The following is a 288,358-nucleotide window of genomic DNA, read 5'->3' as shown; positions in this document are numbered from 1 at the left end:
ACTCATGAACAAAGCAGTTATGATGGCCCAGTGGACTTTGCATGGTCTTGATAGTGAGTATCTCCTCTTTAAGGCCAACGTGACTATGACCACAGCAAGTTCCTGATATTCCAGCAACAGTGACCTACCCAGGCCTGAAGTATGAGACTACACTTCAAAGGAGCAAGTCCTCAGGGCAGGGCAAACAAATAGCAGTGTTTCTGTCGAGGAGAGGAAGAGCATTTGACTGACGGTACAGCTCCAGCACTCTGAAATTCACCCACACATTCACATCAAGTCACTTTTCCCATGGGCTGCTCCCAGCCAATGACTGTACATGGCATGGATGTTTTAACCATGTGCATGTATTGTCCCAATAAATGTTATAAAATTTAATATAAAAATTTTAAATGTAAAAAAAATTAAATGTGAGAGATAAGAAAGTAGGTCATGGGAATAAGAGTTAAAACTGTTGGTTCTGGGGCTTCCCTGATGGCGCAGTGGTTGAGAATCTTCCTGCCAATGCAATGGACACGGGTTCGAGCCCTGGTCTGGGAGGATCCCACATGCCGCGGAGGAACTGGGCCTGTGAGCCACAACTACTGAGCCTGCGCGTCTGGAACTTGTGGTCCGCAACAAGAGAGGCCACGACAGTGAGAGGCCCGCACACCGCGATGAAGAGTGGCCCCGGCTCGCCGCAACTAGAGAAAGTCCTCGCACAGAAACGAAGACACAACACAGCCAAAAATAAATAAATTAATAATAAAAAAAACAACTGTTGGTTCATTTTAATCTGATTAAAATGATCAGTGGCAAAAAAAATCAAAACATCGAATTTCTTCTGAAAAAATCTCTTCTGAGGAGTGTTTTCTTGAGGCAATAGAAGAGATACAACCCATGAATCAGAAATGCTTCCAGTGTGCATGTTATTCACCTCTCTTGCCTCTTGAAGAGGGACTCATCAAAATGTCCACCAGTTTCAGCAGCCTGAAATTGTCACTCTTCACCTTTCTGGCAACTTTTGGACCTCTCTCTCCAGAGATTACAGACAAAATTCCTATAAGAATGAAGGGGAAAAAATACAATATATATTTACATATTTCTTTTAGTCTGAGTTATTGAAATATTGTGACACCAAGAAGAAATTCAAATCTAAGGTATCAGTTCATTGCTCTTCAAGTTTCTACAACTGATAAATTCAATACAATAATATTTTACTCGTAAACCAACCACCCAGTGAAATAGGGTTTCAGGAAGTTCACCTTTTTGTCCATATTTTTTTTTCCTGAGATAAGTATTTTAAAATATTATTTTTATAACCAGAGAAATACAGAACTGTTTGGATGTGACAAACACACATGAATTTTTAAGGTTAAACATGAAACTTCTAAAGAGTGTTCCATTTGCAGTGGCTTCAAGCCACTCCCCAGATTTCCCAGGGTTCAAGTTCTGGTCCTTCCCATTAGATATACGTCAGTGAAAAATTGAGAGAAGCAGATATTTATAGAATGTGTCCTGATTCTGCAAGCAATGAGAAGCCATTTCAAGTTCAAAGTAGATGAATTTTACCAACTAAGAGGAGAATCAACTGGAGACGAAAAATACTGGATCTGCAATGATTGGGCTTTAAGATTAATATTCCTTGCATAACTGCATGTTCAGCAGAGATAAAGGAAGAACTTATTTATTAAAATTTATTTTTTATCATTTTTATTGATGTCTAGTTGATTTACAATGTTGTGTTAGTTTCAGGTGTACAACAAACTGTTTCAGTTATACATTTACATATAACCTTTTTTAGATTCTTTTCCATTATAGGTTATTAAAATTTCTAATCATCTTATTTCTACTCTATGCCCACTAAGCTAATACTTTCGTACAAGCTCTTATCAAACTCCACTCCACCCTTTCCTACTACCCTCTATTTAAAAGTTCTCATTCTTCAAAGTCATTACAAAAAAGCATCAAAGTTATGAAAAGTAAACACAGGACTCAGTCGTCCTAACCCTTTTTTTCCTGACCTTTGTCTATCTGTTGTAAAGCACAAAGTGTTACAAAGATCAAACGACTTAGAAAGTATTCTTTTGAAATCTTGAATTCCTTCCAGGAAGTATATGATTTTAATCCCCCAAATGAATTTCCAGGCACCATTGAAACTGACTTGCCCTAATGAAGTGTTAAAAACTAAACAGATAGGTTGCTTACACTTCCCTGCGCCCATTTTGTTTGTTTGTTTGTTTTTCTATTCTCCTTTTAAAAAATGATAATTTTATCTTTGGAATGCATGCAGAGAAACTTCATCATATTCTTTCTGTTCTCCAGTCCCTCATATTTCCCTCCACATGTTGAAAAGTGTGCTATTGAAGACATTAGATAGAGAGACAGAGGAATAGATAGATACATAGATAGACAGATGATAGATAGATAGATAGATAGATAGATAGATAGATAGATAGATAGATGATTGAGACAGAGAAAGAGAGAGATGAGAGAGACAGAGAGAGAGTAATGTATATGTACATGCACACATATATACCAGGACTGGAGATAAAATGCGGGTAAATAACCATGCTTACTTGACTTAGGGTAAAATAGAAATGTTTGAATATTCAATCTTCCTTGTTATTTAGTATTGAATAATTCATCAGGTTATCTTGGAATTCTACTGGCCAATACGTTGGCCACCAACTACATGTGCCTATGTACATTTAAATGAATTAAATTATATAAAATTAAAATTCAGCTTCTCAGTTGCACAAGCTACATTTCAAATGCTCAATATCTCTAGGAGTCTAGTGGCAACTGAACGCGACAGCAGACATATAGAACATTTGTCGCTGCAGTTCTCTTGGACAGCGGCTGTCTTGCAATTTTTTCACACACATATTTTTCTATCATTAAAAAAAAAGGTTTAAATGGACGTTCAAGGGCTGAAGCATTCTTTTCTCAGAAGGAAAATTGCTTTTCTCAAACTCATGCAGAAACTCAAAAGATGTTCTACAGATCAATTTTGAACCACAGGAGATTAGATTATAGAAAGCAGAGCTCAAGACCTCTGGACTTCAAAGATTCTATCCTATAATCATTGAATCTCAGGGTTGAAATCGACCTCAGAAGTCATCTGATCCAATCATCCTTCCCATGTTTGCCATTGTCCCTTCAAGAACTCTACCAAAACGCAGGCTAGCCCATGCTAGAAAACGTCATTAGAACTTAGCCATGCCTCCAGGATACTACCAAACCCAAAGAAAGTACCCAACCTAAGGAGCTGTTAAATCAACAACAATTATAGAACCATAGGTCTTAGTTGTTCATGGCTTTGCTGCTCGTGATTTCATTAAATTGCTACTCTGCTGAGGGCAGTAAGACTCTTCCCTTAGTGACTTATTAAAAAGAAGTTTAGGCTTCTGCCCAAAACATCATTTGCAGCCCTTTCAAAAAACATAGCTGCTTTTCATAAGGCACTTTTGTTTTGACAAAATATTTGCTCAGTGAACAAAATGCTCTTTTCATTTTGCTAATTCTTCACCTAGTACATGGTCAAGACCCACTCTAGACTCTTGACCCTTAACCCCAGCCACTTTTCACATTGCACTAGATCATAAGCTTTTTGGGCAGAGGCAGTAGAAGTTTTCCTTTCTCCGGGTCCATTGTCTCATTTTTTCATGACCTGCTGGATGGAATATGGCTATGACGAATAATGAGGACTGTTGACTTGCTTTGATACCCTCATAAGCAAGGGAACCAATAAATTGTTAACAGTGGGAGCCAAACAGAGTATGAGATATTATAAAAAGGAGGGTAATAGCATATTGTTCTTTTATGTTTAGAAAGTCCCAGCCATTATAAAAATACTATCAGTTCCTCCTAATGGAATTATCATGATTTCGTTATTTCACACTAATGAATCCGCCTTCACCTCGGCATAGCAATTCAGAAAATTTCTGGTTAAGAGAAAAGTGGAACTAAGCCTACTCTGCACTCCACAGATCATAATTAGTATTTGCAAGCCAACCAGAACATTCATAGAGTTTCTTCAAGCAAACAGCCATAAATTGGCTCAAGAATATAATCTGTTGTCCACAGGGTAGCTGTGATTATCTTTTTAAACAGACCTCAGATCATGTCACTCCCCACTCCCTAGCTCAAACCCACCTCACTAGAATCGCATCCTTTCCACGCTTCGGAAGCCCTGCAGGACCTGGTCCCAGACGATGTCTCCAGGTGCACACCTTGCCTCTGATCCTCCCCCTGTCTTCACCTGACTCCTTGCTGTTCTTTGAATGTGCTGAGCACACTCCTGACTCAGGATTGTGTACTTGCTGGTCCCTCTGTCTGGAATACTTCCCCCCAGATATTCACAGGGTTTCCTTCCTCACTTCAACCAGGGCTCAGGTCGACTGTCCCCTCTTCAGAGAAGCCTGCTGTAAGCACATGTGAAAAGTAGCACCTCCCTTCCATCACTTTCCTGCCCTTCACCTTGCTTTCCTAGTGGGACTTATCCAAACCTTAAAATGTTATTGTTTTTCATGTTTTAATATAAATCCACTGAGACAAAGATTTTATCTTGTTCATTGCTATAGGCCAGTAGCCAGATCAGTGCCCAGCACAGAGTAGTTGTTCAGTGAATAGGTTTTCATAAATGCACAACTGAGTGAATGAATGAGTTCCAGCATTCAAACGCTTCTCCCTCTCATAAGAGTACCCAGTATTTTCCCTTTACAACACTCATAGCCCTTTTAATTACTTAGCATTTTTATTCTCTGATAGATTACGGTGGCTTCCATTCACTGCTGTAAACCCTCAATGCCTTTCAAAGTGTTCTTTAAATATGCACTGAGTGAAAGTGAATGAATGAACCGTCTACTCTGATTACTCATAGTATCCACCCTGATGACAGATCTGACTCTCAGCCTTGGGCAATAAAGGTAGATAAGAAAAAGACTCAGATTGATAAGTGTTGTCAGATCACTAGCTAAGAGGATTAAGTGTGCTAGCATCAATGGTCCGATCAAGTCAGAAAAAGCAGGGCAACGTCAGAAGTGATGGCCTCGAAGTGCCCAGGAAAAGCGGTCAGAGTGCCCTGCTGACCACTAGGCCAGTGAAGGATGGATACAACTGCCCCAGTAGACATGCTCAGAGGAGACTGTTCAGGCCACGCACACATGTGAAAAGTATTCTTCACTCGTATTCTTCATTTGGGGAATATAAGGGCCCTGGGAACATGTTGGGACACAGAGGTCCTGGTCATGTCCCTGTGATGCCCACCAAGCTTCCCCACTCCTCCTTTCCTATTCCAGGTTACATTGGCCTCTGCTTGGGAGACACTGCTTGGAGCAGGTATGAGCATCTGACACAAGGCAGGCCAGAGACCAAGGCGTCGTGTAAGGGAACCATTACAACGGTAATTAACCAAGTCAACTGTACTTTCATTAGAGATTAAGGAGAAGATTGGTTAGCTGGTAGCAGATGGAAAACATAGCAAATTCACAGCATAAAATAGAGATGCCACAAGAAAAAGAGATCGTGTGGACCACAAGAGAGATGAAGAAGACCGGCAGGGGCCCAAGAGGGTTACGGTTCCCGATGAATTTCCTATTCCAGCTTTATGCTGCTTAGATCCTTAAAGTAAACAGCTTTTTCTGAAAGTAGCTTATGTATGTCATTTTCAGTTCCTTGAGACACAGAAGAAACTGATGAGATGCAGACTCTAAACAACTTTTCAAAGAGGATATAGAATGAAAATTAGCACCTGAAATGGGAGAGGGCTGTGAGGTTCTCCCCGCAGCTACTTGCAAAGCAGACAGTCCATGCCTTACTACACAAAGCAATTCACGGCTGTTGCCTCCGATCCCTTGTGTTAAGGGGCAACTCAAAAGGAATAAGAAACACAAGCCAAAAGAGCTAGAACACACCTTCCCACAGCATCAGACTGTTTGCAAAAAAGAAAGCTGGTCCCAGGTTGCCCAGCAGAGGCATAAAAGGACGCAGAGCTGGCCACTGAGGAACTCTGCTGCAGGAAAAGGTTTCTGCAGGAAAAGGTTGCTTCAGTTGGGAAGCAAACCAGGGCCGAAGACTGATGACAATCGTCAAGCGCTACTGAAGATCACAGCCTTTTGGATTCGCACGTGGCCAGTGTTTCACTTAAAACGAAACTCGCAAAACCTATAGTCTCAGAATGGGAGAACCCCAAACTATGGGATTGCCCAGACATTTCCAATGAATCAGCAAGTGGCTCAGTCTGCTTTATTGTGGCTCCTACATGCTCAAGAGGATAGGAACACAGCATGAGGCTTAGCCATTTTAAAAAATTGAACAGAGAAGAATTGTACTCAAAAGAAATCACAGGCATTGCATAGGGAAGATTGTTGAAGACCAGAGAGAGAACATGTTACTAAGCAATTTACAGGAGCTCATCCAAAAAGAACCAAGTACAATTTTAGACCAAGCCAAATTCGTTGCAGTGGGGCGAGCTTACCTATTTAGCAACTGGGGGCTGAATCAAACCCTGGTTGATGGTGGCTGACACTGATGCCATGTGGAAGACAGAAAGCAAAGCCTGTGGAAGACAGGATGCCACCCAACCCTGCCACCCATTCATCTTCCCAGTTGTTAAGCGACTGTGGGTCGTGGGCACCCCCTCTGGACACGACTTGGACATGACAACAACAGAAAGTAATCAAAATGAGGTTATTGATAGCAATGGAGATGGTGCCAGAGCTGACTAATCCCAATGATTAAAAGCAAAAGAGTTGAAAATAAGACTTCGGTCAAAAGGAAACACATGCATACATATACTCCTTTGTGAAGGCAGTCAGGTGAGACGGGAATCCCTATGATGCCTAAAGGAACCCCACCCAAGCACATGAGGTTTGTGAGAATGAAATACAGGCAGCCCACTAAAAGTCTGCTTAATTTTTGTATTACTTTGCTATTTCTGCAGAAGTCAGCAACTTAAAACAATCATGTAGTATCACTCAACCATCGCCCTGCCGGTTGGGAGTCTACTGACAGAAGCTGGGCTCGGTCGGGTGGCTCTGTGTCAGGATCCCACGGCTAGAATGGCTCTGCTCTCCACACCAGCAGACTAGCCAGAGCATGCTCTTCCCAAAACATGGTGGAGGTGCGGGAGGGAAAGTGGAAAGGCATGAGGCCTCTTGAAGCCTAGGCTCAAACTGGTACACTTTCATTTCCACCCATATACTATTGGCCAGAGAAAATGATGTGGGCAGGCTGAAAGCCAAGAGCGAAGGAAATACACTCCTCCATGACGAACGAGGGATGCAGGGAAGGATGAACCACAGGAACCCATAGTGAAACCTGCCATAATTTATATCAACAGAACCCCAGGCCTGAAGGACAGAAGCTGGACTAAAACCAAAGAGAGATATTCTTCCCAGTTTCCAAAACTGAAGAGTTGATATTTTTCACAGTGAGTCATATTATTAACTGGAACCTCTTAAATAGGAAGGTTTAAGAAATCTTTGAGCAAGGCTGTGATAACCCTTTACCCCATTAGTCTACTGCAAAGAGACCTGCCATCATTTGCCAAGGTGAACAACTCCATAAATGTTGGTCATTTTCCTTCCTCAACGGACTTATGAACAAAGCAACTATGTTGGCAGAGTGGACTTTGCATGGCCTTGATAATAACAAAGACTCCTCTCAAATGCCAACCTGGCTACAATGACTATTAAGTTCCTGATTTTGCAGCACCACTGACCTACTCAGTCCTGGAATAAGGCACTATACCTCAAAGTGTCAAGTCCTTGTGGCAGGTCAAATAATGGAAGGCCATGGAGGGGAGAACCACTTGGATTGGCCTTTCTTATCTCCTATGTCTTGGTATCATCCTCTGAGGGCTTACTGAGGCTTTGTCCATCATGTGGTATTCCACACAACGTTGTCTCTGGCCAAGGAATTCATCTCAAAGCTAAGGAAACAAAGCTGCAGGCTGGGGACTTCCCTAGTGACACAGTGGTTAAGAATGCGCCCGCCAATGCAGAGGACACGGGTTCGATCCCTGGTCCGGGAAGATCCCACATGCCACAGAGCAACTAAGCCCGTGTGCCACAACTACTGAGCCCACGTGCTGCAACTACTGAAGCTCACACACCTAGAGCCCGTGTTCCACAACAAGAGAAGATACCACAATGAGAAGCCTGCACACTGCAACGAAGAGTAGCCCCTGCTCGCCACAACTAGAGAAAGCCCTCGAACAGCAACGAAGACCCAACGCAGCCCAAAAAAAAAATAAAGCTGCAGGCTGATACACGTGGGCCTCACTGGCTTTACTCTCCATCTTCAGAAAAAGGTAGTATAATTAAAAACAACAACAAAGCAACTACCACAACTAAGACACAGTTCAGCTAATTGCAGGCTAAGTTATTTGGACTAATTACCTTAATGAAAACAAAACAAAATCTGGCCAAACATAACAAAATCACCAGTCTGCTACTGTTCTAGGTGTTTACAAACCTCTTGGGAACATGTGGGCAAGGAAGGATCCCAACCAGGACAGAATTCAGCATCCTAGGTCCATGGCCACAATACCATTTAACTGCACCAAAAACTCTCTTTGTATATACTAACAAAATCCTATAAGTACTGGTACTATCCTCATCTTACAGATGGAGAAACTGAGGATTAAGTAAAGTATTTAAGAGTCATAGTTTGTTCATGGTACAGCTGAGCTTCAAGTTCAGTTGTCTTACTCCAAAGTCTACGCCGTTCACCACTAGAAAATTTAATCATGATGTCCCTAGTTTCTGAGTCCTCGAGGGAGTGAAATATTACCCTTTTGCAAATCCAAGGAAATAACCTGCTTCAATGACTTATTCTATACCGATGTGTAAGAAATTGCAAATCACTTCTGTGATCCACGCTGAAAATTTTAACAGAATTCATAAAATATAGTCAGACAAATTCCCCATTGTTCTCAACTCAATACATCTTCATTTTACAACTGTTTATTTACCACATGCTTATTGTAGACCCACTTGATGAACTCTTATTTTGATTTAAGCAGAAAATAAAGAGTAAAATGTGTCATCGATGCATTTTTGCCAATTTTAAATATTGACGGGTGAAGAAAGAAGAAAATTCCCCCAACCTTTTGCAAACATTTACTATAAACTCAATTCAAACACAGAAATAGTACTCACGGAGTTCAGGTTCAACATAAAACAAATAAGCATCGTACGAGAGGGCAGATCAGAAGGCTTGTGTCAGAACTTGAGGCCCTGCTCTACCTGTTAGCATTGTACTGGACAGGTCTTAACCTCTCTGAAGTTCAGATTTTCCACCTGGAAAATGCCATAGAAGTCCTCAGTCTTACCAACTGCAAGGTAAAGCTGTCATAAGACTCAAAGAAAATAATGCAAATGAAAAAGTTTTAAACAGTAAACATAGTGAAAATACTCATGGGTTATCTGGTGGGAAACCTCTGAGAGAATTAGATGCTGGGGGCAACAGAGTCTAAGAATCTCTCCCAGCAGATAAACTCGTCCTGACTGCATAGCTCACACTCCAGTTTTCTTCTGTTCTTGCCAAAGCAAGGGGGAAAAAATGGGAGCCAATTGCTTTTGATGATGTGTACTTTTCGGAAGACCCTTGGAATCAGAGTTTAGAGTTGCTCTCAAAGGGGGATCTTTTTTTGAAGTAGAGTTGATTTACAATATTGTGTTAGTGTCAGGTGTACAGCAAAGTGATTCTGTTATATATTTTTTTCTCCCTCAGATTCTTTTCCATTATAGGTTATTACAAGATATTGAATATAGTTCCCTGTGCTACATAGCAAATCCTGTTGTTTACCTATTGTATGTACAGTATTTTGTACCTATGAATCTCAAACTCCTAATTTCTCCCTCCGCTGACCCCCTTTCCCCTTTGGTAACCATAAGTTTGTTTCCATGTCTGTAAATCTGTTTCCATTTTATATATGGACTCATCTGTATTATTTTTTAGATTCCACATGTGAGTGATAACATATAATATTTGTCTTTCTCTGTCTGACTTACTTCACTGAGATATTCTCTAGGTCCATCTGTGTTGCTGCAAATGGCAATATTCATTCTTTGTGGCTAATATTCCATTCTATACACACACCACATCTTAAAGCAATCGTCTGTTGATGGGCACTTAGGTTGCTTCCATGTCTCAGCTATTGCATATAGTGCCCCTGTGAACATTGGGGTGCATGTATCTTTTAGAATTACAGTTTTTATCCTTTCTGGATATATGCCAAGGGGTGGGATTGCTGTATCATATGGTAGCTCTATATATAGTTTTTTAAGGAACCTCCATACTGTTTTCCATAATGGCTGCATCAATTTACATTCCTACCAACAGTGGGAGTGTTCCTCAGAAGAGGATTTTATTTCTTCCTGATCATTAGCTAAAAGCGTTTTCCTCTAGAGAGTTATTGTCTCCAGTTCTGCTGGATTTTGGACTTCTAGCCTCCAGACCTGAGAGAAAATAATGGTTTTAAGTTTGTGATAATTTGCTACAAATAACACAGTATCTTTTTTTATTTTTACATCTTTATTGGAGTATAATTGCTTTACAATGGTGTGTTAGTTTCTGCTTTATAACAAAGTGAATCAGTTATACATATACATATGTTCCCATACCTCTTCCCTCTTGCGTCTCCCTCCTTCCCACCCTCCCTATCCCACCCCTCCAGGTGGTCACAAAGCACCAAGCTGATCTCCCTGTGCTATGCGGCTCCTTCTCACTAGCTACCTACCTTACGTTTGGTAGTGTATATATGTCCATGCCTCTCTCTCGCTTTGTCACAGCTTACCCTTCTTGCACTGCTGGTGGGAATGTGAATTGGTACAGCCACTATGGAGAACAGTATGGAGGTTCCTTAAAAAACTACAAATAGAACTACCATATGACCCAGCAATCCCACTACTGGGCATATACCCTGAGAAAACCAAAATTCAAAAAGAGTCATGTACCAAAATGTTCATTGCAGCTCTATTTACAATAGCCCGGAGATGGAAACAACCTAAGTGTCCATCATCAGATGAATGGATAAAGAAGATGTGGCACATATATACAATGGAATATTACTCAACCATAAAAAGAAATGAAATTGAGCTATTTGTAATGAGGTGGATAGACCTAGAGTCTGTCATACAGAGTGAAGTAAGTCAGAAAGAGAAAGACAAATACCATATGCTAACACATATATATGGAATTTAAGAACACAGTATCTTTTAAAACATGGATACTGTATGCAACCACCAAGAGAGTAGATATTGATAGAGAAGAGGATGTAGGACTGAGCTTGAAGGCTCTTTTACTGCAAAAGGCTGAGGAGAAGGAGAATCTACAAAAGGACAGTGATGCAGGAGGAAGCTATGGAGGGTGGTTCTGGAAGTATGTGAAGGAGTGTTGGCTAATGTGTCAAATGCTGCTCTTTGGTCAAGTAGGATGAGGAGAGCTGATTGGTGGACTTGGCGACCTGGAGGTTGTGGGAGACCTCGACAAGAAAAATTCAGTGAAGCAAAACCTGATTAGGGTGGATTTAAGGCCGAACTGGAGAAATCAGAGACTGCAAGTATCTAGACAACTCTCTCAAGATTTTGCTGCAAAAGGAAGCAGAGAAATGAGGTGACAGCTAGGTAGGAAGTAAGGTCAGGACAAGGCTTTTCAGACAGGAGGAACTCCAGCAGCATCCTTAGATGTTGACGGGAATGATCAAGACAGCATCAAGAAATATATTAAGAGAGAGGGAAAATTGCTGGAATGGTGTACAAAAATTTTTTGTTAATTTTTTATACCTCCTTCTGCCAAGATAACTTGTTCAGTGAATTGCCTTAAAGTGCTTTCTATGCCGTTTTTACATGGTTGAGATTATAGCTCAAGGAATATATAGAGAGATATTTAAAGATAGTTAACTCAGTAATACACACAGATGCAGGATTGAGTATCATTTGAACAAGAGTTTAGGGACTAAAAATATCTGCTATTTGAATAGTTTAAGAAAATGGCTCAGTCCATTTACTATAATATGTTCAAAATGGTTAAATTCCTTGGAAACTAAATGGCCATTGTGGAATTCTCTGCAATTCTGCTTTTGTGAGAGCAAAAAAAAAGGTTTTTTGTTTAACAATTCTCCTTACACTATGTCCTGCTGTATTATTAGTTGGGGTATTCTTGGCAAGTGCTGGAAATTGAAAAGCACAATAATTTTTTTACATAGTTATCAAATATGTCAAGAAGTCAATCTGAACACTGCGTTGAAAGAGAGGTACATAAAACACGTTTCCTGATGTAGAAAAAGAAGGCAAAGAAGAGCTAAGAGGAAAGCAAGGAAGTATCAAGTTTCACAGTGAGCTCCTGAATTAAAAGGACAGCAAGTGATACAAAGGGTTCTTGATTTAACATTCCAACTTTCAACACAAGAATATACGAAATAGGTGAAGGGGATTAAGAGGTACAAACCTCCACTTATAAAATAAATAAGCCACAGGGATGTGACATACAGCATAAGGAATATAGTCAGTAATACTGTAATGACTTTGTATGGGGACAGATGGTTACTAGACTTACCGTGGTGATCATTTCATAATGTATGCAAATGTTCAATCACTGTGTAGTACACCTGAAGCTAACATAATATTATACATCGATTATATTTCAATTGAAAAAAAAGAATATACAACATCCACATTCTTGAGTTCTTCATTTATATTTTGAAAACTTGCATACCTGATAGTTTATTTCTGATACTTTTCCTATAAGAGACAACTTCTCCATACATAAGATCATTTGATCACACAGTTTTCCCTATAACCTCTTTAGATTTCTCTCCATGGTTCATGGTCTTTAGATTCTGCGGAGGAGTATTACTTTTCTGTTGGAATTTTGGGTAATTTTCTTCTCTGTCATCCCAGTTCAAAATTTTAACTAGGATTTCTCTGGGTATGTATTTCTCTTTGGTTATTTAATCTGAAATAGTGTGAAAACATTTAAGGGAAATAATCAATTCTGTGTTCTCTCTCTTATATGGAAGCTATGCTCCAGTTATTTTGATTTACATCTACAGATTTTATGTTGGATGTCTCTATTTGTAATTTTCTATGTCATTATTTTCTCAGCTTGATCTTTTTCCTTAAGGGTTTCTGAAGTTTATCTTCTGTAGTGCCTAGTTTATGTGAATTTGAATTTTAACTCTGGTATTATAGATTTAATTTAATTTTTCATTAAAATTTCCATATCTCTTTTATATCTGCTTTCATATTATCCTGTTTGTGTCTTAAACTTAACCTGTTTTTTTCCCTTACAATTACTGTCTCTGTTACATAACAATGAGTTCCTCTATTGTTAAAGGATTTTCTAACATTTTTTTTCTGATTCTTAAAATAAGTGATTTTCAGGTATTTCTTCTTCCTTGAGGATCAATTATTTTAAATATATGATTTTTTCCCTCTGTTTCTCTGTTTTTAAAATGGTAAAACATTAAAATTTAAATCTTGTGCTCTTCATTCTTCCAACTACAATGTAGCCATTTATGATGGTATATTATGTCTTTAGTAATTATGAGGAACAGAGATATATTTAACTTGGAAAAAATTATTGTCATTGTTAGACGAAAAAACAGTAGTTCCTGAAGAGACAGGATAGTGTGACCCCATATTTGCTTTAAGCATAAATATACACTTCAATCATTTATTGAAAAAAATTTTATTTAGCACCTACTAACTGCCAAAGTCAGCTGTAAAAAAGACAAACCTCCTACTCTCACGATGAGTACATTCTACTCAGGGAGAATGATAAAAGCAAATTTAATATTTGATTTTTTTCTAATTTTACATTTGTCTGACAAATTTTCCTAAATACCTAAGCAATTAAGTAATTAGTATAGGTACATTGAAATACAATGATTCTTAAACTCTCTTAAATGTCCCTATAATATGTATAAGCTTAGTATGATTTCAAATTAATCACAAATCTAAAATAACTATTCATTTTTATATCTTTAAACTGAAATCACAAGGTTAAACTATTGACCCTCTAATATGTCAACTATTCTTAAATATTACAGATACTTAGTCTAACAAATGTACTAACTACTATGAACTTTTTTTTTTTAAACCCACATTTGTTTATTTATTTATTTTTGGCTGTGTTGGGTCTTTGTCTCTGTGCGAGGGCTTTCTCTGGTTGCGGCGAGAGGGGGCCACTCATCATCGCGGTGCACGGGGCTCTCACTATCGCGGCCTCTCCCGTTGCCGAGCACAGGCTCCAGATGTGCAGGCTCAGTAGTTGTGGCTCACGGGCCCAGTTGCTCCGCGGCATGTGGGATCTGCCCAGACCAGGGCTCGAACCCGTGTCCCCTGCATTGGCAGGCAGATTCTCAACCACTGCGCCACCAGGGAAGCCCTACTATGAACTTTTATTTTCTTCGTATCTATACTTCATTCTAAGCCTTCCTGGCGTTAAAGGGGCTTATCCACTAAAGGAAAACTATGTCACTTCAAACAATTTTTTGCCAGCTTGACTGAGATATTATTGGCAAATAAAACTGTATATACTTAAAATGTATGTAATGATTTGGTATACGTTGTGGAATGATCACCACAAACAAGATAGTATACCTATGCATCATCTTATATAGTTAGCTTTTTGTATGTGTGGTGAGAATGCTTGAGATCTACTCTCTTAGCAAAGTTCAATACATTACACGGTTGTTAACTATAGTCACCAGTCTGAACATTTGATCCCCAGAACTCATTCATCTTACAACTGGAAGTTTGGGTACATCTTCCTATTTCCCCCATCCCCAAGCCCCTGGTGACCACCATTCTACTCTCTGATTCCATGAGTTTGAATTTTTTTTTTTAGATTCCACATCTGAGTGAGATCGTACAGTATTTACCTTTCTCTTCTGGCTTATTTCACTTAGCACAATGTCCTCCAGCTTCATCCATGTTGTCACAAATGTATTCAGCCATAAAGAAGAAGGAAATCCTGCCACTACAAATAATTTTGAGCTTGTTTTCCCCAGGGAATAGTTAGGATTTCTTGGCATACTGAGACTGCTTAATAACCAGACCAAATCTTGGGCATTAGAATATCCAGCGCCGCAGACATCCAGGGCAATTCTACTTCCCACTCTGACTACCAAGCCAAGTCCTGTTTAGTAGTCCTTTTTATAGCTAGGAATTGTCATTGAATTTGCATGTCAGTTTAATCTATAATCGCCATCCAAGTGGCTTTCTCCACTTGATCGCATTTAACAAATCTATATACTGCTTCAGTCTGTCCTCAATTCTTGTCCTATTCTTCCTGTTTTTTAGAACCACAATTTTTAACTGATATTAAAATAACATCAGATTGAATTTTGGAATGTCCTCATGTCTTTGTCTGACAAGAGCAGCAAGAAGTCATTAAACAACTTTGAGCAGGGCTGTGATATGAACAGTTTTATATTTTCAAAGTATTACTCTGGCAACTCTGGGCAAAATGAGTTAGAAGAATGCAGAGGGGATTCAGAGTTCAAAGCCCTTGCAGTCTTGCGGGCAAGAGATTGCTTTGTGATTCAAGCTGGGGGTTGGTTGCATCAACTTCTCTACCCTTGACCCAAGAATAACCCTCCTCCCTGGGAATCTCTGCCTTTCTCCACTCAGGGCCAATCTGTGGAGGGAGACACATGGAATTAGAGGGGAAGCAGAACCCAGCCAGCCAACCACACCAGTCCAGTGATCCTGTCTCAATCGTATCACCCTCCTGACCACTGGGCATCGAACCTAAGAGTAATAAGAATTCAGCAAAGAAAGAGGCCAATAAGGTGAGAAACCTTCATGGCAGAGATAGACCTGAACTGGACCCCATCATAGGGTGATGAATGTCATCCACTGAAATTGAGGAGAATTGACCACCCTGGAAAGATTTATGTGTATACACTCTTTCCAAGCTCTACAGTTGGTGATGGGAGGGAGGGAAATAACAGTACCTGCAAATTCTTTTGCACATCTATATTTATTTTATCATTTTATTCAAATCTTTGAGGGAAAAGAGACCTATTATTAATCACATTTTTATATGAAGACATTGAGGTTTAGAGACGCTAAATAGCCCAAGGCAACATCCAAGTGTGTCTTTACACACACACACGCACACACACACACACACGCAACAGAGTTAGGACTAGATTCTGAAAGTATTCCTTCCCTCGGGCATCTACTCATATGGTTTAGGACTGTCAGTCAGGAAACTTCTTCTCAAAGCCACACTAATGCACATTCCTATCAATTTGATTTTTTACATTATAAAAATAGTATTAAATGCTTACTAGTGCTGAGTGCTGTATGTGGACAAAATAAAGCCTGTGAGATTTCTCTTTCATTCATTATTTTGTCCCCTGTACTTAGCACTGAGCCTGGCATGTATTCAGTGTTCAATTAGTTACTAGGTGTGTCCACTTTTTCCCAGATGGAAGCCTTTTGGGGGTCAACAGGAGATTTAAAATAAGAGTAGTTTCTTGGACTCAGTTCCTATACAATAATTGCTAGACTGACCGTCCCTAAGCCCTCTGCTCTGGTTCAAAGGTGCTTCCCACATGGTTCCCAAGGACCCTCCCTCTGAGCCCTGACTCCTACAGGTAGATGCTGGTCCCACTGCTTCTCAGACCTCCCCTCATCCCCTGACACTCTGTTAGCACATTGGCAGAGACTCAAAGGCAGGTAGAGGAGTGGGAAAGCTTCATAGTGGAAAACAGACTTCAGGTGTGACCTGATTGGAGGCTGTTGTCCTGGAGAAGCTGGAAGAGGGCTAGGGAAGAGTAGGACACCCTATGTGACTGCTTAGGGGTACACATTCGACTTTCTCTGGTTAGTCCTAAGTTGGAAGCAGGGACCAAAATTAGGAAAGCTATCACTTATTAATCAAGTCCTGGCCATTTAGGGTTGATTGTTACAGGAGTTATTGTTTGGCTTCCTGAACTGGTGCTAAAGATAGTGGTTTGACTTGCTACAAGTCTGACATAGATAGCACGCTGGCTTCCTGGGCTGGGTACCCATAGATAATGGGTTGGTTTCCTGGGTTGGTTGGGTCAGAGTTCTATTTTTACATGTATGTATAATATGGCCATAGTCCATTTGTATATTCAGTCTCTTACCCCTCTTCTGAATTCTGCTCTTAGGCCAAAATCAGAGCTGCCTCTTATCTGTTTTTTTAATGAGGCTTAAAACAATGCAATTCTTTCCTGTGACTTGCTTCCTAGTGTAACTATTTTCTTTCTTGTAACCTTATCAGAAAAGAGGACTAAGAAATAAATATCAAGAACTCATAGTTGTCCCACCCCTGTGACCCCCTTCCACTGCCCCCAGAAGAAGTTTGGGGACCTATACTTTCGCTCTTTCCAAGGTAAATGTTCTTCTCTTTAGCTACTGTACTTGAGGCAGACACAGAGATGTGCTGGCCAGATGGCCCTTCAGGGAAGTACAGTCAGCAGACAGCCTCCGCTGTCAGCTCTTTCGGGTTCTGACTCAGCTGCTCAGAGCCTCCATACCCCAGGTCCTACCCTTTTGGGGTCAGCCCTTGCCCCGCAACTGAGCAAAGCAGGGGTATGAAGATGCCGCCATTTTGGCCCATGAGGACAACATTGATGGGGGTGCTCCCCATATAGGTCCCCACAAGTTTGGCCAAGATTTCTCAGGCTGACAGTACTATCTCACTCTTTCCTCTGCACAGTTTTCCCCCTTACTTTTGCAGCTGCTGATTCCTAATAAAATCTTGCACCCCAAGCTGCATGTCAGCTACCACTTCTGGAGAATGTGATTGAATCTCAGAGTCTGCCTATTGGCCCCAGGGTGTTTTCCCTACAGATGACAGACTGGTCAACATAAGTATGGATACAGTCTCAGTTCACAGCTTCACCTCTCACATCCTTAACTTAAGTCTGGGAGTAAACACACATACACACACACACACACACACACACACACACACACACACACCAATCTAACCATTGTGATCAACCTGCTCTCTAATTGTGTATGTAGGTCAGACCTAAGACAGAGATGAGCCCATAGTCTGCTACTTGGTTACTGATATGCAAGGATCGAATTTATACCCAGAGAAGTGTCCGTCCATCTCTTCTCCATGGAGATGGTGGTGCAGCTGGGTACTCTCACAGTTCCCCTGTGCCTCTTAATCTGAGGTATGAGGGTAAAGTGGAACCCAAGGTGGCCGGCACAGTAATAGAAGAATAGAAAAGGGAAAGAATAGAAATCTCCATAGAAAGAAGAGTAAGATTGGATTTAGCAAAGTTGTCACTTAGAGTCATTCCTAATTTACAGTTTAACCCCCGGGCTTAGTGTCTCAGACCATAACAGGAATTTTGCACGAATCCCTTGAGCCCCGGGCTGGTCTGGGCGCTAGCTGTCTAGGCTTCAGATGGGGCATGCACAGAACCATTGGCAATCGCAGGCGCTGGCTCCAGACAGCTACTGGATTAAGGAAAAAACTTTCATTGGTGCTAAATTAAACATGATCCAAATCCTCGTGTGTATAATATTTTGTACTTTTTTCTCATCAAAAGGTGATTTATTGAGTAGAGGAAATGGACATTGGGAACCAATAGCAAAGTCAATGAGCCTGAGTGTGTAGAAGGAGGGAAATGCACTGCTTTAGCCTCCGTTTGCTAGCGAATCACCCCCTATAGAATTATCACCAGCAATGAAAAAATACATCCATCAAGCAGACAGTGTGCTAGAGAGGCTGTGAACAAAAGCCAAGGAAATAGCCATTGCCTCCTGTTTCCCAATGTGAAAGCATTCCAAAATTCAGACAGCAGAGACCAGAGTCCCCAGTTGTTCATATTACCCTCAAATGAAACCTCATTACTATGAGTCATTATGTTCCAGTAGCTTTATCTCTAGTGCTTTCAAGCTGCAAGACTGAATATTTCACCTGACATGAACAGGCCTGGGATAACTGGGGGTTTGAGGCATTATAGAATCACAAAAGGCAACAACCTAGATCACATGAAGAACATCAGATCAAATAAGATCAAGATAGACTACCTCCTCTCGATTCCAAATCCCCGTAAATATGGGAAACTGGGAAAAAGTGTGTGTGCATGTGTGTGTACAAGGGAACCATTAGAAAGAAAGATCTATCAGTATGCCAGAAATGTGGCTGATTCCCAAAAGATAGAAGGCAAATGAGGTTGGTTTGATGGAGTAAACAGGAGCCCAAAACTCAGCCCACAAGAGGGAAGCCATGAAAAATCAAAGCAGAGCTGGGTGTGCTCTAAGTGTGGACTGGCTCTTACAGGGAGCTGGCGAGCCTTCAGGGTTATGGGATCACATCTGGAGCGTATAGAGCATCCTGGCAGGTCCTTCCTGCCTACACTGACCCTTCACTCTCCACCTCCACTTCAATCAGAAGAGAGTAGTTTCTCCTAGACTGTGCCAGTTAGTTTGAATGCTCAAGGTGGTACAGTTGGCACCAACAGTAACTTCTGACAAATAGGAGAAAAAGGAAGCCCCCAAGCCCAAAAGACAGAGTAATCAAATGCTCCACCAGGGAGAACTTCCAATCTCCTCCAACATCACTCGAGGCGGGCTGCTGCAAACAGAAACACAGTCACGTGAATCAACAGGGAATCTCAGATTTTTTAAATGAGTATGTGAGCAAGAAACAGAAAATATTTAAGGAAAACTAATACTTTGACAGAGAGGCACAAATGCTACAAGTAGAAAAACATGCACAATAGAACAAAAAAGAGGGGACTTTAATCGATGTATAATTAATAACCTCAGAGTTACAAGAGAGGCTATCCCATTTATGAAATTAAAATGAGTTATTTTGACAAACAGCCAATTAGATATCTTGGAAATAAAAGAACATGATTATTAAAATAAAAGTCTCAAATATACCAATATCAAAATAGGCACCCCTGAGGAATAAATTACTGAGTGGGAGGATGGATCTGAAAAATTCTTTCAAAATTCTGTACAGGAGGATGAAAAGAAGGCATGAAGTAAAGTCTAAAATATGAAGTCTACTTGTGAGAGTTCAAAAGTCCAGTTAGAAAAAATTTTAAATGCAATTAGAAAAATTCAGTGAGATGTAAATGAAAATTCCAACAGACCTTTTATCGAACCTGACAAGTTAATTATAAAATGAGAGAGAAAATGTTGAATAAAAAAGAACAATGATAGGAACTTGACCTACCAAATGCTGAAAAAAGCTATAAAGTTCTATCAGCTAATACAATATGGTGATGTTGTATTGGTCTTAATAGATGAACAAACATGGATAAATATTAAAAAAAATAGAAAGCCTACATTGAGATAGATTTCATTCGAAATGTTAATGTGATAAATCAGAGATTTAAACTCTTCTTTTGAGAAACAGCTTCTGGCTTTATAGTGCACCTTGGAAAAGACTGAAGACCTACCTAATCTTGGGTCATCACGTGACCATGGATCCTGGGTTTCCCATCATGAACCAAGTGTGGTCTGACCCACCCAGCCATTAGATTCGGTGTGCAGCGATCTATCGTCAAATATAAATGGTATTATGATAGCTTGATAATGTGTCAACTGGACTAGGCTGAACACTTCCCAGAATTCCCTTTCTCATATGTTTCCGGTTATGATGGGTCCCAAGGGAGATTCTTGAGACATTTAGAAGGCTGAAAAGAAGAAGCAGCTGTGTGTCATGCACATACAGTTGTTGCTCCTCTGTTGACCCACCTCGTTAACATGAAGCAACATCTAGGCCTGCAAATGCTCTCTTATACTATATCTTCCTTCAGATTTCCTGAGTTCTGGGCCAGGTATGTGTGTGTTTTCCTTCCACGATAAGGGGTCATCGAAGTCAGAGGTTTCGGTTTGTCCTCATGGGCCCCCAGCTCATGCTCACCAGGTTTCAGTCTACTTACGATCTGCCCTTCCTGACTACACGCTCTGTGGATCTGCAGGGACAACAGCCTTACACAGATTGCTTAGCCAGCCCCACATTGCATAAGCATCAGAAGAGCTCAAGGAAATCCAGAGGGTACAAATAAGTTACTTGCCGATGATGAGCAGCTGACCTCGGAATTGTCTCCTGTCCCTCAACCTATGCCAGGGGCCTCCTGAGATGTTCCTATGGCCAACTGACTAAGGAAGAAGAACTTCAGGATGACGTGCTGGTGCCACCAGGAAGTGGAAAGCTGCAGCGCTACAGCGCCACCCAGGGACAACACTGAAGTTCAAGGTGAACGAAAATCCTCCAGTGGGCAGCCGACTGAGCAGCACATGTCCACTGTGCTGAGTGAAAGATGGCCGGAGGCATGGCTCTACACTGATTCACGGGTGTCACATATGGTTTGGCTGGATGGTCTGGGACTTGGAAGTTGAAAGTTCTGGGAACTTCCAAGTTTGGAAGATGGGTGGCAAGGAAATCTGGGGGAAAGGTATGTGTGTGAACCTCTCGGACTGTGAGATACTTTTGCCTCAGGTCAATGTCCACCAAAGGGCATCCACTGCAGAGGAGACTCAATAAGCAGGTGGACAAAATGACTTGCTCTGTGGAGGTCAGTCAGTTCCCTTCCTCAGACGCACAGTCATTCATATTTCTGTTCACATGTCACCTTCTCAGTCTTATCCCTTCATCCTCTGATTCCTTATCCTGATTGATTTCCTTTCTTCTTCACATTTATCACAGTCACTTGCACATGAAGTTTACTTCTCTCTGTTCGCACTACCCTATGCAGGTCACCATCAAATCCCACATGGACACAGCAACCACTACTAACTGATCTCATGTTTATTCTCCCGCTTATTCTCCACATTGCAACAGAAATGACGTTCCTTGAATAAAACCTGAATGTGTCACTCTTCTTTATAAAGGCTCCCCTAACTCCCCTTTACCCTTCATGTAAAAAGCTTCATATGCACTTTGTGATACATCCCACCCCCACTGATTCCCTCCCCTCCTCAATTTAGAGCACCTCCAGACTCCAGGCATACTAAACTTCCTTCTGTTCCTCAGACCACACCGCACTCCACCCTGGAGGCCTCGCCACGCATTTCCCCCCAGACTGGAACCCTCTCTCCACCTAACCCCTTTAGCTCGCTTCTCTTTGTCCTCAAGTCTCAGAACGGATTTCACTTTTTCCAGAAGACCTTTCCTAAACCTTCCCTCATTGTAATGGCCCCATAGCGCCCTCTGTTTTTCATATTATCACTATCACCATCCTTTCCTGCAATTCCTCACTTAATTATTTATTGAGAAGTAGTGAAGTATAGAGTTTTAAGAGTCTGGGTTCTGAGTCTGCCAGCCTGGATTTGAATCTCAGCTCTGCCTTTTACCAGCTTTGTGACCTCTGGTAAATTGTACCAACAATGGTAAAAAGTTGGTGTAAAAATTAAGTGAACTAATAATATACATAAAGCCCTTATAACAATCAAATCACAGCAAATGCTCAATCATTGGTGTTTCCATTGTTGTTACTGCTTTGTCCTCCCTGGGAGATCACCACAAAAAGTGGGGACCCTGTTCACTTCTGATTCACAGTACCTGGTGCCTCATAGACAGGCAACAAGTATTTGTTGAATGAATAGATAAATGAATGGATGAAATCTTCCTTACAGTCCTAGAGCGAGTAAATGTGGAAGCTGAGACTGGAATCCAAGTCTTCTGTCTTTTCTTGTATCGTTCCCCCCACCCCTTATAATTGTGCTTCTCAAACTGAGATGTTTACCCTCAGGAGTACATGTTAATGTTGTTAATGTGCTCGGGTACTCTAAACCCTGACACAAACAGGATTCACCTTCCTTGAGCATCATTTTTTTCCAACGATAAGCAATTTAAAGCGTTATCTTTACATAGGGAAATAAAATGCGACAGTCACCTGAATATTTTAAGTAACATGAGACCAGAAATAAAATTTCCTACTATGGCTATGTTTCAGCCCACCCCCATGCTCCAGCCCTGCCCTTCACCCACGAACAAGGCAACCATACACAACCAGGGATGCCACTGGCCGCCAAATTACTCTCTGTGCCATTATCTGCAATAATGATCAACACGACATAATCATCTCCAGTGCTCTCTAGAATTCTGGATAGCATCTCAGATCTTATTTTAATTAGGCTTTGGTACATATGTTTGTGAGGATCATTTGGATTTTAAACAAGATCTGAAATTATGTTTTGTTATTTCTGATTATGTTTTTTAAAGACTATTCAAAAAGAAAGGATAAGCTGTTAAAACATATATTATTGCCTAACATTAATTTTAGGCAAACTGATAATAAGTAGTAAGCCCACTAGTAGTGACAAAACACAGTTGGCATCATCCATTTCCATACATGGGTACAGAGTTGGCTGCTGGAGGAGAATGTAGGGGATGGAAGAAGATGTGTCCAAGAGACAAGGGTTTCTCAACAGCAGCACTACTGACATTTGGGGTGGATTCTTTGTGGTGGAGACTGTCCTGTGCAACATAGGATATCTAGCAGCCTCCCTGGCCTCTACCCACTAGATGCCAGCAGTACCTCCTACCCCGACACAGCCAAAAGTGTCTCCAGACATGGCCAAATGTCCCCTGGGGGATAAAACCGTCATAGTAGAGACAATAATAGAACACAGAGGACAGGAGACACAGAAGCTAATGTCTTTTAAAAGTAGATAAATATTCTATTTTGACCCTTCTGTCATTTCAAAAAGAGAATAAATTCTGCTGTAGAGCGATTGCCAGCAATAAAATGGAACCCATCCTCAACGTTGCAAGAGTTGTTTTTAACTGAAACGAAGCAAAGGTGTGGGAAAATCTGCTTTTTCTGGAGCCTTTTAATATTCTTGGATTTGAATCTAAATTCCATTCCTTAAGGCACTTGGAAGAGCGCTTACATTTTTCTTCCCCACATGCCAGAAATTATAGTAGATAAGGCCTTTTTCACACTATTACTTTCAAAATGCCTCAAACAGCAGCCTTATCTGCAGTCATCTCTGAGTCGAGAATCATTTTCTTGGCTTTCACAACACTGGCTGGAAGTGCTGACATGCTTGGCATCTTAGGTGGCATCTGAAACTCCTCTTTAGCGAGACGAGAGCTGACCTAAGGGAATGCTAATGGTTCACCTGAACTTCAAGGGCTGACCTCTTTGTGTATCAAGAGTTTATTAATTTAATTCCAACTGGATCTATTGTTGAAAATATCTGTGACCCAAAAGTCCAAAAGTAAAACTAAAATCCATTTGTGAGGACAGCTGCCAAAGAACCTCTGCCCACTCCATGGAAATTACTTCCACCTAGAAAATCTGCATATATGTTTTTCATTGCCAAGAATGTGTGCAGCTCTGGCATGGTGCACTTGGTCCCTGGGTTCCTTTACATTCTGCTTCTGTTTTTAGGTTTTGCTTCTGCTTCGAACTTGAGGAAGCCCACTTTTCCTTGGGGAAACGAAGGAATCTGCCTAATGAATATGAAAGGAAAAACTGAGGGATAGCGTATGGCAGAAGAAGTGTCAGAGCCTCACTCCACTAAAGGGACCTTCCTGTACATCTTCACGTTCATCAGGCTTTTTCCCACGAAAATGGTTTGTACCTAGTAATCTAGAAAATAAAGCAACAATACATGTATTAGATATATTTTTCAAGACCTTTTGCTAAAAAAGCTACTGAGCTCATTCCATTAAACTCATCTGAAGATTACTCTGCTGCTATGGCTTTTTAAAAATCAAACTCATGTTTACCTTCCTTTTCTGTGCCCTTTCTATAGCATGGTCCAATGTTGGGAAGTTGACATTGCTGTTAATTTTTCTGTTTTACAAGAAAGGAAACTTTTTAAAGGTCTCTATCGAGGGTGTAAGTCTAACTATATCTCAGTTCTCCAAACTTTTTCGCCCAGGGTTCTCCTCATGTGATTCATACAATCTGTCACTCTCAATGTTGTGATAGCACCATTATTAACCATCACATGTGTTTTCTGAATGGCTGTATTTTCAAAATGAAGGGCATACACTGGAAACAAGACTTCAAGGATTATTCTTTGACAAAGATAAAAAAAGTTCATCGTTGTAAATCTTTATCTAAAAGAAATATAAAAGGTTTAATAGATAAAAACTAAAAATACAAATGACCTTGTCTGCTATCCAGTAAGTTAAATAAATAGATGACCGTTAAGTTAAAATATGTGATTACAAGAGGGAAAAGTGGTGAAATATAAATGTAATTTTTCCGTGAAGGCCTTGTAAAATCTATTTAAGGAAAATTGGTCTTCAGTGGAAGATTATTTGGGAGCTTAGGACAAAAGTGGGTTAAAACTGTCCTACTTTATAGCCCATCAGATAGGTCTGGCTTTTGTGAGAGCATTTATTGGTACACGAGGAACCTACAGAGATATAAATGTGTGCATGCAATCAGCAGTGAACTGAATAGTAGGAATCTACACAAAGGCTCAAGAGGGAGTGGAATTCTTTCTGGGTAAGAATATGGGCTATTTGAGTCATTCTGACACCAGGCGCATAGTAGATAGAGATCTAACTTGCCTGATCCCTTCAGCTCCACCGTATAGGTCTGGGAATGATTCCACCCATAAAGAAAAAATGCTCAAATTATCACATTGCCTTTCAAGTGAGTGGAAGAAAAGATGCTTTGAGTTTTTACTATATTTATTGCTCTCTTCACAGGTTGGGAACTCAGAGCAGAGCCACAAATACTCACTCTTGAAATCTCAAAAGTTAGATATAGTAAGACATTAAACACAAGGCACTGGGCTCAAAAATGGGAAAGTTACTGGGTCACCACATCATTTGTCTTGAACTCAGTGTTGCCAAGAGATGGCAATATTGGCACAAAACACAGAAATAATTTCCCTCTCATGCCCTTCATTCCCAAAGTCCTGACTCAAGAATGATGAGTAAGAAGATGTTGAACTAAACAGTAATAAAAATGCCTTTCAACAGGTCAGGTCAAATAAGGTCAAAGGAGAAGCTAGGGAAACAAGACATGACATTTTCAAAAACTTACCGGTATGACTTAGAAAATACAAATCAAACGACTCATCAACATGGCTTAGAAAACATGCACGAAACCCCTGTTAAGAAACAAAATGGAATGCCAATAAAAAGAGAATGTCAAAATGGTTGATAAATGTATTTCATTTCCCACTTGCCTTACAGAATGCACTAGGGGTGCCAGTGTCTTTGAATGTCCAGCCTCCCCTGGCCAGTATCCCCATGCCCAATGGAGCATGCTGTTAAACAGAAAATAAAAAACACTGTGAACAGTGGAGAGAGACCACAGAAGAAATGAAGAGGTTTATATTTTAGCATTTTAATGGCACTTTTTCCTTCTTCTTGTAAAGGGGATTCTGCATTTTCATTTAGCGCTGAGCCCAGCCGATTATGTAGCCAGCCTTGCCTAGAGTATTCGAAAGCTAAAGGTCCCCCATAGACAGTGATCAGTGTTCAAGGGATTTCTGGGAGATGAACTGTCCATGCACAAAGCTGGAAGGGACCCAATAGTAGATTCACGGCTCTCCCTGAGACTGAATCTTGAAACATCCTAATGAAGACAAAATTCTGACTTTGTCCTCCATACAACACTCGTAAAACAAACTGCCAAGCCCAAGATAAAATCCTGATAGTATTTCTGAGGTATCCCCAAGAGGATATCTACTCTAGATGCTTAAGTCTCTCAAACCAATAAATTCTCTTTGTTGCTTAAACAAATTTGAGTCGGGCTCCTGTAACTTTCAATTGCAAGAGTCCTGAGCTGTACAGAGTTCTGAGGTTGGTGGTTGCTGGGAAGGGTGATTTCCAATCTCATTCCTCACATGCTGGAATGGGGCTTGGTACGGGATATGCCCATCACATCAGATCACGCTGATACCCTGGAATCCTGTCTCACATTGACTGAAGACCATCCTCAAAGAAAACTTTAAGTTAACGGAAAGTTTGTTCCAAATCCATTAAGAATAATAAAAATAGACAAGACAGGAGGCCAATTCTGAAAGGAAGATAATCTTAAACAATTGATTAACCAGAAATTAAAGGCAAAAGGAGTTTCTAAATCGTCCTTTTAGTGATAATATTTATGGGAAGAGGAGATCTACTCTTATGAAAGGATTCACTCTTTCTTTGAATTTTATAAATGATTCACAGTTGTTGGCAATAGTGTCAAGGCAATTTTGGAAACAACAGAAAAGAGTTAAGTTGCTCAGTGCAGAGAACAAAAATTATGACTGCTTTGCCTGCAAGAGTTTGAGAGAGGGCTTTACAGTTTGGATTATAACATTTGCTTTGGGATTTAGACTGTATATTGATACATCATCGCTGAAAATAATTCCAAAAGCAAAAATCTATTCTTATTTGGTTCCAGAGTACCTTTTTTATTTGATAGCAAAACTCACTATTGCAAAGAATCTGTGATGTGTTTTTTATGTCATGGTCTCCTTTGTTACTGCTAATGTATACTGTCCTTGGCGCTGTGCTACATGCCTTCACATGCGTTAGCCCATTTAATTTTATGTCTCTAAGAGATAAATTAGATTACTTTTCCCATTTTACAGAAATTGCTATTCAAAGGTCATTTGCATCTCAGGGAAATCTAGAAAGTCTGGACTCACTCAGCTGTGTCTGCCTGCCCGTGGTGTCAATGTTGTGTTACAGTTTCTCACAAGCTAGAGAGGCCCTGGATGTTCACAGCTTCTAGAGAAAAATTTTAAGAGGGGACGGGAGCTACACACTACAGACCAAACTTACCTGCACGTTGTCATTTTTTAATTCACATGCTTTTTTTTTTCTCCATTTATAAATGGAAAATAACATCACTATCCTGATCATTCTCTTGACTTTGGTTTCCCAAAAGACAGCATCCCTGTGAGTTCAAAATAAAAATTTATTTGATTATACTCAAAGCAAGATGGGTGGGGAAGGTTAAAATTTATTTTATTTCAAGATATTTGTTTTGAAAAAATGGTTTTAATAAAAATCCAAACTATACATACTGAGTATAAAATTTTGCCACGTGTATGTGTATGTGTACATACGTGCACACATGTGTATGTATCGTATACCTACCATGTCACGCTAAGGGAAACCCTGAACATTTTACAAACACCTGAAAACAATGTAAACTGTTTGGCTGTCATTGAATCTTAGATGCATTAAGACTCCATATCAGGGTCTGCTACGTACTTCACAAGATTTACACCACTATTCAAACTGGTCTTTTTTAATGGACTATTTCTAGTAAGCAAAAGAAAGCACGAGTGACATTTTCAGCTTTGTTCAAATTGAAAACCTTAACCCCAAATGCCACAGAGACCTGAAATAACAAGATGGATTTGTCTTTGCAGTCACGCTTGGACCGTCCGCCACCCCTCCCAGCATGAAATAAAAAGAAACGAGCTTGACCACTAGAGGGCAACATTGTTCCTCAAATATACACACAAAGGAAAAACTAGGGATGTATAAAATTCCTTAATATTTTTGTCTTCCCTTTAAGAAGACTCCCTTTCAATATATTCAATTTGATGACTTCGGAGGTATGCATATACCCATGAGACTATCACCTCCAAAAGCTCCCTCCTGCCCTCCCCCTCACAGCCCCCTCATTTTCTGTGTCAAGAACACTTAGCACGAGGTCTACGTCTAAACAAGTTTCCAAGTGTACGATACAGTTTTGTTAGCTGTACAGTCTATGTTGTACAGCAGATCTCTAGAACCTGCTCACCCTGTGCAACTGAAACTTTATATCTGTTGAACAAAACTCCCAGTTCCCTCCCCTACCAGCCCCTCAACCTCAATCACCGTTTTACTATCTGTTTCTATGAGTTGACTGTTCTCCATACCTCCTGTAAGTGGAATCAGGCAGCATTTGCTGTGACGGGCTTCTTTTACTAGCATAATGTCCTCCAGGTGCATCCATGTCGTCTCAAATGGCAGGATTTCTCTTTTTTTAAGCCTGAGAAATATTTCCCTGTATGTATACACCACATTTTCTTTATCCATTCATCCATCATTGGACATTTAGGCTGTTTCCACGCCTTGTCTATGGTGAATAATGCAGCAGTGAACATGGGAATACAGATATCTCTTTGAGATTCTGATTTTAATTCTTTTGGGAAGGTACCCAGAAGGGGAAATCACTGGATCATATGATTCAATGTTTAATTTTTTGAGGAAACTCCATATTGTTTTCTACAGTCACTTTTTCCAGCCTCAGTTCCTAGCAATGGCCAAACCCTCTAGTCATCTCTCACTTCCCACATCCTCTCGTGTGTTCAGACATTCCTTCAGCTCTTTATGAAAATCACTTTTTTTTTTAAAGACCTTCCCTCGTCACTCTGGTAAAAATTACATCCACAATCCATATTTCTCCTCCATACATTATATTGTTTTTGCCTATCTTCTTGCTTTTCTTATAAACTATTGTTTTCTGGTAGGAAATATGCTCCACGCATGCCAGTAACTTTGTCTGCTTCATTCACTTCATACTAAACTAGGAAAATTCACTCTTGTACTAAACCAGGATTAGAATAGTGACTACCATATAATATATATGTGTATATATATAATATTCATGTGTATATATGTATGTGTATACATACATATATATATATATATGAAGGAGACGCACTTTTAGAAAAAATATTCCTATTTTTCGATGGCACTAGGAAATAATGTCTTATTTTTTGTATATTCCACCTTAAACTCAACATGTCCAAAACCAGATTCATTATCTTTTCTGTCTTCTGGACTTTCTGACTTGGTCGGTAGGAAGTACTAGCAAACACCAAGAGAGCAATCTGAAAGACATTCCCCCATACTCATGCTTATCTCACTTCACTCTAAATATGTGTTTAGTTGTTTTCCATCTTCACCTGACTTGAGTTTAGGAAGAGCAGGAACCTGCTTTATTGTCCCCACCATCATGTACTCAACAGTCTGGCACCATATCTGTCATGCAGTGGGAGTTTAATAAATCTTGATTAGATAAATGTCACTGAATACATTCTAGTCTCCTCCCTTTCCCTCATTCCTCCTGTTTTGGTATCAGGGTGATGGTGGCCTCGTAGAATGAGTTTGGGAGTGTTCCTCCCTCTGTTATATTTTGGAAGAGTTTGAGAAGAATGGGTGTTAGCTCTTCTCTAAATGTTTGATAGAATTCACCTGTGAAGCCATCTGGTCCTGGGCTTTTGTTTGTTGGAAGATTTTTCATCACAGTTTCAATTTCAGTGCTTGTGATTGGTCTGTTCATATTTTCTATTTCTTCCTGGTTCAGTCTTGGAAGGTTGTGCATTTCTAAGAATTTGTCCATTTCTTCCAGGTTGTCCATTTTATTGGCATAGAGTTGCTTGTAGTAATCTCTCATGATCCTTTGTATTTCTGCAGTGTCAGTTGTTACTTCTCCTTTTTCATTTCTAATTCTATTGATTTGAGTCTTCTCCCATTTTTTCTTCCCTCTTTTTCTTGATGAGTCTGGCTAATAGTTTATCAATTTTGTTTATCTTCTCAAAGAACCAGCTTTTAGTTTTATTGATCTTTGCTATGGTTTTGTTTGTTTCTATTTCATTTATTTCTGCTCTGATCTTTATGATTTCTTTCCCTCTGCTAACTTTGGGTTTTGTTTGTTCTTCTCTCTCTAGTTCCTTGAGGTGTAAGGTTAGATTATTTATTAGAGATTTTTCTTGTTTCTTGAGGTAGGCTTGTATGGCTATAAACTCCCTCTTAGAACTGCTTTTGCTGTATCCCATAGGTTTTGGATTGTTGTGTATTCATTGTTATTTGTCTCTAGGTATTTTTTGATTTCCTCTTTGATTTCTTCAGTGGTATCTTGGTTATTTAGTAACGTATTGTTTAGCCTCCATGTGTTTGTGTTTTTTTCCCTGTAATTGATTTCTAATCTCATAGCATTGTGGTCAGAAAAGATGCTTGATGTGATTTCAATTTTCTTAAATTTACTGAGGCTTGATTTGTGGCCCAAGATGTGATCTATCCTGGAGAATGTTCCTTGCACACTTGAAAAGAAAGTGTAATCTGCAGTTTTTGGATGGAATATCCTATAAATATCAATTAAATCTATCTGGTCTATTGTGTCATTTAAAGCTTCTGTTTCCTTATTTATTTTCATTTTGGATGATCTGTCCATTGGTGTAAGTGAGGTGTTAAAGTCCCCCACTATTATTGTGTTACTGTCAATTTCCTCTTTTACAGCTGTTAGTAGTTGCCTTATGTATTGAGGTGCTCCTATGTTGGGTGCATATATATTTATAATTGTTATATCTTCTTCTTGGATTAATCCCTTATCATTATGTAGTGTCCTTCCTTGTCTCTTGTAACATTTTTTATTTTAAAGTCTGTTTTATCTGATATGAGTATTGCTACTCCAGCTTTCTTTTGATTTCCATTTGCATGGAATATCTTTTTCCATCCCCTCACTTTCAGTCTGTATGTTTCCTAGGTCTGAAGTGGGTCTCTTGTAGACAGCGTATATATGGGTCTTGTTTTTGTATCCATTCCGCGAGCCTGTGTGTTTTGGTTAGAGCATTTAATCCATTCACGTTTAAGGTAATTATTGATATGTATGTTCCTAGGACCATTTTCTTAAGTGTTTTCGGTTTGTTTTTGTAGGTCCTTTTCTTTTCTTCTGTTTCCCACTTAGAGAAGTTCCTTTAGCATTTGTTGTAGAACTGGTTTGGTGGTGTGGAATTCTCTTAGCTTTTGCTTGTCTGTAAAGCTTTTGATTTCTCCATTGAATCTGAATGAGATCCTTTCTGGGTAGAGTAATATTGGTTGTAGGTTCTTCCCTTTCATCACTTTAAGTATATCATGCCACTCCCTTCTGGCTTGTAGAGTTTCTGCTGAGAAATCAGCTCTTAACCCTATGGGAGTTCCCTTCTATGTTATTTGTCGTTTTTCCCTTGCTACTTTCAATAATTTTTCTTTGTCTTTAATTTTGGCCGATTTGATTACTATGTGTCTCAGCGTGTTTCTCCTTGGGTTTATCCTGTATAGGACTCGCTGCGCTTCCTGTACTTGGGTGGGTATTTCCTTTCCCATGTTAGGGAAGTTTTCGACTATAATCTCTTCAAAAATTTTCTCCTGTCCTTTCTCTCTGTCTTCACCTTATGGGACCCCTATAATGTGAATGCTGTTGCGTTTAATGTTGTCCCAGAGGACTCTTAGGCTGTCTTCATTTCTTTTCATTCTTTTTTCTTTAGTCTGTTCTGCAGCTGTGATTTCCACCATTCTGTCTTCCAGTTCACTTATCCATTCTTCTGCCTCAGTTATTCTGCTATTGATTCCTTCTAGTGTATTTTTCATTTCAGTTATTGAATTGTTCATCTCTGTTTGTTTGTTCTTTAAATCTTCTAGGTCTTTGTTAAACATTTCTTGCATCTTCTCGATCTTTGCCTCCATTCTTTTTCCAAGGTCCTGGATCATCTTCACTATCATTATTCTGAATTCTTTTCCTGGAAAGTTGCCTATCTCCACTTAATTTAGTTGTTTTCCTGGGGTTTTATCTTGTTCCTTCATCTGGTACATAGCCCTCTGCCTTTTCATCTTGTCTGTCTTTCTGTGAATGTGGTTTTGTTCTACAGGCTGCAGGATTGTAGTTCTTCTTGCTTCTGCTGTCTGCCCTCTGGTGGATGAGGCTATCTAAGAGGCTTGTGCAAGTTTCCTGATGGGAGAGATTGGTGGTGGGTAGAGCTGGCTGTTGCTCTGGTGGGCAGAGCTCAGTAAAACTTTAATCTGCTTGACTGCTGATGGGTGGGCCTGGGTTCCCTCCCTGTTGGTTGTTTGGCCTGAGGCAACCCAACACTGGAGGCTACCTGGGCTCTTTGGTGGGGCTAATGGAGGACTCTGGGAGGGCTCACGCCAAGCAGTACTTCCCAGAACTTCTGCTGCCAGTGTCCTTGTCCTCACGGTGAGCCACAGCCACCCCCTGCCTCTGCAGGACACCCTCCAACACTAGCAGGTAGGTCTGGTTCAGTCTCCCCTGTGGTCACTGCTCCTTCCCCTGGGTCCTGATGCACACACTACTTTATGTGGGCCCTCCATGAGTGGAGTCTCTGTTTCCCCCAGTCCTGTCGAAGTCCTGCAATCAAATCCCACTAGCCTTCAAAGTCTGATTCTCTAGGATTTCCTCCTCCTGTTGCCAGACCCCCAGGTTGGGAAGCCTGCTGTGTGGCTCAGAACCTTCACTTCAGTTGGTGGACTTCTGTGGTATAAGTGTTCTCCAGTCTGTGAGTCACCCTCCCAGCAGTTATGGGATTTGATTTTGCTGTGATTGCTCCCCTCCTACTGTCTCATTGTGGCTTCACCTTTGTCTTTGGATGTGGGGTATCTTTTTCGGTGAGTTCCAGTGTCTTCCTGTCAATGATTGTCCAGCAGCTAGTTGTGATTCTAGTGTTCTCACAAGTGGCAGTGAGAGCATGACCTTCTTTTCCGCCATCTTGGTTCAGTCCCCCAGAGTGGGCATTCTTACCACAAGTATGTAAAGTCACCTATTTCTGTATAATTGGGGGGGGGGACAGTTTTAAATACAGGCACTTTTCTCTCACAAAATTTTACCTTAGTACTTAAAGAATTGGAAGAATTTTATGCACCACTGCAGTGTAAATCAGCCATATTTCTTAGTTAATTTGAGCTTTCCTTGAGGAAAAAAACTACACATCACACGTCCTTTGCTCAAAAAACCAAGTCATCTTTGTTACTTTTTTATTTTAACTTGGATACCTTTTCTCAAGTTCACACCATGGTTGTGCAGGATTCTGTCCCTTTCTTCTGTCCCTCAGCAAACACCTTTAATTATCACATCAAGTGCCTAGCTCTGACCCAGAATCCCCTGACCTACCTGCCGATATGCCTGGTTGGTCTAAACATTCCACCCATAGTTCTGAGACTTCCTAAAAGCATCTTCCACAGAAAACCAAAGGCCACCCGGGCCTTGAGCCAAAGCAGCTTTTCCCCTGGAATCACACTGAAGTAGAATAATAATTTTTTTAACATCTTTATTGGAGTATAATTGCCTTCCAACAGTGTGTTAGTTTCTGCTGTATAACAAAGTGCATTAGCTATATGTATACATATATCCCCATATCCCCTCCCTCTTGCATCTCCCTCCCACCCTCCCTATCCAACCCCTCTAGGTGGTCACCAAGTACCATGAAGCAGAATAATTCTTGACCCTCTTTGTTAAGTGATTTTCTATGTCTCTCTCCTCTTCGAAGGTGATTTAAGGAATGATGTGTTAAGGTAGTACTTTCTCTTAGAGTTAAGGAAAGAGAGGTCCTTGAAGAAGACAGGCTTTTACTGTTGAGAGATTACTTTTGGCTTCCCACCGCCTTCCTCCCTGCTCCCTGTATCACTGTGGCAGGCAACTCCAAGAACCCAGTACTGCCAAAGTACACTGGCTGAATGGAACCACAGTGCTTCCTGACATGCTGGTCCCTCAGCCTTTGGATGACGCAAGATACTGGTACCGTTCGTCATGTGCAAACAAGAGTAGCCCTTGACTAGCTTTAATTGCTTGGATTCCAAGTATCACCACCTACACTGTAGCAAGCCTATAACAGTAACGATAGTACTAATTCCTTTCTCCATTGATACAGCAATCATCTCTTCAACAAGATTGATTCTTTTTTTTTTTCGTTTATCTCTTAGTAAATATCTTTTTAAAATTTTTATCAGAGTATAGTTGCTTTACAGTGCTGTGTTAGTTTCTACCATACAGCAAAGTGCATCAGCTATACATATACATATATCCCCTCTTTTTTTGGATTTCCTTCCCATTTAGGTCACCACAGAGCACTGAGTAGAGTTCCTTGTGCTATACAGTAGGTTCTCATTAGTTATCTATTTTATACATAGTGTCAATAGTGTATATATGTCAATCCCAATCTCCCAAGATTGATTCTTGTTCAAACCATGCTAGTTACAGCAGGAACAAAGTTGAATGAAGCAGCAACCATGGTCATCCATCAACAACTCACAATCTAACGGAGAAGAGGACAATTCCAAAACAATATGGAAACCCAGTAAGGGACATGCAGCATAAAAAAATAAATAAATGAAAGGAGCTTCTAACTCAGAGAACAGGTGGAGGAAGCAAAGACCTCCTGGAAAAGGCAATGTCTGCACTGAATGCTATACTTGAAACGTCAAAGGTCTACAGAGATCAAAATATTTTTTCACGCTCAGGAAAGTCCCTGTGTTTCAAGGAGATTAACTCTCAAGCCAACTTGTTCCACAAACACCCTCAATTCCCCTTGCAAAATGGGCTCCAGGGCTGTGATTTCCTTATAGAATTAAATTTTGTCCATTTGCTTTTACTTCTCCTTCTTGGAGGAATGAAACCATAAATCCTGTTCACAAAATAGGTATTTCTCGACTTTCAAAACTTTGGTTCGGAAAACATCCATTTCCTGCTCAGTTAAATAAGGCTCTCGCAGATGCTGGTTCTCACCCTCCTGCCAAAGCCATTATACACGTGGGCTGTGGTGTTTGGACAGACTTTAAATAGGAGCATTGAATCCCAACGGGTGTGTCCTGATGTGATCATTCCTTTTGGGACAGGTTATTGTGCGCGGCTCTCAGTCCAAGACATTCAGCTTAAAATACATTTTGCATATTGTGCAAATCACTTGAAAAAACAAAATCCTTGGTAAACTGCCTATAAAATTTCTAGTACAGGCTAAGTCATATCCTTGAGTATTTCGTTTTTACATTGGCCCCAACTTCCCAAGAGTTTTCTAAAAAAATAGAGACTTTAATTAAAGGCAAATTTTATTACACTCATTCTAAGGGTGGAGAAACAGAGAGACTAAAATGAATCATCCTCAGTTGCAGAAAGAGTTAGATGCAAAATCTATTGGTAGATACTAGTTCAGATATCTATTCATTAGCTGTAACTACTTCTTACATTTCCCTTCCATAAGATATTTTTCCATGTTTGTGATATAATACAACAAATCTGTAGAAGTGAATGCAGGGAAAAAAAAAAAAGGCAAACTATTGAGACTGATGCCAGGATTTTCCTGTTACTGAGCTTTGATTATACAGTGCATGATACATGAACAGCATGCCTTTAATTTTTTTATCCTTCTGATATCATATTTATGCTACCCCTCAAGATAGCATATTGGGGGCCATAAACAAGCCTATTTCTGGTCTCCATAAAGTACATTCTAAAGCTATCTTGATAGTGTTAGGCTGCTTTCATGTAAATCTATTGCTCTATTAACTTATTTTTAATTAATAGTCCATACCAGTGAATATTTACTGAGAAATACACTGTCAATAAAACAGTTTGCACCCTGATGTTCATAGCAGCATTATTTACAAAAGCCAAGTAAGTTGCAGCCTAAGCAACATATATATACACACACACACACACACACACACACACACACACACACACACATATATAATGAAATAGTGCTCAGCAATAGAAAAGAATGAAATTTTGCCATCTGCAACAACATGAATTGACCTGGAGGACATCATGCTTAGTGAAATAAGTCAGACAGAGGAAGACAACTACTGTATGTTATCACTTATATGTGGAATCTAAAAAATAAAACAAACTAGTGAATATAAAACAAAAGAAACAGACTCACAGATATAGAGAACAAACTAGCAGTTGCCAGTGGGGAGATGGAAGGGAGAGGGGCAAGACAGGGGTAGGGGATTAAGAGGTACAAACTACTATTAATAAAATAAATATGCTAAATAAGAATATATTATACAGCCTGGGGAATATAGCCAATATTTTATAACAACTATAAATGGAGCACAATCTATGAAAATTTTGTATCACCATGTTGTACACCTGAAACTAATATAATATTGTAAATCAACTACACCTCAATTAGAATAAAAATGAGTAAAAATTTCAAGTGGAAATATCCTCTATCGAGTATTGAGAATGTTTTTCTTGGTAAATGTTCACTGCTGAAGACAATTAATTAAAAATAAGTTAATAGGCCACTGCTTTGTGGGAGGGCTGCCCAGTGATCAAAGGTAATCCTTGGTAATTCTGGTTCTTGCCAAGGCCCAGCAATCGATGCATTCCCAAGGGCAGGGAAACACTTCTCCCCAGATGATGGACTTGTGTCTGTATCCCAGCAGGGAGTCGTCCTCTTCTTAGCAGTTGTTCCATTGACTCACCATGTGGGTGCAGGTATCTAAGCCACATCAAGCTGCAGCAGCCCCTCCTTTGGAGAGTGCCAGGTACAGGTGGTAGGAAAACTAACAAATCCACATTCCGGCTTTCATTCTTCCCTCCTAAGTGTCAGGCTCTGTGCTACACTCTTGGAGTAGAGAGGTGGACATAACAGACACAGTCTAGCGGGAGAGGTGATCAACCAATGCTGAAATGTACAGAGAGCTATAAGAACAGGTAATGAAAGAATCAAAGTAGACTGGGAAATTAGGAAATTAGGCATGTTTGTGGAGAAAATATTTAACCTAAGCAATTTTTCTCAAACTTGGCTGCAGACTGTAATCACCTGGGGAGCTTTGAAAAAATACTTCATCGTGGGTCTCACCTCCAGAGATTCTGATTAAACTGGTATGGGGTGAAGTCTGGGCATCAGAATTTTTAAAACTCCCTAAGCAATTCTAATGTGCAGCAAAGTTTGGGACCACAAGTCTAAGGATAAGTAAGAGTGAGCCCAGTGAAGATGGTCCTAGTGGAGGGAACAGCATGTACAAAGGCCCTGCAGTCTGAAGGAGCTCAGCACATCTGGAAACAGCATCTGGAGTGTCAGAAGGAGGCCTAGAGGGTCAGGAGATGATTCTGAGGATGAGTATGCAGAAGCTGGCAGGAGCTGGATCACATATGGCCTTGGTAAGTTAAGCTACAGCTTTCACACGTTTTAGTAAGAACAATAGAAGCCACTGTACGGCTGTAGACAAGGAAGTGAAATCATCAGGCTTGTGTTTATAAAAGGCATCTCTGGCTGCTGGGCAGAGAGTGTATTAGAGGTGATATGACATCATGATATGAACCAAGACTCTCTCTATGTTCAAGTAGATCAGAGCTGTAGAGAGAGGAGAAACGGGGTCATGGTCGTGTCAAAGCAAAGGAGAAAAGAGTCGTGTTCTCTGAGCTGATCCTGGGCAACGGGAAGTGTCTGATTTTCTTTTATATAAGCCACATCGGGTCCAACTCCCTCCCATACACTGTCCTCTGTCTTCCATCCTCTAGACTTAAATTCTTCACTCATTCCATACTCTCAACCCCTCCGGCAGCCACCCCAGACCGTGCTGCATGAGCGGAGACAAAGTCATAGAGAAGAAAGAGCCCTGAGGCAGGAGTTTTCTCTGCTCACCCATGGTGATCCCCACAGTGCCCTGAGAATCGAGAAAGAAAGCCAAGTGCCTTCTGCCAGGGCTGGAGGGTGTGCCCTTGAGAGGGCAGAGGGCTGTTCCCAAATCTCCACCACCCACAGCGCTATCCAGGCAGGAAGAGCCATGGGCCACCGTGTGAACCTTCTCTGGACGCCTCGTGTGAGCAAACTTGCCAACAACAGCAACGCTGCGATGTGAAGGAGCCACTCCTTCCTTCCACGATAGGTGACAAATTAGAAACGGGGTTACACTACTTTCTGTTCTACTCCAGATTTGTTGTTGAACCCTAAAACAAAGGCTTCTTGTCTCATTATTTTCCATCTACAAAATGAGTCTTTTGATAGTTTGGGCAGAGGTAGAGAACTCCAAGCATTGTATGATTTCAGCATTCAAAGAAATTAAAATAGAAATCCACAGAATGTTTAAAAAAATTTTTAAATAGTAATCTAGTAATAGCCCTTCAATATTCCCTATGAGGCAGAATCTAAGCACACCTATCTCACCCAACACTGCCAACTCCTCCATGAGTAGGGTAGTATTATTTCCATTTTACAGAAGAAAAAGAGGTTCTAAGTAGATACCATAATTTGTCCAAGGATACAGGGGGAATACCTGACTGGCTGTGACTTGAATCCAGTTCTAGTCTGACCCTGGAGTTTCCATTCTCAATCAGTACTCCCCACTGCTTCCCTAGCTGCAGGTCCTTTATCAGTTTGGGAAAAATCCTTAGCCCCACCTACTCATAATATCCTAGCAGAGGTGCTCCTGATGGTACCAACATGAAAAGGCCTGAAGATTTAATGTCAGTAAGACAAGGAAGGTTTTTGTCCTCTAAATGCCAGATGTGTAACCCAGGCCAGTTATCTGAGCACTCTGTGCCTCAGTTTCCTCACCTGCAAAATAGGAAAAATAAGAATAATATCAACCTCAGATGATAAAAAGCAGTTAGTGCAAAGTCTATCATGTTAGTGCTCAAGAAATATTAGCGATTATTAGTATTGCTCTTATTACAATGGTTTGCACGCTTCTCCATCTTTTTACCCCAATTGCGCAGCACCTTTAACTTTCAAAGTGGAAAGTGGCAACAAATTTAGATAAAAGACTATAAATAGAGTTCAATCAGCTGTGCTTTGGCGGTAATTTGTTTGATTAGGGTCGTGGGAGTGAAGAAAGGCAGCTTTGCCCAGCACCACTAGGTGGTGCTAATATGTTACAACCACCCACAATGCTTTTCATATACATTTCACAATCAAAAATATGCTTGAGGGCTGGCAGGCGCCAGAGTATTATTTTCTAAATGTGACCTATTATTCTATGTCCGGCACAAAGACTCCACAGTGCTACTTACATTAGGCCATGCACTACCCCAAGAAAAAGACAGGGATTGTATTCCAATTGCTTTACTTTAGATAGAGGACAACTTTAAATAGTTTCCTTTTGATATCACAATCAGGGTCACCCAGTCAATGCAAGAATCTACATTTTTTGCTAAATGTAATGAATTATTGCAGTGAAAGAGTGACTTGATACAGAGATGAATGAAAGCATCTTAGACAAAAGTGTTCCAGTTAGTTGTTTCCTCGACTAAGAAAAATCACATGACCTCCTGGAATTAAAATGTCCCTCACAGACTCTAACTGAACAGTAATTATGGTAAATTTTCCCTGCCTAATTTTAAAAGTAAATTCCTGCCTTTTCTCAGGTTTCCCGTATCAACAGTACCCAGTTTCACCCACAGATGGAAACCCTGAACACAGTTTCAGGCTTGTTTCCATGAAAGGGTCATTCAAGGATTCCCGTTGGTTGCCACATCGCCTGGGTGATGAAATGCTCCTGCTGTTGCATCCTGGGAACCACAGGTGGGCAGGGCTTTGGGTGTTCTGTGTCCCAGTCAACAGAGGACCCGGCTTCCCTGAGTTGCATGCCTGATTATTTCTGAGCACCAATGGAAAAGTCTTCCCTTCACACCCCTTATCAGCAGATTTCACACAAGGTGTTCAGCTCTCTCTCGCTCACCCTTATTCCAAAGGATAAGGCAAGGAGCTATTTGCCAAATGGAAAATATCATGCTATTTTCTGTTCTCACGACCAAAAATAATTTCAAAGGGAGCCTGCTTTTAATTTCTTGTTTTAGTTTCCATCTGGGCATGCTGAATAACTCTCGAAAGCTGGATCATGGGGGATTCTAGATACAAAGGAGAAAGGCTTGCCTGTGCAACCCTGGCCTGATTCTGATACCTTCCAGGATTTGAATCCCTCCCACATTTTATCTTCCAGCTCATAGCCCATTTTACATGCATTTTCTCACGTTGGTCTCTGCACCAAGGCTGTTGGAAGATAAGTAAGCAATTGCTATTGCCTCCTGTTGACGCATAGAATCTGATTTGTCCAAGATTGAAAGTTAGCTAGTGGTACAGCTGGGACTCAAACCCAAGTCTTTATACATCAGACACTGTTTCTTAATCACTCCTGCTCATCTGATATTCATCATCAATTGCCTTCAGTTCTTCATGGGTGTATGTAGTCTCTGCCCAGCTAAATGTTAAGTTTAACGACAGAGACTATGTCTAATAAACCTATTGTTCCCACAAAGCCTTAAACGCACAATAAATAATTATTAGTTGGTCTTTATTGTGTGAAGGATGAGAGTAACACAATACCCTTAAATCTAAATAAAACTGAATGGTTATGTTCTCCTTTTGTATAAGGGAAAAAGATATCAGGACTGAAAAGTGGACACTTTTTTCAAGTTCATTTTAAATGAAAAAAGTATGTCAATTCAGGGCAGACTCATTTCCTATTCTATATCCCTTATGGGTTTAGGTTATAATTTTGATGACAGCAAAGAGACTAGGGTGTTTTTCTGTTTTCCTTTGCTAAATGACGTGATTTGGGTACAAGGAAAATTGTGTTTCTGTGGGTTCGCCTCCATATTTACTCTCTGCCTGACTCCCATTTTCCAGTGTTTCATAGTCTGGGGAGGAAGTGTGGTCTAGTGGTCAGAAAAACAGTTTAGGAGACTAGAGTCGTGGTTTCTATTCTTGTCTTATCCCCTGACTCATCATAAGATCTTAGGAGAGTCACTTAAACATCATGAGCTTCAGTTTATCCCCTCTTTTCCCACCTAGAGATGGTGCTCAGAAATAATCAGATCATCTGACAATGTGAAATAAGAAATAAGTTTGGCTCTAAAAAGAAATAATACCGTCTGAATACAAGGCTTCGTGAAATGGGTAATATTGGCTCTAGAAGAAAAACAGGATCCTCTAATTAACTCTACCAGCTGAAAGGAGTTATCAAAAACTCTTCCGGGAAGCGTTGGTTCAGCTGGGTATTAGTATCAACTGAGATAGTATCTGGAAAGCAATTTATGAAGGACAAAAATAATCAAAGAACCAAGAACCTATAGGAGAGGGTGTCAGGAATTTACCCCTGGCCTCCAGAAGGAAAAAGTAACTCAACAGAGGCACTCAAATTTCACTTGAGGGTCACACTCTTTGACACACTAATGACTCTTCTCCGGAACTCCCATCTGGTCAGGCTATAAATTCATGATCTACTTGAGATCTTGGTTTCTCTCTACCCTTCATTCACACCACATTATCCTTCTCCAAGAAGAAAAGCTACAGCGGATGTTATCCCATATTGAGTTAAAAAGGGAGGAATTTGCAAAACGAAAAATCAGAGTCACCCAATTACTCACACAGAGAGAATCATTTTTATTCCATCACATGATCTCCAGCCTGGTTCATTGGCTCTGGCATTCTTAGCCATCAATAGCCACCCTAGAGAACAGGACAGGACTGCCTTCAGAACCTCACCGTTGGCTCAGTGATTGTTGTCATTGTGTTAGGGGTTGCTGTCACCTTCGTAAGATGGAATCTGATGAATTGATCATTCAGTATAATTCTGACACTAAAACTAATACTAATAGCTGAGATTATAAGAATAACAACTCTTTACTAAGTGTGTCCTAATTGGCAGGCACAATGGTTAGCATGCTCTGTACATGACCTCCTTTAACTCTCTCCTAAATCCAATAAGGTAAGAATTGATATTCTCATTTTACAAATGAGGAAACTTAGAAATACAGTAACTTGCCTGAGGTCACAGCGTGAAGGATGAAACCCAAAGCTGTCTGACTCCAAGGTCATGATCTTGACCGCTGAGACAGGATGCTTCCCTCCAACTGGAACAGGTCAAAGAGGAGCTGTCTCCAGGAGGCGTTAGGGGAGAAGCAAAGGGATTGACACTCAATAAACCTTATTTTCCAAGAAGTAGAGAAACAGAGTAGATTGCTTCTATGGCCTGTGGGAACTTGCTAGGGTTTTTTTTTTCTGCTGGAGACCACCTTTGTCCAAGCTGGTCTCCCTGCTTGAAGAACAGGTAGAGAAGGTGGAACCAACTCCCATCTACGTGCCTGCTGGTTACACACAGCAAAGTGGTCCCGGAGGAAAATAACAATTCCAGATATCAAAGATTCTCAGGCTATGGGTTGGTGCAAAAGAAGAGGAAGAGGAAAAGAAGAGACTCAGAACCTGTTCACCTGTACAAAAGGGGGAGCCCATCTTTCCACAGACTCTGAACGATGACCTGATGAGGATTGGTCAAAACGACACATCCTGCAGGAAAGAATCAGAGGAAACGGCACGTTGAAACTAAAGGGTCAAAGACCCAAGAGGAAAATAACCCATCAGGGTGGATGGCACAGTCCAGCCAGATGTGGACTTGACATAGCCAGGAGCATGTGACTGGAAAAATGCCCAAAGGCTAGAAGTTCTGGTCAGGAAATTAAAGGTCCAGGAAGCACAGATGTTGCTTTTTATCTTTATTTCCAGCTTAGGATTCAGCCTTTGAGAGATGATACAGAATGTGAGAGGAAAAAAAAAAAACCAAACCTTGACAGAGTACTCATCTAATTTAGAGTGCAAACTAGCACACTTTTGAAAACAAAAGGGGAGGTACTAATTATTAGTTCCCCCAGGAAGAACAGATAAACTAGGACTGTCTCAGGCAGACTGGGACATATGGTCACTCTAACCTTTGGGGAAATCTATAAATACAAGAATAAAATTTTAGTAGAGAAATCTAGGTAATGGTAGAATATATACACACGTAGATACACATATAGTTGTGTATAATAGAGAGAGAGAAGAACCAAGGAGGTACTGTAATGGAAGTATGCTGAAGAAATTGGTTAATCTTGACACTGATCAAAAAATTGGCCTATTGGCAAGTTATGGAAGTAAGGAGAGACTTCAGTGACCTAGAAATGTTGGAACTTTCCATCTGAAAATCAGGTCATCTGATAAATGTCTGGATTTAACCTGCCTCACTTACAATTTCAGTTCTCAGAAGGTAAAGGAAGTGACAAAGGAACTGCTACTTTGCATGTGATTCTCCTTAATTATGAGGAACTTCCAGGAGATGTGAAATCCAACGCATACTTAGGAGTCCTGCTGCCGATCCTAACAGTTTCCAGGGAAATAGAGGGAGGATCCCGCACACTGAGATGGTTCAAGAAGGAAGGGAAGCCCATGAATAAGAAAATCACACAACACAGTCACAAACGATCTCTGCACAATAAAGGGCACGATACTATAAAGACCTGTAAACATAAAGCCAGAGGTGCCAACGCCAAGACAAGGTGAGGCCAAAGAAAACATCTAAAGCTACAAAGGAAACTCTCTTTGGAGCAAGAAGGAGACATTCATGGGACATGTCCACCCCTTAGAGAACTCCCATCACGTTGAAGGAACACAGGAAGTAGAAGAGTTGAGCATTAATCTACATTATTCCTCTAACTTCCAAATTCTTCAAGCTATCTCAGGTCATTCATTTATTTCCACTGAAGAATTCCCACTCTGTGGTTAGTCCTCTCTATCAATCGAAGAAAAAAAATAACAATTATAAATATATATGCACCCTACGTAGTTAGTCCTCTCTCTTTCTCTCTCAAAATATTCCCAAGAAGAATTACATTTGCAGTTAGTAGGGACAAATTAGAGAAGAGGTATAAGGCAGCTAAAAATAGCGATAGGATTTATGAAATTTGAAGTAAGCAGGAATGTGGTTTGATGTATGAAATTTCTTCCCATAAACGCAAATGGGGAGAAATAGAAAGAGAGAAAGAGAAATAGAAAGAGAAAAGGAAAGAAGATAGTGTATAAGAGACAAATTGAATACAGCACGTTTAATTAGAAAACTTCCAGGAATTGTGTTCTGGCTGGTTTAGAAGCCATCGTGCATTACCACATTCTCAGGCACTTGGGGTCTTGTGTCTTTCTGTTGTTTCACAGTGTTCTGCACATAGTAGCACTCAGTCAATATTTGCTCAATAAATGAAGTTAGAAATGGGACTCCAGGATGAACATGCATCAATATAGTACAATCATATCTGTAGTGCATTCCTCAAAGAAGTGACCACTTAGTTAGCAACCCAAGAAAGCTGAGAATAAGAATACACAGCTCTCACCAAGTAAACAATATTTATTAAAGACTGAACTTACCCGCTTATTAAGTGGGGATCCAAGTGTGTCATGTAAACATAAAATAATGAAGTAAAATATAAAGTGGCAGAGCAGGCAGAATTTCTGAGAATAAATTGGTTAACTCACTTGGAATGAAACCCAAGTCCTAATAATGGCACCACGGGATGGGGTCTGGGTCTCCCTCATCTCTCTGTCTGCATCTCCTTTCACTCCTCCCCTCTCTCTCCACTGCAACCACACTGGTAAAGGGCCTCTGTCTCTGCTATCATCTCCTGTATCTGGAAGACTCTCACCCCAATTATCTGCGTGATTACTACCTCTCTTCTTCAGGTCTTTTCTTAAATACGCTGTCTCAGTGATACCTTCCCTGGAAACCCCATTTATATTTGCAACACCATCCCAATCGCTGTGTTCTCCATCTCGACCTGGGATCCCCCAAAACAGAGCCCAGACAAAGGCTTACATGCAGGGACTTATTTGAGAATTCAATCCCCAGGGAGCAGAAGGGCAGGGCCAGGTGAGTGAAAGAGGCAAGGAGGGAAGGGCTCCCAAGGATGTGTAATCCAGCTGGCGGTCTCCCTGCGGTGACTGATCCTTCTGGTGCCTTGGAAGGAAGCTTAGGAAATGCACATCAGAACTACGCCTCTAGGGGACAAAAACAAGAAGCATTTATTGACCCCCTCCTGCCCGCACTTTGGGGTCACGCACATCTGAATATAAAGCTGGTTTCCATGGAGTGTCCCAGGCTCAGTAGCAGGGAAGCCCCAGAGCTCTGTGCAGCTCCGGCACAGCTGGCCAAAGTCTGCCAAGACTGGTCTCGGTGGCAGAAGTTGGGGTCAAAGGGAGGACCATGAAGCAGCCCACAAGAGGAGCCCCATTCCCTTCCCTGCTCTGTGTTCCTCCGTTGCTCTTACCGGCATCTGAAGTTCTGTTTCACGTATATATTTATTCAGTGATTGTCTCTCCCAGCTACTGAGGAAGCTCCATGAGGGAAGGAATTAAGTTTAGTTCACTACTGTATCCACCATACCCGGAAGGGTGTCTGGCAGAGTGAACACTCAGTGTATGACCTACAAGTGAATGAACGAATGAATGAAGGCAAGCATTCATTTTGAAATACTGTGAAAGACTGCATCTTAGTGGGATTTAACGAACAGAAACTCACAGACGATGTTGATTATCACACATTATCATGCTATCCTCAAAATTTATCCAGAAATAATTCTTCAAATTTTTTCCATGCCATAACCAAGCACTGGCCATAATTAAACCCAGAGACAGCAGACAAAAGCAACGCAAAAATCCTTCAGAAGAAAACGGAAACATTTTTCGCACTTTCATTTCTCTAATTTTCTAACCAACCTTACCCAACTATATGCCATTTAGAAATGGCCAAGATCAGCCACAAAATCTAATTCCTTTTGCCCAGTGCTTTCCATTGCTTCCAGAAAATATAGCATCAGCCCTAATTGGTTTGCCTTTCATTTAAAATATATATTTTCTAATATATATTTTATATAAAAATTGTATTTTTATATATAATATATGCACACACACACGCAAATGTTATCTTATTTCCTCTCTTACTTATACAAATTAATATGTCTTGCTTCCCTTTCTTATTCCCAAACCAGTTCATATTTCTAAGCCCCTTCCTTCATGTACGATACATTTAAAAGGTGACCTGAAACGTACTCATGTAATAATTCTAAGGATATTCATCTAATTCAGGTACTGACCTCTCTGTATCACTACAAATAAAGATACTGGTGTCTCCAAGAAAATCCAAATTTGCCAGAGACATGTTGTTCTGATTCAAAGAGATTTCTTTATTAAGGAGCATAACCTCCTGGTGTTTTTAAATGACTGTTTAAGGGCGGATAGCTATTTAACAGACTTCAACCGGTTGCACAGGCTTGCCCTAGTCACTTCTCTAGCCTCCCAATAACACCAGGATGGAGCTGGATAGACCCCCACTAAGCCTTTTTTTTTTTAATATCTTTATTGGAGTATAATTGCTTTACAATGGTGTGTTAGTTTCTGCTGTATAGCAAAGTGAATCAGCTATACATATACATATATTCTCATATCTTATGGTAGGCTTTTACCGTATTTATCTTAAGGTGAAAGACAGTCAATCCTCATTATTCACAGATTCCGTATTTGTGAATTCACCTACTCTATAAAATTAATTTGTAACCCCCAAATCAGTGAAACTCCAGGCACTTTCATGATCTTTCACGGACACAGGCAGAACAGCAAAAAATTCGAGTTGCTCAATGCACACATTCCCAGCGAGGTCTAACAAGGCAACACACTGCCTTCTTGTTTTAGCTCTCACACTGTAAACAAGCATCTTTTCTGTGGTCTATTTAGTGCCACAGTTTTCACATTTTTTTGTGCTTATTTTTGGTGATTTTGTTGTTTAAAATTGCCCCCAAGCATAGTGCTGTCTAGTGTCTAGTGCCACAGAGCAAAAAGGCTGTGATGGACCTTATGTGAGAAAACGTGTGTTAGACAAGCTTCATCAGGTGTGAACTAAAGTGCAGTTGGTCTTGAGTCCAATGTTAGTGAACAGTGTATATTAAATAAGGTGTCTTTAAACAGAAACATATAAAACAAGGTTATGTGTTGATCTGTTGACTAATGGCTGGCAGGTACGTAACCCTGTGTTTTCTTCCTGGAGCAATGGTTGTGTTCTATCCTTTGGTATCCACAGTGACTTTATCAAACATTACTGCAAATAATGAGAATCAACGGTACAAGGGGCTCTACAAGCAGAAACAGGGGTTTCCCTGCTACAGCGAATCCATCCGCCAATCTGCTGTATCCCCACAGCCCTTGTCCCTCTGTCTAGAGCAAGGCTGGCGACCCCAACCCCGTCTTACTGACCACAGGACGTGCAGGTAAGCAAGACGTTCAATCACATCCAGGACCCTGGAACTGCTGTCATATCAACGATTATGTCTGGGGACACGGGTCAGATGACACCCAGCCTCCTGGAGCCTCAGCTGGGATAAGTCCAAGGCCTGCTCTGCACTGCTTCCCAGAATTCCCCGGAGGAGTTGGGCTCCAGTTGCCTACAGGTCACTGATCTAATTATGCCATATTTAGTGGCTTCGTCCCCTTCTTGTCTCACGTGCGTGGGACCATCTCTCAGATAAACTACTTGCACTCAAATCCCTATCTCAAGGTCAGCTACGTGGGAACCCAAACCAAGACACATTCTGATTACAGAGGTGTCACAGGCGTCTCAGTTAAGGTGATGCCACAGCAGAGTCATCACCAGTTCAATGATACCCCACACCACGGACTTAGAGATACACACATTGCCCACAACGCAAGGTCTCCAGAACCCCACACTAGGGACCAATCTGCAGGCTAATCCTTTCACAACCTTCTGGAGCTGCTGGGAAATCTATGACAAGAGAGCCCGTGACAGTGTCTGGCATGAGATGTGTGCTCATAACTAGTTATTCAGTGAATGAACGCGCAGTAAACTTTCAACATCATCTTGTAAGTAATGCAAAACCACTGTGGGGTTTTGAGCAATGAAACACCAATACCAGAGAAAGTAATCTGATATTGATATAGAGGATGGGGAAGAAAGGAGATAAACTCCAGTTTTCCAGTTAAATGAAAGAAAGAAGCATTTATTTAGATATTTTAATGTAAATATATGCAAAAGCAAGAGATCAAAATCTAAATGGAGAGAGAGAGGAGAGGAGAGAGAAAGAGATGGAGAGAGAGAAATTGATAGAGAGAGAGAGAGAGAGAACGAGAGCCCACGTCCTGTAATGAGCAGAACAAAGCCAGCCACCCCAGACAAGGGCCCTTAGACCCGGGCTTTGTAAATAAACCTAGGGAACAAAGGCCCGGTGAGAGCAGGGCTAGTGGGAGCAGGGAGTTCAGGCTTCCCCGGGCTGTCGATAGCAGACAGTAGCAGACAGCATCCTGTGTGAGGGGCAAACCGCGGGCAGGAAGCAGCCTCTGTCTTTATGTCTTTCTAAGATATTTATATGCTTCACTGTGGCCAGCAAACATAACTGCTGGAACTTGGATGAAATCTTAATTATACAGGACTTTAATGATTTAAGTTGTTGTGGGTAGAGAGGGGAAGCCAATAAGGAAGGAGCAAAGGTTGACGCAATTCCAGCTGCCCGCTTCCCCTCAGCCCTGCAGAAAAGCCGGCATTCCAGAGGAAGGTCTCCAGGTTCATTGCGTAAGGTGGGAGAGAGCCACATAATTCTAGCTCCTGGCTCTGGGTACTGGTTTTGTCAGTCCTCAGTCTCGCCACAGCATGTCAACAAGTGGACAGATCTGGAGTCGGTCATCTTGCTAGGAAAAGGATTACGGGACCGTTGTCATCTCCATACTCCATAGTACTCTTTACCTGCCCTTTTCCCCTGGACTTTTCTTCCTTCCCTTTATCTCTTCTTTATTCTCTGGACTAGCCTTTCCACCTTCCTCTCCATTGTCAAGAGTTGTACCAGAAGGAGACCACTCTTTTCTGCCCAGAACAGGCTTACCCTTATCTTGCAAAGAGTAAGGAGAAGGTTGGCTAAACTGGTCTCAACGTGGAGCTATAGAAGGATTCTGGATGAGACTTTCATCCAACACTCAGCAGGGCTAACACCTGCCTAGCCCAGGTTGGAATGAGGTCAGCGCTTGCTCCAGTGACACTCACCAAGAAATTCAAAGGCCCTTTTTTCATTATTCCACAATCCGATTAAGCAGACCTATAACATCAGACTGTTCCTGGGGGCTTTGCAAGGTGACTGAGTTGGCCACGCAGGAGTAAAGGATGCGTTTTCATTCACTCGACCATTTACTGAGAATTAATTGCTGCGCTGGATGCCTTGACAGCTAAAATGATGAATACCCCCAAGGTTCTATCCTCAAGTTGTTAATAATTTGGCAGGAAGTGTGATGTGTGCTCAGACAACAATAGGACATGGCAAAGCATCCTGACAGACAAGATGCGGTGCCTTGGCTCTCAGCTGGGAGTTCAGGAAAGCTTCACAGACAGCACTTGAACTTGGCCTGGGAGGGTGGATAGGATTTCCATATGGACAGACAAAGGTTTGCAGGTGAAATGAACAAGGGCAGGAATGTACAAGTTGGGGGGGGGGGTGGAGGCCAGTAAGGGACAACAAGTATTTCATTGTGGCAAAGGTATACGTATGTTAAAGGAGTTAACAGCTGAAAGAGTTAGATTAGGGCTAGGATATATTTTTTTTTCGGTACGCGGGCCTCTCACTGTTGTGGCCTCTCCCGTTGCGGAGCACAGGCTCCGGACGCGCAGGCTCAGCGGCCATGGCTCACGGGCCCAGCCGCTCCTTGGCACGTGGGATCTTCCCGGACCGGGGCACGAACCCGTGTCCCCTGCATCGGCAGGCGGACTCCCAACCACTGCGTCACCAGGGAAGCCCTAGGATTTTTTTTACAGACAAGGTGGAGACAATGGATGTCAGAGCACCTGGTCTCACCCCTCTCCTCAAAGATTAGAGCCCCATTACCTAGAGAGGTTCCAAGCCTTTCCCAAGGTCCCATAGCAAGTCAGAGCTGGCTCAGGCTTCCCGATCCAAGGCCCCCTCACCATGTGTGGCCGTTTTATAATCACAACCGAGACTTAGGGCTAATAATCTAGCAGCAAAATAAAAAACAGATGACAGGGGTGAAGACGGTGGGCATGAGAGCTGCACAGAGGCCTTTACAGGTTCCAGGAAAGGACTACTGGGCACCTGGACCCAGCTGCTGGCAAGTAGGAAGGCAAAGGAAGGTATGAGTCCAAGAGGAATTGCGGAGGGAGAGTTTACAGGACAAGATGACTGTTTGGAAGTGCGGGCTGTAGCAGGAGAGGCGGCAGAGCTGACTCCGAGGCTTCAAGCCCAAGTGACAGGGAGCCCCCTTATGGACAAAGGAGACCGCCCACTCTTTCCCCAGCACCTGGCAGCGCCCCTTCCTCTCTGCCCCTCTGCTGCCGAGAGCGTCCCTCGGGGTTTTTCCTGACACAGCCCTTGCTCCCTGATGTGTGACCACATGACATGTTATGCCCCTCTCCTCTTTGTTAGTCTCCCCCCTTCTTGGATTTGTCTCTGTAGGCTTTTATTACCTACTCTTTAACTTTTCTTCAGCCTTCTAAGTATAATTCTTTTAAGCTTATATTCTTTTCTTTTTTCATAGTAGTAACAGAAACCCAATTCAAACTAGTTCAGGTTAAAAAAGGAAGGTATTCGTTCCTGAAATTGAAAACCTTGGAGGTATATATGGCTTTAGGTACAGCTGGATCCAGGGGTCCACACTGCCTCTCCCCCCACCTCTCTCTTTCTCTCTCTCTCTCTCTCTCTCTCTCTCACACACACACACACACACACACACAATGGGAATTGCCCATGCATCTCTGAAGACCAAATAAATCTCTATTGATTAAAAAACCCACTCAAGTAAAATATTATAGTACTATAAGAAAGGTTGCATTACTGTATCCTCATGCAATGTTTATCAAAGCCACTGTGTTTAACAAATTTAATCAAGAAAATTATCTATTAAGTATTTAAGGACAGCAATACTCGATAATAAAGATTGCCCCAGCTTCCTGTCAATTAATCTGCCATCGTCCCAGAAATAACCCATATCTAAAATGAATACTGTGACAATTCTACCATGGAAAGCTCTCCGTTGCAAAAGAATTTCTGGAGTAGTGGTAGAGGGGGCGAGGAAGAGGGAGACGTGTTTTAGAGTAACACGGCATTTTTAAATTAAATGAAAGACTATATTTGAGGACTATTAGAGAATCTTACACCATTTAAGTCTAAACTCAATACCGTTTTTTCAGTTAGTCCAATATTTCTAGTAGCTATTCTGTTTGTTGTTTTTATTCCATTTGTTCCAAGTATAGAGGAGAAGGAAGGGCTGTTTCCTTCTGTTAACAGGTGGGGTTGAAAGTAAAAATTTTACAGTCACTCATGAAAATGAGCCCAACTAAGAATTTTATTTTTGTAGAAAAAATACCACCAGATAGGTAGAGGCCAACCTTAACAAGATCATAAAATGGGGAGAAGTAGCAGAATAAGCCTGGCCCTGATTCCCAGCACCAAAAGCCCATTGTGGTTGCAGAGCTATTGTCACACTAGGTGTGTGTTCTGCCCCCTGGGAAACATCGTTTCAACTTTGCTCTTGGAGCCTGAACTATTTGAATCTTTGTCACTGCTACAATACCCACAAACGTTCCGTAAACATATATGAGCATGGAGCAATGAGGAAATACAAATGGGGCAAAGATGACATGATTTTGAAGGTATGAGATGAAACCTGAAATGCTCTCATGTCACAAAATAGATGCCATGCAACCTGCCATCTATTTAATCACTTAGTTTCCTGTTATTATAAGGCTTGTAAACAAATTGTCTTTTCATTTCCTATTATTAGTTATGGCACAATGCAAGAGCTGGAAACACTTTTATAATTTAGGATAAAGCATTAAAAATAACAAAAAGAAAAATCTCCTAGATCAGGTGAGAAAAAATGATGGTGGTGATGTTATCTTTTATTGACTAGCCAGAAAAATTGGAAAATGCTGTAGAGAGACAAGTTCCATTCTGTTTTATTAGAGAATACCTTCAAAGAACAGACCAGGGGAAAAAATGTAGCCCTGCTTGCCAGTTGTTATCTATATCATATTGGTGGATATTCTGATTGTCTCAAAATGCAACCCTAGGGTGATTTTTTTTTAACCTTTGCTCAGTCTCTCTTCAGGGCAAATCTCAAATGGATTTAGCTTTAAAGGGGTCATAGAAACTTCTTTAATCTTACAGCACAGTGAATGTACACAGTTAGAGGAATCTGATAAGGCAGAGCAAAGACTTGCCTCCACTAGCACTGTTGTGATTCTGTCTTCAGAACAGTGTCTCTCTATAATCATTGCTTAGTGGCTAAAATGTATTGCTCCAATCTGCAAAAAGAAGAGCTGATGAACAGGCTAGTTTTGTGCAGCCACTGAGAAGCTAGTCATAATTTCAAAATCCTAATGCTCCCTACACCCTCAATTTTGTTTATGGGTCAGGAAGTTCTAAGGACACGGAGTTTCCATCCGTATCTCTGTAAAAACGTTGTGCTATCTCTTTGCTCATTGAATGGTTAGAGCTAGACTTTGACATGGCCCCAGAGACCATCAATCTTCATCCCATCTCATAAGTGAGGAAATGGAAACCTGAAGAAAAGAAAGGATTTTCCCAAGGATCATACACCCAGCCAATTGCAGAGCAAGGATGAAAAATCAGGTCCCTAGATTTTCAGCTGAAAGCTCTTTCCGTTTCTGAGAAATAAGTGACCTTGAAGCTCTTGGAATTAACATGTATCTCCCTGTACCAAAGTTGCTAATGATAGAATGTGGAAAATGGATATAGAAAGTGAGAATTGTGCTTCCTAAGTACATCAGAACGTTTTGTGACACAGTTTTGCGATCTAGTTGAAGAGAGCATCACTGAGAGTCACAGTGAACTTGTAACATTTTTAATATTTCTTTATACAAAAGATATTCTGGTAAGAGTAATCAAGGGTTCCATAATGTTTAAATCACCTGACAGCACATGCTAAAATTGCTATACAGAGTACCAGAGAAGATAGCAAGTATTGCTTAATAACTACTGGACATCCTCTCATGTCATTCTGGTGGTTTTTCCCATCTACTCTCGTTACCAAATCTGGGATAGTCATCACCATCCTTGAACTTCATGCAACTTGCTTGATGCATTTGACCCCAGAAGTTAATATAGAGTGGAAATTCCTATATGGGGCATAATAGCTCTGACAAAGCAAGGCAACATAAACTCAACTGTCATTTAATAAACACTTGCTCTGTACCTACACTATACTATGTACTGTATTAGATGCTACGAGGAGTACAAAAAAAAAAAAGGATAAGCTTTGATCCTTGCCCTCAAAGATTTTATAAATTTTAGCAAACTGTTAAGTGTTAGTAAGATAAATTAAATACTAAGGAAACACAGAAAAAAGCAATTAGTTCCGGGCAAAAGAGAAAACCAAGAGGTTGTAAGGGTGGCTTCATAGAGGAGGTGCTTCTGCTCTTTATTGTTGTTTAACAAACTACCCCAGAATTTAGAAGCTTAAAACAATGATGACATTTATTTTCCTTTTGAATCTGCGATTTGCTCAGGAATCAGTGGGGACAGCTCATCTCTGCTTCACTCAGGGTCAGCTGAGGCTGCTTGAAAGCTCATTCATTCACATTTCTGGAGACGGATGCTGACTCTTCCCTGGGGCCTTACCTGGTCCTATGCGCTAGAACACCTATATGCAGCAACTCCATGTTATCTGGGCTCCCTTACAACATGGTAGCTGGTTGTAAGGGTGAATTTCCTGGAACAGGGAGAGAGCTAGTCATTGGGAGCCACATGACCTATGACCTAGCCTCAGAAGTAACACAACATCAACTTTGCCACATTCTGTTCATTGACACAACCACAAAATCCTGTCCACCACCTGATGGGGAAACAGTGAATTTCTGAAAAGTTAAAATATCTGCAGAGCTAGTAAGGGAATTCCATCCCAGCTGGATGGAATCATTCCATCCATGATTCCAGATCTCACGGTCTTAACAACAGTATTATTCTAAAAACTGAAAAATGAGAACTAGATTTGAACCCAAAACCTAGGCTTATCATATTGGTTAAGGAATTGCCAGCTGATAAACAGATAAACAACTCCTAGGTATATATCTGAAAAAAACAATAACACTAATGTGAAAAGATATACACACCCCAATGTTCATAGCAGCATTATTCACAAGAGCCAAGACATTGATACAACCTGTGTCCACCGACATATGAATGGATAAAGAAGCTGTGGTAGAGGGTGGGAGGGAGGGAGATGCAAGAGGGAAGAGATATGGAGATATATGTAGATGTATAACTGATTCATTTCATTATAAAGCAGAAACTAACACACCACTGTAAAGCAATTATACTCCAATAAAGATGTAAAAAAAAAAAAAAGCTGGGCTTCCCTGGTGGCGCAGTGGTTGACAGTCAGCCTGCTGATGCAGGAGACACGAGTTCGTGCCCCGGTCTGGGAAGATCCCACATGCCGCCGAGCGGCTGGGCCCCTGAGTCATGGCCGCTGAGCCTGCGCGTCCGGAGCCTGTGCTCTGCAACGGGGGAGGCCACAGCAGTGAGAGGCCCGCGTACCACAAAAAAAAAAAAAAAAAAAAAAGCTATGGTATACATATGCATTGGAATACTACTCAGCCATAAAAAAGAATGAAATTTTGACATTTGAAGCAATGTGGATGGACTTGGAAGGCATTATGCTAAGTGAAATAAGACAGAGAAAGACAAATAATGTATGAAATCTTATATGTGGAATCTAAAACATACAACAAACTAGTGAATATAACATAAAAGAAGCAGACTCACAGATATAGAGCACAAAGCAGTGGTTACCAGTAGGGAGAGTGAGGGGGAATACAGGGGTAAGGGAGTGGGAGATATAAACTATTGGGTGTAATGTAAGCTCAAGGATGTATTGTAAAGCATGGGGAACATGGCCAGTATTTTGTAGTAACTGTAAGTGGAAAGTAACCTCTAAAAATTGTAGAAAAATTAAAAAGTTTTCAAAATAAAATGGATAAACACCCAAACCTCAGCAGATTAATACAGCTGAGCTTTATTTTTGCTCATGAAAATTCTGAAATGGATGTTTCTAATCAAGATTCTCCTTCAAGCAATTATTCAGGGATCCATGCTCCTTCTCTCTTGTGGTTCCACTATATTCCACATTTTCCCTCCAAGGTTGACTCTGAAAGGGAAACAGCTCGCAGATTTTACGGCTCAGGCTTGGAAATGGCACCCTTCACCTCCACTCATGTTCTATTGATTAGAACTCAGTCACATGACTATATTTAACTGCAAAGGAGTCTGGGAGTGCCTTGGCCATAGGCACTTAGCAAGGAAAGTCACTCTGTCATAGAGCTGTGAAATCTGCTTGAAGTGTTGAGAGGTTTTATAGAAACAAATGAGCACTTCACTCACGTTGTTTAAATCAATGGATTTTTTTCCATTTCTCCTCATACTAAGGTATGGAATTCTGAAAAGCATTAGCATATGATCTAAACAGGAAGTCATCAGGAATCATTTCCCATGTTTGTTTTTAAGTGAGGCAATAGATGTTATATAACGAAGACCACAGTCAAGGGGAGAATTATAGGCTGAGTTAACCATTTGCCAAAAACAAAAGTGAATAAAGATTTTGGGTTTTCGATAGATGAGCTAAACCGTAATTAAGAATTAACAAGGAGTGGGGCTTCCCTGGTGGCGCAGTGGTTGAGAGTCCGCCTGCCGATGCAGGGGACGCGGTTTCGTGCTCCAGTCCCGGAAGATCCCACATTCCGCCGAGCGGCTGGGGCCGTGAGCCATGGCCACTGAGCCTGCGCGTCCGGAGCCTGTGCTCCGCAATGGGAGAGGCCACAACAGTGAGAGGCCCGCGTACCGCAAAAAAATAAAAAAAAAAGAATTAACAAGGAGTAAAAACACAGTCCACGTGTAAATGATATCAAATATACCCCACATTTTGGAGTTTGGTGACTTATACTTACATACTAACCATATTGACTGCTTTTATCAAGGCAATCCGTGTCTGCCCCAGGTGCACTACCTCCGCGCTCACTGTTCCTGAACCCCAGATGAATGCTCTTATCTCGGGGTCTTTGCTCTGGGAAACAGCTAGAACTTTTCCCAGTGTAATTCATGGACAAAGAAAGATAACCCAGCCAGGATGGGACATACAGTTGGAAAGTGCCTATTCATGCTGATTTTGAGGCTTTGGGGCTGATTTGCAATAAGAGGGGAAAAATGGAAGCCACTCAAGTATTCAACAATGAGGAGGATGGTTTAGTAAATTACAGTGAGAATAATCATAATAACTAACAACTTTGAGAGCTTACTTTGCTCCTGGCACTATGCTGTTCAATTCTTGGCCAATCTTCACTAATAATCCTTACTTCACGTTCGACAAATTTTTACATATGACAAATCTCTTATCAAAGATGTAAAGAAACTTACCTGAGATCTCAGAACTAATTCACAGAGGTCTGGATTGAAACTCAGGATTCCAGGGTCCTTGTTTTTAAGCGCTCTCTTATGCTGCCATGTGGTCAGATAAGATCCTATCCCAGAAAGGTATTTATAGTCTCTAGGAGAGGCAGAGGTATAAACTAGAATAACTGCAATACCTTGTACTAAGTACAATTATAGAATTAAGTATCTAGGAGAGCTTCACGAAGACAGTGATTCATTTGCTAAATTTTGAGGATCTGATTGATAGACAAGGGAGGAAAGAGTGGGAGAACCATTCCCAAGAGAAGAAAAAGGGTGTGCAATGACCCAGGGGAGAGTACAGAGACATGAGATAGCTTGGCAGATTAGAGGAGGGTCAAGAGGTACAGTGATGGAACATCCCACAAGGGCATGACTAAGGGTGAGACTGGAGATCGAGACCCAATCACAAGAGCCCAGCCCACCGGCTAACAGGCTTGGGTAATCCGCAGAAGGACTTGAACGGGAAGTGGGAACCAAATGCTCATTTTGGAAAGTTGCATTTCAGAAGAGTGGGGGAATGGGTCAGAGGGAGCAAAGTGGAGGCAAAGAGATAGATAGGTTAGAAATTTATAGCAACAACAGTCCAGGCAAGAGATGATGAAGTCTTGTATAAAGACAAGGGAATGGACAGCAGCCGTTAAGTTCAGAAGATATTTAAGAAGTAGAATCAGTCAGACATGATGAATGATTGCCTATGCAAAGAAGGGGTCTAAACTGACTTCCAAATTTTGGCCTCAGATGACTGAGCTGATGGTAGTATCACCATTTGAAATAGTGAAAACAGAAGAAGGAATTTGAGGGCAACCTGTGGAGATTAAGCGCCTGTAGGACATTCAGGAATCGATGCTTAGGAAGGTCGCAAGCCTGGAGAAGAGGTCATCAATTTTAGCACGCACTGATCATTAGTACGCGTTTGGGAAACATTCCTAAGAAAGCACAACCACATCTTATTTAAAGAAATGAAGTTGAAGTACAGCTAAAAACCCTGGACATTGTGTACAAAACAAACACAAGAAGAGTCTGGAAGGTGGAGAGGAAAGGCCAACCTACTAGGGGCCTTGAGACCCCAGGACAGCACTCTGCTAAGTTCCCTGGTTTTCCTTTTGCCTCATGAATCCCATACAGGGGGCCAGAGAGGCCAGCAATGCAAAAACCACAACAGGAACAGACCAAAAAGCCCCAAGAAAAGGCGGCTCCCTCCATCTGCAGGACCAGGAAAGAGATAACCTAGCAAGACTGAAACACTTTCAACAATAACCACCCTACCCCAGCCAAACACCATGGAAAAACACATGGCTCCACCCTCCCTTCCATCACCAAAGGCCAAGCAGCAGTCAGGATTTCCACACTTGCTCACTCCCAATATGACAAATTTATAAAGATGGAGAACACTGGTGGTTGCCAGGGGTGAGCAATGGTGTGGGAAGGCGAGGTGATTATAAAGGGAGCACGAGGGCCATCTCCTTGGTGATGGGGTAGTTCAGTATCTTTATTGCAGTGGTGCTAATGTGGATCTGCACATGAGACAAAATGCCAAAAATACATATATACACACACACATTGTACCAATGTCAATTTGCTGGCTTTTTGATATCACATTATTGTTATGTAAGATGTATAGTTATATAAGATGCTGGGGGAAACCGGATGAAAGGTGCCCAGAATCTCCGTACAATCTTTGCAAGTTCCTGAGGATCTATAAGTATTTCCAAATAAAAAGTTTTAAATTGTCATAGAACTACACACACACACACACACACACACACACACACACACACACACACAAGGAACAAAATTATATATAGAAAACGGTCACCAGATTATATTTGGCTTTAGTACTTTTCTCACTTGTGCTTTTTTATAAGGATGCCTGAGTTTATTAAAATTTACAGCACTTCAACAAAAGGATGAATCTATATGCTACAGATTCTACCCAGAAAGAGCTAGGCGTTTCTCATTTGCTACAATGTGCTTGGTTGTAGACCCGGTTTGTGTCTCTAGCTCCACTGGTTTCTAACTCTGTTACCCTCTCAGAGCCTCTGTGTCATCTGTGAAATGGAGCTGAGAATACAGACCACCTGCCTTGTTGTATTTAAAGTTCTTTCCTAGCACTGAATCCAAATCGAGGGAGGCCTCAGCCGTGGTCTTTCATGAAGAGAAAAAGAAAAGATGGCAACAGCCAGACCAAGAATGACAGGGACTTCCCTGGCAGTCCAGTGGTTAAGACTCTGTGCTCCCAAGGCAGGGGCTGCGGGTTCGATCTCTGGTCAGGGAACTAAGATCCCACATGCCTCGCAGACCAAAACCCAAAAACAACATTAAAAAAAGCAAAAGCAGTATTGTAACAAATTCAATAAAGACTTAAAAAAAACGCTCCCAGAGACACCATAAAGCTAATATCCTTGCCTTTGCTCCTTTGATCCCATGAGCTACCCCTATATTCCTCCCAGCCTGGAAACAGAGGCGACAGTTAAGAGGCTGCTTCAGTAATATCGGCAAACAGTAGTAAACTAAAGCATTAGCGATGGGAAATGAAAGAAGGGCAAACTTAAGAGAGACCTTGATGATGAATTGGAATTCAGGATTAAGAATGAGGGAGAAAAAAAAAAGAATGGCACGCAGATTTCTGGTTCAGTTCTGGGTTTCAGTTAAGGAGAAAAGAAAAACAAGAGGAGAAGACTTGGGGTAGATACCGTAAGCCTGTTTGGGAATACGCTAAACGTCAAGAATCTGGATATACAGATGTGGTGCTGGAAGAGAGGCCTGTGATAGATGAGTCTATTGGCATTATTGACATGCCACTCGAAGCTCCAGGCATGGGTGAGGCATCTCAGGAAGAATATGAAGTGAGAAGAGCCGCGGCCAAGGACAGTGCTCTGAGAAGAGTGAAACACCGTGAGCAGAAGAGCCTCCTGAAAAGGCATCTCAGAAAGAGCATCTCAGACAGAGCAAGTGGAAAGGAAGGAGATGACTGGGGAGAGAGTGATGTCATGGAAGCCAAATGAGGAAAGAGAGAGACATGGTTGGGCGACTGATGTCACAGGGGCTCAATAAGACACAAAGTGTCCATGGAATGCAGCATGTGGATGTCAGAGGTGTTGGAGCAGAGGTCAGGTTGCAGCATGTTGGGGAGCGAATGAAAAAAGCTCATATGCAGCCAGCAAATGTAGAGTGGTCTTTGGAGGGGCGGGTCCCACACTGGGTCCCCAGGTGTCAGCATCACCTGGGAACTTGTTAGAAATGCATATTTGGGACCCTACCTCAAACCTACTCAAACCTGGGGATGAAGCCCAGTCACTGACGCTTTAATAAGCTCTCTAGACAATCCTGGTGCATGCCAACGTTTGAGATGCCAGACCTAGAGAAGCTTACACCTGGAGAGAAGGAGAAGAAACCATTGGTGGAAGGAAGAGGAGGACGGTCAAGGGAGGACTTTGTTTTCCAAAATGGGAGAGATTTTTAACGTATTTGCCTGCTATGGGAAAAAGAACTCACATTTTAAAAGAAGGGACTGGCTAGATAGGGAAATAGAAGATCTGGGTTGGAGCTGGCTCTTAGGAGAACAAGAAAGTAGATGGTGACTATTCTGAGATACAGAGACAGAGACTAAGCCTGAGAAATTATATCCCAGTGTCAGGACCCATCTGTCCATTAGGCAAAGTGACGACAGATATTTTTGCTATGATAATCCTGCTTCTATTGCTTCAACCAATGCCTCCTCTAAGAACCTCAGTATTTTCACTCCCTGTGTCACTAGCATGTTGAGGGGTGGAAGCATTTCACTCCATCTGAGCGGCAGGCCCACTGCGGGTTAATGATCCTCCTAGACTAGGGCTCAGGGCCACGTGTAATGTGGGAGCTGAATTCCGTGGTGCTCAGGTACCCTGGCTCTGGTATTTGTCTCCACACTGGATCTCCTCCATGCTTGAAGCCACATGAGCCACAGTCTGAGAGTCAGATCCAGCGAGGCCGGGAGGAGGAGTATTTTCCTAGGCCAGAGGCAAATGAAAAGGGATGTCTGGGGCTTTTTCCAGACAAAGTAGGTAGGAGCTGCTCACTCAGTGGCTTCCAAAAAAACCCACAAAAAACGAGAAAACACAATATTCCACCTTCTGAGGTGATTCAAAATGTCAAATACAGACAAAATTTTAAAGGGAAAAAAAAAAAGAGGTTTGTCTGGTAGGGAAAGGAGGCTGACAGCTACCATTGGTAATGTTTGCTTTGTTATTCCTCTGGTCCTGCTGGTCTGCAGTGACCTGGTGTACCCAGACAAGAGACGGTGGCAAAACAAGTGTCGGTAAAGGAGACCTAACAAGAGATTCAAAGATTTTTAACTTTCATTAACCCCTTTTTCTTAAAAACATGGTGCTAAATCTTTGTGGTTAAAACCCTAGGTTGACAGCCTTTAATAAAGAAGTCCAGACACTGGAAAAACCAAAACATAAACACAACTATGGGCCAAGTCTCATTCTCCTTTGATAGTTGCTTTTGAAAACCAAAGGCAGCACCATTAACATCACAGAAAATGTAGGCAATTAATTTCCCCTTTCAGGGGCTTTGAGAATGTCTGCCAGAATTGACCACAGAGAGCAAACCAATGCCACATCAAGACATTAATCCAGATTACCAATCGGTCTACTTGAAATCCTGTCTGGTAGTAACTTCCGTTTACTACTAGCTTGGATGAGGTTTGAGAGTTGAAAAGAGAGTTCCCGTTCCAAGCACTAAACCATGCCCAGTTCAGTTTCAACTGACACTGATTTTCTTCTTCCCCATGCCACTTCAGGAAAAGGAAAGTCAAGTTTGGGGACTGTGAATGGTAAAGAGTAGCACATCCCTGTGTGTATCTGTATCACACTGAAAGAGCACACCTTTACCTTTTCTCCTCTTTTTCTTTCTCACCTTGAGGAGGAGAAGGGCTGGGCAGAAATCAGTGTATCTGTGGGACCCAGACTGTTCAGTCCAGAAGAGCTTCTTTCATTGTCATTGCTCACGAAGCTGCACCACCACTGATTTTATTTTCTAGGAGTAGATCCAGTGTTTTCTACCTGGCATTAACGTGTCATAAAATCAATTTAATGAGTCATGACTAGCATTTTGGATATAGACAGGATAGGATGGGATGGAATGGAGTGGATGGGATGGGATGGGATGGGATGGGATGGGATAAGATAAGATGGATGGGATAGGATAGAATAGGATGGATAAGATAGGATAGATAGGTTAGGATAGAAAATATCAGAACCAATCATAGGTAACAAGGTTGGGAACTGGTCTGTGAAACTTCTATTTAAGTTTTGTATGTAAGTGTGTGTGCACATACACAAATGCAGTTGTGTTCTAAGTCACAATGTAAGATGTATCTTTCATAATCAAAAAGTTTGTGCACTATTATAATAGAAATGGGACTTCTCTACCTAAATCCCAGTGATTGCCGGGTTTTCACCTATAAATAAAGAACTGCTCTTATTGGCTTAGTACATCAGCAAAACATTTTCCCAAGCAGTGTTCAGAGGCGAGAGTAGGCCCCTGCATACTGAACAGGGTCCTTCCAGCTCTGTGAATCTCTGAAGCATGGCCTCGCTGGGATACCGTGGGACCAGTGTTCTGGGGCTGCAGGATGGTGAAAGCAGAAAAATCATGTGGCTTATTCTCAAGATTTCTCAGAAATAATGTGCCCAGGCCTACCCACACCTCACTCACCCCACATGGGTAAACACCGAGGCTTGGTCCAGACTTTGAAGACCATCCATGGACAAACCAGTGAATCCCACAGTCTGCATTTTCAATTTCAAAGATTTAAGAAAACACTTAAGAAGAAACACTTTCCAAGAAATCTGTTGCAAGAGCCTCTAACACGAACACTCCCATTTATATTTTTGCTTCAATCTAGATAAAAAGGATTGTGATAAAAATTTTCCTTTCCATGCAGCAGGTTTCAACCCCTGAGTTTCACCACCACAAGTTGAAAGGATGCCCTGGGCCACCAGCTTGACCGCCCTCACTGAGCCCGGATGGCTTCCCTGTGGGTCCTGCTCTTGTTGGCTGGCTGGCTGTCCGCTGGGGACACCTGGAGTCACCTCCCATTTGCACAAAATGAGGACAATGTTGCTTTTTATTCAGGCAATAAATAATAGTGCAGCGTTGCTTGGGGTTTTTGTTCCCCTTAGAATTCTTGAGATAATTGTGAAAATCAAAATATTTAAACTTCCCTTTTCCTCTTCATGTACAGTAATAGAATTTGGAGGTCTTAAAAACTAAAAAGCCAAGTTTTCATAAGGAATATCTGTCATGCTCCAGAAACATCAAAGCATCTTAGTATGTGTTTAATATGTTCTTATCAACAGAACTTGAATTTTAAAGTTACATTTGATGAAATGCAGGCTACCCAAGAAATAAGAGGATCAAAAGAGCTTTCGGTGGAAGGAGAATTTCTACAATCCCACGACAAACTACACTTAACAAATAAGTTGAGGAATTATTCCCCTTTGTACACCACTTTTGCTGGGTCAGTAGTTAGTGACCAATCAATAGAATCTAGACCTAAGTTCAAAGTCATTTTTCTTTCTCATTGGATGCGTGTTACATTCATTCTCAGAGCATTCATTTTGTACGATCCAGCGTAACACGTACTGAAAAGTATAAAAGACTGAACAAACTAAAGAAATTATATGAGCCACAATAAACATTACTCCAGCTACTAAAAATATGAAGCCACAATGAAAGTTACTATGAATGAATACTGATTGACCAAGTGCATGGGTTCTTTTTTGTTTTTTGGGTTTTTTTGTTGTTGTTATTGTTGTTTTTGCGGTACGCAGGCCTCTCACACAGGCTCCGGATGCACAGGCTCAGCGGCCATGGCTCATGGGCCCAGCTGCTCCGTGGCACGTGGGATCTTCCCGGACCAGGGCACGAACCCACGTCCCCTGCATCGGCAGGAGGACTCTCAACCACTGTGCCACCAGGGAAGCCCCAAGCGCATGTTTTTTCCCAAAAAGAAACATTACCCATATGTACAGAATCCATACCTACAGAAATGTATTCATTTTTATATCTTTCCAGTGAAGCATCCTTCAGAACTAAACACTGATTACAAATTCTCAAAGGCCTTTCCCTTTACGCCATTCTCCAGAAGCAAAGGGGAAGAGGCAAAGAGATGGTGACTGAGTGTGGCTATTCATTCTGTGCCTATTTCATGAAAAATAAGAAAGTTTTGCCTTCAAGTCCAGTGTCCTGAGCACACATCCCCTGTCAAAATATTAGGAACCCTGAGAGCAGGACAGCATGATCTGGGCTTTCTCTCACACCACAAGAAGGACTCCCTTAGGAGTTGGAAAGCAGACCACGCAGAGCAGGCCTCTCACAGTTGATGCTGCTTCTAATGACTACACTGCATGGCAGTTCCAGATAATTCCTTTCAAAACAGAGGAGAGTTTTTCATGACCAGTTGTGATGGTTAGTCTCACGTGTCAACATGGCAAGGCTACGGTACCCAGCTGCTCAAACACTAGTCTAAGTGAAAGTATTTTGTAGATGTGATTAACATCTATAATCAATTAAGTTTAAAGAAAGGAGATTATCCTTGATCATGTGATTGGACCTCATTCAATCCATTGAAGGCCTTAAGTGGAAAACTGAGGTTTCTTGGTGGAAGAAGAAATTTCACCTGCAGATTGAAACATTAGTTCCTGCCTGAGAGTTTCCAGACAGTTCTTCCTGATGCCTGCCCTAGTGATGCCAGACTTGCCAGCTCCCCTAGTTACTGGTTCTGTTTGTCTGGTAGAACCCTGACTGATATACCAGTCAACTGGTCTGGGATGGCATCAATCTAAGTTCATCGGGAAATAAAGGCCCCAGTTATATCCTAAATTTTAGTCAGTTGACAAATCCCAAAACATTGGTTTTGTAATCTTTAGAACACAGAGTAGCAGACCTTTAAAATGATTTGCTACTGTGTCCTTAAATATTGTGTAGATGGGAGTTAGTAAGAATATACTCTATTGTACAATCCCAATTTCCATCAAGCTGAAAAGACACTTGAAACTGATGTTTGTTCTTAGGGGAAAACATAGGCAGAACACTCTGTGACATAAAACACAGCAAGATCCTTTTTGACCCACCTCCTAGAGAAATGGAAATAAAAACAAAAATAAACCAGTGGGACCTAATGAAACTTAAAAGCTTTTGCACAGCAAAGGAAACATAAATAAGACCAAAAGACAACCCTCAGAATGGGAGAAGATATTTGCAAATGAATCAACGGACAAAGGGTTAATAAATATACAAGCAGCTCATGCAGCTCAATATCAAAACAACAAACAACCCAATCCCAAAATGGGCAGAAGACCTAAATAGACATACCTCCAGAGAAGATATACAGATTGCCAACAAACACATGAAAGGATGCTCAACTTTGCTAATCATTAGAGAAATGCAAATCAAAACCACAATGAGGTATTACCTCACACCAGTCAGAATAGCCATCATCAAAAAAATCTACAAACAGTAAATGCTGGAGAAGGTGTGGAGAAAAGGGAACCCTCCTCCACTGTTAGTGGGAATGTAAACTGATACAGCCACTATGGAGAACACTATGGAGGTTTCTTAAAAAACTAAAGATAGAGCTACCGTATGACCCCACAATCCCACTACTGGGCATATACCCTGAGAAAACCATAATTCAAAAAGAGTCATGTACCACAATGTTCACTGCAGCGCTATTTACAATTGCCAGGACATGGAAGCAACATAAGTGTCCATCGACAGATGAATGGATAAAGAAGATGTGGCACATATATACAATGGAATATTACTCAGCCATAAAAAGAAATGAAATTGAGTTATTTGTAATGAGGTGGATGGACCTAGAGACTGTCATACAGAGTGAAGTAAGTCAGAAAGAGAAAAACAAATACCAACACATGCCAACACATATATATGTATGCCAACACATATATATGGAATCTAAAAAAAAAAAAAAAAGGTTCTGAAGAACATAGGGGCAGGACAGGAATAAAGATGCAGACGTAGAGAATGGACTTGAGGACACAGGGAGGGGGAAGTGTAAGCTGGGACGAAGTGAGAGAGTGGCATGGACATATATACACTACCAAATGTAAAATGGATGGCTAGTGGGAAGCAGCCACATATCACAGGGAGATCAGCTCGGTGCTTTGTGACCACCTAGAGGGGTGGGATAGGGAGGGTGGGAGGGAGACGCAAGAGGGAGGGGATATGGGGATGTATGTATATGTATAGCTGATTCACTTTGTTATACAGCAGAAACTAACACACCATTGTGAAACAATTATACTCCAATAAAGATGTTAAAAGAAAAAATTCACCTAGAGGGGTGGGATAGGGAGGGTGGGAGGGAGATGCAAGATGGAGGGGATATGGGGATATATCTATACGTATAGCTGATTCATTTTGTTATACAGCAGAAACTAACACACCATTGTAAAGCAATTATACTCCAATAAAGATGTTAAAAAAAAATTCACCTAGAAGGGTAGGATAGGGAAGGTGGGAGGGAGGGAGACGCAAGAGGGAAGAGATATGGGAACATATGTATATGTATAACTGATTCACTTTGTTATAAAGTAGAAACACACCATTGTAAAGCAATTATACTCCAATAAAGATGTAAAAAATAAAAAAATTTTAAAAATTGATGTTTGTGGAATTCCCTGGTGGTCCAGTGGTTAGGACTCTATGCCTCCACTGCAGGGGACACGGGTTCGATCCCTGGCTGGGGAACTAAGATCCCGCATGCTGCATGGCGCGCCCAAAAATAATAATAATAAATTAAAAACATATTAAAAAAAGAAATTGACATTTATGCTAGTTGGGTTTTCATTGTTAAATAGCTACAGCATTTCAAGGCAGAAAGGAACACATATGGAATATGTTTCGGAAATACTACCACAACCAAAGTCATCTAAAATAAGTATGACTTGATGAATGTCAAAATGAAGTTGAAATTGGTTTCAGCCCATTTTCTAAGTTGCAGCTGTTCTGATAATTCCACTATACCTGCCTTATTTCAGTAGTTTCCTGCAGCTTTGTTTTTTTTGTTTGTTTTGGGGTTTTTTTTTTTCTTTAATCCACATCTAAGAAAGAATTGTATTCTGAATTTTTCATGCCAACTATCACTGATGAGTTTAACAGTCCTTTCCCCACCACAAAAGACTGCAAATTTTCTTCCCATTACATTCCTCTTCTGCCAAAATAGACCCCTACGGCTGGGTGGTTTTATTTTGTTCCATCATAAGAGAGTTTAATATAAGCTTGTCAAAGAAAGAGACAGCAGTGACAGTTAAATGAAAAGTGGCACCAACTAATGTATTTATAGAACCCCATGTGCAAACAGACAACAGATGAGGAGAGAATATTTATACATAAGAAGCACACCACGCTTCCGCGATAATCAATTTCTCAGAAGGGCTGTGCCCCCAACAGATTATGAGCAAAATAAAATCCCAGAGAGCGGAAGAACATACAATGGGGTCATTTTTCCTGCCACCTGAGTTCTCCTGGGCCACAACTGCAACCTGGGAGGCACCGGCACAGGGGTAAAGGTAAACCCTCTGTTACCCATCTACCGAAGGGCTATGCATCCCAGTGGGAGACTAAGACCATCAAGCCTCCGGGCCCCTCTGGTTATTATGACAATGGAAGGAACACTTGCCTCTGTCCAGACACTGCCGGACACATGATCAAAATGTTGGCACACTGTTTTCCTCTCTCTGTCATAACGTATCTCTCCCATGCCTGAGTCCTGCTCTGAAGGGAGAATCTGCTGTCTGTCATTCACCAGAGTCAGCATGTTATCCCATGCTCTCAGAGTTTTGAAAAGTTTAAACGGCCTCTACCTACAGAATCTGTTCCTTATTGAGAGATTTCTGGCATCCACAGCAGGCTGGGCCTGGTGAGTCAGAAAAGTGAACTGAGCTTTAAGCAGTTTTACAAAGAGCCAGGAAGACACAGTGGGCTTTGAGGCTGCAGAAGAGGCCTTGAGAGCCCAAGTTAGCAAAAAGGAGGAGGACACCAAGAATGAATACAACACTCTGCAGTGGTTTTCCCCAGTATGGCAGGCAGAAGACTACAGCACAACAATATGTAGGAATAATGAGCAATGTATATTTATGTAAATCTAAATAAGTATTCATTATACAAAACAGTAATAAAATATTAATGTCTTGTGGAGATTTAAACATTATACTATCCGCAGAATCAAACATCTAACAAGACTGATTAAAAGAAAAAGAAATTCTGCAAAATATAAAGATAAGGAGTAGAAAGGGGGATATCATTGCCAATCCTACAGGTATATAAAAGATCTTAAGGAGATCTTATAAAATGTATTCCAAAACTATATTTTGAAAATGCAGATGAAAGGACAGATTCCTTTTTTAAAATCCCTGAAAGTGACACTAAAATAAATAGAAAATCTGAATAGTGAGACATCTAATAAAGAAATTGAAAGTGTAATCATGATATTAACTCTACGAAGATATCTCCAGGCTGTTGGAGAAAATAAGAGTCACACAGAGGTTTAGACACCTCAGTTTAGAACTGGGCTCAATTCCTAATAAAGACAGCAGGGGATTTTAGCCAACAAATAGCATGTAGGATTCAGTGGATGGAAAGTGGGGGGAAGGCAGAGATTCCTGCTAAACCAGCTTAACAAGATTCTTGCTGACATCACACCAGAGTGAGCAGATATCAATGGGGGGAGAGTCCCTCTAACTTAGCAGGATTCTTGCTATAACTGGGCCATGCAGGAAAGCAAAGCTGGTCACCAAGGTGAAGGCCTGGTTGAGAAAGGGCTCAGTGGAGCCTGACGACAGTTTGCTCAAGGAGAGGGTATTTGTCAAGGCTCAGGCAACTTCACCAGTGGAGTTTCTCCAGATGTTTACAGAATAATTAATACCAATATTAAACATACTTTTCTACAGAATAGCAAAAGAGATCACTTTTCCTGACTCCTATTATGAAGCTAGCATACACTTGATACCAAAATCTGAAAAGAATATTACAGACAAGAAAAACCTTACACCAATCTCCCTTATAAGCATAGATGTGAGAAAGAGAAAAGCAGACCCTGACATCTGGCTGGGAGCTGACTGCTACTATCAGCCAGGCCTTGTGTTATCCTGTTGAATATAAACCATTCTACAAAACACCAGCATCAGCTAAGCTCCCTCTCCAATCATGAATGCATCAAGACAAACTGAGATTATCGTGTCTGAACACAACTAAACCAAGTTCATTGTTCAAACCATAAAAATGACTAAATACTACCCCACCTCTGTCCTGGCTTATAGCCTCCACACATTCCTCCTGCCTAATAGATAAGATTTATAAAGACCCCCCCGCCCGCAATTATAGAATAGCCCCAGCTTCTTGACAGCATGATTGGAGCAAAGTTCTACTTCCTAAAACCCTCCCTAAAAACACCAAATCTTATAATAAATTCTTCTTAACTCCCCCTTACTGGGATACCATGGTTCCCACCGTGTGCAGTTTCCCTTGTTCCAGTGAGCAATAAACCCAAATTGTTCAACTTCATGTGTGTTCCTGGTGGTCTTTGGCTGGAGGGTATTGACAGATGGAAATTACTCATCAAACGTTCACATATCAAATCCAACACTATATTAAAAATAACAATACACACAACCAATTGGCTTGATTCCAGGAATGGAATGCAATATTAGTTTAACATTTAAAAAAATCAATTGATGTAATTCATCCTGTAACAGGAAAAAAGAAAGAAATGTCATATAATCACATCAATAAATGCACAAAATGCATTTGGTAAAATTCAACACTTATTCATGTTAACAAAAATGAAAACTTTCAGCAAACACAGAAAAAAATTTTCTTTATCCTGATGTGGTGTATCTACAAAAACTATACAGCAAACAACATATTTAATGGTGAAATATGAAAAGATCTTCCTCTGAGGTAGAGAATAAAATAACTATGCCACTATGATCACTTCTATTCAAACAACAGGAAGTTTCAGCTAGAATACTAAAGGAAAAAAAAGGAATAAATCTGAAAAAGATTTATAAGACTTCTACTCCAAAAATTACAAAAATTGAGAGAAATCTTTTAAAATCTAATTTAGTGGAAAACTATACCATGACCATGGACTGAAAAACTCAGCTCAATGTTGTAAAGGTGTCAGTGATTCCCAAACAAATCTATATCCCAGCAGGAATTTTTATGAAAATTATAATCTGACTTAAAATTTGTGTGGAAATGCAAAGGTCCAAGAACAGCCAAGACAATCTAGAAGGTTCAAGGATAAACCAATAGACCTACATCACAGAACAGAGAGTGAAAATACTGTCACTTGATTTTTAATAAAGGCGACACTTCAGTCCAGGAGGAAAGAATGGACTTTTTAATCAATTGCATTGAAGCAACTGGAAACTTATATAAAAAGAAAAAATCTTAAACTCCTACCTCACACCATACATAATAATAAATTCCAGGTGGATTGTAGCTGTAAAAGGAGGTGGAAATAAAATAAAGATTCGGGGGGGTGGGGAAAGGAGAATATCTTTATGACTGTAGGGTAGGTAAAAAATATATAATTTTTAAGAAGACACAACAGCAATAACCATAAATAAAATGACAGATAAATTTGACTAAATTTAAAAGTATTTCAGTTCATCAAAAGACACCACTAAGAAAGTGAAAAGGCAAACAACAAACTGGGAGAAACTATTTGCAATACAGATATCCAATGAAGGACTCATATCCAGAATACATAAGTTCCCTCAAGTCAATGAAAAAAACCAAAAGGCCATCCAGTAGGAAAACAAGCAATAGATTTGGACAGGTACTTTGCAGAAAAGAACATCCAAATGGCCATGAAACAAAGAAAAGGTGCTCATTTTTAGGCATCAGGAAAATGCAAATCAAAACCACAATGAAATGCCAGTATGCATCCACCAGAACACAGCTTCAGGTGAGGATATTAAGCAAAAGGATTCACCAACGGGGGCTTCCCTGCCTGGTGGCGCAGTGGTTCAGAGTCCGCCTGCCGATGCAGGGGACACGGGTTCGTGCCCCGGTCCGGGAAGATCCCACATGCCGCGGAGCAGCTGGGCCATGGCCGCTGAGCCTGCGCTTCCGGAGCCTGTGCTCCGCGATGGGAGGGGCCACAGCAGTGAGAGGCCCGCGTACTGCAAAAAAAAAGGATTCGCCAACAGAAGGCTTATTGCTAATGTAAATTAGCACAACCAATTGAAAGCAGTTTGGCCATACCCACTAAAGCTGAACATAGGCTTCCCCTATGACCAGGCGATTCTACTCCTAAGTTTATCCCCCCAAAGAAAATGAGGACATTTGTGTACTGAAAGACGCACACATGCTCATGGAAGCACTCGGCTTAGTAACCGGAAACCAGAAACAACTCAAAAGTCCATCAACAGTAAATGGATGGCGATATATTTATTCAGTAGTGGAGTACTCTTGGCAATGAGAATGAACAAACTGGCTACAGGTAACAAAAAATGAATCTCACAGGCAAATGTTGAGTGAAAGAAATGACACTAAAGGTAAGTTATACCTACCATACGATTTCATTTACAGAAAGTTCAAAAACTTGCAAAACCAACAATCAGTGATTAAAATAAGGATATTGGTTACCTTTTGGGGTGAGTCTTGAGGAGGGCTTCTGAGTTATCAGTAATGTTCTGTATCTTGGCTCGGATGGCATTTATAACTTCTGTTCCCTTTATGAAAATTAATATCTTTTTCTATTTTTGTAATTCTTTACCTAAAAGTTTATGTTTTGGAAAGGTGGAAGGGATAAATTGGAAAGTTGGGATTAACAGGTACACACTACTATATACAAAGTAGATAAACAAGAGGGACCTACTGTATAGCGCAGGGAACTATATTCAATATCTTGTAATAACCTATAATGGGAAAGAATCTGAAAAAGAATATATATATATATAACTGAATATATATGTGTGTGTGTGCATATATATATGTGTATATATATATATATATATAACTGAATCACTTTGCTGTACAGCTGAAACATTGTAAATCAACTATACTTCAATAAAAAAAAGTTTATTTTATAAGGTACAAAAAATATACATTTACTATTGTATGTAAACAACACGACCGTTGTTTTTGGATTGGGGGACATTTATTTCTTAAAAAATATATAGGTGTAGCATTGTGTAAGGGATTGATTCTGCCTGGAATTTGAATTGGAAGCTTTACAAGGCTAGAGGACCACACAGAAGCTCAAAAAAATTACTTCCAAAAGCATTATACAATTTCCTTGCACATTGAAATGACCTTTTGTTGCTTTATGTCTCATTCCATTTTTTTCCTATCCATTTTCTGAATGCCCTAAAGAAATCTTCATAATACAGTCAACAAATTGTGCCTGTTTGTTCCTGGACTATTGATACCACGTCAAGGCTTGAGAAAAAAAATTAAACTCTTAAACCCAAATCTCCCCCTCACTGTATCAGTGCCACCCAAAGCACCACAACAGCCCAGAAATGGAAACGAGCATCCTGACCATTTCCCTGAGGAATGCCACAAAGGCTCATTGTGGCATTGTAAAGGGCAAGGCTTCCAGGGCAAAATCCCTCAACAGGAAGAATTTTGCCTCACCCTGGTTGTTCCAACAGAGCTTATGTAGATTGCACTGCAGCAATAAGTTCTTCCTGTTAGAGTCTGGATGAATAATGTTCACAGAGGAGAGAGTAAAGAAAGAAATAGGTAATAGTAAAGTGGGAAAACACTGCTGAATTTAAACTCTGGCTCTGTTTCTAATGAGCTGTTTGGTGCTAGCCAGCTCATGGAACTTATCAGCATTTAATGTCTTTGCAAAATGGATACCGTATATAAATGGATGGTTACTAAGCCCCTTCAAAGTGTGAACACTGATACTCTGATGAACCTTTTAAAGTGGTTAAAAAGCAAAACAGAGCCTGTCTTGGTACTGTGGCTCTACTGCTCAGCACAGTCCTGGTGCCCTCCACTGGTTGGCATATGCTAGTGCTTTTTTTTTTATTAAACATCTTTATTGGAGTATAAATGCTTTACAATGTTGTGTTGGTTTCTGCTGTACAACAAAGTGAATCAGCTATACGTATACATATATTCCCATATCCCCTCCCTCTTGCGTCTCCCTCGCACCCTCCCTATCCCACCCCTCTAGGTCCTCACAAAGCACCGAGCTGATCTCCCTGTGCTATGCAGCTACTTCCCACTAGCTATCTATTTTACATTTGGTAGTATATATACGTCCATGCCACTCTCTCACTTCTTCCCAGCTTCCCCTTCCCCCACTGTGTCCTCAAGTCCATTCTCTACGTCTGAGTCTTTATTCCTACCCTGCCACTAGGTTCATCAGTACAGCTTTTTAAAATTCCATATATATGCGTTAGCATACGGTATTCGTTTTTCTCTGTCTGACTTATTTCACTCTGTACGACAGATTCTAGGTCCATCCACCTCATTATGAATAACTCAGTTTCGTTCATTTTTATGGCTGAGTAATTAAAAAATCTAGAAACGATAAATGCTGGAGAGGGTGTGGAGAAAAGGGAACCCTCTTGCACTGCTGGTGGGAATGTAAACTGATACAGCCACTCTGTAGAACAGTATGCAGGTTCCTTAAAAAACTAAAAACAGAACTACCATATGACTAAGCAATCTCACTACTGAGCATATACCCTGAGAAAGCCATAATTCAAAAAGAGACATGTACCACAATGTTCGTTGCAGCTCTGTTTACAATAGCCAAGACATGGAAGCAACCTAAGTCCATCAACAGATGAATGGATAAAGATGTGGCACATATGCCAGTGCTTTATTACACATACTGGAATATTCACTGGGCATTTTGTAAGGCAGCCATTTTTCATCCATTCCCAGCCAGGAACTTGCATCCCGAGAACCTAAGGTTACACTCCCTGTGCTGAGCCTCAACCTGGCGATTTTGCTGTTTAAGCCCTTGCTTTTCACATATCAGGGACTACAACAGTGCACTGTAACAAAAATAATTCTTAAAATGGAGCCAGCATCATTCTTTTACTCTAACCAGCTAGATGGTCATAAACAGGAAGAAAAATTTTACTTCTATTTTCCCAAATGTTTGGCCAGGATGTGATTGCCAATCAGAGGCATTTAAAGTTGTTCTGGGCAAAATTTTAAACCTGCATCCAATTAACATGTTCTAGAAATCAAAATCTCCCTGTTTACTTCTCACTGTATGAACGTGTTAGACAGCTTCCAATCTTCATCATTTCGAGCATGATGTAGCTGACATAATTCTAAGTTCCAAGTTACTCAGGACCAGGTATGGAACGCCTACTGTCCCATGCTTGGATTCACAAACCAGCGCTGCTGGTCTTCAAACTTCTCAAAGTAGCTAAAGGGCAGACTGCACAGTCCTTGAGAAACTGTGTGCCGAACACTGTTCTAAGCATGGGAAATGCAATGGTGTACAAAAGTAGACACAGCTGTCAACTTCAATGACACTCTAGGACAATCTTTAAACGTGCAAGCTAAGCAGAAGTTCCCCCTGAAGTTTAACTATGTCAAAGCCCTTCAAATACTTTTAGTTTTAAAAAAACTCATTAACTCTGTATATAAGGGATTTGGGATGGGGAAGGATCACTCCAAGAATCTCAATTATTATTATTATTTAACGTTACTATATATTAATGGTAACTACTATATAATATTTAAGGATGGCAATGAAAACTCAACCTACAGCAGAAAAGCAGTCCAGTATAAAGTGTAAGTACTCTTAGTTTGGCTGTTAATCCAGTAATGATAATTGAGATTTAGAAACTCTCCTATTTTCCTGAAGAAGACAAGAAGAGGTGTAAATAGAGGCATGACTCTATATCACCTCTCTGGGTGGGTGAACCATGGGAAAGGAAGCTGCTGGAAAGAAACCTGTGATATTTAGGAAACCGGGAGACATTCAGACAAACTGAGTTCAGAAGATAATTTGACTGATGGAGAAGAATCATTCTGTTGGATCTTTGATTTGGGCTGAGTTGTAGGGAAAGTTTGCTTTAGTTCTCAGGCAGTTTTTGTTTGTAGATTCTAGCGGGGTCCAGAGAGAGGCTAGGTTTGCTCACAGACTCATGAACAGTCAACTAATGTGGCTGAGAAAGCAGGGTAAGCCTGGGTGAAGGTCAGGTGAGTGACACGGGAAAGAGGGTGAGACAACCAGAGACGGAACCTTCAATGTGAAGTAATGACTCTTTCCCTTATGTGGGTGATAAACCCTCTCAAGGGAATTCCAAAAATGTTCCATTATTTGAGCAAATACAATGCCCACTTTGAGGATGGATGCATTTATCGTTATGACTGTTTAAAACCCATCCCACGACTTAAGTCATATATCTCTAATCATAAACAACAATAGAAAAAAAACAGCTCTAATGACAGCTGTGCTTTTACAAAGGTACAATCCTGGCCTTTGAGTGGGACAGAAAGCCTTGCTTTGGAGACGTAGGATCACGTTCAAGCCTGTGTACCTTAAAGTCAGCCAGCGTTTAAGTAAAAGGGAAGTTTTGACTTTTGGAAGAAAAAACTACCGAAGGAGAGATGAAAAGTTAAACAACTCTGGAAATAGCAGATATGCTTTGTATGATATCAGATGAAAGCTAACAGTAGTGGCAGCAAGAATAATCAAAGACACCTGAGACATTTTCCCGAAGAAGTCCCTTCTTGGTTCCAGGATCCTGATATATCTTTTTATTCATTTGATGCATGATACCGTAAAATAAGACAGGACTGGTGAAAATGAGAATTCTGAACAATGCATTATACGCTATAACTATAGGGTCGAATGCATGTGTTTTTAAGGCTATAATGTTTCTCTTCAGGTATATCATTTACAGTTGATTAAACAGGATATCTTGTCATCTCTATGAAAAAGTTGAGCATCTACACAATTCCCTCTCGTACCAATATTTCAAAGTACAAGTCACTTCAGATAATTAGCCCCTTTCCTGAAATGTAGGCCCAGCCCAAGTGGCTTATATGCATATTGGCCAACACTCATTTGAACCCTAAACAACGAAAAAAGAATGATATCTAAAGTGAAACTTCATTATTTTTAGTTGAATTTAGAAGTCTATTAAATAATATGATCTTGTCATTCTCCACCACCTACACCTTTGTGTGAGGCTTTGATAAATGTCACAGCGGTGAGTAAGGTAAAGAAATCAAACTATATTTAACGTGACATATGTAAGTAGCTGTCAGGTTTGGGATTGGAAGTCGGGTAATCCTTTAACTCCTGTCTCTGTGAATATCTGGAGATCAAGCAGTTCTCCTGAGACAATGAAATTTGGAGGAAAGCATTCTATGAATACAAGGATTTTGATGTGTACTATCAAATAGACCTCAGGGTTTTTTGTCTTAACTTCCATTTATTATTTTTGTTTGGTGCTTAATAGACTTAAAAACATAGAACAAAAATACATCAAGTGACGTTCTTCTCAAATCCTACTTGTTAAATAAGAGCGGGATAATGAATTCAGAGAGTTACATTTGAACCAAGCTAAGGTCACAGTTTCGCACCTGCTGAGCCATCCTATACGCTGAGAAGTGAAAAGATAACCCAGAAATATGTCTAAGATGAAAAGTACACTTGATTTGATTTGATTTGGTTTGATAGGTTAGTTTTCCACAAAAAATGAAGGAAACACACTCCATGGCTCTAGGCCCCCTAGGTCTGTAACCATAGGAGGTAGGATTTTCAGCTAGACGAAGTCCCTTCAACTATCCACTGAGATGCTGGGAAAAGCTGAGCATTAGGGTCCCTGTGTCAGGATATTACACCAGGTGCTTCACTTCTTTGTACCTTCAAGCCAAAATGCGCTCTCTGAGGAATTAATTTTCCCCTGACGCCAAATATTAAGCTCAAGAGATCACTGCAGTCAAGGAAAGAAATATCTACCGCTTTTATCTCTTTTAATTCCAAAGCATAATGGAAGGACAGCCTCTATCAGAAGTCCCTGCCTTCTCTAGCTATCTTAAAAACTAAAATCAAAGGCAAGAAGTGCCCTGCGGTTGAACATTCAGAAAATATCTTTTCTGAATATAAAAGCATATAATACAGGTGCCATTCCCAAAAGAGGGTGGGGGGAGTTGATGACATCACTGACTTGAGTTAAGAGCATTTAAAAATTGTCTCTTTTGACGAATTTGGTCAACCTCAAGATTATTCTTGTCACTTCTCTATAATATAATGTTCCCGAGGACAGTATTGTAAGGCTTTTCAAAAGGAATTAGTCCAACTATATATAAAATAGATAAGCAACAAGGACCTATTGTATAGCACAGGGAACTATACTCAACGCCTTGTAAAAATCTATAAGGGAAAAGAATCTGAAAAAGAGTAGATAGAGAGAGAGAGAGAGAGAGAGAGAGAGAGAGATGTATGTATAACGGAATCATTTTGCTATATACCTGAAACTAACATTGTAAATCAACTATACTTCAATAAAAATAAATAAATAATAAATAACTTTTTTGTGTGTGGCTGTGTTGGGTCTTTGTTGCTGCGCATGGGCTTTCTCTAGCTGTGGCGAATGGGGGCTACTCTTTGTTGCAGTGCACGGGCTGCTGTTGCAGTGACTTCTCTTGTTGTGGAGCATGGGCTCTAGGCTCACGTACTTCAATAGTTGTGGCACGTGGGCTCAGCAGCTGTGGCACACGGGCTCTAGGGCACATGGGTTTCAGTAGTTCTGGCTCTCGGGCTCAGTAGTTGTGGCTCGCAAGCTCTAGAGAGCAGGCTCAGTAGCTGTGGTGCGTAGGTTTAGTGGCTCTGTGACATGGGGGATCTTCCTGGACCAGGGATTGAACCTATGTCCCCTGCATTGGCAGGTGGATTGCCAACCACTGTGCCACCAGGGAAGTCCGATAAATAACTTTTTTAAAAAAAGAATTATTCCAGGGTATATAAAAGTTTTTGCTAAGCATTTTGAGATTAAAGGGTAAAAGTTTCTGTAAAAGAAAGGGGAAATTACTCTTCAGTTGTTACTGCTATGAAACACTGAACACTGTTTTCCTATGAACTTCTTGGAGTCATTACCCTTAATTCCATTAGTCATGGTTCATGGGTAAATGATCAGTAGATATTTTTCTAGATGGTTTTTGTGCTTCATCATAAGCATAATGGGTTGTTCCTGCCATAACATCAAATGTTTATTCGAATGTAAGAAAAGCAGCAGAAGACAGAAAAGCAAAAATGCAGAGGCTAAGCCGCACATGATATTTTAAAGATGTCAGTCATCCAGGGAAACAAGTTACAGAACAGTTTAGGTAAATTGTCCAGGCCAGGAATTTACCAGCAGATTATCTCAATTGATATCAGAAGCTTGGGGTTCTCAAGTATTTCCTTCAGGGAATGGAGAAATAGAAATGGTTCTTCATACTAATTATAAACACGATAAACAGCTGCCGTTGCGGATTGGTAGATGAAGACACAAAATAAATAAGGATGCAGTACCTTATTCCAACAAGCTTTCATCAAGAAGAGCACTTTTCATTCCATCAAAACATACATAACTTCTTGCTAATTATTTCTTGTTCATCAGACGAGAACTGTTTCTTTTATCAAGGAACAAATAGGAATGTCTCCAACTAGTTAGTCGTCCTTTTGGCACTGGGTCATAGTATTCTAGCCAGACTGACTACAGGCTAATCCAAACATCATGACTAAAACTAAGGCAACAAATTGCCCAGGAGAGAGATGTCAGGATTCAGAGGTAACATTTCTCTCCTGCCAAGACCCTGAGGCTCGTTTTTTTATGCAAAAGTCATCTTAATATCTAACCAAATTCTTCTTGGAATACTTCAGCTGTAGCTTTCCCCTGCCATTCCAAAAAGAGTAGAAATTTTCTTTCATCACAGTGTCTTCAGTTGGAATTGTAGACTCAGTCTAATTGAAAAACAAAATGGGTGCATGGTTTAAAATTTATCACTACAGTACTTTGTCCAATCCACAGAGGAAAATAAGGCTCACATCCCCTGACTCCGCCTCACTTTCTTGTTCTTATTTCCTCAAAGAAATAAGAAATTTGATAGTGATGCAGAGCTAATTAGCACTTTTCTCTCTCCAACATCTGGCCCATCAAATTACAGTATGAGAATACACTGATCTCACGCTGTGCTTTTTTGTTATTCAGAACAACACACCCATGGGTGCGTAGTAACAGTTGTGGCAGTAGCAGTAGTAAGAGCAGTAGTTGTAGTAGCAGGAATGAACATGAATTGGAAAGATTCATCAGAAAGAGCAATTCACTTCTGGTTTCTAGACACCAGGCTAAGCACCTTACATATATTATCTAACTGAATCTTCACAACAGCCCTATGAGGTAGGCATTATTGTTACACTTATTTTTCCAAAGAGGAAACTGAGGTATGGAGAAGCTAATTAACTTGCTCACGGTCACACAGATGGTAAGTGATGGAACACCAAGCTTTGAATCCAAGTACACTAAGTCCAGAGCACCCCACTTTTAACAGTTTCAATGCACTACTTTGAGCAAGTCAATAAATGCGGAAGAAGAGGAACCTATAAAAGGCCATTCCAGTGGCCTCGCTTGTTGTTATCAATGTTCTTTGAGTTTCCAGGATGCCAACATTAACAAAATATTGTGAATACTAACCCTTGGAAACATATTATAATCTCACCTACAGTTCTGGAAGCTAAGAAATAATTTCCCAAAAGGCCTTCCTTAAATTTGTGTGCAAAATCGTTGTAATGAATATATTTGCATTGGGGTGGGTACACTGAATGGAAAAAGGAGAGAGGTACACTCCATCCTTCACATACCTCCCCAGAAAAGCTACATAGACATCTCATAATAAACCAGTTAGTGTGGCAACGGAATAGGGATGGGACTCTCAGTTTCTTCACACTGGTCATGGTCTGTGTGGGTAACAATGTGTGCAAAATGGCAGAAACGTTGCTACCTCCATCAACAAAACAGCCTTGTAAGAAGTCTACTCTGAAGAGTTTGCCTGAAAGTTACAAAGTGTCAAATGGCTCAACCCTTCCAATCTGTCTTATTACAGTAGGACTGGTGGTTGATTCCCTAAAACCCATCCCACTCCAAATGGTTAGCTGTGGTGACCCCATTCCTCTTGCTGGTAATTAGCTTAGAGGAGGCATTTGGTACAATCCTGGCCAAAAAACTTTGGGACAAAGTTTCATTTTTTCCCTTGGGATGATGCCCTGTATGCTTTAATACCTGGAATCACAGCCATGACGTCAACGCATGATGAAGGTCAAAGTAAACAGAATTTCCAGAAAACAAAGCTAAGGTTCTGAGATACCACAGCAGGAACTGCCTTACCTATACAATTCTTGTTAAGAGAGATTTAAAAATCCCTATGTTTCCTTACGTTTAAATCAATTTGAGTTGGCGACTTCTGTTTGGTATAACTTAAGTTGTCCTAACAGCTTCTTTTAACATTTAAAATCTCAGGAATTCTTAATAATCACTAAGGGTATAGGAGGCACTCAGAATTGTCCTTATCTATGTAGAAATTTTTACCTGAAAACAACTCATAAAGTAGCCAGCAAAGGCACTTCCATAGAAATCATTTTGAAAAGTATTTACAAGGAATGCCTGGGATGAAGTGGGGGTGGGGGGGTGGATTCTTTCTCTCCCTATCTTTTGCATCTCTACGTACAGAGAAGAAAATCAAAAAAGCTAAAAAACATTTCATACAGGTCACTCTATAACTGTGATTAAGACAGAATCTTAATAACTCCTTTCACAGTGCTTTATACTATGAAAAAGATTTTCAAAGTAATTTCTGTGCATCACATTTGATGTGCACCATCACCCTGGGATTCAGAAAGGTCCTCTATTAACTTCCTTTAAAGAATAAGGAAACTATGACTCAGAGAAATCATATGACTTGCCCTTATTAAAGACACATGTATGACTAGGACCCAGGCCGCCTGATCTGCACCTCAATGCTTTTTCCATTGTCTGCAATTAGGGATCAGGACAGCAGAGTGAAAAGGGTATGAGATTTTAATTCCAGCTCTGTTTCTCACTACTACTAACTAACCATGTTACTTTAGGCAAACTACTTGTGCCTAGTACATAATAGATGCTCACAGATGATCCTCGTTACTTTTATCATTGTTCCAACAGCCTTTTTCCTCTAAGTCTTCAACACAGGGATACAGAAACACAATCATATATCACAGAGTGATTATTAAATGTAAAATCAGACAAGTAACTTTTACCATGTTTACCTAAACTAACTCATTTCTGGTTTTTAACCCTCTCTACCTTTAGCCCTTGGAATCATAAATGACATCTACATGATTAAGTATGTCCATGTAATAGTTTTTATTACATGGTGATTGCTTTGCTGTGAAATTTACTTATCGAGGGAATGGCAGGGAGTAAAACTATTCCTAATGAGAAGAATTTTCTTGCTCATTTCCTGCTAATCCCTGGGAATGAATCCAGTTAAGCCAAATTTTATGGCTTCTCCTCATTGTATGGGCCCTGGTGAAGTGGAGGTGGTCCCAGGCTGCTTTGTTTTGATACGAAGTCTAAAAGGGGCATGAGAATGGCCCAGAAGATCTTGGCTGAAGCAAGCTCCCCTTCACTGTGGTCTTTGCCTGGGCCCAAACCCACCAGGCAGCTCTGTCTTGGCCACACTCAGTATCAAACTGATTTGGGTTGACTTCCGTCTAGGCTCGCATCATCAGAACAGGCCACTCTAGAAAAGCACATAGGAAAACTAGAAGGGCAACCACCATAACAATAGACTCAACTCATTTTCCTCTCCACTGAAAAATCTGCTTATAGCTTTGAAGAATAAAAATTTCTCTTGTTACTAATTTTTTCCATGATAAATCAACAATAACATTGAGAATAAAAATTCAAGTGGTTTTCATTAGAATGACCAATCATCTCTGTTTTCCCAAGACACTAATGATTTACACCTTTTATCCTCGTATAATTAATAGTGCATCCTTTTCTCAAAAGGGTCCTGGTTTGGATAATAAATTATGTGGTCCCCAAAGATTTAGTTGCTTAGGAAATGACCATCTGTTCATTGGTCTAAATACTTACTGGTAGAGTCATACTCAAATTACCCCCATGAAGGCTCTTGTAGAAGAAAATTACCAATACGTTTTCACAAGGAGGAGTTACTGTGATGTTTCACGTCCTTTCCCTAGCCCCTTCATCGGAAATATGTCAGAGAACTCTGTTTTAAAAGACTGTTTTAAGAATAAAATTTTGCCATTTGCAGCACCATGGATGGACCTGGGGGGTATTATGCTTAGTGAAATGTCAGACAGAGAACGACGAATACTGTATGATATCACTTGCATGTGGAACCTAAAAAATGAAACAAATGAATGTGTATAACAAAACAGAAACAGGCTCCTCACAGATACAGAGAACAAAGTAGTGGTCACCAGTGGGGAGAGGGGAGGAGAGAGGGGCAAGATAGGAGTATGGGATTAAGAGGTACAAACTACTGTGTATAAAATAAATAAGCTACAAGATATACTGTACAGCACAAGGAATATAGCCAATGTTTTATAATAACTTTAAATGGAGTATAATCTATAAAATATTGAACCATTATATTATATACCTGAAACTAATATAATATTATAAATCAGCTATACTTCAATTAAAATATATATATAAGACTTTTAAAAAATATTATATATTTTTTAAACATCTTTATTGGAGTATAATTGCTTTACAATGGTGTGTTAGTTTCATTTCAAATAATGACTCTTTTCCCTGGCATTGACTAGGGATGCGACATGCAATGTAAATATAAAATCCATGAAATTTCCCTTCTGAAGATATTTAAATTTCACGTTTATAAAACTTCTTGTTAAACATACTGAATGGGTTATACTAAACATAATATGGTCTCTCATTGCTAACTCAAGGTATATACGTTGTTGATTGCATAGTGGGGTGATATGGTCACTGAAGTAGTTAGCATTTAGTTTGCCCTTTCCCCAAATTTTTTCTATCTCTGCTTTTCTTCCATTCTCCTTTTTTAACTGTCATTTCTCCAAGTGTCAGCTATTGGCAGTTCCCTACTCTCCCCACTGCTTTTAATTCATTATGTGTTATAATAAACTAGAAAGAACCACAGGTTACTAAGGAAAACACCAACCTTGCTAAATCAGTAGTCCTAATTTTAGAAGTGATCTTCAGTGGGTGGGCTATCATCACAAAGTAGGTAGTCAAGTAAGACACACAGCTGTGTGATAGTCACTGTCTTCCTCCTAAGAGGACTATTCCAATATTTCTATGTTCTTAGATATGTTCTAATAGCAAATTTGCCAAAACACCTAACCTCAGAAAAATTGGACCATTATTAAACCACTAGCTTTAGTTCGTGAATTGGAATAAATGAAAAATGTTCTGCAAAATCCATTACTCTCAGTAGTATGTTGAATAGCACTGGTGAAAATGGGCATCTTTGTTTTATTCACATTTTCAGTTATTCAGTATTGTACTGGAAATCCTAGCCAGAGTAATTTGGCAAGAAAAGTTAACAATAAAAGACAACCAAATTGGAAAGTGAGAATTAAAACTATATTTATTTGCAGATGGCATGATTCTATATATAGAAAATCCCAATGAATCCAAAAAAAAAAAACTGCAAGAGCTAATAAATTCAGCAAAGTTCAGGATAGAAAACCAACACACAAAAATCAGCTGTGTCTCTATACATCAGCAATGAACAATCCAAAAAAGAAATTAAGAAAACAATTCTATTTACAATACTATCTAATAGGATAAAAACCTACCAATGAAATTAACCACAAAGCTGAAAAATTTGTACATTTGAAAACTATAAAATATTATTGAAAGAAGTTAAAGACCTAAATAAATAAAAAGCCATCCACTGTTCATGGATAGGGAGACATAATATTGCTAAAGTGGCAGTATACCCCCAAAGCATTCTACAGATTAAATGCAATCCCTATAAAATTCCGATGGTCTTTTTCTGAGAAATGGAAACATTATTCTCAAATCTATATAGAATTGCTAGTGGCTCTGAGTAGCCAAAACAATATTGAAAAAGGAAAAAAGAGTTGAAAGACTCACACTTCCTGATTTCAAACCTAACTACAAAGCTACAGTAATCAAAACAGTGTACTACTAGCATAACAAGAGACTTACAGACCAATGGAACAGAACTGATAGTCCAGAAATAAATCCAAAAATCTATAGCCAATTGCTTTTGACAAGGATGCCAAGATCAATAAATGGGAAAAGAATAGTCTCTTCAACAAATGGTTATGGGAAAAGTGTATAAACACACACAAAAGAATAAAGTCGGACCCCTATCACTCCATAATAAAAAATTAACTCAAAACTGATCAATGACGTAAACAAACATAAGATATAAAAATAAAAACTATTGGAAGAACCACAGGGGTAAATCTTTATGACCTTGGATTTGGTGATGGTTCCTTAGATATGACACTGAAAGCATGAGCAGTGAAAGAAAAAAATAGATAAATTGTATTTTGTAAACATTAGAATATTTTGTGCATCAGAGAATGTTATCAAGAGAACAAAAAGACAACCTACAGAATGGACAAAATATTTGCAAATTATATATCTGACAAAAACTTAGTATCTAGATTATATACAACTATTACAAATCAACAACAAAAAGACAAACAACCCAATTAAAAACTGGGCAAAGAATTTGAATAGACATCTCTCCAGACAAGATATACAAATGGCCAACAAGCACATGAAAAGATTTTCAACATCATTGGTCATTAAGGAAATAAAAATTAAACCGCAATGAGCTACAACTTGCCATCTACTAGGAAGGCTATAACAACAACAAAAAAATCAGTGCTGGCAAGGACGTAGAGAAATAAGAATACTTGTACATATTTTATGGGAATTTAAAATGCTGCAGCCACTGTGGAAAACAATTTGGTGATTCCTCAGAAAGTTAAAACACAAAATTTCCATATGATCCATCAATTCTCCCCCTAGGTATATACCCAAAAGAATTGAAAACAAATGTTCAAACAAAAATGTGTTCTCCAACGTCCATAGCAGGACTATTGACAATAGTCAAAAAGCAGACACAACCCAAATGTCCATAAAGAGATCAATGGATAAACAAATTGTGGTGTATCCATATAATGAAATATTATTCAACCGTAAAAAGAGAATGACACACTTTTGCTACGACATTGATGCTCTTTGAAAACATTATGCTCCATAAAAAAAAGTCAGGCACAAAAGGTTACATATTACATGATTCTTTTATATGAAATATCTAAAAAAAGGCAAATCCATAGAGACAGATAAATGGTTCCCGGGGGACTGGGGGAGAGAGTAATGGGGAGTGAATACTTAACATTCAGGCTGTTCTTCTGGAGGGATGAAAAGTTTTGAAACTAGAAAGAAGTGGTGATTGCATGACATTGTGAATGTACTAAATGCCACTGAATTGTGTACTTTAAAATGGTTAATTGTATGGTTTGTGGGTTTCACTTCAATTGAAAAAAAAAAGCCATTACTTTTTTGGTAAATAATACCGTATTTCTTAAATTCCAGTCCAATGTTCGTGGTTCTCATACTTTTTCACATTAAATATCAATCACATTGGCTTTAGAAAAAATCACTCTTAGGGACAAAAAGTTTAAAAAAATGATAAACCTGTCTCTTTTAAAGCTATTTGACAGTAAATTGTAAAAAGAATTAACCAAAAATAGATGACGAATAGAAGCAATTCCCTGCTGTTGTTTTGAGAAGACAGTTATGTTACAGTATACAAATTGACATGAATCCAAGCATGGGAGATACTTTAGCAGAGTCCAGAAAGTCTAGTGAATGTTTTTAAGGACCTGATTGTCTCAATCTAACAAAAAACAAGACCACCCACCTCCACCTCTGAGTATCACCAAGAGAATGTTCTGTATGCCTGGAAAGCCTGAAATATAAGCGACAGTTAAGGGGAAGATGCAAAGAGGGATGGGAAGAAGAAAAAAATGAAAAGAGGGGATGAAAAGAAGAATATGAACAAGAGGTGATTCTAACCCTTGACAGTCCCTCATCTAAACAAATTTCCTATGTTGATCAAAATGTCGTTCAATCAAGTTCAGTCCAGGAGGACAGGGAAAAAATGCCTAACACCATTCACTGAAAAGGGACTCTTCATAGTTTAGAAGGAAATAATTAGGCCAGAAGCAATTTGGGTGAGATGAGCACTGGATCAAGAGGACAAATTATTTGAAAGCACATCTCCAGTTACAGGTTTTTCACATACCGGTATTTTGGGGGGCACCATAGAGCAACCTTCCGTTTTTAATTGAGATTAACACATCTAACATAAAAATTTACCAATTAAACCATTTTAAAGTATACAATTCAGTGTCATTTAGGACATTAGCAATGCTGTGCAACCATCACCACTATCAAGTTCCTGAATATTTTCATCATTTCAACCCCCTACTCATTAAGCAGTGACACCCCTTCTGTTCCCCCTCAGCCCCAAGAAACCACTAATCTGCTTTCTGTCTCTGTAGATGTATCTATTTTGGATATTTCTTATAAATGTAACCATAAAAATATGAATGTTTGTGTCTGGCTTCTTTTACGTAGCATCAAGTTTTCAAGGTGCATCACTGCTGTAGCATGTCTCAGTACTTCATTCCTTTTTAAGGCTAAATAATACGCCACTGTATAGATACACCACAATTTGTTTATCCATTGATCCCTTTCTGAACATTTGGGTTGTTTATACCTTTTGGGTATTGTGAATAGTGCTGTGATGAACAAGCACAAGTTTCTTATACAAGTTTTTGTTTCAACATCTGTTTCCAATCTGGGGTAGTATATACCTTGCAGTGCAATTGCTGGGTCATGTAATAATTCTATGTTTAACTTATTGAGGAACTGCCACACTGCTTTCCACAGTGGCTGAACCATTTTACATTCCCACTGGTTATGTATGAGTCACACTTTTTATGTCTCTAAGTTTTGGGGTCTATTTCATAGTCATTTAGAAAGCGTTTTCAACCAGTATGATTTTTTTAATTTTGTTTTCTACCGATTATGCATGTTCTTCACTATTTACAGCAGCAAAATGCGAGAAACAACTTGAATGTCCAACTGTATGAGACCGTTTAAATCACATATGATATATAGTAGCTTAGTAAAGCCATTTTCCAATCTTCTGACTGCATTTAGTAATTTTTAAATCTTAATATAGATAAATGATAGCTTATGTCGCCACTTCCCAAGGTCATTTGACCAAGAAACACTCTTAAATCCTAACAGGAGTTAAGATAAAATACTAGCTTGAGTTGCTACAAGAAATGATCCCAAATTTACCTGAGATTTGTAAACTTTGTAACAGAACAAACAATAAATTGAGAAATAAAATTTTTAAAAAATTTTTAATATGCTGCTAGAAGGAAGAATGATGTTGCTAAATCCAATCTTGATGTAAGAGGCAGCGTGAATAATAACTAATAAAAATAGCCGATCTGCTCTGGCCATTACTACGTAATGCCTGAAACATTTTACATTCACCCTCAAAATAACTCTTTCGTCTATCTGCTACTGATTTTTTCATTCTGTAAATGAGAAAACAAAAGTTTAGTGAGGTTAAATAATACTCAAAGTAAGAGTAAATAGGGCTTCCCTGGTGGCGCAGTAGTTGAGAGTCCACCTGCTGATGCAGAGGACACGGGTTCGTGCCCCGGTCTGGGAAGATCCCACATGCCGCGGAGCGGCTTGGCCCGTGAGCCATGGCCGCTGAGTCTGTGCGTCCGGAGGCTGTGCTCCGCAATGGGAGAGGCCACAGCAGTGAGAGGCCCGCGTACAGCAGAAAAATAAAAAAAAATAAAAATAAAGAGTAAATAGCTGGAGTCTGGATTTGAACTCATTTTGTTACACTAAATCCCAGGACCTCAGCAACTATGCAGTGCTCCAAGTTTGCATATTTTGTTCTCACTGCGGTGCTGTAATATGAAAAATCCTATTTCTTATGAGTACACTGTAGCAAAGGCAGAGATGTGAAGTGCTGGTGTTATAATATTTGGGTAATCATGAATTGGGCTGTTTTTAAATGTGTAGCTTATCTTGAGTAATTTTTATAGAAGTCAAAGACTGTGATTATAATCTCTTTAAAGTATTCATGTTTCAGCTCGTTTACAGTAGACACAGTCTGAATACCACAATATCTCACTTTTCTGTTTAAAGTTCCTCTGTCAGTGGTAGATCTTGGGAAGTGAATTTGAGTAATGTAACTGGTTGGTACCCTTAACACCTGGAATAACACGACTAATATGTATTGAAACTGAGAGACAGGACACAGAGCACAGACGAGTGATCTTCAAAGAGCACTCGTCAGTTTGACAGTAAGTCAATAAAAGGCTGTCTCCATGTCAGTGATGGATGGAATGTCATAGGCATTAAACAGTCTTCTCACATCTAATTTTTTTTTTTTTTTTTTTTTTTTTTTTGCGGTACACGGGCCTCTCACTGTTGTGGCCTCTCCCATTGCGGAGCACAGGCTCCAGACGCCTAGGCTCAGTGGCCATGGCTCACGGGCCCAGCCGCTCCACGGCATGTGGGATCTTCCCAGACCGGGGCACGAACCCGTGTCCCCTGCATCGGCAGGCGGACTCTCAACCCCTGCGCCACCAGGTAAGCCCTCACATCTAATTTTTAAATACAATTTAGAGAGTAAAAAATCTGTAGCTAGTGTTGCCTTTTGGAAAATAACCTATGGCATCTCGTGGAATCCAACAGGGAAATTTTGAAAGTAATTTGAATTAAGATTCTCTTTGAGAAAAGGGAACCCTCTTGCACTGTTGGTGGGAATGTAAATTGGTAGAGCCACTATGGAGAACAGTATGGAGGTTCCTTAAAAAACTAAAAATAGAACAACAATACGACCCAGCAATCCCATTACTGGGCATATACCCTGAGAAAACTATAATTCAAAAAGAGTCATGTACCGCAATGTTCATTGCAGCACTATTTACAGTAGCCAGGACATGGAAGCAACCTAAGTGTCCACTGACAGATGAATGGATAAAGAAGATGTGGCACATATATACAATGGAATATTACTCAGCCATAAAAAGAAACAAAATTGAGTTATTTGTAGTGAGGTGGATGGACCTAGAGTCTGTCATACAGAGTGAAGTAAGTCAGAAAGAGAAAAACAAATACCGTATGCTAACACATATATATATGCAATCTCAAAAAAAAAAAAAAGGTTCTGAAGAACCTAGGGGCAGGACAGGAATAAAGATGCAGATATAGAGAATGGACTTGAGGACATGGGGAAGGGGAAGGGTAAGCTGGGATGAAGTGAGAGAGTGGTATGGACATATATACACCACCAAATGTAAGATAGCTAGTGGGAAGCAGCTGCATAGCACAGGGAGATCAGATCAGTGCTTTGTGACCACCTAGAGGGGTGGGATAGGGTGGGAGGGAGGGAGACGCAAGAGGGAGGAGATATGGGGATATATGTATATGTATAGCTGATTCACTTTGTTATAAAGCAGAAACTAACACGCCATTGTAAAGCAATTATACTCCAATAAAGATGTTTAAAAAAAAAAAAGATTCTCTTTGATGAGAAACCTTCAGTGAACAACACTGATGAAAATGCAGTTCAGATGCTGCCTCTAGCTAAGGTTTGCTTACATCATTCATTTAAAACATAGTGATTAATTCTCACAATAATGGCTGTATATTTCCAAAAGAGCCTTTTATGTCATTCACTACTGGTACCTGGTGGTCTCCTCTAGTAGTTTTCTCTGGGAAGCTCCAGGAAAAGAAGGTAAAAATTGTAGCTCAATTTCTGATTTTTTTGAAGTAAAGAAAAAGCATGGGGAAGTCATTTAGGCCCATTCAGTACTTAAACTATAAAAATATAAACAATATTTATAAAGAATTTAATTCTACCTACATCCTGATGGACTTGTCACAATTTGACATGATCCAGAATTAGAGGTCAATTTTCCTTCATTCGGGTAATGAAAATATTGCAGGACAAGAGAGGCTAATACAGCTGGAAGTCTTAATGATCCAAAAGTATCAATAGTAATATTTTCTCTCTATGGAACTGCTCTCAGGCAAGAAGCTCAAAGCTGAATGAAGTCAGAGATACTAGCACCCCCTAAAGGTTCTTGAGATGCACAGACTAGCATTCCAGGTGGAGAAAGCTGACTGTGAGTGCTGGTGTTAGGACAGATTTGGAGCGAGGGACGCCATAGAAGAAACAGTGATGTAAGCAAAAGGACTGATTTCAGCTGAGCCCCTGTGCTCTTAGCAGCATCCCAGGCCAGTGCTTCATGCCTCAGAGGACATCTTGTCATCTCATTCAAAGCAGTCCCATGCCCTCGGCACCCTGACATACAACCATCTTCCCTACCAAGATAGGTGTCTGGCAATTCTGCACTCAGCTTGGTCAAGACTACGTCTTCCGAGGGTAACTGGCTTGACGAGGACTCCGGTCATTCCAGAGGGGCGGTCTCCAATAGGGAGAACTGTAGCCAAGTAGTGGAGAGAGCCCCACAGATCCAGAGGAGAGGAACGTGGACCCACTTAGGACTTGACCACAAGACACTCAACTTCCCTGGGCCTCGGTCCCATTAGCAGCAAAGCAAGGGGAATCAGGAGGTGGCACTAAGGTCTCTTCTATCTAACACCTGAAGCCCCCAAGAGGACAGTGGTGCCTGGCCCAATATTGCTGAGCCGGGGCCAGCCCAGCCTGTGGAACAAAATACAGAGACGGGGATATGACTAGGTTACCAGCACTGGGTGAGTCAGCCTGGAGGTTAGGAAAGGCTGGCTGGCCGGAACTCGGCCCACACTGGGTAGGGATGTGTGGGTGGTAGAGCGAGCTCTCTCACACCAAATCTCTCACCACAGCTGCCTGCATCCCACCTTCTCTGGCCAGCCTTGGAGATGAGACACAATAGTAGAAAAACACCCAGAAGGCAAAGGTGGTGATTAAGCGCTGTTATTGCAAAGGGGACCCTGGCACTCTCTACAAGCCATTAGCTTTATGTGACCTTCAATTTCCCTTTTCTCTGGGCTGTGTATTAAGGATGCCCTGACTTCCATCCAGAGTCAAACGACTGACACAGTTAAAAGAACGTGGGGCAGATTCTCAGGTAATTCTGGTTCTATTTCCTACAAAAAAGAATGTAATTTTTTTAAAAAATCAACTTTATCCATCATACACTACAAATTGTCCATGTGACTGAAGACCCATGTTCAGTGTTAACAAACCTCTTTGCCTTCACACCTGGTTTTAAACTTAAGCTTAAGAGAAAAAAGTTGTATGACATGTTTGGCTTCTTTTTTTTTTTTTTAATTATCTACACAGTATTCTTTTTTTTTTCCCCTAATAATTATTTATTTATTTATTTTAGGCTGTGTTGGGTCTTCGTTTCTGTGCGAGGGCTTTCTGCAGTTGCCGTAAGTGGGGGCCACTCTTCATCACGGTGCGCGGGCCTCTCACTATCACAGCTTCTCCCGTTGCGGAGCACAGGCTCCAGATGCGCAGGCTCAGTAGTTGTGGCTCACGGGCCCAGTTGCTCCGCGGCATGTGGGATCTTCCCAGACCGGGGCTCGAACCCATGTCCCCTGCATTGGCAGGCAGATTCTCAACCACTGCGCCACCAGGGAAGCCCGACATGTTTTTAATAGTCAAACGTTTATGGCAGTGGGTATGTCTCACAGACTCCGTTTGTAATAGAAGCCAGGGTTAGACATTTAAAACAAGTATAACAGGCTAAAAACCTCTCCTTCCTGCAGTTAAAATAATAGGAAGTGATTTATAAACTGTTATCAGAGAGTTAACTCAGCTAAGTGATGTTGGTTTTTCTCTCATTTAGTTGGCATGATTTAAAACTCTTAGCAAACAAAATGAAAAGTATCATCTTCACCCACTGTCAAACAATGAGATTCACAACCCAAAAGAGACAAAAAAAAAAAAAAATTAAATGAGGGTTTATATGTATGTAACCTTTCCAAAAGTTGGACTTAGATGTATATAGAAGAGTTATCTTGTTTAAGTATTGGTGATCTGTAACTCAGATCTTTTGGGCATAAGCTAATTGCTAGAAAGATCAAGGAGAATTTGACAGTAAGAAGCTAATTGTATCTTACTAACCTCTAAAAATCAGATACGACCTACATCTGAATGCAAAATACTATATGCAATAATTGCAAGGAAAGTTCCAATAAAACTGTAAAAACCTTATTGCCTTCTGAAGATGAAGCCCACTTTTCAACAACTGATTAATTCAAATTGAAGTCACTACCTTCTTGATTTTGGCCCAGCTTTAATCTCTCACCAGAAATCCCTCACACACGTCCTATTAAAGAGTTTGGCGGGAAACCACTAATGAAAGTGAAATTGGTAACTTACATAATATTCACAAATATTTATTCATTAATTGTCCTATAATTTTACTCAATAGCTCTCATATTAACCAAGGACTATTCCCTTGGTTCTAAAATACAGTAAAACATTTGAATGTCATTAGAAGTAAGTTGATAAACATCTAGGTGTATTAACATCATCAGATTAATCAAACTTAATTGCCAGACTTACTTGAAATATAGAACATATAATAAGCTTAGTAGCCAAATAGCCACCATCTCCAGGAAACAAGAAAAAGAAATGTTCAAAAGTCTCACAGATGGATGAAAGAATTATCATATGACAGCACCATAGAATATTATAGAGCCATTTAGAAAATGAATTGGAGTTATGCCAGTTGACGGGCAAGGCTTTCCAGCAGGTGGAGTAAGCACAAAAGACAAAATGCAGAGATGAAGCTCCTATAAATGTATTTACATAAGTATGTGTCTAAATGTTTGTATGCATGCATATGATGTATACATATCTGTACATATTCATATGTATTTGTATATATCTACATAGAAAAAAGTACAAAAGCACATGTATTAGGTCGCCAACACTACCTGGAGGAGTAGGTGGTGGCAGTGGTACAGGGGGAGGGGAGGGGTTAGAAGGAACAGGAAAAAGGAGACTGAACCAAAAAAATATGATTCTGTTATATGTGTGTGTTCAAGAAATTATTTTGAAAAGAGAGATTTAGGTCTATAGACTTATAGGGATGGCTTTGGAATATTAAAAGTTGCAGAGGGGCTTCCCTGGTGGCGCAGTGGTTGAGAATCCGCCTGCCGATGCAGGGGACGCGGGTTCGTGCCCCGGTCCGGGAAGATCCCACATGCCGCGGAGCGGCTGGGCCCGTGAGCCATGGCCGCTGGGCCTGCGCGTCCGGAGCCTGTGCTCCGCAGCGGGAGAGACCACGACAGTGAGAGGCCCGCGTACCGCAAAAAAAAAAAAAAAGTTGCAGAGTAATGCGTCCAACAAGATTCTCTTTTGCTTTTTATTTTTAAAGATCGCTTTTTTTCTTTGTATAAAATTAGAGAGGTAGAAGGGGAAAAGATTATAATGCTAACAACGGTGCAGCCACCACCAAGCCTGGAGGCACAACCTTCCAGGTCATGTTATTAAGGACAATGTGACCGTGTGTACTATACGCTCATGTTCCTTTATCAGGTCAAAATGAATAATTAATGACACCTGGGCAGGTGTTCCCTCCTCACTGACCTGCCTCCCTGTCACTGGAGCGTCCGAGTTGCTGGAACATCTTCCTTTAGTTTTTAGCCTAAGTGGTCCATCCCGGCCTCTGCTAAAGGTCCACCTTCCCCTCACCACAGGGAGACCTGGGCTGATCAGCTGGCCTAAAACCCAGCTACCTTCTGTGTCTCCTGCCCCACTCTCAACATCAGAAACATGAAGGAAAGTCTAGGCCCCATTCATGCCCCTCCAGAAGCAAGAGCAACTCAGGCCAGCGAAATCCCAGCCCACTCTGTGTTTCCTAGTTTACTTTGATGGGGTTGTCCCCAGGTTCACGAGCGAGAAGCCTACAAGGCAGTCTGCTCCCAGAGCTCCAAACATAAACTTGGAGTCAAGGTTCTACGCTTTCAGCGTCTCACCAATTAATACGACACCCCTCCTTTCTCCGGATCCTCTCCCAGAAAGATGTGACCAAGATGAAGTAGAGAAAAGGGAACCCTTGTGCCCTGTTGGTGGGAATGTAAATTGGTGCAGCCACTATGGAAACTGTATGGAGGTTCCCCTCAAAATTAACAATAGAACTACCATATGACCCAGCAATCCCACTTCTGGGCACATACCCAAAGCAATTGAAATCAGGATCTTGAAGAGATAGCTGCACCCTCATATTCATTGCCAGCATTGTTCATGATAGTCATGATAAGGAAACAACCGAAGTGTCCACTGACAGATGAATGGATAAAGAAAATGTGGTGTGTATGTCCAGTGGAATACTATTCAGCCTTCAAAAAGAGGAGGAAATCCTGCCATTTGTGAGAACATAAGTAAACCTAGAAAACATTTTGCTAAGTGAAATAAGCCAGATGTAGAAAGACAAATATTGCATAAACTCATTTGTACATGGAATCTAAAATAGAGAGTAGAATGGTAGTTACCAGGCGCTGGGGGGAGGGAGAAACGGGAGGTGCTGGTCAAGGGATACGATGTTTTAGTTATGCAAGATGAGTAAATCCTGGAGATCTGATGTACAGACTATAGTTAACAAAACTGTATTGTACCTTGGGATTTGTTAGGAGGGTAGGTCTTAAATGTTCTCATCACACACAGAAAAAAGTAATTATGTGAGGTAATGGATATGTTAATTACCTTGATTATGGTGATCATTTGACAATGTCTACGTATATCAAATCATCAGCTGTACACCTTAAATATATACAATTTTTAATTGTCAATTATTTCTCAATAAAGCAGGGGTGGGAAAAAGACTACATGTCTTATTGCTTCAGAAACAGAAGGGCTGGGTTTCAGAAATTGATATGCCAACGTGGCAATCTTCTCGCAGCAAAAACCTCAAGCCTCCTGTTTGGAGGTAAAAGCTTACTTTGAATGTCACAAATTGAGTATTAATTTTTTAATTTCCCTTGACATTTCTGTTGTAATGTCAACAAATCCCTATTAGTTACCCCATCACCACACCCAGGAGGCAGATGGAGTCCTCGGGGTGATCATGGATAAGGTTAACATACGCGAAAGTGCAGAAGATAAAGCACATTGATACCTTCCGTAATATTACTTCCATATCATGAAGAAATCATCTTTTAGTAATACCATTAATGTTCTCTAAACTGATTCTTGGTTGCATTATAACATAATGGGTGGCTTTGGTTACATTACCAAGTAATTTAAGCAGAAAGGTAATGCCTGCCCTCCAAGAGAGAAAACAGAACGTACCCAATAAGCAGATGCACTCCTTATACACAGACCAATGAGCACAACTTAAATCTAAAAGGTGTAATCAAAGCAGCTGAGTTCACTGAATGAAATTTCTGTATAAGAAGTTAGAGTTTCAAGTTTGGGTGAATGATGGGAGAGGTAGAAGTTAGAAATCTCAAGTCCAAATATGGTATGATTGAAAGGTGCCCAGAAGGGGTGTCCCACGTAACAATGCCGGGAACTAGGGCGGCACAAATTCTTTTAGCAAAACGGACTCAAGTGGGAGCAGCCAGGCCAACAGCTTCATGCCCCCGGGGGACATGAAGCACCACACGACAGGACCAACAGGGAAAGGGCAGTGGCAAGATGAACGCCCGGGTCCCCAGACCAAACCAGAGAGCACAGAGAAGGTTCCAAGTCGGAGCATGGCAACCAGAGGTTCAAGCTGGGCAGTGAGCGGTAGGTTGGAACTTGGGTAAAGTTGAGTCCAGGAAGCCAGCACCCAGGTATCCAGGTAAGCAGGGAAGTGCAGATCAGAAGAGCCACAAGGTTGGAACCAAGCACAGAAAACTGGTAAGAGCAATGGTGCAGGTCGGCAGAGGACGGCACAAAACAGATCTTCGAAGTGGACTGAGCATGGTCTGCCCTCCGCCATGTTCTAAGCAACCTTCCTGGGATGGGCAGATGAGGGCTGGCGGCAGGTGTCACTCACCAGAACAAGGGTGGACCCTGAAGCTGTTAGCGATTGCAGCACAAATCTGGAGAGTCTTCCCCGGTTGAGTAAAGAACTGGAGAATTCATGGGAGGGCGTAGGAACGAGTGAGAACCAGCCTTTAGAAGGACAGGGGCCCTGACGCCAGATGCGCCCTTTCCCTGCTGGTGCCTCCTCTTTCGACCCTGCAGATCGGGGCCAGGGGAATCATGAATGCATTTTCAGGGTGCCTCTGAGCTACATAAATTATGCCTTCCTGGGATTAGGATCAAAGTTATAGGTCAGGATGCTCCTGCAATGTGTGGAGCCAGTCATGGCTAAAGCAGAAAGATGGGAGAGGGAGATGGTGGGGGGGATAGGAGGGGAGAAGAGACAGACAGAGCCAGAGAGGGGCTGCGATGCTAGGGTAGTGGGGAAAGCCCCAGTGACTTCATAGGTACAAAAATTCTGAATTAAATGCCGTTTCAACGGGTCTTTATTTAAAGTATGGAAAGAAACACTGCAGAACCAAACAGATGGTACTCAGAACTTCAAAACAATGAATATAGTGGTCATTCTAAAAAAGCCAGTTCCTAGCAATCACTCCTATCTGGCCAATATTCTCAGCTGGAAGCTATAAACTCACATTACTGGGGACATCTAAGGCCTCAGGGCAGGATATGATGAGTCAATAAGTACCGATGATCCCCTTACAAATACTTCCAGAACACATCACCTCCAGGCCACCCTCACCACCTGTGTTTGAATGCGAGCCCTCATGGCTGTCACCTGGATTACTGCAACAGCCTCCCAACCTCCTGGTGCCAAGCTCACTCCTCCACCCCCATCTCCTGATGGACGCACAATGTGCTTTTCTTTAACGCTCCAGGAGTCATTCTGACCTAGGAAGTGAAAACTGGACATGCCTGCGGTTCACTCTGTGTCCTGAAAGCGCCCACTGTCTCCTGTGGGTGGATCCATGTGCAAGCACTTCTGCCCACGCTCGGGGAGAAGGCAAAGGGGAAGTGTGCAGAGGCACGTAGAGGCCCCGCCCTTTCACACACCCTGCTTTGATCTCCCAGCCAGCTGCCCTGGGACTCACATTTGGCCCCAGCCTGGAGGACACGGCGTAAGGTTCACTAAAGCTCCTCTCTGCCCTCCTTCAGCACGCAAACAGTTTATTCAATCATTTGTCTCTCCCTTCTTCCTTCCCTCCATCTATTCATCCATTCATTTAATAAATATTCAGGGAGCACCACGTATGCTCCAGGCACTGCTCTAGGAACTAGAGATAGAACACTGAGCAAATGTCATATCAAAGAGATATGAATGTCTTTATCCTTCATAGCCCACTGCCGGGACCCACATGTTTCTCCGCAGAGCACTGAAGCTGCAGGACACTCTTGAGTGGGATCTCAGAAAGGTCTGGTTTTCAGTGTTGACTCTTGTCTTTGGCACCACAAACTCATCCCTGGTTTCCCCTGGTCTAACCTCAGGGTCTCCTGGGCAGTTCCAAGACGGGGGGTGCTCCACAACCTCCACCTATCCTGGGCAGCCCCTGGGGTTGCCTAGTCAGAGCATCCCCGCTTTAGACACAACGTATCAGCCCAAGGATATCATCCGAGCATCATTAGTTTTTACAGCAACTCTCCTGGGTCACTCTTCTTGGCCCAGAAGAGAGGAACGGGCTTTGCATTTGGAGAGACCTGGGTTCTGGTCCCAATTCATTCACTTGCTAGCTGTGTGGCCTTAGACAAATTGATTCACTTCTCTGAGCCTCTGCAAACTGAGAACTGTAATCATTGCCACTAACACATATAAGTTTTACCCTGTGCAAAGCACTGATCTGGGTTCCTCACATGCGTGACTCAAGGCTCAGAGAAACCCCTTGAGGTGCACGTGCTTGTTATTGACATTTTGCAGGCAGAGAAACTGAGACACCGAAGGGTAAATGTCAGGTTCAGGATAGGAACCCAGACAGTCTCTCTTCAGAGCCCTGGCTCTTAAAAACTCTACTGCCTCGTTGGCTTGTCAACCAAGAGCAGGCTCCAGGCAAAGGGCATGTAGCTACCCACCAGCACAGCTCCCTCTGCTGTGCCATCCTCCTCGGCTACCACTGCCGCCACGGCCACCGGACTAGCCCGAAGTAACTTTCCAGGTCTGCGTCCCCCATCAGGATTTAACACATACTCAGATATAAGTCTGAGGAACATAAAATATCGAAAGAGAAGGCTTTACTTTACCTTCTCATTCAGAGTTTGTTGCCTTGTTCATGGGACATGGAAAATAAAGCTTGCACTTTTTGCCTGCCAAGTGTAGTCTACTCTTTTCAGACAGGTTTTCAAGAGTAAGTAAAAATTATTGCTTTCATTATAAGTACTCCCTTCCAGCTCTAAAATGCTATGATTTAATGCACGGCATTGTAAGTGATCGCCTGAAAGAATGGCTTCCTACCATTTCCTCAGGTGAAAAGTTCAATCCTAGGGTCTCCCAGCACAACGACTGCTGCCATTACCATGAAGGATTGTCTTGCTGGCTAATGTTGGCGCCTTATGCCGTTGCAGTGGGTAGTGACACACAGCGATGCCCGGGTCATAAGAATCAGTACCACCTAGAAGGAAAAAACAAGAAAGTAAAGCACTAGTTGCCACCACCAGCTGGGATTAACCTCCTCCATGCAAGCTCAGAAAAACCAAGTTGTGAATTCTTAAACTCCCATTCCTTGAAACAGCAGTTGGTCTAGTGTAAGAGTTTGGACTTTGGAATCAAACAGACCTGGCCTCTTAGCCAGGCTTTGCCCCTTCCCAGGTATGTGACCTTGGGCTGGTAACTTAATTCTTCTGAGCCTGTTTCCTCATCTATAAAACAGAGATAATAAAACCCAATACGTTGGGCTGCCCTGAAGATGAACGGAAATTTGATAAACATACCATAATGGTGTCTGGAATGTAGGAGAGAATCAACAAATATTTCTGACATTATTCAAAAAGAGTAAAACATATCACGGGGTCCTTTTTCTGGGTCTCTGTTTTATTAGTAACTTAGCAGTGTTCATAGGGAATTTTTATAGCAGACACAGGATTATTATACCCAAAGTGTAGAAAACTCTAGTCTCTGGCTTTCTATTAACCAGACTTTCCATACATCTTTAGTACTATTGTAATTGTTACATGACCATGGCTCTTCAGACACTGCTATCTACTGAAATACCTTCTGAATCATTAAAAGACAGATGGAATTATGTGCTAAATGGCACTTTTCCAAACATATTTTATAATGTCGTTTTTTTTCAGATACACATTTGCCAAGGAGGAGATACCCTTCACTCTTATTTAAAGACATAGTAAAATAGCTCCCCCCATTTCTTGTGAAATTCTTATTAGTCAGGGTTGAATATAACCAAGTGTTAATCAGTTGCTTTACTCATTCACCTACTGAAGGTTGGAAAATACACACACCTTCAAAGAAAGTTGTTTAGCCATCAGGATCACAGCAGGAACTAGGGGGCACCCGTATTAACAAAGCTGTGGGTGCCCCAACTCACTGTTCTCCCATCCACCTTTCCCCTCCTTTGCATCCCACTGGCTGGATCCAATAGGATCCAGATGGCAGGAGAGTCACAATTTGTGTGGCCCAGTAAGTCCAGCCTCCCAAGCACAGAGCATAAGGAGGAGGGGGGAGAGTGGATTCAGAGGGGCAAAGATATTCAGCCTCCTTATCCGGAGATACAGTGTTGCCGTGAGGAAACTTTTTTTGAGTCAGCTACAGTGTGAGAGCTTTAAATATTCCCTGACATAAACAGGGGAAAAAATTATTCTATTATATGGAAAGTTACTTTCCATAACCCTAGAAATATTTTTAATGCATTTTATTCATTCAACAAGTCTTTAGTTCCTGTCTACCTGAAAAGAGACACTGACACTTCTGCTGGATTGCAACATAAGCATACCTGAACATACCTCACATTCTCAAAAATCAGGCACTAAAATGAGAGTGTACAAGAAAAATGGGGTTGGGCCAAACCTACGCAACTTTGTAACCTGAGTCCTTACAAAATAACAGTCTAACTGGTTCCAGGGGAGATAACTTGAACACAGCAGCAGACAGGCAGCTCGGCCTGTTAAAAATGCCCAGAAACAACAGGGTGAAAACGTTAGCAGTGTGCTAGTTAGAGCTGAGCTGGAGATGTGAACAGTGAAGATGGGAGGAGAGTGCTGAGCTGGGGGAGACCAGTGAAGATGGGCCCAGAGGCGTGGCAACCTGACCCGCCCAGAGCCACATGCAGCCAGCCTGTGTCTCTCGAAGGAAGGAGCTCCAGACACAGGCATTCATCTTAATTCTCTTAAAATGCAAGCGAAGGACTCCTCAGCAGCTGGGCTGAAGGCTCTCGTGATGAGGGCTATAATTCCACTCCCGTTATCTATGCTGGCCCCCCTCGTGAAGGAAGACCCACATCTGAACCAAAATGACTTCTGTGTTAGTACACTGGCATTGTCTTGGCTGACTTCCCTGGAAAATAGAGCCCTGAGGCAAACCTCACCCAGGCTAGAGGTTGCGGGAGTGAAAGGAAAAGGAAAATGAGGCAGGGAAGGAGGGAACAGATTTAAAGTTGTTGCCAAGGTGGCCACAGGGTCACAAGGACACCCCTGACTCTGGGTCATTGGGAACCATGGCAACACAGGAAAGATGCCAGCGTGGCGTTGCGGGGGGAGGGGAGGGAATTTCTCTGCCAGCTCTTCTTTTTGTCTCCTATCCTTCTTTGGTAAAGTTGACCCCAAGGTGCATGAATTCTGCTGCCTTCCATGTTGTTTCACACCTCCCGCCCCAGCCCAGGTAGCAGCAGGGAACGGTTGGGCAGAATGAGCACTGCAGCTGCCCCAAATCTGGCCATCACATTTAGGGGAGACAGACAACTCTCTGGAAACCAGCTAGCAGCCCAAGACATCAGGAGGCTTCTCTGGCTGGGTAGAAGGGAATGCAGGGGGTAGGGCCAAGCAATTTGGAAAGATGCCAAACCTGCGTTCAATACTGACCTTATTCTTTTTTTTAAAAAAATGAAAGTTTCTTTCTTTCTTTCTTTCTTTCTTTCTTTCTTTCTTTCTTTCTTTCTTTCTTTCTTTCTTTCTTTCTTTCTTTCTTTCTTTCTTTCTTTCTTTCTTTCCTTTCTTTTTGTCTGTGTTGGGTCTTCGTTTCTGTGTGAGAGCTTTCTCTAGTTGTGGCGAGCGGGGTCCACTGTTCATCGCGGTGCACGGGCCTCTCACTGTCGCGGCCTCTCCCGTTGTGGAGCACAAGCTCCAGACGCGCAGGCTCAGTAGTTGTGGCTCACGGGCCTAGTTGCTCCGCGGCATGTGGGATCTTCCCAGACCAGGGCTCGAACCCGTGTCCCCTGCATTGGCAGGCAGATTCTCAACCACTGCGCCACCAGGGAAGCCCTGACCTTATTCTTTTATTAACAAATTGCACGTGAGTATGTTCATGTCCTAGAAGCCCACAATACAGCAAAATAGACTGGACTCTAAACAAGGACATGTACCTGTGCTCTGGAAGCTATGTTCTTATTAAATACCGAAGACTGGTACCCACAAAGCATACCAAGACTTGCTCTCACCAGCATCCCCGTAATCACCCCACACCCACTAATCTATGCTTCAGTGGATATTGGAATAATTTTAATGCATATTTTATTCATATCACGCCCTGTCTAAAATTCTTCAGCACTTCTCCACATCTTCCATGCTTCGTAATTTAGCACATAAGTCACCTTTTCAGAGATTGTCCTTTGCAAGAGCATCTTTTCTGAGCCCTCAGTCTTCTGCCCCCCACCTCTCCACTCTACCTGCTTCTTTTCAATGCCTCCTTCTGCCGCTGAGGACCAGGGATGGTGCCTGAGTTTCGGCCAATAGAGAAAGGGGATAACACCTGTGATGAAGACATTGCTATCTCAATATGATAATCATCTATGGATTAACTGGACAAACTTCGTATTTGGTTTCATGTAAAGTTATACAGCATGACAGTTTCCTGTGATCCACGTAGGATTGTCACATTCCTGAATGCAGACTTCAGGAACTTTTTATCAAATATTACATTTCCACGCCTTTTGGCACTCAGACACTTACTCATCAAGTTTTCCAGGATGATAGGATTAAAGATGTTTCATTCTTTCCTTGAGTTGAAAAAGAAATCATAAGCCTATGAATATGCAAGTGGAAAAAAATAAAGGCTATGTTTTCTTTTGCTTATGATTCCTTTTCTTTTTGTGTCTTTCTCAGGTGGTGATTCTGTGTTAGTGCTGACAATAATGATAAGCGTACCTGGCGTTTCACATCTCACCAGCTGTGTGTGGAATCCTGTGCTGGGGACCCTCTCTACACACTGAGTTGGTGGCAGCCATCATGCCCTCTCTGCCACTGCTCCTTGCTTCAGCGGGGCTTTTCATCAGGAATGAGACACAACTGGCAGTATTGCCCCCCTCCCCAGTTAGACATTACCATTTATGTCCATGATCTTGACAGTACACACTCCCACCCCCATTTCTTTTTTTTAATATTTATTTAATTAATTTATTTAATTTGTTTCTTTGGCTGCGTTGGGTCTTAGTTGCAGTGAGTGGGCTCTTCGTTGTGGTGTGCAGGCTTCTCTCTAGTTGTGGCGTGTGGGTTTTCTCTCTCTAGTTGTGGTGCACAGGCTCCAGGGCGTGTGGGCTCTGCAGTTGCAGCCTGTGGGCTTAGTTGCCCCGCGGCATGTGGGATCTTAGTTTCCCGACCAGGGATCAAACCCACGTCCCCTGCATTGGAAGGTGGATTCTTTACCACTACAACGCCAGGGAAGTCCCATCCCATCCCCATGTCTATACCTCACTTCCCATCAATTGGTATAAGAACTGATAATAAGCGTCCAACAAATCAAATGCATAAACAGCCACTTAGGCTACTAGATTCAGTTAATGAAACCAGTTAATGAAGTTGATATCATCAATTTAACCCCATCATCATGAACTTACAGAATGCCTTATACATCATCATGATAGCCACACAGCATTGCTTCTGATCAAGGAACTCACTTCACCGCAAATGAAACATGACAATGGGCCCATGCTCATGGAATTCACTGGTTCCCCATCATCCTGAAGAGCCTGGATTAATAGAATGGTGGAAGGACCTTTTGAAGACTCAGTTACAAGAGAACAAACAAACTAGTGATTACTAGTGGGGAGAGGGAAGGGGGGGGCAAGATAGGAGTAGGGGATTAAGAAGCACAAGCTACTATATATAAAGTAAATAAGCCACAAGGATATATTGTAAAGTACAGGGAATAGAGCTAATATTTTATAACTTTAAATGAAGTATAATCATTAAAAATTTTGAAACACTATGTTGGATACCCGAAATTAATAATGTAAATCAACTATACCTCAATTTAAAAAAAAAAAGACTCATTTACAGTGCCAACTAGTTGACAATACCTTGCAGGGCTGGGGCAGGGTTCTCCAGGAGGCTGTATATGGTCTGAATCAGTGTCCAACAAATGGTGCTATTTCCCTGATAGGATTCATGGATCCAGGAATCAAGGGGTAGGAATGAGGGTTACCCCTAGTAACCCACTTGCAAAATTTTTGCTTCCTGCCCTCATGACCTTATACTCTAGGCTAGCAGGTCTGGAGGTCTTAGTTCCAAAGAGAAAAATGCTTCTACCAGGAGACACAGCAATGATTCCATTGCACTGGCAGTTAAGACTGCCACCATCCACTTTGGGCTTTTCATGCCTCTGAATCAACAGGCAAACAAAGAAGTTACTCTGCTGGCTGGAATGATTGGCCGTGACCACCAGGAGAAATGGGGGTGCCAAGCAAGAGTATGCCTGGAATACAGGGGATTTCTTAGGATGTCTCTAAGTATTGCCACACCCTATGATTAAGGTCGCTGAAAACCTGTAACAACCCAATGAAGGTAGAACTACTAATGACCTAGATGCCTCAGGAATGGAGTTCTGGTTCACCCCACCAGGTAAAGAACCATGACCAGAGGTGCTTGCTGGAGGCAAAGGGAATACAGAAGGGGAGTGGAAGAAGGTAGTTATGAATACCAACAACTACCATGACTAGTTACAGAAGTGAGGACTGAGAATGTCATGATTGTTTCATGTTACTTTGTTATGAATATGTGTGTGTGCATGTGTGTGTATTAAGCAAACGTCTGCTTTCTCTCCTCTTAGTTCCTTATCTATGTTTTAAAGAGATGCATACGGGTGCCATGTTGACGAGGGATGGACCTGTGATGGTTAGTAGTATTTGTCAACTTAGAGGGTGTTTTTGGAAGAGGTTAATATTTAAAATGGTAAATCTTGAACAAAGCAAATTCACCTCCACAATGTGGGTGGGCCTCATCCAATCAGTTGAAGGCCTGAATAGAACAAAAAAGACCAGCTTTCCTCAAGCAAGAAGGAATTTTCCAGCAAAATGCCTTCAGGCTTCATTGCACCATTGGCTCTCCTGGGTCTCGAGCCTGCAGGCCCACACTACAGATTTTGGACTTGTCAACCTTCATAATCACATGAGCCAATTCCTTACAATAAATCCCTTTCCAATTATATACACATGCGTCACTTCTGTTTCTCTGCAAAACCCTGACGAATACAGCCAGGAAAATCCTTTTTCCATGACACATCTATTAAATTTTGTGAGACACTAGAGTTCCAAGAATATTAGTCGGTTAGGGAAATGCCACCATAGACCATAGCCTTCTAGAAGATCTGCTGTCTCACAAATGCAGAATATTGGTAAGAAAGAGATCTGAAAAAAGTGAAGAAACCTAAAGCAATCGTCACCAGGGGTTAGCAAGCTTTCATATTCATGACCTCATTCACAGGATAATTTTTCTACCACTCAATAGCTGTTCATTCACATATCTCAAAAAACTAAGTTAACACAAATGGAAATATGATCTCAGGAATCGTTAGAAGGTGTCTTGCCACCTGACGCACCTATATTCCATTCTATGTTGTGTCACAGTTTTTCTTTGCGCATTAATTTTCAGGTGTGGCAACAGCACCGTCTATGACGCAATTGATGCTGATGGACATTCCATCTCGGTTGCAGAGGACTGGCGTGCTTCCTGCGATGAGAGCCTTCTGCGCGCCTTTCCCCCCACACACTGAAAGACAACTGACAAGGGCAAAACAAGTACCAGCTGGGCAATAACACTAAGACAAATGTGAATCCTTTGCTAAAATATAAGACAAAAGCACAAAGGACTCTAAGCATTTCTGTGGCACAATTGCCATGCACTTTATTACGATCTTAAGCACACAACTTAACCCTTTTTTGCTATAGTTGGGGGAATGTTTCCTTATGTATGAAAATGAATGATTTCAGGCACTGACATCTTAGGAATAAAATAACTGTGTGCCTAAAATATTACTAATACTCAGGAAGTCCTTCCTGTGAAGGGGGGGAAAAATTAAATATTGGCTTACCAACTATTTTTAAGTAAAAATATATCAGCTCTAGAAAATCCCATTTTTCTAGCACAGGCTTCTAAGGAGATTCCTTTTCTAACCTTACAGCTGACACTCTCATCGAGAGTTTTCTCACTTTACAAGTAAGACTGAAAAATCACCTTCTTACAAAACAATTTTAAGTAAAAGGTGCTGAAATTCTACAATATTGTTTTGAATAATGGTAGCATTTTAGCCAGACTAGAGTGGTTTGCAAAGCACAAGGCTATATAAGCTTTCGGGTCACTGCCAAGGTTGGCAGTTCTAATGGATTAAGCAGACCTGTGAGTAGATAAGGTTGCAACCCTTCAAAGATGTGTTTTGCAATCTAGGGGAAAAGGGTTGAGATGAAACACGCCATCAGTGATAATGTGAGATCCACCTTAAAGCTAGTGTCTTTCATGGAATTGAAAGAAAAAGGCATATGAGAAAGTGTGGCCTTGAGAAGAATTATCCCCACAAAGATGATCTGAAGGAGGGCTGCCTTTCGGATAAGATAGAAAGTGTGGTCATAGTTTCTCTAAGTCATTAGGCACCATATGATGCTCTTCAAATAATGGGATGCCCTTGCCTCCCCAAGTCCAGCCAGAGTGATTATCCAGCATTTCTGAAAGAGCACTATGATATTATTAAGATATAGGATCCTTTCCTTTCTGATTACAGCTGGATTTTATTAATATGGCAGCAAGGTATTAAACCGGTATATCACCCTATGTGAATTTTGCAATGGTGAAAATGGTCCTTGAATAGGAGTTTAAAATATTGTTCAAGTATTTAGAGTCTCCAGCAATGAAAGTAACTACATAATGAGAAATGTATTATTTCAATTGAAAGTCTTCTATAGGAAAGTAATAGGTTTAGAAAAATCCTTAAGGCGAACAACTCTATTCTGATAAAAATCACAAGACTCTGAAATTGCTAGAGGATGACATTTCTCGTTGCACGTCTTCTACCTAAGAAATTTCCCAAAGATTAATGAGAGGTCACTCTCCTATAGATTTCTATTAGCGTCTGGTTAAAATAATGCAAGAAAAATTAGCTTCAGGAGTACCTTGCCCTAAAACCTCATGTCCTGGAACAGTTCTATGGTTGATCATTACCCAAGAGGCCAGCACTGCGGCGGGAAGCTTGTTCCCATCACCGGGAACTGGCGCATGGCTCAAAAGGGATAGGGTGACATGGAGCACACAGACAGAATGACCACTCAGATTACGTCTGCCATTTTTGCAGTGCTGAAAATGAAGATGCTAATGCAGAGAAGGAGGGAAAGATAAATGATTTCTATGGACTAGTTTATGACAGATGAACAACTTGTCACTTGTCACTGAGATGGAAATTTTTTATAAGGGATCTACCTAGAAATAAGAGCACTCTCTACTTAATTCAAACATATATGTGACCTTTTAGTCTGAGGATATATTTCCACATACTTCACATCTTCGGGAGGATGGGGGACTGTCACCACTGTCTCTGCTCTACAGCTGGAGAGGCCAGTAGTGAGAGGAAAAATTAATGTGCTCATTATCACCAAGTTCAATCATCTCCAAACTGAGGTTGGAATTCACGTCCCCTAACCCCTGAGCCTGTTCTAACATTTACCAGGGATTTTCAGCTTCTTTTGGTTAATTCAGAATTGCTATTTTGACTCTGCGATAATTAAAAGAAATCTGAAAATCATCTGTCAATCAGGAAAATCAAATTGTTGACTTAATTGTTCAGAGCCTGTTGATACTTGGAAACACGTCTGCCACAAGATAAAGACATGAATGTAATTTGGTCACTGCAAAAGAAAAGAGATTGGATTTAGAAATTATATCCCATGCACAATTTTAAAATATGTGTAAACAGAAAGAACAGAGTGTCACCCATCATGTGTTTATACAAAATGTTAAGTCACAACCTACTGCATCACCCGGGACAATGCACCCTGAGGGGAATTCAGAATGGAAAAAAAACAGGACGGAGCATTCTGTGCTTTGGATAAATGGGCCCCTAGATAGTCAAGTTGCATGTCTAAGGAAGCATTTTAATGACCCCAGATTCTAGCATCTTCCCACACATAGAAAAGCACTAAAATCATTAATTGAGATGTCTGTTCTTTGTGACTAGCAGTAATCTTTTTATGCTTAACTACATGTATTTCCCAGCCAAAAAAAAAAAAATCATATATATACTAGCTCTTCCCTACTTCTTTGGAGCAGTTTCTCAGAGCTATCTGAGAGGCTGTCTCCTACGCTACAGTCCTCAGTAAGGTCCCCGAATAAAACTGAAACTCACTGCTCTTACGTTGAGCGGTTTATTTTTTTCAGGAGACAAATTTAATAAGTCATTACTTTCAAAAGAACACCTAAAACTCGAGGGAGCCATAAAACACAATACGGAAAACCCAGTAGGCTATGTTGCTTACAGAATTATTTTTTTCACGCGCCCTAAAACACCAAGAACTTCCACTTGCAGATATCCCAGGGTCATTGGCTTAGAAGAATTGTCTGTGACACCTGTTTCTTTGAAAGTTGGTAGAGTCAGCTTAGCTCTTAAGGATAAAATGTTCAGCGGCTACTCTTTCCCCTAGGAACTGCAGCTGAGAAGGGGGCAGCTGGGGGAGCCAGGACCTTGCTCAGCTGTGCCCTAAATCCAGGTGGCTGATCCCATCTTCAGCTCCTGGCCCTCATGTAACCAAGCAGGACCCTACGGGGCCTTCCCAGGACAGACCCCTCCCCCCATGTCCTCTGCCTTAACTCCTCTCTGAATTACCAGATAACAGTATCTGATGCAAATGGCCTGAGCCATTTTACACATGCCAAACCCCCCATCAAATGGAAGATGTTAACCACTTGAGGATCAAAAGCACGTAGCCCCCAGACCTCCTGGAGCCTGAGGAGTGATAATGTTAACCCCTGGGACACTGCCCTGTTACCTCACTATCAACCAGTCAGAGAATTGTGCAAGGGCTGATCACATACCCCGTGACTCCCCTTACTCACCTGGCCTTTAAAAATGCTTTCCTGAAAACTATTGGAGACTCCAAGTGTTCGAGCATTGATGCTGCCCAGAATCCTTGTCTGGAGGCTTACAATAAATGCTGCCCTCTCCTTCCTCACAACCCAGTTGTCAGTAGAGTGGCTTTACTGCGCTACAGGAGAGCAAGCAGACTCAAGTTTGGTTCGGTAACACTCACATCTGAATTCAGCCCACCCTTCATACGATGAAGCACTGGTATTGATCTAACAATGTATACTGGCTGCATTCCGACCATGGGATCCACGCATGAATGGACGCATGGCTAAAATAGCGTCATCTGTCAGCATTTACCTCCCTCCTCTGTCCATCAGAGACAGGGAAAGCCCCTTTGCACCATTAAATTAGTTCAAAGGGAGAACACACAGAAGAAGAAATGACTTGCAAAAGAAAGATCCCTTCACTGGGCGCATTTATTCTCTTGCAGATTTAATTTCTGTGACACATAAAGGATACCTAATTACTGTTCCTTTTGATGTTTCAGTAACCAAAAAGTAACTTACTCATTCTGCATGTACTATAGGTAAAAACTACAATATAAGGAGAAGGAAGGTGGAGTTTCTGCTTTCAAGGAGTTTACAGTCTAGAAGGTACACCAGCTGTGCACATGTCTGACTGCACTGCAAGCTAGAAACGTGGAATCAAGTGCTGCAGGATAAGCCCAGACAGTGCTAAGGGAGGTCAGAGTGAGGGAGATTATTCCAGACAGCAGAGGAGACTGAGAGATGGGATTGGCAGGGAGTCAGGAACAAAACAGGACTGAGCAGAAGAGAGGCTGGGAGGTTAGAATGGGCTCTGACTTGGGAAAGCTTCAGATACCACATTAACCAAGGGGAGGGACTTTATTCCCTACATGTGAAGAAGAATAATGCTTTCCACGACTATGAGTTTTTCTGCTTAACCAGACACTGAAGGGGAATGAGAAGAGCCCGTCTATAACTTAGATGCATGACTCCAGGGACAGCAAGTTGCTTGTTTGTACTGAATTGAATCAAACTGGGCGGGTTAAAGGCAGGAAAGTGTGGAGGTGGGAAGTGACTGCACGGGGGTGAGCAATGAAGGTGTGGGCCAAGGGGTGGCAGTGGGACCGGAAATGCCCAACAGTGATCTCTTGGAATATATAAGGCCCCATGTTATTTTGTGAAAACACAGAAAAGACAACAATAACATCCTGACCACAACAGAGGGACAGCAAATGCAGGCCCAATAAAAGGGGGCTTTTCTTTAGAAAAGGAGCTGGATACTGAGTGCCTACAGTCTGAGGAAGACCAGAGACCCACCCTCTTAGGAACACCAGAGACCCACGCTCTGGGCTTCTTTTCCTTCATTCAAGATCACGCAGGAGGCAGAGTCCAAAACAGCTTGGTCTTCATGGTTTGTATTCCTCACTATCTACGCTGTGATGCCTATCTCCTGTGTGTTCTCTGCAGCTTGCTAAATGCTAGGGGAGATTGCATTCATCAAGACATAGAAGGTGGAGGGGAGCAGAATTTGCCACACTTAAATATGTCTCTTAGGCGTATGAATTATTTTAAGCTGGTTATTTTCTAAGAAACAGCAGACAAGGGGGAAAACTCTGAAAATCAAGTACAAGTTACCCTTTTTTAAGAAGTATTTACATTTATAAGGGAAATCTCCACTTGTAAGTGAGTCTCCCTCACTGTACCGGGAAAAGAAGGATGATCAGGTCTCTAGAGACTTAAATCTGCTAACAGCCTTACCCTGGCCTTACCCTTGTACGCTGTGCTTTTCCTCGTCACCTCCTACGACTGGCTGTCCCCACCCTTGACACTCTCTTTCGTCTTTAGCTGAGAATGGTGTTTAAGGTGAGGGATTTGGCTATTTTGGTGAGTTACTCATTTTTCCTAGGCCTCTCCCATGTATACATGTTATTACACATTTGTTTGATCTTCTGTTAATCTGTCTCCTGTCAATTTAATTCTTAGACCTGTCAGAAGAAGCCAGAAGGGTGGAGGAAAATTTCTTCCTCCCAGACAGAGACATGGGCCCTTTAATATCACTGGGAATATACAACCCACAGGCTAAAATCAGGTTAATCCTCTCAAAGTAAAATGACGGTAATAATAGTAATAAGCTTAATAATAAGTATCATTTTATTGAGCACTGTGTGCCGGTGCTCTGTACACTTAACATGCTGTTTTAATATTCATAACCAGTCTTTGTGGCAGGACAGCCAAATTTTGTCTAAATTCTAAGATGTTCATTTTTTTCACACGTTAACATGTCCAGGAGGGGGTGTTTTACAATCAATATATATATTTAATGTGAGAACAATGCTGCTCTTCTTGGTATATTTGGTTTGTTCCACTGAAAAGTTATTATTAAATGATGTTACTTAATAATGATGTCTTAGGATGAAGGAAAAGTGAAGATATTGTCTTCATTTTTTAAATGAGACTGAGGCAAAGGTAGTGACGAGTTCTCAGCACTAGTAGGTGAGAAAGCAGATGAGAAAACCTGCCAGCTGTCTGAAAGGCTGTACTATGAATGACGCTCTTCTATGGCATAAGAAATAGTTTAGCCCCTTGCAAGGAAATTGCATGCAAGGATACTCAGCCATCGCACTAACCCGACCAAGCCATCAGCCATACTATGTCGGTATCCATTTATTCATTTGACGAGCAGTGATTCAGCACCTGTCTGCCCCACATTGTGCGGGCCATCATGCTTCTGGTAGCAAGAAAAGCTGCCTCCTTGCCCATGAAGCACAAAAAACTAATGAGAGACACAGACATTAAACAATAATGACATAAACATTGAATGGAAAACTATAAAGCATCACAAGCAAAAACACAACATGTTACGATACCATTCATCAGAGAGTCCAGATGTAGTCTGGGGTATCACGGACTGCCTTTCCTGAAGATGTTTTTTTTTTTAGTTCTTCTAAGGGATTCCACTAATACTGGGCAAAGGAGCCCCCTGGGCTGGGATCTGCTAGAATCTGCTGGAATAAAACAGGAGGAAGCAGACTATTCCATACCATGGAAATTGCATGTGCAAAGGCCCTGAGGCGAGCGTTTGCTCATGCTGAGTTTGAGATCTAGAGAGAAAGTCAAGGAGGTTTGAAGGGGAGAGTCTGCACGTAATGAGACCAGACAGGCTTGCGGATCATGGTGAGGATGTGGCTGTTTATACTAAGAACAGTAGGAGGCAGCTACTTTTTTTACTTTAAAATGTCTGAAGTCGTATGGTGACAGTTGAATGTGGAAATAATTTCTGTTTTATATCAATGTAAATTTAAATGCGACACAGTATCACCAGGTGGGAGGCTCTTTCAAAATAGTTGGGGCTTATCTCTACAGATGTCCTAGAAGTAAATACGTGGTCTGTAACACATATATGTTACATGTCAATTCATAGGCCAGGACTAAACCATTAATTCTTCTACTGAACCATTTGATACTCATCAGTAGCCCCGTGACCAGACTCAATTTCAGGTACAGAGAGGTGTTCCCTTATGTAAGAGAACAGTCATAGTGAACTTCAGGTCTGGATTATCCCATTTAGAAAGGGACAGCCACTTAGGGTGAATCTGTGTTTTTGCTGAGAATAGTGTCACTGCCTTCCTCTTGATATAAGACAGAAACAACTACAAAATAACAGGCTGTCTTTCCTCTATGAAGGCAGACTGCAGTGTAGGTGTCAGCCACAGAGTAGGAGGTGCTGAGCAGTAATAAGACTGGTCCTCAACCTAATGACTGGAAGTGACAGAATCCATCAGAGGGAGGAGGCTGGCTCTGAGGCTCCCACCTGAGCAAATATTAGGGGAATCACCCACCATGCCTGTCTTCCAGCCAGAAGCCACTCTCTTCCTGAGGTCTAAACCATGACTGGAGGACCAGGATAAATAAATTTGCAGTAGAGGTGGAGTGAGTGAGAAATTTTATCCAATTAATGGACCTTAAAATCAGCAGTTATCTCGTACAGAACTGGTGGGAATATCAACCGTTTCCATCTTTTGGAAAACAATGTGTCAACGTGTATCAATAGCCTTAAAAATGCCCATGCATTTTGAACCCATAATTCTATTTGTAGAAATGTATCTTAATGGAATAATCAGCAATATACAATGTTCACAGTCTCATTATTTACAGTGCCAAAAAGTCAGAAATAGTTTATAGACCCAGTCATGGAAAAATGATAGAATGACTATAGCATGTGCAGAGGGTGAACTATTTTGTAGCCACTGAAAAGTATATCTTTAAAGAACATTTGATGACATAGGAAAACATAATCCATCAAGTTTAAAAAGCATTTTACAAAACTGTATATACAGTATAATTTTAAATACACACACATTGTAATAGGACAAAATGATAATAGTGATTATATCTAAATGCTAGTTACTTGCTTTTTCTATACTTTATTTTCTACAATGGCCAGGAAAAGTTTTTAAAAACAGAAGAAAGTACAGGAAAATAATGGCCCCAAAATTAACTGTTGTTTTTGCTTCAAATATTTAATGAAGGAATAGAATGTTCTAGATGAAGTTTGAGTCCACTTTATTCCTAGTTCCAGACCCCTCTCTTCCTGAGAATGCATCCATCTAATCTGTGTTTGTATACTTTTCTACACATTATGCTTTCATAAACATCATGTAATATGTTTATTTATATAAATTTTATCACACTGCCACTTACTTTTTTTTTTTTTTTTTTTTGCGGTACGCAGGCCTCTCACTGTTGTGGCCTCTTCCGCTGCGGAGCACAGGCTCTGGACGCTCAGGCTCAGCGGCCATGGCTCACGGGCCCAGCCACTCCGCGGCATGTGGGATCCTCCCAGACCGGGGCACGAACCCGTGTCCCCTGCATCGGCAGGCGGACTCTCAACCACTGCGCCACCAGGGAAGCCCTGCCACTTACTTTTTTCACTAACTTTAGATTTTTGATAGCCATTCAGGTTGCTTTGTATTGAACTAATTCATTTGTTTTAACTGCTGTAGAGTATTCATCAAATATACCACAATTAATTATTCCATTCCCTTATTCACAGACATTTGTTTCCAATTTTTAGCTATTACAAATAATGCTGCAATGCAGAGCCTTCATAATCAGAAAAAAGTCACTAAGTATAAAAGGAGGAGAAAAGTGATGGAGGATAATGCTAAGTCTAGAGAAAGGAACGCTTCTGCTTCCCAGACTCGGGTTTTTTACGCATTGTCCCAGGCCCTCCGGAGGCCACCAGCCTTGGGGCTCTCTTGTGCTATGAAGACATCTGAAGGCCCAGAGGTCCTTAACCAGGCACCCTCTGCCCTGCCCTGGACCTTGGCATTAATACCTTCTAATTCTTGGACACCTACAACTATATGCCTGACATGCCTCTTCCCAGAAGTAGCAAACAACATGAATCTTATCAACTTGTTTAAGCCTCAGATTTTCTCAGTTGGAGAATGAGGCACAGAGAGGCTAAGTAACTTGCCTGAGGTCACATAGGCAAATGGATTCAAACTTAGACAGTGTGACTCGAAAGTCCACACTCTTAACCTCTGTGCCCAAGGCCTCCCGTAATTTTCCACTAGCCTACTCCTTATCTCATTTCCCTTTTTACAGCCGACCTCTCACCTGCTACGAGGGAGAGACACAAGGCTGCTCTGCTTCTCAGTCCATGCTCATCAACCACACTGGCTCCTCTGCTCACACTGCTATGGCTTCTTAACCACCGTCCCGCAAATCAATCTTTGTATTTATGATTCTGATCTTGTCATCATTTATATATTTCTTGAGCCACTCAAATCCTGAGTGCCCTGATCCCTTTCTTCCTCTTGTCTGGCACTAATATCCTGCTGCCAAAGCATTGAGGGGCAGGAAATAAAGTAGTAAAGCTGCAAGCTATTCCCCCCTCTGTCTTTATACAATGTCTGTGTAACTGGTACAAGGAGGAAACTTGCTAACAGTAAATAAATCAAAGTCCTATCAACACTTGGGAATGACCCCACACCATGGACATCCATCTGTCAGTGGCGTGGAGTGAATTTGCTGCCCTTTTTGGGCTCATGGCTCAAGTCCAGTTGGTAAATTGTGTTGCTCAAATATTTTCTTATGTGTACTGATTTTTTTTCCTGCTTATTCTATCAGTTACTGAGAGATGTGTGCTGTCAACATCCATAATTATGATATGGATTGGTATTTCTCCTTTTAGTTCTGCTAGTATTTGCTTCATATGGTTTAAAGCCATGTTATTAGGTGTATACAATTTAAGATTGTTGTGTGTTTCTGTTGAAAAGCTTATTTTATCAGTAAGAGCGCTCCATCTTTTCATGTAATAGTCCTTAGGTCTGAGTCTACCTGGTTTGACACTAATAAAGCCACAGCAGCCTCTGTTGGCTAGAGTTTGCCAAGTATATTTTTCTCCATTTTTTTTTTTTTTTACATTCAGCCTGTGTCTTTTTATTTAAAGTGTGTCTCTTGGGCTTCCCTGGTGGCGCAGGGGTTGAGAGTCCGCCTGCCGATGCAGGGGACACGGGTTCGTGCCCCAGTCTGGGAAGATCCCACATGCCGCGGAGCGGCTGGGCCCGTGAGCCATGGCCGCTGAGCCTGCGCGTCCAGAGCCCATGCTCCGCAACGGGAGAGGCCACAAGAGTGAGAGGCCCGCATACCGCAAAAAATAAATAAATAAATAAAGTGTGTCTCTTATAAACAGCATATAGGTTGCTTCTCATTCAGCATGCCAATCTTTATCTTTTCATTGCAGTGATTGGTCTAGGTGTTAGCTTCCTAAGATTACCATAACAAATCACCACAAACAAAATGACTTAAAACAACAGAAATTTATTCTCTCAAAGGCATGGATACTAGATGTCCAAAATCAAGGTGTCAGCAGGGCCACACTTCCTTGGAAGGCTCTAGGGAAGAACCCTTCTTCGCCTGTTCTATCTTCTTAGGGTTGCGATAATTCTTGCTGTTCCTTGGCTTGTGGCAGAATAATGACAAGCTTTGCCTCTGTGGGCCTTTTTTGTACAGAAAGAAAACAAAAAACAAAAAAACCTCTGTCTCTGGGTTTTCAGGTGTGTCCTACTGCTACTATGCTCCATGACCTTCATTTTAATCTTTTTGGCTGGTCAAGTTTTTCTCCCTGCCCGCAACTCTCCAGCCCCCTCACCAGTGTTGTCCCTATAAAGGACCAATCAGCTCAAGCACTATTCCTCTGATCAAACACCTACAAAACCATTTTACAGACGGTCTATAAAGTGGGAAGTTTATGATCATTGTGGCTCTGTTAGCAAAGGAAAACAGTGAGTAAGTCATATCTGCTGCTTAGGCAAACAACAGTATCTGTCTGCAATAATCACATACAGAATAAAAGTCAAACACTTTGGTCTGGTTTTCAAAGCCCCCCCCCCCAACCACCTTGTCTTCAACCTAGCTCTCCAAGGCCCATCACTAGGATCCCTCCAACCCATGTGCCCACGTGACCCCCGTGGAAAAAGCCTGGGCTTTCAGGCACATGCTGCTTCATTGTTCAGGAATGCACTCCTCTATATCTATTTTTTTTTAACATCTTTATTGGAGTATAATTGCTTTACAATGGTGTGTTAGTTTCTGCTTTATAACAAAGTGAATCTGTTATACATATACATATGTTCCCATATCTCTTCTCTCCTGCGTCTCCCTGTCACCCTCCCTATCCCACCCCTCTCAGTGGTCACAAAGCACCGAGCTGATCTCCCTGTGCTATGCACTCCTCTATATCTTGACATGCCCTAATTACTAAGGTAGTAAATGTTTGCCCTTCCTCTTCCTAGACCCCATCCCTGAAGGCTCAGTGCAAATAGCACACATTCCATGAAGCTGCCCTTCAAGCCCCTGCTCAGAGAAACTTCCCCTTCTCACTTCCTCTGTATCTCCCTCCAGCACATCACCATTTTCTATATTTATGCACACACACATCTTACATTCCCATCTAGATTGTAAGCACCTTAAGAATAGAGACTCCATCTTACTTGTCATCATGTTGCCAAATCTCAAACACTTTCCTGGGAGACAGACGCTGAGGGTATTGGCTTGGTTTACTCAACGGAGAGATCCACCCACATGCAAAATCTATGGACACTTCAATCCCACCCTCACCAACAAATCAATAAAGACATCAGATACGTTTTGGCTCAATTTTGGGGTCAGGTCTCTCATGGGGAAGGAGTATTCCAGGACCATTCCCTCCTTTGCTAGCCAGAAGTCTCTGTGTCCTTATAATTACTGAAAATTTCACAGATGTGAAATGCCACCAGATATGATTCTTAATCATTGCTAATGTCAACAATAGCTGGATCAGAAAAAAATCAAGTATACGACAAATATAATAAATATAATATTGATACATAATACAACATTATATAATATATAATACAACAGACATAATAAACCCATTCTATAGCAAGATAGCTCCAGGTGTTCTCATCATATACAGCCTGTCTGACATTGCTCTGATGCTTGTTACCTCATAACGATGGCTTTTTAACTTTTAAGCTACTTAGCGACGAGGGGTAGTTTTACTATCAGGATAGTGAATTCTACTCACCTGGAAAGTGTGTCAAGAGTTTATTGGGTCATGACTCACTGAGGGGACAATGAAAATGAGGTCCACCACACACCAAGCCCTTTCTGGAGTTGTGGTGCATGCCTAACTGTATTTTGTATGCTGTGATCTACTGCTTTACACATGGATATTCTTTTTGTAGTCGTGGGTACCAGATCAATTCTGTTAGGTAGGGCTGGATATTGTGAAGTGTGGGTAAGGAAAGGATTGTAATTGCCTGCATTGATCCTGTCAGTCATTCTAATCACCAGACGATGATATGAACACAGTGAGATTGTAATAAAATTTGAACACATATCCTGCATGAATTAGAGAAACTATAAGAATTCCAGCAGCTCGTCTGACACTTCCGTGTAGAAACTGGACCATTTCTGATGATATCATGGGAGTTTTGCTGGCTGTGTTTATTTCGATTTGGGATTTTGCTTTAAGATAGATTAATAAGTAAAATCTGAACTCCCCATTCTTTTATCTTCTCTCTGTGTGTTTGTTCAGCATTATTCTGGGTGTGCCCATTATTCGAGACCTGCTCTCTCTAGCCCTGATCCCTCAACCAAACACCCCTGGCCTTCCTGGGCAGTCCCTGTTCCCATCCCTCTCCTCACCCGCCTCGCTAGAAATTCTGGTTGCCTGACTCTCAGTCTATAGAAATGTGTGCTCTCCAAGCACCTCAAAGAGTGCCCACTTAGGGATTTCCCTGGCAGTCCAGTGGTTAAGACTCTGCACTTCCCCTGCAGTGGTTCGATCCCTGGTTTGGGAACTAAGATCCCTCATGCCTTGCTGTGCGGCCAAAAAAAAGGCTGCCCATTTAAAAAGAACTCTTTTTTTTTAAGGTTGCGTTGGGTATTCATTGCTGAGCGTGGGCTTTCTCTAGTTGTGGCAAGTCGGGGCTACTCTTCATTGCAGTGTGCAGGCTTCTCATTGCAGTGGCTTATCTCGTTGCGGAGCACGGGCTCTAGGCATGCAGGCATCAGTAGTTGCAGCACGCAGGCTCAGTAGTTGTGGCTCGCGGGCTCTAGAGTGCAGGCTCAGTAGTTGTGGCTCACAGGCGTAGTTGCTCTGCGGCATGTGGGATCTTCCCGGACCAGGGCTCGAACCCATGTCCCCTGCATTGGCAGGAGGATTCTTAACCACTGCGCCACCAGCGAAGTCCCTGAATGGAACTCTAAAAGATAAAGCCTGCAATCATTTTGTTCAAATTAAAGGGATGTTCCTCTCATGGATTTGTGGTGTTATTAACAGCTGCCCAGAGTCAGTGAGGCATGGTGGGAAAAAGGATATTCATGAGCAGGAAATTTTATTACAATCTCAAAATCATCCATTAAAGGTACGTGACTATTTGCCCTCAAGTAGAAGCTCTGTTGTTGATTGTTTCTTAACCTCCTCTAGAGCAGTCATTCCCAGATTTGGGGATTTCACAGAAATAACTTTTTTTAAAAAATAGGATTTCAACTCAGTATGATCGGTCTATTTTTCCAAGTAAGAATGTTAAAAAATAATAATAACTACCGATTCTTCTTGCCATTATCATGTGAAAGGAAGATCACTTGAATATCGGAAAAGAATGGACATGGTCCCATCATGAAGGCAGTTCTTCAATTAATAAATTTAATTTTATGTTCATATTTTCCTACTATCAAAAACTGGTGAATCTTTGGTCCTGAGCTGGAACTGGCCCATAGACCAGCACTCGGAAGCCACTCTGGATGTTGACATGTCTGGTCAAAGCTATAATTAGCCACCTAAACTTTGCAGGTCATGGTAAACATAAAGTTCACTGTGGGTGCATTTATTCGTTCGGTCATTCCAAAGCAGTTAGAAAGAACTTGGACCATGGCGCCACATACCTTCAACCAAGGCCCAACTCCACCACTTGCCAACTAGGTGACTTTAGGTATGTCACTTAACCTTTCTAAGCTTCCATTGCCACGTCTACAAAAGGGAGAGACAGCAAAATTCACTGAGTTCTTAAGAGGATTAAGTGAGGATTAGCAAAGCTTCTTTGTTTCAACAAAACCAGTCATTTGCTAGAACTGGAGCTGTCTAACATGCCAGACATTGTCCAAGACCTCTAAGACACAGAGTCAAAAGTCACCATCTTTTCCTTCAAGGAGTTTATAGGTTAAAGGAGGGGGACCCACAAAAGGAGGGCCAGATTCAATGAAACCAGTGCTAAAATAGAGACCAAAGCTTGGAAGCCATGGGGGCTTGTAGAGGGTTGAGAGAACAAAGAAAAGAGAAGGTGGAGTCAGAGCAAAATCTTAAGGCATATACAATTAAAACAAAGCGAAAGAATTATTAGGCTCTTGGTTGAGAACTAGACCGACCTGTAGTGCTAGACCTGAAATGTGCAAATTAAAGCCCAGGGGACAAAAAAGCATGTTTATTATTCAGCGTGCTTATTGGTTGAAGAATTGGCTCATCAAAACAGTAATTTCCCTCTGTCTTACTGTCTCCATCCTGTTTGGGTTGCCCTAAGAAGATTGTTCTCTGCCAATTCGGACCTGAAGAAGATGAATTTTCAGTGAAAAAGGAAAGAGAAGTTACAGCTGCTAGTTTTGGGGAAATCCTGAGCGTAGATCTTTTGAGAAGACCAGAGTATTTTGAATGTCTGAATCCCAGGGTGTTGCCTCACCCCTTGCTACTCTAAGTGTGGTCCTCCACCCACACAAGTTCCCTCATCTGGGAACTTGCAGGAAATGCAGAATTTCAGGCCCCAGCCAAGAGCGGCTGAATGAAAGACTGCATTTCATTGTATATATGCACCACATCTTCTTTATCCATTCCTCTGTTGAATTGGAAGATTGGGATTGACGTATACACACTACTCTATATAAAATAGATAACTAATAAGGACCTACTGTATAGCATAGGGAACTCTACTCAATACTCTGTAATGACCTATATGGGAAAAGAATATAAAAAAGAGTGGATATATGTATATGTATAACTGATTCACTTTGCTGTACAGCAGAAATTAACATAGCATTGTAAATCAACTATACTCCAATAAAAATTTTTAAAAAAAAAGACTGCATTTCCACAAGCTCCCCAGGGGATGGGTAACTATTGTACATGAAGGTTTGAGATGTGCTACCCTAGCCTAATTCTTGGTGAAAAAAAGATGATCACTGGACCAGAAGTGACCAGCATTAAAACCCCTCTGCTGACTTGGATTGACTTTGCTTTCATTTCTTGGCATTCATTTCTCACCTCTATGCATTAAAGAATAATAGTTGTGGATTAAAGAATAATAGTTGTGGATCAAAGAGCAGGGCTACCCCAGAGGCGTGTGACTTATAACTGCCCAATTATCTTAAATGTAAGATAATTGAAGATACGTTGAAGTTTAATAACATTTACTTGAATGTATGCCTATGGTCTTATTTATATTCCCAAACAACTTACAACTGTTTTTTTGGGGTTTTTTAATTTTTTTGTGGTATGCGGGCCTCTCACTGTTGTGGTCTCTCCCGTTGCGGAGCACAGGCTCCGGACACGCAGGCTCAGCAGCCATGGCTCACGGGCCCAGCTGCTCCGCGGCATGTGGGATCCTCCCGGAACGGGGCACGAATCCATGTCCCCTGCATCGGCAGGTGGACTCTCAACCACTGCGCCACCAGGGAAGCCCTTGTTTTATTTTTTACACAGGAGAAAACTAGAGCTCACAGACATTAGACAGCTTGCTGGGTCCACACACACCTGGTCCTCAGGTTTTAAGACCAGGGCTCCTCCCTGAAGCCCGGCAGCCCATCATCTGCTCCAGCTGAGAAGATGGTCCCACCTGGACCAGTCGCTATGCCTTTCATTTCCAGTCCCATGACCAGCAGCCCCGTTCAGTCCACAGCTCTGAGCTGCCAACCAAGTCCACTGTTTGCTGCTTTCAGTTCATGGACAGCCACCGGAAGCCTAGCTCTGGGTCCCCTAATTAGCTAGCTTGGAAACTTCTGAAGTAGTCTCCTAGTCCTGTGGGCCAGGACTAGTGCATTCCTCTTTGTATTCCTCACAAGCCAACCTGATGCTTCAAAGAGTTGAACTGGGTAGATAAGAGTGACTACCAAAGGTTTCCTAAGGAACAGATGAGAAAATCTCCCATGACCTCTGGGCAAGGACTGAGTCAGTGAATCGGAAACATCTTGTGGGAACAGAGATCCTGAACAGACCAGCTGGCCGAGGCAGGATACGAGGAGCCAGACCAGGGCTCTCACCTCGCCCCATAGCTGGGGGCTCCAAGGGTACAAGCTGAATGCTGAATGCATCAGGAAGGGCAAACAGGCAGCATGGCTTGGCTTGGAGAGAAGCGGGGTGTGGCCACTCGCAGAATCATCTAGGCTTGTGCTGGGGACTTGAAACTTAACAGCTCTTTTAATATCCTCAGTGGTACGCTGAAGTCAGTATTACAACTCACAGTTCACAAATGAAGAGACAGAAACCAAGCTAAATAAACTGCCAAGGTCACACAGCCAGCAAGTGGCAGAATGAGTTTCTGCCCAGCTGGGTCTGATCCAGAGCGCATTCTCTTTCTGTGGGATTTGCATCCTTGCAAGGAAGGATTGCAAAGTGAGCATCCTCTCCTCTCTCTCTCGTGCTTCTGGAAACTTCTTGCACATATCTGTTATATTCTCTTGAATGTGGTGCTGTGCGCAAACTTACAAAAGTGGACATCACAGGGAAGACCACATCCTAGGCCTCTGATTCCTTGCCACCACTTTAGGGTCTAACACTGTGTAGAGGGTTTTGGAGAGCCTCCAAAAATATACGTCCAAATCCTAAGCCCCAGAACCTGTGACTGTGACCTTGTTTGGAGAAACGGGTCTTTGCTGGGCCCTAAATCCAAGGACAGTGTCCTTATGAGAAAAAGTCAGAGGGAGATTTGAGACGCAGGAGTCTCGAAGGAGAAGCCACGTGAAGACAAAAGCAGAGATGAGATTCATGCTGCCACGTGCCAGGGAATGCCTCAGCCTCCAGCAGGGGGAAGAGGTAAGGGAGGAGTCTCCCCTAGAGCAGGGCCCGGCCAACACCTAGATTTCCAGCTTCAGGCCTCTGGAACTGCGAGAGAGTAAATTCCTATCGTTTTCAGCCCCCCGGTTTGTGCTGGTTTGTTATGGCAGCCACAGGAAACTAATTCACACTGAAACGAAGGATCTTTCATTTTGCGACTGCCGTCCACAAACTGTACTGCTGTGTAGAGCTTTTGAAAACGTACCTACTCTAAATCTATGCGATTTTGGATGAGAAGGCCCAGATTTGAAAATCTAGGTTCAGAGCATTCCTGATTTTAAGAATATAGAGTCAGAAAATAATATATATAAAGTAGGGCAGTGCATCAGCCACTTTTTTCTCAAAAGACGAAAATGCCCTTTCATGCAAAATATTTTGTAATCGATAGATAACATTATGTAGGGCTGAGGGTTACTTATGCTGTTTCTATAGTATCTTAATTAACTTTTCTTAAATGGGCATTAAGCATAAAATACAGGACATGAAAAAGGAACAAACATAAAGAGACTAGACTTCACCCACAAATCTGTTGTGTAGCCTGCAATCTGTCGGAAAAGCCTGCAAATCCCCCATGGGTTTTCTGGTATAAACACTTTCTATTTTGAGCCTCTTTTCCCCTTCGCTTTCACGCTAATAAATTTTTAAAGCAATCATGAGCCCCAAACCTAGACAGGCTTCTCTCAAATGCTCTACGTTATCCTCCCTCTGTCCTCATTTTGAGTCATTCTCTCTGAAGATCCTGTAATAATCTGTCATCCTCCAAATGGAGTTGAGAAAGGTTTCCTCCCTGGAGCACTGTTTACCTGGGAGGTGAGGTTAAAAAGCCCAGGACTCATAATCTGGAAGTAGAGAAGGGAATGTGTGTCTCCAGGGTAGCCCTAGGGAGCCTCTGGGTTTAGTGGGTTTAATGTGCCCTGGCTCCATCTCTGACTGTGTGGCCCCCGGCAAGTTACTAGGCCTCTCTGAGCCTTGGCTTCCTCATTGGTAAAGTGTGAATAAAAGCAGTGCCCACTGCCTAAGATTTCGTGATGAATGAAATACAAGTTGCTCAACCCTGTGATCAATTCTGTTTCCATCTCATTCAACTGATTCGTGCACTTGACATAGGGGGTCACTTTCTTGATTTACTGTCACAATAATAAGCACTCCTGGTTTTCCTCCTTCCCGTCTGGACTACCCCCAGTATGTACCCCTTTTGTTTTTCTAATTTATTTATTTATTTTTGGCTGTGTTGGGTCTTCGTTGCTGTACGTGGACTTTCTCTAGTTGCAGTGAGCGGGGGCTACTCTTTGTTGTGGTGCGCGGGCTTCTCATTGCGACACCTTTTCTTGTTGCGGAGCATGGTCTCTAGGCGTGTGGGCTTCAGTAGTTGTGACACGTGGGCTCAATAGTTGTGGCTCGCGGGCTCTAGAGCGGACGCTCAGTAGTTGTGGCGCATGGCCTTAGTTGCTCTGCGGCATGTGCGATCTTCCTGGACCAGGGCTCAAACCCATGTCCCCTGCATTGGCAGGAAGATTCCTAACCACTGAGCCACCAGGGAAGCCATTTTTTATGCATGAATGCTGGAGTACCTTGGATCTCTTATCGTCTCACTCCCTCGTTGGCCTCATCCAGGACCGTGACTTCACAAAGTCCTCTTTTGCTGATGACACCCAAATCTAAAGGTCCAGCCTCCCCTCTGAGCCCCTGACTAACTTCGTCACTCAGGTCTCTCTCTGATGTCACCGGATGTGCAAGAAGCATCACAAAGGTTGGTGCTTTGTGTCTGCACCAAACTCTTAATCTGCATCTCTGGAGCGGCTCCTCTTTCCAAGCTGCCCATGTTGGTAAGTGGTACTGCTAGTTTGGCTCAAGGTAAAACATGCCTCTTCTCTTGTTCTCACCACACATCTCAATCCATCAGCAAATATGTCCATCGTAACTTCAGAGTATTTCCAGAATCCACCACTTCTTACCTCCTCCAATTTTAGGTCATGGCTGCAAGCCATCACCATCTCCCTCCTAGATAATTGCAGTAGCTTCCTAACTGGGCTCCCTGCTCCCATCCCTACCCCCAGCGCAGCCTTTTCTCCACTAAACAAGCAGTGTAATTCCTTTCAAACCTATGTCAAAACATGTCCCTGCTCAATAATCTCCAAGGGTTTCCCCATTCCACTTGAATCCCGAGCTGCCCCATGGATCTCATCCCCAACCTCTCTTCCCCTTCCTTCCCTCCTGGCAAGCCATGCCCTTCCCAGGATCAGGGTACTGCTGTTCCCTCTGCCTGGGATGCAGACAGATACCTACTTGACAGAGCAACTTCCCCGGTCACCCTCTGTCACACTTCATCCCATGCTCAGGTTTATTTTTCTTCTTAGGACTCATCTACTTTGCATTATATATGTATTTGTTGGTCAGCTGTCTCCCTACCTGAATGTAAGCTGTAGGAGAGTAAGGACTGTTGCATTCATTGCTGTACCCTTGGTACCTAGAATACTACTGGGCACATTAATAACTTCTGAACAACTGAATAAAGAAGTGAATAAGTGAATGCATGAATGAATCAATGAACGAGGTTCTACATGTAAAGCCCTAAGCATAGCATGGTGTGTTGTATGTAATTCATAAATACTACCTCCTGCTGTGCTTGTTATTTTTATTTTTAATTATTATTTGTTTAGGTGCTTTACACACCCTGCCTTTCCTCCCGGCCCTTCGACTTTTTAGACTCACCCCCCTGCCATGTCCAAACCTCTCCATTGGAACCTAAGAAGAGTCAGAAGACAGTGATGGAGATTACCACCATGGCGAGAAAAAAATGTCAATGGTCACCTCTTCTATGGTCACTGAGTTTGGTTCTACCAGATACACAGATAAGGAGGATGGTTGGACTAAATTGTCTTCAGGTATAGCCATCAAATGCCCTGGATGCATTTTTGGACAGCCTCAATTCCAATAACGTGTTCTGTCCTTTTCACATACCAGCTAAAACGTAAATATTTCTGCCTCCAAATTACACCTCCCAGACCGACTTTGAAAAGCAGCCCAAAATAGTACTGGGCATTCAGAAAACACAGCCAATCTTACCTTTAATCACTCTTGTGTTGTTTTGGAGATTGTACAAATTTAAATATGGGGAATTTTGTGGGGAAAAGTTAGGTAAACCCTGGGAAATGCAAACCATACAAACTCGTCCTCGAGTTTGTATGATTTGCATATAAACTGTGTATAACAGTTTATATGGCAACTGTTATATAAACAGATCTACATCCAATCTGGCTTGTTATTCATCTATATGTATTTTTGAGCTTTGGGCCACATATTCTGTGTGGACATGTCAAGGAGAGGTGAGCACACACGCAACAAACACATCCTTGTAAACACACCTGAAAAAAGGCTTAGCAGGGTCCTTGGGAACGCTTGGGGCAAAGGCAAGATGCTTTTCTTTACTGCTGGGCTGAGGCCTTGGGTGAGCAGCTCCCCTGGCCTGGTAGGCAGCCGACCCACCTGAGATAAGGCCTGTCAGGGACGCCTGTTCCGTGCAGACCCCCCGGCGCCTGCAGCTGGTGGGGCTAGTTAGAGCATCAAGCTCACATCAAACACTCACCTGTGGCCCCAGCTCTGGACGGAATTGGAAAATTACTAACCCAAAGGCCAAGAGGACTCTGTCTAGGTCCAGGGCCACCAGAGTCCCCATCCTCCCTGAGGGCAAAACACTCTTTTGGAGACAAACTGGCAGGATTCTTAGATAGAAGGAGACAAAACCACTGACTTGGGAAAACCAGACCCTCTCTGGAGGAGCTACCTCCTTGAAGACACGACTGGAACATTCTTGGGTGGGGCAGTTCACCCCCCAAATAAACAACTTAGCAGTTCTCCTCCACCCAAAACAAGTGCCTCTGTGAACTGCCCCAGTCACTGCCTCTAACCTCAGGCCGGGCCCTCGAGCTGCTCCCGAAGCTGCAGTCTTTCCTTCAGCTGCAGGGATCTCACCCTGGCGTGTCCTGCTTCCTGACCTGCCACAGACCTGGCCCTGTCTGCATGATGCCCTACCTCAGGCCAACAGGGGCCTGCTTCATAAACAATCCTTAACTCAGTCCACATCAGGCGGCAATCCTGGCTCAAACCCTCCATGGATGTGGTCAAACTAGAAGCAAAAGAGAACAGTAGCTGGGAGAAAATCAGAGACCTAAAGTCTGATATCCACCATTTACAGCTGTGCAGATAAAGCAGGACCACCCCGTGAATAGCTATGGGTGTTTTTCTGTGTTTTAATTTCCTGGCAACAAGGTAATGGGTCCAAGGACTCAGTCCTACCAGGCCAGCTCCCTGGTAGAGAGGGGACACCCCTGAATTCTCCTTCCCATGCCCAAGGAGCTCTCAGGGTCTCCAGGGGCCAGACAGCTGGTCTTTCCAGCCCTCTCCGAGTCAGCGGGCACTGTAGCTTCATGGATGTTTATCTACTGGGCAAGGCCCGTCCTACAAAAAGAAAGACTTGTGATAGGCTACATAATCGTATCCAAGGATACCTACTGCCTGGAACCTGAGAACAACACCTACTACGGCAAAAGGGTGGCTATTGCTTTCTATGGCAAAGGTGAGATTGTCTACGAATCGTAGACCACAATTCTACAGAGAGCAGCTGGACAGGACCTTGAGCTGTCTTCTGTTGGGGAAGGAGAGTATACATTTGCAGTTGTAACCAGAAGGGTGGGCCTTGTTAGGCAGAGGCATCTTTGAAGAATTGTAAGTATGAGATGATGCGTATAGGTGTTACATACCCAGGGGGCAGGGGGCCATGTGCTGGGTGCCTGTTGATTTGCCTGCCAGCTCCTCCTCTCTGGGGTTCCCAGTAGTCGCTGGGGACAACAGGATCCCATCCCCTGACTCCCCTGATTAAAGCAGGGTAAGCACCTGACCCAAGCTGGCCCACTCAGGGTCCCTTCTGTTGAAATAACAGCAGCAAAAGGGGTCCTGAATCCCTTTTAGGAGCAAAAAAACCTGATGACTGAGCTCAAGAGCTGTGGTTGTACACTTTCTAATCACTACATGGACCAGAAAGGCAGAGGATGAGAGGGGAGAGAGGAGGGGACGGAGGGAAGGAGGGAAGGAGGGAGGCAGGGAGAGAAGAGAGATATATCGTGGTTAGAGATGCAGAGAGAATCCTAATGATGTTCAGTCCCTGGTTCCAGGTCCTTCCTGCGACTGGGTTCTGCCGGGATATACCTATATCTTCATAATAAATCCTTCTTTTCAGCTTTGGCTAGTTTAAGCTGATTTTTCTTGCATTCAACCAAAAGAATTCAACCAATATACCTTCTCATAGATCAGCTATGAACAAGTAATGTAATTCATACGATAAGTACAATACTTTGCAAAGGACGCAGCAAATAGGGAGGCTACTTGTGCAATTATTATCAAGGCAGCTCCTGTCACTGCTCTAGCTGATGACCTTGCCTCCAGCTTTGGGAAACCCTGACTTCCTACTGTCTCTTCTCACAAGTCCAAGACACAGGCCTTGCTCCCAAGTCATCCCTCATTTCCCCGTTTCTGAGAAACCAGCAGCACTGCTGCTCTACCTCCAGGGGTCCGTTCATTGCCTTTTCTCTTTTTAACCTAAAGCACGGGGGTAGTACACAACTGGACTAAATAATCTGTAAAATCCCTTGCAGTTTTGCTATCGTGTGATTCTGAGTTACTTTAACAATCCACACAACTATACTGACCATTCAGACTACAAACTAGTGTAAACAGTCTGAATCAGGAGATCTTTTCAGAATCTCATGGTTTGCTTGTAAAAAAGGCAGGACTACCCCTGTTCTTCAGTCTGAATGCCAAGCTCTAGGTGAGGACTGAGATTCTGATTGTAAGCATACAACATTTAAAAGGCCAGGACATGGGGATCAATATCTTTTAAGTCATGCATGTCTGGATTGAGTACCAACCTTGCTGCTTATTAGTTGTGAGAACTTAGACAATTTGCTGAACTTTTGTGTTCATGCTTCCATTGCATAAGAAGGAGGGGGTAATAGTAGCAAATGTATAGAATTATTTTGAGGATTAAATAAGGTGATGTAGGTTCCTTAAAAAACTAAAAATAGAACTACCATATGACCCAGCAATCCCACTACTGGCATATACCCTGAGAAAACTATGGTTTCTCAGACTTTTTGAAAACTATGGTTTCAAAAAGACTCATGTACCACAATGTTCATTGCAGCACTATTTACAATAGCCAGGACACGGAAGCAACCTAAGTGTCCATCGACAGATGAATGGATAAAGAAGATGTGGCACATATATACAACGGAATATTACTCAGCCATAAAAAGAAACGAAATTGAGTTATTTGTAGTGAGGTGGATGGACCTAAAGTCTGTCATACAGAGTGAAGTAAGTCACAAAGAGAAAAACAAATACTGTATGCTAACACATATATATGGAACCAAAAGAAAAGAAAAAGGTTCTGAAAAACTTAGGGGCAGGATAGAAATAAAGACGCAGACATAGAGAATGGACTTGAGGACACGGGGAGGGGGAAGGGTAAGATGGGACGAAGTGAGAGAGTGGCATGGACATATATACACTACCAAACGTAAAATAGATAGCTAGTGGGAAGCAGCTGCATAGCACAGGGAGATCAGATCAGTGCTTTGTGACCACCTAGAGGGGTGGGATAGGGAGGGTGGGAGGGAGACACAAGAGGGAGGAGATATGGGAACATATGTATATGTATGGCTGATTCACTTTGTTATACAGCAGAAACTAACACACCATTGTAGAGCAATTATACTCCAATAAAGATGTTAAAAAATAATAATAATAAGATGATGTATGTAAAGAATCTAGTGTAGTGGCTGGCCTACAGAAAGATTATAATTTAGCTATGACTTGTAATATAGCAAATAGAAGACTCTACCAAATTCTAAAGCAAATTAATTGGATTGATTTAATATTCAAGCATAAATTGCAAACTTCCTTATCCAGCCCTTCTTTATGACATGGCCAGCTGTATTATTGAATGCAGTATGTAACTGCATATCTATTTGCATGCTTATTTGTTTAATAGCTGCTCCAGGAAAGAAGGGATTATGTTTTATTTTGTTTTTTCTTTTTTTTTTTTTGTTTTTTTTTAATTATTTTTGTGTGTGGTACGCGGGCCTCTCACTGTTGTGGCCTCTCCCATTGCGGAGCACAGGCTCCGGATGCGCAGGTTCAGCGGCCATGGCTCACGGGCCCAGCCGCTCCGCGGCATGTGGGATCTTCCCGGACCAGGGCACGAACCCGTGTCCCCTGCATTGGCAGGCGGACTCTCAACCCCTGCACCACTAGGGAAGCCCTAGTTTGTTTTAATGTAGACATATACTTTACTTAAAGTAGGTTTATCAAGACATAATTTATATAAATAAAATTCACCCTTTTTAGGTGGACAGTTTTCTGAGTTATGGAACCACAACCACAGTCAAAATATAGACCATTTCCATCACCCCAAAAAGTTCCCTTATAGTACCACCTTGTAGACAATCCCTTCAGCTCCCCAGCTACCGGCAACAACTGGTCCGATTTTTGTCCCTACAATTTTGTGTTTTCCATAATGTCATTTAAATTGTATTATACAGACTCTGGCTTCTTTTGCTTCTAATAGTGCATTTGAGATTCATCCATATTGTAGCATGCATCAGTGCTTTGTTCTTTTATTTGCTGAGTAGTATTCCACATATGGATATATCACAATTTATCCAGTCCTCAGCTGATGGTCATTTGGGTTTTGTGCAGCTGTTGGTAATTACGAATAAAGACTGTTATTAACATTCACATGCGGGTCTTTTTCTGGACATATACTTTCATTTCTCTTGGGTAAATACCTAGAAGTGGGATCGTTGGGGTGTTTGATAAGTGTATATTTAAGTTCATAAGAAACTCTCAAACTGTTTTCCAAAGCGGTTGTACCTTTTTGCATTCCCACCAGCAGTGCAATGTATGAGAGTCCCATCTGCTCTGTATCCTCACCAGCACTTGTTGACATTAGGTGTTTGTTTGTTCTTAGTTTTAGCCATTCTTATAGGTATTTTGCAGTTTTAATGTGTATTTCTCTAGTGGTTAATGGAGAGTCTTTTCATGTGTTTGTTTGCCTTCCTTACATCTTCTTTAATGAGGCAGTTTTTCAAATCTTTGCCCATTCTTGAATTCTTTAATTGGGTTATATGAATTTCTATTATTGTGTTTTGAAAGTATATATATAATATTATATTCATATATATATGTGTATATATGTTCATTCTGGATACAAGCCCTTTATCAGATATATGTTTTGTAAATATTTTTTCCCAATCTGTGATTAGTATTAATTTTCTTAACCATAGCTTTTGGAGAGAAGTTTTAAATTGTGAAGTCCAATTTAGGACATTTTTTGCATAAGGTTTGTGCTTTTGATATGTATCTAAGAAATCCTGGCCTAACCTAAGGTCACAGAGATTTTCTCTTATGTTTTTTCTAGAACTATTGTAGTTATTACTTTAATCTGCAATCTATTTTTAGTTAATTTGTATATATGATATGAAGTATATACAAAAGAATGAAGGGTTATTGTTTTGCCAATGGATGTCCGATTGTCCCAATATTTGATGAAAATACTACTCTTTCTCCATATAATTGCCTTGGCAATTTTTTGTGAAAAATCAATTGACTGTATATGTGAGGTCCTATTTCTGACTCTCTATTCTATTCTATTGACTTGTATATCTATTTCACCAGAGCCACACTGTGATGATACGGTAGCTTTATAGTAAGTCTTGAAATCAGGTAAAATGAGTCTTCCAGTATTGTTTTGTTGTTGTTTTAATTTTAAAATTTAATTTTATTTTTTTTATACAGCAGGTTCTTATTAGTCATCCATATTATACACATCAGTGTATACATGGCAATCTCATTCGCCCAATTCACCACCCCCTGCCACTTTCCCACCTTGGTGTCCCTACCTTTGTTCTCTGCAACTGTGTCTCAATTTCTGCCCTGCAAACCGGTTCATCTGTACCCCTCTTCTAGTTTCCACATATATGCGTTAATATATGATATTTGTTTTTCTCCTTCTAACTTACTTCACTCTGTAAGACAGTCTCTAGATCCATCCACGTCTCAACAAATGACCCAATTTCGTTCCATTATATGGCTGAGTAATATTCCATTGTATATATGTACCACATCTTCTTTATCCATTCGTCTGTTGATGGGCATTTAGGTTGCTTCCATGACCTGGCTATTGTAAATAGTGCTGCAATGAACATTGGGGTGTATGTGTCTCTTTGAATTATGGTTTTCTCTGGGTATATGCCCAGTAGTGGGATTGCTGGATCATATGGTAATTCTATTTTTAGTTTTTTTAAGGAACCTCCATACTGTTCTCCATAGTGGCTGTATCAATTTACATTCCCACCAACAGTGCAAGAGGGTTCCCTTTCCTCCACACCCTCTCCAGCATTTGTTGCTTGTAGATTTTCTGATGATGCCCATTCTAACTGTGTGAGGTGATACCTCATTGTAGTTTTGATTTGCATTTCTCTAATAATTAGTGATGTTGAGCAGCTTTTCATGTGTTTCTTGTCCATCTGTATGTCTTCTTTAGAGAAATGTCTATTTAGGTCTTCTGCCCATTTTTGGATTGGGTTGTTTGTTTCTTTAATATTGAGCTGCATGAGCTGTTTATATATTTGGGAGACTAATCCTTTGTCACTTGATTCATTTGCAAATATTTTCTCCCATTCGGAGGGTTGTTTTTTCATCTTATTTATGGTTTCCTTTGCTGTGCAAAAGCTTTGAAGTTTCATTAGCTCCCATTTGTTTATTTTTGTTTTTATTTCCATTATTCTAGGAGGTGGATCAAAAAAGATCTTGCTCTGATTTATGTCAAAGAGTGTTCTTCCCATGTTTTCCTCTAAGAGTATTATAGTGCCTGGTCTTACATTTAGGTCTCTAATACATTTTGAGTTTTTGTGTGTATGGTGTTAGGGAGTGTTCTAATTTCATTCTTTTACATGTAGCTGTCCAGTGTTCCCAGCACCACTTATTGAAGAGACTGTCTTTTCTCCATTGTATATCCTTGCCTCCTTTGTCATAGATTAGTTGACCATAGGTGCTGGGGTTTACCTCTGGGCTTTCTATCTTGTTCCATTGATCTATATTTCTGTTCTTGTGCCAGTACCATATTGGCTTAATTACTGTAGCTTTATAGTATAGTCTGGAGTCAGGGAGCCTGATTCCTCCAGCTTCATTTATTTCCCTCAAGACTGGTTTGGCTATTTGGGGTCTTTTGTGTCTCCATACAAATTTTAAGATTTTTTTTTCTAGTTCCATAAAAAACACCATTGGTAATTTGATAGGGATTCCATTGAATCTGTAGATTGCTTTGGGTACTATAGTCATTTTCACAATATTGATTCTTCCAATTCAGGAACAGGGTATATCTCTCCATCTGTTGGTATCATCTTTAATTTCTTTCATCAATGGCTTATAGTTTTCTGCATACAGGTCTTTTGTCCCCCTAGGTAGGTTTATTCCTAGGTGTTTTATTCTTTCTGTTGCAATGGTAAATGGGAGTGTTTCCTTAATTTCTCTTTCAGATTTTTCATCATTAGTGTGTAGGAATGCATGAGATTTCTGGGCATTAATTTTGTATCCTGCAACGTTACCAAATTCATTGATTAGCTCTAGCAGTTTTCTGGTGGCATCTTTAGGATTCTCTATGTATAGTATCATGTCATCTGCAAACAGTCAGTTTTACTTCTTCTTTTCCAATTTGGATTCCTTTTATTTCTTTTTCTTCTCTGATGGCTGTGGCTAGGACTTCCAAAACTATGTTGAATAATAGTGGTGAGAGTGGAGATCCTTGTCTTGTACCTGATCTTAGAGGAAATGCTTTCAGTTTTTCACCATTGAAAATGATGTTTGCTGTGGGTTTGTCATATATGGCCTTTATTATGTTGAGGTAGGTTCCCTCTGTGCCCACTTTCTGGAGAGTTTTTATCATAAATGGGTGTTGAATTTTGTCAAAAGCTTTTTCTGCATCTATTGACATGATCATATGGTTTTCCTTCTTTAATTTGTTATTATGGTGTATCACATTGATTGATTTGCATATATTGAAGAATCCTTGCATCCCTGGAATAAATCTCACTTGAGCATGGTGTATGATCCTTTTAATGTGTTGTTGGATTCTGTTTGCTAGTACTTTGTTGAGGATTTTTTGCATCTATATTCATCAGTGACATTGGTCTGTAATTTTCTTTTTTTGTAGTATCTTTGTCTGGTCTTGGTATCAGGGTGATGGTGGCCTCATAGAATGAGCTTGGGAGTGTTCCTTCCTCCGCAAATTTCTGGAAGAGTTTGAGAAGGATGGGTGTTAGCTCTTCTCTGAATGTTTGATAGAATTCACCTGTGAAGCCATTTGGTCCTGGCCTTTTGTTTGTGGGAAGATTTTTAATCACAGTTTCAATTTCATTACTTGTGATTGGTCTCATCATATTTTCTATTTCTTCCTGGTTAGTCTGGGAAGGTTATACCTTTCTAAGAATTTGTCCATTTCTTCCAGGTTGTCCATTTTATTAGCATAGAGTTGCTTGTAGTAGTCTCTTAGGATGCTTTGTATTTCTGAGGCGTCTGTTGTAACTTCTCCTTTTTCATTTCTAATATTATTGATTTGAGTCCTCTCCCTCTTTTTCTTGATGAGTCTGGCTAATGGTTTATCAATTTTATCTTCTCAAAGAACCAGCTTTTAGTTTTATTGATCTTTGCTACTGTTTTCTTTGTTTCTATTTCATTTATTTCTGCTCTGATCTTTATGATTTTTTTCCTTCTGCTAACTTTCGGTTTTGTTGGTTCTTCTTTCTCTAGTTCCTTTAGGTGTAAGGTTAGGTTATTTATTTGAGATTTTTCTTGTTTCTTGAGGTAGGCTTGTATAGCTATAAACTTCCCTCTTAGAACTGTTTTGCTGCATCCCATAGGTTTTGGATCCTCGTGTTTTCATTGTCATTTGTCTCAGGTATTTTTTGATTTTCTCTTTGATTTCTTCAGTGATCTCTTGGTTATTTAGTAACGTATTGTTTAGCCTCCATGTGTTTAACATTTTTTTCCCTGTAATTCATTTCTAATCTCATAGCGTTGTGGTCAGAAGAGATGCTGGATATGATTTCTATTTTCTTTAATTTACTGTGGCTTGATTTGTGACCCAAGATGTGATCTCTCCTGGAGAATGTTCCGTGTGCACTTGAGGAGAAAGTGTAATCTGCTGTTTTTGGATGGAATGTCGGATAAATATCAATTAAAACTATCTGGTTTATTGTGTCATTTAAAGCTTCTGTTTCCTTATTTATTTTCATTTTGGATGATCTGTCTATTGGTGTAAGTGAGGTGTTAAAGGCCCCCACTATTATTCTGTTACTGTCAATTTCCTCTTCTATAGCTGTTAGCATTTGCCTTATGTATTGCAGTTCTCCTATGTTGAGTGTATATATATTTTTAATTGTTATATATTCTTCTTGGATTGATCCCTTGATCATTATGTAGTGTCCTTCCTTGTCTCTTGTAACATTCTTTATTTTAAAGTCATTTTATCTGATATGAGTATTGCTACTCCAGCTTTCTTTTGATTTCCATTTGCATGGAATATCTTTTTCCATCCCCTCACTTTCAGTCTGTATGTGTCCCTAGGTTTGAAGTGGGTCTCTTTTAGACAGCATATATATGGGTCTTGTTTTTGTATCCATGCAGCAAGCCTCTGTCTTTTGGTTGGAGCATTTAACCCATTCACATTTAAGGTAATTATTGATATGTATGTTCCTATGACTGTTTTCTTAATTGTTTTTGGTTTGTTTTTGTAGGTCCTTTTCTTCTCTTGTGTTTCTCACTTAGACAAGTTCCTTTAGCATTTGTTGTAGAACTGATTTGGTGGTGCTGAATTCTCTTAGCTTTTGCTTGTCTGCAAAGCTTTTGATTTCTCCATCGAATGTGAATGAGTTCCTTGCTGGGTAGAGTAATTTGATTGTAGGTTCTTCCCTTTCATCACTTTAAGTATATCATACCACTCTCTTCTGGCTTGTAGAGTTTCTGCTGAGAAGTCAGCTGTTAACCTTATGGAAGTTCCCTTGTATGTTATTTGTCATTTTCACTTGCTGCTTTCAATAATTTTTCTTTGTCTTTAATTTTTGCCAATTTGATTACTATGTGTCTCGGCATGTTTCTCCTCGGGTTTATCCTGTATGGGACTCACTGGTTTCCCGGACTTGGGTGGCTATTTCCTTTCCCACGTTGGGAAGTTTCCGACTATAATCTCTTCAAATATTTTCTTGGGTCCTTTCTCTCTCTCTTCTCCTTCTAGGACCCCTATAATGTGAATGTTGTTGCGTTTAATGTTGTCCCAGAAGTCTCTCAGGCTGTCTTCATTTCTTTTCATTCTTTTTTCTTTATTCTGTTCCACAGCAGTGAATTCCACCATTCTGTCTTCCAGGTCACTTATCCGTTCTTCTGCCTCAGTTATTCTGCTATTGATTCCTTCTAGTGTAGTTTTCATTTCAGTTATTGAATTGTTCATCTCTGTTTGTTTCTTCTTCAATTCTTCTAGGTCTTTGTTAAACATTTCTTGCATCTTGTCGATATTTGTCTCCATTCTTTTTCCAAGGGCCTGGATCATCGTCACTATCATTATTCTGAATTCTTTTCCTGGAAAGTTGCCTATCTCCACTTCATTTAGTTGTTTTTCTGGGGTTTTATCTTGTTCCTTCATCTGGTACATAGCCCTCTGCCTTTTCATCTTGTCTTTCTGTGAATATGTTTTTTGTTCCACAGGCTGCAGGATTGTAGTTCTTGCTTCTGCTCTCTGCCCTCTGGTGGATGAGGCTATCTAAGAAGTTTGTGCAAGTTTCCTGATGGGAGGGACTGGCGGTGGGTAGAGCTGACTGTTGCTCTGGTGGGCAGGGCTCAGTAAAACTTTAATCTGCTTGACTGCTGATGGGTGGGCCTGGGTTCCCTCCCTGTTGGTTGTTTGGCCTGAGGCAACCCAACAGTGGAGCCTACCTGGGCTCTTTGGTGGGGCTAATGGCAGACCTGGGAGGGCTCACACCAAGGAGTACTTCTCAGAACTTCTGCTGCCAGTGTCCTTGTCCCCATAGTGAGCCACAGCCAACCCCCGCCTCTGCAGGAGACCCTCCGACACTAGCAGGTAGGTCTGGTTCAGTCTCCCCTGTGGTCACTGCTCCTTCCCCTGGTCCCAATGCGCACACTACTTTGTGTGTGCCCTCCATGAGTGGAGTCTCTGTTTCCCCCAGTCCTGTCGAAGTCCTGCAATGAAATCCTACTAGGCTTCAAAGTCTGATTCTCTAGGAATTCCTCCTCCCATTGCCAGAACCCCAGGTTGGGAATCCTGACGTGGGGCTCAGAACCTTCACTCCAGTGGGTGGACTTCTGTGGTATAAGCATTCTCCAGTCTGTGAGTCACCCACCCAGCAGTTATTGGATTTGATTTCACTGTGATTGCACCCCTCCTACTATCTCATTGTGGCTTCTCCTTTGTCTTTTGATGTGGGGTATCTTTTTCGGTGAATTCCAGTGTCTTCCTGTCAATGATTTTCCAGCAGCTAGTTGTGATTCTGCTGTTCTCACAAGAGGGAGTGAGAGCATGTCCTTCTACTCCGCCATCTTGGTTCAGGGCCAGGCGAGTCTTCCAGCTTTTTTCTTCTTTTTCAAAATTGTTTTGTCTACTCTCAGTTCTGTGCTTTTTCTTTTTCCAAATGATTTTGATTGCAATTCTGTTTAGTCTATAGACCAATTTAGGGAGAACTGATATCTTAATAATACTGAGGCTTCTGATCCATTCACACATCACAGCTCTCCATTTATTTAGGTCACCTCTGAATTCCTAATGTTTTGTAGTTTTCAGCAGAACATGCACATTTTGGGACTTCCCTTGTGGTGCAGTGGTTGGGAATCTGCCTGCCAATGCAGGGGACATGGGTTCCATCCCTGGTCCAGGAAGATCCCACATGCCACAGACCAACTAAGCCCATGTGCCACAACTACTGAGCCTGCATTCTAGAGCTCGAGAGCCACAACTACTGAGCCTGCGTGCCACAACTACTGAAGCCTGCATGCTTAGAACCCGTGCTCCACAACAAGAGAAGCCATGGCAATGAGAAGCCCACGTACTGCAATGAAGAGTAGCCCCTGCTTGACACAGCTAGAGAAAGTCCGCGTGGAGAAATGAAGATCCAATGCAGCCAAATAAAGAAATAAATAAAAACATGCATGTGTTTTGTTAGCTCTATCCCTAAGTATTTCGTGGATTTTAAATGACAGTTTTTAAAATTTCTATTTCCAATTTTTCACTGCTAGTATACATAAATACAATTCATTATTGTATATTGACTTTGTGTTCTGTGACCTTGCTAAGCAAGCTCACGTATTCTTTCTGGCAGCTTTCTTACAGAATCTCTGGTATTTTCTACATAAACTATCTCATCTTTTGTGAATAAAAAATTATTTTTTCTTTCCAATGTGTATGCCTTTTATTTCTTTTACTTGCCTGATTGCATTGGCTAGGTCCTCCAGAGTGGTGTTGAATAGGAGTGAGAGAGCACATCTTGCATTATTCCCAGTCTTAGGGGGATCATGTTTGTTTTGTTCAATACTATATACCTAGCACCTTGCACCATGTCTAGCACACAGCAGACACTCCAAAGAAGTTGCTGAATGAATTAAAACAAAGTTAATTGATCTATATAGAGATTAAAATGACATCAGTTATGTCAACCCCTTGTCCAACCAGTCTATCTATTGAGTCACAAGAAAAATCATGTAAATAAGTAGTAGGATACCATTTTGAAATCAGGAACATTTTCTAGGATAAAAATGCTCTGGTGGAGGTAGAGGAACTTAGGGATAACCTATGCACTTAATGTGAAGACGACTGTGCACTACTTGTTTGCTTGATTAATTAATCAAATAATACCTACTCTACCATAATTAGTAACACTGCAAAGGAAAAATAGATTTGATTAAAATGCAATAACAATTAAAGGAGTGTTGTTTGCCTACCTCTTCTCTTGGATGGTAAAGTCTGAGAAGCTGAAAAATCTGATTTCTACTTCTATCACCCAAATGCTAAGGATGTCCAGTCAGTATTAACTGTATAACAGAAAGGATAATACACTTGTCAACTTGGAGGTTAAACATAAAAAAAGCTTATGGAAAACTCAATTCAAAATGTGTTATTTAATGTCTATTATTATTCTGGGGTGGAGGTGAGAAATAAGAGGGTGAAACCAGATGAAATAATATCTTAAATAGTTCCCAGCCTCAGGAAATTTAATATTTTGTGGCCGATGTCAGACTTACAAACTAGAAGTAAAGACTGATGCAGTTCTCATTCTGATTGTCAAAATATAAAACAGAAGAAAAATTATCAAATGAGCTAGAATTACACAGGATATCTTTGTGAGATATTTTAATGATATTTTAAAAGTGCTTGTAAAAGTAAATAGACCTTGGATAGGTAGCGAGAATAAAAAGTTAAGCTTTATTAATTGTATTTATAGGCATACTTTGGAGATAATTTCGGTTAGGTTTCAGGCCACCACCATAAAGCGAATATTGCAATAAAGTGAGTCACACAAATTTTTTGGTTTCCAAGGACATATAAAAGTTATGTTTAGGGCTTCCCTGGTGGCGCAGTGGTTGAGAGTCCGCCTGCCGATGCAGGGGACACAGGTTCGTACCCCGGTCCGGGAAGATCCCACATGCCGCGGAGCGGCTGGGCCCGTGAGCCATGGCCGCTGAGCCTGCGCGTCCGGAGCCTGTGCTCCACAACGGGAGAGGCCACAACAGTGAGAGGCCCGCGTACCGCAAAAAAAAAAAAAAAAAAAAGTTATGTTTACACTACACTGTAGTCTATTAAGTATGCAACAGCATTATGGCTAAAAGAACAATGTACATACCTTAATTGAAAAATAGTTCATTGCTAAAATATGCTATCATCTGAGTCTTCAGCTAGCTGTAGTGGTAACATCAAAGATCACTGATCACAGATCACCATAACAAATATAGTAAGAACGAAAAAGTCTGAAATATTTGGAGAATTACCAAAATGTGACACAGAGACAGGAAGTGAGCAAATGCTGTTGAAAAAATGGGAAAAAATGGCACTGATAGACTTGCTCAACACAGGGTTGCCATAAATCTTCAGTTTGTAAAAAAAAAAAAAAACGCAATATCTGTCAAGCACAATAAAGCGAAGGGCAATAAAATGAGGAATGCTTATAATTACAGACATTTTATGTCATCCTGGTCATTAAAAAAAAAAAAAAAGCAAGAGCAGAAGTTGGAGAAAGAGAAAAAAGGGAAATGAAAAGTAGCTACATTTTCATCGGTTCCATCCTCCATTCCATTCTATTCATTAAGATTTGCCAGACCTAAGGTTTGAGGAGTCAGGGTGAATTACATACACACTTACCTTGTATGTTTCACCATAAGGAGCCAAATATAAGTCAGCAAATCATCAAATGCTCACCTATATGAAGAATCCCTATAGAATCCTGAAAGTCAGGTGGTGGTGGTGGTGATGGTGTTTTGAGTGGCAAGAGCAGAATCCGTCCCAAAACTTACTTTTGTTTTTCAGGTCACTTTTCAGATGTAGGAGTAAGTTACCAGTTACCAATACACAATGCCATCAGGTTACATAACTGACCTGGCAAGGGGCTCCCCGAATGTTTTATTCCCTAGCAATTATAGAAAAATCAAAATTTATAAAATGCATAAGGCATACACCTGTACTCTGATTAAATCTGCCTCAAATCCTCTTCTCAGAATAAAAGAGGAATAAACAAAAAAAATGCATGAGATTTATCTATCTGCTGTCCATAATTATTTTCTTTTGATTTAATTTTATGTTTCAACATGTAAAACATAAATGTTTCCAAAGCCAAAATTAGATAATAAGGTACATTCAGAGAAATTCTTCTTCTGTCCCTATTCCACGCTGGTCTCTTTCTTCTTCCCCCATAGATAAACATTTGAATAATTTTTATTTATACTTCCAGTGGTCTTTTCACAAATATAAGTAAATACACACAGGCACACAGAGCCATAGTCATATTTCTCTCCCTTTTTACCCCCCAAATAGCATACCATTTCATGGTTTGCCACCTTGCTTTTTTCAAAATATTCTGCAGATCACTCCATACTAGTATGTAGAAATCTTCTCCATTCCTCTTTACAGCACAACATTTTGAAGCATCTGTGTGGTCCCTTTAAAAATATTATTAAAGAATTTATTAAAATTGAGAACTATTACTCTTTTTTAAAAACTTTATTGAAGTATAGTTGATTTACAATGTTGTGTTTAATTTCTGCTGTACAGCAAAGTGACTCAGTTATATATATATATATATATATATATTCTTTTTCATATTCTTTTCCATTGTGGTTTATCACAGGATATTGATTATAGCTCCCTGTGCTCTACAGTAGAACCTTGTTGTTTATCCATTCTGCATATAATAGTTTTTATCTGCTAATCCCAAACTCCTAATCCATCCCTACCCCACCCCCCGTCTTCTTGGCAACCACAAGTCTGGAGAACTAGAACTCTTGACAGAATTGAACTAGCAAATTCTAGCTTATCTACAGCAAATGTTCGATTTCAGGATAATTTACCCATGCCACTCACCTCCTACCTCCAACTGTTGAGATATGCTGAGAGTATAAAATTGGGTTTGATAATTAGGCCAAGCAAATTATAACTAGGCTTTGGGCTGGAATGACACAGAGATGGCAAAAGTAAAACTTGCAGTTTTGGGGAAGGAAACAACTTCTCTTTCTGTTCTCTGGAAGCCTGGATATGGGCAGAAATCATGACTTCATGAAATAGGACAATATTTATATGAACACAATTAAGTAATCTAGAATCAGAAGCTCCCTCTCACTGCATTCACAGTGAGCCATGTAGTAACAGTTCACTAGGCCCAGATGTAGGACCACAAGGCTTGAATTTATATCTAGTCTACTCTATTTTGGAGTAGAGTCTACTCTACTCTATCTTACTGATCATTTCAAAACTGGACACCAACATCTGGGACTAAATCTTCCATAAAAACTATCTGTTAGGGCTTCCCTGGTGGTGTAGTGGTTGAGAGTCCGCCTGCCAATGCAGGGGATACGGGTTTGTGCCCCAGTCCGGGAAGATCCCACATGCTGCGGAGCGGCTGGGCCCGTGAGCCATGGCCGCTGAGCCTGCGCATCCGGAGCCTGTGCTCCGCAACGGGAGAGGCCACAGCAGTGAGAGGCCCGCGTACCGCAAAAAAAAAAAAAAAAAAAAAAAACCTATCTGTTGAATAAGTTGGTTATACTAAATACATGATATGGGATAACTCTGTGTGACCAGTGTAGATAATTCTATGAAGTCAATCTTACACAAATCTTTATGGCAACTGCTTCCAGACCAAGTCCACTGATATGTTTCCAATTTGATCCCATTGGGCTCCTCAAATCAAGAACACTGAGTTGTAGAGTTGTAGAATTGGATGATCTTAAACATGACCTTTCATTCTGTCCTTTGAAGCAGAAGCTCCTTGAGGGTAACTTGAACATATTCATTTATGATCAATTACAGAAAAAAGTAAATCAGACACATATGTAACTTTTAGTTTCTCTTTTCACATTAGCGTGCTCAAAACTTAGCATTAATAATTTTAGGCATCAAAATCATAGTATATTGCTAGTCTCTATGAAATTGTTTTGGGAAGAGTAATTTTTTCCATGCTCTGAAATGAATGCTAACTTGTACTTCTAAGGAAGTTTTGTAAATATTTTTTTTTTTTTTTTTTTTTTTGCGGTGCGCGGGCCTCTCACTGTTGTGGCCTCTCCTGTTGCGGAGCACAGGCTCCAGACGCGCAGGCTCAGCGGCCATGGCTCACGGGCCCAGCCGCTCCGCGGCATGTGGGATCTTCCTGGACCGGGGCACGAACCTGTGTCCCCTGCATCGGCAGGCGGACTCTCAACCACTGCACCACCAGGGAAGCCCTGTAAATATTTTTTTAAAACTCTCTTTTTCTTTTTATAAACTTATATAGGCCCATTGTGTTAAATACTGAAAAGTATAAATGAAAATAACACTATGCAGCTGTAACTAACCACTGTTAATAGTTGACCATATTATTTTCCAGCATTTTTTCCTATAGGTACATAAGTTTTTCTTACACTGTTGAATATAAAGTCTGTAGATCTTGTAATGGTCTTTGACTGAAAGCAATCAAACCTAAACTAAAAACTTTGTACATTGAAAGTAAAGCTGTACCCTCTGAAAGATAACACTCTCTGAATCTAATTTAAATGACTTTGTGATCTCTTTTTGGCTTCCGGGTAATTTAGAAAACTTCCTATTCATTACCATCACCTGTATTATGGAGTTATCTTTTCAAACAACTGCTAAGTTAAAAAGAGGAAGAGAGAGGGAGAAAGGTCCAAAACTCCCTTTGAAATCTATCAGATTTTTAAACTTTGACAGAAAAAAAGTAATTAATTGTTCCATTCAGTTCCACATTGCCATCGTGTGATTGAAATGCAAAGCCCTTTCAAACCTAAAAAGTGCTTTTTGCCAGAATCAAAGATGACACTATTAAATCATTTATTTTACAAAACCACACTTAGCATACTCAAACAAGGATGATGACCTCTCATTGATTCACTGGAACTTTCTCACCGTTCCTTCTTAAGACCAAGGTGTGCGTTTGTATCAGCACCAGCAACGAGGCTGGCGCTTGTTCAGGGACCAACCAAAGCAAACCGGGCTTCCTGAAGGTCTACTGAGAACCTCATCAACCCCACATTCTAGACAAAGGTCAGTGTAATGAGATTGCTTCAAGTAAAATTGCTAGTCGACAGAATGGATAAACCATAAGGTGATATTTGCTCTAGAAAAAAACTCCTTCCCTGAGAATTCCTTTAAATAGGCTGTCTCGGTATATTTAAAACAAGATCCAACTATATTAAAACACACCTTTCAGGAACTTGTTATTGAGCGGAGTCCTGTACCCAAGAACTTCCTGTTTTGCTGGGACATCGCTTAAATAATACTATTTGACAAATCTAACACAATAAATAATTACCAGAATTTCATTTTAATTATAGGGCATGTAGTTTGAGCTACGAGGTAAATTAGCTTCCTATTTCTCAAGGCCTTGCTCTGTTTGGAATTTTAAAAGGTCTTTTAAAGGCATAAAATATGGAAAACATTTAATATTTTCTAATAATTGTGAAATACCTGAACCCAGGAGGTGGAGATCTCATGCTTACTATGAACACAACTTTTACACTGCGAAATGTGAGGTAATAGGCTCGTTCCTGGGTGCACACTTTATTACTTTTAATGATAAACTAATTTATTATGCTCAGTAAACTTTAAAAGATGCGTTGTGAGGGGGCAGTTCAAAATAATATAAGCAGGACAGGCTACATAACTTGCCGACCTCTCCTTCAAAAATCATTAATTTCCAGAGGCAGAACATTAAACCGGGCACAGCTCCTTCTAAGTCCTGGGACCTTTGCGAGCCTCCAGGTCACACATCAGTGAATTCAGACCTGCACACGAGGCCTTCTTTTACCCTCCTTTTAGGTACAATGATGTTCACGCACTCTCTCCCTTCTTGAGGCGCTTTTCATTCGCGGCCTCGACCCTCTGGTCACAGCGCGCTGGGGCAGAGATGGATGCTGGCTTTGCTGCCTGCCGTACTGTTCTTCAGTTTAGGTAAAACACTCAGCATGGCTATTATTAACCCTGAAATCACTGGGGCAAGTATTGTAAAACAGATTTTTCTTTCTCCTTCTATATTGAAAAGAGACTTTTCGAGTTTGGTTGTTCTTGCTTACAATAGCGGTGCATTGAGAAGAATCTCAGTTCACAGTAGGCAGAGTCCGCTGGAGGCTCGTCTGGGTACCCCGAAGGCCGGCCGGCCCAGCCTGGGCGCCTGAGGGGACGGTCCCCGCGGCTCTCCTCGCATTTACCTCCGGGATGCGGTCCCCGTCGCCCCTGGACACCCTGAAAGAGATGCTCCTTTTCTCGGTCTCTCGCGCCCGCCAAGAGCGACGCCTCCATCTCTCCCGGGCCCCCAGCTGTCCAGGTGGGCCCCAAGCAGGTCCCCTCCCGGAGCGGTCTCCTCCTCACGTCCCCGCCTGCCTCGAGGCGGCCACCCGGGGATGGGGTATGGCGCGGTGCCCGCCAGGCGGGCAGTGGGAGCTTCCCAAACCCGCTCCCTCCCGACCCCAGCGCGCCCCGATCCCTCCTCGCGCATCCGCGCTCACTTCGCCGGCCCTGGCGGCCAGTCTCCCACACACCCCGGCCGGTCCCCGGACAGCGCGGGGACCCTAGGCCCGAGCCCCGCGGGGCCCGGGCGACAGGGCCCGGCCAGGGAGCCCGGGCAGCCCCGGGGCCTTCGGATCTCTGGGTGCGCCCGCCCCTCAGGCTCCCCGCGCGGTGCCCTCGGGCTTCGGGCCACGCGCCGCCCCCGGCCCGCTTCCACATCAGCGTCGCGCCGCCGCCCCTCGGTCGACAAGGGGCACCGCGGCGAGTCCCACCCAGCGCCGCCGGGACGCGGCGGAGGCGGCGGCTCCGCGGCCTGTGCGTGCGCAGCGCCCCCCGCGGCCGCGCCGAGAGCAGGCGGCGGCGGAGGGAAAGAGGGAAGGAGGGCGCCGCCCGCCCGGCCCGGCCCCTTCCCCAGCCCGTCGCCCGCCCCCTGGCCGCCGGCGTTGTCCGCGCCTCCGCGCCCGCCCCTGATTTCCTCTGCGCGGCGGCGGCGGCGGCGGCGGCGGCGGCGGCGGCGGCGGCGGCGGCGGCGGCGGCGGCGGCGGCGGCGGCGGCGGCGGCGCCTCGTGCGCGCGGTTATTTATTTCCGGGCCCCAGAGCGCTTATAATGGAGCCGCTGTCAGCGGAACCTTCTGCCGCCGCTGCCGCCGCCGCCGTCCCTCCTCTTTTTTTTCCCGACAGATCTTTGTTGTGTGGGAGGGCAGCAGGGATGGACTTGAGCTTGCGGATCTCCTGCTAGAGCAGCTGCGCTCGGAGAGGGCGCCGCAGCCGCGACGAGGAGCCGCCGCCGCCGCCCTGAGACCCGGCCGGTCCCGGCCTCAGTCCGCCCGCGCCCCCGCCCGGCCTGCTCGGCCCGCGCCTCCCGGCAGAGTCTCCTCCCGGCGGCAGATGTGTGTGGGGTCCGCCCACGGCGGGGACTATGGTGAAATTCCCGGCGCTCACGCACTACTGGCCCCTGATCCGGTTCCTGGTGCCCCTGGGCATCACCAACATAGCCATCGACTTCGGGGAGCAGGTAAGCCCCGGCCGCGCCCCGCACCCTGCGCCCTGCTTCCTCTGCCTCGGCCTTAGACGCCCGTGCGGCAGGGGATGGGGACAGAGGAGAGTCACCTGCTCCGAGTCTCTTTTTATCCTGGAACATTTGATTGGGTTGACAGCTTGTCAATGACTTTCCAGCATTCCATTTCCCCCTCCCCCCAGTTCTTCCGCAGACTTCTCCAGCTCTCCCTGGAAAACGTTAAAAGACCGGAGGGTTTGGAGCTTCACTTACAGAAGGATTTTTAGTGCACAGGAGTATTATGTAATTTGTGATTATGTAAACATCTGGTTTGTAAGTAAATTGTAGTCTCTAATAGCTTGAGTGCTGGGGTTTTTATTTATCCCGAGTTTGCGGTGATGGGATCATGGGGAGAATTTTGTATTAGAAAGTGTCCAAGTTGATTTCCCAGGTACTTTTTTTTAAGCTCATGTATGGATTAGAGGCGTCCCATACGTGTCCTGATAAGCCGACCATTGGCCATCTCTAGTTTGGGTTTTTTTTTTTTCCTTTCTTTCCGTCTTGCACCACTAGAGAAGGGGAGCACATTTTTGTTTGTTGCCTTCTCATCCTTGTTTCTTCTTCATGTTTTCCCCCATTTCTCTCCATGTGGCGTCATTGCAAATCGAGCGCTGCAGCCTCTCCAGCAGTGGGGCACTGGTACTCCGCACTTTGCCTGTGCGGCCCGTTTTCGCAGGCCTGCGGCGGGATGCAGTTGCATTTTTAAGGCCGGGAAGAGGATTGGGGGAAGAGGGCAGCAGCCTGTCACCTTGATGGGCAGGGGTCGGAACTGGCCCCAGCATGTGATTGAGCAGCTCCTGACGTTGTAGTACTCTTATTTCTTTTCCTTGAAGTCAAGAGACCTCAAAGGATGTTTGTATAGAAAAGGCACCTATCTTGATGCACCTTTAGTTTTCAAAAACCAAACAGTTTTTCGGAAGGGGGTTCATTTGACTCCTCCTTTTGATGAATATCTGCTTGCATTTGTCTCTCTGTGCTCAGAACTTTTGATTGATTGGAACTGTTTAGCTCCCAAATACTTAGCCCACCTTGTAAGCTACTTTTTAGTTCGAATTTTATTGCTGACAAGTGTTCACAATGTATTGCAGCATAGCCTCTGAAGACCTTTGTCTAGCTAGTAAGCCAATTTATTTCCTTCGATGAAATATTATATCTTTTCTGTTGCCACTTTGCTCTGCCAGCACCTCCCCAGGGTCCCCCAAGGGCTCCTCTGTTGCTCCACCGCCACCCCCACCCCCCAAAACCTTCCCTTTTTGCATAATTAACTGGTGACTTTGGGCATTTCCTCTAATCTTTGGAAAGGTTTTTAGGCCTGAATTTATTACACTGCACATTTTAGATGAGTCAAGTGCTGTGTATTCACTTCAACCTTTTACTGTTTTAAAGCTTATCTAATTGGAGCTGCCCCAAAGGTTGTCAGAAAGCCCAGGCTGCTCACCTGATCGCTTCTCCCTGAAATGTAGCAGCTGTGTGTGTGTGTGTGTGTGTGTGTGTGTGTGTGTGTGTGTGTGTATTATAGGGATAACTGGAAGAAATGAGTATTCTTTGCCATAATTAAATGGCCTGAAACATACCACAGTATTGCCTCACATTTGGCTTGATTTAATGCAAGGTGATATAACTAAGGATTTGATTTGAGTGTAAAGAAAGGAGTCTCCCTGAGGTCACAAAAGGGAAGTAGACATAAAAGACGACTACACAGGTGGTCTATCCTAGTGGGTCTAGTAATTCACACTCATCCTTGAGACGTTGCTAAGCTCCTTGTCATAGGTGACATAAGCAAAGTGCTGGAAGAGTTGTCTTGTTGCACCGAAGCAAGTTTTATCAGTAAGTGTCCTTTGAGGTCCTTATCCCTTAAGCACCAGTGTATTTATGAGCCTACAAGCTGCCTGGTGGTAGAGATATTTTATCAGAGTTAGGGGTGGGGAGATGGAGGGAAGAAATTGATATGTTTCCAAAACCTTTCTTTGCCTTCCAGTATCAGATGATAATTTTGCGAAATGGGGCAGGGTGCAAAGAACAGAACTTACTTTTTCTTACTGTTAAACTGGAGGGAAAGAATTGCAATGTGAGCTAAAGAGTGACCTGGTCATAGGTGGGTCATGAATAAAAGAACATTTTACCCCAACTGCTTTGAGGCACAATAAAGAGGAGGAACAGTGAACCTATTATATACAAATACGGGTCTACGGTAGACTTCTGAAAGTATGCAGCTCTTGATGTGGAGTCTTGTCATGTTCTATGGACAGATGGACACACGTAGGTTTCTACCGTTCTTCTTTCAGAGTGGGCAGGTGTATATTATACCTTGCTAGGAGTGAACAATGATTCACATTTCAGTAATTTACTAATTCTAAAGTAGGTTAGGTGACATGGGAGTCCAAAGGTCAAAACAGTCCCTGGTTCACGAGTGTTCGAGATGATGAAGAAACCCCAAATTAAAAAATAAAATAGCTCATTAGCATTTTTTTTTTTTTTTTTTTTTTGCGGTACGCGGCCCTTTCACTGTCGTGGCCTCTCCCGTTCCGGAGCACAGGCTCCAGACGCGCAGGCTCAGCGGCCATGGCTCACGGGCCCAGCCGCTCTGCGGCATGTGGGATCTTCTCGGACCGGGGCACGAACCCGAGTCTCCTGCATCGGCAGGCGGACTCCCAACCACTGCGCCACCAGGGAAGCCCGCTCATTAGCTTTTAAGTCTCTAACTTGTCAAGAACAGAAGGATACTGAAATCATTGTAAATGTTCCCTAGATGAGGTTTTTTTTAATGATAATAAACATCTCAGTTTGTGGTTTCTGTCGGAAATGTGGACAGAACCTTTAAAATGAAAACCCAGCTATAGGCAAGATTCCACTGAAATTTGAATAAGCAGCACATGTGACTGTGTGAAGGCATTACACATTATCTCAGAGCTATTAGTGTCACGTGTGGGGCTGCTGTGAAGAAGCCTGTAACAGCCCGTCCAGGGCCTCCTCATGTTTTCCATGAACATTATCCGTTATGTAGAGCTTTCCCTGTAATGTTATAGGCCAGTTAGGGAAGAAACCCAAATATTATGGAATATTTACTCTAATGAAATCTATCATCACATTTTTCAATTTTGATGGTGGTGGTAATTTGGGGGTGGAGGCAAGTGTTGAATTCTACACTGAAAAAAAGAAAAAAAAAAGCTGTATGGAATAAAATGACCTGCTTTTTAATATTAAGCATAGGCACCATGGAAGAAATGAGAATACACCCTTATTGCAGAAACTAAAACAATGTTTGTAGAACCCTTTAGGTGTGTAGAACACTTGATGGTAGTTGCATTATATGTGGAATTAGCATTTTATTTCTATTTTTACAGATTGAGAAGCAAAAGTATTCATTGCTTCCATTCATCGAGCACTTAGTATGTGCTTGTAACATCTCAGCACGTGTTATATATGAGGAAAGAATAAGAGGCCTAGGCATGTTAAAGCCCTTGTCCAAGTTCACATAGGCAGTGCAGGCCAGAGCCGGGGCTCCAGCCATATCCTCCTGGCCCTTAGCCACTCTGCTCTCTGCTTGCACACTGAGAGCCACCCCCAGCAGTTCTTAGACATTTAGAAGTAAGCTCTGGCTTTTCGGAGTTCCAGCCTTGGCTTAAATGTAATCTTAGCTGTCATAGTTTGAATTTTAAAGACTCAACAGATGTAAGCCAATCATAACGAGGCTTCTCAGAAAAGGGAGATTGTGACCAAGAGGGTCATGTAAGAAGGGCCAAATTATCCAGATAATTAATTAAATCAATGCTGTGTCTTATTTTGGCAAGGTTGGCATAGCCTTTGGTTAAAAGAGAGGAAAAAAGATAAGAAACAACTGACACTTCACAAAATTATTTAGAAATCACTTAGTCTTTATCGTTAGAGCAATATAGATTGCTAAAGAAAGATGGAAGATATGAAGATACGTTGAAGAAATACAATGTATTTCTTCAGAAGGGTCTGCAAATGTCCATTTGATCTCACCATATTCAAAGGACTGTGATTTCTGTTTAAAATTAAACTTGGTACAAAGTCCCTGAATTCCTTAAAAGCCAAGTTCACCAAATTATATAGAATAAATCAGTGATCTTTTTTTTATAAGGTACCTAATGACACTTAAAATGTTAAGGACAGCTCTTGTGAAGACTTGAAAGAGAAAAAGTTGAAGTTGTTCTCAACTTTAGAAGAAATGTGTTCTGCTCAGTGCCAGGCAGTCTACTCTTTGACACTCACGAGATTGAGTTCTTTCAGGTAACCCTGAGTGAATCACTGAATTTGGTTGGGTCCAATATAATAGATCAAAGACCCAAGGGATTTATCTGTGAACGAAGAGTTTTGCATATGGATTGTTGATTACTAGAGTAAGATGTATAATAGGAATGTTTCATGTTTCCCCAGCCCTCCTTTCTAACTTAAGAAACCTAGAGTTAGGCTTCCACAGTATAAGAGAGTTTCAAGTTACTAACATCACAAAATGGGGGAAAAAAAAAGAGAGAGAGAGAAGCCCAGGAAAAGTAGCTTAATAAATGTTCTCCTCATCTACTAAGTAGAGAAATGCCCCCCACCTCACCCCCCTTTAAAAAAAAGGTCTCCAGGAGGTACAGGAATTTTTTTTTTTAAGTGAATGTTGTGCATGGCACTGGCCACTACTGGGCAGGGACTCGTCATCCAAGGTCACTAAGTGATGGAAGAGACCTCCCCAGGCAGAGCTTGCCCTAAGTAATAACAAAAGTGTCCATTGTATGTTCCACTTTCCAAAGTACTTACAGACAGAAAAGTAAATCCCAGGTTAAGTTTCTAAGTAACGGTCGGTGAGAGACTTTTTTCTCCTCCAATCTATTCTATATTAATGGACTAAATCTCAAAACAACATTTATTTTTTTCTAATTATTAAAGTAACATATACCATTTAAAGTTTGGTTACATATTAAAAAATGGAGGAAAAAAGTAAAAATACCTCTAATTCGACTCTGAAGAAAAAACCCCTTTAATGTTTTGGGTATCTCCTGCCAATTTTTTTTTTTTTTTACATAAATGAGGATATACATATGTGTGTGTACATATATATATATATATATATATATATATATATATATTTCACAGAACACAGAGGCATTTTTCCCATATCACTTAAAAGTATTTAACTGTGATTTTAAATAGCAGTATAATATGTGATTGCATGAGCATACAGTAATTTCCTTTGCTGTATATTCCCCTGTTGTTTAAATGCTGAGGTTTTTTGTTTGTTTTTTCCAACATAAAGTTTCAGTGAGCATCTCTGTGTAATAAGTAGATAATGTGTTTTCTCTGACTGCCTTGGGCTTTATGCCTAGCATAATTTGATGCCTGTTTCAGCTTCTTATTCATACATAGAAAATGAGGTCACTGGCAGTCCGTATTTAGTCAAGGACACCGTGACCTCCTTAGTCCAACTGATACTCACTTCTCCACTGTGTTTCCCAGTTTTCTTTAGATGTACATCTGTGTTTAAAGTACCTCTCTTTCACTGCACTTAGGTAAGTAGATTATTTCTAGAGCCACAGAGGTATAATTCTGCGGTTTGTTTCTTTACTCATTTATTTATTGAGGTGGTTTGATGACCAGCCTAACTACTACTTTGTCAGAATACGTCTTCCCAAGCATCTCCTTCAAAAGATAATCAAATACTTCTTACGTCAAGACGATATCTAAATCTCTTTCTAGTTATACATCTGATTCTTTAAAAGCAGTTTTAAAAGCGTACCAAGTAATATCGTTTATAGCATCATCTCACTTTTTTGATGTGACAAGCCCAGTTTTATATTAGTGGCCAGTAATTGGTTCCCATGTCTTTTTGCTCTGAAATAAATAAACCTCTTTAAACTTACACCAGAGTGACTTGGGTCATATCTACATTTAAAAAATTAAATCCAGTGTTTTTTTAACACCTATGACTTTATTAGTTGATGTGGCAATGTCATAGAAATATAGAAAACCCTGTTTTATTGCAGAATTATCTAGATATGAGCTACCTCTGTGAGTGCATTTTCTTGATAACTGAAGCTTATTCTTTTTATTTTTTAAAGTTTTTTTTTTTGATACAGACAATTTTAAAGTCTTTCTTGAATTTGTTACAGTATTGCTTCTGTTTTATATTTTGGTTTTATGGCCGCGAGGCATGTGGTATCTTAGCTCCCCGACCAGGGATTGAACCCGCACCCCCTGCACTGGAAGGCCAAGTCTTAACCACTGGACCGCCAGGGAAGTCCCTGAAGCTCATCCTTTAAAATGCAAATCACTGGTTTTCTTTTTCTTTTTGTAGTACAAGAAATCTATATTGCACCTTTCTCTACCATATTAGATAAATACTATATGCAAAACTCAACGAGCATTTTTTTGGTGGTGTGTGAAGGTTGTACTGGCAGTCAGCTGACAGGATATCCACTGACAGGTGATACTCAAAATACTTAGCAAAGAGTTTGGCACCGACCGAGAAAATAAAAATAATAATTAATAAAAATAGCTAATACATGTTGAATACTTGCTTTTTAATTTTCTGCTTTGGATCTGCTCTGGGCCCCCCAAACTAATATCCATTAGAAATCCATGAAAAAATGAAGAACAAACAATTTTGGAGGTCTCCCTTGCGAAAAAAGTGTATACACTTTGTTAAACTAGCTCTCCTGCCCTGCCCTATTTTGGTTTCTGTTCTAGAGAGATTCTAGAGTCAATGTCAGGTAAGTGACCTTTGTATAAGGGAAGTGTTGCCAGATTTGACACAGGCCCTGCTCTCAAATCAGGTCCTATTTGAGAAAACATACATGAAACACTTTTGCAGTCAGAGCATCACAGAGCGAGATGCCTGATTGCACACTGCAGTTTGTGATAACGTACGGCAGGGTACTCAGTACCTGCAGTAGCGTGGTGAGTCTGTGGTCGTGGCGATGAACAGTAAACCACATAGAGGCAGTTCTTATCTGGAGGTTGTCACCCCTGCCTCATTCTCTGTAAAGTCTCCTGTCCCCAAAGTGGATACCACCCGTCTGCAAAGATGAGAATAGAGTCACAGGATAGGGAAATTAGCAGACTTCATATCAAGCCATACAAACCCCAGGTTTGTTTCTGTTTTGTTTTAATTTTGCTATTTCTGTGGTTTGGGACTCTTTCAGTGGCTATGCCAAAAACGAAGTACCGCTCACCATGCTGAGAACAAATGAGCTTAAAATGACCAAGACTACAGTTAGTCAAGTGAAGACTTATACATCACAGCTTTCTGGTTCTATATGGCTGCTTGTCCATGCCAAAAATGTTTTCCAAGTCCGCCTTGGCAAGGGAAAGAACTTAGTTATTTGTCAGGGCAAAGGTGGTATTTATTCTCCTAGATAATGAGTTATCAGAAAACAGCCTGGACAGCTGGTCCAGGAATGCCACGTGGTCCCAAGGGACAGATGGACCAGCTTCATTTCTTGTGGGAAGAGTACATTTTGGTCTAAGTTAGCTCACGGGCCCTAGCTGGCTTTTACATTATTTATGGGGTTTTGATATCACAAGATCAGCGAGGCTTTCCATGAGTCTGACACCCAGCACTGTTACAGGGTTGCCTTTCTGTAGATGGGTTTGTCAGTATGAATAGGCAGTCCGCTTACTAACGTGGGTCCACATCTCTGTCCCCAGCCTCAGGGCGGGGGGAGGGGCTGTGTGTATGGCTCCTTCTTCTCCAGCACAAGGAGGCGAGAGGCACCTCCAAGCCCACGTTCCCAGTGCACTTCCTGTACCTTGTCTGGGCACATCCCACCTGGCTGGGGACTGCGGCTGGCCGTGGGGACCTGTGACTTCAGGCTGGGAGGAAGTTAAAAGCAAAAGTGGGACTCCCTGGATACGAACTTTCAAGGGAGACTAGAAAGGTGAGGCTGAGGCTCCTCAGGACATTCAGTTGGAATTAAATGGCTGAAAAGCTGAATGTTTTTAAAAGCAGATTAACGAGGCTTTCTAGGGAGAAAGCTGAGGCAAGAATGAGAGAGGGCAGAAGTTGGCTTTGTGGCCGTAATCCTCCCAGGATGTGAGAACTAAAAGTAGCTTATTTTGTGAGAGAGACAGAAAGGATTAGTTTGGGTCAGGAAGCTTTCCGGGTTGTGGTCCAGCAAGAGCATTTACATGGTGAAAGCTGGTCACTCCTGGTTGTTCTCTTAACTAAATAATAATGAGTCCACATCAGTAAGCTAGTCAGAATCCCTGCTCAGTTTTTTTAGAAATATAACATTAAGTCTAGGGAAGGTTTTGAGTCCCGGACTGTCGTTTTCTCACGTGCCAGTTGTCTTAGGCGTGGCTGCTTTGTGTTTTCAAAGCTGTCTCTAGGATGCTAAGAAGTAGCTATGCTCTTACCGCTGCTCCATAAACAGCCCCGAGATCTGTTGGCCACTGGGTCATGCATTTCAATACAGGGGAATGGTAGTGTGGAGAATCTAAAATAGCAGATTACAAAAAAGAAAAACAAATTGTCTGAGTGCTCTAAATGGTTTGGCAGGAAAGTTACTGCGCTGGGACACGGCGGTCTCCCACGATGTGTGGCCTAAACTTGACATTTTATAAAGACAGACAGCGCAGAGCAGAGTAACAAGTAACCACGCTTCATAAGAAAGAGGTAACTTTCACCTCTTCATGATCCTAGCCAAGACCAGCGCAGAAGCAACTGGAAAGACCCTTGCCACCAGCCCGATCCAAAATAGGAAGTGAAGGGTCTTTTCTCTGCTCCGGACTCACATTCAACTGTGGTTTTTCCTTGGGATGGGTTATGGTTCCCACCCCCTCCCTTTTCCAACGCAGCGTTGCATCACCTGGAGCCCCACCTGCGGTCAGGGCGTACCTCCCCTCCTCCCACACTGAGGCCCACACCTCTATGTGCCAACACCACCTGGGCCTCACACCTATCGGGCTGCTTACCAAACCTGGGCAGTTTCCTGACACTGTTGGTAGTTAGTCCAAGTGTTTACCAGTCTTCCCCGGATGAACCAGTGTTTCAGCAGCGAGGAGAAAGGAGCTTGGACTGAGTTCCGAAGATCCACTAAAGGGCCTTAAGCTGTCGGTGGCAGCGCCCATCAGTAGCTGAGCTGCGGAACCACTTTTGTTTTTCTAAAATTCTTATTTACTCTAATTGCTTTTAGGCTTAATATGTCTTCTGTCAGGGGAGGAGGCTGGTGAACCTGTTTTTCTTTCCTTTTTAAAAATCACCGTATCGTTTACCTACAGTGAGGTACACAGATCTTACATGAACAGGTCCATGAGTTCTGACAAATGACAGATGCACACTGACATAACCCACACACCGGGCAAGATATGGAGGGTTTCCATCAGCCCAGAAGGTTTCTGGGGCCCCTCCCTCCGAGGCCACAGCTGTTCTGAGTGCTGTGGGAGCCTTTTTAATTGCCAAGACAAAGTGACACACATGCCTTTGGTCCCAGATAACTGAGTTCTCGGCCACTCACCGTTATTACAGTGCGTAGCGCTGCTACTCTTTCCTGTTGCAAACTATGGCTCAATGTTGTGGATTTTAGTGGATTTAAGGCAGGTAGAAAATTTGACTTTCTGTGTAGAATAACTTTTCCCCTTATTTTGTACGATTTGGTGTTTTTAGTTCTTCAGTTGATACACATCCTTCAGTTACATGGACTGCTGATCATTTTGATTTTCAGACATGCTTAAAAATTAAAGTCTGCTTCATATCGTAAAACGTAAAGCTAGCATCATAAAATGAAATGTGGTACGTACATACTATGGGCTATTTATTCAGCCTTAAAAAGGGAATGAAATTTTGATGTATGCTACAACATAGATGAACCTTGAGGACATTATGCTAAGTGAAATAAGCCAGACACAGAAGGACATGCTTTTGTGTATGTGGAAGTATGCTTCCACTTATATGAGGTACCTTAAGTAGTCTAAGTCATGGAGACAGAAAGTGGAATAGCAGCTACCAGGGTTTACGGTGGGGGAGAAATGGGAGTTATTGGGGTTTTTTTGTTTTTTTTTTTGCGGTACGCGTGTCTCTCACTGCTGTGGCCTCTCCCGTTGCGGAGCACAGGCTCCGGACGCGCAGGCTCAGCGGCCATGGATCACGGGCCCAGCCGCTCCGTGGCATGTGGGATCTTCCCGGACCGGGGCACGAACCCGTGTCCCCTGCATCAGCAGGCGGACTCTCAACCACTGCACCACCAGGGAAGCCCTGAACTGTATACTTTAAATGGTTAAAATGATAAATTTTATGTTATGCATAGTTTATCAACATTTTAAAAATTTTCATTAACTTCATAAGCTACTCAGAAAGCTGGTGGCTTTTGAAGAGGATCTCTCTTTAAAAAAATTTTTGTTAATTTTATTCTGGTTATAGTCATTGTATAAAGAAGAAAAATAAATTAAAGTATCAAGAAGCAAATGAGGATATGTAGCATTATCTCTAGGCCCACGACCTAGAGGTATTGCTACTTATTATTTTAGTGCATGTCCTTCCCATCTCTTTTCTATCCGTGTATTTTTAAACAAAATTGTAACCTCTTTCCACTTTATATCACAGGCAGTTTCCCTCGATTTTAAGTATTCATCTCAAATATGATTAATGGCATTCTTTCACAAGGACACACCATAATTTACTTAACAATACTCTGTAGCTAGGCGTTCAGTTTTTCCTGTTTCATTCTATTACAAATAGTGCTCTGAAACATTTTTGTTCAGAGATCTTTGCTTCTGATTATTTCTTTGGGTTAACACTAGAAATACTTGTGCACTTGCGCACCTTTTCACGCCTTCCACCGTGTGCGACACCACATGGCTGTAGAAAGTTGTCCCAGTTTCCCCTGCAGGCGCCTGTTGAATGTGGCCCCGGCCCCCAGTGGGCATTCCCAACCAGGATGCCATTTTACTGTCCAGTGAGTTCTGCTCCCGGAAACTGTGTTCTAGTTCTTTCAAAGCCACGTGGTACTGAACTCCTTCAAATGATTTCTTTTATTAAAAGCATTTTTTAAAATGCTGAGACATCAATTCCGTTTTTCATCATGTCATACTTTTAAACTCTTTCAGGACTTTCATTCTTTTCAGTAAGCACATTTTGGACCGAATACGTACTCCACTTGGGACTGGGCAGAAGCACAGGAAGGAAAAGGAGTGAGTGGGTTTTACTCATACATCTGGGGGGATATCTGTCCCTGCAGGTTTCACGGCAGAGAAAAGTGCTTTCTTTGATGAGTTCAGTGATGCTCAAGAAGTTTGCGTCCCCAAACTTCCTGGGTGAACTCGTGGGAGAGGAGGAAAAACTTAACCAACCTTCCAAGGTGCCAGGTCCTGCCTGAGGCTCCTGGCATGTACGGTAGGGTCGTCACCTTCCCCACTTTAAAGATGAGCAGATTGAACAGCTGTGCCGGGTCGTTCAGTCTCTCTGCAGAGCAGCCAGTCTTCTCTGACCAATAGTTCACGCTTAGGGTCTCAGAGGAGAGTATTTGGAGTTGACTGTTCTAGGGAAATGTGGAGCTAGTGATATTTAGGGGAAATAGAACAGAAAGTGTTCTTCTCTCTTTTCTACCACCCTGCCCCTGGGTTCTTCAGTTTAAACTGGTCTTCTTGCTATTTAGAGCCCTCCTTGGAGAAAAGCAGCAGAGCAAACAGAGAGGGGAAATAGTTCATGCTTATTGAGAGAGGCCCTGAGTCCCTGTGGCTTGTCTGTAGTTTCTAGTAGTGCTGCAAGCTGACTGCAACATGGTTGAGAGGAAGAATGTCCACTCCTGATAGGCCCCCCTGGACTTGACCTCCTCCATCCCTGCACCCACTGGCTCTATGACCTTGAGCAAAGAACTCGACTTCTGGGGGCTTCAGCTTTCCCAGCTGTTAAACAGGTATAAAGGGTTTCTGTACCTTCTTCTGGAAGGGCAGACCACACAGAGACTAGACACAGAAGAGCTTTGAAAAGTCTGAAGTGCTGCCCCTATGTAAAGCAGTATTACTAAGACTTTGAGCCAGGCATGCTGCCGCTACACCTGTTTATTGTCACTCATCCTTGACTAGAGCCGACTGACTGTTCTTGCTGTGTATTGAATCCGTGACTCGCATTAAGGGGACTTGCTAAACCAGAGCCAGCTGGGTTAGGGGCGAGCAGGGGCAGAAGCGTGCTGGAGGACAGATGCTGGAAACACTTGGATTTTACATGTGTGTCAGCAATACTTTCGCTGGGTTTTTTGTTTTGTTTTGTTTTGTTTTTTCCTACTTTGGGGAGAAGATGTTTAAGGCTGGATTTGCTCAGTAGTGGGTTTTTTGTTGTTGTTTTTTTTTGATTGTTTGGTCGGTTTTAGTTGAATTACTAGGATTTAGGTAACATGCACTTTTTGAAATGATAGGTTAAATTTCATTTTCTCTTTATCATAGGCTGCTGTTTGACGCAAATTTGGGGGAGGGTAGCTACATGTACCACTGGCCCCTTCTCTAATCTAGACATACAAATGGGACCAAGCCTTTTTCAAATTTGTTGACAATTATGGCAGTAACACACCAAGGTGTTTGAAACAAATTATGGGGGCTGCTTAATGAGCTGAAAGTTGTAACCCTCTTTCTCAGGTGCTTACTATACTGTTTTGGAGTGTTTTCCCTATTAAATGGAGAATAGTCTCACTATTAATGGAGAATATGGAATGCAGGGGGCAAGAGTGTCTTCATGAATGTGTTCATTCAACATATGTTTCTTGAACACCTACAGCGTGGCAGGTCCAGTGCTAGTCACTAAAGAGGAACAGGAAAAAGGACTGACTTTTAGCTGTGCAGCGATGAATCTAGAAGGGCAAACAGACAGGCAGGCACCTGCCAAAGAATGTGATCAGGTCCGAGATGGGGGAAGAATAGGGTGTTTATCCCAGGATCCTATAACCCATCCTAAGGGTCAGGGAAGCTTTGGTTCCAGCTGAGACCTGAGATCAGATCAAGAGAGTGGCGTATCTGCTATTCTGGAAAGCAAGAGAGTTCCAGGTGGAAAATGGCAGGTGCTCACTGTGAGTGGGACAGTACCCCATTAGTCAGGGTAAGGAGTTTGGCCTTGATCATTAGGCCACTGGGGAATGCTGAAGGGTTCTCAGTGGGGGTGTGATGTGCTTGGATTTGCATATTCGAAAGATAACTTTGGTTTCCGTGTGGCTAATGAATTAGAGGGAGGTGAGAGCAGAGGTGGGGAAACCAATTAAGAGGCTCTTGTGGCCACCACCAGCGAGCTGCAGGAGGCCTAGAGTAGGGCTGGGGGCGAGGAGGGAGCACTAAAAGAGAAAAGCTGTCTAGAATCAAATGGACTTGGCCACCGGGAGAGGATGCAGCTGACAGTGATGTTACCCAACTTTAAAAGAGCTGGTTTGGAGTGAGCTGGTGAAGAGAATGAGTTCCATTTCAGTCACGGTAATGCGTTAATAGATCTAGTGAGATGTTTTACATTGCTTGCCTGAGAGAGAATACACATTATGCATAACCGTGGGAACAACAAGAAATGCTTAGTATCTGGATAGCACTGCTGCTCTGTTTCTCTCTTCTTGCCCTCCTCTCCAAGGGGCCACTGCATTACATTATCCAGAATGGGAGCTCTTTGCATTTTCACCTAAATGCAAATACTATGAATATTCATTTTTTCCCTCAAGCTTTAAAAATGCTTTATTATAATACAGTCAGTGCTCAGCCATTTGCTTTAATGCAACAGTGATTGGAAAATTCAAAATACTTCAGAATATTTGGCATTGGACTACATTAGGACTCTGGGGGAAGCAAGTTTATCCTCATCATCATTGTGCTGTGCTTAGGATAATATTACAGTTTAGACCAGGGCCTGGTGACAGCAGAGATGTCATCTGGAATTAAATTTGATGAGGCTCCTTGGTTTTGCTCCCTCTCTCTGTATATTAAATGTTTACTGTGTAAACCGCAGGGAGTGGACCAACCTTAGAGGGGTTCTTTTTATGGCTTTATGTTTGTGTGTTTGTATTTTGGTGTTGTCTACAGCTTACAGCCTGGTTGTAATTCATAAAAATCATTTAGAATACATTTTGCTGTAGAAATAATATTATAAATTGTGGTTAGGTTTCCAGGCCACTTGACCAAAGTTACAGTACCCCTAATGTTATTAAAATATTATCTATTTGCAACAAGCAGCAGTAGAAAACCATGCTGTTAGAATAGTAGTCATTGGAAAAAGCAGTAATGTTGAAAAATGTCATTTGTCCTAATTACCTGTATGAACAGTTGGCTTAATAACAGCGTAGGGAAGGTGCTGGCACGTGGGAGGGGAGGAGGTCGGTGCCACGGGCCTTCGAAACTGGGTGAATTTAAAATCAAAGTGTCTTCTCGATCCACGTGCCTCATTGGCTGTGACTGTGGTCATTTGAGAACTCATAAATGGGAGTGTCCAACAGTCCTCGGAGGCTGAATTGACAAGACTTGGAAGAGAGATGGGTGGATGTGAAACAGAACCCCTGGGGTGGAATTAACACATGAGACTGGGCAGATTCTCCTGGGTGGACTGTGGGAGACGGAAGAACAGGGGAGCCTGAGGCTGGACGCCGCTTCAGGCTGCTGTGGGAGCCGCGCCTCCCGCTGGCGTCCCGGACCCAGGACAGCCGGGGAGGCGGGGGTGGTGATGGCGATGGCAAGAGGAAGGTCACGTGCCTTCAGCTATTTCCGTGGGAAACCATTGCCTGTAAGCTGATGTCATCTAAAGTCTGTAGTAGTGAGCTGTCCCCTGCTAGTGCGACATGGAAGGCAGTTTTGAATGTTTTCACATGCAAAATAACTCTGATTTCTTTATGGCTAGAGAAAGACTTGTTCTACTGTTCACAATCAGTAGCTCCCTGGACTTTAAAATTCATGCTCCCCGCCCTGTAATTTATTGTGACCTAATCATGTCTTATGTGCCTAGCTAATTTCCAAGGGGCCTGCCACTTCTATATCATGTTTCCTTTTCCCTGATTAGTCCATAAGTGGCATTCAAATTCTAATTTTAAGCGTGTTATCACTAAGTTTTCTAGTGTTATTGCTAAGTTTTCTAGTGAGAACAAAATTTTAAAACATCTACCTGTATCTATTGATGTAGGCTTACCTGTGCCCTCATTCCATTGATATCTTGATACCCTCTTGAAAAATAGTCAAAATGCAGCATTTAACAGTAAGAAACCAAGAAGCTACTAGGAAGCTCAGAACTGAGGTGAAAATTTGTGGAAATGAAAATATTTTCTGTAATTGGACCATATCCATATTGTAAAAGGAACACCTCTAAATAAATAAATAAATATATTTGTACATTTCTTTCTTTTTTTAAGAATCGGCCAGTATTAATACAAATACCTTAAATTAAGCAGGTGGAAAACAAACATTTAACCCAGTTTTTTCTTTTACGTTCAGCAGAAGTGGACAGTCTTTTTTCAGGAGGCTGTAACTGAGAAAGGGCTGGTGAGCCCCAAGGCTCAGGAAGCCAGCTCTGAGAGCAGGTGTCTGCAACAAAGTAAGGGTTTATTGCAGGGTGCTAGGCAAGGGAGTGGGAGATAAGCCTCAGATCCACTGCTATTTGGTCTTTGAGCTGCGGGTGGGGGGGGGGGGCGGGGCGGGGGGGGCAGTGTTTAAAGGGGAAGAGCAAAGAAGCTGGGGCTAGTCATCCTCTTGTGACCTTTCTTGACATTTCTTCATCAGAGTTTCAGGGGGTCAGGATGTCCCCAGTGTGCATTCTCTGGCCAGGTGGTCCATGGCTTGCGGGTCTGTTAGCTCATCTTGACCTGGAGGAACAACCTGAGTCTGTACGTTAATGATTCTACGTATAATAGCAATTATAGTACAATAACGATGTTAACACCAGCAATTTTAGTCCTCTGACTCTGGTTGATTGGTGTTCAGTTAGCAGAGAATTGAGGTCGGAGGGGACAAGAAAGGGATTGAGGTCGTCAGAGGGGACAAGAAAGGAAATAAAGTTTTGGATAGAGAGATTAATCATAAATTCAGCAAGGGAGCTCAGTCGCAGGGGGACTCAGTTTTAACGCAACAAAATAAACATCGCCCTTTGCTTTGCCTGGTGCACAGTTCACATTTGTAGAGTACTTCACAGTTTGTAAAATGTATTCTCACTGAATGCAACAGTTGTTCCACGACCCACGGGCAAGCAGGGGAACCCTGCCTGGAGGCCACCCGCAGCGGGTGTCTGTACGAGATGAGCCTGGATGTGAGAGCCCACTCACCCCAAAGCCCACATACCCCTCTCTGAGGTGAGCTCCGTCTTCCTTCCATGCCCGGGATGGTGCTCCTTAGCAGGGGTCCTCCTGAGCACGGAGGAGTATGGAGTCCAGTCTTGGAGTCACAGACATCAGCGTGACCTGTAGGGAGCCCCTGAGAGGCCACGATCTGTGCTCCGATCAGAGGACCACAGCCGGAGGACGGCCTTCCTTTCCTGTGTGTCTCCCTGACCTAACCCTTCTCCCCATTCTGTGTGAGGGTCTGCTCTGTCCTCAGGAAGAGGATGGGGGTACGTCCCTTTCAGCACTGAGTGGGGGTCACGGCACAGGCCTAGCAGTTCAGAGTCACGTGCAGGCTCCACCTGGGTCCTCCTGGAATTCCATCCTCGTATTTATTCCTGGCTCTGTTCCTTCAATATCACAGCCTGTGGCTTTGCTTTCCCCAAACCACCGGAAGTTCCCCCCTCCCCGCCCCTCCACCTTCCCTCCTCTGAACCTGAGGGCCTTGCATTCCTTCTCCTTATTTATGCTACAGAGTATTACTTTCTTCAAATCTAATCATCAGGTGAAAAAAAAAAACACCCCATGTGGGCTCTCATTGGCTGTGTCTTCTGGCCGACGTGTTGAGTTTCCTTGCTTTTCGGCACCTTTTCATAAATCAGGTGTCTTTTAATTTTTTTATATTTTTCCTTCCAAGCATTCATTAATTTCAGATTGGTTTCCACGGGTTTCTGCCTTGCTGAGTTTGTTGCTTTTTCACGGCAGTGGGCTCCAGAGAGGCAGGGAGAGTGGCCTTCGTTCCACCCTTCCTGGAGATGCCAGGCTACTGCCCTCTGTGCCTCACCCCTCTGTCTTCACAGCCCACAGCGTCTCCATAGTTACCCATCTGTCTCCCCATCTCCCTACGAACCACCCCCCCTTCCCGGGGCAGGGCTGGTGTGTGATGTCACCTACTGTGCCTGCCTTCCGGCTCCCCTTCCTACAGCACTGGGCACAGATGGAACCTCAGAAGGGCTTGAGTGAAATCACTGGGTGAGGTGACCCCGTGCCTGAAAATATAAGCCACGTTACAAATGTGATTTGCTCAGGGTTAGCGTGTACGTCCCCTGTCTTCTATCAGCTGAAGCACATCTGTCCCCCTAAATGGAGGGACAGCTATCCGAGTCCACTCGATGTCTTCCTAAGCACAGTACCCCGAGCTTGCTTCGCTGAGGGTGTGCGGCCAGAAGGGGACAGCGCATCAGTGTGCAGCCAAGGTGGCCTCCCTTCCCGCCAGCCAGGAAGCAGCTCGCCTCCAGTGCTGAATCCGGAGGGCTTACTAGCGGCACAGGCTTGGTATTCGGGTTTGTCAGCCGGTCATAATGTAGACACCAGGGAGACTACCTACCTTGAAAACCAGTTACTCTTGTGTTTGGGTGAGAAGTCATTTTCTGGTGGAAAAAACCCATGCAAAACGATGCCTTTGTGGGAGGTGATTTCTCTCAAGGGGAAAGAGTCAGGGTGATTTGCGACCATTGAGGCGCTCCCTGATGTGGAGATGGCCTTAACCCTGCAGGGCACATCCCAGGGACGTGGAGGAGCGTGCTGGGGAGACCCCTGTCCACTCCCAACCCTCAGTCCTGAGAGCACACAAAGACCAGCTTCTCTTTAGGGGTGCAGAGCAGGTGACATTAGAGCAGTGTGTTAGTGCATGGCGATCTTGTTTGATTGCCAGGTACCTTCATCCAGGACAGAGGAATCATCCTGCACGACCATGGCTGGAATTAGACTGAGTAGACCCGGATGTGACGAACAGCAGTATGATATTAGCTGTTGTCTCCTAGTAAAGAGTATTCTGTACTTTGCACTTTTGGTCATCAGTGTGGGCCGTGGCCAAACCAAAATGCTTTGAATGTGACATATTATATGTCATAGCAATGCAATAGTATATTACATGTTATAGCATGGGATCCAAACAGAATAACACTGAAGTAATAGTAATCTGATAGCTTGCAGGCACTATTGCTAATAAGCCTGCCTTCCCTCCCTCTGTCTATCCAATATATAGCCTAATGACCTGCAAGGATTTCTATACAAATAAAGTTTAGCAATCAGAGTTTATGAGCTACCTCTGTGTATTTAACATTGCAAGAGGGGAAAGTCCTTTGCCCTAGGGATTCTGATTTTATTACATCATTTACCATTACACAAAGGGAGAAAATATGGTCAAGAATAGAACTAGACTGCTTTCCCTCCCCAAAATCCAGATGAGAGAGAGAATGCATTTGGGACTTACCTGCTGTAACAAGTTTATAAAGAAGAAATCTGATCTCCAGTATATGCCAGTTCCTTAACAACTGAGGCTGACGTGCAACAGTGGAAATAAGAGTGATATGTTTTTAAAACACAACACTGTTTGGTAAACTAAACCCTGTCCTCCTTAACCCAGAACTGTGATATGTACTTGTTTACATGTATTTCCCTTTTGAGGTTATTCAATCATTGAGTACGTAACCTTGGCAACATTTTGATAGTTTTCTGTTGTTTGAGGTTTCCCTCAGAGTGATGTAAAATATTTATAGGTTGTTTGAAATAAGCTAGATTTTCTTTTTAATGGGATGGAGTCAATTTAGAAAAAGGAAAAAAAAAAAAGGAAAACCTTAGAAGGCAAAGCATGGATTTCCTGTAAAGCTGATGGTGGGGCTTCAAAAAATAAAGCCTGTAACCCAGACTGGATGGGAACACAGTACAGTGAACCTCTTGGTGACTGTCGCTCCTCTAGTCTGCATGTTGCTGTGGTTTCCAAAAATGTACGATAGAAATAACCATTTTATACATGTGCTATTGTCCTTTTTAAGGGTGGACAGCTCCTAGGCATGACAGCATTTTTCTTCTTTTATCTCTTCTGAGGTGTGTTTTTGTTTGTTTTTTTGCTTTTTCTGTTTTGTTTTGTTTTGTTTTGGTGGGGAGGGGAGTGAGGGGAGGGGGAGGATGGAGGGAGATAAATCACTCTTTTTCTTTCAACAGAGCATTAAAAACAATGTATACCTTACTTTTCCTGATAATAAGATGTCATCTTCTTCCTAATAATTACTACTGCTTTATCATAGAAAGGTGCAATTGTGACTTTTTTTAATAGTAGTTTTTATTGTGTATGAAATTTGGAGTGAGTTTTATAAATTAATTTATTATTGTTTGCTGTGTTGGGTCTTCGTTTCTGTGCGAGGGCTTTCTCTAGTTGCGGCAGGCGGGGGCCACTCTTCATCGCGGTGCGCGGGCCTCTCACTGTCGCGGCCTCTCTTGTTGCGGAGCACAGGCTCCGGACACCCAGGCTCAGTAGTTGTGGCTCACAGGCCTAGTTGCTCCGCGGCATGTGGGATCTTCCCAGACCAGGGCTCGAACCCGTGTCCCTTGCATTAGCAGGCAGATTCTCAACCACTGCGCCACCAGGGAAGCCCCTAGACATTTGAAGTTTCTCATCATCATAGAACAGTGTAAAACTTAAAAAAAAAACCTAAAATTCCTTCTTGAATTTTCACTTGTAGTTTTTCATGGGAGTCTCCTAAGAAGCCGCGGTTACTTGGAAGCACATGGTCCTCCCTTTCTCTCTATCCTAAGCTTGTCGGAAAGGCTGGGTCCGTGGTCCATGTGTGCAGGCACAGGACGAATGGCCTGTCCCTCTGCCCACCCATAGGTTTGGGCAGCCTGAGCAGTAGATGGTCCTCGGCTGATGTGGCCCTGGCAGTCCCAGAGGACAGCTAAGCTGAAAGCATCAGCCCTGTGCAGAGCTGCTTCACAGGAGCACAGATGAAGTCCCTGATACACACTATCCTTCTTGATTACGACCCTTTTGTTCACTTAGTGCTGTGAGCTTGCTGCTTCTCTTGGCTGAAGCCCGCCGGTCCCGCAGGAAGAAAGGTACCTTCCGTCCTTCCACAGTCAGGGCATCCTCGTACACAGCTGTTATCCAGAGCACTGCAGTGCAGCCTCCATAGCAAAGACTTCATTTCAAAACCGGTAACATCTCGTTTTTCCCTCAGTGATCTCTGTTTTCTTTACTGGCCGCATAATCGCTCATTTTGAGATGCCTACTTTTACATCTCTTTCTCCCCCCAGCAGTATGGATAAAAATAATCAAGGTTTTGCTCTTGTCAGCTAACCCTGTGCCTGGAGTGGTTTATCGGCCCCCTTCCTCTCCCTAAAAAAGCAGAGCAATGCACTGCTTTTGAGGAAGAGCCCTTCATCTCATAAGACAACCTACAAGACCACAGTTTGAAAAGCTCCAAACTTGAGGTTCATTCTCAGTCCATTTCCCAGTGTGTGAGATGGGTGTGTTCTCTCTCATAGGAGGTGTGCTGGATGATGTAAACTAGATCTCTCATAGAAACAGCCCAAGAAACGAGAATCAGTTGCTTAGCTATGGCTTCATCATTTACGCTTGAGCTACCCTTCCGTCGCCCACATATGAAATAGCTGAAAAAGAAATCCTCTGAAAAGCTGAATGGCTAAAAAGCACTTAAAAGTGGTTATTAAATAAATCTTGCCCACTTCTTATCATAGTCCAAACTCCACTGACTGTTAACACTAAATACATGTAAATGATAGCAATGCCTTCTTCAACCCTTGACTCATGGAAATTGTCATCGTAGACACTTTGGTAACAGCCTTTAAACGTTAAGCATCACAACCACCGCCTAGCAGTTTGACCTGGTGCTTTGAGCAAGATTTACCAAAAGATACTCATGAGGTTAGAATTTGGCTGTGTCAAAATAAGAGTTTTACTGGGATCTCTTAGATGGTGAAAAGCCCACAAGGAGAGTTTCCAGTGGCCAGTTTGCAGTCCTGGGGTGATGAACCTGTTACCTTTGGCACGTTGCTGGTCAAACATACCCTGGGTCCCCTTGTACCTTTGGTCATTGACCAGTGTCGTAGGACATTAAAGGTACCCCACAGAGCCCAGTGTGGGGAGAGTCAAGATTAAGCTCTGCCTTCTCCCTTGATGGATTGGAATCCAAGGGGAACTCCAGCAACCCTGTGTGGCTTCTTCTAGGGCTGGACCCAGAGTAACTTCCTCTCAAGTCATTGTCAACCCAAGTCTTTGGGTAGGGTCTTACAGAAGACCCTGTGAGTTTATGGCCCCATATGGTAAAAGTGGCAAGTACTGAAGTCTTATGAGGGACTCCTGAGATAGCTCTTCCTGAACACTAGCCCCTAAACACATATACACACTGGTTTTGTTTGATTACTTTATACCGTCTGCTTTCCTTGTCCTTTCTTAATGAAACCAGGAGGGTTAAAACAAAACAAACAAAAACCACCCTATTTTCTTCTGCCAGCAGCGAACGAAGCCTTTAAACCTCAGGGTGGTGGCTTCACGTGCAGGATAGAGGGAAGAAAGACAGCTCTGGACTCATTTATTCACCCAAACTAGACTTTCACCAGATTCACTATTAGACAAACAGGTAAAACGATACTCATTTTTCTTCTTTGCCAAAGTAACAAAAGGGAGGATTTATTGGAAAGCACGTTTCTGTCAACACCATTAATCTCGATGTTAAATGATCAGATATCGTATTAAAGTCTACTCTGAAAGTTCAGTGGTAGAGAAAGAGCTGTTTTCCCCTTGCATGCTTAGCTAAACAGGAATAGAAGAACAGGAAAACGTTGATAATATGATAGGCTGGTAAGTCGTTTCTCCCCCGAAGCACACATTTTTAAGTAGAAAATGGATACCAACCTGATGGCTCCAATCCTCCCTAAAAGACGATCCTAGAAGCGCCCGCATTCTCGGACCCAGACAAAGAGCTTGTTATACACAAAGGAAAGGCGGGGGGCAGGGGGCCCAGAAAGACAGAAATAAGTCTCAAACTCAAAGCAAATGTAAAAAATCCCTAAAGTGTGGAGAGCGTGCAAATAAACAAATCCCAAACCTTCAGGCTTTTCCTGTGCCGCCGTGAAGCGGGATGCTACACACAGTGGACGGGGCTCATCTGAGTCCAGGTGGCCTGGCTCCCGCGTGCGGTGGGAAATATGGAAAATCTGGTTATCTCTGACTTCCTGTGTGTCCCCACATCTCTGAGTTACAGCTACACGCCTTAATAAAATCTAAGTAGTCACCGAGAAAGCTCACCCAAGTGAGGGCAAATCTAAAGAGTTAGAAGGCTACAGTGGAGATGAAAATGGCATTAATGTCTTTCTTTAGGTTAAGGACCTCTTCTAAATTAAAGTCTGACTGCTGCTTTTGAGCCGACAGTCAGGAAGTTTGGTGAAAACGCTGAAATAGTACATGTAGCTAGAAACACGTTAGGCCAAACGTAAGGTCAGGGAAACTTGGCAAGTGAAACATAATTGTGTGTTTAGGAAGTAAGTGAACCTGTTCGCTTATCGTTCAGAGGAAGAATGGGCTGCAGGGAGAAACATAAGACATCACAGTTGTCCCAAGACTGCCAACCTTGGGGATATTAAAAAATTTTAAAAGGCTTTAGGTTATACTTGAACTCAGGGGAAGTGTAAGGCATGAGGCAGAGGAAGACAAACCCCGCAGCCTAGCTAATGAGGTCGTCCTGCTCTGCGGCCAAGGGACTCATTTGCTGTACTGTGAGTGTCACCTTGACTGCAGGTCAGGATCTCGGGGATGATGCAGGAACACCCTACTCTTCCCCTTTACCCCCGCTTCGTGGATTCACAGGAGGACGAGAAAAGCATCATGTCCGTTACGGAAAGGTCACATTCGGGTGTCTAAAATAGATCCCAGGTATCTTTACTTACCTGAGTGTGCAAAACGTGTGCGCGCTGTGTGAGTGGTGCTGCCTGACTGTCAGCTTGGAAGCCGGGATTTCGTGGAGCCTGGAAGGTTCTCCTTACTGCTTCTGTCGCGTAGTTTTCCTTTGGTGAAGGGCCATAACCTCAGAGCTTATGGCCAGAGCCAGGGCACATAGAGGCGGCTGAAGAACCCACGTTAGCTGAGTTTCCTCCCTCCCGCCCACTGCCTGCTCAGGCTCAGGCTTCTGACCAGGGCCTGGCCGCCCGCTCTTGCTTCAGGGATGTCTGCTTCACCTCTCCTGCTACCAGGAGATGGGCTCTTTTCCTTCCTTTTTGGCCAGCCCCCGTGCTGATCGGCAGAAGTTCCTATCTGTTGGGGTCCAGTGTGTTATAGAGAAATGAGAAGCAGGGCACTCATTGGTTGGGGAGCTGAATGGCCCAGGAGATGGGCTCCCACTGCCGCAGGGCAGGCAGTTACATCCTTGGCATGTTCTAATCACCCCAGCGCTCTGACCACAGCTCAGCACCCGCCTTACCGGGGAGCTCTCAAGACTCTGCCGTCCTGCCGCGGAATCCCAGTGGGAGCAGAGGAGAGGGTGGGGAGGACAGATTTCCTCTCTAGGCATCTTCACGTGTTCTGCCTTGTGTCCAGAATGTCCAGAACATTCTGCTGTAGGCTCTATCACTGAGAGGAAGAGGGATGGAACACCGCCATTCAGGGGTGACATGACTGCTCGGTCATGGCTCCTGAGCAGTCAGTGGATGGAGGGGACTTGGGAGAGACAGAAGGAAGCTCCCACTCCCACAACCCCAGCACCGTCTGATTCAAGTCCAGCCCGAGAAGCTTAGCTGAACGTTTTCTCAGGATGCTGCAAGCTACAGGCTCGACAGGCCGCGTGGATGGTCAACTCACTTCTGTTTCCCCACATCTACGTAGAGTGAGACAGAGCTGGTTCCCGAGGAAGACCTAGGTGGGGCTCACCCACCTGTGTGTCCTCTAGGCTGAACCACGCTGGCTAAACCTGAATGACTGGCCGGGCCCAAGGCTCCAGAAGATGTTGCTGGACTGGCGTGGACCCTGCAGTCCAGGCGCTTTGGGGGTGTTGCTTGGTCAGAGCTGGTCTCTGTCCTTGGCCTTCAGATCTGCCACTGAGCTGAGCTTTCGCTGTGGTTCACTCCTGCCTGAAACATACCAGCAGTCTCCAGACCCGGCAGGTGAGAGATGATAGGCAAGGCCATCCTCCCTCCGGGTAAGAAACCACCCGCCACCCCCCAGCCTCAAGTGGCTCTTAGGTGAGATCAGTATTATAGAGGACACCAACTAATATTTTTACCAACTCTACCTTAAACAGAGCATGCTGAAATGATATTCTAAATTTCCTCATAATACATAGCCTTCTATGCATCTGTTACCTAGGAATCCATCTAATTTTAGTGAAAGCATTTATCTAGTTAGCGTTTTACTATCTTCTGGGGGTAGAAATAACTCAACGTTTATTATCCCTTTGTAAAGCACTGGTCCATTTAATTTTTCTTAAAAAAAGCCAAAAAAACGAAAAACCCCAGCTAACTTCTTAGAGCTTCAGAGTTGACACGTACTTCTGGAACTGTAGGATTTGGGGAGAACTCAATTATCACATATTGACACGTGCTACAACATGGATGAACCTTGAAGACATCATGAAAAGTGAAAGAAGCCAGTCACAAGAGGACACATACTGTGTGATTCCACTAGAGAGATACCTAGAGTAGCCAAAGTCACAGAGGCAGAAGGAGAATGGTGGTGGCCAGGGGCTGAGGGCAGGGCATGGGGACTTAGTGTCTGATGAGTACAGAGTTTCAGTTTTGCAAGGTGAACAAAGTTCTGGAGGTAGATGGTAGTTACGCTTGTACAACAGTGTGAACGTACTTCACGCCACTGAACTTCACACCTTAAAAATGGTTAAAATGGTAAATGTTACATTATGTGTTTTTCCCACAATTAAAAAATAAATTTTAGGAAAGAAAAAGATTATCACTTATTTTATGCTTTAATTGTTTTCCCATGGATCCCTCGTTTGTGCAGATTGAAGAGGTCCTGTTTTTTCTTTTGTTTTTTAACAAAAATTTGTGTGTTAGCTCTTTGTCTCTCCAAACATCTTGTTTGCCCATTTCTACCTAACGAATGTAAAAGCAGTAGTGACAGTTAGTACCTTTATGCATGTTAGTCATATAAATTCCCGCTCGAAACTTTTAGGACAGTTCCAGACATGTGCTGCAGGGTGAAGAAAAAAATCATGATTAAGGTATTAGCCCGTCAAGTTATGTAAAACCAACAGGCACACTGATCTGGAGCAGCTGTGGGTTCTCTTACTGAGGCTTCACTCAGTGGGAACTTCCCTGTTTTCCATTCGTTTTCTATTTCATAGATGCTCTTGGAATCACCTTCCGGGTTGCACCTTGGCTGTCTTGAGTTGCAAACCTTCTCCTTTTGGACAGACTCTGAGTGAGGCTGCCTGGGCATCATTAGAGAGCCAGAGGGAGCGCTGACAGATCAGTAGAATTAGGAAGCAAATCTGAAAATGCAGTATTTACTACATCAAATCATTTGTCATTTCCAGAAGCCATCTTATACAGCAAATTCAAAGGCATATACCTTTGCTTACAGCTGGCAACTAAACCAATCATTAGAATAATCGTCACACTGCAGTTAATAATGCTATATTGTATGTTGGAGTGTTGCTAAGAGAGCAGATCTTAAAAGTTCTCATCACAAGAGAAGAGGTTGTAACTATGTGTGGTGATGGATGTCAACTAAACTTATTGGGGTGGTCATTTAGCAACATATAAATATATCAAATCATTACGTTTTACACCTAAAACTAATACAATGTTAGATGTCAATTACATCTCAATTTAAAAAAAAAGTTTTTTTAAAGCAAACGTTTGAGTTATTTTGATAGTGGTGATGGCTTTGCTGGCATATATGTATGTCAAAATATCAAACTGAACACCTCAAATACGTATGTTAAATATACCGCAAAGAAGCTGTTTTTTAAAAAAAAATTGAAGAGAAGAAGAAATGATATGTAATGAAACAAGAGTAGCTGTCACAAATCAAGAAAATGCACAGATCAATTAACCTTATAAATAGATTGTTTGATTTCAAATTTAACGTGATAAAGACCAAGTTAAAAAAAAATCAAAATTTGGTCGAGTTCTGAATCCAGAAAAGAATAATCCATGTTTCTGATTTTTTTCAGCCGTCCCCTCCTTCCTAGAAAATTGTGGCAGAAAGAACTTGCTTAAGGTGGTTCTTAATATTTTAGTCCTAGCACAAAATAGAAAATCGTAGGCACATATACTCTGCTAGAATAATGTTTCTTCTTTAAAATCTAGGAACCAAAACTTGGATACAGAAAGAGGAAAAGCAAACTATTATTAAAAAGTGTTGGGGGAATTCCTTGCTTTGGCCAGTTGCTGTACTTGTTGAGAATTTAAAAGAGTGTTGGGATCGCTTCATGAGCAAACTGTTTACAGGAGGTGTGAGGTGTGGTCAGGACAGAAGCAAAATGTTACCATTCATCACTTGTGTGGCAAGAACCACCCTCCCCTTTTAAGACATGTAAGAACATTGCATATATTCTCTTGCTTATTCTCAGAAGGTTTCTGGGACAGTCATAGAGGGGCATGGCTAAATGTCTTAGATGAGGCCAGCCTGGACGTTTATTATAATATGTTAGGTCACAAAAAAGTCAGACATTGGTCATTTTCGCAGGTTTGACTTGTGATTGGTTACATGGTACTTGACAGTCAGGGCTGGGAGTTCCTACCTCTGGCGGTGAATATTCTGTCTTCACAGGTCAAAATAAACGCTGGGTCCCACAGACATCCATGACATGCATAAAGTGTCTTATTTATGGTGCAGAGTTAGAATATTGAGAATGAAAGGTCAAAAGTGACTGTCCTTAGGACTTGCATTCTGTTATCCAGTGTCTGGTAGTTTCTTCTAGGAAAAGGAAAATCCAGGGCTTGGCATCTTCTAGTCTTGATTTCAGCCTAAAGGTAATAGGAGTTTGGAGACTGATCAAAATCTAGCCAGTGTTGAAAAAGGAACCAAACAAAAGCCTTTTTTTAAAACTAAGGATTAAAAAAAAAAAGGACTCTCTCTGTTTTTTGTTCTTAACTGATAAAACTCTAAGAATGGAGTCTAGACGCTTAACCTTGACGGAATACACTCGTATGGTATTCTTTAAGACCAAGTCAGCCAGTAAGATAAAACCGTGTGTGTGTGCGTGTGTGTATGTGTGTGTGTGCGCGCGCGCGCTTTCAAATTATGAAGTTTTACTTCCCTGTGTTAGCATTCTTTTTACCTATCTTCACTACTCTTCACTTGGGTTTAAACTTAAGGATGCAGGTCAGGAAGTAAAAATGTTGGATGTTATGGTCACTATGGTGATCACTTATACATCTCTTGCTTTACTTTCTAGACCTTTCCCCTTGTTAAACTAGCATGAGACTAGGCTCAATTTGCTAAAAATGAAGTAAAGATCCATTGGGATGACTAGATCAAAATTACTTTAAGGGACTTTGCTGAGATGTTTATGAACAGCTTTTCACTCGCCTTATTGTTCAAAGAGATTCTCGTGTTATCAGCAAACACCGGAGTCCCTGGCGCTCAGGCCCTGGATGTTCTTCGTCTTCCCGTGGATAGTGATTCTGTTCCGTGGCCAACATAGGCGCACCTTAGGGGCCGGAGGGATTTGGTGGAATTTTTGCCTGGGCACACCTGCAGTTTGTATACCCTGGCAGAAAAATTTCACTCGTGGAGTGTTTTGTTATGCTCATTAAGCGACTTACTGAAAAAATACACTGCTTCTAAGCTTGCCTTTATCAGAAAGTGTACAAAGAAGCGTCTGCCAAAGAACACAATCCCGGTGGAATTAAGCAAACAGCCCCTCAGGGACCAGTTGCTTGTGTTGGAGCTTTTCCCCTCCTGTCTCCTCCCTCTCTGTCACCCCAGGCCAGGGAGTGGCCCCTTCCAGGGCTTTGTAGGCCCAGGCTTGCACAGCAGAAGAGCATAGCTCTGGAGTAAAAGATATTTGTGGCTTTCTGAAGGTAGAGAGGATTACCTCCTGAGCAAGATGCTGTCGGCAGACAGTGCCTGGCTAAGCAGAAAGACAAACAGGAAAAGTAATCTGCAGCCAGCAGGAGCATCTGCTAGAATCTCACAACCCCAAAACTCATAGTAACACTGCACTGGTGTTTCTGGATCTTCCCATGGCTTGAAATTAAATGATGGAGAGCAGGATGTGGTAGGTGCCTCCTAGGGTACGGGGTAGGACTCATGCTGTTTTGTATCACCAGCACACCTAACTATCAGAAGGATTAACGGCCCATTTGTAATCGTGGTTTGCAATGTCAGTGATGCTGAGAAACATTTCAACATGCACAGAGCTGGCCGTGGGTACAGACTGTCAGGTGTTCTAAGGTTTCCTTTTGCAACAGGACAGACTTCCAAGAGACAAATTATTTGAATGATTAACTAGAGGCACACATTCATCTCTTTTAGCAACAAGTCTCAGCAGAATTAAAAATATTTATGGAAGCACTTTAAAATTTAACCATCTCTGTCCAAATCCAGAATTATAACTTAAAAAAAAAACAAAACAAAACCTTGTAAGGGTACCACCATAAAAATTAGTTGTACTAGTATCAGGAGTCATGATTAAACCTGCGTGATTCATAAATGTTAGTGAAATAAGTAACATTTTCTTCTCTACCTTGGCTGACCTATTTGAGAACAGTGCTTTGCTTTGTCTTAATGATGGTAATAATAACAAAAGGTTAAATAGCCCTGACTCTGTTCCAGGTAATGGCTCTAAGTGCTTTATGTATATTAATCCATTAATATGCTAAATAACCCGGCCAAGCAGTTAGAATCCTCTTTCTCCAAAGGAGGAAATAAGGCTCAGACAGCATAACTGACTTGCCCAAGACCACACAATAGATCTTAACATTTTTTTTAAGAGTCTCAGGAAATTTCCTAGTCAGTCGTCAGTGTATGTGCCCTAACACTGCCCTTTTCTCCCTGACTCTTTGAGCATGCTTGCCTTGACTGTAATTAACAACAGTAATAATAATGGCCATCGCTATTTAAGGCACGCTTATTACTCTAGACCATGCAAAGGCTGAGTATCTTAATGGGTGTTTTCCCCTGTAGCGGCTCCTGTGATTATCTCCATTTTACAGACGGGGAAACTGAAGTTGAAGATGGCAGATAACTTGTCCAGGGTCAGACAGCAGCGCTCTCCTCTGTGCCCACAGGCCAACAGCAGAGCTTGTGTTCTTTGCCACGTCCTCGGTCCTTCTTTCCTTGTACTTCAAAATTGTATGTCAAATCACCGTAGTCATCTCCGTATTTTAAAGATGCTTGTGCATTTTGTGGAAGGGGAACCACGCTCTGAATTTAAGCCAGGTCAGTGCACAATGCATGCATGTCAGTGTGAGCCGCACGCGAGCCCCGCGGGGGTGCTGTTTGATTTTCTAATTCCTTCCTGCTGCCAAGTCTGAAGTGGTGTGTTACTGAGAAGAGTTTTAACCCAAGAGAGAGAAGGGAGCGTGTTGTTGGAGGATGGCAGAGCCCCTGACGGTCCCTTTGCACATAAAGATTTCTGTTATGTGAACAAAGGAGTGACCCACTAGGGGCATATAATTATGCACCAGGTCGTTCTCTTCTTGCAGAATCTGATGAGCTGGCAGGGACCTCATCAGGTCAGCCTGACTCATCTCCCTTGGGCCCAGCATAGGCCAGTCCACAAAGGTAACATCTTGGCTATTCTCAAACGTCTCTGGCAAATATCATCACTTGCTTTTAAGGTTGTGCAGCAGCCTTTTCAGTCCTGAAGGCTTAATGTGACCCTCATCCTTGTTTTTATTCCCATAGCCTTGGGAATCAACCCTAAGACCCTACACTCAGGCCAGGGAAAGAGTGTTACAAGGATGGGTACAGGGATCCCCGACTTTTCTAAAGTTCGCTTTGCGCCACTTCACTTTTACGAAAGACCTACATTAGTACCTTGTTGCTAACTGAAAGAAATCCGAAAAGGATTTCCAAATTTAAGAAAAAAGTCAGAAAGCAAAATAGCATTCAGCATTAGTTTCTCAGAGAACCGTTCTAGAGGCAGCTCACACCCAGAGACGGGAGAGTAGCACCTCCAAGCTCCTTGCCTGGGATCCATGCTCAGCACCTCAGCATCGAGCTGCCATGGCCTTGAACTGTGTCTGTGAACACCTGTGCTTCATCTTGACTTATTTTGTGCATCCATTAGCAAGATGTGTCTTAAGGTAGTCGTGTCTTCACTTTGCACCATTTTGGCTTAGGAAAGCTCTCATAGGCACGCCCTGCTTTCGAATACCAGGGGGAACCTGTATTGCTAAGAGCTCAACAAGCTCTACAGGTGCCAACTGAAGAATGTTGCTCGCGGGCTTCCCTGGTGGCGCAGTGGCTGAGAGTCCACCTGCCGATGCAGGGGACAGGGACTCGTGCCCTGGTCCCGGAATATCCCACATGCCGCGGAGCAGCTGGGCCTGTGAGCCATGGCCGCTGAGCCTGCGCGTCCGGGAGCCTGTGCTCCGCAGCGGGAGAGGCTACAACGGTGAGAGGCGCGTGTACTGCAAAAAATAATAATAATAATAGTTAGGTCATTAATCACTGCAGCCGCTGACCTCCAGCACATCCCGAAAGGAATTCAGGGTGGAGATTAGGAATGAGGCACTGTGCTCTGGGAAATACTGGCAGAACAGGCCTCCGGAGAGTTCGTTTCAGAAGAATTTGATGAACCTAATTTCTTGCATCTTCTCATACCTAGAAAAGCACTAAAATTGTTAATGGAGACATCTGCTCCTCGTGACCAGCAGCAACCTTCTACCGAGACGTGTGCTTGGTTGCACGTACCCCTTCACCAAATCTCATATACACTGGCCTCCCCACCCCTCCTCTTCAGGACAGAGCTCAGAGCTCTCTGAGAGGCTGTCTCCCGGGCTGTAGTCCTCGGTAAGATACTGCATAAACTCGACTCGCCGCTTCTGCGTTGTGCAGTTTTTCTTTCTTTGTTTTTAGTAGGTGAGAGCTTTGGCCAGCCTGTTACCAATTACCGTGCAATTAGCTAACACTCTTGTCCGTGAGCGTCAGTGAATGAACTTCATCCCCACCCCAGGACCTGAGCTCTACAGAGAGGAGGCATCAGCATATCAAGACAGACCCCTCATTTTTAATGAGCGTGTCAATTCTTCTTTCCAGTCTTCTCTGGTAGAACTTCCAAAATGTCTGGCTGCAGTCTGATTTAAGAATGGAATGAGTATTCACCTGCCTTGGGGACATATGATCTATCGAGAGCCTTAACACGAGTGCAGAAAAGCCACTGACCACAGCATGGTTATGTTTGCTGCCCGACTGCTCCATCTGAGACACAGGGAATAAGAAGCAAGTTGGCTGAGCTTGGGGCCCACCAAAGCAACTGTGTGATTACATCAAGAAGTTAAAAACGTATTAAGCACCAGAAATTATCTCTGGCCATGCAGGCATTCAGTTGTAGTTAGATATGTTTTAATTGTCAATTGGAAGGTAGCTGGAAGTAATTTTTGTGAACTAGTCCAATTTCTCCTTTTCAGAAAGGTTAGGTGTTGATGCATTTCCCACTGTCTCGATAGTCATAGTCTTACCTACTTTTTCATTGCTTTTAAGGTAGAACAGATAGCCACAGTCCCATTTTAGAACTAGAAAACTAAAAGACGGTATAGTAATTAAAACTTACTTCAACTTTTGGGGAACTTACCTACTCTGATTCCTCTTGAAGCAGTTTTAAATAAACCTATTAGAATTTGTTTTTAATTCTCATGCTATGTTTTCTAGATGACTTGAACAGCTCTATAAGTCTGCTTATCTACTAAATGTAATCTGTTTATTTTGCTTTTTCCGCGTGTGTTACCCCTAGGACCATTAACTAGCAATTGGATCATCAGCTTTGGTTATCGAATTTTTTTGGAAAGGATGCTGCTTGTTTATAATCTAGAAATTTTTTTTCCCTCATTGCAACTATTTAGGGACCTTATAACAAAGCCCAATAGTGGAAGTAATATTTATTTACACATGGAAAGCTGTCAGAATTTCCAGTGAGACAATAAAATTTATGTCTGTGACAGCAACCTTTTAATAAATTTAAAATACTTTTTGTTATGTTTTTAAGTTTTTGAATTGCATTCTATTTTGGAAAGGTAACTGCTTAAAGACTAATTTATTCACATGATTTTCGGGCCAGAAAATATTTTTTAAAACTTGTACTTGGAGGTTATTGATCTAAAAATTGCTTTTCTTGGTAGGACGCTACCAGGAAATTTCACTGTAATATTGAGTAGAGCTGTGCACTGTTGGTGTTAAGAGCTCTTAGGAAATACTGGGGGAGAATTGGGTATTTCGCTGGGCAGGGAATTTTTACCCTCAAAATTTAGGTTAAGTTTTCCTTTTTTTTAGGTTAAGTTTTAAAAGCAGAACATCTTTCATAAATGGTTAATATTTGTTCCTTAAACTTTGTCTCTCTTCCTTATCTTTCTTAATTTAACTTGGTGATGAGAAAGATTAATCTATGGGAAATAGCCTACGATTTGGTAACTGCCTTTCCTCAATTAGCAAGATTAATATGCTAGTTGAGGAAAAGATACTGCTTGTTTTCAGTTCTGTGAATCCCTTAGTTGGGTATGTTTCCCAGAATATACTGCAGGATAATAAGAAGCCTTTGGTGAAAATTGGACCCTGTGATCAAGTAAGTTTGGGCAAAGTTGGGTTGACTACAGTACAATCATTTTCAAAGATTTTTTTTCCTGATACCTGATCTTTGCAAATGATTAGCATATACTTAAACACCCATTGAAAGAAATGGGGTTCTATGACTACTTCAAAACCAACAAATAATCAACAACAAAACCGAGGCAGCCTCACGCTTTGTGTCCAGACTCCCAGAGCAGTAAATTGAGTGAAAAGATGCCATCAGGCAGGCAGCCTGGGGTCATACAGGACCCTGTAGGGGCAATCAAATGCCGGATGAAGTAGCCCCAGGGGGTTTGCTGCAACAAGGGCCAAATCATGGTCATGGCAGAATGAGGAACTCCTGCAACCCTTCCTTGCTGGGGTCCTTCCTTGCGTCCTCAGCCTTTTCCTGCCCACTCTGCCTTGAGAGTGTGAGTGAAGGACTCTAGGATGGGAAGCTGGCATTTTAGGAACGGCAGTGGAGAAGAGGTGGAGCTAAGTATCAGTCAGGGGAGGCTGGAGATCAGGGATTAACCATGGGTCCCCTTTGCTCCTGCCTTGCCCCCCCCCTCTAGGGGCGGAGTTCCACAGGGGAAGCTGCAGCCCAGTTCAGGGGCTTCTGGGGGTTATAAAATTTGTAAAACTTTGTGCACGTTTGGGTTGCAAGTATATTGCTTTTAAACGCACCAGCAATAGTACTATAAATAACATATCTTAATGTGAAAACAAAATACATGAGAGGTTGCCTTATATGACTTTTAAAACAGCTTTAAATGTGTTTGGATATGTCACCTTATATGTGGTCCAGCACTGGGAATATTCAAAATTATAGTTTTCCTCAAATTATATTCTATTGATCAAAAAAGTCATCTAAAAGTGTGTCCTTTAAGAGGAAAAAAAAAAAAGGACAGTTGAACTACCTCTCCGTGAAGGCTTACCGAGAACGTGAGATACCTTTCCAGTGACCAACAGGCCCAGTCTGCCCAGGACTGAGGGGTTTCCGGGGGTCCGAGACGCTCAGTTCTAAAGCCAGACAAGTCCCAGGCAAACCTTCGGAATGCCAGGCACCAGGCTAGATGTGACGGAAAGTGGGAATCAAATTCAGTGCTTCACGGGCAGGGCCAGCTCCAGGGCTGGCCTTCCTGGGCAGTGCTTGGGAGGATGGCCAGTGGGAAGGCACTCTGGGAAACAGACAAGACCTTGGGCTCTTAAGTAGTTCTTTGCTAAGGTGTTTGTGTTTGCTGTTTCTGTAATCTTTCGGTTATGACCAAATTATTTTTCTAAGTTAGAAATGTTGCTTTTTACCCCCAAAGCATCACACTCCCATCCCCATTCCATAACACACACACACACACACACACACACACACACACACACACTCACACTCTCACACTCACACTCACACACTCTCACCCTTCCCAGCCCACAACTTGTAAATATCCCAAGCCATCAGGGGGTATCTTTCCGGGCATGTCTCCCCTCACCCCTTCCCCCAGGCCCCGGAGTGTGTTTGGTTTGGCCTTTTCACTCAGCACAGGGACAGCGTTCCTATTGGTGCCATCCCCACCTTCGGGTGTTCCGCCTGCGTGGGTGTGTGTAAGGGGCGAGGCAGTGGCAGCACTGGGGTCTGGCCACTAGTAATGTGTTCTCTGCATGATTGGGCCCTGCTGTAGGAAAACACACTTGCCCAACAAGCCCAGGCACAAAAGAGGATTGTTTTGAAGGGCAGCCTCAAATACCCAAGAAGACTTCTGCCTAACAGTCTTGCTTACTACACCCATTTTTGAAAAACCTGTTTAGTGGTTATCCTTAAGTATGTATTCAGTCTGTCTTGGTGACATTTAAAGAGGTGCTTTTCAACTTAAACCACTGTACTTTCCTGTCATTAATTCATCCCTCCCTCCACCTTACAGATAAAGAATAGATAGGTGGCTTCTTCCCCCCTACCCAAAAATTGCAAAACCAGGATCAGAAATTGAGCATTAATAATTCCCCAACTTATAGAACAGGGTACTAATATTGCAAAGGATCATTTTAGAGGCCAGGTGGACATTTTCTTGGCTGAAATTATTGGTCGGTTAGAAGAGAACTGACAAACTTTGATGCAGACACGGAACTTGCTCATGTATTTCGTCTTTTATAGATCTTGAGGATGGGGAAAACACCTTATATTTGTCTCAGGTCCCTTGCCTAAAACACAGGACATGTCTAATAACTCTTTTTATTTGATTTGATTTTTTTTTTTTTTGAGGGGAGGTGGTTTCAAAGACTGAGTCTTAAGACACACATAATGTGTGATATTTGGGTAGCACTAGTCTGGCTGAAGTGGATTCCAGATCATATATCAAGCATTCCTGTTGATTTGCACAGGACAGGCAACTTGCCCAAATGCATTTTTCATAAGCATTTGGTAGTTTATTTATAAAGTAGGAATTTGACACTTCTTGTATCTCAGAGAGAGGCTGAGTTATTTGTAGAACTCTGATATTTTCCAATAGAAGCTGACTCTTAACTGTATAGTATGTTCAGCTTTTGATTGTTTGATTGGATTACTTCTAGAAATCTGACCACCAAGATGAGGAAGGAGAACAGAAGGCATCTGTATATCAAAATAAGTGTTTCTGGTTATACACAGTATGGTAGTGGTTGAAAATACCGATGAATTCACCCGAGTTCAAGTACAGGCTTTGCCACTCATTCACAGTGTGATCTTGATGAAGTCACTTAACTTGTCTCAGCCTGCTTCCTTCTCTGTAAAGCGCTGGTAAAAAGATAATAGAAAACATGTTTCATAGGGTGGTAGTGAATGTTTGACCAGTCCTTCTGGATTCTGTCATTCCTCTTCATTGTAATATACAACAAAAGTCATCAATTAACTAAAACTGCAGTAGAGGTTCATGCTTTGAAATTGCTTCTTCGAGTCACTGCCCCATAAGGAATTCCCTTGAGTAATTCAGACCTTAAAAATAAGGACATTTGACTTGGACGAAGTCATTTGCTAGTTTGTTCTTTTATCTCTGATTTGGATATAATGCCCTTATTTTGGTAAGGTGATACTTTCCTGTAGCACGGCTAGAGTCTAGGCCATGAAACATTTTCACAAGTAAATTTGCCATATAATGAGATCCTCGCTAGAGAGCATATTACCAATGTTTTTTTTGTTTTGTTTTGTTTTGTTTTGTTTTTACGCGGGTCTCTCACTGCCGTGGCCTCTCCCGCTGCGGAGCACAGGCTCCGGACGCGCAGGCTCAGCGGCCATGGCTCACGGGCCCAGCCGCTCCGCGGCATGTGGGATCCTCCCGGACCGGGGCACGAACCCGCGTCCCCTGCATCGGCAGGCGGACTCTCAACCACTGCGCCACCAGGGAAGCCCAGCCAATGGTTTTTATTCCATGGTGTGGACCCAAAGAACTGCATTACACTAAAGACAAACTTGTTTTTATGATGGAAGAATCATTGGGTGCTATCCAAGCCGACCTGTCATGTACAGCTTCATGTCCAATTGTGTGGTGGGGTTACCGTGGTTCCTTTCTCTAACTGGCATAAAGTAGAGGCAGTGCTTGAAGTAGGGTGCTGCAGCCACAGCCTAGAAATGAGGCGACGTGTTTTACAGTTTGTCTGTAGTTACTGTGCTTTACCCCGTTCTAGAATAGGTGCCCACATGGTGTGATCTGAGGTGTGCCGCATGCTCCCCTTTCTCCAAACAGATGTGGCTCCTATACCTACCCGGAGATGTTGGAAACTGTGGGAAATCAAATTACCATTTCAGATGATGGCCTTATCTGTTGAAGGCCTCTGTTAAAATCTCCGTTGAAATGGAGAATCTGAGAGAAGGAGAACCTTGATATAATGTATCAGTTTATGAGCAGGATCCCAAGAAAAATAGGATTTAAGACAGAGAAGTTTTGATAAAGGAGAGATAAATTCCATAAACTTATGGAATGTGCCCAGACAGGACCCTTAAATTAGGAGCCCCAGGAAGGCAAAGGAATGGAGCGATACCCACTTAACAGAGGAAGTGGGGTGGGCTATGAAAGGTTGCTTTGGGGATCCTTTATTGACAACCGGCCTTCTTCTCAGCTGTGCCTGGACCCTCTGTAATTCCAAAGCGAATAATCCCAAAGGTGTGTGTGCATTTATATTTAAGAGGCAGTGCATTCTAGTGGTTGAGAATGCTGGCTCTAGGGCTAGACTGCAGTTTGCACCCCAGCTCATCAACTCACGTTGACTGGATACCTTAGGTGAGTTACTGAACTCTTTGTGTTCATTTTCCTTGTCTGAGAAAAAGACCTGGCTCTTAGGATTGTGGAGAGAATTAAAAGAGCTAATATATGGAAAGCACTTAGAACAGTGTTTGACACATGGTAAAAGTATTAGCTGTTACTGTTACTAAAGTATGTTATATTCATGCCTGCAGAAAGGAAAAACCATGGATAATGGTCTGACAACTCCCTGAGCAAAAAATACTGACATCTGTCACTTAACATGTTAAAAGTGTTTTTCTTTTTGGTGCCTTTTGGTCAGTAAGGTGGCTGTGCTCCAAGCAGACATCCGGAATCTAGGTCCAACAATAGTTGTGCCATATTCTAGGGCATATTCTGAGTTCACTGATTTTCAGCATCCAACTGGCAGGTGAGGAAAGAGGTTTGTTTGCTCAGGAATTCTTAGGGACCAGACTTTCTCCCACACTCCCATGTTTCATTGGCTTCATTACTTTGCCCACATTCTAGTGACTTGATTTCACATTCGTTACTTCTCCCATGTTTCATTGGCCAAAACTGGTCACATGGCCCCACCTAACTGCAGAGGAGACTGGAAAATGTAGTTTAGCTGTGTGCCCAGGAAGCAGAGAAGAAGGTGGATATTGGTTAGAGCATGGATAAACCAATAGCAAATAGATGATTTTGACTTTGGTTTATGGTTTCACTATGAAGCATAAGCATTTCTCAGTTTAATTTTAAGAATTAATGGGGAAATCCACTCCCTCGTTTTGGTACACAACACTCAAATTCTAATGTTTATGTAGAACTTTAGCTCCATTATCATTTCAGAGTAAAATAATCATAAAAGCTAACATTTATGGAACATGTACTGTATACCGTCATACGAAGCAATTTACATGCTTACTTTATCTTATTTAACAAGCTGAAATTAATTTATTCAATCTCCACCACAGCCCTTATGAGGTAGCTACCACAATTGTCTGCACTTGATGGATGAAGAAACTGAATTACAGAGAAGCTCTTAATTCAAATGAAAAAAATATATATATGAATTGATGAAGAATCACAGGATTAACAGAGGTTAACAAAATTTGGTAGAGAACAAATTAAAGTCATCAACTCTTTTCTTCTTCGGAGACCAAATCTAGATATACAGCAGAAGAGACTTAATACAGTATGGGGTGTTCACCCTACCTGACACAGCACTCATTAATTTGTCACGAGCTGGGTGGTTTGTCAAGGAAACCTGATACACATGCGCATGGAAAAACACATTGGTGTGTACTTTATCCTTTGGTTTATTTTAGTTTATTTGCTTAGCTAAACATGCTGTGTTTATTACCAGGTGAACCATGCATACGTTGCATTAGTCTGGAAAAGTAGCTTTACTGTCTTAACCTGATATCTGTTTAGATATTCCTTGAAAAATCAGTTTCCTAACTTGTATCAGATCTTAGCATTTTAATCACAGGGCTAAATAATCTGATGTCACTAGTATGTGTGCTTTAATCTTTTGAATTATAACATTATAAAGAAAAAAGATAAAAGCACAATTCTGTGAGCCCTCATAGGTGGACAGTGGAAAGACTGATCGTTGAATGAGGAGTTTATTTTCTTAAGAGACTCTGCATGGTCAGTTAAAATGAGTCAGCTCATTGCCATCTTTATTAATTCCATAGACTGCACGTCCCTCTTTGAAACTACGATAAGCTTACTTAAAGTACTGAAAAGGCTGAGATTTAAACAGATGTCGGATGGAAGCAGCAGATGTGTAACAGTACAGAGGGTTTTGATAGGCCATGGAATAGCTGAGTAAGTAGAACTTCTGTGTGCCGGCGTAGCTACACATTTGGCCAAGCCTCAAGGGCATGTGCCCAGTTGTTTGTGGCCTCATCTGCCTTTGAAAAGTCTCAGTGTGGCAGCTGAATAAGGAAAGCACCTACTTCAGAATATTTGGCTTTATGGCCATGGGTTTTTTCTTTTCCATGCTGCCTTGTTTTATAAAAACATGAGGAGAATTTAGGCTAACCATCAGAGCTGTCCATTACCAACAGGTGATAATCCTATGCTTTTCACCTCTAGATCTCAGAGTATTTTCCACTGTGTGAAGTTATAATTTTCCTTATCATATTTGTTCTTCAAAGTAATTTTCATTGAATTGAGAAAGTGACACTGCTTGCCTTAGAGGGTGTGTAACCAGAGCCCTGGGGCACTGAGGTGAGCTCGGAGGCCAGGCTCAAGGCTGGGGCCAGGCAGAGAATGGAAGTATCCAGGGCCAACTTCTTGGGCTGTGACATACGTAATTAAGTAAGGACTTGGGACTTGGGACCTCATTCTTGAGAGCCAGGGATACTCATAACACATTAGGAACCAGGAGTAATCACTCATATCAGGTGGTTAAATGATTGCACAAACTGCAGGAGGACTGTATTTATTAGCTGGCATTGTTTGGAAATGACTGTTTATATTTATGGTGAATAACCTAATATGGTAATTCTCATTCCATGAGTTAAATTCAGGGTATTTTGGGTTCTTATGGCACATTGGGTTGCTGTGTTTTAGATTTCATGACCATGGACATGCATTTCATTCCTTTTCTAATTCAAATGCAGCTCAATTTTTTTTTAATTAATTAATTTATTTATTTTTGGCTGTGTTGGGTCTTCGTTGCTGTGTGTGGGCTTTCTCTAGTTGTGGTGAGCGGGGGCTACTCTTCTTTGCGGTGCACGGGCTTCTCATTGTCATGGCTTCTCTTGTTGCGGAACACGGGCTCTAGGCTCACGGGCTTCAGTAGTTGTGGCACGCGGGCTCAGTAGTTGTGGCTTGAGGGCTCTAGAGCTCAGGCTTAGTAGTTGTGGCACATGGGCTTAGCTGCTCCGCGGCATGTGGGATCTTCCCGGACCAGGGCTTGAACCCGTGTCCCCTGCATTGGCAGGTGGATTCGTAACCACTGCTCCACCAGGGAAGCCGCAGCTCAATTTTAACATTAAGAAAGAACGCACTTTTCTCTGTCTGTGCTCTAGGACAAATCGCTGTCATTATTGCCCTTTAGGCTTCTAGTCCAGTTTGGGTTTTGATTTCTAATCAAGAATAGGGTGCGTGCAGCAGACAATTTCTAGGCTAGGTCTGCGCAAGTCTAACCCCCTCTCCGACCCCCAGAGATCTGGGAGGAAAAATCAGCTTTCCATAACTTTTTAATTTTTTCCTATTCACGTTTCATCAGAACCTATTTTTTTCCCCTCTTACAAGGAAGGATGTAGTCCTGCTGGAGGTAGATCATTTCAGCCTTTATATTTGTGGAGACAAAATGTAACAGAGATGGTGTTTGTCTTCAGTCAAGGCTGTCTGAAGATCCTGCAGACTCTTCGTCAGTATAAGATATTCTTGCTACCACCTACTTGTTCAGTGGGTTTCTGTCTGCTGCCTGTTTATCTGGGCAACGGCACCACAGGAAGAAAGGAAAGTTTAAATGTGGAAATGACTTCTTATGCGTCAGAGGCTGTGAACTTGCAAGTCATTTGGTAATTCTGCTCCCCCGTTTGCTTGAAAATAACCCACTTTCCCTCTCTCAGTCTCTCAATTATTTAATTATTTGTAAGAGGACCTCCCACTCGTACACCACGCTTTCTTGCCATATAACGTTGTAAATTGTTCATTTCCACAATTGTTGATTTCATAACCAAGATCTCTCTCCTTTTTTAAAATTATTTTTTATTTTTAAATTATTGCTACTGTTATTCCTGATATTCTGGGAGATAGACACACTGACATTTAAATGAATCACAGTTCAAAGCACTTAGGACCAATAAAACAAATGAACTAAAGTTATTTTCTTCCATTATAGGTGTAAAATAGTATGGATTCAGTTTTCTGATGGCCCAAGCAACTGTTAGCAGTAAACTGAAGTTCAGACTTTGCCCTTTGCAACAAATATCATCAATATCAGATGTATAGTTGAAAGTTTGATTTCATTTAGAGTTGTAAAATTTCATCATGGTATACTTAATTTCGCCAAGCCCAGATAACCTCAAATTATTACAGTATTAGTAATATTTAATGTCAGGTACTTAGGGCAGAAGAAAAGGGCAAAGTGGTTTTCATGTATTTCTTGGATTTGTAGATTTGTGGTCATGAAATTTCTGTTGTTTATTGTCAGAGTTTTTACTATCGCGGTCCACATTGCTTCTGAATGCGTGCTGTATATCATGAAAAATGAAGGCCACTACCTTTAAATATGCAGTCCAAAGATTATGTAACAGAGTTAAATCAGTATCTGAGCAGATGGGCCCATTATAGGGTCATTATGTGATTCTGCTGGCGTGCTATTTCTGAAGTGTGAACTCTTCATTCTGTTCAAAAGGCTAGGAAAACAGCCTACCCCAAAGCACTATCCTGGTGCAGCACTGCCCAACGCAAATGTCACGTGAGCCACAGATGTAACTAAAAATTTTCTAGTAGCCCCATTTAAAAGGTGAAAAATAATTGTGCTATATTTTCTTTAACCTAATATTTCATGCTATCGTTTCAACTTGTAATCAAAATAAAATTATTAAGGAGACATTTAGTCTTTTTTTGTACTAAGTCTTTGATAGCCAGTGTGTATTTTACACTCACAGCACAACTCAGTTCAGACCAGTCACGTTGCAAACGCTCAGTAGCTACGCGTGGCCAGTGGTTGCTGCAGTGAACAGCCCAGGTCTAATGTTTTCACAGAGTAAGTCCATTAACGGCTCGGTTGCAGCTTCAGATAGGAAGAAGAAAGGAATCATGTGAAACGTCTGCTCATTTGCAGACAACTAAATGTCAGTTCTTGAAAAGGAAAATGTTGACAGGACTTTCTGGAAAATACAACTTGATTTTTGAATTGTTTATTTGTACATGTCAAATGCTGCTCCATAGCAGAACTGACTTTATTTTTATGGAAAAGCAAACAAACACTGATTTAATGTTAGTCGTTACTTAAAGGAAATTAAAAATCAACATCAGAGAACCTTAAAAGATTCCTTTTTTCACTCCTTTATCTGGGTCTTCCGTTGCCATAGCTACATGGAAGAGATCCAGTAGAAATTACAGTCTCCAATTATAGTTCCAAAACTTTCTTTAGTTATCATATTCCTTTTCAACTAATGGTTGTTTTTTATTGTATTGGACTTTTTTCCCACTGAAAATATGGAAGTTTTGGTTAATGAAGGCTTATGTGTTTATTTAGTACGGTCAGTGGGAAAATTGCACATTAATGCCATTTCAAATGCTTTGAAGCCCTCACTTACAGCAAGTATAAGCCATAATTAACAAAAACAATTAGTGTTAACTCCTAGTCAGAACCTGTCATGGAGTGTTTATTTGTGACGATTTTCCTCCCTCAGTCCTTCCTCTGGAATATAGGCTATTTTATGTCATTCAGTTTTTGGAGTCCAAGAGCTGTTAACTGTAATTCTAAGTAAGGTGATAAGAGGCTCTGTCTTTCTGGCCAATTAAGAGTTGTTGCCAACCAGAGGACCCTCACTCTGAAGAAGCTAAGACCTTTGAGCTTATTACTGTTCATTGGAGACAGAGGTTTTGCTAGATTATTACCCTCCAGGGATGACTAATAGAGGCATGTTCTCTGAATTAACTTGGAATGTCTCTACAAACCCACAGATTTATCATCCTTGTGCTGTCAGGCTCTCATAAAGTCTTCGCATGTTTTTGAAGTTTAATAACTTAAACTCATGGTAGAAATTGACAGAGATTCTCTCCTTAACCAAGTCTTGGCTAGCCTTCTTCTGAACTAGGCCTCGACCTTGACCTTCAGGGTCTGTGCCTTTAGCAAGAGTCCTGCTATGTCAGTTTAGAGAGAATGCCCCACCTTTGCTGTCTCATCACCCTCAATATCTGATCAAGTTCCACATCCCCCAACTCTGATGAATAAGCTCCTGGCCTGCTCTTAGCAAGAATCCCCCATCCTTGATGTAATTTTCCAGCCACTGACCCCCTCACTCTGCTCATTGGCTGTAAATCCCCACTCGTCTGGCTGTTTCCAGAGCTGAGCCCCATTACAGCAGTGCTGACCCCCTAGTGCAGTAGTCCTGAATAAAATCTTTACTGTCTTAACACGTGTAGGAATAACTTTTCCTATCAACTATACTTCAATAAAAAATAAACAAGAATAACTTTCCCACTAACAAAATAATAAGTTGCATAGGAATCCCACGTATTAAAACTTTAGGATAATTTTATTGTATAATGGTACACAGTAAGTTCTTATTTCGTTCCAGCTAAAAACACTACTTTAGCAGGCTAAAGTCAAGCCTATGGTTAGAATCGAAGCTCATACTTAGAAAGTTCTCTCATCTATTACTCTCATTTTATGTAGACATTTTATTATACTTGCCACCAATGTGTAGAAGCTGGCCTAAAACTATAAAAAGCTTATTTATAAAATACTGGATTTCCCTAGTTTTAACTGTTTCTGCAGGAATAAGGTGTTTTTAATTTCTAGCACAGTGTCTGGTCCAAAATATGTGAGCATGTATATCTCCCTGTGATGTTCTCTAGTGAGCTGCAAAGGTCGTTTGAGATGAGGCCTAATTTGTTTTAACCCACTTGCAGGAAGTCCATAGGACTTGGCTTGGAAAGTGGTCTCTCTATGGCAAAAATAAGACTAAAATGAAGGTGAGAAAGAATTCCATTTAACCTTGGGACAGCTTTCACTGCAGAGAGCACCTCCCTATATAAATGCTGGGCTGGTTAGGAGGGCTTATTTCTTTAGACAGCCCTGACCCACGTTGCCCACCTTCATGACGGCGTTACACAAAAATCGTCCTAGGTTAAGATATGGGTACGTAGATTTGTGTATCAGTCTTTCCTGCCAGAATGTCTTCCTTCAGGGTTTAGTTATTTTACAAGTTATGCAAAAGAAAGAGCGAAAGCCAGCAGAATAATATGTAGTTTTGGTATTTCATTTTTCCAAAGATAATTATGGAAACTGCCCAGAGAGTCACCTTCCAGAACTAGATCAGCTCTTTCTGGACACTGGCCGGCCGTGCCCATTTGTGACAGGCAAGGGCCAGCTTGTACCAGTGGCCTGATCATTAATTCCCTATTCAGAGTTGAGCCTTATAGTGAAGCCACTTTCAATCTCTGTGTTAAAACCTCCATAAATTTCTGTTTGTTTTTAGAATAGAATATTTAATGATTTTTTTTAAATGAGCTCTTTCAGAAGTAGCTGCACAGAAGCAGTTAAATATAAGTTCTTTGTCAAGGCCTTTGCTGTAGGATCGTCTACTAAGTCTGTATTCTGTGTACATTTCAACAAGCCGTAGACTGGAGTGATAGTATTTCAGTGTCACTTTTTATTTCCTTCTGAAAGAAGCCAGGGCAGAATCACTATATTCACATTAGGAAAGTGACAGCCACGATACTGGGGGTAGTATGGAGGCCAGTTTGCATAGATGTGCTTACTGACATGCTTATGATCCTTTTTCCTCTTTTGCTTCATTAAAAAAATTTTTTTTATAAAGCTGGACAGCTCAAGGAGGGGTAGACATGTAAAGTGATGGCAGGGGTCACACTTTCTGAAGCCCAGTCTCACCTCTTGACTCTTTCTATATAAGATAAATACAGAAGGAGGGCAGAGGAGAAAGAAGGAAAGCGGTTGGACAATCTCTGGTGGATGCACACAGTGTGTAACTGGCAGAGGATTAATTCAACACTACGAACGTATTTCATTTCATGGTATCTGAGAAATATGTGTGTTCTTGCTTACATACACGTGAGCTCTTCGTTTTTTCTTTCATTCCCTTTTGGCACTTCCTATCTCCATTCTTGCACTTCACTCATTTCCACTCATGTTTAACAGTTTCCATTGTCTTCTTCCCTGTGTTTTAGCGGCACATGCCGAATTCTACCCCCATTGACCGGCATGCAGGGTCAGACAGCCTCTGACACATGTACCCCAAGGCTGCCAAAGTACGCCACGGAAAGCCAAACAGAATCTGTAAGCTTTGATTCATCATTTCTACCCCACGGTGTCCAATCCTAGACTCTTACACAATACATCCTTTCCATCTGTCTATTTGGCAAAAACAACAGAAAAATGAGAACCCATGTCATAAAGGAACTGAAGCACTTTATCCAGTGAAATATCTGAATTTAGAAAATACCATGCCACGGAATGATCAAAGCAGATTTTATATTATTTTTTAGTTTAAAAAAATGTATCCAACAGAAACTCGTGGCAATACATGTAGGAAAGCCAAAATCCATAGAATTAGGTAGAAGCTCGTGTTTCCCTTTCTTTCTTCCCTCCCAAATGAGTGTTTTTCTTTTCCCTGTGGGAGAGTTTGTTTTGCCGTCATGTTGCAGAGCAGCTAAAGCTCGTGGCTTGTCGTGTCAACTGCCCTGCCTCTTGGTCGGGTGAATTTTGTAGAAGCTTTTCTTGGTTCCAGACCAGGCTATTACAGAGGCTCCACTGAGGAACAGTTAGGTGTACTTGAATGTTCCAAGAAACTCATGGGCCTCAGGAAAATATGGATGCCTGAATAAAAACCTTTTGTGAGAGAATAGAGCCAGAGAACAAGAAATCAACAAGACCTCTACATCCTTTATAAGGCGGTCATGATTTATTCCCACTTCTAAACTTAACACTTTCCAATCTGAACCCTTCTCTTCCCTCTCATGCTAGGTCCTGTTCCTTTCGTATGCTCCGAATCACTCTCTGGTGCTAAATTCGATCATTTGGGAGTGAAAGCACAGTGAGAAATTAATCACCAGTCCAGTTATTTGAGGTTTAGGAGAAACTAAACTTAGATTCATTTAAAGTAGCTCCTCTCTCTTTTCTTATAGCTTCTAAATCAACCCTCTTTTATTTTATATAAGGAAACTGAGCCCCAGAGAGGTTATTTGTTGAAAGTAACACACTCAGATATGGCAGATCCAGAAGTAGAATGTGTCCTAAGACAACCACCTCCTTCCTTCAACTGCTTTAGGGGAACAAAGTAGAAGGTTTTTAGGTTGGGAAAAGGAAACTTCAGCCTAATATGTCTCCACATGAGAATAACACTGGAGGGCATTTTTAGGTCAGAAATACTTTCTCACCAGCTTGTCTTCAGTGCTTTGTCAGTTGATTTACCAACAATATCTTTAGCTGGATTGGGCAGTCCAGTGAATGGGACCTGCAAACAGAAAAATATAGGGACTGGAGCTCAGACCTGGCCATGTATAACAATAATCCATCCACCTAGCTTACTGGCTGGAGCCCTTGATCCTTACCTTAAGAGTCTGAGCAAGCTGACTTTTAGAATGGCTAGACTCAACAGGGCAACATTCGAAACCCTTTCTAAGTTGTTTTTAGCAGTTTTGGTCTCTGTGTTTGGTGCCTCTGTGCTCTTTGACACTCTGGTCATTGTTTCTGTCTGCCTTGTAGCCCCTGTCTCTGTATGGACCCCTGGGGTTCCTTGTTGTATTTGTCTAGAAATGGCCAAGCTGTGGTTATCATCTTATAAATAAAGAATACTGCTTGGTAAGAGCTAATGAAGACTTTGTCATCCATGAGAACTGACTTTGACCAAAGAAACGGCACATCTCCAGGGAAATGTAGAACCCATGGAGTTCCCTGGAAATCATATGGATTTGGAATTATATGGAAAATCAAGACCTCTCTTGTTTTTATAATAATCTGTGGGAGGAAGTAAATGGTGAAATAGCTAAGACTACAACTGATAAGAATGGCTATCAATGAGAAATGTCAAGGCTGTGGCTTCGTGCCATTGCAACACATGCACTTACTTGCATGAACACACCCATTCACATACGTGCACACTATTAACTAGTGAATTTATGGGGGAAGGGAATCCCTTTGATTACAGCACAATGGGCATCAACTGTTAAATCTTCACCTGTGGTACAACCCAGGAGACTTGTTAATCTCTCTTGAACACATCAGCCCAGAGGTCCTGCTAGAGCCTTGTATCATTAAGTGGAGGGTATTGAAAATGAAACGGAAAAATTTCCCTTATTTTTCTAAATAGCCACAGACCTAAAATATTGAGCATAGTTTGTCTATGTAGAATGACAATTTCCAGAAAGGGCCAAGTGAAATGTTCAAAAGGACAGAGATAAGATGCTGGTGTCTAAGAATGTACTTCAGAGGTTAGGACTCTTCAGACCGGAAAGATGAAAACTCTGTTAAGTATTCCAATTCTATTTTCAAGTATAGAGTGAGTAAAAATGACCTTGTTTAATAAATATTGGCTTTCTGGATTTAGGGCTCCACTGCCCCTAGCACCCCCCATGAAATTTGAAAGAAGTAAAATTTTATTTAGGGAGGAGAGAAAGAACTGGATTGGGAGACTATGAGTCAACTTAATGACCCCAGGAGATGCTATAGGTTGGAAGTATGAGCTGTTGAGATAAATTCTTAAATGAATAGAGCCAAGGTGTATCCTTGAGTCGGAGTCAAAGAATGCTATAAAATGCACCTTGGTGTCAGAAACAGACGATTGAACTTAAAAAAGAAAAAATCTGGCTTAATCCATCCACTTTGGGGTCCATTTGTTTATATGTTTAGATACTTGATATCTGCCAGAAGCTGGGCTAGTACATTAATATCCCTCCCTCTCTCTCTCATACACACACACACACACACACACACACACACACACACACACACACACACACACACACACACACACACAGTCTTCTGCCCTCCCATGACTTATGATCTAGTGGAGCAGGCAAACATACAAATAACTAACTTTATAAAGCTGTATGTAAATGAAGTAAATGTCATGCAGAGATTGACAATTGTCTATCGAAACTATATTGAAAAAAGGAATGATTGATTCTGATGTGAGAGGTGGGAATGCCATCTCAAAGACCTTAGCACCTGAGCCGTACCTTGAAGGATAAGGGGGACATCAGGAGAGAGGTGTGCATGACCTGAGGAACTCATCCAAGCGAAGTAGGAGGGGAGTGATGCTCAGGAACTGGTGAGGGGTTGGGGGGGACCTGGAACATGGGATGCAGGGAAAGACAGGAGGAGAAGAAGCTGGAAAAGGACCTGGCACAAATCATCCACAGGTAGGAGTTTAGACTTATGGTTGTAGCCAGTGGGAGTTCTTATTGGGTTTTGAAGATGAAAATGGCATGATTTCGTCCGTGTCTTAAGAAGATGACCCTGGAGCAGTATAGAGAAGCAATAAGAGAGCTAAGAAATTCGAGGTGGAGTTGATAAGCTGTGGCAGATATACTGATTGGGAACCAAGTGCCGGTAAAGCTCAGCCTCTGAGTGATGCCCCACCCAGGGGTCCACAGGGAGAATCCAGGCATGGACGGGTATCCCGGTGCACACAAATATAGATCCTCTTCACATGGGTAGTTTCCAGAATGATACGGAACTTTGTGATCACCTTAGCACTACAAAGCTGAGGATACTGTTACACATTTTGATTAAATTTAATTCTCCTTTCTTCCTGTGACTGTTCTTTATTTATATTTTGGCCAAAATAACTCTGTAGTAGTCACCTGAACTTAACATTTCCCTAGGGAATTCAGGCTTCAGTTGGCACTGTGAATCTGCACAGTATTTTTGCTGAAATTCGTACTCTCAGGAGTATCTGTGAAGCCTATTTTAGCACCACCTTGTAACGTCCTAAAACCTTTATGTGCACTGAAAAATGGGTTATGCTCAGAAGAACCTATTCAACCATATATAACTATGACAAGGATGATTACACAGAATAAAATTAAAACACAGCACTTCGCTTGTATTGTTAACTGTTCACAGCACTCAGTTCATGACGCCTTGTATTTATGTTGGCTGTGCTGCAGGTCTCTTTCCCCATCTAGACAGTCAGTTGCTTGAGAGCGTATATACTTTATTCATCATTTGATTGCCCCCCATGTCAAAGAAAAAATTAGTCTGATATTTGTTGAAATGATAAGGAAGATTTTATTCAGGACTATTGCAATAGGGGTTAACACTATTGTAATAAGGGAGAGAGATCAAGTTCAGTTCTGAATTCAGCAGGACAAGTGGGGATTTATAGCCAATGAGCAGAGGGAGGGGGTCAGGGATGGAAAATTACTAAGAGGAGACATCAAGGACTGGAGGATCCCAGCTAACCTGACCTAACAGAATTCTTGCTCAGGGCAGGCCAAGCATGGGGGATGAGGCGTTTGATCAGAAATTGAGGGTGATCCGATAGCGAGGGTAGGAGAATTCTTGCTAAACTGACGTGGCAGGATTCTCAGTACAAATAGACTAAGCAGGCTGAAAACAGGGCCCAAGGTCAATGAGACATAATGGAAACGAGGGCTCAGAGGAGCCCAAATGATGTTGGGTCAGTGAGAGAGTCTTATCAGCTACAAGGCCCAGAATTGCTTGTTCGATGTTTTAAACCTGGAAAACGTGGTGTGTGTGTGTGTGTGTGTGTGTGTGTGTGTGTGTGTGTGTGTGTGTGTGTGTGTGTGTGTGTGTGTGTGTGTGTGTGTGTGTGTGTGTGTGTGTGTGTGTGTGTGTGTGTGTGTGTGTGTAGGACCTGTAATGCCCCTGTACAGTTTGTTTCCAGACCAAGAGGCATCATTAGAGATTTGTGTAACAGTCAAAGGGGGAAGGAGGTGGCCAGTATATTAACGTGGGCAGAGGGAAGGGGCATTTTGAGAACGTGGTCCAAACCAGAAACATTTACCCAAAAGTTGACTACCCAATTTACTTACATTTTGATAGAAAATGACTTTTTGATTTTGATTTTAACTTGAGGAAGCATTAACCCTTAAAGAAAAATCTGTTTTCCCTTGGTAGCTTTCATACTTCTCGGTGCCCTGTTTATTTTTAAAAATAAATACTCTTAACAGTAAAAACAATAAAAACAAACAAAAAAGCTAACTTCAGGGTCAAATGATTTAAAGTATCCGATCAAGAATTTTATAGAGGGAGATATGGAGGGGGAGAGGGAAGAAAGGACTCTGATGGTGCCATGAATTAAAGTAGAAAAATACATTATTTTCTATGTTCAAACGTGAGGAAGGATTTCTAATGAGCCACAGTGGCGCCATGTATTTTCCTGTTGGTCTTCAGACCTTGAAGAATTAAGAAGACAATTGAATAAAGATGGATAATACTGGGGGCTTCCATGGTGGCGCGGTGGTTGAGAGTCCGCCTGCTGATACAGGGGACGCGGGTTCGTGCCCTGGTCCGGGAAGATCCCACATGCTGCGGAGCGGCTGCGCCCATGAGCCATGGCCGCTGAGCCTGCGCGTCCGGAGCCTGTGCTCCGTAGCGGGAGAGGCCACAACAGTGAGAGGCCTGGGTACCGCAAAAAAAAATAATAATAAAAAAATAAATAAAAGACGGATAATACCAAGCATGACTTTTTATGAAAAAGTGGGTGAGATATACCAGCTCTGGGACCTCGCTGCCATGGTGGATGTGATTGTTTAACTTGGAAAAGGGTTTGTAGCAGTCAAGAATTTGTTCAGCAGAAAACAGGAACTTAACAGAAAGCGGTCAAAGTTTCTCTTTGCGTTAGACCCTAGAACTATAAGGAAAGGGGTTTCCTCTGAAACAGAAATGTGTTCAAATGTTAGTAAACTAGAAATCCAGTGGGTTGACGATAGAAGTTTCAGTATTCTTTTTATTCGTGTGGTGTCACACAAGGTTAATTGTTGGCTTGCACTTGGAGACAATGAGTAACGTCATCAGAATGCTGTTACACTGTTACTTCCAGCAGTGCACGCCCACGAGGCAGCTCAAAGGGCTCTACAATGTACTGGGGTTTTTATGAGCTGAAACCAGCAGCCCTGCCTCCCACTGACTTTGCACAGTTGTGCATGGGAGCTTCGTCATCTGGAAAAGAATAATGTATCTAGTCTGGATGTCCAGTGGAGTCATCAGAGAAGAGAGTCCAGGCGCCCAGACTCTTGGTTTCACCTCTTCCACCTCCCCTGTCTCTGGGCTGTCCATCTTTGTCAGCCCTGTCTTTTTCTTCTGTGTGAGTCAAGTCATGAAGTGGCTGAGTTTGTTTCATTGGCAGAGCCAAGTAACTATTTCATTACAGCCGAAGGAAAGTGTTGGGAATGCAGCATGCTGCTGGGGACAGAGGTTCCCTTATTTAGGAGGCTGTGTGGGCTTGTGCTGGAGGGATCGTGAGCTATACTTGTGGGAACATAATTTATCTTCTGCTTTTAATAGTCCATTTATTTCCCACCTCCCTTCTTCACCCCATGGTGCCCTATTGAAGTCATAATTCTCTGTCAAATGACATTTTGTCACATGGAAATGAGAGCATTGAATCTGGAATTTTATGAATGCACTATACCATGCAGTGGTCTAGGTGTAGAAGAGGTAAAAAAAAAAATGACCTTGACAGTGATTCACAAGGTTTGATTTCATACTGAATCTTTTGTTCTTTTGCTGACTTTTTAATTTAGAAACAAAAAGTCCACCGTGGAATGATAAGTTGGGAGCCAAGGACAAGTAATGGCTCCTCAGGCCATAGAAGTGGAAGTTAAACATGCACTTGTCTCTTTAGTTTCTTAGTGTTGCAAGAGATTCCTGAATCCTGAAAATATGGGGGTGAATGGCCAGGCACTGAATTCATGGTTAATGTAATTAGTCTTGTCACTTGGGTACTTAAAATCAATGAAAGTTAATCCTGGACAGACTTATCAGTGCAATCAGGTACAAACATGCCCTTCATTATTCTCCTTTACATCTTAAAAAGTTAATAATTTGCTTGCTTTCATAAGTGTTATTCCCCTCTCCCAAGCAACTCAGAATTGCATCTTGCATCTTCCCTCCCTTGGATGGGATTCAGAAACCGTTGGTGGTACACAGCCCCTGAAACGTCAGAGTAATGGGCAGCAACACCACCAGAGACTGAAAACAGAGTCGGTGTCTGTGGCTGCAATTCAGTTGGCATCCAAAACCTCACTTCCTGTTTAGGCTCCTTTGTGAGCAAAAGCTTGGTTTCAGATCTTAATTCTGTTTTGGCGTCAGGAGCCTGGTGCCCACTCCAGGGTCACATTGAGACCAACCGGGCTGACTCAGAGGAAGGAGCTGTCCTGTTGAGTCATCCACTCCACTTCCTGTGGGTCCAGAGTTTTCTTTGGAGGCTTCTCATCCAAGTGGTCCCTGGCCTTAGCCTGAAAGCCTGGGAAACTCAGAAGAATAAGAATTGAACATCTGTAGGACATACTTCTGCCTTGCATCTCTATAGAAAGGCATCATTTCATCCCATGAACAGTTGGTTTCAAGAAGAAATAGAAAACTGAGTGGAGGGGGGAAATCAGAGCTTTCTGCTGTGGTGGATACATATCTCATCAAAGCATTTAAACACTCCCCTTACCTGTGCCACTTTGCTGGCTTACAGACTTACTGTAGGGGACACAGTGCCTGATTTTTAGAGATTTATAACCTAAATAGATGACCCTAGTGAAGGTACATGTAAAGATGTACACACAGAAATTGAAAATATTTCAATGGGCCTTCCTTTCTCATAACTGATTCAGGTTAAGAAAATTGGTACCTGAACCACCAAGAAGTATTCGAATCCTTAGCTCTCATGAACTCAATGTGTTGACTCGATAAGCTAGGAAGGATACCTGTGTAGCTGTGACTCTGTGATAGTTGGTTTAAGGCTGGGCTAGTAAGGAAGAGGCATAAGAAACATTGCATCACGTGGAATTTTTTTTTAAAAGATGACTTTTTAAAAATAGAACCATATTCTCTGAGTTCACGACAAGCGGTACTGTGATTTTGTATCTAAAATAATTCTGCAGTGCAAAGGTACTGCATGCCCGCTGTCTTTCTCCTTTGCTGCTTCATCAGGTATCCGTTCAGGTATTCACTGTCTTTTCCACATTTCCTTATAATACTTACAAGAGGTCACAAGGGGACAGTTAAAACTGTCTTGAAGATGGATCACATCTGACGGAAGAGCAGCCGCGGCCCGTTCCCATTAGAAGGGTCTCCAAGATCAACACACACAGGCACTCGCCCTGGTGGTTCCTGGTGCTCTATGGAGTCATCCCTGCCCCCCTAGCATGAGGGTGACCTCCTGCTGCAGCCACAGCGAGCGCCACTCCCCTGACTTCCTGAGAAGAAGGTTCTTAGTGCGTGAGGGGAAAATAGCAAATGCTCATCAGACACTGCCGAAAGGGGAGGGTTCTGTTGGATTCCGAGATAATTATTAAATGGTAATTAGTAAAGTTGTGATGAACGTTCCATTTAAAACATTAAAATCCCTTGTTTTAACTCTGTTCAAGCTGCAGGCTTACATAGATTGTTTCTCCCCTCCCAAATATATTTTATGACGGGATGTTTAGAGTTCTGTTGGGTTTTTTGGGGGGGGGGCGGGGACAGGTAGTGAGAGGGGAGAGGTGCTACATGGGGATAATTCTCTTTAACCGATGGTCTTATTTTATTCAACAACTATTGAATTAGGCAGCTTGTTCCTTTAGCGTTTTTGACACAAATGTATTGAGATGGAAGAAGTGTGGAAGAATTGAAAATTATGGTTAAAATATTGCACCCACGTTGCATATAACTATATGTCTACTTGTATAAGTTTTATAAGTTTATCTTATCTCTCCACCTAGATTGTGAACGAGTCAGAAATTACCTATTAATTTTATATGTATCTCCTCAAAACGTCTAGCTCAGGTGCTAATCAAAATACTTAAAAGCACAAACCGCTGGAGCTGGAAGATTGTCAAAACTACCTATTGACTGACATCTGGTTAGATTGGGAGCCCTGGGTAAACAGCTAGCATCATGTGCTACCCGGTGACAGTGCTGTCTTAACTTCGTGTGGGAAGGCAAGGTGAATATTTTTGCAGTGGATGGAACCATCTACAGAGTTGCTATACATCCAGCCTTGATAACATATGTCAACTAATCAGTGTGAATTACTATCTAGTACAGAAAAGAAGTGTATAGACTAGGTCTATAGATACCTAAAAGGTAATTAAGAATGATGAGGCAGATTCCATGCAAACTAGATACCTCAGAATAAATTCCTAAAGCAAGAAAGGCTAAACTAACTTTCAGAAGAGTCCTGGATAACCTCTAGCTGTCATATAAATATACTGAGAATCACACAGTTAGAGAAACTTAGAGGCCATCCAAATCGTGCCAGGTGACCCAGTGACTGCTTCAAGATCCCGAAGCCACTTGTCCCAGAGCAGGAACTAGATCCTAACGAGCCTGCAGCTCCTTACAGCATCACCCTGTTGGAGCCGTCAGTGAGCACTGATAACTCGTCTTTATTCTCCTGTTCAAAAAATATCCTCTACTCCATTTCCTCAGCTGTGTGTGCACACCTAGCAAGACCATATCTTATTTAGAAAAGTCAGCAGTGTGACGTGTGCCTCAAAACTGGGATTCTGTAAGCAAAAGCATTTGGGAAACTCTCTAATACCATTGTCCCCTTAGAGGTTGATAACACACGTTGGCATATAAAGGCTTTGAGATGTTCTTAAAAAAAAAAAAGTTTAACTTTGTATCCTAAAGTTATTTGCCTGCCTTGTGCTTTCTTTAAAATTTTTATTTATTTATTTATTTGTTTATTTATTTATTTCTTGCTCATCTAGCCTTTTTAAAAAATTTTTATTGGAGTGTAGTTGATTTACAATGTTGTGTTAGTTTCCGGTGTACAGCAAGGTGAATCAGTTATACATACACATATATCCCGTCTTTTTTAGATTCTTTTCCCATATAGGCCATTACAGAGTATTGAATAGAGTTCCCTGTGCTCTACAGTAGGTCCTTACTAGTTATCTATTTTATATATAGTAGTGTGTATATGTCAATCCCAATCTCCCAATTTATCTCTCCCCTCTCCCCCTTGTGCTTTTTTTATATACAGCACTTATTAACATGCAGGAAACTGTTCCTGGAACATACTTTCAGAAACACTAGCTTTCAAAACCTAGACTGTTTCAGAGTGATGTTGATAATCACCAGGTTAGGCGTTAGGGACAGAGTGGAAATAGTGGAATTTGTTTTCAGGAGAATTCAAAGACTTAGAGGCATCTAGTAGGGTCCTATGTAAAGAGAAGAGGTAAATGAAACAGCCTGGTAAAAGGAAACATTTTAGTCCAGTGATTCTGTTAAACCTTCTAAAATATATACATCAAATTATACTCAAAAGGCCCAGATACAAATTCCTTGGTAAAAAATATCACAGGAAAACGAATTTTTTCAGCCGCGATTCACTCTGACAATCTGAAAGGAAAGTGTGTCCAATATAATTTTAACTCTACCAGGCTCGAAGGAACAGAACACTAATAAGGTGTTACATTGCAAGAGGAATAATTAACCAGACTCACAGTCTCTGGGCTCATCTCAGGATATTTGCTTTTATATATTTTGGGCTACAACCTGCTTTTGCACTATGTCTTATTAAGTTCTCATTTGAAAAGGGTGAGGGTTTGCTTAAAGAATCCAGCATCTTCCTTCTTCATTTTTTCCTACCTCATTAGTCAATTTTTCACATGATTTTGGACCTACTTTCACTTAAAGTGAGCATAAGAACCACAAAGTATTGTTAAGGGAATTGTCTAGTTTAGAAGAAAAGCTGCATCTTTTTTTTTTTTTTCCAAACGCAGAAAAATGCTGTCTGTTCGAATAGCAAACAACGATGCTTAGTAGGTCATGATTGGATTTTACTATGCTAGAAGGGCAATTGTTTCCACCCTCTTCTTGATTGATTTTTATGTTTGGTGATAGGGGCTCCAAATCAGTGACCAAATTCTGTGCGGCCAGTAGCATGCCATAGAGAAAATGGTAAATGTTTCTGTGCAGGAACGTGAAAAATCCAGCTTCAGAAAAGAGCAGCTGTTTGCAGCAGCGTGTGATGAGTGAGGTGCGGTGGATAAGCTTTGCACCACACCTGGGTCCAGGCATTTGCTGTCCCTCGGTCAAGTAGCAGAGAGTACACACTGTTTCTGTGCCTTCTAGTTCCATGACCTCCGGAAACGTACAACACAGCAAAGGGAAACACAAAAGCATACCTCCCAAAGCACAAAAGGAATTCTATTTCCATTGCCTCACCTGGTGCCGAAGTGAACGCAATATGGGTTTCTTTGAAGTTTTAGGACAAGGTAGTGCTAAGTGCAACCACAATCCAATTCCAAGAAAAGAAGACCGGTCTGTTCCAAACCTTGGTGTACAGATCTTAAGACCATGTCTGTTAAAAAGCAGGCTTACTGTTATGATTTATCTTAAGCTGTAATTTGCATATTAGATTTATCACCTCCATGGTAAGAATTCAGCAGTGCCTTTAAAAGTGCTCTGTCTGTGGGTTCAGCTTTTAACCACAGCACATTTACAAATTACAGCAGTTAGTAAACCTGAGAAGATTTATCTTGAAACTGATCTAGCAGCAAGCAAAAGGATTTTCTGCGGAAGGAGAACTATTAACAAATTAGGGTGACAATGAAGAAAGGAGAGAGAAAAAGGGGATTTCATTGGAACATCCCCAAAGCTCCGGTGCTGCACCAGCTGCCTTCAGGTCACGGTCAGGGCTTTTTTTCTGCAGCCCCTCTTCCTCCTTTCTTGGGTTCGCCATAGATGCAGAGGCAGGGTTGGGCATACAGGAAGCTGCGCATTACCCTTCCAGCTTGAGTAATTCAGCTTTTTCCCAGGCCTCCACTGTGGCTAAAATAAGTGTCCTTTGAAAAGGGGTTCTGCTGCCCCAGGACAGCTGGTGTTCCCAGCACACTTCCCGACTATGCTTCCCTGTCTGAAACTGTGAGGACCTCCCAGGGTGCACACACCGTGTTACCCGTTGCTTGAGAGAACAGAGCAGCTGCATGGACTCCGTCTGCAGCCCATGGGATTTCGTTCTCACCAGTGTCAACAGATCCCAGTGATATTTCTGTTTATCCCAACAGAAGTTTGCCATCAGATAAGCGTTAGCTTAGCAAACACATTTACTTTGCAGACTCGAATGCATCCTTGGTTAGCACGACTTCTAACACTTAGAGAAACACATTCCCCCCCCCCCCCCGTAGGCAGTCACCCCATTCATCGCTCAACAGTCACCAACAAAGAAAATTAGTGATGGCAAATGAAGAGGGAGTGGACTTACTGCCCCAGGAGAGAGCAAACGAGGCAGGAAACAGCTCCTGCCAGGACCTTGCTTGCTGCCCTTTCTGAGGCCACCTAGCTAGCTAGGCCACTAGGTGTCACCTGCAGATGTCCACGGCAAACTCACTTGGGATAGGGTTTCTCAAGCGAGGAGCAGAGGCAGTAAAGCTGAGCAGCACAGGGGCCCCTTCTTGCCTGTCTTCCGTCCTGCCGTCTTACTCTGTGTTCCGGGGCCCTGTAGATCTCCTGCTTCTGGCTGCCCGGCCCTTGGCCTGTGTATGCTGCCTCTTCATGCCCTGTGCATCCCAGACCACGTAGCCTGGGTACCTTCCAGCAAACTGTGCTGGTGGATGTCAGGGAATCTCGCTGGCCCAGATCCCTGCAGGCCTCGCCGGGCTGCGAGCGCTGCATGGACACAGCCCCTCGGGGTTGTGGGAAATTCCTGTGAGCAAAGATACGAGGGGGGCAGGACACTTAGGGTGAGGTCTGTGGCCATGCGTGGTCCAGAGATAAACAGGGTCCCATGAGCTGTCACTGCACACGGTGTGGAATCAGTTGAGGCTGCAGCAGCTCACAGTATCCCCGTGGGCATTTTTCAAGTCCAAGATCCTTAGACGTCAAGGTCAAGGAAGCCTGGCTCTGGTCAAACGTCCCTCCCTAAAGATTACATCCCTCTTTAAACTTGGTAAGAATGTCTGCCTCTCTTTTTTTAAGGCTCTGTTGTAGCTAAGTATTGTTTTATTATTTTTTTTTACATAACTTGGAGGAAGGACAGTCCCAGGTAGCATTTTCAGCTTGCGTTCTCTGGCACCCAGCTTCAGGCAGTGGCACCCCTGCTGTACCTCAGCTAGAAACCCTGACATCATTCTTTCCTTTCACCAGTGTTGACTGACAACCTAGATAAGGCCCTGCCCTCAGGGAGACTGACCCGGGAGCGGGGTGCTCAAGGCAGATGAGAAGCAGATCTTACTTCCTGCATCAGAATAAATGGTGGCCCCCATCCTCTTCTACTACCAGCGCCATGGGTCCCGGACTGAACACCTGTTCCTTGTGGTATTGTGATAAGAGGTGGTTCTCTGGCTGTTTCCTTCCCGTTTTAGTCCATTACACACACTCCCACCAGGTCAGTCTTCTAAACTCTACACTCACAAGCTTTTGGTCTTTCCTGTGGCCAGTCAGTCATGTCCAATCTAAACTCCCCTGCCTGGGGCCACCTGACCCCACCTGACCTCAGATCCCTCCACTCCCCCAGGCCCAGCCTCTTCTCCTTGAGCCCAGAGCAGGCTCTACTCCATCACTCCCATCCCCCAACCAGAGCCGTCCCCCTTCCTCCCAGCCAGCCCAGGACCGTTCAGGTCTTCTTGGGCACACAGTGGCTGTCGCTGTTGGAGTTGTCTCACTGCTAGTCCTTATGTTACCACCACAGAGCATTTTAATCACGCTTTACTGGTTCCACATTCCCACCGTAGCCTCTTTGAAGGCAGGGACCTCATCTTCATCTCTTTCGTATGCTCCATGGCACTGGACACATAATAGCTACTGAACCAGTCTTCCTAATCAAGTGATTGCCAGACAGGCCAGGTCCATGTGGCACCTACGTGGCAGAGATTTCCTGGGTGGAGAGTAAGCGCTGGGAGGGCCGCGAGGTAGATACCTGTGTATTACGTTTGACTTAATGAGCTATCGCTGAAAGCTGTTTTTGAACATGTAAAAACCAGTACTGCATTACACACACTGTGCACATTTTCTTCTAAAGCTGTCAGATTAATGAGGATATATTTTGAGTAATGAGAAGTTTGCTTGGTTTTGCTTAGCTCCTACTCATTTTGACTGCATGGCTGAATTCATTGAAAACCAATTTCCACTCATCTTTTAAGCAAGGGAACCAAGTTTATTAAGAGAAAAAAAAAAAAAAAAGAGGCAGGAAGGGGTTATTAAAGCTGGAGGAGCCTGGCTGGCAGCACAGGGACTTGGTATAGAAGGTGCTTTGGGAATTCCTTCATTTATCTTTAAGATTTTGATGGAAATCACAAAGCACCTATCACTGTTATCTTCTGGCTGTCCCTCTCCTCCCCACTGACAGGGGAGCTTTAAATTTCAGGCAGTTTGAGTCAACACGGTCACTGCTGGAGGGCTAAACTCATCCATCAGCCAGAAGTAGGGTCCTGCACCAACCCCGTGTGATCACGCTGAGGGCCACGTGTGTGTGACCCAGTGCATCAGGATGGAATTTTGGGCCTGAATCTCTCCACAGGCTGTGGCTACCCTAAAAAGCAAGTAAATTCCAGAAGATATTTAGACCTGCCACAGGTCTTCAGGAGTAATTTTCAATCTACGCCGAACCAAAATTTCATCCTGAGATCCCATGGGGATCCTGGAGATCCCTGATGTGCTCTGGCTTAGGTCAGAACAGACATCCATCGTGTGTCCAGAATTCTTATCTGGGGGAGGGAGAAAGGGTCGGTGATTAGCTCCTTTGGTAGTAAGCACTTTCACGGACATAATCTCAGTTAATCCTAAAATCTGTCCTATAGGAGACCAGTTTGGGCGAGCATTCCTATTTTCCTAAGCATACTGCATCTCAGAGAAGTAAAGTTGTGTGCCCAAGAGAACACAGCTAGTATGGGGGAAACTCAGATTTGACCTGATGGGCCACATGCTCCCCAGCTTACTCTGCTGGGTTTAGAGGCCAAAGTCCCAGTTCTGCCACTAATAGCTTTCTGACTTTGGGTAAATTATTTTTCCCTATGAGTGTCAGCCCCTCCATCTCTCACAAGAACTAAGACTCCCTACCTTGCTGGGTTTTCAGAAGGATTAAATGAGCTGTGACAAACTCATTAGAAGATGGCCAGCACAGACACCTATACACATTTAGGAGCACTTGAAAACAGTCAGCGCTTCATACAAAGCTGTTAATCTCTACAGGGATGAATATGTAAGTTTAGATTTATACCTAGCAGTTCCCTTAAAATACATTTTCCAAAAAGAAAGAAAAAGAACCAGTGAAAATGGGATTTGAGTCTCACTCCAGGTATATTTTAAGGTTCTATTCCCTTTCAAAATTTACAGCCAATGTCAACAAATACTTGGTTTGCCTAATCTTTTTGTGGTTTGCAGGGAAGGTGGATTGAGTGTTTTTCAAAGTTGGAACTTCCTGTTTTTCCCTGATCAGTGTTTTGCTTTTTGAATTCTTCAATTTTTGCATCAGTCAAGAAAACATGTGGTATGGTCATGTGGGACTAGTCTTACTTTCATATGTGCATTAGAAATGAGGTGATATAATAGTTTATGTCATCTTTTATCTGTTTAGTGTCCTTTCATCTTCACATAGAAGTAAGTATAGAGAAAGAGCTTGCTTTCATTTCATGTAGAAACGGTCTTTTACTAACACCAAGGGAGAAATCTTAACGCATTTTAACTTGTGAGGAAGCATCATATTCTATATCGAGCAACTGAAAGGGATTATAAAGCTTTCTTTAGCACAGATTCAGATATACTGTCAGAGTTATTTTATGCAATGAGAAAATCTATTTACTACTCAAAATCCAGAATTACCATTGGTCTTCTCCTTAATGTGCCATTAAAAAAAATTTACACTTTACCATTTAGAAACTTAACAGACAGCCTTGGGAAATTCCCTTTTACTGTCAGTGCAATAGGAAGAAAAGTTTACTTTGCTTTATTCCTAAGTGTTAAGGAGAGGTTATCAAGCCAAAATCCTGAGCACTTCAAAGAATTTCTAGCAAAGGAGCTTAGCGTTTTTGTCACCAACACTCTGGGACACGCGAGTTCAGAGAAATTGAGGTGGACCTAAATGTATAGCGGGGATATTAAAGTTGGTTTCAACAACATGCATTTAAGCCACAAGGAAGCTCATGAGTGAGACTGGGTGAAACAATCCTAACACTGAGGTTGGAATGATTCTTAAATTCTTCTGTAAATGCTGTTATATGTAATGCCAAATGAGTTTAGATGTAGTTGTACCCAAAGAGTAGACCTTTTCTTATACATTTCCTTTTGCACAGCTATGTAGGGCTCATTCCATAAACCTGCGTTCTAAAGTTCCCTTTTCCACTCATTCTGAGCAGTTAGAATTATCATACTATCTATACTGCTTTTACAGCTGGACCGCTATGTTCGTGTCTTAGCACTGGTTGTAGCAGTAATCCTTCTAAGTGTACTCTCTCAGCCTTTGTGTTGCCCCCTCCCCACTGCTTTTTCCATCTTCAGCTCTTTGAGTCTGTCCTCCTCCTTGTCATACAAAACTGCCCTAATCCTCAGAACAGTCTTTCACTAATTAACGATTCATACAAGCCCTTAATTCTAAGGTTTGTGGTGAATATAAAGAAATATTCAAAATCACTTAACGAGTACAGCATGTTTGCCTGGTCCTGTGCTCTCTGTTGATCAGTGCGTGTGACATGGTGCCCAGAAAAGGTTAACAGTCTGACCATCGTGTCATGCTTATTGGTCAGTAAAGGGCACAGTTCCAGGCAGATATTCTATACTCATTAAGTATATATGAATGAATGAAATTGTTCCACGAATAAAGAAACGATGACAGTAATTCCCATGACAGGAGCGATCATGTGGCTGAAACTGGTTAGAGAGGGGTTCCTGGGGAAAGAAAGGCTTAACTTCAAGCTCAGAGGATGGGCAGATGCTGGCATTTCAGCTAGGATTAAGAGCTAGCTAGCACAGCAAAGAAATTCAGAGGTTGGAGTCTTCCCAAGGCGAGCAATGATAGCCCCGTTAAGTTCACAGAACTCCAAGAAGCCTTCTCTGCCTCTGCAGACGGGATTAAATAAATGCCCTTCTGCTACAGTCAGACTGTGTTATAATTGTTGTGTTACTTATTCGTAAGTATATCATGACTTAGGTGTTAAAGTCACCAAAGGCAGAGGTAGGTAACAAAGGGCTTAAACAAGTGGCAGCAGGAGGGTGAGTTAAACAAGAGAAGGTTCCTCTTTTCTCATGCTCAGAGGTCTAGGTTTTGGAGACTTGCACCTTTCTTTTGGACAGCACACGGCTTCTAGAATTCAGCCTTGTGTTTAAACTGTTGGAAATCAGGACGTTTTTCAAGCGAGATGAATGGAGGATTCCTTTTAAGAGGCATCATGCCAGGTGATCACAAAAAGCACGCCAATAACCTATCACCCTTTGCTTTGTGGGGTGGCCCTCTGGCTTTGCCCCTAAGAATGAGACATTTCATCTATTTTGTGTGTATTCTTTGTTGTTGTTTTAAACTATGAAAGTAACGTGTTCTTTGTCATAAGTAAAACCATACAGATATGAGTGTAAAGTTGCGAATTTTCCTCTTCCTGCCCCCCTTCATCCCACCTCTCCTAAAATAACCAGTATTAAGAGTGTGGTATATGTCACTCTCCAACCTTCTCTCTGCTCACACCCATATACTTACACATTTTGAGTGTCTTTTTCATTTTTTTAATGGAGTGAGAATATACTGTATTGCTTACAGTACAACCTTCTTCTACTTAGCACTGTGTCACGGGCTTCTTTCTAGTTGGATACGTTTAGTTGCACCTCATGCGCTGTGATTGCTGGTCAGCATGTCCCTATGTGCATGGACCGTGCGTGCACCAAATAATAACCGTAATTACTTAGCCTTTCCCATATTGGCAGACAGATTGTTGTCAACTGTCTGCTATTACAAAGAATGCTTTAATGAATGCCTTTGTATGGGTGGCATCACGTATTAGGGCTTTATTTTGTTTGGATAGATTCTAAAGGGGCGTTGCTGGATCAAGGAGTTGGTACACTTTAAATTTTAATACTTTTTGACATATTCCTTTGCCACAAGACTATAACCGTTCACTCCAGCCAATACTGTATGAAATTTCCTTTTCTGCCGTATCTTCACCAGCCCTGGATTTTATCTGTCGTTTTCGTGTTTAATCTGATGGCAGTCTTGTTTCCATTTTTACTTCCCTAACTGCTTTACTCTCAGAGTAGAGCATCGTTTCAGGTGTCTACGTTTCACTGGTACTTTTCCTTCTGTGAGTCGCCTGTTCTTGGGGACTTTAATACCTGGTGAACGAAGCTCCCCTTCACTAGACTTCTTTATCATGGTTTCTTGGTGATCGTCCCATACAAGGTGGAAAATCATTTTACCCAGGTGCAAATGAACACCCAAGTTGCTGGAATTTTTACTGAAGCTCCATTAAACTTACAGGTGAATTCAGAAAGATTTCTGTTATATTCGTAACACTGTCTTCTCATCAAGGAACATAGCTTGTCTTTTTCTTTCCGTCTTATGAACTTCAAGAAAATTCTATGGTTTTCTTTACTTAAGAACCGTACTCCTTGTTGAATTCATTCCCAAGGGTTGTGTAGTTATCGCTCTTTTATGATGGGAGTGAGGCAGTTTATTAGTCTCATAAGACAGACTGTGCCATCAGAAACAAAGAAAAATTGGCTTTTCTTTGTTTCCTCAACACATTACTCTTAAATAACAAACACATGACAAGGAGTTTTACTAGGGCGCGCTCCTCCTGTCCATTTATATTAATATTTTCTTAAATGATGCTTTAAAATAATGTCAGTGTCAACTGGTGAGACTTAGGGCTGGTCCTACGCATCAGTCGTTTTTCCTGTGGGGTCTCGAGTCTGTGGGAATGTCACAGGACTTGAAAAGGCTTAAATAACCCCATGTGGGCAGTGGGTATTCGGGGGAAGCGTCACTGTGCGTTCTCATTTTGTACCAGGAGAGATACATTAGCTGTCGACCATATCCTGGAGTCACAGAAGGAGCACTGAGTGTGACCAGTAGGCCTGTCTGGACCCAGGTTGTGCCCGAGCTCCTGTCGCACTGTCAGCCGGGACACCACCCTACCGTCTGGGATCACTGGGGCCTTGAATGGAGCTGTACTACTTTAACAGACGCCCTTCTCGGGCGGTCACGGGAAGCTTGGGTCCAAGGAGCATTCCCCACTGCTCATCCTGTAGGACCTCTTTGCCCAGACTGCAGGGTCGAGGCTGACCAGACCACGCTCTGCCACCAACGGCATCATCACTCAAAGCCAGGAGCCTGCCCTTGGCTCCTCTCAAAGGGAAAGACCTCAAGGAAGTTTTAACTCAGCCTATCCTACCTTCCTTATAAGGGCTCTCCAATTTCCCAAACTACATTGCCATCAGGTAAAAGTAACAATTTCCTTTAGTAATAATTATCTCTAATAATAACCGTCTGGATGGGTAAGGACATTTCTGTGTGAGGACATGCACACCCCTCCCCCTGCCTTGTTGACAGTGTGGGGATGTTCATCCCAACGCCACCCCTTCACCCACCGTCTTCAGTCTAGTGTTGAAGGAGGGAAGAGCATCGGGCTAATGGTCTCCCAGCCTTCCGGTTTGGGCTACACCATATATTAACCAAAAGCCTTGGGCAAGTCAGGGAGTCTCTTTGAACCTTGTTTCCTTTTTTACAAAACGGGAATTTTTGGATAAAGAAGATGTGGCACATATATACAATGGAATATTAGCCATAAAAAGAAACGAAATTGAGTTATTAGTAGTGAGGTGGATGGACCTAGAGTCTGTCATACAGAGTGAAGTAAGTCAGAAAGAGAAAAACAAATACCGTATGCTAACACATATATATGGAATCTAAAAAAAAAAAAAAAAAAATGGTCATGAAGAACCTAGGGGCAGGATGGGAATAAAGACGCAGCCCTACAAGAGAATGGACTTGAGGACATGGGGAGGGGGCAGGGTAAGCTGGGACGAAGTGAGAGAGTGGCATGGACATACATACACTACCAAATGTAAAATAGCTAGCTAGTGGGAAGCAGCCGCATAGCACAGGGAGATCACCTCGGTGCTTTGTGACCACCTAGAGGGGTGGGATAGGGAGGGTGGGAGGGAGACGCAAGAGGGAGGGGATATAGGGATATATGTATATGTATAGCTGATTCGCTTAGTTATAAAGCAGAAGCTAACACACCATTGTAAAGCAATTATACTCCAATAAAGATGTAAAGAAAATTTTAAAAAAAACAGGAATTTTCAATACCTACCCTGTTGTTGAAGCACTGTTAGAGACAGCCAATAAGATAACGGGTGAAGGTACGTTCAAAACTCGGCCATACTGCATACGGAAGAGGTTGGTGTCCTTCATGTGATCCATAAATCAGATTTCTTGAATGAATTATTTACACCCTCAACAAATATGCTTCTATGGCTGCAGCATCCTTTGGGGCTCCAGGGGCCAAGTGGACAGGGGCACAGATGTCTCCTTTCCCTGGGTCACCTTCGTCCCCTCGTTCACGTAGGCCAAAGGGCTAGAGCAAGACAGCACTTCAGGCTACTCTGATTTTCAGAGATCCGAAATCTGAATTACAGTAAATCTGGATTTACAGAATGAAGTTCAGCGTGTGTGTTTACTAGCTCATTATTATGTACATGAAATAGTAAGTGACAAAAATGTATTCATTCTCTCTTTAGTCTAGAAATTTTCAGAGCACTTCAGTTTTACCCGCACTGTTCTGTAGCTTATTCCTTGATCATATCACTTTTCTTGGTGAAAAATATTTGGCACAAAGCATGGTTATAGTTGTAAAGACAAAATAAGTTCAGGATATATAATTCTTAAATCCTTGCTACCACTATTGACACCATTGGACTTTCCCGATTTGCTTGTGCTACAGTGACATTCTTTGTCCTTTCTTGTTTTGTGTTCTAAACAGTTTATTCAGTGAGATGATTTTACTTTACCTAGAATCTCATAAGTCGGATCAGTAATTTAGGCCAATAATAGCAATGGCGTCATGGGGAGGCCATGACAAACCTACTTGCACACAGCAAAGCAACCACTGAAGATAGCTTTGTCACATTAAGTATGGTCCATTTGAATTTTGTCGGGGTTCCTCTCTCAGCATGTGTACGTGTCTGTGCATGTGTGCACGTGTGTGTGCAACACTGGTTTGTAACATCCATGGGCTGGATGGACTAACCTGTTTAATGACTAATTTTGACTCTCACTAGCCTCCTAAAAACAATCAGATCAAACGCCCCAGGCCCTTAGAAATCTTTCACAAAACTTGACATGTGCCCGGTTATATAAATACCAGCAGTGAGTCATAGCTGAACCTCAAGCAGAAATAAATGAATCCCACAGTTGAGAAGCAAGTAAAAATTTTGCACAAGTTAAAGATACTAGGATGGTGCATTATCCCAGGTAGAAAAGAAGCTCATAAACACTCTTGTCCACGTCTCCAGAAGGCCGCCGCGGAGAGCCTCTTAGCATTTCTACCACGCTAGTGATGGGGGACTGGTGCATGAGCTTGGGAAGACAGCCCACGTGGTGCTGTGTTCCCAGGTTCCGTCTGTACCCTTCGCCATGCTGTGTGGTGCTGATGCCAGAGCATTAGTGGCCTGATTTCTCTTATCCTCATTTTCTTGGCGTGGCTCAGATATATGATGACTTCAGCCTCACTCTGTTCATCCTCCACATTTACGCTTGTAGTGCTTGCTACACACTATAGTTTAAAAAATAATCTTTGCTTCAGGGTCTTTGGAATTTTCCATAAAAATCCATCTTTATCCAAAAGTTCTCTTTGTTCTGCTCAGCTAATCCTCTCTGTTTAAAGTAAGCATTTGGCCCCAGCTGCGATATCTAATTCAAAGTGGAAAGAGGGCTTGGTTCAGGATAATAGAGTGATGGTTAGGATCTCAAGCCCAGAGGTCAAGAAGTTCTAGATTCTTCTCCCAGCTCTGTGTCACCCTGGACAAGTGGCTTAGCCTCTCCGCGTACCAGTGTTCTCACCACTAAGCTGGGAAATAATCGTACATCCCTCACAGAGTGGTCGGGAGACGTAAAGATCTCAGAACAGTGTCTGTCAGAGAGCTAGCGCTCAGGAAATGTTAGCCGAGATAGTTTCATCGTCATTATTATGGTGGTCATTGGGTTTCATAAGCTCCAAATGCAAATAGGCATTCGCTTCTTCTTCTCTTAGAATAAATGCATTTGTAAATGTCAATAGAAGTTCATAGATGACATTTCAGAATGTTGCAGTTGAGTCAGAAAAAGGAACAGAGCCTCGGAGCTGCTTGCTCAGAGATCTACAGCCAAATTTAAGGTGCTAGAGAAATCAAGAAAAAGAATCTACTCCTAATCATGGAGAGAGTATGTACGTAAGCAGGGTGCGTAAGTACGTAGGCAGAGAGAAAGCATAGAAAGTTAGTGAAAAGACTCCCCCGATCCCAGAGTCGATCTATTCCAGACTGTTGTTTATGGAGTTGTTGTGTGAGCTGTTTAGTTTAGTTTTGTTCTGTTAATAAAGAAGCATTTTAAACTCAGTTCTACAGTGGAATAGACATAGTCTTAAGATATTAACCAAGAGATAGCATCATTTGGGGACCATATAACCTTATAAGTATTAAAAAATTAGTAGGAAATGGAGATTTTCACAGCAGTAAAGATATGAGATCAAGGTGAGAAATAAGTAAGGAATCTTAAATGACGTGGGAAGCTTTGGTTTTTTAAAAGTACACTAGAATTTTCATAGTAATATTTCTTCCTTGTCAAGCCTCCTACCGTCTTGAATTAAAGTTAAATTTAGGTATATAAGCTTCATGTTTAAATGAAAGGTCAAGAGGATCTGAGGAGGGACCTATGATGCTAAAATATATCCTTGAACGCACTAACACATTTCTAGATTAAAACATCAAGCGTGAAATGCTTTTTGTTTTCCCTGAAGTATTGAAGAAACCAACAGGAGAAAACTGAGTTAGCCAAATGTGGAACCTGTTCAGTAGTTTGTTCTTTGTAGAAACTCCTGTCCAGGTGTGAGGAGTGACATAGAAAAGCAGTGGTATATTTTGGACTTGCCTTGTGTTGTCTCTGAGTTTCCAGGAAGCACTAAATATGGATAGCACTGCCCAGAGCAATGACTCTGACGACCAAAGAGACCAGGCTTCATTTTACTGCCACTCCCTGTAAACCACAACCTCATGTGTGGGTGTCAAGTTCTTGGCCAGAGCTCCAGCTAGACAGAGCGAGGTGTGTCCTTTAGAGGGGTGTATAGGTCCTTGAGAAAATAAAACATGGCTGGAAAACTACCGGGAAGACAAATGATCTAATTTAACCCAAACCACTTTTTAAAATACAAACGAACAGAACAGTAACAGTGGGAAATTATAGGAACCCAGTCCTTGAGGGGACTGAAATCCAAAGGTTGCTGATTAGCTACGCCATTGGAAGACGCTGTTCCCACAGGTAGCTTTGCCTCCACGTGTACTTCTGAATTTCCCACACTTTCACAAATGCAAATTTTCTGAGGACCTTGGGTTTGAGAAAGATTTTTAAACTGTATTCTTTTGCCACAGTAATGGTTGAGTGTGCTTCATGTCCTAGAAGGTGTAACGGGAGTGTTGAAGCTGTAGACAGAGGAGTGGTCTTTTATCAAAGACAGAAGATTACCCAGCCCTGCGTCCCATTGGTTTTCCTAATCCAGGATGAGGCAAGTAAAGGAAGTATTCATCTTACTAAAAGTAAAATAAGGGGACTTTCAGCCTTTCATATAATAATCTCACTGCTATTTTAGGGAACAATACCAGTTTCCAACTCAACACCTTTTTCTGACAGCAATATGGGTTTTTTTAATTGAAGTATAGTTGATTTACAATGCTGTGTTAATTTCTGCTGTACAGCAAAGTGAACCAGTTATACACATATATACATTCTTTTTTATTTTCTTTTCCATTATGGTTTATCTCAGGATATTGAATATAGTTCCCTGTGCTACACAGTAGGACCTTGTTGCTTATCCATTCTGTATGTAATAGTTTTCATCTATTAATCCCACACTCAGAGCCCATCCCTCTCCCATGCTCCCTCCCCCTCGGCAACCACAAGTCTGTTCTCTACTGTCTATGAGTCTGTTTCTGTTTCGTAGATATGTTCATTTCTGTCCACTCAGCACCTTTTTTGTGAAAGAATTTGAAGAACCATTTCTATATGAGCAACGTGATCATTTTTTTACCGTATGGCCATGAATGTCAGTTACAAGATCCGAGTCCAACTGCCCTTGGCACTTCCTGAACTGTGTGGCCATCTCTCTCCAAGCCTTGTTGCCCTTACAGGCACCCATCTTCTCAGATTTGGAGATTATCACCCTGGTTACCTGTTGGCACACTTAGCTCTCAGCAGGGTTCTCTCAGCTTCTCCGAGAAGGTTCTCCTTTGAATCTAAACTTCTGATTTTCTTTTCACGGCAGCTGACTTCTGTTATAGGATTTGACTTCATAGGGGAACAGCTTGTCCTATATGCCAGTTGACATCCAAAGGACATGAAAAAAAAAAAAGTTGGGAAAAAATCTTTGTTTAAGCTTTGTACTTAAGAGGCTAATCATGTGTCCCCCTGTTGCATCCTATCTTTGTCTGTGTGTCTGCAGTTAAGGAGTCACCTTTATCCAGTACTTACTGGGTGCCCATGTGACATAGTAGAAATAGCAGTGAATATCCCTGTCTATCTCATGAGAAAATATCAGAGGTACAGGAAGGTGTATAGTGCCACTGCCCTCTCTTTGCATATTTTAAATATATAGATTCTATCAAAAATGAGTTTATTTACCCAGAAAAACCAAACCTGCAGTTGGAAGATTTTTATGAAGGACCCAATAAATCAGCTGGATGTTAGTTAACACATCTCTTCATTCACATATTGAATTTTAACTATGTGTCAGGCATTGTGCTGAGTAGATGCAGGAAAGCTGGTGACAAGTAAGCCCAAACCCTGCCTCAGAGTAATCTGGCAAGAAGGGCAGTCTGGTAACCAGGCAACCACAGTACAGCCCAATGAGTGCAGCCTTGGGACCCGGGGTATAGGGTGCCAGGGAGCACAGAGGAGGCTAGGCCTAGGGGACGGCTTCGCAGAAGTGTGATTCCTGGGAACTGAACTGATGATGAGTTTACCAGGTGAGTGGGAGTGGGGACAGGGGTAGAGGCAATCCTATGTAGAGAAAAGAGCTTGAGCAGAGACCTTTAGCCGAAAGGGAGCATGGCGTATCCAGAAAGCTACAAACAGTTTAAGCCTCATAAAACATAGTGCAAGGGCAAGTGTAGAGACCAGACAGACAAGCAAGGTCAGATCGTGAGTGGCCTCTGTGAGTGGTCACTCATTGAACAAATACTTATTGGATGCCGTCTACCCGTGTGCCGGACACTGTCGCAGACACTTAGAGCACATCTGTGGGGTCCACGGTCTGTGAACAGGATGCAGCCCTGAAGCACCTCGGATACCCTTGTAGGAATTTGGACTTTTGTGATCTGACCGTAGTGTGGAGGGAAGGAGGGCTTGGAGACAAGAAGACCACGAGTGACCTGACCCAAGGCATGGTGGTGGGGCTGGAGAGAACTGGACAGATTAAGAGTGACTAGGCGGACTTCCCTGGTGGCGCAGTGGTTAAGGATCCGCCTGCCAATGCAGGGGACACAGGTTTGAGCCCTGGTCCGGGAAGATTCCACATGCCACGGAGCAACTAAGCCCATGCGCCACAACTACTGAGCCTGCGCTCTAGAGCCCGTGCTCCACAGCAAGAGAAGCCACCATGAGAAGCCTGTGCACCTCAACGAAGAGTAGCCCCCACTCACCGCAACTAGAGAAAACCCGCACGCAGCAACGAAGACCCAACACAGCCAAAAATAAAGAAATAAAATTTATTAAAAAAACAAACAAACAAAAAAAAACAATGACTAGGGAAAGAGTATGTTTGGGACCAGGAAATCTGTGCGTATGAGGACTGAGAGGGATCCAGGGAGATCCTCAGGCTTCTGGGTGGGATGCATTCATTCAAAGGGAACCCAAGAGGAAGGCTGGGTCTGTGGGAACCCAGGTAGCCTAGTAGATGGTGAACCCAGTTTTGGAAACGTGGAGTGTGAGGTGCCACAGGGGCACTCAGATGGAGATGGGTGGGTCTGGAGCTTAAGAGAAGCCTGAGAAATCTGGAGAGATGGATCAGGGACTCCTGAGCAGACAGGGAATAATTGAAGCTGTGGGAGGGGGAGGGATTGCTGAGCCAGAGGGGAGAGGGAGCGGAGGCGAGGGCCCCAGGTAGAACCCTGGGGACACCGATATTTGAGACAACGGAAGAGGAGGCATCGAGGAGAAAGAGCTGGAGCAGAAGAGCTAGGAGGAGAACCTAGAAACTCCAGCGTCACTGAAGCCAAGGAGGAAACGGCGTTTCACAGAGGGAGCGGCCCACAGGGTAGATCCGCCCAGGGGTCAGAAAGACGACGACAGCAAGTGCCCGTTTGCTTTAGCAGGAAGAGCATGTGTGAGGGCCGCGGACAGAGAAGCCAGAACCCAGTGGGTGCGTTCAGCACAGCGTTATGCGCTGGCCCCTGGTCACGTGGCCAGAGCATGCTAGAGCTGTGGTTCTGGGGCCATGGGGCCACAGATGGGGCTCCTGCACTTCGGGAGCTGCTGTTCCAACAGGCGGAGGAGTGGATGGGAAAAACAAAAGTGGGAATAAGGAGCACAGGTACCACTTTATAGAAGTCATCTGTGAAAGGGAGGTGAGAAAGAGGGCGGGAACAAGAGGAGGAGAGGAGGCCAGAGAAGGTTTATTTTTCACGTGGAAGAGACTGAAGCATGTGAGAATGAGGATGGGAAAGAGCCCGTCAGGTAGCCAAGATCAGACGAGCAGGAGAGGAAGATGGCGGCTCCTGCCAAGGTCAGAGAGACAGAAATGCAGAGACCCAGGGAGACAGCCCTAGACTCACCCTGCTCAGACTGGCCTTTCCAGCATAACGAGAGAGAGGAGGTGAAGAAGGGTTTGGGGCAGATGTGTTTTGTGGAGGATCGTTTTAGGGAGAGAAGCAACAAGAAATTTAGTTTCTACCTGATGGATTCCATATTGCAGATGAAGTAAGAGGTGAGAAAGTAAGAGGCTGAGAAGGAGGAAACGAGGCAGCCCAGGAATACAGAGAGCAGTGGTGGGAAAGATGGACCGATAACTGAGCAGTGAACAGCCCGGTTGAGGATGGAGACAATGAGTGTGTAGTGGCAGCACCCTGCGTTGTACATTTGATTCTAGCCGCTCCCAAAGCCCAAGTAGAAGTTTGCAAATCTAGATAAGAGTGGAATAGGTAAATAATGAGATGAATCCAAGGTCAGAGATTTGCGGACAGTGAGTTGTGGGTACTGACAAGGGTGAGGTTAAGGTGATGACTATGAAATGTGGGGTAGAGTGAGGAAGGACAGGCAGCAGGAGGGAGAAGATGGGGCGGTCAAGAGGGTGACGAGTTTAATGGCGTTTAGAGTAGCTAGAAGGGGAGGTGCAGAGAGAGCCTCACAGATCTCCCGGACAGGAGATCAACGGTGCTGCCTGGACACCAGACCTGCCCTCCGGGACAGGGTATCACCTTCTGGTCCCGCTCCAGCTCCTGGGGCCGGGGGAGGGGAGCAGGTACAACACTCCACCCAGCGCCCAGCTGTTAAGGAACACTCGCTGTTAACATTGGCGTGAAATGATTGGCAGGACGGAGGTGAGGTGGTGACTCTTGGTTTAAAGACGCTCAGTTGGCAGTTAGAGATGTATCTGGTCTCTAGAGCCCAAGTTTAAAATGTCAGGATCCCTTTTAGTTTAAAGATCTAAGACAGTTCATACCAGGGAGATCACATGGGATTTGTTAGCCATTTCCCTGGAGGCTGTGGTTTTTTGGTTTTGTGTTGTTTCACTTTTTAATATCCTGTAGTTTTGCTGACTTTCTGGGGGAAAAAATTAGGCATTAGAACACCATGAACCTGGCAGATACTGGGATTTACTAAGGCAGGTAGGACCCAAGAAAAGCCTTCTGGAGCCAGATAAGTTTGTAAGTCAGACATTACATACTGACGACTACCCACAGCACAGAGAATGCTGATTTGGAGTGTGACGAGGCCCCCGTGCCATGCCGTCTGGAACCAGAACCAGGCTGGGCTTGAAGGTCAGCTTCATATTTACAGTGGTTGGAGTCTCGGTAGATGTGGCCCTAATTTAAAGTGTCTTTACTCTGGAAAGCCCATGAATGTTTAGACACTTGCCTCTGATAGACACTTGCCTCTGAACAGCCGGTGAACCTCAGTACTTACAACAATCTTGGGACAGAATTGTGACTCCGGGCCTAATTCATTCCAAAGACTTCTCAGACACTTTCTTAGCTGAATTTCAAGGCCATAGCTCTTCCTCTTTCCCAGCCACAGTGGCTGTTCTTCCTGGTGTTGGCTAGAGACGCAGCAGGGTGTGTGAGTGACGTGGCCAGAACAGTCGCAGCTAACTGATGGATGCTGAACTACAGCATCCTTATAACCCCCAGGTAACATGGAAGGCTTGCCACATACTTAATGTTTAAGTTTATTTCTAGGGTGCTACAGGGCTGAATCTCAGACTCCCTTCTATCTATACCTTGTCTAGATAATCTCGTTTAGTCTCCTGCCTTTAAATGCTGTCTGTATGCTGACGACCTTCAAATATCCATAGCCGAGATGTCCCCTGGACACCAGGCTCACTTAGTCAACTATCTTACCTGACTTCTGTGTTTGGAATGCTATGGGTGTCTCACACCCAGTAGGGGACTCCTCAGTGGAGGTCTTGCCTTTTCCTCCCAAACCTTCCCTCCCCCAGTCCCTTCATCTCAGTAAGTAGCAACACCATTTGACCAATGACTCAAGCCAAAAAAGTCAACAGCCAGCTTTGATTTCTCCCTTTTCCTCACACCCACCACATAGTCCAGCACCAGGTCCATTTATTTTACCTCCAAAAAGCTCTCAAGTCAATCTACTTCTCTCCGTCTTCCCTACGTCCCTAGTCCAAGCCATCGCCTTCTCTTACCTGGATTACCACAGGACTCCTGGCTTCCTGCTCTGCCTGTCCCTCTCCAGGCCACGTCCATCCCTGCAGCCAACAGGAGCCTCTATCCCACCTCTGCGTGGACCATTTGATGGCTTCCCACTGCTCTTAGAACAAAGCACCGTGTTCTTCGCTGTGACCTGGAATTACCTCAGCATTTTCTTCTCTTCCAAGTCCACCTATTCCCCTCTATTCTCACTGGCTGCCTTTCTGTTCCTTAAGAACACTAAGCCCTCCTGCAGGCCTGTGCCTTCCTCCAACTCTATACAGCTGTTCATTCTTCATCTCTCAGCTCAGATATCACCTCTTTGAAGGGGTTTCCTTGTCTAGTTCATCTGAATAAGCTCCTCCAAGGAAACCCCAGCTCATTAATTTCATTTCTTCAGTACCCATCACAGGAAATGTTTATCCTGTTCGTGTGTATTTCACTTCATTCTTTCATCCTTATCGTTCACCTATCATGTGATCCCCTATCATGTTTAGGTCTGGAGATGTGGTGTGAACCAGACAAAGTTCTCTTTGTGCCCTGGAGCTTACAGTCAAGTGGAGAAGATAGACAGAAGACAAATAACAAGTAAATAGACAGTATAATGTCAAGTAATGAACATGCTATGAAGAAAAACAGGGTAAGCAAATTGAGACAGACAGGTAAAGCAAACAATAGGTGATGGAAGGAAGTATAAGAACTAATAGCTGATAAGAAAACATCACAAATAAGTGGGCAATGGGTGTTTTATTCAAACTGGTGTTGAAGGAGTAAACTATTATGAGAAAATGAATTTTAAGCCATACCTCACAGCATAAGTTCCAGGAGGAGTGAAAAGCTAAATGCGCAAATGAAACTATAAACTAGACAAAATTACCTTAGCTAAAGATGGGTAAGAATGACAGAGTCCAAAACTATGGAAAGAAACTCCATGAAATGAAGGATCAACTACATAATAACTTAATATTTCTGGTATCAAAAGAAAATCATAAAATTAGGAAGTGAACAAATTGGGAGCAGTACTGAAAATGGAAATAATAAAAAGGCTAATAATATTAATATAGCATATCTCCTCAATTCTAAAGCTCTTTTTCTTGCATTTTAATGCTTCTTGAAATCAGGATATGTTTTCCCATCACGATGTACATTTAATTTGGCCAATAAAAATGTTAAGTCAATAGTAAATCTTATAAGTAATAACATCTTCATCTTACAATCAAAATGTGATTTCCTTAAAGTGCATACAAATTAGTATCAACATTGAAATTCCTGGCAGAAAATACCTAATTCATTCATTCATCCAACAAATATTTGAGTGTTTATAAGGTAGCAAGGTGGTAGGTGTACAGTGGTAAACAACATAGACATAAATCCTTGCTTTCAAGTGCCTTTTCTAGGCCAGTCATGGGTGGTGCCCTGTACACTACTTATAGGCAATCTAAGATCCATTATTTCAGCGAGAATAAGTACCATGGCCAAGGCCACTCAGTAGTTAAGTGGTAGAAGCGGATCTAGTCGAGTCTGCCTGTCTCTAAACCCTGTGCTCTTTCCTCAAATTACCATAATTGTTGAGCTCAGTGGAGTTTTCACACCCAGTCTTGCTGACAGAGCTGTTCTTCCCTGTGCCCTTCTTTCTGCTCTCGTGCCTCAGCACTGGGTTTAGGACTTCATCAAGGAACAGTTGGTGGAAATAGAAAGCATTGCCGTTGATGCCCCAGCCAGAGCTAATGTCTTTCTAGCAAAGAATAAAATTTTGCCAACAAGACGTATGAAAAGACTAATCCTACATTATTTAGGGGCCCTCCTATATAGTTTTAAAACTTGTGCTAATATACAATTTTATCATTTAAGTTCGAACACGTATTTTAGCAATAAAAAGTAAACAGTTTTCAGTCATAGATTGGGGAAGGATGAGAAGGAAAAAGAACAAACCATACACTGTTCTCTATGTCTGAGAGAAACGTAATTAGAAGTTGTTTTGAGCTGGGGATTCTGGAAGCAGAACCTGCGTTGGGAAATTCTTGTGCAAGTGATTTATTGAGTGTGTGCTCTCCAGAGAAGGGGAGAGGGAAGCAGTGGGCAGTGGGGAAAAATTAAACAAGGATGTGGTCTTCACTGGAGACTAGCTTCCACCTGATCCCATGGGGAGCTCTGGAGCATGAATTGTACCAGAGTGATCAGTCCCACAGTGAGGCAGGGGAGGTGACCTTTTATACCCCTGTGTCAGCTAGCTTGGCTTCACAAAAAAGAATGAAATAATGCCATTTGCAGCAACATGGGTGGACCTAGAGATGATCATACCAAGTGAAGTAAGTGAGAGTGAAGTGAGAGTGAAGTAAGAGAGAGAAAGACAAGTACCGTATGATATCACTTCTATGTGGAATCTAAAAAAATAACACAAATGAACTTACTCACAAAACAGAAACAGACTCAGAAACAGACTTAGAAAACAAACATGGTTACCAAAGGGGAAAGGCAGGGGGAAGAGAGATAACTAAGGCATTTGGGATTAGCAGATACACACCACTATATATAAAATAGATAACCAACAAGGTCCTACTGTATAGCACAGGGAACTATATTCAATACCTTGTAATAACCTATAATGAAAAAGAATCTGAAAAAATATATATATATACACACATATGTACAACTGAATCACTTTGCTGTACACCAGAAACTAACACAACACTGTAAATCACCTATACTTCAATAAAAATAAATTAACTAATGAAAAGTGTATTACTATACAGAAAGCTGACTCTCCTGCCCAGTCAGTTGCCTGTGCCTAAAGACAGAGGCGATGTACTGGGGACATTTTTAAAATAAAGTTCTTCTTCCTGGACATCCATTCCCACTACCTCCAGTCTACTTTATTGTCTACTAGGTGGGAAAGTTAGTTTGGAAATGCCATCCTGACAAGGTCACCAGTACCTCAGAGGGTCCCTCATGGAGGATGATTAAAACAGAATATTCTATGACCACATCTTATTATTCAAAACGGTGTATTTGGTTTAAAGATTTTCTTTTCCTGTTTGTCTGCACAGAGATCATGAATCTATTTCAAGTTAAGATACAGTAAGAATCAGGTGAATAGCATCCATTGATTGTATAATAATTTCCTTCAATACCTATTTTCATAGCATAGAACTTACTTTATGCTGTGAAGGATACACACATAACAGATACCTAGTATTTCACACACACACACACACACACACACACACACACACACACACACACACACACAGACACACACACACACCCCTTCCTTAAAGGAAAAGAGAAACCATCACCTACTCCATATAAAGTGGCTGACCCATTTCCAGAATGCCTGTTGCTATTATGTAGGTTCAGCCTACAAATAAAATTTAACATGTTAACCTTTTAACCAGAACTCCTCCGAATTATTTTCTGATATTAACATAAAATGCTTGTTGGGTTTTTTTCTATTACTTTCACCCCAGTGGACAGCTATCTCCCCCACAGGAAGATATTTCAAAATGAAGCTAATATGGATGAAAATGAAAACTAATAACCTTTATCAAATTACAGTGAGATTTGCCCTATAAGCTGCTTAGAGTGCCTATGGAAACATGACCTGCTGAGTTTTATTGTAGGAGATATAAGACAGCGTTTCTTATTTATTTATTTATTTTTGGCTGTGTTGGGTCTTCGTTGTGGTTCGTGGGCTTCTCATTGCAGTGGCTTCTCATCGTGGTGGCTTCTCTTGTCGCGGAGCATGGGCTCTAGAGCACAGGCTCAGTAGTTGTGGCTCGCGGGCTCTAGAGCGCAGGCTCAGTAGTTGTGGTACACGGGCTTAGCTGCTCCGTGGCATGTGGGATCTTCCCGGACCAGGGCTCGAACCCGTGTCCCCTGCATTGGCAGGCGGATTCTTAACTACTGCGCCACCACGGAAGCCCCAAGACACCGTTCCTAACGCTGTTTGTGGGTTTCTTCCCTCCACAGGCCTTGAACCGGGGCATTGCAGCTGTCAAGGAAGATGCAGTGGAGATGCTGGCCAGCTACGGGCTGGCCTACTCCTTAATGAAGTTCTTCACGGGGCCTATGAGTGACTTCAAGAATGTGGGCCTGGTGTTTGTGAACAGCAAGCGGGACAGGACCAAAGCTGTCCTGTGCATGGTGGTGGCCGGTGCTATAGCCGCTGTCTTCCACACCCTCATAGGTAAGGCTGTTGGCCGTCCCTGAAGAATCTAGCTTTGCTAATTCCTTCTTCCTCTTAATTCATTTTCGTGTATTTATTGTAGTAAATGATTTCTTCCATAATTATTAAATATCAAGACAATTTTAAGGGATGGAAGGAACGGAGTTTGTGCTCCTAGGTCAAGAAAAGAAAATGTCCTTTGTCTGGCAAGCTGTATGTCTCTGGTTCCCAAACCCTGTGTCAGTGAGGAAGGAGTTTCATTAACAGGTGAGCAGATCTAGGATTAGCCTTCAGTAAGGTCAAAAAACTGTCAGGTGCTTTTGTTAGAGACAGACATTACTTACTCTTTTCTTTTTTAATTGAAGTATAGTTGATTTATAATGTGTTAGTTTCAGGTGTACAGCACAGTGATTCAGCTATATACATACATATATGTATATGTATATGTATATCATATATATGCAGTATATAGATATGTTCTTTTTCAGATTCTCTTCCACTATAGTTTATTAGAAGATAATGAATATAGTTCCCTGTGCTGTACAGTAGGACCTTGGTGTTTATCTTATCAGACTCAATCTTAAGAATAAAAATAGAATGAGTGTTATTCAGGATTAATTCTTATCAGCATTGAAAACAAATGAGATTGTTTTACGTATTAAAGTTATCTCCTTTTAGGGCCCCATGTTTCTATTTCAGATGAGACTCAATACTCTGGGCATAACATTCTTTCCATGAAACAACAAGAAAATTTTATCACACACAGTGACTGGCCTACGGTTTCACCAAGACCTAGGAAAGCCCCTTCCTTTAGAGCTGGAGTTCTACTTCTGCTGCCTTCTTGGTGGTGATAAAAAACCCTAAGGGCATGATCTCAGAACCCCTTGGCTTCAAAACAGCTCAGCTTACCTGGCATAAAAATTGAATGGCACACCTACTGAACCCAGTTACATAAAGCCTGTGAACAACACTTCACAAACCCATTGTGTGTCTTCATATTGGCACTGGTTGTATGAGAACCATGAATGTCCGTGGTGAATGAAGAGCCGGGAGATTAACCCAAACCATTTACAGTGTACTCAGATGTCAACTCATGTTTACTCATATAATTGTGAATCTAAAAGTAAATAGACTGAGGCCTTTGTGGTCTTCCTTTTTTTTTTTTTTTTTTTTTTTTTTTGCGGTATGCGGGCCTCTCACTGTTGTGGCCTCTCCCGCCACACGCAGACTCAACGGCCATGGCTTACAGGCCCAGTTGCTCCGCGGCATGTGGGATCTTCCCGGACCGGGGCACAAACCCCTGTCCTCTGCATTGGCAGGTGGACTCCCAACCACTGCGCCACCAGGGAAGCCCCTGTGGTCTTCCTTTTTAATACAACATAGGATTTTGTGCTAAGAACAATGTTGGCGAGAGGATGCTTCTCATGGGCCAAATATCCAGGCAAAGTGTTGCTATTGGTCATTTCATTGGGGCTCAGAGCTTCAGGGCATGGGACAGAGAGGAGATGCTTTTCTTTCTCTTAACTTAAACCCTGAATACTAACTTATCCGCTGAGTTTTAAAGAAAACTTCTGCAGCTACATTTGATCTGGGCCATTTTCATAGATGGTATACGTACTTGAGAAAATTCCATATGTGCAATGAGTGGGTCTAAATAAAGTTTTGCCTAAAAAGGAAGATAAATTAGTTTCTTTTTAGCTACTTACTTCCAAATAAACCCAACATTCCCTGTTTTAGTCATGCTCAAATGAGACTTTGGGGCTAATAGCTAATTACTAGATGTCAGTAATTAAGGAAAACTTGAGTGTACTGTGTTATTGACACTGTTGGGAGGGACATTTGGTCACTGAAATAAAAATCAAACAAAAATCAAATCAAATATCATTTTCCAAGTTAAATGCAAGTTTTTCAATTTTAAAATGGAATCATAAAATCTTACATTTGAACCAAAATGGTTCTACATCCCAGATATATTTAACAATTGCTTTTATCACTGTTGATATTTTTACAATTATCACTTCTTTTCCTTCCAACAAACAAATGCTTTCTACAGTTACTAAGAAAGCAATATCAATTTCAAAGACTTAAAACTCAGATTTTAATGATTTTCCTTCTTCTAGTTTGTTGGCCTCATTTCAATTTTCCACCTAATGGTTTGATTCTTCTCTTGCCTTCTACTGTCTGCTGCATCAGGCATCTTTGCTCACCTTCCTTCCTCCTTTTTTTCACTAATCCCGTAAGCTTTTCTATACTCAGATCTTGCCAATTTTTCCCCATAACCTTGACCACAAGCTCCAGGTGGGGTGTTGCTCTCTTGTCATCCTCACCTTTTCCAACATTATTTTCCTACCATCCATAAACATCCCCCCGTTCAGTTTCTACTTTACAGTGTGTCACCTACACTAGACACTAAAACCCATTTTCACATCTTAGTAATGCTAGAAACAGCCACTGACATTTCTACCTTAACAATCAGCTCTCGGCTATCTATGCTTGGGACAAGGGAACAGTGACATAGATAAACAAAAAAGCAACTATTCCAAATAATTTGACTTAAGAAGCCATTGTCTGCTCTCAGGCAGTCTTCCTAATTGTATTTGCTTGGCCTGATACTGAAATGGGTATGTATTCCCCACATGAACAGCTCCTCAGTAGGGCTTAGAGTAAGTACAAGAAGCCACATGTTACACGTTCACCAGCTTAGCCCACAGAGTGAGATAGGAACCAGAGTAACCTAGGCTTAAAACCAAATTTCTCTATATTATTTTGTTTAGACGAAACTAGTCTAATTGCCTGAAACTTTCCTTTTTAGGTGCTATTTCCCTATCTCCTTAATAGATTTATTTCTGTTATCTAGACGTTCTAACTTTTCCATAGCATTTATATAAGGGCATCCAAGAGCATAGAGGAGGAAGAAGTTCTTTCTCTTAGGGATTGGTTCTGAAAGGCTCATGGGGTGGGTCATCTCTTAACTGGCTCTGAAAGTGTTGGTTGTATTCCAGCACAACTCTTTCTAATTTTTCCCTTATCTTTGATACAAGATGGAGTGGAGAATTTGACCCAGTGCTCCAAATGAATATTTTGCTGTAGCCACTTAAGATTACAGATGGTGACTCTTCTTGTCTGTTACATTTCTGTTAATTCTGTCTAACCTCAGGCTCGTGGTTTTAACAAAATCACCGTGTTCTATGCTTTTTCAGTTTAATGGCCAGCTCCTTGGTTTCTTTTTGCTTTGTTTCCTAATTTACCTGTTTATTCATTTTATTCTTTACAATATTAGTTACTTTTCCCAGCAAGATGCCTTCTGTATGTTTAATGAATATTTCTCTTTTTTTAGATATATTCAAACACTGATAAAATTCATCCATTTCCCCTTATGATGTTATTAACATGAATGTTTAACTCTAAGCAGACACACCACTAGTATTAGTAGAGCTGACCTTCCTGCTTTGAATGTGGGGGCCTTTGACTAAACAAGAGTGAAAGAATTGCCCTTTGTTTAACTCACCTTTAAAATAGTCCAGTCCCCATCTGTCCTATCCGTGGTCCAGCAAATTATTTATTGAACAAATAGTACGTGCATGTCATTCAGGTCCTACTAATCAAAAGTTGGATACAGAGGTGAGATAAATATAAAAGATATTCATCCTTGGGGAGGAGAAGAAGTGGGAGGCAGACAGCCACCACGCATTTATGAATCAGGGGAGAATAAAGCAAGAAAATGAGTTCGGTGTTGAATATCACGGGTAACAGGGTGGATGCCCAGTGCTAGGGTGCAGGTAACCAGGTAAAGGAGGTGTGCAGCCTGAGACTATGGAAGAGCCCGTTAGGCAACAGGGACAGGAAAAGGGGGAGAGAGGAAGAGAGAAAGGGAAGGAGAGCAGGGAAGGGCAAAGTAGAAAGAGGACCCGCAGGGAGGGCGTTAGGCATTGAGCTTTGCGGCTGTAGCTGGGTCCCTTGGAGAGCCTTTGACACCAGTGAAAATTTTTTTGTGACATCTCAGGGACAGCTATATTGAATAAAGCAGATTGAGTCTAGTGTTCATGTAAGTATGTTTAATACAGCTTTAACAACAAGGAAGATCTGTATATTCTTGTTTACTGCTTGATAACGTTATGGTCTCTAAAGAAATTTTTAATATTTAGAAAAGTTCAATATATTTTGTCAGTCTGCATAATCTCCTGGGTTATGAACTAGTGCTGAGGCAGAGGTACTCTTAAGATATATTTTTTTTAAGTTTGTGTATTCCATGGTACCTCCAGCCATTGGAGAAATCCTGATTCCCAGCATGATCTCTATCTTAGATTTTTTTTTCCCAATCTGGATGAACTTTGACATTTCAAACTTTCAGTATCTACCGATAATCTACCAACTGCTGGAGGATCTTCTCACTTAGAAGGGACTTCAAAGCTAAGCGTCACCAGCTTTGAAAAACCAGTTTCAACTGTAGCTCCTTTCCTTCGCTAACCTGGTGTCACATCTGGGCATCCATTTACTGATCACGGTGAGACATTAGAGGTAGACTCAGGTCAGAGAGGACCAAGAACTCCTTTGTAGGGTCAACTGTTATTGTGTTTGCCCCAGTAAAGGAGAGAACTTTCACTAGGTCCTTTTTATTACATTTGCTGTAAATAATGTTTTTTCTTGTGTTTCATATTCATTTTCTCTGATTTTTTTCTCTTTTTGGACCAGACTGGTAAGCCACGCATTCTCTCATCCTTGAGAGATTTGCACATGGTTATGGGTTTCCCCAGACATTTGCACATGGCCGGAGTGGGTCCCACTGATCACACAGGCACTTCCCCAGGAATGTATGGTGCAGATGGTGAGGAAAAGATGCTCCAGAAAATGTACCACCCAAACCTTATGCAATTAGCCAAATGAGTAGACACTTGGAATTGTGTTGGACTGACAGACTTGAAATCTAGAGATCCACTGGCCAGAAGGTTGATATCTATTCTATGTGTACCTGGAGCCTGGCTCAAGATACCCGAGTTGCAGAAGCCTTGGTAAACAGAACACAGTGGGTCAATCCGTAGCACTTGGGAGACTTTTAAACATGGGAACTAAGGCATTAGAATTAGAATAAGGGCTCCCAAATTTGCCCCTTGGAAATGCACATATTATTCTTTTACTAAAAATGGAAAGAGGGCTTTTTCTTCAATTCCCATGGGAAAATTATGGGTAATGAGGCTTATTTTGATTAATACTAAATTTCATGGCATTTTGCAACAAGTGCTGGCGACTCTGGATGAACAAGTTTGAGAACCAGTGATTCTGGAAAGGTCCATCGCTCCATTACCCCAGAGTCTCACGGGAAAATAATTCTGAGGTCAGAGGAGCTAGGGATTTGAATGGCCCTTCCGGCTTCTTGTTTGCGCAGCTCAAAGCTGTCTACCTGTAAATAGGTTAAGTCCGTGTCCTCCTGCTGCAGCCAGGCCATGAACTCCATGTACATCTATTCAAAAACCTTGCTTAATTTTTCTTTCTAATGTCCTACTTTTCATAAGGACTCTAAGCTATTTCAGAAGAGTCTTGGTAAGGCAGCTTATAGAAGTTGAAGGTTACTAAATGTCATTAAGGCAGCTAGCCTGGTAATTATAGACTCTATGCAAAGTGCTTTAAACAAATTACCCCCAGCCTATACCTCCAGCCAGAAACAGCTCTGGGACACGGGAGGGGAGGGTGAGGCGATACTGGGTGGAAAACAGCCGCTGGGATTTTACTCTCCCAGCTCACAGGGTGGAAACAACCTTTGTAGTTATAACCAGACTCTTCTTCTACTACGTATGGGAGGAGTAAAAGGAAGGAAGAAAGACGGGAAGAAAGCTTCTTCCCTTGGCCTCCAAAGTTTTTCTCTGGTAGCTAAAGGAGGACAAGAAGTAAAAAGAAGCAAAAGCATCCTTGGGCCCATTGGTCTCAAAGTACCCCTGGCACCTGGGGACCCTGGAGCTGCAGACTGAACAAAGCAGGGGGTGAGGGGGGGGAAACATCCTGGCAGAGTCAGAGGCTTGGTCGAGCTCAGCACCCAGCAGTCCTTCAGACCCTGTTAAACTGTAGATGTCAGCTCTTCATTGCTCTACATAAAGGCACTGTTTTTGATGTTTTAGTTAAAATAGTGTAATAAGTTGGTGCACTTAGGTATATTCACAGAAGCAGAGAAGCTTATTTATACTGATCCCTATACACTCAGGCCACATGAGCAAACTGCACGTCCTGCTCTCAGCTGTTCAAATTCACACGTCCCTTCTTTTCCTGCCATTACCCCAGAGACTCACGGGAAAATAATTCTCCCCTTCCTAGAAGCCACCTATGAGTTTGCTAGGTCTGTCCTAACAGAGCAACACAGACAGCAGAAGTGTGTGGTCTCACAGTCTGGAGGCTGGAAGGTCGAGGTGGTGGCAGTGAGGTTGGTTCCGCCTGAGGCCGTGACGGAGAGTCTGTCCCAGGCCCCTCTCCAGCTTCCAGTGGTTTGCAACGGGCGCTGTCCCTTGGCTTGTGGAAGCATCTCCCTGATCTCTGCCTTCATGTTTTCATGGGCTTCTCCTTGTGCGTGTCTATCTCTGTGTCCAAATTCCCCCTTTTGAGAAGGGCACCAAGAGCCCACTCTTCTCCAGCGTGACCCCATCTCAGCTAATTATACCTGCCATGACCTGGTTGTCAAATAAGGTCATCTTCTGAGGTCCTGGGGACTAAGGACTCAGCAAATGAATTGTGCGGGGACACAGGTCAACCCATACATTGCCCTCCAGATCTCAGCCTTTTCTAATCTCAAGGGCCCAGCTTTAGCCATCCAGTCCAGTCCAGTCAGCTGGCGTTTGTATTGGCGCTAACCTTTACCAGGGAATGTTAGTTCCTGAGCTCTTCAGAGCCAGCCCCGGGCTCGTGCACTTAGCATTGCTCTGCTCGCCCAGCGTGGCTGCCTTTACTATTGCCAGCAGTCTCTGCTGGGAGGGGCAGTGGGGTGGGCAGGGTCAGGACCATCTCTGCGCAGGTCTCAGCGCAGTGAACTTGACTGAATGAAAAGGAGTGTACAAATCAACAACAGCCACGATTTCCAAATCTCGGCACCCAAAGTAAGCTGTGTGTGTGGTCCAGCAACATCTTTATCCCGGCTTTGTGTTTCACCAGCTAATCTCAGGTCTGAATGCACTTCTCACCTCGCTGCCAAGTCGGGCTGGAGGGCTTCCTCCTGCTTTCCAGGATCAGGTCACCCACGTGCCTTCTGATCCAAGCAGGACATCACAGCTGCCTTCCTTGTCCCTGGCCGTAACTAATCCCATTTCCCCAGTCTTTTCTCTTTCTGCCAAGTGCCACCCTCCCTCCTGGATTTCTCTTCTTGCTGCCTCAGTGGTTTTGCTGGTCCCGCCACGCTCCACACCTGCCACCTGGGCTCACCTGGCAGCTTGCCTCTTGGTTTCCACCTCTGCCCTTCCTGGGAGGACTGGGCCCTCCTCGCCTGCATTTGCCTGTCCCACCAGCATTGCATGCTGGATGTCTTAGCCATCCCAGCCCCCTACCCCTTGAAATCACTTACTTGTACCTCTACCCTCGCTGAGATTTCTATTTATAGACATTTAAATCACTTGGATATCATCCTGAAGAGCACACTTAATCCAACATCCCCATAATTCCAGACTAATCCCGACAGAGGATGGAGGATTATTTCTTTTTACCAGTTTATATGGTAATAAGTCGTCCCCCAAACTTTGAGATGGGGGAAGGGATTCTTATTATTTCACAAAGTGAGACACTAAATTTTATCTCCTTTCTGATTTCAAAGCGTCTGCTGCAGTTGTCAAGTACATGGATATTCATATTTACAAAAGAATGAACACAGCGGGAACACTACTATTAGAGCACTATGAAAACACAAAGATCATTGTTTTCCTATATAGTCTAAACATTGTATCAATGAGGTAGCAAATAGCTGAATATTGTATTTAACCTTTACTAACAATGTCTGCCAGAACGCCTAGCAGACACTAGGAGACCTTTCTCTTTCTTCCTTTCTCTCCCTTTGGCACCAACACATTCATTCAGCCTGTGTTGGTTAAGGCCCATTATGTTCCAGTCACACACTGGTCACAGGTCCTCATGTTGGAGGGACTTGGAAAGCACAGAGATAGCATTTTTCCACTGGGGAGACTATACCCACAGTTACCACCCTCCTCCCAAAAAATGATACAAAAGGAACGACAAACAGTGAAAAGCTAGCTTTAACATTTTTATTGAAAGGTTTGTTATCCCATTGTTATGTTAAAATACTCACGCATAATCCACCACACACACCTGTAAAAGAACTGGGCAATTAGAACCTAGAGTTTCAACTGTGACCCCTTCTGGGCAGAGGGATGAATGAGGCTGTAGATGATTTTCTTCTTTTTGCTCATCTGAATTTTGTAATTTTTGTACCAAAACCCAAATATTATATTTAAAATTGTTTTTAAACTTTTGAGGGCTTCCCTGGTGGCACAGTGATTAAGAATCCGCCTGCCAGTGCAGGGGACATGGGTTCGAGCCCTGGTCTGGGAAGATCCCACATGCCGCGGAGCAACTAAGCCTGTGCGCCACAACTACCGAGCCTGCGCTCTAGAGCCCATGAGCCACAACTACTGAGCCCACGAGCCACAACTACTGAGCCCGCATGCCACAACTACTGAAGCCTGCACGCCTAGAGCCCGTGCTCCGCAGCAGGAGAAGCCACCGCAATGAGAGGCCCGTGCACCGCACCGAGGAGCAGCCCCCGCTCGCCGCAACTAGAGAAAAACCCGCGGGCATCAACAAAGACCCAACACAGCCAAAAATAAATAAAATAAGATAAATAAATTTATTTTTAAAAAAACTTTTGAGATAAAAACCTTATGAGGATAATGTTTTCTAAATATTGCCATGTTCTGTTTTGTTTTGTTTTACCTTCTGCAGCATATAGTGACTTAGGCTACTACATCATCAATAAATTGCACCATGTGGATGAGTCAGTGGGGAACAAAACGAGAAGGGCCTTCCTGTATCTTGCTGCCTTCCCTTTTATGGATGCAATGGTGAGTAGAGAAGATCGTTGGCACTGTTTAAAAAACTTACGGTAAAAAATACATAACCTAACTTCACCATTTTAACCATTTTTATGTATACAGTTCAATGGCATGGAGTATATTCACATTGCTGTGACTCTTCAGAACTCTTTTCATCTTGGGATACTGACTCTATTCCCATTAAACACTGCCTCCCCACCCTCCCCTCCCCCAGCCCCCAGCAACCCAGAAATGGAAACGGCTCCACTTATTCCCCCCAGAAAATGACCAGCACATCCGAGGCTGTCTTCACTGCCCACCACATTTTTTTCCCGATTGTGATCATATACATATAACATAAAACTTCCCATCTTAACCATTTTTAAGCACCCACTTCAGTGGCATTAGGTGCATTCACATCGTGGTGCTCCCATCACCGCCATCCACCCTCGGCCCTCTCCATCTTCCCAGCTGAGTCTCTGCCCCATTGAACACTAACTCCCACCCCCGACCCCAGCCCCTGGCTCCCACCACTCTACTTCTGTCTCTATGAACTTGACTGTTCTCGGTACCTCGTGAGTGGAGTCCTACAATATTTGTCTTTTTGTGACGGGCTTATTTCACTTAGCAGAATGTCTTCAAGGTTCATGCATGTTGTATGCAGCATGTGTCAGAATGTCCCTCTTTTTAAGGCTGAATAGTATTCCTTGTATGTGTAAAAGCCACATTGGTTTACCCTTTCATCCATCAGTGGACACACCGGGGTTACTGCCACCTTTTGGCTACTATGAATAGTGCCACTGTGAACATGAGTGTGCCAATAGCCCTTTGAGTCCTTGCTTTAATTCTTTTGGGTATATACCCAGAAGTGGAATTGCTGGATCATATGGTAATTCTGTTTTTAATGTTTTGAGGACCTGTCATACTGAGTTCAGCAGCAGCTGCACCATTTTACATCCCCGCCGGCAGTGCAGAAGGGCTCCAACTGGCCACTGACTTTTAACCAGTCCATCTTTTCAGTTTATTTTATGAGAATTATCTATATTTGCCACAAGTTCTGGCAGTAGGCAAGAGAGCTTGTTTGAAAAATTGATTCAAATATAAATTCCTTTCTGATATATTCAGGATCAAGGGATCAGAATAGCTTTCAGATAAACTTACCACTTGTGTGGTATAAGCACCCAAAGCTTTTTAGAATAAGACTCGCTTGAATATACTGATAGGATTTTATTACTTCAATAGCCAGCTTTGCTAGATTAGCTAAGGGTGGCTGACTTCCATAGATTAAATTCTTTGTTCTGATACTGAAGAGTTCTCAGAGAATGCTTTTTTCCTATTCATCTGTGTTACAGATATAAAAGAGACTTAGCCAAATATATATATTTCCAACAATGTCTAATGCTAGAAAATAAACCTTTTCTTTGGGCTCCATTTAAATTACCCTTGGAAGGAGACTTTAACATATGATAGTCTATATAGGTTTTTCTACCACTCCTTACCTCCAGTTCTATATACATTAGACGTGTGAGATGAATGGAGGTATTGAGGTATGGCGTTAGCCCCCAGTCCTCAGAGGAATGATGCAATGTAAAAATGTATGTGGTCCCTCCTCTCAGATGTCATCAGAAGTCTTAATGTGCCTGTAGCAGGGTTGCGGGGGCAGCCTTCTTGAGTCTGACAGCTTCCTACTGGTGGGCCAGGGAGCCTTAGATATTAAACCCTTAGTTTCCACCGGAGGTCCTGATTTTTAGTTGTCGTGACATCACTTTAGGTGGAGAATTTGGCCCCTGGGACACTTGTACCTGGATTTTCTTTTTCTTGCTTATCACCAGGTGTGTTTACTCTGGTAGTTGATGCATACCCCCTGCTCCCATACCCCCTACCCCAAAAAGAAAACAGCCAAGGGTTTGGAGTGTGTAGAACCGGATTCCCCACAGGGCCCAGGCTGGACTGAGGTGGTACCACAGTGCTTTCAAAGCAGTGAGAGAATTGAATGGAGTGACCTTTTTCACAACCTAAGAGAGTAAAAGCCCAGCTTCTTCAGCAGAGTCCATGATTCTGCTCTAATGCCTGCCCTCCTGTCTGTGCTGGGACTGTGTAAACACAATTATACAGTGAACTCAGGGAACTCAGGACTAAAAGTGACTCACAGACTCTTCAGTGCCCTGTGTTCCACTTCCCTTCTTTGTTTATTTGCCACGGAAGTTTCCAAAGCTCAGTCTAACCCCAGAACATCTGTGATGGACACCCTTTTCTTCCATGTTTCATCTCTCAACTCCCCCAAAAGGCCCAGTAGTAAGAGATTGCTAATAAAAACCAAAATAATACATATCACCCCAAACACACACACACACACACACACATGCACACGCATGCACACGCGCACACACACACACCTTGCAGCATGGCCCTGATGTATTTGTTGGAGAGATAATATTTGCAAATCACAAAGCTTATCGTCCAGACAGCTTTCGGTCAACAAAGGTAGCCTACAAGCCACAATTTGCAAATGTTATCTACGCCTTGCATTTCTTTTCACATTTAGCACCTTTGGCCCTACGAGCTGAGGAGGAAGTAGATGTAGCAGCAGCTATAAAGTCTTGACACAGACCTAGGAAATAAATCATACTTGTCTGATTATGTTTAGCTCACGTGAAATGTTATTCCTTTGTCAGTTCAGGTCAGCCGTTACTGGTTAGAAGGATGATGCTTAAGCGGATCCTACTTTGAACTTCAAACCTTCTCCAAACCTGCCATCCCCTGGAACTTTCACTGTCTGTAACCCTTGGAGGACTTTCCTCTTAATTTTCCTCAAAGGCACGAAGTGACAGATGGGATCCCGCCCAAACTTAAAGAGAAGGAAACAGTAGAACCCTGATCAGTCAGTGAGTGCCTGCAGTGACGGTAGTAACTCGGATCCAGTTTAGAGCCCTCGTTAGAACATGCTTCACGGATGGAGAATGCTGTGCTGTGTGACTCCCACTGGCCCCCATTCCTGGTATTCAGCCAGGTTTCCTGCCAGACACACAAACCAGTACACGAGTCTGCAAAGAACTGGTACCAAATACACACTGTGCAGTCATTGGTTCCACTTAAGTCTCATGTGGTCCTAGCCGCCAGGCTAAGTTACAGTCATTTTACCAATCAAAGGTTTATGAAACCTGTGCTACTAAGGTTGGGGGGTGCGTTTCTATTCTGTTTCAGGAATGTCCAGGGACTCATAATGACCAGAAATAACCTAATCCCACAGGTGTATCTCATACCCTGTTCTCTCCTTCCTGGCAGGCATGGACCCATGCTGGCATTCTCTTAAAACACAAATACAGTTTCCTGGTCGGATGTGCCTCAATCTCAGACGTCATAGCTCAGGTAAATGTGATCCGTGTGTCCATCAGAGCTGCTCAGAGCCCCTTTCAGGTGGTGGACAGAACCGGCTGCTGCCTCATTTACAACCATCCGCTCCGCGAGCGTCCCTGCATTACTCAAAACAAACGTGAACTTCCAAAAGTGCTTGTTAAGTGAATGAGCAAATGGAACATCCCCCCATGATACAAGCGTGCAGGATCTTGCAGGAATGGGTGTTGTAGGAATTTAAATTTACTATCAGAGGTTTTGCCCTTTATTGTTAAGGCACTTGCACGTGAAATGACTCTGAAGTCAAAGCTAGTGGGTGGTCACAGGGTCACTGTGCACACGTGGACCTCCGTGTGGCTGAGTCACTAGATGCTAGTTTCTAGAGAATGCGCCTAGGAATTATTCTTTATTTTTTTTTATTTTTATTTTTTATTTATTTTTTTGCCGTACGCGGGCCTCTCACTGTTGTGGCCTCTCCCGTTGCTGAGCACAGGCTCCGGACGCGCAGGCTCAGCGGCCATGGCTCACGGGCCCAGCCGCTCCGCGGCATGTGGGATCTTCCCGGACCGGGGCACGAACCCGTGTCCCCTGCATCGGCAGGCGGACTCTCAACCACTGCGCCACCAGGGAAGCCCTAGGTATTATTCTTAAATGTTGTTGTCACCTGGGGCTGCCACTCATGCATCATTCTCCCACATTTGGAAAGAATCAGGAAGTCGGCTTCATCTGAGAACATTATACTTCTGTCCAGTTCCCTGAGGTCTGGCACCAGCCCTGGTTTCCATTCTCCTTCCTGTCTTCTTCCTCCAAAGATAGCATGAAAAATTTTAGCAGCAAATTAGATTTAATTCCCATAGTCTGTACGTTAGACTTAGTTCCTACAGTCAGGGGTTTGGAGAACGATTTCTTCACGGAGAAGGAGGTGGACTGATTTCTAAGCTCCCTTCCCAATTCTCAGTTCCATTCTTTGAACATGTCCACACATTTCTTCCTGGTTTTTCCCTTTTGTACACGCTAGTCTTTCAGCCACCTTTTTGAAATAATCTACTGTTCAACTGTTAGTACCTCCCTAAAGACCAAGAATTAGATTTCCAAATTAATTGCATTTACTCCATGCATCACTATTAAAAGTAATGTAAATTACTTCCTGCTAACATTATTTTGTGTGTGTGTGTGCACGCGCACAAGCGTGAATACTAGCTAACGTCATTCTTTGATATATCTTTGTTAATTTTCTTGGTGAGTTATTAGAGATTTTTTGGCCTGGTCTCACTTTTAATTCATCCTCTGAGGGATGAACTAAACTGCCTTGTTCACTCTAATCACTTAATTTGAAATTAAGGAAACAGCTCTTATTTTTAGCATTAGCATCAGCAACTCAGTGAGCATTTGTAGATGTGTTATCTCAAAATAGAGGAAGAAATCACATCCCTGAAAAATTCTTTGCCAGTGCCCCCACAGCCATTTTCCTTCTTAATTTTTTTTTTTTTTTTTTTTTTTTGCGGTACGCGGGCCTCTCGCTGTTGTGGCCTCTCCCGTTGCGGAGCACAGGCACCGGACACGGCAGGCTCAGGGGCCGTGGCTCACGGGCCCAGCCGCTCCGCGGCATGTGGGATCCTCCGGGACCGGGGCACGAACCCGTGTCCCCTGCATCGGCAGGCGGACCCCCAACCACTGCGCCACCAGGGAAGCCCTTCCTTCTTAATTTTAAGCCTGGTCCTGGCCGCTGCCTGTTGGGAGGGCTCAAAAGCTCGGAATAAACATAACTGGTTGGTAGGGGCGATGGAAGCTGGATTCAGGTGCCATCTGGCCTTGGGCTTTTCCTGGTGAAGTTTCTGTTTTAAACCTTATAGTTTATAACAGTTCCTGCCACAATTTGGTTGGGGGAATAAATTCAATGTTTGTTCTTAAGTCTTCTGCTTCCCCTCCCACCCCCCAGCTTCAGTCCTCTCATTACTTGTAAGCATTTGTTAATTACCAGACTTGGTAATGAATAAATAGATCCTAGGCAAAGTCCTTTGAAATACCACCTCGGCATAGATAGGGAGTAACAATCACCAACGATAAAATGAAAAGAGTTTATAATGCCTTGAATTTCAGTGGCAACTCCCAGTTTGAAAACCTTTACTAAGCTAATTAATTTCCCATCATAATACAAAAAAAACCTCTTGCTTTGGTTCCAACATGCCATGCTTTTCTGTGTCATCATTATTGTAATAGTCATATGTTTTTTATTTATTTTGTGATCATCTAGACTTTCTTAGCTTGCTCAGTATCAAATGAGGATTCTCATGGGGTGTTGGGCCTCAGTGGCACCTCTAGTCCTTTCCCCTTTGTGCTGTCATCAGCCCTGGCCTTCTGAAGTCAGCTGAGATCCCAGGGATGGGATCCCAGGATCCCAGCTGAGTAATCTGGCTGCACTACTCTAGGTCCCTTTGTCTCCTGCCTTTCCATCTCAGCCTTCGGGCAAAATCCCCGTCCTGAACCACCTAATGGTGTGCACCTTGCACCACCTGCACCCAGGTAGCAAGCACTCCAGCAAAAAGTTACACAGTGGGACAAACTGATCAAAGTATAGATTCATCCTCTCATCACTCACCTCTGCGGACTCTGGTAACCATGTCAGAGGGTCTCCTCCCACTTCACTCTCCCTGGCAGGTGACCTCATTGCCTACCTCACTGAGAAATTTAAACCCACATGCCTACTTTCAGACCCTTGCCTCATCTCCGTTCCCCCTCCCATTCCAGGAGAGGAGGTGTCCCTCCTCTGTCCAAGGCCACTTCTTCCTCCTGTGCCTTGAAGCCTATCCTGTCCTGCTTTCTCAGGAACCTTATTTGATTGGTTATCAGTGACTCCTTCTCTCTCCCCTGGATCATTTCTCTTTGACATGGAAACATGCTCAGACATCTGCCATCTTAACACCATAACGACAGCAACAAGAGGCTTTTTCTCATGTATGTCTTTAGCTACAATTCTCTATTACTTCCCAGCCACACCTTTTGGAAGGCCAGTCTCCTCTCACTGTCTCCACTTTTGCACTTCTCTTTCTTCCTTTTACCTACCCCATGCTGACCTCCACTCCCATCACTTCGCCCACACTGTTCTCACTAGTGACCCTCTTGCCACTGAATCCAGCGGGCACTTTTTGTTGACCTCGTGGATGTCTCAGCAACTCTTCACTCTGTTGACTGCGCCTTCGTCCATGAAACATCCCTTCCCATTGGCTCTCACACCACCACGTCCTGGTTTTTCTCCGACTTCTGGTGGCCGAGCTCATCTACTGACGTGTAAATGTTCCTCAGATCCATCTCTCTCCTTACTGTGTATTCTATTCGTGAAGAATCTACTGCATGCCCTACATTTAAACCATCTGTAACAAGATTGATGATCACCAGATAAATATCTGCGGCCAGGCCCTCTCCTCTGAGCTCTAGACAAGCCATCTAGATAGCTCTATGCTATTTCCACTCACATCCTTCAGAGGCATCGTAAGCCTCAGTTCATACTCTTCATGATCTTGATGATGGTGGTTTTGAATGAATCTGTGCCCCTACCATCAGCTCAGACACCTGGGAGCCACCCTAGGAGCGTCCCTCTTCAGGACCATCCGTCTAAAATTTTTAATCCTAGATGTTTCTTTATCTGCCCTCTTCTCCCCATCTCGGCTGCCCTCGCCCTGGTCTGAGGGATCACCCCTCCCACCTGAACTCTCAGCGATGCCTCCTGACTCGGGCCTGCCCCTCTGCTCTGGCTCTCCTCCGTCCTTCCCCACTGCGGCCACAGGGATCTATTCTCAGTGAAATGCTGGCCATCTCACCCCCTGCCTAGAACCTGCTTTAGAATCACCTCCTGGTGTCCTTGAGATAAAAAGCCAAAATCCTGATCATGGTCTACGAGGTGCTGAAACCCCACAGGCTCTGCTTCTTCCCCAGCCCCGTCACTCTCCTCTTGTCCCCTTGCTCTCTACCCTCCAGCCACTGGTCCTCCCTTGTGACCAATTCAATGTGGCCGAGCTGCCTCCCGCTGGGGGCTTTGCCTGGCTTCTGCCCGGAAGGAGATGCCCTGCCTCGGCTTGCCCCACCTAACCCTGGCTCCTATCGGCCCCTGCCGGCTCCTGCCAAGGTATTGGGTCTCGGCTCAGTTGCACCCCACGTGGGGCGCCCTCCCTCACCCCACAGCCTGGCTCTCCCAGCACCACCACCCTCTGTCCTTCACAGGCCTTTTCACAGGTTGATTACCATCTCTGCCTTCCCCACTAGGCTGTCAGCTCCAGGAGAACAGAGCCTGGGACAATCTTATCTATCATTGAATCCCCAGCACCCAGGACGGGGCCAGCACGTAGCAGGCTTTCCCTGGGAAAATCCTCACCACCGAGGCAGTACGTTACCTGCAGAAAATAGTCCGACAAGGTTTTGAGGATGGTATCAGAATCAAAAATCTTAATTCTGGATTGAATTGCAAAAGGCCCAGGTGTTATTTTAAGTTGGTAAATGATACAACCCACAGCGAAGGTGTAAGAGGTATGGTATGTGTTGGCCACCTGGCATCAAGCTATTAACGACATGAGGGAGGCTGAGAAAACCTTCACTTCGGCCTCGATCGCTACCGGCCCGATGCCTCCTGCCCGCCCTCTGCCACACTCCAGCCTGCTGTCTCCTCAGGCCACTTTCCTGTCATCTCCACACCTCCCCCTCCCTTTTCCTTCACTTCCAGATCCCCTTCCTTGGTCCTACTCGTCTTGCATGGCCATCCTGATGGCGTCACCGGGAGCCTTTCTGGACTGGGCAGAGGAGGGGTTGGTCTTCACATATCCATTTTTCCTCCAGTGTGTTTTCAGTCTCTAAACATGACCATCTTCATTTACACTGTAGGTCTGTGTATGTCGAATCTTAAGCTTGCGGCAGACAGACTAGTCTGTTTGCATATTAGGGCCCCTTAAGGCCTCTGATTAGTTAGAGAAATAAATGGGCATCTTGGTCACATTACAGAACGCAATCTTCTATTCCAAACACAATGGATCCTTCACCAGGTTTCCCCCAGCTGGTCTTTGCATCCCTCAGTTAATACGGTACATTTGTTCCACTGGGAAGCAACAGGCATGGAGACAGCCACGGGCATCTTTATTTCCATCAATGGGCTCCACTGTATCCTCGGTGAAAGTGAATGTGAGTGTGTGATCATGAGCCTGAGTGGACACTCACGCGCCCATGCTCTGGGCAGCCTGGTCATGTCCACGCAGCCAAGCGGTACCTCTGTCCCCTGCATCCCCCTAAGGGCCTCTCTGTCCCGTTTACCGGTTTGAGAACAGCAACCCGGGCACAAGTGTCGGTTTGTGCTACCAGCAAACCTCCTCTAACGTCTCATACTATTACCTCGTTCAGAAGAGTTTCTCTGGATTACCCTGCCTTTCTCTGTCCCCTGTGGCAACTGAACGCACTCATTTGATGAACGGTGCTCGTTCTCCAGCTTCTTTTTTAACTTTCTGTCATCACTGATTTCTTGAGAATGCAGTGATCCGGGTACGCCTCCTTTGGCCAGGATCATTTAGTGGTGGTAGATTTCACAAGCCTATCATTCCCTGGATATTTGGCTACTAAGATTGATGTAGCCCCCCCCCAAATTTAAAAATGAAAAATAAATAAATAACTAAAAGAAGGAGGGGAAAAATGGATACTACTTAACAAAATTCTCTAAGGACAAATACGAAACTAATGTAGGGCTGATATTCAGCTGGTTCTTACCATAACAGCCAGGCCCGTTGTCTGTTCTGTTCAGTTGTTCAGTCTGTTGGTAAATATTTAGAATATTATTCCTGAAAATAATCAAACAGATTCATTGCTGTAGTGGATGGATGGGGTTCAAAGGTACTAGGTAGACTTTTTATAAATCTTGATATTTAATCACTGTGTTCCTCTTCAAAATAAATTAAACAAATAATTTTTTTAAACAAACAACAAAAAAAAAATTGATGTAGCCCAGACAATCTCTCCCCTCCCCCATTACCCTATTTGTGCACTCAGTACGCCTCAGTGGTCTTCCAAACATGTGAATCCCAGGAAGGACTCTGGACAGAGGCGGGGCTGATTCTCTGATTTCTGCAGGATGGGGGGTTAAATACATTGATAAATTTGCTTTAGAGCCTGTACTGTTCAATAGAGATTGACACTTTACTATTATTTCAATCCCTCTTGACTTTGTATTTTTTGACCTATGCCACTTTTGTAAGTTAATATCTTAAATTTTAATTATCTTGTTTTATAATAATTAACATTGGTGCTTTTGCAACATTTTTAGTGGATTCCGTGTTATAAATGTTAATGTCCATTTTTCTGTGTACCATCATTGGTCACTGTTCTATCCTTTGTGGAAGGTCACTTAGGTCCTCTGGTGTGGATTACATGTGTACATCGATAGGACAAAGCTCTTCTGCATCCTTTGGGGTCAGGGAATCCAAAGTTTCTAGACTTTTTTTAATCGATAACCTTAACCAGATGTGCAGTTGCCTTAAAAGAATCTTAATGATGAATATAACAGAATGATCGTGTGCTCTTCCAGTGAATCCCAAATGCATGACCCTGAATTCTCTGAGAGCAGTATTGAGCTGTAGCCCAATACAGTTTCTGTTCTCCTTCTCATCAGTGTCAAGGTTTTTGCTCAGAGATACATCTCACCTGGGTGCAAGAGGTGGGGCCGTGCTTCCATTGATTGGTTCCGTCTTCTCCCTACTGACTTGTTCTTGTTTCCCCATCTCTCAGGTCGTTTTTGTCGCCATTTTGCTTCACAGTCATCTGGAATGCAGAGAGCCTCTACTCATCCCCATCCTATCCTTGTACATGGGTGCCCTTGTGCGCTGCACCACCCTGTGCCTGGGCTACTACAAGAACATCCACGACATCATCCCGGACAGGAGTGGACCGGAGCTGGGGGTAGGTCCTTAGACCTCGAGGACATGCTCTCTGTACATCCAAGTGGAATATAGTTTCACCCCACACGTATTAAACGAGACATCAGTGTAACAACCACATGCTCTGGGATGTTATAGCTCAAGGCCAAGTGCTTCATAGTGTCCACAGGGAAAGACAGTTGGAGAACTGATGAACTCTGGAGATGAAAGAGTCCTTAGAGGTCACTCTCCAGCCTCCTTACCTCCATATGAGGAGACCAAGTCACAGTGAGTCATGTTAGGCCAAGGAGGAGACACAACATTGACGTCCTCCTTACTCTCTGTTGTCAAAAGGAAGTCATTCTGTTCTCGACAGAGATTTTAGGACCCCTGGTACCACTGAACTCACATTTGATATTTTTAATTTCACACCAGGGATCCAGGCTGTGTTTGTACTTTCTGTACTGGCCAAACACAATCACTCATTCAGGTGCCTTCTATGGAGGGAGCAGAGTATTTAGGTACCACAGGGCAACACAGGAAGTTTTTAAATACGGTCTCTGGCCTCAAGCAGCTTTACGTCCCATTTGGCTTATCCAGCACAGAAGCAACATTCAGACATGAACCCAAGAAAGTACAGAGACTGCAATGGGAGTTCAAGAGCTTCTCTCACTGAGGCTGAGAGAGGGTAGATATGGATGAGGTCTAAAAAGCCCCCCTGATGGAGGCAGAGCTTGGCCTGTGCCTCGAAAGGCGAATATGGTACAAGCAAGATACAATCTTATACAAGTGACCAAAGTGTTCTTTTCATCATCATTATAAACAGTATCTGATTTATATGTTTGCTAATTTCTCTATCCTTAGGTATCATTTGGGTTGGTATCCATCTAGATATAAGGCAGATATGCATGATTATGTATATATATATATATATTTTATATATATATATTTATATAAATATGGCCCTGAATAAATTACCACACTCCACCCCTTGATCCCATCTTTGACCACATGTTACTTTTGTCATGTCAAAACAGTAATTGCGGGACTTCCCTGGTGGTGCAGTGGTTAAGAATCTGCCTGCCAATGCAGGTGACAAGGGTTCGAACCCTGGTCCGGGAAGATCCCACATGCCGCGGAGCAACTAAGCCCATGTGCCACAACTACTGAGCCTGCGCTCTAGAGCCCGCGAGCCACAACTACTGAGCCCGTGTGCCGCAGCTACTGAAGCCCACGTGCCTAGAGCCCGTGCTCCACAACAAAGAGAAGCCACCGCAATGAGAAGCCCGTGCACTGCAACGAAGAGTAGCCCCCGCTCACCACAACTAGAGAAAGCCCGTGCGCAGCAACAAATACCCAACGCAGCCAAAAATAACCAAAAAACCAGTAATTGTATTGACCACCCACCTTGATCTGAGGTCAGGCCATCAATAGTATCAGATCTAGGGCTTCCCTGGTGGCGCAGTGGTTGAGAGTCCGCCTGCCGATGCAGGGGACACAGGTTCGTGCCCCGGTCCGGGAAGATCCCACATGCCGCGGAGCGGCTGGGCCCGTGAGCCATGGCCGCTGAGCCTGCGCGTCCGGAGCCTGTGCTCCGCAACGGGAGAGGCCACAACAGTGAGAGGCCCGCGTACCGCAAAAAAAAAAAAAAAAAAGGGGCGCACATCTTTGCTGTAGAATTCTTAATAAGTCGCCTTCTTATTACCATGCTTTTGTTTTGCTTGTGCTTCTAAACATTTACATGACTTCTGTCAGAGCTTTGAAAATAGGAACCTCTGAGTAGATTTATATAGTGCCCAAATAATTAGGCACATTTGTGAGCAGACTGATTCCAAAATAAAGTATAACAATGTTTTACTTCTAAGAGTTACGTCTTACTGACATGGCTTCTAGCCATTCAGTTTGGTAATTTAAACAGAAACTAATTTCCAGCCTGTTTCTTGGGCTATGAAGTTGGGTTCTGCTTGGGTTAAAGTTGCCCTGTTTGGAAAATAGGCGTTTGGATCCATCAGGCTTAAATGTGTGTTTTGATTTCACAGTAGCTTGCCAGCTGTCTGAGTTCATTTCTATTAAGACTGTACATTTTACTTTAATTCAATTTGGCTTGTCTACAGAGGCTTTTTCTATATTATTTTTAAGTATAGTGAATTGACTCGTGATTGATATCGAAAGAAAAGGCTTTGACTCTGAATTGTTTTTTTCTATTCTGCTTCCAGAGTTCAGTGAACTTTTATCCCCTTTTCTTGATGCAGGGAGATGCAACAATAAGAAAGATGCTGAGCTTCTGGTGGCCTTTGGCTCTCATCTTGGCTACACAGAGGATCAGTAGGCCAATCGTCAACCTCTTTGTTTCCCGGGACCTTGGTGGCAGTTCTGCAGCTACGGAGGTAGGGCAGCTTCTGGGGATGTGGGTACCCACTGTCGCAGTGTAAAAACTGGGTGCAGGGGAGGTGGATTACAAATTTGTTTCCAATTCCTCTTGAGAGCTCAAGAAATTCTGTGATATTAAATTATGTGACACCTTCACACAAGGAACCCATAAGGATCTCCATCAGTGACTTAGAATCATGTGATTTTATATTTATTTGAGTATGGGAGAAAACATCTCCTTCGTCCTTCTCTTTTACCACATGAGAAAACCGAGATTAAGGACACACAACTAGCAAGAAGCTGGGCTAGTGTTAGAATCCAGATTTTCTCTCTCCACTCAATGGCCTCTCCACTTTCCCATGGAGTCAGCATGGTACCTCTTCGCAGTAGTTGCAGAGGACAGCGGAACATGCCATGCGCAGCAGCAGAAGTGAAAGTACCAGGGGGTGAAGGGCTGCTGCCTCCGTTTTGACCCGCCTAGTCTCACCTGTCCTTTCTCCACCTCCTGTACCGAGCCTACCGTGGCTTTATGTACTCTGGCAATCTGCCCTCCTCCAAAGGAGGGTCTCCATTATTTACTCAACTCAAGAAACTGATCTGGAAACTGGCAGCTCCACTTCTTTCCATCTTTCAAGTATGGTATGAACAAGTAGAATGACTTCATTTGTTTCCTCCTCCGCTGCCCTCTGGAGAATTAATTGTCTCAAGAACTGCTGATCCTTCAGGAAGGCTGGTGGCTACCCATGAGAGCCTCCTGTTTACACACTGCCCTTGAATGCACTGTCAGCATGTTTCCAGGCTGAGGGCTGCTGCCAGTTTCCATGTCCTGGGAAGCAACTCATGTTGGCTTGGAACAAGCAGCACATAAATCACAAGCAGAAGGCTTTCCCTTGTCTCCATTGGTTCCTGGATTTTGTCTGTTGAATCATGAATGCCATCTGGGCTGGCTTCTGTAACAGAGCAGCTTTTTTACTTCAATACTTCAGTTTCAGCTGCCCAGTAAAAAGTGTGGGACCCCCATCACCTGTGTGCTAGAATTCCATCTTCCCCTAAGAAAAGCAAGACGTTATACATTTGAGCCATTTCTAAATGGCCTCAGTGCACAGAGACAGACCTTAGCATTAGGGTGACAGAACTGACATAAATCGATCGTCTGCTTCTGATAATGTCGGCACTTATGGACGTTTCACTGACTCCCGACACCCCTGCACGATGGGTGTCGTTATTCTCATGGTTCTGCCGGAGGAACAGAAACGGGGCCTGAGAGCGTTCGTGCTTCGCACAGCTGGGAAGTGACGAAGTGAGGTTTGAATCCAGGGCCGCCTGATGCCACCACCCACTCCTCACAGCAGTGTCTTCACCCGCTGGGGACCCACCTCGCTCACGGTCCTGGCATCACTGTTACGGTCATTAGAACAGACGAAGCCTGATTCCTCCTGTCCTAGCTAGTTAGGGAGTTGAACTTCGCCAAAAATGTAGGTGCTCTGTTTTAAATTTTCTTCCTCTTCATTCACCTAAGAAATGAAACTCTCATTTTCATGGAAGAACCTGTGAGCCTTCCTATGAAGTATTAATTTAGTTTTCTTAAGTTAAACATCAAAATTGGGCTCTCCTGGCTGAACAGATTGAAAGTGAGTTGAGTTGGGTGGAGGATACCATAGAGCCATCGACCAGCGCACACCGTCAGCTTCCCTGGGGGATGGCGTGGAGGCAGAGCGGTGGACGCTAAGTGCAGAGTCTCCAGAGAGCAGGGGTGGGGCTCAGAATCGCATTTTGAGACTCAAGAATTGGGCTAGACTAGAAGGTTTGGTTTAGCTCAGTGAGAATGTGGTGGACCTGGGTTGAAATCTTGGCTTTCTCAGGCAGTGATCTGGACCCCTTCCTCACTGGATTCATGTAAAACAAGACTCATCCCCCTGGTCTCAGGTGCACACCCTGGGTCCACTCAGCCTGCTCCCGGGATGCAGGGGAGCCCCTGCCCCTTCCTCCTGCTGTCACCCAGGGTGGAGTGACCTGTCAGTGGGGACCACACCCGAGATGGCTTGCTCTGCCACGTGGCAGACGGCAGGCAGTGGCTGGACACAGGCTCTGCGGATGCCCTGCTAACTGCCGGCTCTTCCTCTTGCAGGCCGTGGCAATTTTGACAGCCACATACCCCGTGGGTCACATGCCATATGGCTGGTTGACGGAAATCCGTGCTGTCTACCCTGCTTTTGACAAGGTGAGAACCCCGTGCGCCGTGGTTTCTGAAACACACTCTTTAAAATTAGCGTTTGATAGACAGGGATTGCCGTTGACGGGCGCAGTGATGTTTCTAATCTCACCTCGCTCTGCAAGATTAATGAGGCTTTGGGGCTGGCGGAGGAAACTCAGAAAATAACAGAGGCGAATTTACACTTGCCTTGATGCCGCTCCCATGATGCCTCTGCAAACCGATACTCACTTCAAGGTTATTCCTGTCAAGAAATTATTTGCAAAAGGGAAATTATACTCTCAAAAAATTTTAGTATATTGTATTTCATTTCTCTTTTGTTGTTTTTTAGTTAAACCGATACTTTATAGCAGATGTGAAGGTACAGGAAGTTCTGTGCTTAAGTTCATAAGCTTAAGGCTGTCTTGCAGGGTGCTGGGGTACATGCACACCGAAGTTGTCCATGCAGCAGCCATGGGTCCAGGCTGGTTGGCATGCAGCGCAGTTATTCCAGCTGGAAGCTTCTGGTGACGGCCACTGTGTCCTTCCACAGCTGTTGACACAGCCCAGGAAGGCACATACGCCTTCAGACCTGTAACCTGAGGCCAGGTCAGGACTGACCTGCGTGCAGATCATTTGAGAAATGCCTATTTCATTAAAGCTTAATTATTTGAACCTGTAGACTTGTATCCTGAAACAAAGAAGTAGAAAAACAGACCCCCAGCAAGACAGTGTACAATGTTTTAAAATAAAAAATAGGAAAGAAGCACAGAACCTGCCACTGGTACTCTTAATAGCAACTGTTTGGCCTTGAATTTCTATAGAACTAGCTCAGAGCCATTGCTGATATCATTTCATGTGATCCCATAAAGAGCCCTAGGAGGTGAGGAGAGGAAGCCTCTTCACCAGGGTCCCCAGCTGATTACGTGCCTCTATTCCCACACCTATAGGCAATCACCCACAAATAGCAACTCACCTCCAAGTGCTTCAGGGACGGCCCCCACGCAGCCTAACGTGAGAGAGGGTAGGCTATTGCCCAGAACTCTTTACTGGGTGTGGAACTTCCCCAGTAAACTATAAGCTGGACCCTCCACTGATTGCCAACATTCATTCACAACATTAGGATGCAGAGCATTTCCGAAAAAATTCTTTTGACTCCTGCTTCCTAGGCCTTTGAGAGTGGACTTCCGAAGGCCTGAGTCATTTGCAGGAGAGAGCTGTGTTTGAGTGGGTTTCATCCACTCCATTGATAGAAATCAGTGTTTTCATGTCAAGGAACATGTGTATAGAAGTAAGTCCTCAGAAACCAAAATGGATATAAGTCATCTTGCTAAATGTCTAGCTCTTGGAATATAAGATTATATAATAAAACTCAGTAGCAGGTTCTAAAGTGTTAGAACCTCATAGCTGTGAGTGTCTCATCTGAAATTGTTTTCGGCTACATTAAAGTAGTAAAGCTTAACAATACAGCGCTATACAGTTTCACTAAGAGCGTCCAAGATAAGCATTATTTTATTCACCATCACAGAGGTTAGGCACTACACAAAAATTCTTTTTTTTTTTTTACATCTTTATTGGAGTATAATTGCTTTACAATGGTGTGTTAGTTTCTCCTTTATAACAAAGTGAATCAGTTACACATATACATATGTTCCCATCTCTCCTCCCTCTTACGTCTCCCTCCCTCCCACCCTCCCTATCCCACCCCTCTAGGTGGTCACAAAGCACCGAGCTGATCTCCCTGTGCTATGCGGCTGCTTCCCACTAGCTATCTATTTTACATTTGGTAGTGTATATATGTCCATGCCACTCTCTCACTTTGCCACAGCTTACCCTTCCCCCTCCCCATATCCTCAAGTCCATTCTCTAGTAGGTCTGTGTCTTTATTCCTAAAAACAAAAAAATTCTTTTGAGGAGCGTACCTCTAGCCAGATGCTGGAGTTACTCAGAACCCTTTTGAAACCTCCCCCATTGTTGCCATGCATTCCACTGCGCTACTCCAAGCCATTCCCATGAATGCCGTCTATTCACCCGAATCTTCAGACACCTCTGTGTGGACTTCCAGAATCTGCTGCACTGACAGTTGAAATCCTTAGCCCCCTTGTGCGTTCCAGAATAAGAGATTTAAAATTTCTCGCATAACTTCTGCTGTTTCTAGCTAAACAGTGAGCTGGGAGAGTTTTCCACTCATCCAAATTCTCTCTAATGTTCAGTTATTATATGCAAAAGACTATGTTTCTGCGAAAGAGCAGATGGGGCAAACAAGGTGAGACACAGATGCTAATCTAATGATATGTGCTAGTTTATTCCAACCGTACTTGTAGAAATATTTGCTATTTTAAAAATAAAAGCGCACCTGAAGGAGCTGGGGCCCGTGGCTGCCACCATGGGTGGCGTGTGCATTTGGAGGTTCCTAATTCTTCCCGGCCTGGTCTCCTTCTCGCCCAGGCCACCGGGGCACCACCCTCGCAGATCCTTGGGGGAGAGGAGATGGAGAGATATCCTACCTGCTGTGATTTGCACTGTGCACAGTCTGTTTTTCAGAAAAGCAGATGTGCTTTAGAGACTGGAGTTAAGAAAATGTCAACCCCTCCAGAGGTGGCATAAAGGGGAAGGGATTCGAGAGATTGCCTCAGCCTCTGAAGGGAAGCAAACATCAAAAGCTCTTTTGCAAGTGGGACCTGTAACACCTCTGCTTGTGTGTCTTTCATTGGGCTGGATATGGGAGCCAGGGGCTCGCCGTTTGTTCTTTTCTTCTTTTGAATTTTATTTTATTTATTTTTTTATACAGGAGGTTCTTATTAGTTTTTGTGAGCCGGCTCTGGGTCTAATGGGATCCGTAAGGAGGCTGGCGTTGTTTTTCCTCTGCTGCCTTTCAAGGCTGAGGGCCGGACGCTCGTTTAGATTGGGTGATGGGCACGCCTAGCAGTGACCCTGGGACGGCCCCAGCAATCCCTCGGGCACGTGTCAGAGGACCTCTGGGCCGTCTGCATCATTTGCTTACATTTCAATCTAACAAAGCCTGTTTGAACATCTTCTCTACTCAAGAAAGATGGTGCTAAGTTGCAGGAGCTAAAGAGATGGGTGAGGGACTTCCCTGGTGGTCCAGTGGTTAAGACTTCACCTTCCAGTGCAGGGGGTACGAGTTCAATCCCTGGTCGGGGAGCTAAGATCCCACACGCCTCGCTGCCAAAAACCCAAAACATAAAATAAAGAAGCAATATTGTAACAGATTCAATAATGACTTTAAAAAAATGGTCCACATCAAAAAAAAGGTCTTTAAAAAATAAAATAAACAGATGGGTGAGACACACAGTCCTTTATCTCGGAGAGCAAACGCGCACCTCACAGGGCCTTGACACGTGCCCTCAAATACGGGCCCAGATGCCACGCCTGTCTGCAGAGCTCCAGGGCAGTCGGGAACTGCGGGATGGGCTGGGGCTCTGGACTACCTGGGTGGGCACCCAGCGCCCAGGAGAGGGGACTCATTCAGGAGACACTGCCAGGCGTTCAGTCCAGAACCCCCTCTGGTTAGCATTCATGTCCAGAAACATGACAGCTGTCTGAGAGAGACTCAGAGTGACAGCTGTCTGCCAAGCTGTCACTTGACATCTACGCTTGAGACGCATCAGATACAACAGAAACGAGATGCTCTGTAAGGTGCACGTGTGGTCAGCCAAGGATAACGTGGAGCCTTTTCTTGCCCCCCTAGAATAACCCCAGCAATAAGCTGGTGAGCACGAGCAACGCAGTCACGGCAGCACACATCAAGAAGTTCACGTTCGTCTGCATGGCCTTATCGCTGACGGTAAGGAGAGACCCATCCCCGCCCCCACCTGTGTTTGTTTTTGGAAAGGGGGGTAATCGCCATTTTCAAGGGAGAGTTCCAGGAGTCCATAATACGATGTTGTGCTAGATTAGATAACAACCTCTTCGAGACATTTTCATCTCAAAATATGAGCGATCGTCGTTCAAGGAGGGCGTTGAGTCTAAGAATAGAGGGTCAACTTCTGGCGTTTCTAAGGGCTTCTTACGTGCTGAAGAGAGGCAGGCTTTGCCTTTCATTTTTCATACTCTTACTAATAATTTCCAGCCCATTTTTAAATACCCAGAGTCAACTCTATAACCATCTCTGTCCCTTTTCCAAATTTAATTGGTGGTGTTTGTTTCGCTGGTAAAAGTGCCTTTGCTCATACGTTTACGCTGATATATCCTCCCCATTTATTTATCATTCAACACTTGCTTGTCAAGCACCTACTGGATCCCAAGCCCTGCCATCTTCAGGGATACTGGTGTGAACAAGTGTGGATAACACCTCACTGTTGGCAGGGCCTGTCAGTGACTCTGCACAGCCTTAAATAAACAGCACACATCCTTCCTTTGTCAACTCCCCTGGGTAATTCAAATGTAAGAGACATAACGTTCAAAAAAACATGGAAAAGATTCCTGCATGCTCTGTAATCCAAAGCACATGGTGTATAATTTAAGGTTGTTTCTGACATTTATCAACAGTCGTAAGAAAATAACATTTATAATCAACTTCACATCGTAGACTGTGCCTTTTGGGTTCTAAAGATGGAGATGAGAAGAGGATAAAAAGAAATAGGGGTCTTTTGAACTCAGTTCCTTGTTTGTTGTTGTGACTACCTGTGTCCTATTAAGTCCTGTAGCAGTTCTCCATTTTTATAGTACAATGTAAGAATGTAGCAGAAATGCCTGGGTGTGTGCAGCTCCATCATAAATGACTGATAAGGAGGACGTAAGGCAATAAGAGGTTTGGGGACATGGTGATGACAGGAACACACTGACCATGGTCCCTCTGGCCATTATCACAAGAACCACTTAGCTAGATAAGCCCTCATAGTGGTCCTTTGAAATCAAGCCCGACACACATTTTAAGCCTTTTATGGATTTTTTTTTTCAAAAACCCACAGCTTAATATTTGATCCATTGATCCAACACCTGAATAGATTGTATCAAGGGCAACACAAGTTATATAGCCCATCACCTAACACCTCTGACACTGAGTCATGACCTTGCATTCTCAGCTGTCCCATCACTCCAGCCCAGCCCTTCCCTCCATTCCTTCCCTCCTGAAACTGGGAAACTGCAAGGGCGGTGTCAGAAGCCTATTCCAGGCCACGTCCCCGGGATGGGGGGGATCTCTGGTAGCATGCCTGCCTGAGTCAGGACAGGTTGCCCCCGGCAACCCTGCTCTCCTGGCTGCATTATTTCTCCCTGTGGTGGGCAAGTTTTTCCATAGTTCCCTAAAATATTAGCGAAACACTGCACAACCTTGAAACCGTTCAAAAGAGTATTTGGGGGAAAAACAGAGAAGATTTCTGTCCCAGGAACAGACCTCAGCTTTTGGAGACTGTGTTAAGTGACCGGGAGTTGAGAGCTCAGCTGGTTTCGGGTACCAGGCTCTGTGACTGCAACCTCGTCTGTCGCCGAGAGCTGGGAGCTTCCGGTTGTTCCTCGCTCTGCTATCCAGAGTCCGGCCGGGTCTCCTCTCTCTGCATTTAAACCTCCTCCCGCAGCTGTGCTTGAGTCCAGTGGAGAACTTTACCAGTCTGGGTTTAAGGATATTCCTTTCCTCCTTCAGTTCACAGGCAATAACCTGTACTTCTCAAACAGGAGCAACAAGTGTATTTTGAAATGATAACCAAGTAAGATCTAGAAAAATGCTTCGATTTCCCATGTAGAGGTTTTATTTACTTAATAAGTTCAATTAGTCTAATCCTACCATCTGCAACTAGAAGTTACAGATCTATCTCAGGGTAGATTTGTCACCGTAGAAACAGAGACTCAGAATCCTGTGTTGGAAGGGAACTTGAAGATGAACTGATCAAATCCCATGATTTTTTAGTAAAGGAAATGACTCAGAGAGGATAAGAGGATAAGTGACTTGCCCCAGGACAGACCAGTACAGACCGGCAGACCTCGCTTTATTGCACTTCGCAGATAATGCATTTTTTTTTTTTTACCAGTTGAAGGTTTGTGGCAACCCTGAGTTGTCAGATGATGGTTAGCATCTTTTAGCAATGAAGTATTTTTAAATTAAGCCATGTACATTTGTTCTTTAGACATAACGCTATATTGTACACTTAAGAGACTACAGTATAGTGTAAACATAATTTTTATACGCACTGGGAAACCAAAAATTCATGTGACTCGCTTTGTTGCAACCTGCGCTTTATGGTGGTGGCCTGAAACTGAACCTGAAATATCTCCAAGGTATACCTGTAAATAATAAAACTTGAGTTTTTTTCCTTGCTTTATCGTGATATTCACTTTACTGCAGTGCTCTGGACCCAAACCTGCAGTATCTCAGAGTTCTGCCTGTAACAACTCCAGCTGGAAGCCAGACTTCCCAGCTCATTCTCTGGGGCCCTTTCCTCTGTATTGAGCTGTTTCCAACAGGCAGGAACAGATATCTGGCCCTGAGGCTCTGGACTGAGGCACTTGCTGGCATGCTTGAAGCGGTGGTTTCTCCAACACTAAAAACAGCAGTATCTGAGTTTGCAGCTTATGGTGTGTCTCACATACGTTATCCTTATAACGATTCAATCAGTCGGTCCAACATCTTGGCTAGAGGAATTGCCATTAAAAGTTACACAGAAAAAAATGTTAGGGCTTTTTCCCCCTAAATTCAGCGTTTCACTGTCACTATAAAGCATACACCTTTTTACAGTATTTATTCATTCTTCACATCTGTGATTCCTTGGAGGCTCTGAACTTCCCTAGGCAGGGTCTGTGGCTTAGTCACCTCTTATCCCCAGGGCTTAGCATCCTGCCCAACATAGAAGGGGCACAGTAAGCAGAACACAAATACATGACTCAACTAATACTTACCTGTGAGATAAGGATCAGAAAGGCACCGATGGCACCCGCCCCTCATGAGCAACAACCTCCTCATTTATACTCAGGTTATCCTATTTTGAAAGCTTTGAAGATGCCCTTTACTCCCAAGTCTATCTTCCCTTTTTTAATTTTGAAATGTCTCAGTGTCAGGAAATTAACGTAGCAGAGCACTTAAGATCAGCACATCATGTATATTCCAGTGGATGATACGGGGTACCAAGTACGAGCCTTCTGATAGTTCCACAGCTTTCTATGGATCACCTAGGATTAGAGCACTTTCCTGAGCTCTGATCCTTTGGGCATAAATAGCTCTTTTCCCTGGGTCTTTGAGAAGAGCTGACCCCACAGATCCTGCAGACACTTAATGACCCAGTGATGCTACCTGCTTTTCAAACGAAAAGGTGTACTGTCTATAGCAAAAACTCAAATTGCAGTCAGAATGGGTTCACTCTTCAGTCCCTGACACTTTGGGTTCAACATCTTCCTTTGCCTGTGAAAGATACTTTCGACAGTTAGTAAGAGACTAATATTTCAGAATGCTACAATGCATGTATGTGTTTATTCCCTACTATAGATTTTCCATTTAAATTTAGAGTATCTATCCAACTCTAAAAGTTGGTTCTTCCCTCATTTTCTTATCCAGGAGTCTGTCTGATCCAGTGGGCTTCAAGAAAAGCAGCAAATGCCTTCTGCCCAGTTGGAAGAGGAAGTGGATTTAGGAAGCGAGTAGAGTAGGAAAATAGAAGTATTTCTCAAGTAGCATCTTGCTTTCCTGCCTTCAGAGCTGCCTTTAGGAATGCTTAGTGAAGTGCTGGTTGATTTCTTTAGACCATCTGATGCGAATGAGGACAGGGGGAGCTTTAGTTGATCCAGAAGATTAGCTTCAACATGGTAGAACCGTCAGATAAAAATTAATCCCCTCAATAGCAACAAAGGAGTGGGCACGATGCAAACCAGGGTTAGCAAGGTGACTGCAGACTGACACGCCGCTGTTAGGGGCAAAGGAACACACAGTCCAAAAATACGTACAGTTTAAATCGATTTGGAAGAACAGCTTCAGATGGTGTGCTGCTTGGTGGGAGCTTGTGGTGTAGTGGCCACACAGAGGAGAAAGCATCACAGACCAGCCATCAGAGCTGCACAGGAGAAGGCAGGACCACAAAGAATAAGGCTGCAGACGGTGTTGGGGTCAGAAGCAAACAACCAGTTTTGCCCTGAACCTTCTGGTAGAGCCATGGTCTCCATCGCTTATGTGACTGACTATAAAGCCCCATGATAATTAGTGTGTCCTGAAAGCCTGCGTTTCTCTAGTAGACAATCATGGTGATCACAGACAGAGGGTGGTGGCAACGAGCTTGTGATATAAGGAAGCAGGAACATCGTTCCTTCCTCTTGGGGAGAAGAACTGGTAATGCTAAACTTACAGAAACATGGCCACTTGTATACCCCTTGGGACTTACCATGATTCCCTCCTGGATTCCAGATTTGGGGGGAAGATAGTAACCGTGAACCAAGGTAGGATATGTCTTTTCAACAGCCTTTTTGGTGCAAAGGAGCATCCTCAAAAGGTAACAGACCTCCATATTCCGGGATGTTAGGCCAGTTTGCTGAAGCCAATGGGTGGGCTTGCTAAATTTACCAGACTTGCCAACTTACCCCAAACGTGTGTTTGTTGTTTTTTTTTTTTAATTTTTTAATAATTTTCTAATTTTTTACCTTAATTTTTTTAAGGTTCGTAGCAAATCATATTAAATGGGGAAGTTTTAACAGCTTTAGATGATTTTAGTTAAACAGTTTCCATTTTGACTTCACGATGGCATTTTTTAAACATTTGGTGTTTTCTTAAGCTCCCCACTGCTCTAGTTTGGGGGAGCTGTTGCCAAGAGAGGGGGCCCCTCTGGGGCCAGAGCGGTGGGGAAGAATCCTTGCAAAGCACAGGCTGGGCTGCTGCTGAGGCCTCCCCAACCCCCTTTTTACAAGATGGAAGTGGGAGTCCATCCAGATGGATGCTGGTAGGCGGAGCCAGCAGGGCAGCTTTGTGCACAGTCACACCGAGCACCCCCCGGATGCCGAACCCGGAGGGGCAGGAGGGCAAGTGCAAAGAGCAGGAGATGGGAGAGACAATGTCAGAGAGATGGAGGGTGCAGGTCAGAAGGAGAAGTGGAGAGAGACCATGGGTCGGGAAAGAAAGGAGAGGTGGAGAGTCAGAGGAAATGGAGCAGAATGACAGAGGTGGGTACAGTAGACAGTGGGGAGGAGGGAAGGCCCCAGAGACCCCTAGAGCCTTCACAGCCCCCCAGGGCCCTGCCAATCCTTCCAAGACATATTGCTGTAAACTTCAGAAAACTTTAAAAGAGGCAGGTTTCTAAAAAACCAGTAACTGTGACAAATTGTTGGTTGGCCAAATAGGCTATTTTCACAGGTTGATTTTGGGTGAACTGGACTGTTTCAGGATGGCAGGTGTGAAGAGGGATTCTTTTTTTTTTTTAATGCTTACTTATTTATTTATTTATTTTCTTATTAGTCATCCATTTTATACACATCACTGTATACATGTCAATCCCAATCTCCCAGTTCATCACACCACCACCCACACCCCCCGCTGCTTCCCCGCCTTGGTGTCCATACGTTTTTTCTCTACTTCTGTGTCTCAATTTCTACCCTGCAAACCGGTTCATCTGTACCATTTTCTAGGTTCCACATATATGCGGTAATATACGATATTTGTTTTCCTCTTTTTGACTCACTTCAATCTGTATGACAGTCTCTAGATGCATCCACGTCTCTACAAATGACCCAGTTTCGTTCCTTTTTATGGCTGAGTAATATTCCATTGTATGTTTGTACCACATCTTCTTTATCCATTCATCTGATGACGGGCATTTAGGTTGCTTCCATGTCCTGGCTATTGTAAATAGTGCTGCAGTGAACATTGGGGGTGCATGTGTCTTTTTGAATTATGGTTTTCTCTGGGTATATGCCCAGTAGTGGGATTGCTGGGTCATATGGTAGTTCTATTTTTAGTTCTTTAAGGAACCTCCATACTGTTCTCCATAGTCGCTGTATCAATTTACATTCCCACCAACACTGCAAGAGGGTTCCCTTTTCTCCACACCCTCTCCAGCATTGTTGTTTGTAGATTTTTCTGATGATGCCCATTCTAACTGGTGTGAGGTGATACCTCATTGTAGTTTTGATTTGCATTTCCCTAATAATTAGAGATATTGAGCAGCTTTTCATGTGCTTCCTGGCCATCTGTATGTCTTCTTTGGAGAAATGTCTATTTAGGTCTTCTGCCCATTTTTGGATTGGGTTGGGTTTTTTTGATTGTTTGCAGTTTTCTGTTCGTTTGCGGTACGTGGGCCTCTCACTGTTGTGGCCTCTCCTGCTGCGGAGCACAGGCTCTGGACGTGCAGGCTTAGTGGCCATGGCTCACGGGCCCAGCCGCTCCGTGCCATGTGGGATCTTCCCAGACCAGGGCACGAACCCGTGTCGTCTGCATCGGCAGGTGGACTCTCAACCACTGCGCCACCAGGGAAGCCCTGGGTTGTTTGTTTTTTAAAATTGAGCTGCTTATATATTTTGGAGATTAATTCTTTGTCCGTTGATTCGTTTGCAAATATTTTCTCCCATTCTGAGGGTTCTCCTTTCGTCTTGTTTATGGTTTCCTTTGCTGTGCAAAAGCTTTGAAGTTTCATTAGCTCCCATTTGTTTATTTTTGTTTTTATTTCCATTACGCTAGGAGGTGGATCAAAAAAGATCTTGCTGTGATTTATGTCAAAGAGTGTTCTTCCTATGTTTTCCTCTAAGAGTTTTATAGTGCCCGGTCTTACATTTAGGTCTGTCATCCATTTTGAGTTTATTTTTGTGTATGGTGTTAGGGAGTGTTCTAATTTCATTTTTTACATGTAGCTGTCCAGTGTTCCCAGCACCACTTATTGAAGAGACTGTCTTTTCTCCATTGTATATCCTTGCCTCCTTTGTCATAGATTAGTTGACCATAGGTGCGTGGGTTTACCTCTGGGCTTTCTATCCTGTTCCATTGACCTATAGTTCTGTTTTTGTGCCAGTACCATATTGTCTTGATTACTGTAGCTTTGTGGTATACTCTGAAGTCAGGAAGTCTGATTCGTCCAGCTCTGTTTTTTTCCCTCAAGACTGCTTTGGCTATTCGGGGTCTTTTGTGTCTCCATACAAATTTTAAGATTTTTTGTTCTAGTTCTGTAAAAAATGCCATTGGTAATTTGATAGGGATTGCATTGAATCTGTAGATTGCTTTGGGTAGTAGAGTCATTTTCACAATATTGGTTCTTCCAATCCAAGAACATGGTATATCTATCCATCTGTTGGTATCACCTCTAATTTCTTTCATCAGTGTCTTATGGTTTTCTGCATACAGATCTTTTGTCTCCCTAGGTAGGTTTATTCCTAGGTGTTTTATTCTTTTTGTTGCAATGGTAAATGGGAGTGTTTCCTTAATTTCTCTTTCAGATTTTTCATCATTAGTGTATAGGAGTGCACGAGATTTCTGGGCATTAATTTTGTATCCTGCTACTTTACCAAATTCATTGATTAGCTCTAGTAGTTTTCTGTTGGCATCTTTAGGATTCTCTATGTATAGTATCATGTCATCTGCAAACAGTGACAGTTTTACTTCTTCTTTTCCAATTTGGATTCCTTTTATTTCTTTTTCTTCTCTGATTGCCGAGGCTAGAACTTCCAAAACTATGTTGAATAATAGCGATGAGAGTGGACATCCTTGTCTTGTTCCTGATCTTAGAGGAAATGCTTTCAGTTTTTCACCATTGAGAATAATGTTTGCTATAGGTTTGTCGTATGTGGCCTTTATCATGTTGAGGTAGGTTCCCTCTATGTCCACTTTCTGGAGAATTTTTATCATAAATGGGTGTTGAATTTTGTCAAAAGCTTTTTCTGCATCTATTGACATGATCATATGGTTTTTCTTCTTCAATTTGTTAATATGGTGTATCACATTGACTGATTTGCATATATTGAAGAACCTTGCATCACTGGGATAAATCCCACTTGATCGTGGTGTATTGTTGTGTTTTAATGTGTTGTTGGATTCTGTTTGCTAGTATTTTGTTGAGGATTTTTGCATCTATATTCATCAGTGATTCATCAGTCTATAATTTACTTTTTTTCTAGTATCTTTGTCTGGTTTTGGTATCAGGGTGATGATGTCCTCATAGAATGAGTTTGGGAGTGTTCCTTCCTCTGCAATTTTTTGGAAGAGTTTGAGAAGGATGGGTGTTATCTCTTCTCTAAATGTTTGATAGATTTCACCTGTGAAGCTGTCTGGTCCTGGACGTTTGTTTGTGGGAAGATTTTTAATCATAGTTTCAATTTCATTACTTGTGATTGGTCTGTTTGTATTTTCTATTTCTTCCTCATTCTTCATTCTTGGAAGATTATACCTGTCTAAGAATTTGTCCATTTCTTTCAGGTTGTCCATTTTATTGGCATAGAGTTGCTTGTAGTAGTCTCTCAGGATGCTTTGTATTTCTGCGGTGTCTGTCGTAACCTCTCCTTTTTCATTTCTGATTTTATTGATTTGAGTCCTCTCCCTCTTTTTCTTGATGAGTCTGGCTAATAGTGTATCGATTTTGTTTATCTTCTCAAAGAACCAGCTTTTAGTTTTATTGATCTTTGCTATTGTTTTCTTTGTTTCTATTTCATTTATTTCTGCTCTGATCTTTATGATTTCTTTCCTTCTGCTAACTTTGGGTTTTGTTTGTTCTTCTTCCTCTAGTTCCTTAGGTGTAACGTTAGATTGTTTATTTGAGATTCTTCTTGTTTCTTGAGGTAGGCTTGTATAGCTATAAACTTCCCTCTTAGAACTGCTTTTGCTGCCTCCCATAGGTTTTGGATCATTGTGTTTTCATTGTACTTTGGCTCTAGGTTTTTTTTGATTTCCTCTGTGATTTCTTTAGTGATCTCTTGGATATTTAGTAACGTATTGTTTAGCCTCCATGTGTTTGTGTTTTTTACGTTTTTTACCCTGTAATTCATTTCTAATCTCATACCATTGTGGTCAGAAAAGATGCTTGATATGATTTCAATTTTCTTAAATTTACTGAGGCTTGATTTGTGACCCAAGATGTGATCTATCCTGGAGAATGTTCCGTGCACACTTGAGAAGAAAGTGTAATCTGCTGTTTTTGGATGGAATGTCCTATAAATATCAATAAAATCTATCTGGTCTATTGTGTCATTTAAAGCTTCTGTTTCCTTATTTATTTTCATTTTGGATGATCTGTCCATTGGTGTAAGTGAGGTGTTAAAGTCCCCCACTATTATTGTGTTACTGTCGATTTCCTCTTTTAGAGCTGTTAGCAGTTGCCTTATGTTTTGTGTTGCTCCCATGTTGGGTGCATATATATTTATAATTGTCATATTCTTCTTGGATTGATCCCTTGATCATTATGTAGTGTCCTTCCTTGTCTCTTGTAACATTCTTTATTTTAAAGTCTATTTTATCTGATATGAGTATTGCTACTCCAGCTTTCTTTTGATTTCCATTTGCATGGAATATCTTTTTCCATCCCCTCCCTTTCAGTCTGTATGTGTCCCTAGGTCTGAAGTGGGTCTCTTGTAGACAGCATATATATGGGTCTTGTTTTGGTATCCATTCAGCAAGCCTGTGTCTTTTGGTTGGAGCATTTAATCCATTCACGTTTAAGGTAATTATCGATATGTATGTTCCTAGGACCATTTTCTTAATTGTTTTGGGTTTGTTTTTGTAGGTCCTTTTCTTCTCTTGTGTTTCTCACTTAGAGAAGTTCCTTTAGCATTTGTTGTAGAACTGGTTTGGTGGTGCTGAGTTCTAGCTTTTGCTTGTCTGTAAAGATTTTGATTTCACCATCAAATCTGAATGAGGTCCTTGCCAGAGAGTAATTTTGGTTGTAGGTTCTTCCTTTTCATCACTTTAAGTATATCATGCCACTCCCTTCTGGCTTGTAGAGTTTCTCCTGAGAAATCAGCTATTATCCTTATTGGAGTTCCTTGTATGTTATTTGTCATTTTCACTTGCTGCTTTCAATAATTTTTCTTTGTCTTTAATTTTTGCCAATTTGATTACTATGTGTCTCAGCGTGTTTCTCCTTGGGTTTATCCTTTATGGGACTCGCTGGGCTTCCTGGACTTGGGTGGCTATTTCCTTTCCCATGTTAGGGAAGTTTTCGACTATAATCTCTTCAAATATTTTCTCAGGTCCTTTCTCTCTCTCTTCTGCTTCTGGGACCCCTATAATGCGAATGTTGTTGCGTTTAATGTTGTCACAGAGGTCTCTTAGGCTGTCTTCATTTCTTTTCATTGTTTTTTCTTTATTCTATTCCGCAGCAGTGAATTCCACCATTCTGTCTTCCAGGTCACTTATCCATTCTTCTGCCTCACTTATTCTGCTATTGATTCCTTCTAGCATAGTTTTCATTTCATTTATTGTATTGTTCATCTCCGCTTGTTTGTTCTTTAATTCTTCTATGTTTTTGTTAAACATTTCTTGCATGTTCTCGAGCTTTGCCTCCATTCTTTTTCTGAGGTCCTGGATCATCTTCACTATTATTATTCTGAATTCTTTTTCTGGAAGGTTGCCTATCTCCACTTCATATAGTTGTTTTTCTGGGGTTTTATCTTGTCCCTTCATCTGGTTCGTAACCCTCTGCCTTTTCATTTTCTCTGTCTGTCTGTGAATGCGGTTTTTGTTCCACAGGCTGCAGGATTGTAGTTCTTGCTTCTGCCGTCTGTCGTCTGGTGGATGAGGCTATCTAAGAGGCTTGTGGAAGTTGCCTGGTGGGAGGGACTCGTGAAGAGTGATTCTTAACAGGCTGCTCCAGGGTGGGCTTCATGACCCCAGATTCGAATTATGCTGAGGTCATGGGACTGTGCCAGGGTCTCCAGGCTGTGTCCCACTGGCCTCCCTCAGCTTCAGCAAATGGAGGCTACGTGGTGATGGCCCCAGCTGCAGCAGTGGCGGCGGGGTGTGTGTGTGTGTGTGTGTGTGTGTGTGTGCGCGCGCGCGTGCGTGTTGCCGTCATTTAAGGTAGTGAGAGAGGGGAGACTTGCCATTCAACCACAGTGCCTCACACAATAGGATGCAAGGGTATCTGAGGCCAGTGGCTATTACTACTTAAGGATCTCTTTCTTTTAAAAAAAGAATTAAAATAGGTGTTTATCTGGATCCACCCTGAGCCTTGCCTTTTGACGTCAATGCGTGGTAAAAAGGGGAAGTGCGACTCTGCACTCGACCCCGAATCTTCTATTCTGATGATTATGGGGTGAATTATGTCCACCCCAAATTCCTATATTGACATTCTAGCCCCAGTGCCTCAGAATGAGGCCTTATTTGGAAATAGGGTTCTGATGAAGTCCTGGTGGGTGAGTGAGGTGGACCCCTTATCCAGTCTGACTGGTGCTCTTAGAGGAAGGGGGTGTGGACACAGACACGCACACGGGGGGTTGGGGGGCGGTACGTGGAGACTGGAGTGATGCTGCCGGAAGCCAGGCGGCCTGGAGCAGATTCTTCCCTGGCGCCTTCAGAGGGAGCATGGCCCTGCCACACCTTGATGTTGTTGTCACTCCAGGACTATGAGACAGTAAATTGTTAGGCTGCCCGGTTTGTGGTACTTTGTTACAGCAGCCCTAGCAAACTCACACACTGACGTTCCTGAAAGAACGGAGTCCTCTTGTCATTTAAGGCCACATGGATTGATTGACCAGAACTAACTAATCAAGTGATCTACTTCCTTTTTAAATTCTCCACTTACCGTTTCCATAACACATTTGTATTCTTGTGTTTCCAGCTTCTCCAGGTGAGAATCTGAGTGTAGGATTTGCTTAGAAATATTGTTCGTGCAGGTCAGCACTGTCCCCAGATTTATGTGCTTAACTATGTCCATGCTGATGGGGCTTCTTTTTGAGGGGGGGTGGTTGTTGGCATCATAGCATCCAGTAGAAGTACCAGCGTTCTATTTAGGTTGTTTTGCTTTTTGGTTTTATTCTGCTTTCCATTAGTTGAACAATCCAATGCGTCTCACCCCGGCCCTGCAGAACCACCATCACGAGCACTGAAAAGCCGAAACATGTTCGCAATTTTCAAGGAACAAATTAAGTTGCTAGTATTTTATCCAGTTGTATTTATACCCCCAAATTGTCTCAAGACCTTGATCCCTTCTGCTGCTTCTTGCATCAACGGTAGTATCTGATTTGGCACAAAACCGTAAAAATTACTTAGTTTCAGCGTCACCTGTCAGTACACACCTGTGTTCTGTAAAGAACAGGTGCAGAGCCGCCACCTGAAGGGGTTTGGGAACCAGGGAGAAGACAACTGTGTTCTCCCCCAGCTCCTGCAGAAGAGTCTTGATTGGCCCGTGGGTCCTACACATTCCCCGTGCTGCCTGCCGGACCCCAGCCTCACATCGAGGATGTGGTTCACAGGCTCCACTCCGAGGGTTTTCTGGTGCAAAAGCAGATTTATCAGAGGGAGAAGGCAGTCAGGAATCATTCCACACAATATTCAAGATAACCCAGTGGGGATCAATTCATAGATTTCCAGGAACTGTATTTTATGACTCTGTGGCTTTTTTAAAAATCACTTTTATTCATCTCAGCTTAAAGACAGAAGCAGTAGGGGAGCATTTTTCTTCTTATCCGGTGGGTACATTACAGTATGCAATGGTCAGATGTGTGGTCCAGACCCTCCCAACAATAATCACGATGAGACATGTGGACAAAACGAGGCCGTGATATTCGTGGCCGCTTGGTTTTCTGATTTCAGTGTCTGCTCTCACTCCCAGGTGCTTTGGGCTCTGAACACAAGCAACTTCCTGGTGAACTTTGATATCCTGTTGATTTATGCTGATAAGACATGTAAGAAGTCAGCAAAGCCCATGTAAAATATCTTAAAACTTTTTTTGTAAATTATCTCAGGAAACACTGAATAGACGTAGTGACATCAGCACGTGAGGACATAAAATGCCGTTAGGTGCGCTAAGTGATCATTTTGTGTTTAGTGAAGCCAGAGAACATTGGACCCAGAAACAAGAGAGAAAACAATCAAGGATTATTCTGGTTACACAGAGGTATTTCCCCCAAACATTAAGGTAACATAAATCAAACACTGGTACTTCTATTGGATGCTGTGATACCAACCACCCTCTACCCTCATCCGCTAAAAGCCCCATCAGCAAAGACATAATTAAGCACATAAATCCGGGGACAGTGCTGACCTGCATGAACAGTATTTCTAAGCAAACCCCACGTTCAGATTCTCACCTGGAGAAGCTGGAAATACAAGAAGAGAGATGTCTTACGGAAACAGCAAGTGGAGCATTTAATATCTGCTTTACTTCTCCCAGCACTTAGGTGTCTTCTGCACCTGTAGGCAGACTAAGAGAGTGAACGGGGAAGTAACGTCAGTCTTAGCTAACTGATACATGGCCTTTACTGAAAATGTTCTTTATGTTATCTTAAAGCGTTTTACTTTATCTTAAAGCATTTCCAGCTCTGGGCGGGAGTGCCCACTTGTTCAGGCAGTGAAGGAAACACGATTGAGTTGTGCCGTGAGATTATTTCCGGAGTCTTTTTGAACCTTCTGAGCCCAGGGCCAGCCTCAAAGAACCACCATGTGACACTGAGAAAAAGCACGTGTGGCAAATAATAGTGCCCGGGAGACTTGCTCATCATTCGTCAGGTACCAGCCAGTTTTCAAAGGCCCGCCTTTAATCCGCCCTCAGAGATGGCTCTTAACCAATGTGGCTCGAGGAGTGAATCGGCCCTTACCCGAACAAACAAAAACAAGAAGGTTGGGAGAGCCGGCCCCTGTGAACCGGAGATGGATTCAGATGCAGGGCTGGGCATGGTGCCAAGGGCCCTGGGCTCTCAGTGACACTTGCCTGCCCTCTTCGCGGATTTTGATTTAAAAGGGGTCGGTTGGGAAGGGTCAGAGAACCAAAGGAGAGGGAGTAGCTTAGGCTTGAATTCAGGACCACATAACACAGTGTTCATGGATGTGGGCCCGGAGGCCCCAGGGCCTGGGTTCAAACCCTGACCCTACCACTCACCAGCTGGGTGGTCTCTGAAAACTATAAGCCTGGGCTTCCCCAGCTGCCATGTGGGCATGAGAAGAATACCCACCTTATAAGACTTTGCAAAGGGGTAATAGCTTAGCATATAGCGCCTGGCACGCTGGAAGCAAAGAATGCCGGCTCTTTCCTCCTTGGTCCCCAGACATGTAGGATTCCATGTAAGGAAAGGATGGCTGTATCTGTAAATAAGTGGCTACTGGTATTTTCGATGCCAGTGAATAATTTTATGATTTTTTCTAGTGATACCTATAATACCCTTCCAAATTTCTGTGGGATTTCTTTTCTTTTGGTGTTTAAAATAAATTCAGCTTCTTGATAGATTTATACATACCTTCTCTAGACAGACCCCACCCACACACGAGACACATATTGCGCGTTTTTCCCCCCCGAGAACTTGGGAAAGTTCTTTGGATGTCCCATCACCCCTTCCTGTTTAAAGCCTCCAATCCCCGGTGCTGACAGTGTTCGTTCCAGCCTTTGTTCGTCTTGTTAATTCAGAAATGTCCGTTACCCACAAGCTTCAGTGAGCGCTGAAAGAGAGAAATTGATATGTTTAGTCCTCTGGCTTAGACATCTGATACATCAGTACACACCAGCCAGATATTAGAAATGCCAGTGAGGAAAGATTTTCAAGCACGCTTGGATGCGTTGCCAGACTTGTCTAGAGCGTGGGCGATGGAACACTCTCAGTGGGACGGGTGATGCCTAGGGTTTCTCTGTTTACAGCACAGCTCCCCAGAGAAGGGGCACGTGCATATTTGTTCATGCAGTCATTCAACAAATGCTTGCGCCCCTGCTGCATACCAGGTCCCAGGGCTACCATGGTGAAACTAACACACGGAGTCTCTTTTCTAAGGGGGGGTTCATAACCTCACGGAGAAGACAGGCAATTAACATACACTATGGTGTTGGACGGTGCGTTCGTTTCCTGTGGCTCCCGTAACAAATGACCACAAACCTGACGGCATAGAACATCAGAAATGTATTCCCTCCTAGTTCTGGAGGCCACAAGTCGAAATTCAGTTCACTGGGCTGAAATCGAGGTGCTAGCGGGGCATACTCTCTCCAGTGGCTTTAGAAAAGAATCCACTCCTTTCCTCTTCCAGCTGCTGGTGGCGGCCGGCATTCCTTGGCCGAATCACGCCAATCTCTGTCTTCACATCGCCTTCTCCTCTGTGTGCCTCCCTTTTCTATAATAAGGACATTCGTGACGGTATTTAGGGCCCACCCAGACATTCCCAAGCAGTCTTATCTCAAGATCCTTAATTTAATCACCTCTGTCCACTGTATAAAGGAATGAATACTCGTTCTGGGCATTAGGAAGGGATATCCCTCTGGGTGGCCGTAATGCAGCCTTCTGCAGGGAAACACAGCTGCTTGGCAGAAAAAAATGAAGTCAAAGGAAAGAGGAGGAGGGAGATGCTAATTTGGATTGAAGGGGCACATTTACAGTAAGCAGGATGTCCTCTGTGCGCTCGCGGCCGTGGAGGCAGGGACATCCACCCCCCCCCGCCCCCGGCCCCCAGCTGAGTGGTACCTCCATGCACTCGCCTGCACGACTTCAGCCATCCTTTGTGCTCAGTGTCTCCCTGTCCCCACTGCCAACTTCTCCCAAATCTCTCCTTCCTATCTACGTTTCAATATGCTCGTCTCCCAACTTTATTAAAACAAAAAAAAAATAGAAAGAAAGCATAAAAATCATGTCTTTATCCAGCAGCCCCCCTACGTTTCTCCTCCCCTTGGCATCCAAGCTCCTTGAGAGAACTACGCAAAAGCACCTCAAGCCCACCCTTCCCGCCGCTGTTGGCCACATCTGTGCTCCCCACCTGTGCCATCTGCTGTTCCCACCGCAGCCCCCCGCCTCCTTCTTCAGGGGCGAAGGGCCCCACTTCCTTCCTAGAGCGTTCCTGTGGGCTGCGTTCTTGTCACCACTCCCTGTTGTCTCCCTAGAGAGCCTGCCCCGGTCCCTGCGGGCTCACGCGGCAGCTCCCCCGGGCGCCGTCCGGTTCTCACCTGCCGCGTTTGATGCTGCCGTTGTGTGCATCCTTTGCTCATTTCCCGTGGCTTCTGCGACCCTCTCCCCGGCTGCTTTTCCCTCTTCCTTTCTGAGTGTTCCCGCACAGGCTCCTTGGCGGAACGTCCCTCTTCCTCACTCTGAGTGAGCATCCCTTCTGTCCATCTCCCTCCTAAGCCCTCTCTCTGGCGGTCGTGGCTTCAGGCGCCGTGTCTGGCTGGTTCCCAGATCGGCGTCTTTGACTCCCATCTCCCTCCTGAGCTTCAGGCGCAAACATCTAACTGCCTCCTGCCCAGAGGTGCGCTCTGGTTTCCCACGGGCGCTGACAGCTCCTCCTGTCCCAAAGCGGACTCAATGGTCTGCTCGTGGCCCTGGGCTTTTTCTCCTCTCTGTTCCCTATTTCAGTGACTAGCAAGGACTCCTGCCTGCTTGGTGTTGCCAGAGACAGAAGCCTGGGCTCAACCCCAGCTCGGCTTTCTTCCTCACCCTGACCTCCCCTTGGGGACAGAGCCGGGTCTTAGCCTCCCCCTAAACACCCCTCGGACCTCCCTCTCCTCCGTTCCCCACATCGCATCCCTGTTTCTGCTTCTACAGCTCCCGCTCAGCGGGGACCACAGCCCCCAGTGGGGCTCTACGCACTTCCCCTCCAAACCAGTCCTCACAGAGCGGCTGGTGTAGAGACCTTCCAGGGGCTCTCTGTGCAACAGAAACCCAAACCCTAAACGAGCAGTGCAAGGCGCATCTCAACGTCCTGCCCCCCGTTCCAGCCACGCGGAGCACTTAGAGCTGAGGGGCCGTTGTGTGTTCTCGCGGCCCAGGCCTCCGTTCACGTTGGCCCTTTGGCCTGAAACCCTCTCCCTGCCTCCTTGTTCAGCATATGTGACTTGGACTGTCAGCCGCTTCCCACCCCCTGAGGCCCCCGCTGTCCCCGTCATGCCCCAAGTCCCCCATCATGACTCAGCGCTCTGTAGCCAGCGGGTCTCCGTGAGCGCTGGCGTCATCTCTGCCGTGTTCACCGTTGTAAATGCCCAGCATCCGGCACAGTGGCTGGCCCAGGACAGGTGCCCAGTAATTATTTTCCGAGTGAATTCATGTATGAAGCCCATTGTCGTAATAACAAACTGATTGCTGTGGGAATCAGTAGGTCACTGTAGAATCAGAACTCTAGAAGTAACTAAGATCCAACTCCCTGAAAGGCGGGAAGGAGGCTGTGAAGACGGACTGCAGTGTCCACAGACGAAGGGCTGGTGAGGCGTCATCCTCATCTCTGCCCTTAGTGTCCGTCTAATCCCTCTTCCACGTGGCAGCCCTTCAAACAGCCGAAGCCTGTTTCCAGACCTTTTTAACAGGCTTGGCTTCCAGACCCTGCGGGGTTTAGGTTGTGCTCCTTGAAATTGTTCCAGCTTGTGAGTGTCCTCTGAGAATGTGGAACACAAACGCCAAATCAGGTCTGACCTCGGCTAATGGACTAGAATTGTCCAGTTTTGACTTTATAGTTTTCATTAATGCAGCCTGAGCCTACATGGGCTTTTTCATTTAGCCACATGGCACTGTTAGCCAACAGTGAGACCCCGTTGGCCGTATTCTCATGATAGTCGGGGGCTGGCCCCTTCTCGAATCCATCTTCGGGGGATTTGCCAACCTCGAGGTTCCTGGTATCTCCCCACTTCGTTGCTTTCTCAGCCACGCCGATGAGTGTTTTCACTTCAGATGATGTTAGTGATCTGGGACTTGCACAGGCAAAATGCTTCACTCCCTCTTATCAGTTTCGGTCTTCAAATTCCTTTTAACCATGTTTGCCCATTTATTTTAAGATGACCCTCCTTCGTGGAAAAGGTAGACTCAAAGGAGGGGTTTGGAATGTACCCTCGGCCCCTACTGGTTCTTTCCTCTTCCTCTTCTTACCTCGAGTGTATTTCTGTAGAGCCCTTTCTCTGGATCTCAGCGCCTGCACCCATTCAGCGTTATCTGGGCTTTTGCCTTCCTGTCCTTATTCATCCACGAGATGGTGAGCCCTTGAAGGTGGTAGTTCTTAGACTTTATCTAGGCTTACCTCCCGGGAACTGGGGAAGAGAGAGCCTGTGAGCCAGCAAATGAAGGCAGGGGGATGGCCGGTACCCCCTTCCCCAGCTGCCGTGTTCCCTCGCCCCGAGAGCAGCCTGGGGACCACCTGACGTCTTCAGGTGCCTTCTGTTCTCTTTTCTGCTCGTTGCAGGGGTTGGGGGAGAAATCTTCTCTTTTGAGAGGTTTCCAGCTCCTTTCAGAATCTCTGGTGTTATCAGATCTTACTTGCCTCTTTCCCGTAAATTTTGAAATCTCTTTTCTTTACTTCATTTTTTAAATTTCCCTGGTCATTGTGAACTTAACAAGAACGTGGTCACTCTCTCCCACGTGAGTGGCCATCTCCTCCTTGACGGTCACAGTTCCATCCAGTGAGGCTGTTCTTCGTCTTGGTCCCCAGCTTCCTGAGCTAATCCTCGTCTGGAGGGCTAGCTTGCAGGTGGCTGGAGAGGGACGGGGTGAGTGTGTGCTCTCCAGAAGCCAGGCATGGAATTGCAACACCCCCGGGTGCCTGTTCCATCTTGCCAACGCCAGCGTGAAAATACGTGTCATCCAAGGGGCGGAGGCCACCGTAAAATTTAAGGTGATGATGTTTCGTATTTAAAACATTTTAGTCCTAAAGCTTCAGAACTTCAGGGCCTCACAGGGGCCCTCCCAGAGGGAAAGAAAGCAAAAAGGCTTTCCATCAGAGAAAGAAGCAGTCGAAAAAATCTGCACCATCGGCTTCTTTCTCTGTGACACACTGAAATAATCCCTTTCGGGGAGGTTCAGCTAATCTTAAAATACTTCTTCTGTGGCTCACACTAGGTATGTCCTCGGGAGGCACAAATCCCACAGATACAAACAGAGGAACTCCACTCTGCCCCTCCCCGCAGAACCGCCACCACCTCTGAAAAACAGCGAGGTCACTGACAGTGGCAGTATTTATAGCGCCCCTAATCCTGCCAGGTCAGCACTGGTCACCTGCTCCCCGCGAGGTCTGGGCAGCTTGGCTAAGGCACTGCCGGTAGAAAACACCAGAAAACGCCCTGCGCGCAGGTCACAGGCCTGGAGTCTCGTCCAGTCTTGCCTGTCACAGCCGCAGTTTCCCCCCAGTTAGAGGACTTTTTCATCATTTAAGGATCAGTTTTGCATCTTGCAGTTCAGGATGAGCTCCCCTACTTCCATTTCCGTGTATAATGGACAATCTCGAGTGCTCTGGTCGGCACACTGATTCTCCTCTGTTGCTGCTTCATGGGACACCATATGTCAGCGTCCAACATATGTCAGCATCCAACAAGCACATCAAGAATCCCTTTTTCTTCGTTGCGTCCCACCAATCAGAGCTGCATCTCAGTAAAGCGTTCAGCCCTGAGCCCTTCAGTCGTGTGCTGGACAGCGGCAAAATCTGAGCTGAGAAACAGCAAAACCCACCATCCCACAGGACCTCAGCCTGTGCTCAGAGTTAAAAGCTCAGCTCAGGAGGGTGACCCAGTCTCACTTCCTGTGGCTAAACTGACCCACGAGCTGTCCCTCAGCCATCAGGGTGGCGGACACCACCGGACTTGCGCTGAGCGTGGTACCACGCTGGCCCTGTGTCTCCCACAAGGACGGCCTGTTTGAGCCTTTGTTTCTGCTGGGCTGCCCTACCCCCGTGCCCCGAGACCGCCTTCTCATTGTTCACATTATCCGGGAGAAGAAAAGGACCTCTTGTGCGTGGGGGAAGGAAAAGGACCAAGGATGCTGAATTTTAGACTTTCTCATTTGGCGTCCCTCACGGTGTCTGTGGGCCAGTTGGGCGCATTTAGACTTCCCAGAGACATGGGGGAGCAAGGCTTCTGAGTCCCCAAGGCCGGGGTTGAAATCCTGGCCCTACCCTTTGCAAATGGGCTGACCTGGGGAAAGTCACACAGCCCCTCTGGGTCATGCTGTCCTCAGTAGAGGACCCAAAACAAAGCCACGACCCTGGGACTGGGTTAAGGATTACATGGCATAGCCTATGGAAGGCTCTTGGCATATAGTAAATAATTGATAAGAGTTAGTTCCTTCCCACTGAGCCTCTGCCCCCCTTCACACTTCTCCCCAAAGCTTCAGTCATCCAGCATTTGCGTTTTAAGTCATCATATATTGTAGATTTGAGGGTTCGATTGGTTTGTTCAGGGCAGATTAAAACAATTGAGACTGGTCCCCAACTCTCTACCTCATAACAGAGTGACAGTACAAATCCACAGGTGCGTTCCTTTTTTTAAGTTATTTTATTGAAGTATAGTTGATTTATAATGTGTTGATTTCTACTCTATAGCAAAGTGATTCAGTTATACCTATATATACATTCTTTTTTATGTTCTTTTCCATTATGGTTTATCACAGGATATTGAATATAGTTCCCTGTGCTACACAGTAGGACCTTGTTTATCCATTCTATAAATGATGTTAATCATTTGCATCTGCTAATCCCAAACTCCCAATCCATCCCTCCTCCCGCTGGCCCTGCCTTGGCAACCACAAGCCTGTTCTCTACGTCTGTGAGTCGATTCTGTTTCGTAGATAAGTGCATTTGTGTCATACTTTAGATTCCACATATAAGTGATATCATAAGGTATTTGTCTTTCTCTTTCTGACTTACTTCACTTAGTCTGATCATCTCTAGGTCCATCCATGTTACTGCAAATGGCATTACTTCATTCTTTTTTATAGCTGAGTAGTATTCCATTGTCTATATGTGCCACATCTTCTTTATCCATTCATCTGTCGATGGACATTTAGGTTGTTTCCATGTCTTGGCTATTGCAAATACTGCTGTTATGAACACTGGGGCGCATGTATCTTTTCAAATTATAGTTTTGTCTGGGTATATGCCCAGGAGTGGGATTGCTGGACCATATGGCAACTCTATTTTTAGTTTTTTGAGGAATCTCCATACTGTTCTCCGTAGTAACTGCACCAATTTACATTCCCACCAACAGTGCACACGTGCAATTCTTAAAGCAATTAGCAAATGCACGTGCATATTGTGTTGTTATAAGCAGGTTCCTTTCTTTTTTTTTTGCGGTACGTGGGCCTGTCACTGCTGCGGCCTCTCCCGTTGCGGAGCACAGGCTCCGGATGCGCAGGCTCAGCGGCCATGGCTCACGGGCCCAGCCGCTCCGCGGCATGTGGGATCTTCCCGGACCAGGGCACGAACCCGCGTCCCCTGCATCGGCAGGCTGACTCTCAACCGCTGCGCCACCAGGGAAGCCCCAATTTTTTTAAATTGTGCTAAAATACACCTCACATATAACTTAGCACCTGAACCGTGTGTAAGTGTACAGTTCAGCACATTTATATTGTTGTGCTCCTGTCCTCACCATCCATCCCCAGAACTCTTCAACTTGCGAAACGGAAACTCTCTACCCATTAAATAATCACTCTCTATACCCCGCCCAACACACGCAGCCTCTAGCAAGTTCCAGTTTGACTACTAGCAGTCAAAAAATGTAAAGGCTAAACATAAGCTAAGGTTGGAACTTTCTAAATATTCTTCAGATGAGGTAAGGAAAGAATTACCATTCTGCAGATATAGATGGGATGGGCGGGAGTTCACAACTGGAGTGCCACCTGCGGCCTTGGTGCACGGCGCCCCCTGCTGTTTGAAGTGTGTTGTTTCTTTCAATCAACCCTTTGTTTCTTACCAAGAATTCAGTCATCTTACGTGGGAAAAATGTACCAACTGCTCTTAAGTGTGTATACGGCAATTTCACTGAATCTAAATGATAACAGGGATGACTTAGTTTTCATATTCTTAAGCTGATTTTTAAAATTACATCTGAAAATGTTAATATAATATTTTATCAAAAATGTGCTGTAACCGTTCATGGTTATGTCAACTCCCCTATGAAAATATTCCAGGTAGATGTTTATAATAATTGTAACTGTCAACAAGCCACGCGGAGAATATTAGGCAGTACCTAAATACTCGGTAGCAGGCTTTGCCACACTCGCTAGCTTAACCGAAAACCAAGCTCTGTTTCTCTCAGTAATAGAGGTGGTTTACTCCATCTGTCTCAGCCTACTGAAACTTTTGTGGGCCTGACCTTACATCAGAAGTCACCCTTTTTATGTATCTCTTCACTGTACACTGTTGTAATTCTCACTGTGCTACCCATGACTCTGTCCCGCCCGGAAGTGCTTTTCTCCGTCGCCTCCTCCCGTGCTGCCCCTTCGCTTTCATGCCCGTGTGGCTGTTCACTCCTTCAGAGGATGGGTCAGCGGTCCCCGATTGGCAGCTCCGAGGGGCAGCAGCCCGTTCCCTCTGGAGGTTACTACAGGCTTGCTCCTGTCACCCCCTTTAATGCTGCTCCCCAGAAATTGGGTTCGTCAGCCTTTTCACACATGGTCTGCTTGAGCATTTCCACACTAGTAAAACAGCACTTTTTTTCCCTCAACACTGGGACTCACCCTGGTTCTGAAGAGTCAGTCCTGATGAAATGCTGTCGTTCCGCTGGGGATGTGGTGACTTCTCACGAGCTCACCGATGGCACTAGGAAAGCTCTTAGAAACAGCCCCATCTAGTTCAGGCAGCCGCCAGCAAGGAGAGTAACTGTGGAGAGCGCAGGCCGGGAGGGCCCCCCACCGTGGGCAGCCAGGCCTCCAGCCTGAAGGAGAGTGATGCTTGCTCAGTCACGTCACATCACACCCTCTCACACTGCACGGGGACACCTCAGCACACCCTTGGAACCCTAACTTCAGGCGCCTCCAGGTTTGACCGTTTCTCACCTCCTGGTCCATCTCTCACCTGGATTGTTACAGCAGCCTCTCCTCCACAGGGCTCCCCCGACCTCCACAGTCTGTTCTCACACGGCCCTGGGAGAGCCTGTCAAAACAGCAGTCCGATCGCGTCACTCCTCCAGTCCACAAAGTCCCGAGGCTCCCAGAGTCACAACCATGACCTGCAAAACCCTTCAGGAAATGCCCCTGCCCCACCCCTACCCTCCTCCACTCCCACCACACATGTGCAGACAGCGCAATATCGTGATGCTAAGAACCAAAAGGCCAAATGGCATTCCCGGGTCTCTGAAAACTCAAGCGAGGTAGGCGTGTGTGTATCCTATCGAGTCCGCCTTCTTTTGCCTCCAACCTCAACCCTCAAGTAAATCGAATCAGGGTGTCTTCTGCCTGGAGTGACATTAGATGCAGTTTGAAAACCGAGCCGGCGGACACCTCTGAAAGCCGCCCCTCGTTCTGAAGCAAGACTGCTTCATCCCTGTCATCGGCACGTACGAAGGTTGACTTTATCTGTGAAGACAGACTCACGGGGCCCTTTTTATTCTAAATTATTTTCTGAACCAGAAGAAAGAAGACCCGCTCTTTGTGGTAAAACAGGGAAAAGTACAAAGAGGAAATAAAATCAACCCTAATCTCAACACCTGCAGATGACCCCACCGTTGGTATTTTATTGCGGTTCCAGGAAACCTTTTACAGTGATGATAGCTGAGGTTGATCACATTCGCCGTGCCCGGCACTGGTGGGAGCATTTTGTGCAGATCCTGGGCTCCTCAGCCTGGGTCCCAGGTGTGCTGGCGGTCTGGTCATCTGAGGTGCACTGAGGAGCTCGCACCAGAATGTAAGTCAACTCACTCATCAAGCACACCGTCCAGAGCCTAGCCTGTACCCACCGCTTTGTGGGCGGCAGTGTTGAGGGTTACCACTGGTTTACCCAGTGGAGACTTAACCCCAATGAAACATAAGTTGATCCCTTCTTTCTAAGTAAAACCTCCAAATAAGACTGATGCCCAGGGCCGGCTCTTTTAATTCAGAACAGCTGCATGTATTTCACTTCTTCTAAACGCAGGGGTTCAGAATGTCTGACTTGATGCTAATGCTGATTGTTCAGGGGAATGGAGACAGCTTTGTGAGTTCCTCAAAAGCGTGGTCAACAGCTTCTGGAAATTGAGTCAAAACCAGAGTTCTTGGCAGTGTTCCTCCGTGGAATGGAGTCCTCTCAGGATGCACGGGAACGGCTGTCTCACTGTGGCTGGGTTTCTAAGTTCTCTGAGTTCAGATGCTGACGGAGACAATTAGCTTCTTCAAATTCCAATCCCAAGTCCTTGGGAAAGAGACTCAGTCCCAGGGCAAGTCAGGGACTGACTCTGTGGATGAGGAAGGTCTTGGGAAAGATGCCTGTGGTGTGGTTCTAGTCACAGTGATTCAGACTGTAACATCTTAGGCCCCGGAGTGTTATTTCTGTAAGTTTTGGGGCTTCCTTCATCCTTGCTGTACACTCTAATCCTATTTGGGAATCTCAGTACATGGTAAAACTGTGTCAGAACTTAGCTGACTACTGCATGGATTTAGAAGTGAAGGGTTAAATACTGCCCCCAATATAGAACAACTACATACAGCCAAAGCCTGCTACCAGATTCCTTCTAAGGGAGGTGTTAGATGACTCATTGATTTGCCCAACCAAACCCTCATTAGAAATGTGACCGTGACACATATGCTGACCAGAAAATTCATGTTAAGCTTGTGAATAAAAGGGCTGCAGCCCTTTGGTTAGTTTCTACACAGGCTAACATGATTTTTTTTTTTTAAAAAAAGAAGCCAATGATCATGGAGACAGAAGGTTTGTCTGGAGTGGGTCTGCACTCTACTCGAGATGAGTGTATCTTGAAATATAAATAGGTATCTCGAGACAGCAGAAGCAAGAAGAACTACAATCCTGCAGACTGTGGAACGAAAACCACATTCACAGAAAGACAAAATGAAAAGGCAGAGGACTGTGTACCAGATGAAGGAACAAGATGAAACCTCAGAAAAACAAATAAGTGAAATGGAGATAGGCAATCTTCCAGAAAAAGAATTCAGAATATTGATAGTGAAGATGATCCAGGACCTCGGAAAAAGAATGGAGGCAAAGATCAAGAAGATGCAAGAAACGTTTAACAAAGACCCAGAAGAATTAAAGAACAAACAAACAGAGATGAACAATACAATAACAGAAATGAAAACTACATTAGAAGGAATCAATAACAGAATAAGTGAGGCAGAAGAACGGATAAGTGACCTGGAAGACAGAATGGTGGAATTCAAGGCTGCGGAACAGAATAAAGAAAAAAGAATGAAAAGAAATGAAGACAGCATAGGAGACCTCTGGGACAACATTAAACGCAACAAAATTCGCATTATAGGGGTCCCAGAAGGAGAAGAGAGAGAGAAAGGACCAGAGAAAATATTTGAAGAGATTATAGTCGAAAACTTCCCTAACATGGGAAAGGAAGCAGCTACCCAAGTCCAGGAAGCACAGAGAGTCCCAGGCAGGATAAACCCAAGGAGAAACATGCCGAGACACATAGTAATCAAATTGACAAAAGTTAAAGACAAAATTTATTAAAAGCAACAAGGGAAAAACGACAAATAACATACAAGGGAACTCCCATAAGGTTAACAGCTGATTTCTCAGCAGAAACTCTACAAGCCAGAAGGGAGTGGCATGATACACTTAAAGTGATGAAAGGGAAGAACGTGCAGCCAAGATTACTCTACCTGGCAAGGATCTCATTCAGATTCCATGGAGAAATCAAAAGCTTTACAGACAGGCAAAAGCTAAGAGAATTCAGCTCCAACAAACCAGCTCTACAACAAATGCTAAAGGAACTTCTCTAAGTGGGAAACACAAGAGAAGAAACGGACCTACAAAAACAAACCCAAAACAATTAAGAAAATGGTCCTAGAAACATGCATATCGATAATTACCTTAAACGTGAATTTATTGGGCTTCCCTGGTGGCGCAGTGGTTGAGAGTCCGCCTGCCGATGCAGGGGACAGGGGTTCGTGCCCCCGTCTGGGAGGATCCCTCATACCGTGGAGCGGCTGGGCCCGTGAGCCATGGCTGCTGGGCCTGCGTGTCCGGAGCCTGTGCTCCACAACGGGAGAGGCCACAAGAGTGAGAGGCCTGCGTACCGCAAAAACAAAAACAAAAAACGTGAATTTATTAAATGCTCCAACCAAAAGACACAGGCTTGCTGAATGGATACAAAAACAAGACCCATATGTATGCTGTCTACAAGAGACCCACTACAAACCTAGGGACACATACAGACTGAAAGGGAGGGGATGGAAAAAGATATTCCATGCAAATGGAAATCAAAAGAAAGCTGGAGTAGCATTATTCATATCAGATAAAATAGACTTTAAAATAAAGAATGTTACAAGAGACAAGGAAGGCCACTACATAATGATCAAGGGATCAATTCAAGAAGAAGATATAACACTTATAAATATATATGCACCCAACATAGGAGCACCTCAATACATAAGGCAAATGCTAACAGCTATAAAAGAGGAAATGGGCAGTAACACAATACTAGTGGGGACTTTAACCCCTCACACCAATGGACAGATCATCCAGGCAGAAAATTAATAAGGAAACACAAGCTTTAAATGACACAATAGACCAGGTAGGTTTAATTGATATTTATAGAACATTCCATCTGGAAACAGCAGATTACACTTTCTTCTCAAGTCCACACGGAACATTCTCCAGGATAGATCACATCTTGGGTCACAAATCAAGCCTTGGTAAATTTAAGAAAACTGAAATCATATCAAGCATCTTTTCCGACCACAACACTATGAGATTAGAAATAAATTACAAGGAAAAAAATGTAAAAAACACAAACACATGGAGGCTAAACAGTACGTTACTAAATAACCAAGAGATCACTGAAGGAATCAAAGAGGAAATCAAAAAATGCCTACAGACAAATGACAACGAAAACACAACGATCCAAAACCTATGAGATGCAGCAAAAGCAGTTCTAAGGGAAGTTTATAGCAATACAAGCCTACCTCAAGAAACAAGAAACATCTCAAATAAACAACCTAAACGTACACCTAAAGGAACTAGAGAAAGAAGAACAAACAAAAATTCATCTAGACTAGATAGGTGAATAATGCACTGGGTAAATAAGAATAGATGGAGAAATGTTATTAATAAATGTATTAAATAACATGATACTCTCATTTACCTAAACTTTCAAAAACAATGTAAATAGTTCAAGTAGATTCTGTTTTCATCAGTATCTAGGGTAGGGGTTCAAATGGGGAGACCCCTAGAGGGATGCATGAGAATCTGAGATTGTAGAAACCACGCTTGTCTCTCCCAGCCTGGAAACTGTGATCTGCTGCAGGTATAAGACCCATACCTCTATCCCCACAAAGATACACAGGGGAGCTCAGGTATTCTCCAGCTGCATTGGGGCAGATAAATGTTGTGAATGAATCAACGTGCATTCATCATCATGTACATTTGTAATTTGTCTGTGATGGTAGGTGGCAGTGATCCTGTCCTGAAAATTACTCTGGAATCATGCCCACAACACTGACATGCTAATCACGTGTTTGGGGGCTTAACCAGAGAGGCAGGGGTCCTGTTTGGGCCACTTGCTAGCTGTGTGGTCTTGAGCAGGTGAAGAAGACTTTATGTGCCTGGTCTCTTCATCTGTAAAGTGGGTAGTAATAGTACAGCTCTCATAGGAAAGTAAAGATGAAATGATTTAGTATGTACAAAGCATTTCTTCTGGTTCCCGGCCCATAAGAAGTGCTACATAGTGTTTGCTATTTTAATATCCCCGTCATTGTTGTCATAGATATAGATGCCGAATCTTCCCAAGAAATGGATTAAAATGATGCAAGCAAACAAGTCACTGATTCTTAAAAAAAAGAAAGAAAGGAAAAGAAAAACAAATAAGTATCTCAAAATTCAAAGTAAAAATTTCATGGTCAGTGCCTGGACCTCAGAAAAAGAGTCACAGTCTGTCAAATAAAAGAGGAGTGGGTCATGGGTCTTCTTTTTTTTTTTTTTTTAACCTTTTGGTTTTAGAATTATTTTAGATTTACAGAAGCATTGTGAAGATAGCACGGACCCTTCACCCCACACTCCATCTTACCCCTCTGTGGTACATTTGTCACAAATAAGGAACCAACCCCAGTACGTTATTGTGAACTAAACTCCACAGTTCATTCAGATTTCATGAGCGTTTTCCTCGTGTCCTTTCTCTGTTCTAGGATCCCATCCGTGCTACCACGTTACAGTTAGTCATCTTGTCTCCTTAGCCTCCTCTGGTCTGTGAGAGTTTCTCAGACTCTGCTTGTCTTTGTGGCCTTGTCAGTTTCAAGGAATACTGGTGAGGCACTATGTAGAATGTCACTCAATTTGGGTTTGTCTGGGGTTTTTCTCATGGTTAGACTGGGCATATGGGCTTTCGGGAGGAAAACCACATAGTTAAAGGGCTGTTCTCATCACATCTCCTCAAGAGAACATGCTCTCAACATGACATCACTGATGATGTTACCTTGATCACCTGGCCCATTATGTTTGCCAGGTTTCTCCACCGTGAAGGTTGTTTTCCCCTTTTCCATCTTGTCCTTCTTTGGAAGGAAGTTACTGTGATCAGCCCACACTCCAGGAGTGGGGAGCTACGCCTCCACCTCCCTAAGGGGGGAGTATTCTATTCTGTGCTGGAGATCTGTCCCTATCTGTTTATATATATCAGTATAGACTCATGGGTATTTGCTCTGTGCTGTGGCTCATAACTCAATACTACATCACTTTTTGTTGCTCAGATTCCTCCAGCTTTGCCAGCGGGAGCTCTCTCTTCTGGACTCCCGTGTCCTTGGATGTATCGTTCCAAGCTGATGGTCTCGTATAGTTCCCACCCTAGTCCTAGACTGAGCCATTTCTGCAAGGACCCCGGTTCCTTTTATTGGAGAATAAATAGAAGCACCAAGATCGGGGCATGGAGCGGGTGGTTGTGCTTCGCTGGCTGCTTCCGAATGAGATAATGTTGACAGCAAGCTCAGCGGCAGAAAACCCAAGCCTGCAGCTACTCCCAGGAACAAGTCATGTTCACTGTCAGTAGCTCATGAGGTTTGCGTTCTGGTGTGGAAAAGTCAATGTCATTAGGCTCTGCAAATATTTGAGGAAAACGGCATGTCCCGGTCAACTAGGAGGGCATGTTCTAAGTCAAGACTACTCCGGGTGAACTCCTCAGAAAGACACTTTTCCTGAAATAGTCTTTGTTAGGTTAGCTTCTAGAGCGTCTTGTTTTCTGAAACAGACTGGTTAAATCTCATCTGATGATGATGCTAGGGGTCAGTATGTTTCTTGGAAAAATTTGATCTGCATGTAGGGATTGCATCTTTTAACCAACACCAATCCTACTTCTGAGTTGCATGTATTTCTTTCTGGGCGATGCTGGAAATAAGTCCCTTTTTTTTAAAGAACGTGCTGGAAGGTAAGGAGCATTTTCATAGTGGAAGTATAGCAAAGGCAAAGGGTCGAATTCAGAGACTTCAGGGAGAAAAAGAAAGGAAGTGTCGATCCATGTGGCATTGCTTCCCTTTAAACCTGTGATTGCTGAAGCCCCGGACTAGACTGAGAGCATTCAGTGACACCGGTCTAGAAAGACCCAATCTAGGCTGTAGGTGCGTGGGGCTGAAAACCCGAGAAGAAGCACCTCGGTGGCATGTGGCCTTGATAGGAGCCTGTAGGGTGTCTTTGGCACAGACAGATACCAGATGGAGAACAGAGGGGCTTAGTGGTGTCAAGTTAAATCACACTGTCAACTTTTAGAAATGACATATCAAGCCTCCCTCCTGGGAAGCGCTGTTAGAGATCCACCGAGCCTTACTGTTTTGCTGTCAAGGGACCAGAACTGCAGTCACCCGCCCTGGTTACTCGATATTTATGTCAGTGTCTCCGGTAATTTGGGTGCACTTGCTATCTTGCGTCCTCAGGTTGGATGCCTCCAAAGGTTACTGACCTTCTCCTCCAGGGCAGTGGAGAGCCTCCAGGTGACCATTATCTGTGCAGAGAAGCCAGAGGGAGGACTGACCTTTGCCACCGGTGCCTGCTCGCACCTTCCTCTCTGACATGCAATTACACGTTCCTTTTTCCTCGGTTTGTGGTCATTTAAAAGGCACTGCATGGCGATTTCGCAAGGCACAGAGAGATTGCAACAGGAGGCATTATCTCACATTCAGATAATTCAGATAATCACTGGCTACAAAATAAGGAAAGCCTGCCGATGGTTTTCCTGGAAGCTTAAGTTGTTTATTTTTTTTTAGCAGAACAGCAGCCTAGAGAACTCCCTCCAGCCAGAGAGGAAACCCAGGATAGCTTATCCTCCATTAGTCCTGATGCACAATCAAGTCCAGAGTTGGGGCAATGCTCACTTATCTTAATTCTTTACAGCTGTACTGCTGCGGAAAATATTTGAAGGGAGGGATGATCAATCTACTTGTCAAGAAAATGAACCGTGTCCCAGTGCTGTGCTCAGTGTCATTGTGAACGTATCATGAAATTGCCACTATTCCTGGGCCGTAGGCGTGAGTGACAGCTCACCATTTCAGGCTGGCAGCTTTGCAGTGAGAAAAGATGGCAGGGCTACTTGTCCTGGACACTAGGTAATACAGCCTCCGAGCTCCGAGTTGCTAGATCTTAGGAAGTATTTTTCCCTTCATGTCAGAGATGGGGTGTAAGTACTTGCATCAGGCAGTAGGGTTAAATGATGGTACATCTGTCATCTTCGAAAATCAAGTGGGATACTCTTCCCAGATGCTGAAAAATACAAGATAGAATAAAAGTTCCATTGCATTTATAAAAGTGAAACGTATTTATAACAGACCCTCCAAGGTATTTTTTTAACATATTTAAACATGACATAGTAAACAGGACCAGCCTAATTCCATGAAACTTAATTTACCCAAAACCTAAAGGTCATTATAGTCTAAAACTTCAGTGTTCTGTTTTTACACGAATGCAATTCATTTTATAATGCATTCACTTTCATTTTAGAGAAGAATCACTTACATCTTAAGAAAGGGAGAGAAGTATTTTATGCAACTGGCATTTTTCTGACATTCTCTTCCAAAGTTATAGCGTTACATTTTTAAATTCAGCTTTTCAATCGGTTATATACACGCAAAGCTTAAAAAGTCAGGCCTCTAAGAACTGGTCCCCGCAATAGCTCTCTCCCAACCTGCCCTCGCCTTTTCTCCTACTCCCAGATCCGGTTCAATGCAACTCTGCCTGCGTCCAAATGCTTTCAGGTCACTTTTTATTGTTTGGTTAAAATTAATGTAAAAATTACATGAATAGACATGCTCACCCTGAACTAACTGAGCTGTCCAGCAGCCTAGGTAAGCCTTCCACACTGGCCCAGCTACCCGCTCAGATGCCCGCCTGTCACATGGGCCCCGCTGCCAGGCTCCCTTTGGGGCAGGTGTGGCGACTGGGCCAGGGCCTGTGTTGTCAGGTGAGAACAGAGCAAGGCGGAGGCAGCTCGAGGACCCATGTGCCTGTCCCCCGATCGGGCAGGTTCACCCTCTCTCCTAGCTCCTCGGGGATCACGTGACACCTGCCTTCCCATCTCACTTACGTACACCTTTTTCTAACAACCTCGCTTCCCGCCTTTCTTCCCCGCAGCTCTGTTTTGTGATGTTCTGGACTCCCAACGTTTCCGAGAAAATTTTGATAGACATCATCGGCGTGGACTTCGCCTTCGCAGAACTCTGCGTCGTTCCCTTGCGAATCTTCTCCTTCTTCCCGGTTCCAGGTAAACAGAGAATGAAAGAAAAATTCCTATTTCCCCTCATGCCTGATTCAGTCTTCTTTGTTGGCAAACGTTTGCAGTCCTGTCCCCCCCCCAAAAAAATTTAAGTTTTCAAATTTCACAGTGGATTAAAAAGATGCGAAGACATTATCCAGTCAGTCGAAAGTTTGAGAAACCAGTCGAACAGGTGTCATTTGTTTCTTAAAGGACAGTGGTTGCAAACTCAGTCAAAAGAGCCCAAAGGGAGAGCATGAGAAGTTCCAGGGGCAGTAGAACAGTTCTGTGTCTTCACTGCGGTGATGGCTACACAAATCTATGCCTGTCTTAAGGCTCTAAAAGGACCGCTGGAGAAAAGAAGAATCCAGTCAGAGCCGAGGCCAGAAATGGGCCGTGGAGCTGGTCGAAGCCGGGGCCGATGGCACACCTGCCACCCTGCACCTGTTCCCAAGTCAGGCCACGAGCTGCCCCTGCTCTGAGAGGCCAGGCATCCCTGGAGACTCTTGGGGTGCCCTCTGGTCCTTGGGGGTGGGGTGGGGGTCACCGGGGAGCCAAGCTTTGGCGCCACCTGGAAGAGGCTGCACTTGGTGGAGATCAAGGCACGTGTCGTTGGACTCCCCAGTCTGGACTTGAGCGGGCGCTGGAGGTCCCAGAGCTAGGACTGGGGTGGGACTCGCCTTTCGTTTTTCCTCGCCTGTCAGACCCCGGGGCCTGCAGACAGCCGGCCCCACCTGTCTTCGCCACCTGCTGGGTTTGGGCCAATCAGGTTAGCATCCCGCCCGTGCGGCCTCACCCTCTCCCTTGGCCAAACACAAGTGAGTGTCTGTGTCTCAAAAATTCAGTGCTTCCACCTGGGGCGGGCAGAGCCCGGCGTCAGACCAGGAAGACTGCAGATTCTTCCTCCAGAGGTACCCTGGACACGAGCTTTCACCCCAGGAATGAGCACTTCCTCCCCCTCGATAGGCCTATGCCTGCTGCCGCCCACACGGGATGAAGGGCTAAGCCTCCCGCTTCCCCAAACCCCACCCGGTTTCAGATCAAACCTAAACGTCGCCCAGGGTGTCTGTGCCCCAAACCAGCCCGTCAGTACTTGACGCACTGTCCTTGGAGCCCCTTCTTGGAGCTGGGGCTGGTGCCCTGCCTGCCCTCTGGAAGCTTACAAGTCAGGGTGGGGGAGACAGGGTACCGGGAACACGTTGTGAGGCCTTTATGAAAACGAGGGAGCCAGCTGAGGACCAGTGGTCAGGATGCTGGGGAGGAAACAGGGAAGGGATGCCCGTCCCTCTTCCTCACCCACGCCTCCCGCCTCTGCACCTCCCCCAGCCTGCGGGCTGGGAAACCCAGCTTCTGGTCCAGCTCCTCTCCTCCCAGAGTCAACCTGGATCACCATCAAGTTGCCGCTTCTCTCTGAGTTTTCTAGACCAGCGTGATCAGAGCTTGAGACTAGGCGGGGGCCGGGGCGGGGGGGGGGGAGGGACCGGCAGCAGCCCCATGCCCCAGGGATGGAGGTCACGGCGGCGAAAGGGGCTGCCCACAGCCCACTCTCTGGACACTAAGGCTGTGAAGCGAGGGAGCCGAGGTGGGCACGGGGCTCCCCCAGGCCCAGAGGCGGGGGGATCTGCAGCCCCGGCGGGAAGACGAGGTGACCAGCGCGGGGCAATGGCAGCGAGGCCTGGGTCCCACGCAGCCGCCCAGGTACCCTGGATGCGCTGCGGGGTCTCTGGGGGGTTGGAAGCAGCAGGACGGGAGAAGCGGGGCGTTGCTGACGAGTCCTCGGCTCTCCCCTCAGTCACCGTGAGGGCCCATCTCACCGGGTGGCTGATGACCCTGAAGAAGACGTTCGTCCTGGCCCCCAGCTCGGTGCTGCGGATCATCGTGCTCATCACCAGCCTCGTGGTCCTGCCCTACCTGGGGTACGTGGTCGGGGGTCCTGCAGGTCCTGCTGCCGCTTACTAGCTCTGTCCAGAAGGTGACATCTGCTCTTTCCCGGGAAGTCCCCAAGCACGTCTAGAGCTAGAAATGCCGGGGGATGCCTTGGTTCGCTGCCCAGGCCCAGGCGGGAGGCTGTCGAGATCCATTCTAGAAAAGTACTTTCGGGGTCAGGCCCGTACACAAACCGCATTGAGCGTCTATCACGGCGTGGCAGGCACAGGAAGGGGAAAAACACAAGGGAGCAAGGGCGTCGCCCTGGTCCTCAGGGGATCCCGTTCCCTTGGGGAAGGGGCATGGTCCGTCCCACGGCTTGGGAAACCTCACCGTGCAGAGAGGACGGGGCGGGATGCTGGGGGCTCACAGCGGGAGCCGTGCCCCTCCCCCAGGAGATGCTGAGCTGAGACCTGACGCTGGAGTGAGAGCTGCCGGGCCCGGAGTTCCAGGCCCCGCCCCCTGCAGGTGGCCCTTTTACTAGCTGCAGCCCTAACCAGCAGATCTCGGACGCGATCGTCAGGTCCCCCTGTTGTCTACACCTCTCCTGGGTTTTGGCTGGGTTTTGACTCTCTTTGTGCCTCAGCGGGGCTTTAACAGACAAATGGCCTTTGTGTGCTCATCCCCAGGGTACACGGAGCCACCCTGGGCGTGGGCTCCCTCCTCGCGGGGTTTGTGGGAGAATCCACCATGGTCGCCATAGCAGCATGCTACGTCTATCGGAAACAGGTGAGAGATGGAGACAGAACCGCGCACCTGCCTGGCACTCCCCAGGTGTAGGAGACAGAGTCTGCACGGTCTGCGTACGGCCATGGAGGGGAGGGGAGGGCACAGCCCCCCGCTGGCAGGGGCTGCAGGGAAGTGGCATCCTCGGGCAAAGGCAGGTCTCCATCAGCTGATGGGGGGGCGGGGAGGTGGGAGACAGGATCCGCCCACCCCTCACCCGCACCCCGAATGCTTAACGCAAGAGCCAGGCACACAGTCCACTCCCGAGTAACCCCACTGTAAGCAACATGCTGGCCTAAGATGCAGCCTCGGCGAGGTCGCCCCAGCCATAAACGAGATCCCAGTCCGCGGCGAGGGGTCCCCGGAGAGCCCGTGGCCTCCCCCTGCTCTTGGCTCTGCTGCGCTACGTCCCTGCCCCAGCCCCGCGCTGATGAGTGTGCTTTGGTCTAGAAAAAGAAGATGGAAAACGAGTCGGCCGCCGACGGGGAGGACTCGGCGATGACGGACGTACCTCCAGCAGAGGAGGGCACGGACGCCGTGGAGATGCAGGAGGGGCGCGAATGAGGCGCGGGCGCCGGGGCGCTGCAGGGACGGCCGAGATGACGCTTCAGCGTCATCCGCTCTCCCGTCGTGTTTTGTTCCGCTTTCGTCTTTGGTTTTCGCTTGGGTAATGAAAGAGGCCTTGATCTTACGGTTTCACGGCCACTCTGGCATAGTGGGTATGCCCACGCTGATGTGAGGACCTGCAGAACGGTCTCGCCGTTGCTTTGTGGAAACAAACCAAACGACTGACTTCATGCCCCCGCTCCGTGAGAACCCCGAAGACATAGCTGCCTCGTAGCCCACGTTGCCTCCCCACCCCCTCGGACAGTCTCCCCTTGGAACCAAAGGACCGCGGCTGTGCCGTCCATCGCCCCTCAGACACCACCGCCCGGCGGGCCACAGACTGACCCTGTCCCCTTGCATCGCTCTTGAGAACCAATAGGTGACAACTCGGCTTTCTTTGGTCGGCTTCCCAGTAACGTGACTGTCAAGAGATGTGGCTCAGAGGCATCGCACCGTGGATGCGACGTGTGAACGCGTTGGACAGGTGGACTGACGGAAGTAATCTCCCGTGGGAAGGTGTGAGGTGCCTTGGGGGCAGAAACTGACACATGCAAACGATAGCACTTCACCTCGCCTCTTCCTAGGTTTGAGTGCGCGCTCACTTTCAGGCCCTGTCCTGTACGTACATGGGCTGCCTTGTTAAAGTTGTCCCGAAGCGCATCTCCGGGTTGCCGCGTCCTTGGGCATGACTTTCCCTGAAGGCTTGTTTTTCCACTCACCTTTCCTGAAGATGGCACTAGAGCAAGGGAAACGGACGGAGCATTCTAACTTTACGTTTTAGTTTTTAAAGTGAACTGAAGCTTTAAGTCATAATCTAGCATTCTAATGCCAGGTTGCTGTATCATCACTTTGAAAGTAGAGTTATGACCTGGTCCTAACCGTGCGGCACAGGTAATTCCGAGTGTACTTCTGTACTCCCCTCTCACACCACACGAGAAAGCAAGACATTTTATAAACGATAGCAAAGTCACTATGTGATATTCCCTGAAATGACACATTTGAAATCCATTCAGTGCAGTATATTTTTCTAAGTTTTGGAAAGCGGGTTTTTTCTTTAAAAAAAATATGGACACAGTTCACTAAATTCTTGATTTAGTCAAAATTCCTAGACTGAAAGAACCTAAACACAAAAATATTTTAAAGATATAAATATATACTGTATATGTTATGTAATTTATTTTAGGCTATGATACATTTCCTATTTTCGCATTTTCAATAAAATGTCTCTAATACAATACGGTGACAGCTCGTGTGCTCAACATACCTGCAGTTGAAACGTATTGTATCGATGAACAGTGTGTCTTGTTTGCAGCAGTTTTACAGTCTGTCATTTGTACATAAATGTAAGGGTCAGCAAATGACAAGAGAACTATTTTTCATTATGAGCAACAGGGGTATAAATGGGTCAGCTGATGTAGACAATGGTGGGAATGGAAATATATGCTAGAAGGGCAAAAAAGAAAGAAGTCGTCAAGCCTTTTGCGTTTATTGCTTTCAGTGCCGTGTAATCATATTGTTCCTCATAGAAAAAAGAATGTAAAGGCTCGGAGTCAGCCATGAATATCACAGGGTTCGTTCACATGTCTGGACACCCAGTGACCCCTGGGGGACAAATCCTCATGTGCTTCCTCTGAGCGGGTTTTCCGCTGAGAATTAAGATGCATCGCTTTGGGGTGGTTTCAGGGGCAGATCTGAGAAGATGGGGGAAAAAATCTAATTGTATCGGCTTTTTTAAAGTACATGACTAGAAAATTAAACAGCAGTATTTTTTAACATGTGTGACTAGTATTTCATGCTTGTGGGGTTGGAGCTTAAAGAGTAAATTGAAAAAGCAAATTCTTTCCCTCCGAATCGGGGAAGACCAGCTAGGCTCTTCATTATGCGATTAGAACACAGCATTACAACCTCAGAGACACCTTCGGTGATAAGAGTCACGGGCCAGGGTGTTTTGTTAAGAGTTTCAGAAAACACAGGAAACAAGCCCCGACCCAGGCCACCGTGACGGGGCTGCCGATTGTACAGGGCGCACATGTCCAAAACCTTTCTCCTCCAGCCATATGCCCTCTCCTCCCAGGTTCCTTCATTCGCTTGGGCTGCTAAAGTCACTTCACAGCTTGGGCTGACAAGCACACACCTTAACCTCCAGAGCAAACCCCGCTGCTGGCAGGTTCTTCTGCAGCTGTTCTAACCAACACAGACAGGAGAGGAAGAGGAATGGGTCTCCTTC

At 43.1% G+C, this 288,358-nt stretch overlaps 1 protein-coding gene across 1 annotated transcript; it reads left to right on the top strand.

The window, feature by feature from the left end:
* Positions 1 to 144,936: 144,936 nt before the first annotated feature.
* On the top strand, positions 144,937 to 287,904 carry ANKH (ANKH inorganic pyrophosphate transport regulator). The gene is made up of 12 exons (XM_060146884.1): positions 144,937 to 145,384; positions 223,256 to 223,472; positions 232,377 to 232,495; positions 235,751 to 235,834; positions 242,576 to 242,746; positions 244,956 to 245,090; positions 247,202 to 247,294; positions 250,977 to 251,072; positions 282,753 to 282,882; positions 284,666 to 284,789; positions 285,429 to 285,528; positions 285,976 to 287,904. The coding sequence occupies exons 1-12, from the start codon at positions 145,289 to 145,291 to the stop codon at positions 286,087 to 286,089; spliced, it is 1,479 nt and encodes a 492-aa protein (XP_060002867.1). The 5' UTR covers positions 144,937 to 145,288; the 3' UTR covers positions 286,090 to 287,904.
* The last annotated feature ends 454 nt before the right edge of the window (positions 287,905 to 288,358 follow it).

Source organism: Lagenorhynchus albirostris, chromosome 3 (assembly GCF_949774975.1).
Source record: "Lagenorhynchus albirostris chromosome 3, mLagAlb1.1, whole genome shotgun sequence".
Classification (NCBI taxonomy): domain Eukaryota; kingdom Metazoa; phylum Chordata; class Mammalia; order Artiodactyla; family Delphinidae; genus Lagenorhynchus; species Lagenorhynchus albirostris.
The sequence above is the reverse complement of the archived record's forward strand: the minus strand, read 5'-3'. Positions and strand labels throughout refer to the sequence as shown.

Coding starts and splice junctions, on each gene's coding strand:
- ANKH (XM_060146884.1), top strand. CDS start 145,289: ATGGTGAAATTCCCGGCGCTCACGCACTACTGGCCCCTGATCCGGTTC. Junction 242,747..244,955: donor GGAGTGGACCGGAGCTGGGG/GTAGGTCCTTAG, acceptor TTCTTGATGCAG/GGAGATGCAACAATAAGAAA. Junction 245,091..247,201: donor GCAGTTCTGCAGCTACGGAG/GTAGGGCAGCTT, acceptor TTCCTCTTGCAG/GCCGTGGCAATTTTGACAGC.